We start from the raw sequence: 260,777 nt of genomic DNA on the forward strand, positions 1-260,777 counted from the left end.
CCTAGGTTTATCTATAGCAAGAATTTTGGTTTCTTTAAAAAAACACAGAAATACTGTAAGAATGTGTTTTTGTTTTAATCCAAGGTGTGGGATATGGGGCTCCTTCAGATTGTCCGTGGCAGTTGAGTTGCCTCTTGCTCTAGCAGGGGGCGTGGTTTTGCCAGCTGCAGATAGTTCCTTGGAATTGTGAGAATTCTTTAGGGGGCAAGTAAATGCTACAGCCCGAAGGCTTGGCTGCTGTTGATCAGTTGTTGGTTGGATGCTGTTGTCAGTCTGAAAAGAATTGCTTTTTGATTTCACTTAAAAACTACATGATATAAGAAAGAAACAGTGTATGTCATACTTGGATTTTCTGAGTTTTTTTGTTACTACATTTCTATGAAATTAAATCTTTTTTTTTTTTTTTTTTTTTTTTTTTTACTAATTCAAAAGAAGTTCTGAGGAAGCAGGGTGGAGCGATGGCTCAGCACTTAAGAGCACGTACTGCTCTTGCAAAGGACCTGGGCTTAGTTCCCAACACCCATGTCAGGCACTCCTATCCATTTGTAGCCCTAGCTCCAGCAACCCCAGTGCTTCTGATATCTTTGGGTACCTGAACTTATATGTGCATACCCCTAGACTTACACACATGCACGCAATTAACAGCAAATTAAAAAGAAATCTTAACAATGCAAAGAAACTGAAACCTATTCACTTGTCTGGAATGGAGACACTCATTTTTCTCATGAAAGAATTGTTATGGATCATTGGAAGGACTACATGAGAAAACCTAGAAAAAAACTTCAGGCAGAACCCTGCCCTTTAAAAAAACTTCATTAAACATCACACATTATCATTAATATCGTATGCTAATGTAGGTGTATTGACACAAACATTTACAAATTAAAATTTCTTTCCATGGCTTTATTTTGTAAAACTATAAACAGTCTTTCAGGGCTTACACGGGGAATGAAAACTCCTTGAGCCCGCCACCTGAGACTACGGGGAAAACCAGCTGTTGTGGCGAAACCAACAGCTTTTCTGCATGTTTCTATCTTCAGCTATTGGGAGTGTTCCAGCTTTCCAGTCCAGGCTTGGTAAAACCTTATCTGCGAACCCCTGAAACCCTCCCATCGTCTTCACTAGAAACAGTTTTTCTTTCCCTCTCCTTGAGTCACTGTTATTGTACCCCACCTGTTTATCTTGGCCTAATTTGGACAAACATAATATAGCTCCTTAATGGCTCATACATTCTTCTTCTGGCAAGAAAATTCCCCCTTACAACTTTAACCTCTCTATTTCTAATTAACTTAGCTGTAAAATGAGGACAGTAGTGTCATTCTAAAAGGAATGTTGCAAATGTTAAATAATGCCTGAGACACTTGGTATCCAATAGCAAGATCATCTCAAAAGAAAAAAAAAGGCCAAAACTAACAACAATAAATAAGTAATAAATGAAAAAAAAACCCACATGGTGCAGCATGTGACCTTCAAACACCCAGTAAATCTCTTGTTGCCTTTCACCCACACTTTTCTGTGTTTGGTGTTCCTTCCCAGCATTCTGTACAAGTACAGAACAGAGTCAATGTGGACATTGCCTCTAAAAGACTTGAAGACTTGTTTCCTGGATTAAGTTGGAATAAAACACTATTCAAAATACAGGACGGCATGAGAAAAGGTCTGCAGAGAGCTATAATGCAGCACCAGGGACCCCAGAACCAGAGAATATCTTCTCAAGGGGAGGAACACCAGGAGGCCCAAGGGAGGGTACATGCTGTGTTGCAGACAGCGCAGCCTTGGTGTTCCATCTCAGGCCGTTCAGGGTCTGCTTCATTTTCTTCTAAGTAATCCTGGCTGTCCTGGAACTCAGCATAGGTCTGCCTGCCTCAGCCTTCCGCGGGCTGGCATCAAAGGCTTGTGGCATTATACCTGCGCCTTCAGTCAATCTGAAAGTTATATATGACATGTGGTATGTATCTGAAGGATAAGTGGAGGTTAAGCTTAAAAATCATAAGGGAGCAGCTCCTTTGGTTTTTCGAGACAGGGTTTCTCTGTGTAGCCTTGGCTGTCTTGGACTCACTTTGTAGACCAGGCTGGCCTCGACCTCTGCCTGTCTTGGACTCCCGAGTGCTGGGATTAAAGATGTGCGCCACCATGCCTGGCTAAGCAGTAGTTCTTAGACGAAGATTCTATAGAAATGTGGACTGCTTTGATAGATTTTGTATGAGCACAAGATTCTCTCTTGTTTAAATATTAAGCAATGCTCGCTTGCCCGTGGGCTTTGGGTCTGGTTTGAATATTGCTTGCTTTCTCTGGAACCCAGCTTGATATTATGCTGGGAAATGAGTGTGCTGTTTCGAGTGATCACAAAGTCTTTGGCCACAGCCGATCAACTACCGTGAAGGTGGATTATCACGAGGGGCAATCTGCTTCTTCCACAGGCTCTAACTTGTGTTTGATCTGCATCAAGACCGAAGCTTCACGGGGCCCTTGCCAGAAGCCGCCACACTCAGTCTTAAGGTTTGGAGCCTCCAAAGCCACCTCCCTTTCTCCGTTGTGTAACAGAACAGATTTTTAGATACTAATATTTAGAAAACGAGTTATTCGATTTAACTCATCTCTTTCAAAGGTAGATAAAGGAAACACTCCAATTTATATATAGCAACTTTTGATTTTAATAGACTCAAATAGGAAATTTAAAACATTGAACATTTCCCTTTTTGTTACAATTTCTACAGTAGACAATGAGGATACTAAATTAATCCTAAATAAGATGGAATAAAGTGATACTGCAATTTCTAGTTTAAAATATGAATAAAGTTGCAATAAATAAAAAAAGTGTCCAGCTGGGTGTGGAAATTTTCATACTCAGGTCAGGAATGCTGGGTTCCTGTGGAGGAATAAACTTGACAGCTTGTGCGATGTTGGAGATATCGGAGGTGCGGCTGGCATCACCATTGGCCTGAATTACAAAGTAGAGCGTGGTGCCATTTCCTATTTTAAAAGTTTCTGGCTTGAATTTAAATGTTTCTTTTGAGCCAGCCTCTTTAGGGATCAGGCCAGAAGTATTCACTAAAGTAGCATTGCTAAAATCTTCTTGGAGATCCAGAGAATTCTGACTCATTCTGATGACATAGCTATGTGCTGGAAAAGAGAGACAACATGTTCATTAGAGACAAGAGGGTGTTCTCCACCACTGCACTGCGCCTGCGCGGGAGTTACAAGAAGTCCATGGGAGCTTTAGTGCCTGAGAGCCCGGATACAGTTTGTGTCTGGTTATCCCATCTCACACTCTTTATAGACAAGTATATAAACAGTTACTTTAAAATGTCCAGTTTCAAAATCACAGGAAACTTAATTCAGTATCATATACTACCAGTCCGCCACCCAGAATCCAGGTTTCCCTGAAGAAGGATATAGAAAGAGCAGAACCGAGTTTTAAATTAGAACAAGGAACACATAATGTTCATCTGCAGTAAAGACCGGAGTTACCGTATCTATCTATCTATCTATCTATCCTTCTATGTATATATGTATGTATCATCGATTTATCATCTATGTATGTATATATCTGTGTATCTATGCACGTATGTATGTATGTATCTATCATCTATCTATTGATCTATCATCTGTCTATGTATCTATCTTTGTATCTATGTTACCTATGTATGTATCTATAATCTATGTATGTTTGTATATATCTATTTATATCTATGATCTATGTATGTCTGTATATATCTTTCATATCTATCTATCATCTGTCTATCTATCTATCTCTCTCATCTATGGTGGAGCACTCCATGAAAGACAGGGGAGAACAGTTGAGGATGAGTCAAAGGGCAGAAGCCGGCTGAGCACTAACTAACTAAGTGCTCAGGACCTAGTCTGACCCCGACCAGCACTTTCATCCTATACTGTCATCTTTCTCATCTCCATTTTTAAACATGTAAAACAGAGATTTAGTCAGTTGATTAATTCAGCAAAAAGTTTTTGACTGCTGATTTTCTGATGGTGATATTTGTAAACGAGAACAAAGAAAAAGTGTTTAGAGCAATTTTGTAAGTATTTAATGAATGGGCGGCCGAAATTTTAGCTGGTGTAACTACTATTTTGTCAGAAAGGGAAAGGAGGATGCCTGCCTGAGTATTGAATTCCACATTGATTTTAGAACTCTAACAGAGGAGCGGATATAAAATAGGAATTGTGAGAATAACATAGTTGTAACTTTAGCTGTATGAAGACTTTAGTTTTTATGTAATGTTAGAGATATTTAAAATAAGTGGTAAATAACTTTGATATTTTTCTCTCCCAAGTAAACCCTTATGATTAACATTTAGTTTCTCCACTGATAAGTCTTATCCGTTCTACCATTCTTTATACAAACCTTGCTTTTCATTTAGGTGGATCTGTCTATCTATCTATCAATCTATCATCTACCTTCTATTTATTTATCATTTATCTATCATCTACCTATCAATCATCTATTTACCACCTATCAATCTATTATCTATCATCTATTTATCTATCATTCTCTGTCATCTACCTTCCAGTCATCTATCTATTTACCTTCATCTATCCATCCATCCATCCATCCATCTGAAATTATGTTGGGGGATGGTCTGATGTATTTTGATGCTAATTACTGCTTGCTGTCTCTGTGACCCACTTTTTGATTAATAAAAAGCCATCCGACCTGGGCAGGGTGGAGGAGCTAGAGGTGTGGCTAAGGGTCCCAAGAAGAAAAGAGAGGAATCCTGGGAAGAAGAAGAAAGATGGCCACCAGGAGGAGAGAGAGACCCGAGGAGGAGAGGAGGCCGCCATGGGTTAGATGGGAGAAGCACATGGCCAGCGTGGATGCAGAATCTGGCCCAGAGGAAGATCATTAGCAAGTATTTGGGATTATGGATGGAGGTAGCTTGATAGAGGTTATTGGAAACATGGCATGGGATTGGGGCAGGGATCCCATACCTGCTCCACTATGGGAAGTAGTTTAGAGGATTAATGTCTGCCCTGCCCCAGGTTAACTAAGGCTATTTTAAAATATAACAGGTGTCTGTGTCTAATTGATTGCTAGCTGGGCCTACTAATAATACGGATAATACAGATAATACTGATAATTTAAAAACAATACAATTTTCTGTTTACCTGTGTGTATTTTGTACTTAATTAATTTCTAAGAGTAAACCTTAGCATTTTCAAGCTCAATAGTAATTGAATAAAATTGGACAAAGACAGAAAAATTAGAAAATTGCCCTTGTTTGGGAAAAAAAGAATGCAAGAGAATGGCATTATTTTGTCTTCTCGTTTAATTTAAAAATAGCTAAAATTGAGACAGGCAATTTGATAAAAAAATCTGAAAAGACTGGGTTGTAATTTTAAGTTATTAAAACAGAAATAATTTGGGTCAACTTGTATGGTTTGGGGGTTTCAGTTTTTATATTTGAAAGTAAGTGAATAAAGGGCTATTGTAACCACTCTAGAAATGTTGCCCATAAATAATTCAGTAGAGAAGTTTTAGCAAATGAAAGATTTTCTTTCAGAACATTTTCAAACTCACTATCAAACTTACCTCTTCCTGTATCGAGGACCTTGCCAGGGGCCGTCCATGTAAGGTGAATATGATCGCCTATAAACTCAGCCTCCAGGTTTGAGACTTTATTGGGTGGAAACACATGAGCATGGTCACCATCAGGGGGCGCTCCAGACACAGTAAACGACCCTCCAGAGGTTAGTCTGCTGAAGTCCTCCACTGTAGCTTCTGCTGCTTCTTCTGGGACTTCTGGTCTGGGTGGATTCAGTTTAATTTGATCTACACCCCCACCAAAATAATAATGATAAACAAAAACAACAAAAAACAACAATAAACAACAACAACAACAAAATAAATTGCATCTTTCTATCTGTCATGCTTGTTCTTGTAAACTGATCTTGCAGCTACTGAGTGCTAATGTTGATTAACAGTAGATATTGAAAAGTGACAGTGTTTAGTGAAAGCAAAACATGCTTTAACAGCATTTCAAAATGGACAAGGGAACATTACATTTTAGTTAAATTATATCTTATCCCATTTTGAACAGTATTTTTAAGCTATGTCATACTTGCCTGTACATTTTTTTTTGAGGACAAGAATTGCATTCTATTCATACTTGTGCCTTGCCTCACAGAAGATGCTGAGCGAAGTGCTCTAAAGGTAAGGGGGATGCACTGAGGGGGACTCCGAACACGCAGAAATGTAATCTACGGATCCACTGGCCTTGATTTGATTTTGAAACATTCAGATGACTACAAGGAACTACATGCCTGCATCTTCTGTAGTCAGTTACGTTTTTGACGTTTGCCACATTCATTTGACCTAAACCGGACATATTCCTATTTGAATATTACTTACCATTCTCAACGTAGCCAGGTATATACAGAGACTTATTCTGTTGCTTTAAACTTTCTTTAGTGATGTTTTTTCTTGCTTGAGCATTCACTTTTAAGCTGTATCTACCATTCCCACGGTACTGTGTAAAATATCTTGAGTAGATGCCATCGTTTTTGAGTGTATCAGCACCTTGGAATTGGAATGTAAGAACTAGTCATGCAGTAAGTGAAAACGACACGTGTAACTGTGAGCACAGGTGATGTCAGCGGTGTCATAGACAAGGTGGCACCGCTTCAGGTCCATGAATCCTACAGTCACACTAATTTGCTTCAGAGCTTGGCTTGGTCACATGATAACCCCGTGACTTTGAGGTAACTCATGGTAGGCGTTCAGCCCTGTTGGGGTGCTCACTTGATTAATAATAGCTGTTCTTATTTCATAGAAGAGACTTATCAAAATAATAGAATAGAAAGACAGCAAAGTGCACGAAGACACTGACAGTGGAGATGGAGTGTATTCAGGTTCCCTCCATGGTTAAAGTAAAACTGCTCATGAACTTTAAAGATGACAAGGGGACTTACAGCTGTGCCCAGGCCTGACACATTGCAACTGGATTGCACTCACTTTGAGTTCTTAAGTGTACAGGGGAAGCAGTGAGAGAAGACCCAGAGAGAAACTTTTAAATCCCGTGGTGTTACTGCAGGCTGCCATTACCTGCCCCGCTGTCCCAGAGCTCCAGGGTGACTTGAGGTCCACCTTCAGCTTCTATAATGGCTGTGACATTGGCTCCCAGAACAGGCAAAAACCCTTGGCTGACACGCGCATAAACGATCATCGGGGTGGAGTTCTGCACTGTGCTCTGACTCATGTGCGCAGTTGCGATCACTGGGAGCCTGGTAGGACTTCTTGCTCGAGTGGTCACTGTCATGGTTAGCAACTGGGATTTGGTGTTCGTGTTGAAGAGGCTGTAAGTCCAAGTACCTGTCTGAAAAAATATTGTCTCTATGAGCTTTGATACTGTTTTCTTACTCTGTGCTTAGGCCCTATAATTACTTAGAAATGTAAAAAGGAGGAGGAAGAAGAAGAGGAAGAGGAGGATGATGAAGAGCTGATGATGACTTTTCTATTGTTGGGGATGAAGCCAGGACCTCATGCAGATTAAGCTGGCTTACTGTTGAGTTACTGCCCCAGCCTAAATGATGACTTTTAATATGTGATTTTATAAGCTAATAATGTGGGCAAGAATCATCATATAGTCTATGAATTAAGCTTGTTTCTAAGATTAATTATCTGTTACTGGCTTAGTATCAAAAATGTAGAAAATGCCTTTATTTTCTTAATATAAATTGATAATTGGTGGAAACAAAAGAATAGGCTTACCTCTGCGATGCCTGGGATTTGAAGTCGAGCAGACCGAAAATTTAGTTTATTGTCATTGAAATCTGAGGTTGCATATGTTTTTCCTCTTGGATCTTGAAGAATAATTTCTGGCTTTTTTACTGTCCAAGTGACAACAAAGAACGTGTTGTTTCCAATGGTGCTGTCCACAGGCACAGTGCCATTTATCCATTCCCTCCCTGTGACGTTCAAGGCTTTGCTCTCCAACTATTAAGACAAATAACAAACAAACAAACAAACAAATATGTAAACACCTATATGTTATGACTATGGAATTTTAAAGCCTATTTAGTTCAGTGCAATTTTCCGTTTTAATTTTTCTCAATTAAAATTATTGAGCATTAAGGACGTTTTTCAGTAAAAATAAAATGTAAGGAATAAATTAAATCATTAAAAGTAAAAATTATAAAATTATAAAGATTAAAAATAGCACTATGAGGAATAAAGGACTGCAGGAGACGAGGTGTGTATAAGCCAGAGAAAACCAAATTCAGTAGGGAAGCGTTTCTTCTGTACAACAGAGCCATTTCTAAGGAAGAGTTATTGGCTAGTGTGGTGGTTTGAACAGGAAAGGCCCCCGTAGACTCATGTGTTTGAATGCTTGGCCATCAGGAACAGCACTATTAGGAGGTGTGGCCTTGTTGGAGGATGCGTGTCACTGCATGGGTGGGCGTCGAGGTCTCCTATGCTCAAGCCGCACGCAGTGTGGCGCACAGTCTCCTGCCGCTGCCTGCGAGTCAAGATGTCGAACTCTCAGACCACCCTCCAGCTCCAGGTCTGCCTGCTTGCCGCTGTTTTTTGTACTATGATGATAATGAACTAAGCCTCTGAAACTGTAACCCAGCCCCAGTTAAATGTCGACAGGAGTTGCCCTGGTCGCGGTGTCTCTTCACAGCAATAAAACCCCAAGTAAGACTGCTAGGGAGGAATGGTTAGTAATTAGCACAGTAGGAGTTTAATTCAACAGCGGGGAGATGGCGGGTGCTGCTGACCTGCAGAGCCTGCTGAGCGATGTTGCCACTTCTAGACGAAATCCCACTGAAAGCATCAATGAGGCCGTTTATGTCTCCATCCCTGGCGTAGTAGCGAAGCCCTCCTAAAGAGGAGTTTGAAATGGGAAAAGGCTACTTACTCTCTGCTGTCGTTGATCTACTTAACAATCTGTGCAGGATCTTAGTTCCACCCCACAGAAGATGACTCTTCCCCATCTTCAGCGTTGTAGTGCCCATGTAGACTTTGATAGTTACTGAAGCCTTGCTCATATTAAGTGTAGGGAGAAGAAAGGGAAATCTAAAGAGCTTTCATTATTTTTAGATTAATCAGTCACCAAAAAGGAGTGCAAGTTATCTTAACAAGTGATGGATATGATACAATATTACAGAAATGAAATTTAAGCCAGTTCTTATAAGTTAATGGCTTACTTTCTATTTGGATCAAAACTGTGTTGATGATACTTAGATATTGACTGGTTAGAATAAAGTAAAAATTGATGAACTATAGAAAATGGATAATGGGGACATTAAAGGAAGAGCTAGATTACTTTCATGAAAGAAGCTGAGAAAGAACGAGTTGTAGAGGAGAAATGGTTGCCTACATATGCTATCCATCACACACTTCTGTAACTACTGAACAGTAGAGAGCCCAGCTGAAGACTACTGCGGTAGCCCACACAGGGCCTCCTGTGGTCGGGCTTAGAGTGTCAGCGCTTGATAGAAACACTCCGCAAATTAGAACATTATGACAGGCGGACCTGGGTCCAGGGGTCCCACTCAAACTATGGCACCAGGTAAGGACAATATGTGCAGTAAACTTTGAACCTCTACTCAGATCTAGCCAATGGACAGGACATTCTCCACAGTTGAGTGGAGAGTGGGGTCTGACTTTTACACAAACTCTGGTGCCCCATATTTGACCAAGTCCCCTGGATGGGGAGGGCTGGTAGCACTCAGAGGAAGGATAGCAGGCTACCAAGAAGAGACTTGATACCCTATGAGCATATACAGGGGGAGGAGGGCCCCTTCAGTCACAGTCATAGGGGAGGGGAGTAGGAGGAAAGTGGGAGGGAGGGAGAAATGGGAGGATACAAGGGATGGGATAACAAATGAGATGTAATATGAATAAATTAATAAAAAATATATAAAAGTAATACTCCATGTGAAATGAGTCTGAGCGGTACTCAGGACTCTTGAGCGGATCATTAATAGCCTCTAAGTCTCCATTTTCTTTTCTACAAAATTTGGATGTCTGGACATTTTCTGTGGAACTGAATGATAATTTTAAACTGAGAAGTAGTTTTGGATGCAGTTGAGATGCCATGGAGGCACAAGGTTCCGATGAGTGGTATTGGCCAAAATTAGGCGAAGAAAGAAAGATGACAGCAGATGATGACTGATAAGAGAAGCTGGCCTATGAAAGGGGGGGCAGGGAAGAGGAAGGGGGGGCAGGGAAGGGAGGAGGGAAGGCGCAGTAGGAAGAAGCAGAGGTTAATTTTAAGCCAGAGAGTTTTTGAGCAGTTTTCAGCTTATGGAGAAAGAACAAGTACAGAAGAAAAGACCACAGAATATTTTCCTGTCCAGACTCTGTTCTGCAGCGTACCTGTCATGTCTGACAGAGTCTCCAGCTCTCGGGCAGCAGAGGGTCCCAGGGCAATGGTGTGGATGACGGCACCGCTGCGATTGACCTCCTCAAAGCATAAACTTATGTTCTTATCTTCCCCGTCTGTTAGCAGTACGATCTCAGAACCAGAGGTGCTCTGCCCACTGGAGGAAATTGCCTGAAGGGGAAAAGTCACGTGAGTAATCCCAGGAGGGTAATATCTGAGTAAATGAAAATAGGAACAAACTGCTTTAGGTCTGGAAGAGTCTTTAGGCTTCTGCCTGGGAGTGAGACAAAGGAAACTTGGTGTTACCATGCCAAGCTGAGTTGGCTTATGGAAGCAGGTGTAACGCAGAGGTTTTGGAAGTTGGCGTTCTGATAGGCCTAGGCTTCTAAGGTGCACGAACTCCCACTCCTCCCACTCAGGAGCATGAATCACATGGGCACCCCAGGGAAAGCTGTGTGTGTGTGTGTGTGTGTGTGTGTGTGTGTGTGTGTGTGTGTGTGTGTATGCAGGCTCACATAGACTCTGCAGGGAAATCTGTGTGTGTGTGTGTGTGTGTGTGTGTGTGTGTGTGTGTGTGTGTGTGTGTGTGTGTCGGGGCAGGCTCATCTGGACTCTCCAGGGAAAGCTCTGTGTGTGTGTCTGTGTGTGTATGTGTCTGTGTGTGTTAAGCTGTGCCTTCAGAGTTAGTCCTGGGTTGAGAAAATGAGCACAGCCAGCATCACATGCTTCTATGGCCAAGATGTTCAGAGTGGCAGGGACCGCGTTAGGCAGGAGCGGTGAAGGAAGTGGCTTTCGGTTTTGTTACTTAATATCTGAGTATAAATAGCCTGATGTGGATTTATTAATACACAGTCGGCTACAGCACTCAGCAAGTGTTCCTATCTTTTTAGTTTACAATTGTAACATCATTAAACTTCCGCCTGTGTTCACTGCACTTGGTCCTTTGCTGTCTCAGGAGCATTTTGAGATCTGTGATTTTAAACGACAGTTTAGTTTGATGAACCAGGGCTTTCCTGACCCACAATATTAAATGTTACTAACGCCCTTCTTTCACACTTTGCTCAGTGGTGTTATTTTCTACTCAGGAATTCAGACAGTGGCTCCCCAGTCAGATCTTGATGGCTACTTGATTTCCTCTAACATCCTAGTGGGACTTCATCCTTCCATGGCACATCAGGTGACAGCTGGATACAGAAGGGGGTATGGGGAGTAGGACAGGCTGCTTTTTATGTCTTCACAGATTGTCTTGGTCAGGTTAGAATATTATTACATGAGGAATCCATGAACTCACGACTGCTGCTGAAAATTTAAAAAGTGGTGACAGTAACTAATTTTCTTTTTTAACCTGGAATCCTTTTCTGAGTCCATTGCAAATTGAAGTTCCACCACCAGCGTGTTGAGGCAGCTTTGCACTGATCTCTAGATAGGAGCTGTCATCGATCATCCTTGTTAGATTATTTTGGATTGTAGCAGTGCTGTCAAATGTGACCATGCCAACCAAGGATTCCTTTTCAATAATTTGATGTAAGTACAGCTCTGCTGCTTGATTCATTAGAATGAGACGAATGACAGGGTCTCCCTGTTTAAAAAAATTATAAATCAATCAACCTATCAATCTATCAATCAATCTATCTATCTATCTATCTATCTATCTATCTATTTATGAACAACTCTGGGGTCTCTTTAAACCTTGTCAGATTAGTGAAAGACAAAGATCACAAAGGCCATAGATCTCGACAATAATTCAGTGGTATATTTTAAGGTTTAGTTTTTTCATTTCATTAAAAAATTAAATAAAAAAATCAGTTTGGAGTGTTGAGAATTAGCTCAGCAATCAAGCATTGTTTTTGTTCTTGCAGAGGATTTAAGTTCAGTTCTCAGAACCCAGATGTGGTTCACAACTGTCTGGACCTACATTTCCAAAGGATCTGATGTCTTCTTGTGGCCTTTGCAGGCATGAGACGAGACACACACTTCATGCGATGCACTTATACACATGAAATAAAATAAATAAACCTTAAAACAGCTAACTATTATGTTTTTAAAAGTCTTATCTTTTATAACAATCTATTCAGTAACTTCTGTAAATGAAATATTCTATAAAATGTATTTTTAAGTAAATACCAAGTAGAAAGTATCAAAGGTGTCCATCTATAGGGAATTGACTAAATTATGGTATGTACATATGATATAATTATTAAATGTAACATAATTATTTTTTCTTTTTTCCATTTTTTTTATTGAACATAGATTCTTTTCTCCTACACTATCTCGTGATTGTAGTTTCCCCTCCCAGTCCCTACCCTCCCTACCCTCCTATCTCCTCCCCTCTAGATCCGCTCCCTTTCTGTATCTCATTAGAAAAGAACAGGCTTCAAAGAGATAATAAGAGGAAGCAAAAATTATCATATTGGAGTCCACATGGCAACCCAACAGGAGAAATAAGAGCCACTAGAGCAGGAGGCACAGGAGCCAGAGACCCCTCATTCTAATTGTCAGGAGCCGGATAGAAACACTAAGCTAGCCAGGCAGTGGGGGCGCACGCCTTTAATCCCAGCACCTGGGAGACAGAGGCAGGTGGATCTCTGTGAGTTTGCAGCCAGCCTGGTCTACAAAGTAAGTCCAGGACAGCCAGGACTAAAAGAGGAACCCTGTCTTAAAAAAACCAAAACCACCCTCAAGAAAACCTGAAAACCAAACAAATAAACATATAAATACTAAGCTAATAGCTATAATAAAAGTGCAGAGGACGTGGTGCTGGCCCATGCAGGTTCTGGGCTTGCTGTTTCAGGAAACATAACCCAATTATTAACATGTTTCACAGACTCCTTTTTCCACATGGGGAGTTTTAAAGGCATATTATATAAAAGATCAGATTATAAAACATACAAAATATAATTACATTTTTGAAGAAAAGTAAACATTAAGAATAAGAATGAAGCAATATATACAATGATAATTTTAAAAAATTCTTTTCCTTACTCTTTTTTGAGATGAGATCTTGCTAGGTTTCCCAGGCTGGCCTAAAACTGATGGTAAGGAGGGATTTTTCTAGGCCCTACCACATGAGTAGCTAAGATTATAGGCGGGCACCATTGTACCTGACTAAACTTTTCTTGTGCCTGTGCAGTTAAAATCGTCCTAGTGAGAACTAAAAGTTATGGGATAAAAAGTATCTATAATCTTATAACCTCACTTAAACTATTATTTTTATTTTACTGTTTTGTTAGCATAAAACTTATGTGTTTGTTAGAGCTAAAAAATAAATTATAATTCTATATTTAACTGAAATACTTAAGAACTCCAGCAGGAAGTGTCTTACCGAGCTCATGCTTCCAGATTTATCCAGCACCAGGCAGACCACTCGCCTTTTGGACTTCAGCAGAGCAAACGTAGGTCGAGGCGGCGCTTCCGTCCCTGCCATGGGAGAGGCTTTATGAAAGTCATCAGATTCCTTGATTACGTCCCACGTGCTTCTGCGGTTGCACATTTTGTTTTGTAGGTTTGGGGCTTCCTTATTGTGGGTTTCTTCTGTGCAAAATTCAACCACCTGAAACAAAGTCAGTTTAAAACGTGCTATTGTAGTAATTTATAAGGGGTCCCAACCCAAATATGAGGCTAGCTGCAGCATGCATGCTAAACAGGATCTGTCTCCTGACAAGAATCACTTTATAATCAAGTGTTTGGACATCCGTTGTACATGCTTGGAGTGAAAATGAGCAATGCTGTCAATACACACAGCCAGGGCTTTGGGGAGGTTTTAAAGACGTCAGGGAAGCATGGTGGCTGCCCATGTGACCGAGTAACTTAGCTCCTCGCTTCCTCATGGATGTTTTGGAGGACCTCCCATCCTGAGCTAAATTCAAGAGAATGGGTTCTGGTAATTTCTGTCCCTAAAAGTGGACTGGGAGAGATGCTGCCTTTCACTGTCCTCTACATCTGCACAGAGCCTTGAAGACAGACACTAACTATCTAGCTTGCTATTAATGTCCACGAATTTTGACACATATAAACAATACCCTTGAAAGATAATAAAAGTGTAAGAGATTTTGTTATTTCTCTAAGTGATGAATTGTATCTAATAATTCTGTCAGTGGGTATTTTATTAGTATAAACTCCAAAAATCCTCCAGGTTTTGAAAACCAGGAGAAAGAAGGGAGAGTGTCCTTATAAACTAGCACGGTGTCCAGGACAGAAACACCCTACAGTAAGCTTGCAGAAATGATTGATTTTTCATCATCAGTGTTATTTCATTATTTTAGTGCCCCACCCCCATGTCTGCAGATCTAAGCTCAGACTCAGAACTGCCTCGTGACCTCTAAATCTCTCACATTTACTTTGTAAGAGCAGGCTTGGTTTCTGACAAGGCTCGGACTCAACTCTCCCAAATGGGGCTCTATTCAAATCATCTGTCGATACCCATCAAGCTATGCATCCATACCATTGTCTTTGTGAACATTCGTTCTTATATGGGTTCTGTGGAGACAGGGCCATCTGCATTTTCCACATCTTAGCATTTTATGATGGTTTGGTAAGCTTTGGTGAGAAGATAGCGGAAAACCTATAACGTTACCTGAAATTTCCATTGTAGATTCCCTTAGGCCGGTGGTAATGAGTAACCACTTGGGAGAGGAATTAGCATGAGGGTGTTATTCTACACACGACTCTAGTAGACACCAGCGAGGGAAGGATTCTAAGAGGTTATGTGACTCAACTAAGAAGCGTTAAGTGCTACATCTGAAGATAACGAACAGTTAATAAGAAGACATGTCCGGACGTTGTCTGCACAAAATAAGCTTGATCAGTTGGAAGGGGCCGTTTTCTTTCCCTCTGTGGATTACACATAGCATCATGGAAATCAGCCCCATTGATCAACTCTTAGCAAGGATTCCCTTGTGAGAAACATGGCAAGCACTTACAGAAGGGAGACTCTGCATGAACATGATGGAGTCCCTGGCTGACTGGGATTTGTGTGGGATGAATGTGCATTTGGGTTCGTACAGCCCTGTCTTCACATCTCGCCGGCACTTCCTTGTCACACAGCTGCCCCCTTGACATTCACGGACCACGTTTGTGCCAGTGATGCCAGGGGAACATCTATGGTAAAAGTCAAATGAAATGATTCTATCAGTTGACAAAAAGGGCTTGAGTAGATCTACCCCCCACATTGTGCTTGACCTGTCCAGTACAGAGAGCTGAAGACCCACAGGCAAGAAGTTGTAGAGTCAGATTTGTTCACACGGGGCTACCTTGTTGCTTCCACAGTCTTCTTTCCTGACATGTAGAATGGCTTGTCGCTGTTGTACTCGTCAAATACGCCCCAGCGGAGATGGGCCCACTCGTGGACAAAGACTCGGCCTGCGAGAGAGAGATTGCCACCTATGAGGCTGTAGCTAAAATAATTTAATATGGTTTCCCTCTACTTTAAAGTTCTTGCACATCTGCTTGTCTGAGCTAGACAACTCTAGAAATCAATATTTTTTCATTAGCTCAAAAAAGATAAAATGGGCCGGGTAGTGGTGGCCCACACCTTTAATCCCAGCACTCGGAAGGCAGAGGCGGGCAGAGCTCTGTGAGTTCGAGGCCAGCCTGATCTACGAAGTGAATCCAGGACAGCCAGGGCTACACAGAAAACAAAACAAACAAACAAACAAAAAACAAAAAACAATGAAATGGAATGAAACCAACACGTAGCTCATTTAACTATTAAACTTGCATACACAACAGGTTGATTATAATTAGCATATTTCTAAATTAAGCTATTAATGGTTATTTTTCTTTTCTAAGTTTTATAAATCCACATTAATGCTCATGGTTTGCTTTTCCTTAGTGAAAATAAGAGGTATAAAACAGATATTTTTACCTCTGGGTCCATAGACAGCCAAATTATCAGTCAGTAGGAACTTTGGAGTAAAATGGATGTACTGTCCTGGGTCCCCACATTGTCCATATTGCAGTGTGTAGGGATCATCTCCATATTTCAGATAAGGATCAGCAACGATCACGTCCGCCTAGAATGCAGAAGAACAAACCCGTCTGATTCTAAGGGTGTTAGAAACAAAGACTGTCTCACTGGCCTGATGAAGGCTGTAGTACTAGTTTCATTCCCAACATGATTGTCATTTACCAGAAGGTACCAAAGTATTCATCTGTAAAAGGCACAGGAAGCAGCTTGGGAGATGGAGGTGACACTTACTTGGCCATAGGATTCTAGTTTTGGCGTTAAGTACTCGGATTTTGACTTCCACGTCACTGGGACTAAAATGCTTATGTTCCTGAAATAAAACCTTCTTTTGCTGGCTTCAAACAGGTAAGCAGAGGCTTTGGTTACCATTTCCTGAGAAAATCAAAGATGCATTGAGGTAACAACGTCACACAACAAAATTAGAATTAAAGAATCCATTACACAAATTGGAAGCAAGTCAAAGCTCCTTTCCCCTCTGAAAGAATAATTTTACAAGGTTTCTTCAATCTCTAAGCTTCTCAAACTCAGGTGTGTTTTTACCTATAGACTCATGGAGCCAGCAGTATAGGTTGAAGGTCAGAACGAAGGTGCTGGGTCAGTTATAAAAGTAATTAATATTGGAAGTCTGTGGGAGATGCTCAGAAAATGAGACGAAGGGTTAAGAGTGTAACTTAACAGTCAGCAACCTAGCTTATAGTGGAAGGGGAGGAGTTTAAAAAAAAACGCATAAAGGTCAATATTGTTGGCTCCTGGAGCTGACCAGGCCAGCCAATGTGCACGGCACTGGGCATTCTCAGCTGGACATGCAGAAACTGTAGTATTCTTGATGCAGCTTGGTGTGCCAATGAGTAGTAAATTGAAGGCAGGATGCACCTACGATGGAGAGAAACTTGTGACAGTCCAGAAACAGTCTATCAGATGCTTTGGGCCAGCTGGCTGAAGACTGGATGCCCTGACAATGGAATGGGACCTTGTGAATATCTAGACAGTCAGCTCTCTGTCCTGTCAATACTTTTGGAAGTTGCTTGCCTGCCCGTCCTTCATATTAGATAGTTTTTCCTTCTGGGGTCTTTGATGAGGTTGAAGACTAGATAGCCACAGTATTAATATAAGTTTAGTTAAAAATTTTTAGACATTAGGATAAGAATCAGTAGCGTAGGATAGTGGAATAATTTCTTAAAAATTGTTAACTACAAATGGACTGACTGGTCCTTGTAAATGTTGACTTAATGGATAATTCTTATTTTGTTGTATATAGCTTATTTTATTAAATAGAAAGGGGGAGATGAAGGAGAGATAAACCTGTTTTTTAGGATCCCAAGTGTGGGATTGGAATGGTCTTGTGAGAGAACAGGTGAGGTTAATTCATTAGAAGACCAACCACCTCGTGCGGGAACTTGATCGTTGTCAGCTGAAAAGATCCCGTGAACAGACTCTGGGAAAAGAGATATAAATGAGCTGAAAACAGGAGGCGGGGCTTTTTGGAGACTTGGGATAGTTTTGGCTGTTCATCACTGCACTTTGAGACGCTCCTAGAGAGAACCCCCTCGAGGGAAGGCTACGGGGCTCTGGCCCCTGCTGAGGCTCTGGGTTCTGGTTACTCCAGGTTCCAGCAGAAGAAATCCTGCTGATTATGCCAGGTGAATCACTCCTTGGAACTGACATCCGTACGGTTTTATTATTGTGTTCCTTAATCTTCTTTTCCTAATGGTTGGGTTAATCGGGTTATAAGTGACGTACGCCCGGTTAATAAGTTGTAATAAAATATATTGGTTAAGAAAATTGAGCCTACAGTAAATAGGAAGCTGGCGGTCTCCTCACGTTGCTGCTTCTCTTGGCCTGGATAAGATTATAAAAGTCCTAGGTAAAGATGAGCAAGCGAATGCTGTCAGTGAAGATGGCTGCCCTCCCTCTTTTGTGCAGCTTTGGTAAACAAGCGTGAGACAGATCTCTGTCATGCTGTTAGGAGGCGGGGCTGATCCAGATGCACATGCTAAACACCATCATGAGAACAGCAATGAATCCACCGTAGCAGCCTCAGCAGAGAGCAACTGAAGCTAATTCATGCTTTTCTGCACTAGAAAGCATCCGCAAGTGCACAAGACATACTTAAGCCCGTGATGAGGACAGGGTGGAGGAAGCAAGGTGGCTGATGACCCAAGGAGCAAGTGCATATACTGAGAAAAGACACCCCTGCAATTGGACGAAGGCAGCCCAGGTTAGTCCTCAGGAGAGTGGTGGAAAGTTAAGCTACTTGGGTTTATTCTTTATGTTTTGTTTTCCCTAGTGTTCTGGGAGCTAATATATTGCACACAGAATGTTTTGCACAAATGACAATTTTTTTTTTTGACTTTCTGAACCTTATAGTCTTAAGCCCCTGGTTACATAACTTGCAAGTTTAAACTTTGGTATATTGTTATACTTGGTGTTAACTTTGTCTTTAGTGAATACACTATATATAGAGAAGAGATAACTCAAAATAAATGTAGTAAAAATTTCTAATTAACATCAAGTGTAATAAGACGGTTTTATCACGTGGTAGAAATAAAACTGTGAAGGGCTGACTGACTTCAGTTTTGTCATGTGTTTTATGACTATCAATCATGTCATTTCTCCATTATATAAGAGTTGGAGTCCTTGCTCCTTGTCCTATCTTACTGATAAGCTGAAGATCTAAGGATACAGTACATGCTAAAGTGCTATATGCTGAAGTCTTTTCTTATCCCGGTACAAGTGAAATTAGGAACAAATTAACTTTAAAAAATATGTAATGTTTTCTTTAAGGTAACATGGGTAAAGGTTTTAGGCTTTCCAAAGTTGAGCAAGTAGGAGCAGCTGGAGGAAGGTGTGAGACCACAGGCTGGGAGCCTAAATGTACATTTTCTGTATAGAATTTGTCAAAGCAACACCATTAAGACAAAATATGAGAACATTTCTCCACTTGCTCTGAAGTTTATTGCCTTAGCTAGTTATCATTTACTAAGATCTTGAACATGTGTTTTATTTAATGTATAATAAAATATAATGCTAAACATATACTCATTTTGAATGTAGATAATCTGTATATGTGATGAATAAGGTCAAAGCAGCTTTGGGAAACTTTAAGTAAGTGTGTGTGTGTGTGTGTGTGTGTGTGTGTGTGTGTGTGTGTGTGTATGTGTGTGTGATTTAGATGCCTAGCTGAAAAGAATTATGGACATGAAAATACGGAGATAATGAAAATCCTTCTTACCTTTATGCTTTGAATGAGTCTCTCATCTTCGGGCACACTGGGGTTGATGGCGACGACCACACCCTCGTATCCATTGTTGCTCAGATGGACCATGGAGCTTTTCACATCCTGCAGGAGAAGCAGGGAGAGGAGCAGAAGGACCTTCAGACCAGGGGCCATGGCTGCACATGCTACAGTGAGATAGTGGCTCCACAGGAAGGGTACTTATGTGTCTGCTCCACTCAGGAATTTGAACCATGACCAGAATATTTGCATACATTTGATAGAGTGAAATAGTGATATCTTGGTGACCTTCCTTATTGCATTCATTCTACAGACTTAGGGGCTAAATGTCAATGGGGATTATGTAAATACATTCATTATTAAGACAGCCAAGGCCACAAGCATTTATTAGAGTGACCTATCCTTTTGGGTTCTTTGTCAAGTCATCCTCATAGTTGTGGGTATTCATCATCGCCATCACCTTTATCATAACCACCACCACCGTCATCATCCTGTAGCACTGGAGGGCTGAGGCTCCAGGGTCTGTTTATAGGGAGAGGTAAGCAACTGAGGGAGGAAAAAAAAGCACCAGGAAAGCGCAGATGAAAAGGCTTGTAAAAGCAAACAATAAATAGGATTAAAGTGGGAGTGGCAGTGATTTATGACTTTATGTTCATTCTTGAGATGGGCATGAGAGAAGCACAGTGCTTCAAAAACAGCTGCGGATCAAGTGGAGATTTTCTCCTATTACCGTCTGCGATAGCTACTTGTTTGCTTGAGCTTTCAAATGGTATTGATCGTTCCAAGACCTTTTGTAACTTGAGAACTTAATATACTTTATCTAAGGATTTTTTAAAATTGAATAAAGTGTCTCATAGCTTGGAACAGTTGTACAATGTCACTATGAGTTGGCTCCGGAGTAGGCTGAATGTGAGTCTGACTCCTTTTAGTCCTGGTCACTTCATAGTCACGCATTTCTTTGTTAGGGTTGTGTAAGTCTTTTTAAAGCTTTGTCTTTTCTGAAACATTTGAATTATGATGAGAGGTTAGAAATGCTAAATGAATTAATCCATGAAAAACACTCCTGGCAAGTGGCCTGGCTCCTAATAAACCTCAGTAAATAGGACATATTACATGTTACAGGGTATTTTGCTAGCCAGCGTCTCTGTTTTTATGAGTAAAATTTGTAAACTGTAAATATGGCTTTGTAGGGCTTAAATAGGGTAATGAGGAACTGTGGGTGTCAGGATGGAAACTCTAGCTTCTTGGGGCACAGTTATCTTTAACTATTGCATTATCCTTGCTAGTCCAGCTAAGATATGGAGTCATCCTGAAAATCTTAAGAAATATCTTTTGTTTTTCTTTTGAACCTGCTTGAATCACTGGAATTGTGTACTAGCAGCACTGTTTCTGTTCTTTGACAGACACGGTGTTTTCCCTTACTAGGGTGTAAACTGGCTTGGAGGGAAGAGATTTCTTTGAGTCTCTCAGCCTCAGTTTTCTTGCCTGTAAAGTGAGAACAGTATCACCTGCAAAAGGAATTCTGTGAGGTTGACTCGGACAACGCATGAAGCTGGGTTTGGTGGCTGGCACTTCTGCCTTATGGAGTTAGACCCTGGTGAGAGCAAGCAAACAAATAAAATGATAAAAGAAAAAAAAATTCCACGAAAGACTTGGTCATACTATCCTGACCTCAATAAACTAATGTTTGTTACTCGATTTTCCTTATTCTTTTAAATTCATGTGAAAAAAAAAAGTGAATGCTTTATGTGCCTTATCCAGTGCTCTGTCTTCCAGTACAGAAATGAGAAAACTCTGGCACTGTCTCCAAAGAGCTCAAAGCCTTGTTGCATGGCTTGTATTGGACTAGGTGCAGGCTCAAACACCAGACAGAAGGGATATTGCTTAGCACAAGGAAGCCAGATCGAGAGTGGCTTCTCACGACGATGAAAGGAAGCACGAAAGCACTTGGGGTTGGGCGCAAAATGAAAGCACTGAGAAGCCATGCCACCTAGGTTATAGTTTCAGAAAGGAGCTTTGTTCTTTAAACTTGGGCCATTAACCCATAGTCTATACACTGAAAAAAAAATAGGACATAAGCTATTTTTTCAAAAAGCTGGCTAGGAAGGAACTCATTTTGGGGGAGTTTGTTTGTGTTATAAACAATAGTTGTCAGCAGAGGAATCAAGAGAATGTGGAATGCTGTACCTGACTTTGTATGGGACAAATAACTTGTATTTCGTTTAACTCTCAGGCTGTAGGATGGAATTTTCAAAGGCAGGTTTGACTTAAAAACTTAAGTTTAGGATTCTTTCCATACTTAATTACTATATTTTGATAAATGCAGGGCAGAATATCTTCCCCTTCCATTTCCAAATGGATCTGAAATCAAAATAGAAAGCAATAACGGCCATATTGTCAGAAAATTCTAAAACCATCATTTCTCCATTTCTTTAAGTAGTCTTTATTAAAATGATTTCTGTGTTCTTTTTTTCCTGCCTCTTCCTCAAAGATTTCTCCATGAAAAGTCTAAGTATTGAATAGCAGTAAACTCTCCCTCCCGTCTTCCCTTCTACCCTCTGTCCCTCCCTAACCTCATTCATTCTTTTATGTGACAAGCCTCCTATAGCCTGGGCGGATCTCTGAGTTGCTATGTATCCCAGGCTGCCTTTGAATTCCTGATGCTCCTGACTCTTCCCAAGGGATGGAATTACGGGTGTGCACACCTGGCCTCTCCATCTTTCAAAGAGGCAAGTAAAAATGATTACAAAGCAATGCCAGCCTTTGTAAGGTGAGCTCTAGTCTTTGTGATGTGAAGTCTAAAGAAGGAGATATTACTGTGTCAGCCATGAGTATGGCACAGAGATCCAGTCCTTTGTGAGGCAACCCCCACACCACACACGGGCACACATGGCTCCAGCACCATTGTTCTCAGTTGCCATAGTTAACTCCTTTTTTTTTTTTCAAGACAGGGTTTCTCTGTGTATCCTTGACTGTCCTGGACTTGCTTTGTAGACCAGAATGGCCTCAAACACACAGCGATATGCTTGCCTCTGCCTCCCAAGTGCTGAGATTAAAGGCGTGCGCCATCATGCCTGGCTAACTCCCTTTCTTATTGTCTTGGGATCACCTTTTCCACAACCAAGAATGCAATGAATTTGGCATCTTAGGAGCAGACATCTCCTAAGTCTGTGCATTAATTATGTTTTCCTCCTTTGCTATTTCCTTTATGCCACCATCGTTGGAGCATTATTGCTATTGTTATTATTATTATTATTATTATTATTATTATTATTATTATTATTTATTATTATTATCATCATCATCATCATTACTATTACTGTTTGCTGCCAATTGTCATGAATTCAAGGATATTCTTTTAATGATTATTAGCAAGTTTACTCATTCACTCAACTTAATGGACACTTACAGTGTAGCAGACACATTTCTACACAAGGCATACAACATGCAGTTACATTCTTCATCTTCTTCAAGTACTTATGGTCCTGTGTGGGGTCTTGGCCACTGATAATTATTCTGATTGTTTTTCCATTCATCCTTAAAAGACAATTGAATTTTATTTTTATCAAGGGAACACTCTACAGTACAAATGACTACTGTGGTTTTTATAGTCAACGTTATCTGAAACCAACTCACTAACTTTTACATTCAGTGTCAAGTGTTATACCCTGTAAGTTGCCTTTAGCGATTTATATTTCATAAAGTATCTTGCCCAGACATCTTCAACTCTAATATGACTCAAAAGAAAGTTGCTGCTAGCCCAAGCTCACTGGTAAACCTAGCTTATCCTGGGATCTTGCTCCTCAAAATGCAGTTTGGTTGTTCACTGAAGGTCTCCAAGATCCTATCTGAGGAGCTGCAAAGTTAAGGCTAGCTTGAGAATCATGACGTTATTTGTGGCTGGGGATATAGCACCGTGGGCAGAAGGATCAGCGGGCAGAGGTCATTCTCTGCTATGCCGTTGGGACAGATGGGGTCCTGCCTTAAAATGTCATTGACACTGAGTATTTGCCATTTGATAATGATACAGGAGTGTGGAGTAGAAAATGTTGACAAATCACTACAAGGCTAAGCAGTGGTAGTAAACTGCACTGAAGGGTATTGTTAACTGACAGGTACTTAAATATAAAATAATGCCATTTGCACATAAGAAAGGCATGATGGTGTAATAACAGTCAGTTTTATTAGACCGATTACTTTGATGTCCTATGTGAGCAAGTGGCATGTGATGTCTGAGCTAAGGAAAACCGCCTGGTTAGGGGAGCGAGCTAAGTGAATCACATTCCCCCCCTAAGCTCGCCACTTCTACCTAAGAGAACTATTGACAAGCTGGTTGTGACTTCTCAGACTGGGCTTCCTGGTTAATATTGTCTCAACCATGGACTTAGAGGAAATCACAATGGATTTTTATGACGGTGAAGTTTGATCTTGTCAAAATTATAATTGGTTTGGGGAGATGGCTTAGAGGATAAAATTCTTGCCATGCAAGCGTGAGGACCTGGGTTCATACCCCCAGGACTGTAAAAGTGGGGTGCGACTGTCTGTCTCTAGCCCTGGCAGGAGATGGTGCCCCGGGGCTATGGCCAGTCAGTCCAGTTGTAAGCATGAGTGACAATTTCAGTTGGACACTGTGTGTCAAATATATGGTGGACAGGGACAGAGAGACACTTGAAGTAGACCTCTGGCCTCGACATGTCATGCACAAGCAAGTGCAATGGCACACACATGCGAATACACACATGTACAAATAAAGATATGTATCCTTTTTTTTTTGTCATTTTAAGTATGATATACTCTAAACATTTAAGACCTCTCTGATACAATTGGTGAGTTCATTAAATTTTTGATAGTGTATATTTAAAAATATCAATCTTTGGAAAACTACGTCTCTCATGGAAGCAATATTTTCACATAACCAAAGCACTGATATTTTTAAAATCTTGCAAATAAATGATTCATTCAAATTTCAGGGTGGACCGATGAATATTCATCTAATGGATTATAACTTAATCAATTTTTGTCATTTCTAAATCAGTGAAAGTTTGAAATGTCCCTTTCTTCTTTTCTGCTTTAGAATACGAACTCTAATCATTGTGCACCGACTGTGTCAAAAGTGCATTTATCAAAACATTTTCACACATGTATGTGAGATACTAAGTCCATATTAGTCCTGTTACCCACAGTGACCTCACTCCTCCACTGCTGCTCCCACTTCTGTCCTCTATAGACCCTGTTGTGCTTTCATACACTAATCCTTTGGTTCCAGGTATGTGATACTTGTCTTTCTGAGTCTGGCTTGTTTTGCTTAACATGATGGTCTCTAATTCTATCGATTTTCCCCAAAGTGGCATGACTTCATCACTTCTTTCTTTCTTCTTTTTCCTTTTTTTTTTTTTAAATATTTTTGTTACTTCTTTATTTTTTTAATGGTCTAGTAATATTCTACAATGTCTCCTTTTCTTTATGCACTCACCTGCTATCTGGTGACTCACCTGGACATGTGCGTCTAAAGTCTTATCAGCGCCAATGTATTAGTTACAGGTTTGCAACCCTTTGACCAAAACACCTGGGAAACAAAGGAGGAGAGAGTCACCCTGGCCCACGTTTTTTGGGGCTTAGTGTATGATGCTTTGCCCATGTCCTGGAGCAGAACTTCATGTGCATGTTGGGGGTTGGGGAGGCAGGCGAAAAGCAGAGAGGAGATAGGAAGAGGCCAGAACTGTAGCCTCCGAGACTTCTCCTGCTAGGCTCAACTTCCAGACTTTTCCAGAACATTACAAAATAATGTTAACAGCTGGGGATCTAGGCTTTACTACTTCCTGAGCCCAAAGAGGAAGCATTTCATATTCAAACCATAACAATGTAAATTAAAATGTGAAAATAGGCCACCCGAATTTTGGGGATAACTATCCATTAAAATTCACCAAAATAACTATTGCTAAACTGCATATTTTGTTTGCATTGTAGATACGTACTCCTCAGTAGCCAGGAAACTTGTTACACTTGTTAGTCATTTCATGGACGACATAGGAATAGCTTTATTTGAACAGAATAAATATAAAAGGTAAGGGAAGTGTGCACCATTGAATTATTTCTGCTCAGTGTGAATCAGTGGTTGAGCTCTATGGGGCTGGAGACATAATTAAGTGATTAAAAGCATTTGCTGTTCTTCCAGAGGCTCCCACGGACGGTCTCCCACGGACGGTCTCCCACGGACAGTTCCCAGCTCCCACCTTGAGGGTGGCAGCTGTGTGTAACTCCAGTTTCAGGGAATCTGATGCCTTTATCTCTGCATCCAGGGACCCATGCACAGATTACTCGTGCGTGCGTACACACACACACACACACACACACACACGAGAGCACACATCAAATAAACACATCTCTAGAAAAATATTCTGTCGGGCAAGTTTCAGCTCTGGGCAGTTTGAGTTCATATCTAGTGTCAACTATTTTTTCTTTTCTTTTCTTTTCTTTTCTTTCTTTCTTTCTTTCTTTCTTTCTTTCTTTCTTTCTTTCTTCTTCACTTTACAGCCTGTTTGCAGCCCCCTCCCTCCTCTCCTTCCAGTCTCACCCTCACACCCTTTTGTCCCATCCCCCCATCTCATTCTCCTCAGAGAATGGGAGGCCCCTATGGGTACCAACCCACCCTGGTTCATCAAAGCAGAACTAAGCGCATCCTCTCCCACTGACACCAGGCAAGGCAGTCCAACTATGGGAACGGAATCCAAAGGTGGCAACAGAGTCAGAGATGGCCTGTGTTCCAGTTGTTAGGGGACCCACATAAAGAACAAGCTGCATACCTGTTACATGTGTGTAGTGGGCCTAGGTCCAGCCCACGCATGCTCTTTGGCTGGGCCCAGGTTAGTTGACTCTCCAGGTCTTCTTGTGGTGTCCTTGACCCGTCACGTCCTTCAGTTCTTCCTCCCACTCTTCACAAGTCTCCCAGAGGTCTGCCCATTGTTTGGCTGTGGATCTTTGCAGCTGTTTAGCTGTTGAATGAAGTCTCTCAGATCACAGCTATGTCTGCAAGCATCGCATAAAAGCGTCAGATACTCTGAGTGTGAGATCTCTGTGTATTATCAGCTTGTCCATCTAAGAATATTTTGAGCTCTTAACTCCATGAGGGCCTCTTGTCTTTTCAGAGCAGCCCCAGCCTTTTTCTTGCTGCTTATAGAGCCAAAGTCCCATGAGGGGGATTGGTGCGCAGCAAAAATGATTTTTAGCTTTTGTGACAAGTCTCGCAGCCGAGCATGTAGTCTCTCCATGCAGAGCAGACCCTGTCCGCAAGCCCCTACCTCTAGAAAAAGGTTTTTTCCTTCTTTGATATTTACCTTCTTTGTGATTATATCTCTGAATTCAAGAATATAAACACATAGTTAATATATACACATATATTTCTAATATATATGTATATAGATACTAAAGTGTGTGACTTCAGAGATAGGAGAGAGATAAATTGAACTCCGGCAAGAGCTAAGGAAACATGATTGCAATTAAGGCATGGAAATTGGATACCCCATGCGGTACAGCTCCAGCAGCAGGGGGAGGAGTTCTAACTTTGTCCTATAGGGAGGCATTCCAGCAGAGGTGAGGCAGGGTTAGGAAGGAAAAGTGAACTCCGTTGTAGAAGCGCAGTGGTGGGTGGGGGAGCGCCACCTGGTGTTTCTGGATTGTCCCTGGCCAGGTGTAAATAGACCAGGTTACAAAGAATGGAAAGATTTGGAAAGTGGTGTATGAGGGTTAGAGCCAGTCTATGATGCATGGCAAGACCTCGCCTAAAGAAACATAAACAAAAGCACCATGAGAACAAAGCGGCATTGTTATAATCTGGCATGAAATAACACCACATGTGTGTATTTGAGAACAATAACACACCCTGTAAGACTCTCTTGGGTCCTAACCTCAATCAGAGATAGTTTTTATATTTAACGTTAATTAAAACGTTACCATTACACCTATATCTAATCATTTATATTTTATATATGCACATACACAGATATGCAGCAATTAGTGGGATATCCAAAGTAAATCAAACTGTCATAAAGCCCAGAAGATGACAGTTGTTATCTGGCAAGATTCGTGTAATGCCATCAGCTTTATGAGCTTGGACTTAGAGCTCTGAAACCTTCTGTGATCGTGCAGAGTGAAATTTACCATAGTAAACTACTCTAGGGACTTCATAGCACATATTTTGAGTGTGAAGACACGCAGCTAGAAGATCAAACTTGTGCAACCAACTATGGAAATCAGTGTGCAGGTTCCTCAGGAAATTGGCCGTGGATCTACCACATGACCCAGCCGCATCGCTTCTGGGCACACATCCACAGGACCCCCATAGTCTACCACTGCTCTCCCCACTCACCTCTAATCATCATTGTTCTGTTCATGGTAGCCATGGAAACAGCCTAGATGGCCATCAACTGACGGATGGATAATGAAAATGTGGTGCATCTACACAGTCAAAAAATGAAATTTATGAGCTGTGAAATTCACAGGTGTGCAAATGGAACTGCAAAAATCATTTGCAGCTTTAAAAACAACAACAACAATGACAACACGAGCTTCTGGGGATCAAACTCAGGTCCTCGTTCTTGTAAGACAAACTCCTGACTATGCTATGTATCCAACCTCTTACTAACTGCTTTTTTTTGGATGTTATTGTAAGTAGTATTTAAAAATTTTAATTTCCCACCTTTTTATATATATGTAGAAATGGATCTGATATTTTTGCCCATTACTCTTGAGCACAGTATTTTAAAACTTGCATGTTAGTTTTCGCACTGAGTTTTAGAGGTGGTGATAGTCCTTTTACAAAGATAAGTGTGCTGTTTACAATGGACTGTTCTCCTCTTCCTATTCCCTCTTATTGGTTTAGACACTGCCAGCATCTCCAGTAAAATCTTAGATCGATGAGGCAAGAGTGTTCTGATAACTAAATTACCACTATTATAAGTGAAAGTTCATAGGGTTTGTTGTTGTGGTTGTTTGAGACGGGGTTTCTTTGTGTAGCCTTGGCTATCTTGGACTTGCTTTGTAGACCAGGCTGGCCTTGAACTCTCAGAGATCTGCTTGCCTCTGCCTCCCCAAGTGCTGAGATGTGTAGGTGTGCACCACCACACCTGGCTTGTAATAATGTTTGATAGGCCTTCTGGGTAATTTTAATATTTAACCAGTTTTGAGACTCATGAACTTGCATATAATTTCAAATTGCCAAGGCCTTCAGCCTTATTCGCTTTCACTCGTTCCATGAATTTTCAGCTCCTTCCAAGCTACTGTCATATTATAAAGGGGCAATGTCTGACTTATGGGAATCCTTGTCTTATGCTTTTATTTCTCCTATTATGTTCATCTCTCAGGGATCTTACCTACCGAGAGCTCCACACCTTCTTAGAACGCATAGTTCCCACCCCAGTGTCAACAGATCTGACAGAGAACTCTGGCTGCGGTGACTTGGGCTTTTCCCAGTCTCCATGGTCAGCTTGTTCCAGTTCTGTAACCAGTACCTAACCGGGCTACAGATTACGTCGGGAACGAAGCTAGGTAGACATTGGTGATCTGAAGGGGGATTGGTTGGGACCAACGGGATAGGAAGCAAATCATAGGGAGATGCAACATGTCTCTGCTTGTGCCTTCTGTGGCCCTATACCTATATAAAACGTGGCTCCCAGCCCAGTCCTATTTGGCTTGTACTGTCCATCACTTGGCACCTCTGGAGGCTTCTTTCTTTACAGGTTTTCCTCTCTTCAGGAGGACCCCATTCTTCCACTCTGCTTACATGCCCTTCCCATCCCGCCATGCCACAGGCAGGATGGCAGGGTGGACTTTCTTCCTCAGCCATGAAATCTTTCCAGTCAGAGATAGCCCAGAAGAATACACTGATGGATAATGCTGGCTGTTCTCAAAGATGAGAGAGACAGGACCTTTGCTGTCATGCAAGCAACATTTAAAACATTGAATTTCTGAGGGCATTTTTGTTGAAGGCACTCGATATATGACTTGTCATGTTGCGCTGAACCTGAAGAAACAAGACTTCACTGACAGGCGGTAGATAGGGCAGGAGAGCAGTGTCTGAGGGAGGCAGAGGGATTTCTCTGCAAATGTGTGAGCCTGGAAACAGTGTTCTAAAAATCACCGCAAGAAGTTCCCTTGGCCTGTGTGAATCGGTGAGCCGCTTCCTGTGACTGTAAAACGAGGAGGGCGTATTAACGTTTTCTTTCCACTGGTCTATCCTTGCCAAGAATTCTAACGCCACCCTCTACCTGGTTCTACAGCAAAGAGCCACGTGTCCTTCAGAAGGAGTGTCTGTAAGTTTGGGTGTTGCTTGTCATCAGTAGATACCCCCTTCTTTCTGAAGAGCAGGAACGGTAGCGCACAAGCTGCAAGCCAGGCTGCAGGGAAAGCAGCAGTTCACGGGATAGCTTTAAACACATGGGGCACGGGCTAATCAATTAAGTTCAAAACGCAATGTAAAGCAAGCATACAGAACAACGTAAAGCAAGCACACAGAACAATGTAAAGCAAGCACACAGAAATTTGATATTTTTTTTTAATGTCTAGAACTGTGCTGGTGAAATTAAAGCCCAGAAATGCGATAGGAGAGGCGTCTTTATCTCCTTCCTATTCAGTCGTATTGATTTGATTAACTTCCTCCTCTAAGTCCAAGATGCTAAATCCCATGAGGGCGAGGATTACATCTGTCTAGTGATTATTGCAGATGCACAGCAAGTATTAGTGAAACAAGTGATAGGAAATCAGGGAGGAACAACTGAAGTGTTGGGTACCAGAATTAAAAAAAAAGATGTATTTTTGTTATTTTAACTTAGGTGCATCTGTGTGTTTCTGTGTGAGTATACACTATGTGTGCAAGTGTCCCCAGAGGCCAGAAGACAGCATGGGATCTTTTGGAGCTGGAGTTACAGGAAGTTGTTTTTTTAGTGGTCTGACATGGGTGCTGAGAACTGAACTCCCTCTGGAAGAGCATTTGGTACCTTAAACTGCTGAGCCTTCTCTGCATCCCTGGGGTGATGGCAGTTGACAGATGCCTATGCATTACAGATGCTGCTTCACACTTATTCCTAAGCACAGCTCTGAAGGAAATACACTATTGTAATGTCACAGACAGGAGCCCTGGGAAACACAGCTTACATGCTTGACTATTTACTGTGTATTGGAGCCTATGTTAGGAAGTTTATATACATCACATCTATAAATTCTCAAATACCATAAAATAAGTGGCTGTATTCTTACCTTATAAACTAAGAAGAAAACTGGCGTATGTTTAATATGCATTGTCTCTAAGATTCAAATCCACATTCCCGACTACAAATTAAACGGAAATAGTCGTGTGTTCTATGGATGAAGTTGTGGGGTGTTGTTTCCTGTGAGTTCACTTACTGACGCGTATGTATTATTTGAAGCCACTTGTAAACTCAGCTTTGCCAGAAGCACTTACTATAAACAAAAGCAACTTTGCGAGGTGATGGCAGTGTTGAGTTTTAAAGGTTTGTAATATACTGAAGTGAGTATCAGGGACACACCACCCTCTACAACAATAGAGCTCGACCTCACATATCTATTTGAGAGAATCAGGTCACAAAGTGGGGTACTGGACTACCCCACGTGGGAGAAGCACATCAAAGGCGGGTACTCCATGCTGTTAGATAGGAGGACGATGGTCACCTCTGTGAAAGGTGACCCTGAAGGGACCAGGACTGTGGCGTCTGGCTGGAATGCTGCTAAACAGTCTCTTTTTTCTTATTGGTCATGGCATTGCTAGGAAAACATCAGAAATGACCCCAGGGCCACGGTTTCCATTTAGAAAGATCCAGAGGAGAGATTAGAAAAACAATTGAACAAGGTATCACATAGCATAAATATTGTCACTTACCCTCCCTGGCCTGGTTCTGTGCCTCCATGGATGAAAATGTCCGGACTGTTCTTATGTCCTCATTTATTTGACAGGTGGCTGTGAAGAATTTACCACAGATTCAATTCTTCTTCATGAATCATAACTCTGTCACTCTCTGCCCACTACTCTCATGTAACTAATGCTGAATAAAAAAGGTAAACAACAAATATTCTAAAATGTCAGCTAGTGTTAATTGCTTTATACATAATCTTATAATGAAACCATCATGGTGACTTTGCGGCTGCTTAAAACTGGAGTGCTAAGAAAGCCCTCCCCCCCCCCCCCCCCCCCGGAATAAGACATAAAAAAAGTCACTAAAATTGAGTAGACAGAGCAACAGTCGCAAAGCTGCCCCGTGGCTCGGTGCTGCTGTTTTCTATAGGGGACGACAGGCTAAGGGGGCTGCATTTCTCAGTTGAGAAGTAAGATTTTCACTGTCTTTGGACAAGTTTGCCCCTGTGTCTTTCAGAGCGACTTGGAACTGGGTGGTGCTGTAAAAAAGGTCAGAGGGCAAATGCAAAGTGAAATTGAAAGACTATGTTAGGCTGAAGAAGATTCACATAAGATTCGAACCAGCCTAAGTACCAGATAAAGACCGGTTGGACAGTTAAGAGGAAGTAAGTCCACGTTTGTTATTGCATAAGCCTTAAGGACATAGTTCAGTTATCGGCTGTTTTTCCTTACTGATGTGGGGTGACTCAACATTTCCCTCCAGAGGAATCGTATGTCCTCCTTGTAGCTTCTGCGGTCCCGGCTCCTTTGTTGTCCTTTTGTCAGCCCTGGGACTGACTCATTTCAACTGATAGCCAAGAGAAAAACGAACAGATATTTAGTAAGTATGGTGGTAGGTATCAGAGCTACACCATGAGTCAGGGCTTATCTAAGCACCGCACCATCTGGAAAGAAACACGCACACGTAAATGGCAGTTACAGAACAGAGCTAGAGCGAACCCAGGGCCTGCAGAAAGTTACCACCTTTGGGGGAGGATGTAGAGCATCCTTCCCAGGAGATTCAACACCTGTCTTAATCAATACGCTATTTACCAGGGGACCATAGGATATGCAAATGGCGGACAATGGAAGAATTCACGGAGAATGAGAAGAGACGCAGTGAGAGGAACGGTGACATAGAGATTACCAGCAGTCCACAGAGCTGGAAGTTAGACCCCTCTGCATGGCATGAGCAACTATGAGAACAGAGACTTAAAAGGAACTCTGGGAGAAGCTCTCGAAGGGCATCGCCAGTTACACAAACAGGCCTCTAACTCCCATTTGCAATCTGGAGTCGAGTCTGGTTTTACCAAGGGGCGTGGCAGAATCAGTTTCGCTTGTAGAAGTACTTCAGCTGTACAGCTGTAGAGTGAGCGGCGCTTGCAGACAGGTCTTCTTGCCAGTGCCGATGTCTCTCTTGTGTGAATGAGAAAGAACAGCTTGGAAATTAGAATGCGTGCCACCGCTCTTCACAGAAGTGATCGAATTGTGCTCCCTCAACCCTGATCCAGCCTGGGAGCTGGGCTGGACTGCATTTCTAGTCGCACGCTCCGCGCTTGCGCGGTGGCTCATGACCCTTCTTTTTGGAGGAGAATTTTGCAGTGAATATGGAGATGCCTGGGCTGTGGGCCAGGGAAACAGGCTGGAGGCTCATTGAAATAATAAGATTTTGTAGGTCTTGGTGGTTTCCAGGATCGAGAGGGACAGGAAATACGGGCAGGGGTGTCTCTATTTTTGTGAGTGTTTTACGTATTCAGTCCTCTGCCCTCCCCTTTCTCTAACACACTCTCTCTAAAGGTGCAACCCTGTGTCCTCCAGTGAGTTCACTCTGCAGTTGAGGAGGCCTAGGGCAACAAATAAATAACTGTCCCTGGGTACCACAATACTAAATAAAGACTCAAAAAGAGAGTGATCCATTCAGTTTGGGAGTGTGCTGGGAAACAGGAGGGGCATGTGGTCCAAAGGCAGACAAGGGAGGTGGAAGAGGATTGAATACTTAGGAAGAAGCAGAGGATATGATGCTCCTAACACAGGCATGGAGCCTAAAAACAAAACAGGGCAGGCTTTAGGCAGAACTAGGAATCTCTGGTTTCACCTGTGGTCCTACAGGGAACAGTGCTGTGAGGGATGAGAGGATGAGGAAAGGACCGGGTGGTAATGAGGCCCCTTCATTGGCTAGTTGTGTGCTCCTGTAAGTGATAAAAAGGAGTTGGGTGGAGAGCGGGGACTGACTTTGACATGAACTCTGGTGCCCCATATTTGACCACCTCCCCTTAGTGGGGAGGCCTGGTGGCACTCACAGAAAGAATAAGCAGGCTACCAAGATGAGACTTGATAGCCTATGACCATATAGAGTGGGGGAGGTTCCCTTCGGTCATAGACCTAGGGGAGGGGAATAGGATAAAAGCAGGAGGGAGGGAGGAATGGGAGGATACAAGTGATGGGATGGCAATTGAGTTGTAATCTGAATAAATTAATTTTAAAAACCCCACATAATTCTGAAAGCCCCTAATGTTTTCAATTACCATGCACTAAATAAATACTATCTAAAAAATGATAAAAAGGGATGAACATGGTGTATATGCACATCAAATTTTATATAACCAGCCAGAAGGAAAAACAAAATCATGACATTTTGGGAGAATGAATAGAACTGGAAATTATTAAGCTGCTAGTAGAAAGTATAGTCTCTACCTGGTCTTTCTGTATTTTATCTAACCTCCGCATCTATAGCCCTCACTCATCTGTGCTCCAGAAGTGCAGAGATGGCCTCGGAAAATAAGATATATTTGGTAATGACTTTAACGAGATTCGTTTTAGTAAAGAAAGAATGAAGAATAAGTAAACAGAGAAAATACGTAAACATAATTGCTTCAATCATTTTGGTGAAACATACCATACACTAATAGAGATTCGAAGTAAAATATAGTTAAGGGAAGTTAAATTTGAAGAGGCAAGAAGTACTATAAGAAACATATATACACAAACATGGAATTGACATGTGAGGAAAAACAGTAGGATTTGTCTCTGTGAGTCTGGGACAATCTGCTTACATAATATTTTCAAGTTCTATCCATTCTCCTAAAATGTCATGATTTTATTTTTATTTCTGGCTGGTTATATAAAATTTGATGTGCGTCCACAGTTTCCTCGCCTGTTTGTCTGTTGATGGAGCATGTAGGGCATTCCCTTTCATAGCCATTGTGAATAGTGAGCACTGCAATAAAGAGGCACGGAGCAAGTGCCTCTGTGACTGGGGTAGAGGCTTGTTAATGTCGGTCTGGGGTCTGGAAAGACTCAGGGCAGAATCTCTGGGGATGGATGCGGAAACCCTTACAGTTCACTTTGTCTCTTGGGTCGCCCGAGCTGATGGCTCAGGTGACTGATTGATCAGAATTGAAAGAAGAAAGATGGAAGGAAGCCCAAGCAGAGTTCCTTCTCTAGAGACTGGCTGTACTGCAGCCAAGGAGGATAACTTAAACTGACCACAGTTTTCCTACAGCCAGGGCTATAAAAGCGGCTTCTAGCAAAAAACTTCACAGGGAGTCATAAAAGGAGGCTCTTTGATCTGTACATAGGCCTATCTTTGGAGGTATGCCAGCTAGTCTGAAAAGGCTGATGGGGAGGCCTACGTCTGTTAAATTTATCTGTGAGTCTACAGGGGGATAAGAAATAAGAGAGAGATAGAAAATAACACACACACACACACACACTCACACACACACTCACACTCACAAGAAAAGGTGGATGAAGTTAGGTATCTTAACTTCAACTGGATGAAGTCAAGCATCCTAATGTCAATGCTGTTTACTGTTGGTCATCGTACTTAGACTTCTGAGAAAAGGGAGCTACCTCATAGTCAAAAATGACAATTAATCACAAAAACAGATGAGTTCTAAAATACAGCAGGTTACATGCTTTAAAACTAAACACTTCTTATGTATGTATCCATTACGTAAGTTCATAGTGAGTTCAGAGGGACAAAGGTTGACAAGGTGGAAAGGCTAACAGGATCTAGAAGTTACAAGAATATATGTCTTCTCAATTAGGACTGACCTGGCCACACACTTTCCAGTTATCTCTTAGTTCATAGTAAGTTTAAGACAATACTTTTTATCGGTCTTTCATTCTAAGAAGCAAAACAAATTTATAATGATGGCGTATGATGCCATAAAGTGAAAAAGTATCAGGAATTATAAAAGTTTGTATATTTGGACATTAAGGTTTGTACTTAATTTAGACATTTCTAGGTAGCCCCATTATATCTTGGGTTCATGGGAGTTAAACCAACTTGACAATACTTACGGTTGTATATCAGGATTCAAGGTGCCATCTGGAGTGAAGGCTTATCTGAGGCCACAAATTGGCTTCAAGGTTGTCCCCTAGTGAGGCATCTGGAGGGCCACAAAGGTATTTATTGCACTCATAAACTTTCTAAAATTGTTTTGGAAGAGCTCAAACAATTTAACTTTTAAAACTATTTGAATCAAATCAGGAATTCCACAATCAAGGATCATGTCATCTGAACAGCAGTACGTCTTTAACAAGATCCCACAGGAAGTTTGTTCAATTGGAGCTCGTCAATACCTAGAAAGTGACCGTTCACACCAATGCAGATTTTTTTTCCCTTTTTCTTTTTGATTTTTTTGAGACAGGGTTTCTCTGTGTAGCCTTGGATGCCCTGGACTCACTTTGTAGGCCAGGCTGGCCTTGAACTCATAGTGATCCACCTGCCTCTGCCTCCCTGAGTGCTGGGATTAAAGGCGTTCACCATGATGCCTGGCTCCAATGCCAGATTTTAGAGAGCTGCAGCAGTGCACAATTGACAGGGTTGTCAGAGGTTGGAAGCAATTCTGGGGTGCTTCATGGTTCAGACCTTGCAAAATACCAGATTACCTCCTAGAAAGCCCACATGCCTAATGAGCTTCTTAACAGGACAGGTCTTGGCAGAGGCTTTTGAATTTATATCCAGAAGTGATTCAGCAGGGTCACATAGGACTTTTTGCTTTACTTTCACCAATTTCCACTCCCAGCAAGCGTGAGTAAAGGCTCCTTTTTCTTCTCAGCCTCACCAGCATTTGTTGTGTGAAGTGAAGCCATGTTTGTGCTAACTCAGTCTCATTAGAGGATTACAAGCACTACCTGTAAAGCAAATCTACTCTTCCCACCCTACTTTCTCTCTCCCCTTAACTCTTATCCACCAATATGCTTGAGATCCCTAGGTTGTGCCTCTGAGTGATGGATTAAAACAAGTCTTTAAACATATTTTGTTTCATTTTCTTTGACAAAAAGAAAGACAATAGACTATAGCTTCAACAATTTTTTCTTAGTATGAATGTAAGAGTACATTGGTAAGTAGGCTTTCAAAACAAGGAAAGTGTTTAGGCTTAATTGAAATATAAACAGGTGGTATCTGATCTTAAGAAAAAATAGTACCTTCCTGGGCCCAGTGAGATGGCTAAGAGTAAAGGCACTTGGGGCCAAGCATGACAACATGAGTTTGGACCTCAGGACTCACATGACGGAGAGAACCCACTCTCACAAATTGCCTTCTGATATCCACATAAACATGATTTTGCTCGCTCTCTCTCTCTCTCTCTCTCTCTCTCTCTCTCTCTCTCTCTCTCTCTCTCTCACACATACATAAACACACGAAATAAATGAAAGTAAAATAATTAAATTAGTATCTTCCATAATCATGAATTACAGTTAAGTATGACCTTCACTATGGGAATATACAGTTGGGGATTTTGAGTTGCTGTAATGCCATTAACTTTTATTGATAACACTAAGACCACATTCCTTTCTTCCTTCTAAATATTGTTGATTTGCTCTTTTATTATTGTATCTTGGTTACTTAAATAGACACTTTAAATTTCTTCAGGAAATGTGAAGTATCATTTCAGAAAACTTTGGCATCAGGAAAAAAAAGAGACACAACTAGAGAGCAATATAAAAAAGTTTTTATTTATCACTATTTATGATGCGTGAATAAAATTATGAACATTAATATTGGTAGCATTTCATTGAATGGGTGTTCTTAAAGTATTCTTTTAGGCACTCTTGAATTAGTTTTGAGTTCATGATCATGTGGGATGTACTTCAAAGTCAGATGTACCCTTTTATTCATGTTGCTTTTCAAAATGTTGTTGCAGCTCTTGATGAGGACCTTCTGTTTCTTAAGATACAAAGAGTGGCACTTACAATAATACAAACAAGTACAACAGAACCCACCACGGACAGCACAATAGTAGAAACACTAACTCCGGAATGTGGGCTTCCACCAGGAGCACCAGGCCCATCAGGCCCAGGCTCTGCCTGAGGGATGAACAGTGTTATTTGTGCAATGTTGGACAGTCTCGACCTCAAGTTGCTTTTATCGACACTTATAATGGCAACGAATATGTGGGTGGCATTTTCTTCTGAGATACTTTCTGGCTTAAAGGCAAAAGTTTCCTTGGAGTTGGCTTCGTTTGGCACCAGGCTAGTCGTATTAACTTGAGCAGCCCCATCAAAATTGTCTCTGAGGTCAGTGATATTTTCGCTTGTTCTTATGATGTACTGTTGAGCTAAGAACAGTGTTATGTGGTGGTTAATTGCTGCATCAGTCCATATTACATTTATTCCTAATTATTCTAAAAAATGTTCAATCATGCAAAAGTCTTATTCATTTCTTAATAAAAGCTGAGTCCCGTCTTTTAAACGCAGCCAAATGCTACTATCTTGGCATGAAAAGCAAGACCTGTCTGATACATTATAAAAGTATCAGATCATAAAAGTTCTACTTGACTGGGTTCTCAGTTAAAAATGCTTTCCTCCAGCCACCCACTTGCTCTTGCACCACACTGGGCATCTCTCGGGTACGCCAAACCCACACGGTCTTCTTACCTCTTCCAACATCAAAATCCTCCCCTGGTGCAGTCCACGTTAGACTGATCTCCTCTCCATTGAGTGTGGCGTGAAGGTCTGTGATCTGACTTGGTGGGTACATGTCAGGCAATGGGAGAGATGAAATATTGGATACTACAAACGCACCTCCAGATGCTGTCCTGCTGAAATTCTCCAGGACTGGCTGAATGGCCTCAGTCATCTCAGGTCTGGGTGGGTTTCCTTCAATTTCTCCTGCATTTAAAATTCTCTAGTTTAAATCAGATGAAACTGTACTGTTGTTTTTAGAACTCAGTCAGTCAGCCTCCTGACCCTACCCGTTTTTCCTTTCTTCTTTTTCTTTTTGTTCATACAGTTGCATTTTTGTTATGTGCTACAATCATAAGCATTCAATTTGTTGGAAAATCCTCCCTCCAGAATCCTTACCAGGATGTTATCAAGTCAAATTAGGCAATAATTTTCTTTGAAATGAAAATTTCATGGAATGAGAACATTATTATGTAATTTGTTGTGTGAGCTAACAAAAGAAAATGAAATAAATTTAAAATCAAACAGGGTGGTATGAAACCTAGGCTGACCTCAAATGCACTCATGTAGCCAAGGATAGCCCTGGAATCCTTATCCTCCTGTCTCTGTCCTCTATGTGCTGGGATCAGAGGTGTGTATCACCATGCCTCCCTAACTTACGCCTTAAGAAAAGTATTGCTTTATTTCTCAACTTATTTCTGACTAGAAATGCATCTGGGGAAATCAATGCCAATTCTGTCATTAACACACAGATGACATCCCTCCCCTCATGCTGAAAGTGGTAAGGGATATTTATTGCTCATGACTTATTCCATTGCTTAAAAAAGCACAGTACCCCCCCCCCCCCAACCAGGTCACAAGATAAGGAGCAAGGGAAGGAAAACTTAAAAACATGTCACCCAGAGGACAGACTCCTCCTTCTGGCTCACACTTGTGCTCATAGCATAGTGGGCTATCTCCTTTGTCCTGAACTGAAAGGTTGACACCTTGTTGTTGATAGTGAAAGAGTGTTCTACACTAGCTTAATATAACTGAAACCCAGCTGATAGGTTTTCAGTTGTCTACTGGCTGCCGGGCTTAGACTGGGTTAATTTAGAGACAATTACATAAAGATCTTATTCTAGAAGTGGGGAAAGTTATATTTGAATTGTAAAATGTTTGGAGCCTCCATCGTGCCAAATAATGAACATTTTCCCCTGGGTTTCTGATGCTATGAGGCACTCACCATTCACTACCCAGCCTGGTACGTATGCGGCTCTACTTGATGGATGCCGTAAACTCCTCCTGGCAGAGTTGGTTCCTCCGTCTGCACGTACCTTTAAGCTGTATCTGCCATTTTCTGAGTAAGCTGTGAAATACCTGGAGTAGACCCCATCATCCTTGAGAGCATCAGCCCCTTGTTAAAAACATCAAGAAATAAATTACAGTTATAACAAATGTGTGTTCCAACCTTCTGTACATGTATTCTCTACCTGTGCTTAAAAGGCCACACTTGAGTTGAGTGCATTTCTATCACTCCATGCCAAAATAATACATTATTGAATCCTGTACCATTGACTCACTTTGTTACGTACATATCTACATTCATATAAGACATTTAACCACACTGACAATTACATATGTATCACAAATACTTTAACACTCTTTCTTATCTTGCTGTGCCTTATCAACTTATGCAGAGGCCATAGACTCTTCTTACCATTTCTCTGTCAACAGGTTGACATTCTGTTCATTAAATTAATCTCACAGGGCTATCTCCTGAGATTCCTCATGATGATTAATGTGTCTTTATGTAATATTTAATCCTCACCTTCCATCCTAGATAACTAAGTTAACTTATTCCACTTTCCAGTCAACAACTTCTGCCTCTTCCCCCTGGCACACCCACCCCCATTCTTGTTTGTTTGTTTTGTTTTTGTTCTCCCAATCAATTATCTCCCTAGTTGCCCAACAGAGAAAGACCCATTTTACTATTGGAATAAGTGCTTGGGGCGGGGGGAGGACCCCAGGACTGCAGTATAAGTCCACTCCTGAAATCATAAGCTCTGGTATCCCCTGAGGAGTTGCAAACATTTATTTCCCATTCTTCTCAGAAGAGAAAGCAACGTTCTTGCCTCAGCAGTACCGTGTGTCACTCTACAAGTCTGGGGAGTTTTAAGCATGTAAATTTCCTGGGCTACCTAGGGCACTGATCAGCACTCTAGGTTGATCAACCTCTGCAGGAGACTCCTCTGTACACAAAGGCGTGAAGATGCCCGCCTCAGCTAGTGGTAGTCAAAGTATTTTTCCCCTCAGTAGAGGCATTTCAAATTAGTTTATTCCTCCAACGAACTAAATGCTTATCTGTTAATCTGGTAAAATGCCAAGAAATGAAGCCAGAAGCATGAAGTTACATGCAGTGTCGATGACACGAAATGACATTGCTAACAAACGTACTGATGGGTGTCTTCACCAATTCACTGTGGACCAGATTGGTTATTTTATTCACTGACGTCAACACAAGGTTCCACTCACAGAGCAACACAGAGTGCAGTGGAAAGGGCTTGTGCAGCACTCGCCCTACAGAGCAGAGGGCAGAGAATGGCCCGTGCAGTCCTAGCTAGCAGACCTGGCATCTGATGCTGCACTGCTGGGCCCTCCGGTCGGTGGTACCTCTCGCTTCTCCTGAGTCCCAGCTCTCAGGACTCTATTTGTGGTTTGTTTTTGCTATGAGGAATCACTCTTGCTTCTCTTCCTTTCTCTGTCAGGATCCCAGGCTCTGCTATCTTCTCTCACCCAACAATTTGTGCATCACCTGCTTCGACCTCGCTTTCTTGGTGATGCTCCCCTACGAAGCGTGTGCCTGGAATTCTTGCTTATGCTCTCATTCTTCTGAATGAGCCTCTCTTCGCTGGAGACAGGCATTGCCAGTCATGATGACTTTAAGCAGAGGATGGTATATACGAATGCTTACCATGTGCCAGACGACTGCTAAGCACTTAGGACTTAGCAGATTGAATTTCCTGCTGGTCTTGCTATTTCTTCATAATCTGCCTGAATCCTCCAGGTGCCCAACCTGATGTACCCACTGCCCAAGGAACCCATGCCACATTTTGAACTATGAAAACATAGGCTTATTCATAACAGTCTGTGGATTACCTGCACCATTATCCAGCAGTTCTAACTCTGTTGTTTTTCCAGTATTTGACTCTATGATGGCTGTCACCCGGGCTCCAATGATGGGTGTATAGCCTTGTAGAACTTCTGCATAAACGATCGTCGGGCTGGGAAAACTACTGGCATCTCTATTCATTTTAGCATTTACAGTGATTGGAGGCACAGAAGAATTTGCTGCCCGAGAGGTTACTGTAATTGTCAGTACTTCTTGGTTTGCTTTGGCTTCAAGACTGTAAGTCCAAATGCCCACCTAAAATTTTCAATGCAAACACACAGCAAGCATTTAGAGTCGAACTACATCATTTTCCATGATGTGATTTTAAAATAGTGCATAGAAGTAAAAACAAACAAACGATCAAACAAATTCTTCAGGTACAGAAGCCGAGTGGTTAGACAGAGAAGCCTGGCTAGTGTTATGTTTACATTTTGTAATATCTCGATTGGAAAAAGTGTTTGATAAGCATGCCTTTGTTTTGGCCTCGTTCTTTGACTTCAGTGTCATATGTTCTATGACTCTGGCAGGAGCAGGAAGAAAAGATGGCACACCAAGTCACGAGGCTCCCTGTGTTTCTTCCTCAGTATTCTCAGATACCTCTCTTTTCTATCAATCCATAAATTCTTTTTACCTTTTACGCGGACATTATAATTTTCAGGATCGCACAGGTAATGAAAGTAAATGAATTTGAAGATAGTTAATGACTTTAGAGCTTCGCTGGAAATATATATATATATATATATATATATATATATATATATATATTTTTTTTTTTTTTTTTTTTTTTTTTTTTTTGGTGTAGAGGAGAATTAAAAAGCTGGTGGCTTACCTGAGCTGTTCCTGGGACACTGAGATAGGCCATTTTGGAAGCTATGTCCATTGTGAAATTTGGGATTTGTGTTCCTGTGGGATCCCTGAGATAAATGCCAGGAACTTGTTGCTTCCAGGTGACAAGAAAGAATGTGTCCTTTCCCACTGTGCTGTCGATTGCTACGGTGTCATTCAGCCAGAGACCATTGTTCAGTGAGGCGCCCTTACTTTCAAGCTGTTTAAAATGTAAAACAAGCAACCACAACAAAACAAAAACAAACAAAAAAAACCCTCTTTTTAGTTCTAAAGATAACTCTTTATATTTGATCTGAAAACAGTCTTACATATACTGAACTATATTAGATTTCTCTTTTCCCTCCCTCCCTCTCTCCCTCCCTCCTTCCCTCCCTCTCTCCCTCCCTCCCTTCCTCCCTCCCTGCCTCCCTCCCTCCTATACAGGTTTCTTATTATGGGGCATGGCTGGCCAGCTCTCCCTGTATGTACTCCAGAGTGGCTTCAAACTCCTAGCAATCTTCCTAACTTCCTACAGATAGTTTTGCCATTTTCTGAAGACTTCTTGCAGTGTGACAGTTGCAAGGTTGGTAATACAAAGACTGAAGGAAGGGCAGGGTATAACAGGAAATTTAAAGTGGAAATATCAGTTGAAAAGTTGAGACCGTGACCCTGCTGTACTTTCTTAGGTTTCTGAGGGAAATGGTGCATCTGGTTGTTGGCATTAAAGGATGATAAAAAAAAAACTACTGAGGATCCCTATAGGGTGTGTATGTGACATGCACTTGACTCATCTTGCTGATGACCCAAAAGACAATACTCTGGGTGATTAGAGTCGTTTAACCAAGGCAGAGCAAAGGCTCGCACAGTAAAGCAAAGGCAGCTGAGTAGCTGGGATGCAGCAGCTCAGCGCTTGGACACCTGCTGAGAATGTTGGAGACTCTGGGTTCAGTCCTAGGAAGACATGGAAGACAACTGAGACAAGCATTCTTGGGGAAAGGCTAATAAGAAAATTTCTACACAGGTTTGAGAGTGAAGCTTTGGACATGGAGTCTGTCCAAAAGAGGGAAAACTGATTATGAAGGCTAGAGTCCTGAGAAGGGAGAAAACAAAATACAGGTCCTTCTCTGAGAGGAGCCATGGAGGAGTTACTCGTTTTTGTTGATAGTTCTTAGTTGAAAAGAGTCAACATATTAAATTATTTTTTAAAATTACAAAATTGTATATTTATCATGTAAACATAATGTTTTGAAACATTATAAATGAGCTAAATTAAGCTAATTAGCATAAGCATTTCCTCACTGCCCTTCTTTTTACTTTACATCAGAAGTACTTAAATCCATTTATTAATCTGTTGCCCTAAATATGATACAATACTATTAATTATAGTCATCACTATGTTTACATAATACATCTCTTGAACTCACCTATTACTTAACTGAACGTTTGTGTCTATTTCTCACCATCCCCGCCCCCCATATCCTACCAGCAGATGCTGATTATGGTTTTATTCTTTACTATGTGAATTCAACTATTTTGGATTTCATGTGCATATGAGACAAGGCACCTCATTTTTCTAGGCTTGGTTTATTTAATCATCAGGAAGTCCTAGGAGACCCAGCTTTATCCATGAGGGTGCTTCCTAGGGGTGCCACTTTAGGAACAATAGAATGAATGTCCCATTTTACTCCATCCCAGACCTCAACCCCCAATGGCTTCAGCCCTCATAGGAGCAAGCATTGCTCTGTGGTCTACAATCTCAGTCCCAGATGGGTTGGCAAATCTTTAAATGGATGCGCAGTGAATTTGAATGTTTCTTCACCAGCAAAGTCCCTGAAAACAAGGTCACTTTGGCATTAGGAGAAATAAATGTGGGGTACAGTGTTTCCTTTGTATTCCAGGTACCACTTCTATGCCCAAATTCTCATCAACCCAGATGATTGTATCATGCTTCTAACTGGTCATTTTTACCTCCATAATTTCCACCTATCATGCTATGAATGCAGACCAACTTTGAAAAGTTGTAGTTTCTTTTGTTTTTTTCTCTATTTAAGAACTTATGAAAGATATCTCAAGTGAGAAAAACAGAATTTTATTTTTACTCTTTTCACATAAAAAACAAAAACAAAGCAAAAAAAAAAAAAAAAACAAACCTCAAAACCAACACCTAAAGTCTTGAATATCTCTTACACATAAATGTTTCTTTTCTGGCTAGTTTCATGTATTTTGCCCTTATACCCTTTTTTCCTTGTTTATGGTAAAAAGCAACCACAAAACGTGTAGTGATTAAAAGAACAAAACAAAACAAAACAAAAAAACAAAACAAAATAAAAAAAAAAACACTGACCTGAATAGACTTCTGGGTGACATCAGCATTTTCTGAAGCAAGGGCCCCAAAAACGTCAATGAGACCATTGTTCTCGGCTATATCTGAAGCATACAGATGCTTTCCACCTAAAATGTGAAAGAATAAGTTTTGCATTGTTTTGTAGAACAGGAAGGAGCATTTACTGTATTTTAATGATTAACAAGGTCACAGTTCAAATAAAGTCAAAGTTTCCGTATGGATCAAATTAAATGGTCAGAAAGCTCTTAAAACCATCTCTGAAATCTTAGTTTAATTTAATACATCATAACTGTGAAGCAAAAGCCACCTTATTATCTCAGTATGGGACTTCAGACGCATTTGACTATAGATGTGAAAGCTACTATGATTCTGCAGATTTAAGTTCACAGATTCCCTTAAGGGAATTATTAACTCTTATTTATAGCATTTAGATTTTTTTTCAGAAGAAAATGGATTAGGGCAAAATATTGAAAAGATGAAAGAGTTGCTGTATGGAGGTATCTTGACAATAACTGGGTATCAGTTAGAATATATGTGACAAAAATAAATTGTGTAAATGGCCATAAAAATGTGAAATGGAGCCGGGCGTGGTGATGCATGCCTTTAATCCCAGCACTCTGGAGGCAGAGGTAGGTGGATCACTGCTAGTTCAAGGCCAGCCTGGTCAACAAAGTAAGTCAAGGACAGCTAAGGCTACACAGAGAAACCTCCTCTCGAAAAACCAAAACCCCAAAACAACAACAACAACAACAACAACAACAACAACAACAACAACAACACAAAAAACCCCAAAACAGTGTGAAATGGTAGGAGTTTGTAAAGTCAACCACCAGAAGCAACTATGTGTGTGTGTGTGTGTGTGTGTGTGTGTGTGTGTGTGTGTATTTGCTACCGTGAAGCCAAATTAGTCTAATAGTTGATGCTTATACTATCAGTTCTGTATTCTCTACTATGTTTAAAAGGGTATTTAAAACATGTAATCAGTTTCATCTCATCTGTATACTAAAGTAAGTTACCATAGTTAATGCTTATCAATAAATTTTGCATTTCCATAATGTCTTTTACACCTGGAAAACCCAAGAGTTTGCTCAAGGCCCATTTCAGGAGGCCTTGATTTCATATACTTCCTTTCCCTTCCTTGCTACAACATTTTGGGAACATGAAAGGCTTGTCTGCCTCATTCCATTTTATTCTATACTCTTCCTGTTGAGTCTGTTTGACGGACATTGTGATGAGGACAGAATGGTTTAGCTGGACTCTGCCCTCCAACTCCTGGCCTGGCTTTTGCAGGATGGAGCTTAGAAGAGTAGTCAGCTCTACGTTTAGATACCACAATTGAACGTCTGTAATGTAGTGATCATATCTCACCTGTTAAAATGCTCATGTTGATTACAGCTATGTCAGCAGATGGTCCCAGGGCAATGAAATGAACTATGGACCCGCTGTCTTTCACCTCATTGATACAGTTTTTTGCAGTGTTGTCCTCTCCATCAGTCAACAGCATGATTTCAGTCCCATCTGTCTGGAATTGTCCATTTTTAAATACCTGCAGGCATAATTTAGAATATCATTATTATACTGCATCAGCTATCCTGGTGGAGATTGGGAAAAAGAAACTGTATAGAAAAAGTGTAAGCCTGAGATAATTCCTATTTTAAAACTACAGAGTTTATGCTCAATTATCCTTGAAGAACATAAACATATTATTTTTCTGTCTCCTGAGTGCAGGGGCTATTTTTATTCAAATGAAAGATAGGTGGGATAAGGAATTAGGAAAAACTCACATGGACTAAATGACAGTGGCACCTGATCCTGGCAGCCTAGGGAAATAGATACTAAAATAGGGAATGCATTTTCTTCCCCTGCTATTCTCTGACAAACCGATAGGACACACAATCAGTTGTGTAAACAGCCAGCTGCAGTAAGAACCCAAATCAGCATTAAAAGGTAATGTACTCCAAACTAGAAACATAGAATACTCAAATACCAGCGGCCTAAGGGCTGAGCATGTTGAGGTTAGAGATGAGACAGGTTCCATGTATCCCATGCTGGCCTCAGATGGTCCAGCTAAAGATGAGCTTGACCTTTTGACCCTTGTGCTTCTATCTCTTAAATGCTTAGATAGCACATCTCAAAGTTTTTTTCCTATATGTTTTGTCCTGAGCCTTTTAAGATTATGTTAAAATGACAAGGCAAGTAAAAGCAGTAGTACTTTGCATTAAGATGCCCTGAAAGCAAAACAAAGAATAAAATACATGTGCAGTAGGATTTTCACCTCAAATGCTTTCTGGATTCCAGAGCAGATGGAAGTTCCTCCAATGGTTTTTGTAGGTAAGGCTTTCACAAGCTCGTTTCTCTCGGTGTCACTGTTTATTTGAATCAGGGGACTTTCAATTGTGCCCTTGTCACTGAAGTGTACTATCCCCACCCGGGACCCGTTTTCAATGATCTGCCGTAGAAAGTATTCTGCTGATTGTGTCATTCGATTGAGGCGATTAGCGGTCTGAGAGAAAAAGGACAAGGGAAAAAAAAAGCTTGAGTGGCTTTTAACTGGAAGGTAAAGGCAGATCTCATAAAAGGAGTGCATGGAGCTTATTGGCAAGAATTGTACAACTATTAATTTGCACCACTGAAGAAAGAAATTATAATTTTTACTGATAAATTGATAAGTGTGGTTATATGTAGTATGTGACACATATGAAGGACTCGTAGCTTCCTACTAGGGGCAGTTCCAGGTTGCTAAGTACCCAAGCTAAGAGTGGAGCGTGCACTGAAGCTAAGTGGAGCGTGCACTGAAGCTAAGTGGAGCGTGCACTGATGCTAAGGCGATGATTCACTCCTTCGTGCCACAGTTCACACCATAATCACTCCTTTTTAAGATCAGCCCATAATCCAGGCTTCAAAATCCCAGCCACAATCTTTGGTCTCCAAACACAGCTGAGCTGAGGAACTCAGTAAGGAGTACTACCCTCAAAGGTAGGACTTGCTGAGGCAGCATTAACTCCGAGAAGGCCAGCCTACCCTGACCCTTCACTTCCAGCCTTTCTCCTCTGCTTCTCCACCCCTGGGCTCACTGACTGCTCTCTGGTAACTCAGCAGCAGTCATGTGACTGCCCAGGACCTACACTTCATATGTGGATTTTTCTCTAGGCCCTCCCTGCAGTGCATACCCCAATTTCCGAGTGAATTTACTTCTTGAGCCAAATCACAACAGAAACTTCTACATATCTACAATTTTGCTTTGCCTGCTTGTCTCTCATTCTCTCTTCTGATTTTTATTACATTTATTTTGTGGGGTGAGAATGTGGGTGTGCAAGGATACTTGTGTCACAGCACACACGTAGAGGCGAGAGGACAAGCCCAGAGAGCCAGTTCTTGCCTTTCACTATTTGAATTCCAGAGTTTGAACTCGAGTCATTGGGCTTAGCTGCAAGGGCCTTTACCCAATGAGTGACCTCTTCTGGATTTATCACCACCACCACCACCATCATCGTCATCATCATTATTTGTTATCATTGTCCTCTCTGTCTCTGTCTTTGTCTCTCTCTCTCTCTCTCTCTCTCTCTCTCTCTCTCTCTCTCTCTCTCTCTCTCTCTCTCTCTCTGTATGCCATGGTGTCCATGTGGAGGACAAAAGATAGTTCTGAGGAGTTAGTTCTCTTCCGATACTTGAACTCATATCTTTCAGTTAGTGTGGCAAATGCATTCACTTGCTGAGCCATCCACCAACCCTGCTTTGTCTTTAAACATAAATCTATCAGTACCCTGTCTGAGTGGAGGAGTCTCTTCTCTCCTCAGTGACACGTCTCGGGCTACTTGTGTGTAGTCATTCTGAGCGTTCTTCTGTGTTCCGCGAGCTCTTGTGCTACTGAGGCTCAGCTCATCATTTGCCCTCATTCTTTGCCCTTTCAATAACCACCTTCCCTCATTTGCTGAAGCTTTAATTTCTGCTTTAGCATGTCTGTCCTGCCCTCACTGTGCAGTCATTTTCAGTGCTCTATTACATTGCACCGGCTTGTTTGGGGCTCATATTCATTTTAACAGCTATCAATTGGTCACACATATGTTATGAATTCTGGATCTGATGAGATTCTGGTTCCCAGTGGAACTCTTAATCTGGTTGAGAGAAGCACAGGCAGGATCAATAAAACACACAGAAGCAGAAATACGCAAAGGGCAGTTCTGAAATTGACAAAAGGGTTAGCACCTATACAGTGCCCCAAGAGCCCAGCCTTTCTCTTGGTGGGAATGAATGTCTCTCCTGAATTGTGGGGGATGGAATGACTTAGGCAGGTAGATAATGCTCAGAGGGAGAGAAAACACTACTGGACTACAAAAATATGTACTTTTTTTTTTTTTTTTTGTAAGACAAGGCTTCACTATGCAACCCAACTGGCTGTGAACTCTTTCCCAAAATGCTGGGATTACAGGAGCATACTCCCATAGCTCAGCCAAAACAAACTCGAAACTCCACAGGCTCTGCTTTTAAAATCTACCACAATGCCGGCTACTCCATGCATGATAATAGAAGGAAGGAACGACTGCTTGTACCCATTTGTTCCTCATGGTGATGCTTTCTGACATCTGAGGGAGCATTGACCTCCTGAGAAATAAGATGACATCATGTCAGCATTCTGCTAACCCATCCTATTGTTTGAGCTAAAACAGAGTTTATGCATTCACTAACACAATACCCCACTCTCGCTTCTCTTAAGCATTTTATGTAGGGGATACATAGTTAAAAACAATTTAATTTCTGTTCTGACTATAAGCAATCAGAGTTCTCTTTATTCAACTATAACGTTTTTGGGACAAAGTGGATACACTTAGTTTAGCTGCTTTTAGATAACTTTCTCTAAGTGTAATATGTTTTTTCAATATCTTTCAGGTCATCATCTCAAGAAGTAATAGTACTTTATGACATTACAGAATTTAAAAAATTCACATAACAAGTAGTGTTCAGGGTGTGCTTTCATCATTCAGGTATCCCTATTTGTACACCAAAAACAAAAACAAGAACAAAGAAAACCTGAGCCCGAGAACTTACATTCATACTCCCAGACACATCAAGAACTAGGCAGGTAACTCTTTCACTGATCCTCAGGAGTGAGAAGGTGGGTGCAGAGGGTGCTGTCTCCATGGGCACACTGTTATTAAAATCCTCAGAGCTGCTGATCACTTCCCACGTGCTTCTATACTCGCACTTTTGATTATGCAGAGTTGGAGCCTCTCGATTGTGGTTCTCTTCTTTACAGAATTTAGTCACCTGAAAGTGGAGTAAAATGTAGAAAATTACTATTCTATGTATTAAAATGTTGATGTGAAAGACAAAGACAAAGCACGTCCAGTGTTAGAATATAAGATAATTGTGCTGGGCTAGCAAAGTGGTAGCTGATTCTTTGAGAAGGTCCGTGACCTTATTAACCACAGGAGCTCGCAAGGTTGACGGTACCAGGCACAATTTCCCTCCTTTTGAGTGGGCCTCAGGTTCAATTAGACAGCTGTTGGTAACCACCAACATGTGTGCCATGTACGGCACCTTTATGACTATCTTGCCGTGCTGGTCATTGTCAGGGTTCATTTGTGTCGCAGCTGGAGAACTGTTAATTGCTTTTCTAGAACCACAGAAGCTAGACCACAGGAAAAAGGCTTTCAGGTCAGATCCAGCTCGAGTCATCTGAGTTCTGTTGTCCTAAATGTGTGGTGTGTTCAGCAGCAATAGGGGCTAATTCTCGAGCCCTGAAAGGCAATCAAGGGCTGTATCAATAGTCTATATATTTCTTTGGGGTCACTTGGAGGACTACTCTAACCAACCATTTCGAAGGAGGTTTCTTCTGTAAGGTACTGGCATTTTTGTTACTCTGTGGTTCTTGTGTGGGGACACTTTTAGACCAGGTGTCTTAACTTCTCTGTCTGTCTGTCTTTCTATGTTAAATCTTAGGTAAATAAAATATAAGATAATATAATTTCTTGGGGCTTGGCGTTATTTGTCCCTTGTCCCTCTTCCTTACATTACAGATAAGTGTAGCTACCATCTCTCATCAAAGAAGCCTTCCTTTATAATGGAGACCATTACAAAAAAAAAACAAAAAACAAACAAACAAACAAACAAAAAAACAAAACGACAACTGGATACAGTACAGAGGTCAACAGATCATGTGGAGCCTAGCTCCAGCAGATGTATCTACATTATAGTTCCTGTATTATAACTTAGGGAAGTATTATAACTTCATGAAGAGGGTGTGGAAAGAGTCTAAGAGCCAGAATACCAGGAAGTCTTCCATGAAACATTCTCTACTAGAAATGGCTGCATAAATAAAACTTAAACAATGGCACCGTCAGTAGACATGTTAACATGGAAGAGGAGACTTTGAAGGGGGCCTAGCCCTAGACAAAGAACCACAGGCAAGTGATGATAGATGGGAGAAAGAGAATTAGCCTCTCCTTGGGATGAGGCCCCTTATTGGTTTTCAGTGCAGAATGGACCTCCTTGAACCACATACATTTCACCAATGAAAACAGACTCAGCTGGTTGTTTTTAAACCTATTTGTGCACAAATATTCATGCATGCACAGATATATATGTATGTAACAACAGTTACCAAAAAAAAAAAAATGTATGTGAGAGTGGGTGACATGGGAGTGGTGTGAAGGAGGCTAGCTGAGAGAGTTCAAAATCAATTAAAACATATTTTAAAAAAATTAAATGAGAAGATATATTGTATTTAGCAAATATGCATTGCTCGCTAAAGTAGATTTTTATCATTATAATAGTTAACAATAATTATCTAGTTATTAATAGATCATAATGTTAATAATATATAATAGTAAAGAAGCCAAAACTGTACAATGGAAAAAAGATAGCATCTTCAAAAAATGGTGCTCGTCTAACTGGATGTCTACAGGTAGAAAAATACAAATAGATCCATACTTGTCACCCTGCACAAAATTCAAGTCCAAATGGGTCAAAGACCTTGACATAAAACTGGTACACTAAATCTAACAGAAGAAAAAGTGGGGAAGAGCCTTGAATTCGTTCACACAGGAGAAAACTTCCTGAACAGGACACCAACAGCTCAGGCTCTAAGATCAACAATTAATAAATGGGACCTCATGAAACTGAAAAGCTTCTGTAAGGCAAAGGACACTATCCATAGAACAAAATGGCAGCCTACAGATTGGGAAAAGATATTCACCAACCCTACATCCAACAGAGGGCTAATATCCAAAATATATAAAGAACTCAAATAAAATACCAACAAACCAAATAATTCAATTAAAAAGTAGAATTCTTTACAGAGGAATCTCTAATGACTGAGAAGCACTTAAAGAAATGCTCAATGGCCTTAGTCATCAGGGAAATGCAAATCAAAATAACTCTGAAATTTCATCTTACATCTGTCAGAATGGCTAAGATAAAAAACTCAAGTGATAACACATGCTGGTGAGGATGTGGAATAAGGAATAAGGAATGGAGAACACTCCTCCATTGAAGGTGGGAATGCAAACTTGTACAACTACTTTGGAAATCAATCTGGCACTTTCTCAGAAAATTAAAAATAATTCTATCTCAAGACGAGTTATATCACTCCTGAGCATATACCTAAAAGATGCTCCACCGTACCACACGGGCACTTGCTCAGCAACGTTCATGGCAGCTCTATGAACATAGTTCATATACATATTATGAACATATTTATCTAGAAATGGTAAACAACCTAGATGTCTCTCAAGTGAAAAATTGATAAAGAAAATGTAGTACATTCACACAATGAAATACTACTCAGCTTTTAAAAACAAGGAAATCATGAAATTTGCAGGCAGATGGATGGAACTAGAAAAGATCATCCTGAGTGAGGCAACCCAGATCCGGAAAGACACACATGCTCTGTTCTCACTTATAAGTGCCTATTATAGTACAGAATCATCATATTATAATCCAGAGACCCAAAGAAGCTAAGCAACATGGAGGATCCAAGGGAAGATGCTTAAATCCCACTCAGAAGGGGAAATCGAATAGACATTGGAAGTGAATGAAATGTGGGAACTAGGTAGGAAAGTGTGTGTGTGTGGGGGGCAAGGGTGGGGATCAGATGTGGGGAGAATGGGGGTGAGAGGTAAGAGAGCTGGGAGAGAGAAGGGAAATCAAGGGGGCATCTCTGGGACAAACTGCAGACCTGAGACAGGGTATGCTCTTGGGAGGATATGCAAGTAACTCTAGCTGAGACTCCTAGCAGTGAGGACATGGAGACTGAAGTGGGAACCTCATGGCCAGGCAGGACTTCCAGTGGAGGGAGGGGCACACTAGCCTACCCACAAAATCTTTGACCCAAGATGTACAGGGATAAAGAAGGAGCAGAGAGAGAATGCCCAATTAATTACTAGCCCAACCTAGGACTCACCCCATAGGTGAGAGCCAATTCCTAACACTATTAATGATACTCTGCTATGCTTACAGACAGGAGCCTAGCATAACTGTCCTTTGAGAGGGTCCACCCAGCAGCGGATTGAACAGCTAAACTTTAGGTGAAACTCGGGGAGTCTTGTGGAAGAGTTGGAGGAAGGATAGAAGGACCGGGAGGGGACAAGAACTCCACAAGAAGATGAACAGAGTCAACTAACAGGTCCATGGGGGCTTATAGAGACCGAAGCACCAACCAAAGAGCATGCATGGACTGGACCTAGGCCTCTGACACATATGAAACTGATAGGCAGCTTGGTCTTCATGTGGGTCCCCTAGCAAGTGGAGCAGGGGCTGTGTCTGACATGGACATGGCTTCCTTTTAGATCTTTTGCTCCTAGATCGGCTACCTTGTCTAGACATGGTGGAAGACGATGCACTTAGGCCTGATGTGACCAGATGTGCTGGGGTGGATTGGTACTGGTGGGAGGGGGAAAGGGCTCCTTTTTCTGAAGAGAAGGAGAGAGGGAAAAGGGGGGAGAGAGTAGGAGGGTGGGACTGGGAGGAGGGGAGGAAGGGGTACATTCAGGATGTAAAGTGAACAAGTAAATAAAGTTAATTAATGAAAAATTAAAGGGGGAGATACATTTAGCAAATATGCATTGCTCAAGTGAAATATAATTAACACTTAAGTAAATTTAATATCATTATAATAGTTAACAATAATTATCTAGTTATTAATAGACAATAGTGGTAGTAATATATAATAGTAGATTAGTACCCTGTCAATGTTCAGTAAACTCTGTATTAACATATTTAATCCTCATATTTCAGGTCAGTTACATCTCAGTTGGTAGAGTGCTTGCCTAGAAATATGCAGTGCCTTACACTAAGCCTTATTACTATCATCATGATTTTAAAATTGGTGACATTAGACAAATCCTTTGGTTATAGATTCTGGACACAGTGACTGACATACTTACTGAATCGATACTTTGCATGAACATTATGGATGCCTTTTCTGATTGAACTTTATCAGGGAAGAATCGACAATCTTTTTCATACAATTTTGTGGTGGAGTTAGTTCTGCACCTTCTGGTTATACAGCTGCCTCCTTGGCATGAATAGACTCTATTCATACCTGTGATACCTGTGGAGCACCTGAAAACGCAGGAGTGAATGTAAGAAACAACTTAGTCATTCATTTGAAAAGTGAGCTTTGTCGTATAGCATTACTTGTAAAAGTGCCATGATCTTCCCACATTGATAGCAAAGGCTAAGGAGGCCAATCAAAGCAATCATTTGTTTTTTAAAAAAAATTGTAATGAAGAAATCTAAGGGGGAACTCCAGTTATACACAACGGGGTTCTCAGATGAGATGAAAGCTGTGGGTCTTTGCCTCTGCTGGCCTTGTACTAACTGCTCTGTAGGCACCTGGATGAGAGAACTTGTGAGCCATTTATTTTTGGTGTTCAGTGTAGTCTTCTTTTCCAAGAGGACATCCTCTGAAGAGTGGGGCATCTCATAGCTACCTGTGCTTTGGTTATTCAAGGAGCATCTTTTTATCCTGAGGACAGTGTGATTGGAATCAGAGAATGAGGGACTGCCAAGAAAGGCAATGGAATAAAATGGTGGATTTTTGTGTTATTGCCTGGGAGGGGCATAGGTGAGAATGATAATAAAAGATACACCAGGCTTTAGCCACAACTCATCTCACTGGCTTGCAGTTCTATTCAGCAGATGAATTCTAGATTGGATCTCTTCATATAGGGAGGCTCGTAAAGACATCCATGACTCTACTGTTCCAAACTTGATGAAGATAATGATATCATCTATCTGAGCAGCTGTAAAGATACTCTGTAGTAAAAATGACATTTACCAGCAGCATGGCAAAAAATAGATTTACATAGCATATTTTAGAGCTTCGCAGTGGGGCTTGTGTGGCACTTCTGTACTATTCACTTTACCCCTCCCCCTGTGAGAAGTAGCCCAAACCAGTAGGATTTGAACACTGATGAGGATGCTGGCACCAAGTTTTAAATTAGTTTCCCCCAACTACTCTGATCTCTTAGTATCAGAATCAAGATAATGATCTGTCATTAACTATGATGTTACATAGATAATTTAAAATCATCTTTATAAACCTCAAAGAAGTTCTGAATTGGCTCCTTGCAGTCACTTGATTTCGTACCAGCTTTCCTTTAACAATGCTTAGCCATGTTCGCTCATTATACAATATAAATAATTGTTGTCTCAACATCTACCTAGTCTAAATGAGTTTTAGCATCTATGGGAGAGACATGTAAATAAAATGTGTTAAATTGCCAAACAAATGCTTGGCATTGAAGCTTTATATATTTTACACATACTGTCATCATCTTCAAGAAAAATGGCCTAAAATATTCATAAAAGAGGCTTGTGATATTGCATCTGTTATCTGCATTGGGACAAAACCAAATGCTTTTCCCTGGAAAGGAATATAAGGCAGTTGAAAGCCTTAGGTCATTTAAGGGTACTTAAGAGTCATGCCTTGTTGCTTCAATTTTCTTTGATGAACCACCGTAGAATGGCTGGTCTTCACTGTACTCATCAAACACTCCCCAGCGAAGATGGGCCCATTCATGGACAAACAATCTTCCTGGAAGAAATACATAATCATAATTCAAGTGGCAAATTTTTTTCTCACAAATTGCTAGGCCACTGAGATGGCTCAGGGGGTAAAAGTGCTTGCCACCTCACATGGCAACCTGAGTTCAATCCTTGGACCCCATGTGATAGGGGGAGAAGATTGGCTCACAAGTTATGCTCTGACCCCTTCCACCCCCCAACCAAGAGACAGACAGAGAGACAGAGACAGAAGCAGAAGAGAAAGGGGAGAGGGAAGAGGGGAGTAGGGAGGAGAGAGAGAGAGAGAGAGAGAGAGAGAGAGAGAGAGAGAGAGAGAGGAGACAACAGAGAGAGAGAGAGACAGAGAGAGAGAGAGAGAGAGAGAGAGAGAGAGAGAGAGAGAGAGAGAGAGAGACAGAGGAGAGAGAGATTATATTTAGGTTTAGGTTTTCAATAACTTAAAGTTTACATTTTGCTTATAAAAAGGCTTTTGTATTAAATGCTATTACACTGTTGTACAGAATATTAATTTTTTAAAATGTCACAGCAAGTTAAATCAATGAAATACCTATGGAGCATATGCCAGTCACAGTAAGCTGGGATTTGGTTTTCAGTTCTTGGGGAGCCAAAAGTCTCACATATTATGGGTTTATGGCTTTCCAAATGCCAATGCTGCTAACAGCCCAAAAAGATATATGGGAGCAGTGTAGTTTGAGGGTGCCACTTTAGTGGGGGACAGCGTAGAAATGCTCCTGAAAGGGTTGTTGATGAAAAAAATTGAGGTGTACTGTTGTAGATTATGTAGATTATAGAGTTTGGTGAATTTTGAGAAAATTTAAACTGCCTAGAATAAGCACAGAAAAAGTAGGTCACAGAGTGAATAAATAGCGGAATCAAGGTGTGGCTCCCAGAACTTCTGTCCTAGTCTGCTTGCTTAATCCGAGCATGGAGTTGCTTGTTGCAAACTTGTAATGTTTTAAGCAAATTCCTTACCTGGATCTCCATATTCACTTTGTTTTCCCCCTAGCATGAAGTCAGGGGTGAGATGGATATATTCTGCTTTCTCTTTACACTCTGTGAACTGCCGGGTGTATGGCTCGTCTCTGCCTGGGAGAGCTGGAGGCGCAACCTTAACATCTGCCTGAGAATGTTTAAAAAGATCATTAAAACTTGAAGGACAGAAAACACAATAGTAAGAAAGACTCTAAATCAATCAATTTGTGGCAAAACTAGCAAGCACTAAAACCATTCTTTTTTCATTAAAGATAGACACTTACATGTTTGTAGCTCTCCTGTTTTGGTCTCCTGTACTGAGATATGTTTGTCCATTTTTCAGGAATTAATATAGATACATTTTTGAAAAAAAATCTTTTTTCTGTAGCTTCAAACAGGTATTTAGATGCTGTAGTCACCATCTCCTATAATCAAAGGGAAAAAGAATGTGTAAAAATGGCCTTTGGAGTGGTGTCATGTCTCAGGTAGTTTCCTCAGGCGTTCCACTGTAAGTTGTTTATACAAAAGCAGCCATCCATCAGCGGCCTCTGCCCACACTTTTTTCCCCCCGAGACAGGGTTTCTTTGTATAATAGTTCTAGCTGTCCTGGAACTCTCTCTGTATACCAGGCTGTCCTCTAACTCACAGAGATCCTCCTGTCTCTGCTTCCCAACTGCTGCGATTAAGGGCTAGTGCCACCACCACCTGGCTCTGCCCACATATCTAACCTGACTTCTGTCAGTCCAAAATTTGCTTCAATCTGGATTTGGAAAGGCCTTCAGGTCCTCTATCCTTTTACCTCAAGAGCTAGCTTGTACTTGGTGATTACAGCAATCGATTTATATGCCTATATACACGGACTTTAGGGTCATTTATTTGGTTCTAGTATTTGTGTTAACACTTTTTGGTTGACTTGTGTGAAGTCTGAAGCCCAGGTGCCTTACCCTTTAATGGACATAAAGCAGGAATGAGCTAGGAAGTGTTCTAAGATTGACATCACTCCTGACTGTCCTGTTGGCACCCCCAGCTTGCCCCTCTGCCCCCATCCCCAACAGGGTTTAGTAAAATTCCATTCCTTGCTTCCTCCCCAACCCCACCTGCTCAGAAAATCTAACAGGAAAAAAGGCATCAAAAGCAGATCACACATTCCTGACATTTCTGACAACCCCATGACCTGAAGCCACTCCAAGCCCTGCCCTAGATAACCAGACCTGGGCAGAAACCCAGCTTGTGGCAGGAGGTCATTTTCCTTCGACTACAATCTATAAAAACTTTCCCCGCCATGGCCTCCTGGTGAGCCTTTCCAATCTTACGCCCTAAGGCTGGTGAACTCATCCAGGAGCTCATGCGCCCCCCCAAATAAACCTGTCTTTTTTCTTTCTTTCTTTCTTTCTTTCTTTCTTTCTTTCTTTCTTTCTCTCTCTCTTTCTTTCTTTCTTTTCTTTTCTTTTTTACTTTTAACTTGGCTTGAATTGGCTTACTTCTTCAGTGGCAGTAACCTATCGCCGATTTCAAACAGCTTTCTTTAGCAGATGCAAGCTAAGGAGAAGAGCCCACAGGAGTCTTCATCTGGATGGGACTTTATTCCCATCCTCCTGGAAGAGGTGGTAAGACTGGTGGGCAGTGTAATGGAAAATTCCATAGCATAGCTAAGAATTTGATCACAGGACTCTTGGTCTGCTGTCAATGTGAAAATACCCAGTTCCTCCAGTATCATGAGTCCAAAGTTATTGTGGTTTATAAGAGAATTTATCTCTCTACAGAGTGCTTGATAAAGGGAAGCAAAGGGTAAAAAGCATGTAAGGGGACCTGTTCTTTACATCCAGGTCTCTCAGAGGTAAGTAAAATATAAATAAATAGAAAAGAAAATAAGTAAAAGAAAAAAACCATCTTCATTCCCCAGGAGCCATCTGACTCTCCACTGCTGTGTCTCTCAGGACAGGCCGCTTTGATGCTTCCGGCTTAATGTAAGCCCACATCAGAGCTGCGGCTCACGGCATCCACCACTCACCCTGCTCCTCTCCGAGTCACGTGCTCTGACTCACATGTGTTGCATAAGTCAGCAGATTCATTACTGAGTAGTCATGGGATATGTCAGAATGTCAGAGTCCAGAGAGGTAAAGGTCCAGTGCTAATGCAACGCTAACATACGTTGGAAATTGTTCAGGACACACAGAAGAAGGATAAAGGAATTCTCTTTTCCCCTGGATGCCTTTTTTTTCTTTTCAAAAATGAGGGATATTTAGGTTGCCATGTTCTGTACTTATGAGACAACAATGAATATTTTGATGGTTCAAATTGAGTTATGGATTGAACCAGTAGGCTTGCTGTGTACAACTGTGTAGGGTGTATATTGTACAACTCCAAGGGACTACATTGCCTTCAGAGTCTCCATGGCCCAACTGGCTGTCTTAAGATGGCAGTGTATTCTTAGGCCATGGTGACATGTCAGAGACCCTATAGGTAACTACCATCTCCAAGGATACCCCAGGTGCCTAATAATGGCTCCTCAAAGTTTTCTAACCGGAAGTCTTATGATACTCCTTCTAAATTTCTCCCCAGAATTCCTATGTTTTTTTATTAAACTAAAAAAAGTGAAATATTGGTGTTTACAAAAGTGGTCAAGTTTCAAACCCAGAAGAAACACAAACACAAAATACAAAGGAGACTTGAAAATGGAGATTATCAGGTCACGAATATAAGGGTTTGCACAATTATTGTGTATAAAATAGATGATGGCAGGTCACAAAATTGTCTGATGATACAGGACTTTGTAAAAGGCTAAGTGTCAAAAGTCATTGAACTGCAAATGTGTTGGCAAAGGATTGAGTTTCTACTTGTAATGTTCTATAGAGAGACCACGCTGAGAACTCTTTTTTTTTTCTCTAAAAAGAGTCCTTTCAAACACCCATTTCTTAATTCAAAAAAGTTTGAAACTGGTCATTTATCCTTGAACACTAAGAATTTGTCGTTCTGAGTCTGCTTTTTATATTATATAGAAAATACTATTTTTTATCTTTTGGAATTCAAAGGACTCCAGCAAGTATCACCGCTGGGCTGCCGTGTATCTTACAGAGAATGAGTGACAACTGGAAGCCAAGAAAATCACCAGACAGTTCAGTTCATGACTAGTAGGGAGCACTCCCTACAATGAGCAGTAGGGCCCCAGTAGGGAGAGCTCTCTACAGCAAATATTGGGACCCCAATAGGGGGAGCTCCCTACAGCAAGCACTGGGACCCCAGTGGGGAGAGCTCCGTACAGTGAACATTGGGACCCCAGGGGGGAGAGCTCCCTACAGTGAACATTGGGGCCCCAGTGGGGAGAGCTCCCTACAGCAAGCACTGGGACCACAGTGGGGAGGATCTGAAAACAAGTAGAAGGTGTAGATGTTGCTCCTGGGCCATGAAAATGATCCACACAGCTTTGATGACAACCTTTACCTGGAATGTTGGAGTTGGAAGAAACTTTAGCAAACCGAAGTGCTAGTGACTAAGCCTTTTCCTCTGTTCCCAAGTGTCTGATGAACTCCTATCTTGTACAGATCTATCATTTCTAGTTTGTTTTTCTTTTTTCTCTTTTACATATACATTTATATTATTACACATATATACAATAAACTACCTATAGCAAGAAGAACCATGAAACATGAACCATGAAACAGGAATTATATAAATGTTATATTCTTAATGTTTTGGCTACTTGTATATGGCAGCCTTGAAGAAGACATCTTTCCTATCTTGGTGCATCTAAAATTCTCAACGTAAGTCAATATCTATCATATCTCATCATCATCAACTTAAAACATCTATCTAGACCAAAAAATATCTTAACCCCTAGACAACTAAGCTTAATTGTAAAACTAAACTACCTGATCTTCAACCCCATCAGAGACTTGCGAAGGAATAAAGTTACTTAACCGAGTAGACAGGGGCATCTATACTTTTTATTTAAGTACATTTTACGTTTTCCTCTGATTTGGATTCCTGTCTCTTCTACCTGGATGTCTAGAGAGCACCTCAGTTTGAAACCATCACAAGCCAACTCCTCCTCCCACAGGCACAAGCTCTTTCTTACTGCCTCCCTCCCCACTTGGTGAAAGCTCTACCCAAGTATTTAAGCCAAAGCTGTGAAGTTTGCTTTGCCTCTTAACATTTCCTCTCTGCCTTCCCCTTGCCTTTTGATACTTTTAAAATACATTCAGAATCACTTTAATCATTTGAATCACTACTGCCACCTCCTTGTCCTAATCAACATCTTTATTCACTATCTATAGCCCGGGTTCTCCTGCATCCTATGCCGCATTCATACAGTGCAGATGATAGGTGCAAGCCTTCTGTAGCTTTAGGAGTTCAGAGTGGTCCTAGGACAGGCACCTAAGTGTGCATAACGTCTGCTAAGATCTCTTTCATGGAGTCTCCTATCACGCAGAGGGTCTGGGCTCTAGCACTGCCTGTGGCCTTCACCCAGCTTCAGTTGAAGCCACCCTTCCTCCTGCTTAGTCACTGTTTCTTTGATTATGTAAGCTGCTATTACCCTAACCACCGGGCTCTTGTCATTTTGGTGTCTGCTCAGTTGTCACATCATGAGTGGGGCTTCTCCGAGGGCTTCCCTGCAGGAGACAGTGACTTACACTCTTGCCTATGGCAACCATACTCTGCTTTGCCCCTCTTTCCTGACTCAGCATACCCGCACAGCGACCTGCGAACAGCACACTTGCTATTCATGCACTTTGGTAATGCTGATGCCTCTGAAAAAGAGCACACACCCTATAATTCCTTTTTTAATTTACTATTCTTTCCTCCAGGATTTCATAAGACCATGTTCATGCATGCACAATAAATAAATAAATTGTCAAAACAGAACAAGTCCAACTTCTAAATTACAGACAAGGAAACTGAGGAGCAGAGAGGCTCTCTGCTCTGCCTTTGATTGTATGGTTAGAAGGCAGCATTTCTCCTAGAACCTCTAGAAGCTTCATCTAGAATGTTCTACACCTTCCTCTTCCTCTATGCATTCTCAAACTATCTACTCTGCCTTTTAAACTTCCCGAAGCATCCAGATGTTTCCGTAGTAACTCTTACTATTACCATTAACCTTTTTAGTCTTCATAACGCAAACAGAAGGAAACCCACTTTTTCTTACCTTTATTTTTTCTATTATTGCTTCATTTTCTGGCACAGCAGGGTCAATAGCTATGATAATGCCTTCATAACCATTGTCGATCAGCCTCACCAGGGATGTGTCTGACCCCTGCAGCAGGTGCAGGAGGAGGAGGTAAACAAGTCCCCTGGAGAACCCCATCACTCCCGCCTGGTGGCTCGGGGGCTTTTGTGTCCCTGTGTCTCTTGCCAGGTCTATATATACTGCTAAAAACCACCTGCTGGCTGATTAAGGGATGCTGACTGTGTAAAGGTCAATGTCCATGTGTGGAAAATCACACAGCCAGGCTATATAATAGTTTTATTGTTTGGTCATGGCTAAAGTGATCAGAAGTATTATAAAATGCATAGCATCATCTCTTCTTGAGACATAGTTTTTGCTTCCCATTTTTGGTTAATTTCCTAAATATATGCATGGGCTTTGTACTTTCTATAGTATAGGACCAGAAAATAAAACCACAATAAAGTGGGCAGGAGTGTTAAAGCTCTCCCTCCATTTTAAAGGGTAACTTAATTATTATTTGCACTCATCTAAAAAATAATGGTACAAACAAAGTGCTAGGTAAAATGAGCTCGAAATTCAAGATTGTAAAGAGTTTGATAAATTTGAGGAGATTTGATAAGGTCAAGTTATTAGAGTAAGCAAACAATCAAACTTAGTAATAAAGGAATAGAATTTGTTCTACGTTATACTTTGCTGGCCACTGTTGAGGAACAGTATAGATTTTTAATTAACTGAATTTGTTCTTTGAAAGTTTCATACATGCACATAATATATTCTGTTGACTCCCTTCTACTCCTGTTAGCCCCCACCCCCCACCTCCCCCCAAGTCCCTTTGTCACATGCATGTCTTTTTGTTGTTTTGAGACCTGATAAGTTTAATCAGGATCATCCAAGTGGCTTTGGCTTTGAAACTGTCTGTTGGAGGCTAGTGAGCTCATCTGAGGTACACACCTGAGAGTGCATTAACAGCCAGCAGTTAGGCTGGAAAGTGTAGGGTCACTCGAGGCCCTTCCTGATCCCTGATTGACAGGCCTAGTTCATATAAGGACCCATGCAGGCTGTTACATAAGCGATGAGGTCGTCATTGCAATGGCCGTGTCATGCTCTGAAGGTGCTATTTCTTAATTATCTTCCCACTGTTTCAGTCCTTCTGTCTGCTCTTGTGATGTTCCTTGACCTTTTGAGGGGACAGTATAAATATATTATTTACAACTGACCCCTCTGCCATCATGTATTGTTAGCACGTCATGCAGCCATGCAGTCTCGTCTTTCCCAGCAAAGGGAGGCTTCTCTGAGTAAGACGGAAAGCAGTATTTGTCCCTGGGTATGCCTGGACATTTAGAAGGCAGCTTGATGCTATGCCAACTTAGATAAATAGCTTATCTTTACTTTGTTAATCATTTCCTCTGCTGCTCACTTTATATCGCAGACATTTTACTGGATCGATAATAGCTTTCATTGAATAACCATAAAAGAAACAGATTTGTACTTTCCCCATGTCTAATTTATCATGAAAAAGTTCCTTATATTTTCCTTATAGGAAAAAAAAAATGCCAGGAACACAATGTAAGCCAGCTTTATGGGCTCTGCCTTTATGAGCGCCTGAGTAACACAATTCATTTTTCAGGAATCCTGGGTCTGGACCTGGCCAGTGTCCGTCTTCAGGGCCAGTATTAAATGAAGTTTGCTTTAATTGGACAACCATGGATTGGGTCTTCCTTCTTGCTGTTTTCAGATTTAACAGTACAATGTGGTATTAGTCTTTAATTTTTCGTTAACATTCCATTCTAGGTTCTTCGTTGGTACATCAGGTGAACAACATCAGGTTCTTTTTTTATATGTAAAATATATTTCATACAATATATTTGATCATATTTTCCCCTCCTCCAGCGCCTCCCAGATTTCCCTCACCTCCTTCCCCACTCACCTTCATGTTCTCTCTCTGTTTCATCTCTCTCTCTGTCACTGTCTCTGTCACTGACTCTGTGTCAAACCATGAGAGTCAAAACAAAGTTGATCAACACCCAAAATAGATTTTAAGGGTGTGCGTGTGTGTCTGTGTGTGTGTGCATGCATGTGTGTGCATATGTGTATATGTATATGTATGTGTATGTGTGTGTATGTATTTGTGTATGTGTTTGTGTATGTGTGTATGTGTGTATGTATGTGTGTGTGTGTGTGTGTGTGTTACAGTTTGGTATTTTTTGTTAATGTGTAATTCTTGAGGGATACTCAGAACTGCTGACTACCATGTTTGTGCAGGGGACTGTCCCTTGTGGACTTTTAGCTAAAGGGTTAGTGACACCTTAAGAAAGTAGCAGCTCTTTGGTTGGTGGTTCAGTCTCTGTGAGCCCTACGGACAGACGCAGACTAGTTTACTCTGTAGGTCTTCCTGTGGTATCCTTGCTTTCTCTGGCTCCCTCAATCCTTCCACTCTCCCACAAGACTCCCTAAGCTCTGCCTATTGATTGGCTGTGGGTCTCAGCATCTGTTTCCATTAGCTGCTGGCTGAAGCCCCTCAGAAAACAGTTATGCTAGGCTCCTGTCTGCAAGCATAGCAGAGTATCATTAATAGTGTCAGAGGCTGGCTCTCCCCCATGAAGTGGGCCTCAGCTTGGGACAGTCGTTGGAATGGGCTGGACCAAGGCTCCCTATTTGTGTGTAGCAGATGAGCAGCTTGTTCTTCATGTGGGTCAGTTAGATGTTCCTCAAATAGAGAGGGGCCTGTTTCTGACTCTGTTGCTGCCTTGTCTGGCCTCAGTGGGAGAGGATGCGTCTAGTCCTGCAGCTACTTTATGTACCAGGGTGGGTTGTATGCATGGCGGCCCTTCCCTTCTCTGTGGAAAATGGGATGGGAGGGTGGGGAGTGGGTGTGAGGATGGGACTGAGGGGTAAGGATGGAGGGGGCGCCAATCAGGCTGTAAAGTGAATAAATAACAAATAAAAATTTAATACAGTTAGTTTAGGTCTCTTGCTTTCATTTTTATTTCCTGAAAGAAATGTTTTTTTCTGAAGGGGGTAATTTTTATCATAATTTAGTCACCACTAACTCATTATTTGGGCCATAAATAGGCTGGGCTTTATTGTGTGAGGCTTAGCTTCCTCACTAAGGAAGCTAACATGAAAATGCTACCTCCTCATTTTATTTAATGTCCAGATTGCCTCCCCTCCCCTCTGCCCTTTATTCTTGTCTTCTCCCTCTTCGTTGAATTTTTAAATTCCTGGAACTCCAAGTGTCTTCTCTGCTATGAGGTGGTGCGGAACTTCTTTCTCGGTCCTTCATTCAAATGTACACACAAGTCCATCGTGGTGAGGGGGTCATATCTTGGGAGCTGTGGAGTCTGACGCCAGCACAAGGGGGCTTGCTTCCTACAGGTCTGAGTGAGCATGGAGTGCTGGACATGATTCCATTTCCTCTTCCTGTACAGTATTAGTAGAGTGGAACACACACACACACACACACACACACACACACACACACACGTGCGTGTACACACACACACACACACACACACACGCGTGTACACACACACACACACACACACACACACACACACACACACACACCCCATACACACAGTCTGCAAGGTCTTTTTCATGTATTTAATTGGACAGCGCAGCAGGTCAGGGCAGGACAGACAGTAGGTCTCTTTGACTTACTCTTATTACCTTATTACAGTATAACTTCCCCCCCCCCTACATTTCTTCAAGAGCTTTTCTTTACTTTGGCTTGGTGCATGCTGTACTTGCTATTCAGGACTCACTACAATCTGGTACTAACTCACAACATTTAGTCTTATTCTCTAATATTACCGATACGAAAAATTTTCCTCCTGTTGAAGTAGTCTATTCACGTTTTAAGAAAAGTAGCCTTTGTCATTATTATTCCATTAATAAATACACTTTTTAAAAGAATTGCCTATTTTTATTTTATGTGTATGAATGTTTTACTTGAATGTATTTGTGCACCTGATTCCTGCAAGGGTCGGAAAAGGGTGTTGGATCTCCTGGAGCTGGGATTGCAGATGCCTGTGACGGCCATGTAAGATCTGGGCCTTGAACTGAGGTCCTTCGTTTGCTTAAGAACCTAGCCACCTGTTCAGGCTTGTGCACACTCACTCACTTCTGATGCTGGTTCTACTTTGTTGTGAAGTCTTCCCTGAGCAACCAGCCCACCCTTTCGCTTCTCTGCACTTCTCTGTGCTTTGTGTAATAAAGGAAAGTTTGTTTGTTTTTCCCACACAGGAGGCTGCCAAGAGGATTTAAGGGAGCCTGGAGACCCACACAGTAACAACAGATAGTGCTACCAAGTTCCTTAGACATCAGCTAGAACAACTACGACTTGTGGTTGAGAACACCTAGGGGTGAAGAATGCTAGCTGACTTAGTGACAAAACAGATGGGGGACCCAGCCTTTCATCCCAGGGTGACCCCATTTCATGCTGCTGTTGTTCTCCCGGCTCTCCTGGGCTTCTCTGCTGCTGTCCCCTGAGCACAGGGCACCCATTTCTCCTTAGAAGCTGCAGACTCTGCGGCTGCTACAGAAATACTCTATGTCTCTTAAATTCCTTTCGTATAGTTGGAAGATTGAAAAGACACTAAAACTTATCCTTAGAACGAAATTGCCAGAAGCATGGTTTGTCTGAAGAACTGTTAACCTTGGTCTGCACAATGCATTTTTTGTATCCCTTGCGAGGATCCGAGAGAACAAATATTTACTGAGCTCCCTGGGCCTAACAGTTCTCTGGAGAGTTAGTTTACTTGAACTCACTGTTCAGTTCCTCTTCGAAGCACATATCGCCGTCCACCTTCTCAAATGGTGAAGAAGATACTCAGAGATGTTCCACCAAGTATCCACGGTTGGTTAACCAGGAAAGAGTTGGGGGGGGCGTGGGATAGGATTTGTACCCACGTTCTCCCATTTCTACACTGGATATGATTGGGTACTTTGTGTCTTGCTGGTTATATTGTGGGTTGTGATGCTCTACCCAAATTTCTTCAACTCCCTTTTATGTCCCAGGATGCAGTCTCCTCTCCCTGCCCATACCTTTAGAGAATAGGCCTTGCTTAGATTTCTCCATGGAGAACGGACCTTGTGCTAATGAAGCAGCTTTATTCGAAGAACTGAAGCCAGCTCCTATCTGGTCTTCTGTCGTGCAGGGGTGTGGAGTAGGAGTGCCCTTGTCTCTGGCTAAACACCTCCTTAAGTGTAATAGAGGTCCCTGTGGGACAGCCTGACGTGACTGTGTGGGACTCTGCCATCACATTCCTGCTTGCTGCTTCTGGTTGTTAACTGCTTTGTTTCTTTTACCCATTTGCCATTTTCCTTTGGTAAGCTCCTTAGTAAACTGGTGTTATGTAACCCTTTGTCTCAGATTGCTTATGGTGATCCCAGACTAAGATAAAATGTCTACCTTTAATTATCAAATGATATTTACTAAGCACTCATTATATGCCATGTAATATGTGGTGTTTCACACAGTAACTTATTCCCCAGAGCATCAGCAAAAAAATAGATACCATCTCTCCCTTTACAAATGAGAAAATTGAGCCTTAATGTCTTGGTCAGTCACACACCCTGTAGAACTGAGAGCTAAGTGGATGCCCTGATCTGACTCTAAGTCATCCCCCACAGCCTTTATGCAGCATTCATTGAGTGCGCATCATTTTCTCTGGCAGGAATCTGGCTGATAGCTTGTCACACCTTCTATCTGAAGAAGGCTATGAAAAGCCAATGATAAAAGCCCCAGTGAAAACAAAAGTATCACTTTTTTCTTTCTTTTTTCTTTTTTCCCTGAGACAAGGTTTCTCTGTGTAGCCTTGGCTGTCCTGGACTCGCTTTGTAGACCAGGCTGACCTTGAACTCACAGAGATCCACCTGCCTCTGCCTCCCCGAGTGCTGGGATTACAGCTGTGTGCCACCGTGCCTGGCACAAGTATCACATAGTTTATCTTAGATTTTCTTCAAGACTTCTGAAACTGGTGAGAAAGCAGAATTGCTGAGGAATTCTAACAGACTTGGTCATGCAGTCTTCTTAGTGATCCCTTAGGTATTTATGAAGCTTATGCCGGGTGATAAGCTTATGCCGGGTGATAAGCTTATGTCATGTGATAAGCTCAGGAGATGGAATGTCCTTTTCCACAAGGGACATGCAAATTAGCAAGGCAGAGTGACCCATGAAGATCATCACATAGATACATGAGTGTCTTCATAAAAGTGAAAGAGAGCCAGGAGGACAAAGCAAGGAACACACCCCGGTTATTTCTTGTGTGAGTCAGGGCTGGTGATAAAATTTAAGCATGATGACATTTAGGCTGGGCCATAAAGAGTGGGCAAGATTTAGACTTTTCTATTATCCTGCTCTGTTCTCCTCTGTTTCATGTTCTAGAAGACACCAGAACTGTGCTTGAAAGAGGTCAGAATGTCACAGATAAAGAAAAAATTTTCTAGTTAAAATTCTAACAAAGATCTAGATCCCCAAATACATACTGTGGTGGGCACAATAGCATGGATTCCTTCTGGCTGGTGACTAGAGTGAGTCTCCACTCTTAATGCAGTCTTTAAAATGGTGCAGAATTATTGTATAGTTAGAATATTTTTCTTTATTCTATCAAAAGGATGTGTGAGTTATGAACGATGATATAAATTTAATATTTTTTCTAGTTTCAACTGTGTCATGGGTTTTTTCCCTGTGCCTTGTATGTTAGCTTGACTTTTTGTATAATGAAGTAGCAAGAACCATTCTTGCATTATGGAAGAATCCAGCATGGGTTACTACTTTGGGGCAGTGACTCACACTCGGGCTTGCTTTTTAGTTATGTTCTTCACTAGGAATTAAGCACAATTAGTCACTGTTTAAATTTGCTCCATTGATTCACTTAGAAAAAAGTGATTACAAAGGTGATTACACTTGTTTTGGGATGGGGGCGGTTTTGTTACCTTATCCCCCCCCTTTTTTTAAAAACTGTATCAAGTCAGTATACATAAAGTATATCTTTATAAAAGGAATGTTTTCCTCCTGGGCAGTGAAGGCTTTTATTCACAGATACGTTAAATGAGGAAGTCCAACATTGACACTTCGTATTCTCGACTGTTTCCTAAAGGAGAGTAGAAGCTGCAGTTGGCAGTGGCAACACCCCTTAAAGGAGAATGCTCTTCCCCTGGGCCGGGAGTGCAGGCTGCGTTGTTGGAGTTCAACCCTGTCTTTGGTAGTAGGTGGGAGAGCATGGTCGCCCTATGCGCCCTCTCTGTAGCTCCACTTCCTGGGTAGTAGGGTAGGGACAATAAAATCTGTTTCAGAGGGACACAAGAGAATCAAAGACAGGACACACTGGTGTAGTGTTCAATGAGCCCTGGCTTGTCTTCTCTCTGCCACTGGGAATAGAGCAGTGCTAAGTCAGGAAGACCTGAATTATATTGATGGAGTCTCGGAGTCTCAGTGTGGACTCAGTGTGATCCAGTCACAGAACACCCAGTTTTTGTGAGTTTTACTGCGGAAGCCTAACCGAGTTCTCACAGAAAACGCTGGTGGCAAGCACCTGATTCTTCTAGCAACAAGAGGGAAAACAGGACTATAATAATGTCTGTCCCCAGGAGAAGCTAGTAAACCAAAGGGCAACCTGCTGGGGCTTATCAGGGCCCATCAGACACGGGAGAAGGAAGCCCTCAGCTCTGTCAGATCTAGGCTCCCACGTGGAGAAGGGAATTTCTCGTTAGTTCACTCCAGACATCCTGTCTCCGGAAGATTCTGAGGTCACAGGCCAGAGGCCTTGGCTTACTAATAGGGGCTGGATTCACAGGATTGCAGCATGCGTTCTTCCTATGCATACACTTTGCCACCACTTTCTAAATGTACTTTGGTTCCTTTTACCTAGCACAGCATATCTGGCCTTGAAAAAAATCACAAAGGATACTGAAAGTCAAGAAACAATGTGAGGAGATGGAGAAGCATCAGAACCAGATGTAAAGGTATGCCACCTCCTTATCAGACCAAAATTTATTGAAAAATTATGTATATATATATATATATGTGTATATATATATAATGCTTTTTCCTTCTCCACATACTAACTTTATGTTCTCACTCTCTATCAAAACAAAAACAAAAGTACAGGAAACTCCAACAACCCCCCCCCCTCCCCGCAAATCAAACAAGCAAAAGACAAGACAAGTAAGAAAAATAAAAGCCAAAACAAAATGTCTATGAAAATAGCATTGTGTTTGACTACTTCTGGGCAAAGGGCTGGCCTGGATGTGGTTGATATACCCAGTGACACTTGACTGGAGAAAACCGGCTTGTCCCTTTGTCAGCCGGTATCAGTTTCAGATAGCTTCTTGGTTCGGGCTGGAACCTCATGTCTACTTCCCCCTCTGAGTGCTGGGACGGCACCTGCCTTGAACCTGCACAATGGCCTAGCTTCTTGGGACTTAGTGCTCATTTCTCCTTCTCCATGTTGGATTTGGTGTGGTTTGAACTCGTGCATGCCATGCACATGCTTCCAGTCTCTGTGAACTCATACGCGCATCTGCTTTGCTGTGTCTGAAAGAAAGCCTGTCCCTTGGGGTTAGCCACCATCTACCTCTTCCCCTCTTCTCCATATCCTCCTGCTTTGTTTTGTTCTCTGAAAGACTAATAGCCTTGGTAAAACAGGCATATCAGTATCATACAGTTAATGACCACCCTAATTTTTCTTTTCTTTTAATTAAACATTAATTCTTGGAATATGTTTTCATCTCGTTCCCCCCCCCCCCGACTCCTCCCAGATCTTTCTCACTTCCCTACTTACCCTACTTCATGTTCTTTCTCTCTCTCATAAAAAAGAAAACGCCAGAACAAAAATCAAAACAAATAAGCAAATCATTACGCCAACAAAAAAATCAAAACAAGACAATGAAACAAAAGGTCCACAAAATACCCATAGAATTCATTTTGTGTTGGCCAACTACTCCTGGCCATAGGGCCTGACTTGGAATGTGGCTGATAGACTCAGTGAGACTCCACTGGGGAAAACTGATCCTTTCTCTCTGTTAGCTTGTATTCATTGCAAATAGCTTCCTGTTGGGTGTTGGACCCCATGTTCACTTCCTCTTCTCCATCATAGGATCCCATCTGGCTTGGACCCATGCAGAAACCAGATTGCCCAGGTTTCTGGAAGGTCACATCTGGAAAACACTGTTTCCTTGGCGTGATCTACCATCTTACAGTCACTCTGTATGCTCTTCTGCATAGATCCTTGAGCTTTAAGAGGAAAGGCTTGATGAAGACATTCCATTTGGAGCTGAGTGCTCCAAAGTCTCTCATTCACTCTGCATCTTCTCGTTGTGGGTCTCTATCTTAAACCCTCACCTACTGCATGAAGAAGTTTCTTTGATGAGAGTTGAATAGGGAACTGATAAATGGATATAGATTGATGTCATTGGGAATGATTTTATTTTTTAGCAGAATACTAGTAGTAGGTTTTATGCCCATGACTTAACTAGTCTCAGGTTCTTGGCTACTTCATCAGGATCTGGCATGTGCTCTGTTTCATGGAGTGGGCTTAAATTCCATTTTAAAAAATGATGAGCTACCATCATAACATTTGTGCCACCATGGCACCAGTATACATTACAAGCAGGTCACCGTTGTATGTCACAGAGTTTGTTCAAGTAGGTAATACTGAATGATTATCGTTCTCTTCTGGTAGCACACAGAGTACCTCCTGGTACCGTGAGTTACTGGTGTGTAAGGGTGAAACCTTTGTTAGGCACCAGCTTGCCTTTTCTGTGTCTGATGACCTAAGTAAGTGTGGTCTTCAGCAGTAAAGCCTTACCATCAAGCTACAGAGAGCAACCAATAGCCCTGAAAATATCTTGTGATGTGTGGGAGTTTCCATTGGGATCCTTTGGCCAACAATTTAATGTATTGAGGCACTGGAGGTCTTACTTGGTAGCAAAAGATGCAATTGCAGCATTGTCTCCCCTAATGTTTTGTGGCTCTGTTTAGGATCTGTTTACATATGTATATTCTTAGGAAGCTTCTAGTGCAGTAGGTTTCCATGAAGTTTTTACATGGTCTTAGTTGCCCCTCCCAATATTGACTCCTTTATCCTCCTCTTACATCCCTCTTCATATTGTACTCTAGGCTCCCCTTTGTCTCTACATAACACTATATTCTATTTTCCCTTCCTTGGGAGAGTCTCTCCTCTCATGCTGGTCTCTTACAAGGTACTGTACCCCCGTGGGTATTCAGATTGTAGCACACGTTTTAAAAGTTTGAATTCACACCCACATATTAAACAAAAATATATAGTATTTGTCTTTTGGATGTGAGTTACTTCACTTTGGCGCTTATACTTTGCCCAAATAATGGTATCCTTCGCTGTATAGAAGCTTTTCAGAATCATGAAGTCTCACTTGTTAATTGTTGGTCTTAATAGCTATGCTACCAATGTCTGCTTCAGAATGTCCTTCCCTGTGCCACTGAGCTCAGACCTACTTCCTGGTTTCTTTTTTTTAAATCATATTCAGGCCATCTTTTTTTTTTTTTTTTTTTTTTTTTTTTTTTTTTACGTTGAGGTCTTAGATCTGTTTGCCGTTGAGCTTTGTACAGGGTGATAGATACGATATCAATCTTCATTGTTTTTCACACAGGCATCCAATTTCACAAGCGCCATTTACTGAAGATGTTCAGACCAGAAATTGGAAACAAGGATAAATATGCTAAACATGGTCCTTGAGAAAGCAGCAGGTATGAAGAGATGGCCAATGTAGAAATGGGAATTCTGAAAAAAGACTGAAATGCTAGAGGTAAAAGGTATTGTAAATGAAATCAAACATGCTTTTTATGAGCTTATTGGTAGACTGAACTGTATTAGTGCAGATCTCAAAACTAAAAAAATCAAAGAGAGCAAGACTGAAAAAGACCAGAACATCCATGGCCTGTGTGACAATACAAAAGGAAAGCACACTGATGTTCTCAAAGAAGCAACATTTTGGAGACAGAGAAAAAAAATGAGTGGCTTCCAAGGTTTGGGTCAGGAGTAGGGAGGGTGAACAGAGCTCTGAGGATGTTTAGGACAGTGACAATTTCCTGCAGGACACTATAATGCCATTATACGTTTGTTAAAACCGATAGGATGCACAGCACTAACCGTGAGCACACGTTCAAACTGTGGGCCCTGAGTAATAACAATGGCCTTAGATACTCACAGGGCCGGCACAGTGGCTTAACAACAGAGTAAGGGCAGGTCCTTTTTATACTTCTTAGGCTGGTGGCTTTTTACTCATGATCACAACACAGTTGCTGTGCCTCAGGCCTCGTGTCCACATTGATCAGAGGAACGTGGTGTCCCCAACAGTGTAGTTCTTTTGGTAGAAGTTTTCTCCAAATCCTCAAAATATATTTCACGTTTCTGCAAATATAATAGACTTTTTGATTTTGCGTTCTATGCTATTCCTGTACAGTCAATGGATCAGCTGTCATGTCTGATCACATGAGAGCTTGTCAGAAATGCAGAGTCACAGGCACAACCCCAGATCAGTCTGTGTCATAGCAAGACTCCAGGAGGAAACTCCATTTAAACAAGATCCCGTAAGCACATTAAATTTTTAAGAGTTACTGGCGTTCACTATATTGACAGAATTGTCACACGGTGGCTTTGTCAGTTTGGTTTCACTTGCAGGCAAGTTCCTGATTACCAGTAATCTTTCTGAAGAGGTGAAATAAGTTCTGCCTATATACCAGGCTTGACATCCAAATAATCTTTTACGCTTGGCCTATTTTCTTTGCAGGGCGTTCACATCTTTACTTTTTTTTTTTTTTTTAGTAGTCACAAGCTTGTTTGTTGGAACAGCCAGCTTATCTATTTGTATTTTAATTTGCTCAGATATTTTGCATTCTGCTGGCTGATTCTTGCCACATGTGAAGAAATGTTAGGATATGCTCCTCTTTTGGTACAATAGTTACCGAACTATTTACTAACTATTGGCTGGGTTGCTTGTTTCTAAGCACTTTTAGCCCAACCCCATTTTTTAAAATATGCTTTAAAGCAACACAACTTAAAGTCATCATTGAGCTCGCTTATAAAGTTTAACTGACTCTAATATGCAGTTAAAGGGAAGAGAAAGGCTACTTTAGGATGAACAGGAGAAAAAAGTGTGGTTTTGTTTGTGAAACAAGAGGTGACAAACATTTCGGCAGCTCCACAGTTGTGTTTGAATGAAGAGGTCACTGTGTGTAATGTTCTTCACTCAGGAAACTTAAAGGAAATCCCTGTGCTGGATTCATGAACGGTCAGTCGCAGTTCCTGTTCTGCCCACAACTGTCCATTGGCTAGATCTGAACAGGGAGGCTAGGTGTACCGCGTGCATTGTCCTTGCTTGGTGCCCCCAATTTGATCACTTCCCCTTGGTGGGGAGGCCCAGTGGCACACAGTGGAAGGGGAAACAGGCTGTCCGGATGAGACAGGATGAGATCATATGGTGGGGGAGGAGGTCCCCTTCTGTCAGAGGAGAGGAATAGAGATGAAAGAGGGAGGGAGGGTGGGAAAGGGAAGATACAAGTGAGGGGATAACAACCGCAGCTTTACTCATACTGGAGAGAGGGGAGGGGGGAGGGAGAGAGAGAGAGACACCGGTAAGACGATTTTAAGAGCTCTGGCCTGCACCAACAGGCCTGCACCTAGGCTGATCAGGCCATGGCACTGTGCTGTTCTCTGTCAGACACAATAACCACTCTGTGCTGAGACTTACTGCCCTCTATCTAGGGAAGTTGATTGCTCGGTGCTCCTTGTCACAGGCTATGCTGAACTCAATCACATGATGTGAAACTTCCCATGATTCCTAAGAGGCTATGACAGGTGCACCATTTCCTTTGTTCTGGTGATTGGTCTGGGACTCCGTAGGGAGAGTGCTTGAAGGTTTGGTCTGGAGATGAAGTCTGGTCTCTGAAGAAGCTCTTCTGGCTTCTACCTGCCATTCCTCTCATGGTAACCTCTGTCTGTCTGTCTGTCTGTCTGACTCACTATCGCTCCTAACGGAGGCCATTTTTAGGCTTTCGGGAGAAGCCACTCCCTCCCACTAAAGTTCCATTACATTTAGATAGCTCTGAAACTTGTGCTGCCTCTGTCTAATGCTTTCCTTCTACCTCAAGGCCCACTCATGTCCCTTCATTACAGCAAACCTCACTGGAGTGAATTGGGCTGGCTTCCTTGGTGGGCTAACTGCCACTTGACCGGGTCTTATAACAAATACACTGTTTGGAAAGAATTCAGAGCTTCACACCTATTAGAAGAACTGCACATCGAAACAAAACAAAGCTCTGGAGCCACAGGTCAGCTCGTGAGTGCTGTCCTTGCAGGCATGGGGGCCTGGGTGTAAGGCCCCAGAACAATCTAAAAAGAAAGAAGGAAAGAAAGGACCCCATCTGCAGTGGCATGCTCGTGTAATCTCAGTGTTGGGAATATGAAGGAGACAGACAGATCTTTGGGGCTCACTGGTTGGGCATCCCAGTCTACTTAACCAGTTACAGGCCAATGAGAGACATTGTCTCAAACAAAACAAAACATAAAACAAAGGTGAAGAACAACAACTGACTGTCTCAGGCCTCCACATGAATATGCATATTTACGTGCAGACATGAACCCACATACCCCTACATATAAAATATATGATTGATAGATAAAACAAAAAAACAAAGAATTCACATCAAGTAGAAGTGTTGTGTATTTCTGCTGGGAAATGTTGTAGCCATCCTGGAAAATGGGTGGCAAGTCTTCCCAATACACACTAGCAGTATCACTTTTGGATGTACATGAAAGTAAGTGAAATCAGGAACATGAATCAGTATTTGCACACGTTTATAGCTTTATTATTCACAACAGCAGCTCAGGTGAATATTGATAAGTGGAAGAGGATATCTATGGTGGGATATTTTTCAGCCTTTAAAAGGAAGAACATTTTCCCACATGCTACACTGTGGATGAGCCTAGAAGATGGTGTACGGGCAAAAATGATGCAGTTGTACATAGAAGACAAATGTTGGGTATCCACACACACACGGTACTCTGGGTAGTCAGATCCCGAGGCAGAGAGGAAATGAATGGCTGTCGGGGGCTACGGTTGGCAGGAGAGGCTATTGATTAATGGAGATGGTGCTACAGCTTGAGCAGATGATGAACCGGGCTGATGGCTACATAACAATGTGAATGTGATTAGTGCCTCAGGTGTGTGCTTAAAACAGCTTAAAGGGAACTTTTCATCTTCTCTGTATTTTACCATGTTGAAAACACCCAGGCACTTGAGAGGATGGAGGTTTAATGCAGTATGTGACACACATATCTTACCAGCCTAGCCCCCTCTTTCCTTTATTCGGTGTCTTGTTGTTGGGTACATTGGCTATTAGGCTTGGAACTCCAATAGTTCCACATGTATTGCCTGAGCCTGTGTCGACTATAATCCCAACACTGCCATAGACGTAAAGTCAATAGTCCTGAGTTCAGCGAGGTCACAGATTAGCGTGCAAAACATACACTGAGATCAATGATTGCCCTTGATACCATGCATCATAAAACACCAACAGATAATGCAATTGTGGTTTGTATCTTAAAGTATCATCAGCTTATAGTTCTGCTGAGAGGTTGCCAAACCTTTAGGAAGTGAGACCAAGTCAGAGGAAGTTAGGTTATGGAGGGGGCATATCCTTGAAAGATGAGGTTGACACCATGATGCCTTCTCTTTTGCCTTTACATCTTGACTACCCCAATGTTCTTCCTTGCTATGGAGGAGTGAGAACTATACAGTTCTCACTATGGAGACCATGGATCGTAGAATGAAACTGTTCCTCTCCTTCTCCAGCACCTGGAAGCAGCACAGATGCTTCTCATATTAAAAAGGACACCCCCTCTCGAAAGAAAACCAAGAATCTGGAATGCTATCTCAGGCCACGAACCATTTGGTGTGCTTGCCTCACTTGACCTCTTCTTGACACGTGATGGCACCGGCCATCTCCTCTCCTGTGAAACTGACCTTTTGTTGTTTTCGGAACACACTCTAATTGCATTCGCAATCCCCTGGCTATTCTTTTTCACTTTAATTCACTGTGCCTTCTTGTCTGTTCCGTTCTGAAACGGTAGCTCTTCTCAAGTGCCCGTGCTTGGCTCCCTGCCTTATCTTCTGTCTGCACATGGTTTCAGACCCCTTCTGTGTGCTGATGCCAGTCAACTTCACAAGCAGCTCAGGGTTTTCAATAGCCACCCTAGGCTCAAGAATCTGGGGAGTTGTTTTTTTTTTTTTTAAATCTGTTTCTAATGCTCAATTAAACACTGGCATGAAGTAAAAATAATGTCAGAAATACTAGGCCTCAGTATTCGTTGAGGAAATTATCCATCAGGAAATTTTAGACTCAACCAGATATGGGCAGGAAATAAATGTGAGTGAGTAATTAAGTAAAATTTCTTGTCTGAACAAGCAATGACTAACAACAAAAAATCTGCACTCGGCCTCTGTGGATGAGATTTATTTAAACTCTAGAGATAAACAAGAGATTGGTAGGGCGTTGCTGTCGCAGGTGAGCAGGAAGAAGGATGATACGCCTTAGAGTGCGGTCACTGTTAAATAGATAAGACAAGGAGAGCCTGGAAGTGGAAAAAACCCAAAAGGCGAATAAAATCATATATCAAACAAATTGTAAGAAAGATGGTATAAACAAACCAATTGGTAGTGAGAAGGACAAAATCAAGTGTCCATAAAAATTTTCATTGTGCCTTCTTGTATCTTCACACAATAGCTCTCTACCTCAAGGATTGCAGTTTGCGGTGACGGAACTGAGTCTCTCTCCTGATTCCTCCCGTTATACTGGGCAGCACTCTTGTTATGTAGTGCAGAGGTCATCCTGTCTTGTTGGGATGTTTTACAATCAGTGTGCATTGCCAGAGGTTGAAGTCCAAGATCTTGGCATCTTACTCAGACCGTTTATGGGTGTATAGCTCAGCTGTCGTTCTGCAGTCTCCTTACCTCGAAGTTGTTGTCTGCCTTCATGCTTTCGGGATGACTTGTTCATACTTTACTAAATGGTTCACTATTTTTACTTATTTCCTTTTTGGCTAGAATCTCCTTCTCCTCTTTCTCTGAGATTTCAATGAGATGCTGCCTCATCAAAATTGATTTCTCCTTTGAGTTCCTGTAATTCACTACACTATGTTAACTGACATTGGCAATTTGTTGGCCTCTCCTACTAAACTGGACACCAATGGTAGGCAAGGATCATATAGAAGGAGCTTCTATCGTAAATAAATTCATAAACAGATCCCAAATGCTAGACCATGCAGAGCTCAGACTGTTGCAATTTAAGACTCACGTGTTGACCCAGCAGTAACACTGTTTTTATGAGGTTCTGAAGTTGGTAAGAGGAAAATCTAGGTCACTGTGTGGACTGCACTTACCTCTTCCCTACTTACTTCCTGTTTCCCTGTTCCCTGCCCACCACGAGGAGAAGGCTCTCTGTTGCTGTACACTCCCACTGTCATGATGTTCCATATGCTTGGGATCAAGAAACAGGTGACCAAAGATTCTGAAACCATTAACCCAAACAGACCATTCCTCTCTTCAATTGCTCTCTCAGCTATTTTTGGTTACAGCTATGAAAAGTAATTAAGACATGGGACAAAATTTATGTAGTAGGCTCTCTGTATAAAGTTACAATGAATGGCCCATTTAGCTTTTAAAATTGGAAGATAAATTACTTTTTGAATTTTTAATTATATTGTTTGAGTAATATAGTAATATAGATTGCATTCTTTTGGTAGCATGTGACAGAAAGTCAACTGAATGCATATGCATAAAGGCTATTAGAAACACATTACATGGCGCTGCAATGGCAAGGGTTAGTTTGGGAGTAACTATGGAAGCTAGAGCTATGTATACAGTCAAGTATACATCTGCCTATCTTCTGCCCTCTTGACTTCACCTTTCACCAGAACAAGTGCACAGAGACCAATTCAGAACCTCATAACACACGATTTTGTTGCCAGAGACAGGTGGATCTTCCTCCATGTCCTTAACTGAGAAAGTCTTGTAGAAGAGAGCTAACTGGCCTCCTCTGAGTCACCTCCCTGCAATGAATGAATCACCTGTGCCCAGAAGAAAAGCACTTGTCAGTCTTCTCTGAGTCACCTACCCTGAGTGACACCGTCTGCCTGACCTAGGGTGTCCACCTTGGTGAGCCAACCATAAAGAGGAAGTCAGGGAATCAAAATTATGGGGGATAGGATCAATTGTCACTTCTCAAGATGAGGCCCTCAGAATCACTTGAGTTTCATTCAGAACAAAGAGTCCAGGGCCTTTGAATTTACTGAACTAGATCTGCATTTTTTAAAATAGCTCCCCAACAATTTGAGTTCATACTGGGATTTGAGAAGATCAGGATGCGTTGATCAGCTATTCTTCATCTCTGCTGAGGCTGGAAAATTCAGCACTGATGTAAAGGGGCACGAGGAGGTATTTCAAGAAATGCCTACTAGGTCATATTAAGTACTTGAAACAAAATATGACAAGTTGTGGGATTTTTTTGGGAAGAAATTTTTAAAAAATATTTGTGGCTTGTTGATTGATTGACTGATTGATTGACTGATTTATTTTCTTGAATCAGAGTCTCTCTATGCATTCCTGACTGTCTGGGAACTCGCTATGTAGATTAGGCTGGCCCTGAATGCACAGAGATACACCTGATCTTGCCTCCAGGGTGCTAGGATTAAAAGCCTGTACTTACCACTCTTTTAAGTAGAAAAGGTCAGCAATTTCCTTTGGGATATTTTGTCCCAAAATCAAGGACATAGGCATTTTAACTTCTTTATAATTCTTATAGCAAATTTATTTTCCTCACTTTACATAGTAGAGACTTAGAAATTGTAGCAGTCTTGGGCATCTTGCTGGGCCTACTCTTACTCTGTCTCGTACATCCTACTCTACTTGTTGAGCGTTGACTGTGATGACTCTCAGGGGAGTCCTTTAGTGGTAGCAATAGCCTTTCAGTATCAGAGTGACCCATGTCAGCCAGTCAGCTAAGTATAAAACATTCGGCCATCTGTACTATGGCCTCCACAAGACAATGTCAAAGCTTTGTCTAGAAAGAATAAAGGGAAACACTCACATATATCTCAAGTAAATACAGTTTTTCTGTATTTGCCAATCTTCTGGTACATATATATCATATACATACATACATACATACATACATACATACATACACACACACATATATATGAAAATAGACATAATTAGGTTAATTTTAAATACAGAAGACTCTTTACAGAGCTTATTTCTATGTAAAGAAAATGAAGTCTTGACTGAAAGATATTTTTTCGATTTTTCTGGAAGAATGAGATGATGCCAGATGAGAACACCCTGGTCCTCAAGCATCTAGCTGCTCTACAGAGCGAGCAGCATGGGAAGGGCCATTCACATAGGCAGTCCCAGGAGACCCTGCCCCAGTTGATGTGTTGATCCCGTTACGGTTTGTACGAGTATGTGGTAGCTCCATTGTCTGGCACAAATTAGGAGTCACTTGGTTTATGTAAAAATGTCACTGACTCTTACAGATAAGTGAAGCTTACTTTAGTCTAAAGTTTTAACTTATATTGTTCATACCTCTCTCTAGATAAATGATATATTGCTTTTAGAATATGACTCTTTTCTTTCTCAGTGTGTTTTAGCCTTTATAATACACAGAAGATTTCCTTGCTAGGTGTACAAACATCTGTTTGGATTATAAGCTATGCATGTTTGTTGTTTTAGTTTGGAATACCCAAAGATTTTTTAAAAGTTTAATTAGCTATTACTATCGCGCACACACACACACTTTTTAAAAAATATCAAGAGAAAGTTATGCATCCCAGCATCTAAACACTGTATAAAGTGTGGCCCACAACCCACTGAGAGGCTTCTTTGGAATGAGTATGAAGAGGTAGTGAGAGGTGATAGAACACTGAAACAGGCTTAGTGCTCTCTCTGTGACCAGCATGGAGGTGAAATACAAAAACATACTTTCCTATTTTACATAATTATAAAGTATATATGTATTTTAAGTCATGTTATTATGCCTGTGTAATGTTTAATAAGTCCAATTTTAAATGAAGGGTCTTATATGAGTAAGTCATAAATCACTATTATTGCTAAAGGTTAAGATTGCATCCATTTGAGACTTTTCAAATGCTGCTTCTATGAATATTACTATAATTTTAGATACCTCCTCATGATACATATCTAGACTTATGTCTGGAGCTAAAGAGTTTTATGGACCTTAATATGATCAGCTACTTTCTGGAAAGATGGCTGCTCGTTTATGGTCCATGAGATAGCAGAAAGAGCATACACCTCATTGCACTGACTAGTATGAAGCTATAAAGATACCTAGTTGGTGTGAAAAGTAAAGAATCATTGTTTAAATATGCTGACATGAATTTTTAAAATTAATTTATTCAGATTACAACTCAGTTGTTACCCCATCACTTGTATCTTCCTGTTCCTCCCTCCCTCCCGCTTTCACTCCACTCCCCTCCCCTAGGTCTATGATGGAGGGAGACCTCCTCCACCACTATATGGTCATAGGCTGTCAAGTCTCATCTTGGTAGCCTGCTTATACTTTCTTTGAGTGCCCTCAGCTGACATGAATGTTGATGCTGTTGCTGTTACCATTTGATGCAATTGCTCACAGCTCACAGACAACTTGGACCAGATACTTTCCCCATTCTCAATGTGGACATTAATGAACCAGTTCTTGCATTTGGAATTTTCTGTTTGTTTCTTCTGGTTACCTTTGATACTTGCCGCATATTGTTCATGGCTATTTGTTCCCTGTCAGGAACGCATGTTTAGCACATGCTTCCATGTAGGTTTGGCCCAATCCAGGAGTAAAACAGAGGAAGAAGCAAACTACTGAGTCAACTAGTTTATCTAGCAACTGTGTTAGCTAGCAAACTCCATCAGCACGTTACCTAGCTTCAAAACAGAGAGCAAACAAATGGGTAAGCGAGACTGTGACCTCTGACCATTGTTAGTGATTTGATTGACACATCATGCTGAAGTCAACAGCTTTGCAGAGATCAGCTTCCTTTTGTGAGTCAGTGATGGTTTTATCTTATTTTCTTGTGCCTGGAAGTTCATAGATGTAGAATTATTAAAAAGTATACAGGTTATTTGGGTAAGTATAAAGTGTTTCTTCAAGTGCAATTCTATTAACTGCACCTACAAGATCCCCACCTTTGCAAACAGGGCTGATAAAAAAATGATACCAATAACAGCAATATTTTAAAAATTCTTTCCTAGGAGGTAAACTATAATACATATCAGCTATAAGTTGCATTTTTACTGTCAGATAAATTTTTTAAATATTAATGTTCCCTATACTATTATTGTAGAAATAGCTTTCAGTGGCCTTATCTGGTCAGTGACAAGTCCCACCTACCTACAAGTAGGACTTGCAATCATAGCAATAGATCCAAATAAAGACCAAGATGTTTAAAATAGTAGACTTGCCTGGTTCAACATGCTGATGATCTGTGTGACCTTAGGCAATTTGTTGAATCACTCTTGGCTTCCATCTCCTGATTTGTCAAACTTGGGCAATGATATCAGGCACCTCATAGAGTTTCTGTGGAAGAAAATGGGGCATCTCAGCAGAAGCCTTCGGCAGTGTCTGGCAAAGACTAGATATTCTGATTACTATAACAATAACTAATAACAAATATGATTATTTCACTATTAGAGAAAGTAACTGCCATTCTCCTCTTCATTAAGTTCATATCTCATGAGTGGTACCAGTGTAACTGTGACTGTTTCTATACTAGCTTGTTGATGAGCCAACTAACTGAAAATGCTACTTGGCTGAAAAGAATAGAATATCTGAAAAATTGAGGCATCTCCCTGTTGGTCCAAGCCTGTGATTGGCTTTCTAATTCCAGAGAGATGGAAGAGTAAGCTAATTTAAGTGTCTGGTCCAGAGCAGAGCTAACTTTGAGGTAGATGTGGCTTAATCTCTTCCCAAAGGAGACTGCAAGCTGTGTGTGGAAGCAGTGTGGAAGGACGTTCTTTCCTCTGCATGGCTATGCCTGGGCTTCCTGGGCTGTGGTTTCCTGGGATGACTTCCTAGGCATCACATGTAGTCCTGTTTTCACAAAGGTCTACTGTTTTAATGTTCTGCTGTAGCTATCTTGAAATTCTTAATTTTACTTCTTAATTTGGATATGATAGGATCATAGAGAATGTGCTTAAGAAGAAGGAATTCATTCTCTCTCTCTCTCTCTCTCTCTCTCTCTCTCTCTCTCTCTCTCTCTGTCTATCTCCTCCCTTCTGTGTGTGCCTGGTGTGTGCCTGTGTGTGAGCATGCATGTGTGCATTAGTGTGTGTGTGTGTGTGTGTGTGTGTGTGTGTTTGTGTTTCCTTGCCTTCTCATTTACATATAGGTTCATGATGCTCACTTACACAGAATTCACACGGACCTAAAATGCTGGGAGTTTAGAGACTCAAAGACAAACCAGAACCTCGTAAGCAAATGCCCTGACAGACAGTTAAGTTGCACTTCTGGATTAAAACAGAGCTTCAAACACAGAAACAATGAAGTGGCATTTCAAGAAACAAAACAAGTAAAGATTTGTACCTTTCTTTATTCATGTTACTTCTGTACTGCAGTCAACTGCTTCATGGAAATTAAGATATAGAAAAGCAGACAGAATGACTCATACTGCTCTTTCTTGGCCTCACTTTTCAGTAGGTCAAAAGTAGAGAATGTTGGTAGAATGTGCTCTTATAAAGGGTGATGGTTAATCTTACTATCAATGCCATGTAGATCATTGTTGGCATCTTTGAAGGGCACATTATGCCTTGGCCCTTCGTGTCTCTGTTCTGCTTCCTGGCCACCATGATATGATCTATTTTATTCTCTTGTGTACTCCCCAAAATGACGTATTGAGACCCCCATGAACTGTCATAATAGAAAAATATCTAACACATCAAGGAAAATAAAATTACTTAAGCCAGTTTTGTACAATATTTTTATTGTTCTGGCCAAAGTACATATCTTGTTTAGAAGGTTCTGTCTGCAGGGAGATTTTGACATTTATTCTAATGTCTGAAACCATTCAGAGTTATTTTGGAACTCTATGCCAGGTAGTTTGTTAGCATATGAGTTTAAAAAAAAAAGAGTTTCTTCCTGTTTCTCTGTTTTTTTTGGGGGGGGGTTGTTTTGTTTTGTGTCTTCTTTCTTGCTTCTACTGACTCTAAGATCTTCAACTGAACTCAAGTTACATAAAAATCCTATCCCTAGCTGAATGTAGTGGCACAGGCTGTACTCTGAGCATGCCAGGATGTTGGAGGATTAGCACGGGTTTGAGGCGAAGCTGGATTACAGAGTTGGACTCTGTCTCAAAAAGCAAGACAAACAGATGAACAAGCAAACAAACAAAATCCAGAAAAAAAATCCTCCAAGAAAACAACCAAACAAGAATTAGATCTGGTGGGGGTTGGTCTGGCACTCTGTGTATTCAGATACTGAATTCTGGGCTCTGAGATCTGTTTGCAGTCACGATGTGGGCACTGTCACATACAAGGATCAATGTTGTGTAAACTTTGCTCCTCAATTATCTCTGATTGGTTAATAAATCTAGACAGCCAATTACTAGGCAGAGGAGATAGGTAGGCAAAACTTCCATTCTGGTCTCGGTGAGGGACGGGGAGAAGAAGGAAGAAGTAGAGAAAAGACATGGTGATTAAGAACTGGCCTGATGGAGCAGAAACAGCCCAGGCAGGATCAATATGCCAAGTAACTCAGGGCGTGTGGCTGGGAAATAGCAAGACTAGCAAAGACTACTATAAATCTGTGCAGCTTATTAATAAATCTAATACATCACTGTGTCATTTATTTGGGAGCTAGAGTGGGTGAATAAAAAAAGGTCTATCAAAATAGAAGATATCTTTTCAATTGGCGTACCAAGCATGGGGCAGGAACTTACATAGAATCCAAGCATAGACACTAACTTTAGGCATCAGACTAAAATTTCCAGGACTCAGAGCTGGATGTGATTTCCTAGCAACTGAGAAGCCCTGAGCTACTACTCTGGGAGAGACTGTGTAGAAATGTCTGCCTCAGTGTGCACTTCCCAGAGATGGGGTGGGTAGGTGCAGCTCCCACCTGGTGCTGTAGAATACAGAGGTGTGGCTCCTTTAAAAGGCCCTGCTGTGGAGCTGAGTACGTGAGAGGGGGTCTATGAGGTGCTGGTGCAATGGAGGGTGGCAAAAACCTGGGAGACATGTGACTTGGTGCTTTCCAGCTTCATTCACCTGGTCAGAGAAAGAGTGCAGGGTGTGCAAAAAGCCAGTTTCAGACTGAGGAAGCCTCTGAACAGGCACAGTATGCTTGAAAATATACTTAGGTGCTAAAGAAAGAAAGAAACCTGGTTTTAGACAGTCATAGAAAAAACTAGTTTAAAAATAATAAAGTGAAGTCCTTAAGAACATAGTTAGAGATTAAAAAGAAAAATATTTCCTGTGTTACAAAATGGAAAATACAATGACACAATGCATCGGGATCCCATATGTCAAACAGAGACTTAATAACTAGACCACTCAAAATTGTATCATTCCAAATGATTGGAGAGATTTGATGACAGCCATCTTAGAACCTGGCCCTCAGACACAATGGCTAACATGGTGGAAAGATGAGGCTTCAAACATGGACCAAAGAAATAGGACTAGGGTGGATCTGGGTCCTGGAGTCCTTCCTGCTCAAACTATGGGACCAGCCAAGGAAAATATAGGCAGTAAACTTCGAACCCCTACCTAGACCTATCCGATGGACAGGACATTCTCCACCATTGAGTGGTGAGTGGGGCCCCATTTCTGGCCACGTCCCCTTGATGGGGAGGCCTGGTGGCACTCAGAGGAAGGATAACAGGTCACCAAGAAGAGACTTGATACCCTATGTGCATATACAGGGGGAGGAGGTCCCCCTCAGTCACAGTTGTAGGGGAGGAGAGTAAGGGAAAAATGGGAGAGAGGGAAGAATGGGAGGATGCAAGGGATGGGCTAACAATTGAGATGTAATATGAATAAATTAATAAAAAAAGAAAAAAAAAGAAATAGGACTAGAGGCATTAATATTGTCAAGTGTCAATTACTAGGTGAAGGTCTATATTCTGAATTAAGAGTGTAGATCACCCTTGCTAATGCTGCCCTAGAACAATGCTGTGCAATAGCCTTAAATGTTTGGGACAACACTGAGTACCAGGAATGAACTGAATCATTTACAAAGACAACCCAGGCTGCAAGTGAATCTTTCACTGTCTTTTTTACAAAGGTTAACTATAGCTCTGAATAGAGCAATATCGGATCCAACTGCTAGAGAAGAACAGATGGAAGCTCAACATATAAAAGGGTTCACCAGCCCCTGGAATTCTGCCATATTTGTCATTAAAAAGGAATCTGGCCAATGGAGGATGTCAACAGATCTGAGAGCAGTCAATAATATTATTCAGCCAATGGGCCCTGTACAGCCTGGAGTCTTCAAAAACTTCAGAGATCCACAAATATGGAATTTAAGGATTTTTTTTAGTTAAAGAATATTCACAGTGAGACGTGTCAGCTCCTGGCAACACCCCAATTCTACTTCAAGGAAGATGTCAGGCATTGAAGACTATCGATATGCAGTTTGCCTCAAAAATGGCAAGCTATCCAAATGGCAAAAACTGTCCCTTTTCAACTTCAGACAGCATGCTGTTCAAGCTGTGGACAATGAGGACTTCAAAGAAGTCGATTGCTGAGCTTTGCCAAGACAAGGTAGGCAGTTCCTCATAATTCCTGTTTCTCAAAAAGGTGTACCATACTGGGCCAGAAGGCTAAGGATGATGCCCACTTTGGGTGGCTGTCCAGGTAGCCCAGCTGCCTCTGTCATTTGTATAGTTTTGGGAGTTGTTTGTCTACTCAGGTAACATTTATCTTTCTTAGGTCTTTGATGGGATTGAAGACTAGATAGTTATAGTCTCACAAATAAGCTTAAGTTGTGCAGGATCTAAGAAAAGGTTTTAAGGTCTAAGGAGATACTTTAAGGATGGTAAATGCAAGTTATGAAGGTTGGAGGACATGAATGTTTAAGTTGAAATAAGGTGTTTTAAGGTCCATAAATAAAGGCTAGAGAGACTAAGAAGGTTTTTTATGAAAGTTTATGAAAGGAGGAAGTTGCAGATAGATATTATAAGACTGGTAATTGTAAGCTATAAAAGTTAAAAGATATAAAGGCTGGCATGGGAATAAGCAAGTGATTTAGGTAAAGAACTCTGAACTCACCAAGATAGGATAGATAATAGAGTTCCTTTCTCCTAAGTAGCCAAACACAAAAGGACTGGATATTGTGAATGTGATTCTTACATGATAATTTTCATAATTGTTCTTATTATATGTAGTTTATTACTGTAAGAGAAAGAGCTATTTATTTATACAAAAAAAGGGGGGGGGAAATGTTGGGGGTTGGTCTGGTGCTCTGTGTATTCAGATGCTCAATTCTGGCCCCAGGATCTGGTTACAGTCTGGATGTGGGCATTGTCATGTTCAGTGATCAAGTTGTGTAAACTTTGCTCCCCCATTATCTCTGATTGGTTAATAAAGCTGGACAGCCAATTGCTAGGCGGAAGAGATAGGTCAGCGAAGCTTCTGTTCCCGGTCTTGGGGTTTCAGGAAGGGACTGTGAGAGAAGGGGAGAAGGAAGAGGAGGTGGAGAAAGAACATGGTGACTAAGAACTGACCTGACAGAGCAGAAACAGCCCAGACAGGGCCAATAGGACAAGTGACTTGGGGCATGTGGCTGGGAAATAGCAAAACTAGCAGAGAGGCTTCGTGTAAATGAGTATGTGCCCAGGTATGGTGCCTAAAGCTTATTTTATTTTATTTTATTTTTTTTGGGGGGGGGGGTCTTAATGCTTTATTCTTTTTTTATTAATTTATTAGTATTACATCTCAATTGCTAGCCCTTCCCCTGTTTCCTCCCATTCTTCCCTCCCTCCCATTTCCCCCCTTCTCCCCTCCCCTATGTCTGTGATTGAGGGAGACCTTCCCCCTATATATGCTCTTAGAATATTGAGTCTCTTCTTGGTAACTTGCTATCCCTCCTCTGAGTGTCGTCAGGCCTCCCCATCCAGGGGACATGGTCAGAAAAATCTAATAAGCCGCTGTGTCATTAATTTGGGAGCTAGGACGGTTTTATAGAAAAGGTCCCCTAAAATATAAAGTATCTTTTTATAGATCCTTTAGAGTTATTCCAGAGAGCATTAACATTCTGTTTACCCAGCAAGCCTTATTCTGAGAAACAGCAAAATTTGGTGGAAGGGGAGGATAATTTTGCTTATTTTCTGTCTTTTTCTTTTTCCTTTTTATTTTTTACTTGTAGCCATACATCCTTAAATTAGAAACATCATTCCTTCTGGCAGATGCTATGTGTGTCTTATGTATAAAAATAATGAACTCATGTGTGCTTTCTCTGTAATCTTGCCTACATATGTGCATTCGCTACTGCTTGCTTGTCTTTTGAATTTTTTTCTTTGACAAATTCGCATGTGCATATAGCACATTTCTGGTCACACTTTGATGCTTGTCTGTGTAGATGCTATTCTCTATAAACAACTCCAAGGCTGAGACATATTGAGCCTGCTTACTGGTTGTGCCCTTGGCAGCTAGCACAGGGCTCATGGTACAATGTGGGCACTTACGCAATGTTTTGAACAGACAGTTGATTGTCACAGTCCTGTTAGAAGATAAGGCAGGATCACCTTCCTTCTTTGAATAATCTCTCTGATATTTCATAGTCAACAGTTTTTTAAAAAGATGTATTTATTTATTTATTTATTATATAGTGCTCTGGCTGCATATACACCTGCAGGCCAGAAGACGCCATCAGATCACATTATAGATGGTTGGGAGCCACCATGTGGTTGCTGGGAATTGAACTCAGGACCTCTGGAGGAGCAGTCAGTGCCCTTAACCTCTGAGCCATCTCTCCAGCCCCAACAACAGGTGTCAGGATACTATCCATGCTTTTATTAGGTAAGAAATTCCTCCTTTACTTCTTTTTTAAAATGTATTTATTTATTAGTTTATTCATATTACATCTCAGTTGTTATCCCATCCCTTCTACCCTCTCATTCCTCCCTCCCTTCCACTTTCACCCTATTCCCCTCCCCTATGACTGTGACTTAGTCAGCAGGCTTTAATTATCATTTTTATCTCTGTAGCAAGGCTTTTTATGATCTTCATACACCTATGATTCAGTTGTGGGTTGCTAAATCCCACTCAGTCGTATCTCACCTTGGGGGCTTTGGGCACCGAGCACATGGTCTTTGGGACTTTGGCTAAAGTGTTCATCTGTATGCTTTTAGTTACCTCTAGGATCATCTATCTTTCCTCGAGGGTACAGCAAGTTATCAGCATTAAAAATAGGTCTTTCCATGAAAGGTAATTGGGATGGATCCTCAGAGAAGGTTCCTAGCTTCCACTGCTTTGTTGAAAGTCTATGAGTGAAGGGGGGGGGCATGTACTCAAAGTGTTCCCCATCCAGATGTTTTCCTTAAGGAATATGCTACAGGCACAGGAGTGGGTAGGCAGTGTCACTCTTTGTAAGGCTGGTAGGGCTGGGCTCATCTTTCCTGGCAGCCTGGGATGGTTAGGAGAACGCAGAGATGGGCAGAGCTCTGCAGGGTGGCAGAAGATGTGTTACCTTAGCCCTGCTGCTCTTTGTTTCCTGTTTTAAAAGCAGGGTTCGAACATAAACAAGGATCATCTAAGATCTGAGGGATTTCTCCTTTTGTTTTGCTCTTTACATAACTCTGCCTTCAGTCTTGTAGAGAGTCTGTCCGTAATGCACTGGCAGAGCATTTGCCTTGATTATTACTAAGTGGACCTGGCAGGAGGATGCCTAGCAGGAGGATGCCTAGCAGGAGGATGGTAGTATTAGTTTAAGCTTCTATCTTCCATCACACACACCTTGTGCCAGAGCTAGATGGCATTTTGGTAAAATATTACCTTTTTTTTTTTTTTTTGTTCTTGAAATCTGTGTTAGTCTAGTTTTAGAGACTGTATCATAGCATAGAGTCCAGGGGACAATTCCAAATGGTGAGACAAGTATGCAGTGGTGGAGACAGGCAGACTTCTGGTCCCCTCTGGGTCCTTAAGGAGACTTTGCAGGTTAGAGCTCTGATGCCCATCGTCACGGCTATCTAGGCGTCCAGGGCTGAGTCTGAGTGTCAGCATAGGAGGACCAGTGCTCCTGGCTCAAGTTCCTTCTCCTTCAGCACCAGCTCCTTTCCCAGCCAGGGTTTGAATACACTGCTCAGGTTGCCTCCCTCTCGTAGGACTAAGCTCCTAGGCGCTGGGATGTTAGCCCCTGCCAGTAGCATCTCTGGGCATTATCTTTTTCTTTTTCTTTTTCTTTTTGGTTTTCCGAGACAGGGTTTCTCTGTGTAGCCTTGGCTGTCCTGGACTCCCTTTGTAGACCAGGCTGGCCTTGAACTCACAGCGATCCGCCTGCCTCTGCCTCCTGAGTGCTGGGATTAAAGGCGTGCGCCACCACGCCTGTCCCCAGCATTATCTTTTTACCTCAGTGGAATAGGCCTTACTCTCAAGAATCCCTTTGAAGAGCAAAAACCATTTATTTATCACTATAAATCACCATTCAGGCTATAAGTACAAGATAGAGGTATTTTTTGTTTTTGTTTTTGTTTTGCTTCTGTTTTGTTTTTATTTTAATTTGTATCCCATGCCCAACGGAATTTCCTGTCACCTGGGGAATTCTCTCCGTACTCCCAGGTCAATATTGTCAACTGTAATGGACAGGGAGTATTGGAGAGCAGCGAGGGCGAAGGCAGACATTTATAAGGCAGAGAGGTAGAGCAGCGAGGAGTGACGATGTCTGTGTGTACTGTGACGGCAAAGAACCCATGGTCCTGTTTAACTGTCACCCTCTGTGTTTCAAACATGGGCTTAGGACACTTAGCCTCTGGACAGCATGTGATCTGTCTCCCATCATGCCTCACTGTACTGCTGTTTGTTGCATCTTACTCTTTGACCTCTGGGCTCATTGAGAGTAGGTCCCAGACTGCCCACACCAGGGATTTGTTCTGCAGAACAAACAAGCTTGGAGATATCTTGTGGGATCACCATGGGACACCAGTGGGCATTAGGATCCTATGAGTGGCAGAGTTGGCGACTGCTTCCCTCCCCCCTGCCCCCCCTCGCCCCATTGGTTTCAGGGAGAGGAGGGAATTCCCAGAGACCTGTCTCTGGTGGAGGGTATGGGCATGGTTGCCACGGTGCCCATGCCAGAGCCCCACCCTAGTCTGCTGTTCTCGTCCTAGCAGGCCTTTGGGAAGGTGAAAGGAAAAATAAAAGAATGAGAGGAAGGGTGGGCCAGGCAAAGGATTGACCATGGCATGGAGATGTCTAAATAGTCAAAGGACTTAGTGGCATTTAGGACCACTGGGTGTCATTGGTTTTATTAACACCATCAGTGCTCACCCTTAGTTGGGCACCACCATCATGGCTGCTTACCTGACAGGCCAAATCCATTTACCCTTAAAGCAGGAGACCCTGGAGGATCCTGGCCTCGTGCCTCTCAGGCCCCACTGGAGGCACTGTGGAGCTACGTGGGCCTCCCAGTGAAAAAGGGCAGGTCCCAGGCAATGTGAATGCTTGTTTCCCTCTGCAGAAGACAGACTATCATCCTGTAACTTGCAGGGGGTAGGGAGGGGGGGTAGGTGGTGGGAAGGGGGGGCCAGAAGGGGGACATCTAAGCACAGCCTGGCACACAAGCCATCCAAAAGGAGAGAGAGAAGGGAATAGGTTCAACCTGGCTCCCCCTGGGGCTAGGATCAGACCTCCCTTGGAAGTTTGCCTAACTGAAATCTCTAGGTGTTCTAGGAGAAGGGTTAACAGGAAGTACTGAAAAGGAAGGGAGATCCTATCTCCTTGCTGGCTGCACCAACTTTAACAGGTGTGGCTTGGACTCAGGAGGATACTAGTTGAGAGTTCCAGACTCCTGTGCCACAGAGGCACATGGCTAGGGACGGAAACAGAAGCAGTTTATTAATAAGGAAAGTCACTCTTGAGGGTTGGGGGTGGGCAGCTAAGCTGAGGAGACAGTTGTGCCAAAGCCCTGCTCTGTACACATGGCCTGCAGCAGGCCTGGTCACCCCACCCCACCCCATTCCGTCATCCAACCCTCACCTCCACTCTGCTTCTACTTTGTGGACAGGATGTAAGTCTTCAGCTGCTTCTCCAGTGCCATGCCTGCCAACCTGCTACCACACTCACTACTGTGAAGACCACGGACTCACCCTCTGACTATAAGCAAGCCCTCAATTAGATGCTTTGTTCTGTAAGTTGCCTTGGTCTTGGGGGTCTCTTCACAGCAATAGAAAAGTAACTAAGATGGCTGTTAATAGACTATTTGTAAAAATAATTATTTAGTGTATTTTTATTTCTGTACCACTTGGCCTGAATCTACCTACCCCTCCTCAGTTCCTTCCGCTGTGGCTTTAAGCAGCTGATCCTTGCACTTTCAGGTTGTCTTGCTCCCGTGGAAGCTCCAATGTGTGACTTCTTTCTAAAGTGCACCCCCTCCCGGAGCTGTGCCATCCTCACTCAGATCCTGAGAACAGGAGACACATTCTTGCTGATGTTAGTCTGAGGCCCTAAATAAGAAGCTGGATCTTTTGTATTTAAATAGTTTGGTTGGGCATGTCTAATGGTTTAGTCATTAGCAGATTAACTAGCTGTGATTGAATCTTATTTTTAGCTGAGAAGTTCCTGAGGACAAGCTAAAATCTACTCCCAGTAACTGGTACAAGCAGCATTTCCAAGCATTCAAAACGACCGTTCAAAGACTGGGCAATAATCAAATTTTTGGGATTTGAACGTATACTTTTTAATACACATGGGCCTCAGGTTTTCAGCTTCCCATGTCACTATATCGCCCCCTACAGGAAATCTAAATTACATTTTTAGAAAATTCTACAATGAAAGGAATGATTTATTTATTGCCTGAAAATTCAGTGCAAACCTAGCGTCACCTGCATTTCCCCTATCCACTTCCACATTATCTTTAGCACGTGGAGGCCAGGGATGGTGCTGTTGATGCTAATGTCAGGACAAGGAGGAGTTGTGTCTTCGGGTGGGGGTGGCTCTGGAGTCGGGATAAACAGAAATACCCGAGCAATGTTGGAGATTTCTGACTTCAGGTTGGACTTATCCACAGCCTGGATAGCAATGAAGATATCGGTGCCATTTTCAAAGCTGTTATTATCCAGTTCGAACTTAAAGTTCTCCTCAGAGTTGGCCTCTTTGGGGATGAGGTCAGTAGTGTTCACTTGGACTGAAGTATTAAACTTGTCTCTGAGGTCAACAATGTTTGTACTTATTCGGATGATGTACGTGGAAGCTAAAATAGAAAATAAAAGAAAGGGAGGGAGGGCTTGTTAAACCTCAAGTCTTAAGCTTTAAAAAAGTTTATTAGGGATAATGTCATCATCCCATGAAGTGCCTGAATAAAAACAGTTAGGCATACAAGGGCTGCTACCTACTGTATACACTTAGTACCTTAACAAATGAGTATAAAGTTGGTTCAGTGACGGCCTAAAGCCTGGGTCAGACTTTCTGAGTCGGGAGCTTGGATGAGGAAGAAGTGTATCACTGCTCATTATTTCATTATTTGGAGGGGGTTTTGGTGCTAGTGTTTCTTGAACATTAGCATGCTCAGAGAGTCTTAGAGCACAGAGTCCAGTTGTTAGGTCAGGTTGCTGCCTATTCATTTCATAAACATGTGGTAGAAACAGAGAACCTTAGGCTCCACCCGAGACCTTATTTTTTATCTTTGAGAGCCATAATCTAGTAGGATGGGAAATTTCTTTGAAGGATATTTACCCTCAATCCATAAAAAAAACACTACAAAACCTAAATTGTCAGGGAAACAAAGCAAAACAAAACACGAACTCCCAAAGTTTTCTTTTCTTAGGTAAAGTGTCTTATTCCTTAAGGGGATCGGCTTCTTGGATCTTTTAAACTATGTACCTTTAATTTCAGAGCCATCTGAGACTCCCTGCCTTCTGTCTCTTCCTCCCAACACAACTGTGACCCCTCCTGTGCACCTGCCTGGTTGGTTGCTCCTTTACAGGGTCTGCGCCACACCACCCTTACCTCTCCCATGGTCATAATCGTCCCCGGGAGCTGTCCAAGTCAGGTTCACGAGCTTGTGTCCTTGGATGCTGGCCTTCAGGTCCGTGATTTGGCAAGGTGGAAAGAGGTCAGGGATGGGGGCCTTGGGGACATCAGTGGCCACAAATGAGCCCCCTGAAGATGTCCTGCTGAAGCACAGTTGCTTTTCCTGAAGATTACTAGGTTCAGGACGTGGAGGATTCATTTTTATTTCACCTGTTAAAATGTATTCAAAATAAGAAAAACAACACCACGGAAAGGCAAACCCTTTATTTTATTGTATTATTATTATTATTATTATTATTATTATTATTATTTTATTTATTTATTTTTACTGGATCTTCCTTCCCACTCTTCTTTTCTCTTTTCCTTCCACCAACAAAACTCACTTTAAAGTTTGGTGACAAGACCCTGAATCAGTCTGCATAAGAAGAAAATGAACAAAGGGAGGCCCACATTTCTTTGCATAACAGGTGCTTCCTCGTTGTAATGGGTGGTGGTCGGGGGTGGTGGGGAGGGGGAGGGGGAGAGGGAAGGCCCTAGAATTAATTTTTCTAACATTTTCTCTGAAATTATTTCTCTTCTCTCATTTTTGTCTTTGATTTTTAAAAAGTGTTTATTTAGTTATTTGTATAGAAGGGGTCAGATGTCAGAGGACAAATTACAAGAGTGGGCTTTCTCCTCCCACCATGTGGATTTCACAAATGGAACTCTAGGTGTTAGACTAAGCAGCAAGCACCTTAACCGGCTGAGCCATCTCACTGGCTTCTTGCTTTTTCTGTCTTCTACAATGTCAGTTTAAATACCATGGCTGCTTAAACACGATATCACCTGAAGAAATCTAGCATCACTTTGGTACTATTGTGTCTGCCATACCTTCTGTCATGTATTTGGTACTTAGTTTCCTTGGCTTTGGAGAAGTTCCTTGATTGTTTAATTTATGCAACTTTCATATTTTCCATATTTGTGTTTTATCTTTCTTACTTGAAATTGCTTTTGTTAAGGGTCCCAAAACTTTATGCTCTTGGAAAAAAATCCCAATTCTCTCTCTCTTTTTGTTTTGAGACAGTGTCTCACTATGTAGCCCAGGTTGGCCTCAAACTCATGCTGCCTGTCTCTGAAGTACTAAGATTGCAGTCCAACTGTCAATCAACACATGGGAATTTATTCATGTAGCAATACGGAATTTGCTTCACACTCTTATATGAAACTAAATCTGTGTGTCAAAAACCTACTGTGTCTTGCTTTGCTAAGGAAGATCTCAGAACCCATCTTCAACAAAGGCATTCTGATCACGATATGACATTATTAAGAATTTGCTTTCCCATAAACTCCAGGTCTTTAAAGCAGTTTTTCGCTGGTTTTAATTTAGAAGGCAAGTCCTGGAATCCTTTAGACTGTGTTGCTCTCAATCCTACTCTGATCCCGGGCAAATGTTTTAAAGCCAGAGTCGGGTGGGATGTCTTATTACTTAAAGCCACGTTTCTCTCACTTGCTGCGAGGAGGCTGGCCTGCAAGGCAGTGGGAGCAAGGGAAGCACATAACGGCAGTGCCTTTTATCTTGTAGAAGACAGGATTGGAGCCGCAGTAGCTAAAAGCTATAATCTGCCTAATTGGTTTCCAAATGGGGTGTTTTGCCCTCCTATAGGACAGCAGCAGATAGCTAGGGACCTTTTTGGATGCAGCAGCTTGAGGGTGGGGCTACTCTTACAGCAGCTCAGGGGTGGGGCTGCTCCTGGCATCTAGTGGATGGGTCCCAGTGACACAGCAGGGTCCTACAAGACACAAGAGTGCACTCAGCACAAAGGGTCACCCAGCCACAAACACCAATCAGGCAGAAGGGAGACTCAGAAGCCAGGGGCTGTCTTGTGTCATTCTGCCTCACAGACTTAACGGTTCTTCTCGACCCAAGTCTTTCAGTCAGCTCTCCAGATCACTTACCGTTTTCGATCCAGCCATCTATGTACATGGCTGCATGCTGCCGGGGTGCCACGTTCTGTCTGTTTGAAGTAACTCCTCCCAGAGCCCATATTTTTATGCTGTATCTACCGTTAGTATCGAAAGCCGTGAAAAACCTTGAGTAGACACCGTCGTTCTTCGTAGCGTCGGCACCTTGACAAGGAGATGAAGGAATTCATGAAAGTCCTAAAAACTATGAGGCTTGATTATGTACAGAAAGAGGCCTGATGCTTCTTCACACTGTGTGTGCACACATGTGTACATGTATATGTATGTGCACACATATGCACATGTATATGTGTGTACGTCTTCTCACCCTGAACTGCCCTTTCCTTTTTGAAATCAGAGGTCATTTCACATGACTCTGCGGTGACTGACAGCATGGGCCATCAACTCAGTCGTTATCTATCAAGTCAAATCATATTGTTCTATATACATGATTGGGGAAGAAAAATTCACAACGTCTCCCCAAGAGACTTTTAATTCACTTATGAAATTCATTCTAATAAAGATGCTTTTGTCACAGTAAACAGACACCTTCTACAAAAGAAATGCAGAATCGTACCACTTCCTTACAGATTTCTTAAATGCAAGAAAAGTGGGTAGAATTTTTCACTTGGGGAGCAAGCATAACCTAAAGTCCACGTGAGTATAGCAATCATCTAGAACTGTGCTGGAATTCATCTCTGTTGTTTAACGCGTGACAATATTTCTTCACCAGCAATGGGGAATGGTAGTACCTAAAGTGTGTGGTGAACATACAAATGATGCTTTCCATGTTTATAGGGGCATACATTTTGAGGAGGCAGTGGACTTGACAGAAAGGGCTATTATTTCCTTCCCTTAGTTTGGAAGGCAGGCAGTTCTGTGAGGTCTCTAATCCTATCTAATTCAAACCACGGATGCCCACTGGCTTTGTAGAGGCTGAGACTGGACCCTTCCCCACGTTTCCCAGCATGTTGGAATACAGCACATGTGAGGAAGCAGAGCTCGTTCATCCCAGTGCCCAGTTCCCTGCTGCCAACCACCTGCCTCAGACCATGCCCACTAGCCAGGCGTTCCATGGTGGGGTCTTAGAAGATGTCCTAATTTTTAGTTTCTTGGATGGTACCTGCTCCATTATCCAGTAACTCCAGGGTTATTGTTTTTCCATTCACAGATTCAATCAAGGCCGTGACACTAGCCCTGAGAATGGGCGAGGCTCCTTGGCGAATAGCCGTGTACACCGTTACTGGGCTGGGGAACTTTCCTGTGTTCACTTTTGGGGTCACTGTAATAGGAGGCACTGTAGCACTTGCTGCACGGGAGGTGACAGTCAACGTGAGAGTTTGTGAGCTCGCTTGCAGGCTGTATTTCCAAAAGCCAACCTGAGCAAGACAGAGGCAGATATTTCCAGTGAGTGAGGAAGACCTAACTTCACTGTCACTTACAACAAATGCCCATGTGACTAAAATGTGTCGCAAGCATGTCCGAGAAGATGCGGGTGTCCTTGACACTCTGCCAGTCAAGGCAACCTTGAGTGTGCTTACACTAGCTATATGGCTCCCACTGTGAAGACAAACCTAGCTAGAGAAAATGAGGCCTAAAGCTGAGCCCTCATTGATCTCTACCTGGAGTTTCCAAGGCATGGGCTTTTGAGGGATAGGAAATAGTTTTCATCATCGCAAAGCATCAAGGATCACGTGTCTCCCCAACTGCTATGCACTTCAATTGCTTCCCTTTCATTTGGGAACATAAAGTCACCTGTTCTCTCTCTCTTGTCCTAATTGGTAGGCTGACGTCAATGAATGAAGAATTTCCATTGCTTTCCCCTGAAGTCAATACTCACTGTCTTTTTTTTAAAAAAATCTACAATTATTTGGAAAAATAATTTGTGTGTGTGTGTGTGTGTGTGTGTGTGTATAGTGAGCAAGGAAGCTGATGCCATACCTTGGCAGTGCCTGGGATTTGGAGGTAGGCCATCTTGGTGGTCGTGTCTACTATAAAACCATCTTGTTTCGTCCCGCTGGGATCCCAGAGAAGAATTTTTGGAGGGTGCGTTGTCCAGGTGACAAGAAACAAGGTGTCCTTGCCCACTGTGCTGTCTACTATCACTGAGCCATTCATCCACTGGTCATTCTGGAGATTTGTTCCTCTGCTCTCCAGCTGTTGAGAAGACAGACACTTTACTTCCTGGACAGTATAGTGCACACCTCCCAGTTTTACTACCCTGCCCCGCCTTCCTGACTCCAATTACAAGGCCTGTGGGTATTCTTTTTTTTTCCTTAAACATTTTTAAAATTAATTTATTCATATTACATCTCAGTTGTTAGCCCTTCCCTTGTATCCTCGTATTCCTCCCTCCCTCCCGCTTCCCCCTTCTCCCCTCCCCTATGTCTGTGATTGAGGGAGACCTCCTCCCCCTATATATGCTCTTAGAGTATCGAGTCTCTTCTTGGTAACTTGCTATCCTTCCTCTGGGTGCTGCCTGTGGGTACTCTTGAGACCTACATTTTATATTTAGGCTCGTTTAGGATTCGGTTCTAAGTTACTATTCCAGCTTCAAGTTTCCACAATATTTCTTTCTCCACCCCAAAGACCACTCCCCTCTGAGGAGTTGTGAACCACCAGCCTCACACTTGCTGCTTCTCCTGTCACTTTCTTCACGAATCCTTCACTGACGTCTGTCACTTAGGATGTACGAATCACTTCCTTCCTATGCACTTTGATGGAATTTTCTCCCTGGCTGTCCTTTAATGGCCATCACATTGTGCTTTACTAGTGTTTCTGTAACCACACTACCTGCCAAGAAGGACTGACTGTACGCAGACTGTATGCATTCCTTCCCCGTGGATAGATGATATAAATTATTAATTATCACAAATCCCTGAGGTAAGCATCATGCAGTCCCCGTGAAGGTGAAGGAAGTATGCCACCGAGCCAGGGACAGCTGTATGGCACACAGAGGGATTGCTGCAGAGCAGGGACTGAAGAAGTAAGAGATCTTCTGAGAATCGTCTCTTACATAGTAACTAAGTATCTCTAAGGTGATTCCTGTTAGAAGAGGTCATGGCCATGGCGCCAGGCTTTCTGCTCCCACTGCTGATAATGAATGAGTCTGGGTGTAAAGGACTCTCGTTCTCATGGAGGTTACATAAGGGTCCTGCTCATCTTTCCACTTCCCTCACTGTTAGTTTTCTTAAATCTGTCTATCTATCTATCTATCTATCTATCTATCTATCTATCTATCTATCTAAAAACACATTGAGTTGCTTTTCTGGGATGCATTCCTTTCTTTGAAAAACAAGGTTCTTGAGTTTATTTTTAAATTTCCTGAAGGACAACCAATGCGGATGCCATTGCTGTCTCCCTAGACTGGAAATATAGTACCTCAGCCGGCCCCAAATCCTACTGTTTTGAAATTTGTCATCCAGGCTTTGATGTGCCACTACTCCTCCACGTTTACTCAGACTTTGATTGTGAAAGTTTGGCATTCGCACCAAACTTTCTAGCTGCTTATTCTCTCCTCCTACTGGGCTGCCTTGTCCAGCCTTGATGTGACTGTAGGTGCCAAGTCTTACTGTAGCTTGTTATGCCACGTTCGGTTGATGTCCTTGGGAGGCCTGCTCTTTTCTAAGGAAAGGCAGGGAGGGAGGATCTGGGGGAGAGGGGAGGTGGGGGAGGGAGCCTGGGAGAGGGGAGGGAGGAGAAACTGGGTTGGGATCTTATACATGAAAGAATAGGGCCTGGAGAGATGGCTCAGAAGTTAACAGCACTTCCAGAGGTCCTGAGTTCAAGTCCCAGAAACCACGTGGTGGCTCATAACCATCTCTAGTGAGATCTGGTGCCCTCTTCTGGTGGGCAAGCACAAATGCAGGCAGAACATTGTATAAATACATACATACATACATACATACATACATACATACATACATACATACATATTTTTAAAAAGAGAATAAAAGAGAAAAATCCACATGCGGTTTCTGCAATTGCTCTGATAGAGCACTTTGAAATCTGTTTGTTCTTCCGCAAAATAGTCCTAGCATATTTGAAAGATAATTTGAGCTTCTTGGCATTTTAGAACCAAACAAGCCTGCAGAAGCTTTCTCTCCACACTCAGAGAGGTAAGAGCCTTCGCCCAATGTTACTTAATGGCAGACTCAGGATGAAGATTTAGGAGTCTGAAATGGGATTTCATCAGGGCAAAGTGCTGTCTCTCTGCTATAGGAAAACCATGGCAAACCTCAGGGACTCAAGGCAATGAGAAAATAGCACAAATCATGTGTGGACGCTTGTAATAGAAAATGTATGGATGATCTTTCCTGAAGACAGCACAAGCCAAGCATGTTACAATGAGTGCTTGCTAGCAAATGCTTACAAGGAATTATCACACATATATTATATTTTATGTTGCTGGTCCCTATAGGTCATCTCATAAATGCCAACTGCCTCATTTCAATAAGGAAGATTGCATTTGGAGAATAATGTTTAAGGTCAAGCTGAAGAATCTGAATTTTAAATAATACACAAAGAAATGTAGAACTGAAAGCACCCGGCAGTCTAGACTGTGATTGTAAGTAGCTTTGAGAAACCAAACAGTAAGAGCCTCCGACCTGAATGGAATTCTGAGAGGCAGCTCCATTTCCTGACGAAAGGGCCGCGAAAGCATCGACGAGACCATTGTTCTGAGCCTGATCAGAAGCATATGTCTGCAAACCGCCTAAAACGCAAGTTCATTATCAGAAGTTATTTTCCAGGAAGGAAGTATTTGCAACATTTTAGCTATAGCTAAGATGGCAGGATACACAATAAAGATCAATAACAAATGCATGTGCATATTAGCTCACAAGTTGATACTGATATATATATATATATACACACACACAGAGATATACTTACATATACATATACATATATATATACATATACATATATATTTTCATGTATTTGTGACATAGTCTCCTATAGCTCAGTCCAGCTTCAAGATCACTATTTATCCAAGGATGATGTAATTCCAGACCCTCCTTCCTCTACCTCTCAACTACTGTGGCTACAGGCTTACACCACCATGCCCCACTGATACTGACTTTTCAATTCTCCTAATGAATAGCTTCAGAAACAGCCATCATGAAGTTAGCTAAGGTATCTGCACAACCCCCAAGAGGGTCTATATTTTAAAGGTCACGTGCTTCCGTCTGAGAGAGTCTGCTTAAGCACAGTTCACTATGTTCACTCTTATTTAAATGCAATTCTAGCAAGCTGGGTTTTAAAGTTGCACCTCAAATCAAGAAAGACACATGTGTGGCAATATCGAGAAGTAACAGTGGGCAAAGGGACTGGTACAGAAAACTAAGGGGTGGTGTAAAACAAAGATCAATATACCAGGCCTGGAGACGTGGATATTGAGAGTAAGTGTAACTAAAGAGGGGGAGTCACTCCTAACTATTTTTTTTATATTCATGTCTTTGTGTGTGCACGTGTCACAAGTGTGTGTGTATGAAGGGTGAAGGGTGGCATGTGGCAGTTGGCCCTCTCTTTACACAGCCCAGGATTCCACAGACAGAACTCAGGTGGTGAGCTCGGCAGCAGGCACCTTTGCATCATCTTGGGTAGTCACATATAAACCATTAAAAAGCACCCAAAGTCAGGGGCAGTGTCCCTGCAATGGTGCTGTTGTCCCACTTGTTTGAAGATGTCCTCTTCCAGGGGAGTGACAGTCGGCCTTGCTCTAAGTCTTGGCTACCAGTGACTAATGGCTGCCTCGTTCTGCAGAGGACTGCCTTACCCCAGAGAGCCACCCTTCACAGAAAGATGACTCTTAGCTTCCGCTCTGCTCCAGCAAGAAACGCCCTTTGACGAATGGATGCAGCAATACACAAGGGGTTCCTCCTGTCTCAAGGGAGGACCCAGGTTTGTACTGTGTTTCCAGTCTAGAGGCCCCTTGACTAGAGTGAGTCTAGACTGTACATTTACCTCCATCCTTTCTCTCTGTTGCCTGCTCTGTCTGTCCTCCGTTTCTTTTCTTTCGAGAGCGCTCCTTCTGTAGTCACGTGTACTATCCATGGGCAGATATATTAAGCTCCCATAGCAATACTTTATATTTCTAATACTATCCCTAAGTAAAAGAAAATGTTCACCTATTCTGCTAAAGAAACTGGCGTCGGATGAGACCTGTCTGAACCCTGTTTGTGTGTGAGACTGAGCTACACAGCACACTGGCCTTCTGCGGAGAAACTGCCTGTGTACTGCTTGACTGAAGTAGCCTCTGCATTGTTCACCAGGCTCTTCCCCTCCTCCTTACTTCCGCTTCCTGTCTTTTGGGGTAAAGTCAAATACTCATCAGGTATCTGGGAGGGGCTCCCTGAGTTGTCACTAGGGGGTGACACTAGCTCAGTTACGCTTTCTGTAATCTGGCCTAGTCCTTGAACCGAGGCTTAAAGAGACCAGAAGCAGTGGCATATTGCTGCGTATCCTCCCTCACCTGTCATTTTGGACAGCTGCTCCAGCTCTGCAGCGGCGGCTGGTCCCAAGGCCACTGTGTGGATGATTGCCCCGCTCTTCCTCACCATGTCAAAGCAGTTGCTGATGGTGTTGTCTTCCCCGTCAGTCAGCAGCACAACTTCAGACCCGTCGGTTGGGTACTTCTTCTTTATCACCTAAGGGCACCATGGAGAGCAGGAATGAACTGGCTTGAGGTGGGCGGGGTGTTTGTGGAAACAGAATTTATGCGGGACAAGAAGCACCTTTGAGGGACCAAGCATGAGTCTGGGAATGTTGGAGGAGCACCTGGCTCCTCTGTGGCACTTCCACAGCGTCGACCTTAACAGTGAGCTCTTCCTATTGTTAGCCTGCCGCTGAAGGGATGCTGTGCCATGCAGGGTGGCCCTAGAGACATGCAGTTCTGGGAGAGGACACGGGGGTGGTGGTGGGGGGGTTGAGTTTTCTCCATTTGGTCCCTCCCTGAGAAGCCTTGAGAAGTTTCAAGATGCCTTCAGAAAACATCAGGAACCAGCTGAGGGATAGTGGACCCACGGGAGATTTTAGCTTTAGCCTTTTACTATCTGACGCTATTAGCTTTATGCTGGTGTCACAAATTCTGTCTGGACAATGTTACCCCTTCTGATTAAAGCAAACACTTTGTTCCTTTACACATGCATGTACATACATACATGCACACGCGCGCACACACGCATATGTGCACTCACTCACGTGCCTAGTCCTCCTTCACTACACACACACACACACACACACACACACACACACACACGCACGCACACACACACATTTGGTGTTTGTTTTTTGAAACAGGGTCTCATACAGACTACACAGGCTCATGTAGCCTGTGTTGATAAGGAGGATCTGCATCTTCTGATTCTCCCACTGTTATCTCCAAAGTGCTTTTCATAGTTTGTATCTAGCTACACCTTGTAGTAGCTAGTAGAGCATAGTGGACAGCCCAACTGCCAATGTGCAATAAGATTATGATGGAAAGAAAGTCAAATAAAGGCATATGTGGTCCATTGAAGGAAACCAGACTCTACACATCACTGAAGTAATGGAAAGAGACCAACATGCGTGGCAGACAGGTCAGAGTAAGTCCTGCAGCTCCCACTTTCGGGTAAAGAACTCAGAACCAGATCTTCTGGCCAGAAGGCTGGAGGGGAAGATGGAGGCACAGGACACTTCTCCTCTATTTGAGTGCTGGCAGGCGATCCCAACACAAGGCGACCTTGGGAGCTATTAGAAGGCAGTGGACTAAGACTATGAAAATGGGAAAGAGCCAGTGCCTAGGTGCCTGAGAGCTGTGGCCACAGCCTTGGTCTGGCCAAAGTGCTTCTGGGACTCATAAGTAAGAACTATGGCCCAGTTTGGGTCCCTTTGTCAAATTTCTAATAATTGCTGTGTGTCATGGAGTTTCCATGTTTCCCTCAGGGAGACAAAGGGTAATAGAGTTGTGTTATCAGGTGAGACCAGGTGATCCTCCCATAGAGTCTGAGAATGTGGAAGCCAGAATTGCTGGTGGCAGGAGCCACAGGAGACATGTTTTGAGTGCAGACATGCACGCAGAAAAGCCTGAGTGCCTACGTGCACAAACGGAGCAAATTAGCAATAGCTCTGGGGGCCTGTGTCTTTGCACCCTTTGACCATGACTTTGTCTTTGGTCATATAATTTGATTGACACCAGCCATGTATGGAAACCCTAGAAATGACATTTTCATAGGAGCCAAAATCACAAACACCTGCAAACTACAACCGTAGAACACGCCTTACTGTAAATGCTGCCTGAAGCCCAGAGCATATAGATGTCCCTCCTGAAGATGCTGTGGGTAAGCGATTGGTCAGCAGATCTCTGTCAGCACCGCTGTTTATCTGTATGAGTTCGCTTTGTACATAGGCAGCGCTGTCAAACGTCACCATGCCAACCCAGGATCCCAGCTCCACGGTCTGCAGCAGGAATAGCTTGCTTGCCTGATTCATTCGGTTAAGACGGTCACCATTCTGAAAGGGCACACAAATAGAAGCAGTCAAGTGAACTGCAAACAGACTAAATGAACAGACTAACAACAGAGCAGGTTAAAGGATATTTGCAAGGGGCTGCCTCTAAGTTTTTTGGGGGGGGGATATTTTCCATTTGTACATGGTGTCTATTTTGGGTAATATTTTAGAGGTTTTGCATAAATGACAAAAAAAGCAAAACACTGTATTATGCAATCACTGGAATGCAATGCATTAGTAATAGGTCTAAAAAGGCTTATATGGAACTCTAGGTCTAGTTATGTTAGTAAAACATGAACCATATTAGATTTATGTAATTAATCAGATCTTTGCTCATAAGTTGACATTAGTTTAATATGACAGAGGGGACAGTTGATATCGAGTCTGTGGAATGAGACAATGTAAAGTGTGTGTGTGTGTGTGTGTGTGTGTGTGTGTGTGTGTGTGTGTGTGTGTTTCTTATCTCCTGGAGCTCAGTGGTCTAAGAGCCATAGGGATTTGCCTGCCTCTACCTACCCAGTGCTGGAATCACAGCTTAGTTTGGGGCCTTGAACTTATGTCTTTATGCTTGCAAGGCAAGCACTTTATCATCTGAGCTCTTTCTCCTGCCCAAGATGAGCATTTCTGATGACAAAGCTATTGCTGTGTTTTCGTCCTCCTCCTGTGGTTATTCTCTACCAAGTCCTAATTGTTTGTGTTACACACACACACACACACACACACACACACACACACACACACACACACACACACACACACACACATCTCTGATTCCCGCGCCAAAGATTGAGGCTCAGTGAACATACCGTCATGCTCCCGGACTTATCAAGAACTAAACACACAACTCTTTGTGCAGTTTGCAGCAGTGAGAAGGTGGGTGTGGGTGGCTGGGTTGTCATGGGAGTGGTTTGCTTAAAGTCCTCAGATTCTTGGATGACTTCCCACGTGCTTCGGAGATTGCATCGTTGGTTTTGGGCATTTGGGGCTTCTTTGTTGTGATTTTTTTCTGTACAGAATTCAACTACCTGAAATTGCCAATATAACAATACATACAAAAGTCATATATTTGTAAAGCTTTCTAGAAAAAACAACTCCCTGTCTCCCCATTTCCAGGCTTCTCTGCTTGCTTATAACCGTGGCTCAGCCTCACAGTGGTGCACAGCACTGCGGGGTGGGGCGGGGCGGGGCGGGGTGGGGCGGGGCGGGGCGGGGTGGGGCGGGGCGGGGATCATAGTCGGCGGTGCTGTCTCACTCCTTGTCTGCAGCCTTATTGCACATCTAGTGTTGTTCTGTAGTGAACCACTTGCCTGCTCTAAGGTGGCTTCCTTCACTCTTCAGAGTTTCTACCCAAGATGTCACCCTTCATGCCACCCTCCAATATTCCTCTCACTGTATCGTCCCGCCTCTCCATCCTCACCACCAAACCCCACTTCTTTACTCCCCGAGCCCCACTAAGCAACATGCTGCGTTCAACCTTGACCACGCATCCTTCCAGGTCTCTCTAAAACCCATCTGGGAAATCCGCTCTCTCCAACCCCACATCTTCATAGTGAGTGCATCACTTTCCTGGGGTGCAACTCTAGCCTCCGTGCACATTTCCGGGTTGAGGTCAGCACTATGCCCCCAAGTCACCCAGCTCAAGATATCAGGAAGTTGCTGTTCTCCTCCCTCTACAAAACAGCCAAGACCTGGACATTATTTCTTCCTGCTTACAGGCCACACCCCTTTCCCCTGTTTCAGAGAACTCGCCATCATCTGAGTCCTCCTGCTTCTTCCTTCCCACTGTTGTCATGACACCTGGCTTTCCACCTTGCTGTCTCTCCAGCTTGCTCACCCCACAGCTGTTTGAGAACTCTCCCCTTTTACTTCAATATAGAAGACTTTTAATATCTATATTGTATGTGTGTTCTACTATGTGTGTGTGTGTGCGTGCTCAGATATGTGTGCCGGTGCTCATGCAAGTGTGTTCATGTGGAGGCCTGAGGCCAGTGCTAGGTGTCTTTCTTCTGTCACTCTCCACCTTCAGCTTTTTTTGAAGCAAGATTTCCCAGTGAACCGGAAATCCATCTATTTGATGAAACTGGCTGCCGCTGACCTCAAGGTCTATCTCTCCCCATCGCTCGGTGCTGACACCCTCAGGCCCTCTGTGCTCCGTCAGCAGGCATCCTACTATGTGAGCCATGTCCCCTTAGCCCTATAAGGCCCTGTGTGTGGCTTGTGAGTACCCACACCCGACAAGTCCTGCAGTTTCTCATAGCAAACAGTAGTCGCAAACTGGAGATTTTCTGCCAATCCACACCTTCCTCTTGGCTGTGGGGGTCCAAGTCTTTAATTTCTTCTGCTCTTATCCTATTGGTTCTCAGGCTTGCCAGGCTTCTCCACCGCTCCCCTTTTGCTCACCAGGGAGCTCATCCTCTGCTGCCTGCTTTGTAAACCTGCCTTCATTCACTTCCCAGGTGTTTCCCTCATTTTCGATTCTTCTAGAAAATGCCCACTCAGTCCCCTGTGACCTCAGAGTGCAACGCACAAACGTCAGCCGACTGCTTTGCCACTGTACATTTGGACAATGTACCTGAGAGACAACGTCACAGTAAAGTTTGCTTCCTCAAGATTTGGCCCGGTGTGACACACAGCAGGAGTTCCGTGTGTTTGTTTTCTGGGACCTAGCTTATCTGGTAGTATCTCTGAAAACTGATCTTCCCTCTGAGCGCCTGTGCAAAACCAAAACCAAACTGACCCCACCAAATGTATCTGTGCCACGGGGGAGGGGTGGGGTGGGGTGGGAGTGGGTGGATGGGGGGGAAAAACAAGGCACTTACAGAATTCATACTTTGACTGAACATTATGGACGCCTTCGCAGTCTGTTGCTTATGTGGTATGAATACACAATTGCTTTTATAGAGTCCTGTTAATTTGTCAATTTGGCACTTTCCACGTTCGATACAGCTGCCTCCTTGGCACCGACGAACTAGATTTTCGCCGGTAATATCCACTGAACATCTGAAAAGACATTAAGGTTTTAAATGCTTAGGCGATGCGATCATCTCAAAGAGGCTGTCACGCACTTCAGACCGTTGGCCTCGTATGATTTTTTTTCATTAAACAAGAAGAAAATACATATCCTCATGTAACAGAAGCACTAAGTTTATATCAAGTCATTTCTGTTGTCAGAAAGTACATGAAAAATAGTGCCAGAACAGCGTGAGTAAGGATCAAAGACCATCAACTGCTCCAATCAGCCGCCGCATTCTAGCAAATCAGAGGTCCTCTTAGCCCATCACAGGACTTGCTGGAATTTCTGTCTGTCCTAGTTGTTTTATTCCAAAAAGTTTTTAAACGGTGACTGTATGCTCATGGACATTTAATTTTTTATATTATATGCTTATGGTTTTATTATAAGTGGGATGGACGTTTTTACCCCTTTTCCCTTTTAATTTATAAACTAAAGTATATAAATAATAAAAGTATAAAAAGTATTTGAAAACTCATAAAAACTGTAAAGAGAAGAAGAAGAAAAAACAAAAAACAAATAAACAAACAAAAACAAAAACCATGTTCCACCACCAGAAATAAATAACCCCCGACTTGTTTAAAGATTTTCTGTGTGTCAGCTACAGAGTGCTTTGTTTTCTGAGGAAAAAAAAAACTTATGGAAGTAAGATGTTGGAGGTTGGTCTGATGTATTTTGATGTTAATTACTGCTTACTATCTCTGAGCCCCACCTGTACCTTGCCTAAGAGCTTAATCTATTGACCAATAATAGGCCATCATACCTGGGCAGGGCAAATGGCTAAGGCTCCAGGGCTTGGGAGACAGGGAGACTCTTGGGAGGAAGAGAGACCAAAGAAGAGTGGAGAAGGAGGTTGCGCCATCATGGGTTAGGTGGAGAAGCACATGGCTGGCAAGGATGGAGATTTGGCCCAGATAATGATAATTATTATCAAGTATATGGGATTATGGATGGGAGGTAGCTTGATAGAAATTATTAGAAGCAGACGGCATGGGATTGGGGCAGGTATTCCATACCTGTTCCACTATGGGAAGTAGTTTAGGGGATTAATGTCTGTCCTGCCCCAGGTTTACTGAGACTATTTTAAAATATAACAGATGTCTGCCTTGATTGATTGCTAGCGGGTTAGAAAATACCGCTGTAATAATAATTATAGGGCTGATAATAAACATTATTAGGTCATACTGGTAGATTAAATGCAACAGTAGGATACTTAAAAATCTTAATATATAGATATGCAGCATATTCGTGCACATTGTGGTTTTAATGGTTTTTATCTTTTGACATTATATAAATCCATCCTCACTTAGTAAATTTACTTTTTCTGTTAATTTTTCAATGCCTAAAATGAAATGTGCTAAACACACAAAATTCCACATGAAAACTCGACCATTTTTTAAAAAATCCATTGATATAGCTTGTCTATCATTTAGTTAAAATGGAATTTTAAACATGAAGTTAATTGCTTAAGAAACAGGGGAAAAAAAGATCTGCTATCTGCCATCTTCTACAGAAGTCGCTCTGCTTGATGACTGTAAACTTCACTGTCAAGGGCATGAAGTAACCTGTGAAAGGGCTGACCTCATCTTTGTGTAATTTGAATCTCTAAATTTCTACTGAGTATGATCATTTCATATGTTTATTAGTTATTTTGATTTATTCTTTTGTGAATTATATATTCTTCTTGATGACATTTTTCTATTAGTATTTCACTTTTTTTTTGTCTTAGCTTTTTGTTTTTTTGAACCTTCCTTTTGTATGCTAGGCTTGCGTCACACTTGCTTCGTAGCTGACAGTGGCTTCGAACCCACACCCCTGCCCCTTCCACCTCTAGCATCCTATGTGTACAGGTGTCTGTCATTACAATTGACTTCACATGTTTTCCAGGTGCTACAGTGAGTACTACCATTCTAAAAGTTTGAATGGTTTGGGCAGCATATATTTTCTTTTCTGTCTCCCTCCTTTACCCTATTTAGTTCATGTAAGACAAAAACTTAATTTATGGGCAGTCACATCTTTTCTCTTTTTCTCTTAGTTACGCTTTTCTCTGTTTTGTTTGTTTGAGACAGGCCCTTCCTATGTAGTCCAGGATAGACTTGAGTTCACATCCCTCTGCCTCAGGCTCGTGAATGCTGAAATTACAGTTATGTGTCACTGTAATGCTCTCTGATTCTAATTCTTAAATACACAGAAAAGCTTTTACTACGTAGAGATATGAACACATAGACAGATTTTCATTACATGTAGATTTGATCTCACTAATTTTTGACTTGATATGTATTAATCTTAATAATTTAAATGGATAGACTTTAGCACATATATAATTTGCAGTGTGTGTGTGTGTGTTAAAATTTGACAAGTTTATCCAATTGGAAGAGATTCTGTTAATACTTCCCATAGCTAAAATTTTTCCTAATATCTTAAAAAATCTTATCTTTCCTCATAGATTTATTATTCGTTGTGCTAAATTATTATGTACGTAAATTACTGTCAATAAAAACTGACAAGTAAAAGTGCCTTTTATTATGACCCCTTTTCAAAAATAATCTCACTTAATGAATACTATGATCTTTGAGAGACAAATATATTTTTACTAGAATTTCATAAAATTCATGAGTAAAGTTTTGTTGAATTTATACATTTCATGAATTGAAATCCTCTCTGCCTTGGTTTTCTTTGAAACTTTTTAGAATTATTTTGTAGTTTTCTTCAAATTTATCTTTTACATTTCTTACTGTGCTTTCCATTGAATTCTTATCTTGAGTGAAGAATTTTTTCCACTATACTTTTTAATGAGTTCTTGCTAATATATGGAGATGCTAATTTATTCCCTTTGTATTATGTCCCTTTGTTGACTTCCCTTGACAATCTGAGGCTCGCTCTATTATTTTGGGTTTTCTAGGCAGAACATTCACCCATGTAAGCGCCATTTCCTTCCCTCCCCTCTGGTAGCCTTGTTTAGTACTACCTCAGTTTTGCATTACTGAATTGGATACAACTTCCTGAATAAACTGCGACACCCGTGATCGTGATCATGGCAGCCACCCTTGTCTTCTCGCTGAGACTGAACTGTCCATAGGATGTCTCTGTTAAATATGGCATGGACTGTTGGATTGCATAGATACTTGTAATATATGAGGTAACTTCTGGACAGCTTTTTTAAAAAAAATTACTTCTGGGCCTACAAATACTTTAATGGTTTATTTGAAAGGCAAAGGATAATGAGTATCCTTAATATGTTTTGATCAAGTTTCTCTCTAGAGGCCATGGTGGTCATGTGGTCTAATGTGCACCACAGCTGTCGAAGGGAGAATAAGCTGATGGATGTTTTTAAATCCCAGAAAGCAGCGAGTACAAGACAGCTTTGCTCTTAATGGGTGGGGGGAAGCTCAGAAAAGAGGCATGGGAAGACCTACTACAAGGCGGAATGGTACCCATTGGCTGAGATTTGAAAAGCCAAGCCAATACTCGGTCACGTCAGCAACGTGACTCTTGGATGTGGCCTGTGTGACTCAGAAACCACAAGCCGAGGCAGCTGGCAGGCGGTGTGCAGCAGTGATTCACAAAGTACAGAACTCAGCTAACAGAACCGCTTGCAAGGAAAAGTGGCCGTTGTACAGAAATGTGAGAAAGAATGTCTTAGAGAAAATAAGACAGAAGACTGGAGTTTTAGAGGTAATTCAAGGGAAGCTTGGTTACATTTTCAAATTGTTTTGGTGAAGCCAAGTCAAAATATACATACCTCACTGCTTCGGTCTTCCCTTTGGATGAGTAGAACTTCTCATCATTGTTGTACTCATCAAATACTCCCCATCGGAAGTGCGCCCACTCGTGGATGAACGCCCTCTCTGTGAGAGAGAAGTTAAGTAGATAACAAATGTGAAATGACCTCTTCTAAACGCCTATTTTACTTTGCTGCATCATAGATTTCTAAATAACAAAATTAGAAGCTTGATTTCCCAAGCATGACCTAACATAACAAGTATACAGTTCTGTAGAATACACATGTTTACTTTGGCTTATGTGTGCTCATGGGTGACATATGAGTGAGAGCCAGGAGGTTGTGCGCACACTGGTCAGGCAGCGGCCCCACCGTACACTGCTTGGTCTTGTGAAGGACATGCAAGGTCAGAGAGAGAAAATGTAGGGGTTAAGTCTGACTCCTGAGCACAGTGTGGGAGACCCTGACAACTCCAGCCTTTGCCTGCTCTTCACCTTCCTGGCTCTGTAATCACAATACATTTCTGAGTGTTTTGCTCTAGGTCACATCACACTCCTTTTCACCTCTGGTTCTTTTTTTCACATGTTTTCTCTTGTTGACATCTCTCACTGTCTGCAGTGAAATTAATGCTCTTCTTTTAAAGTAGGGTTACATCTAAGGCTCACGGTAAGAGCCTGCAATCCCAGCTATTCAAGAGGCTGAAGCAGAAGGATTATTAGTTCAAGGCCAGCCTTAGCAATGTTTTTTAAGATCCTGTCTCCAAAGCAATAGGGAAAAAAATCAAGCCTTGATCCACCCAACTAACATCCTAACATGCTCAGACCAGACTAGACATTCCCCTTGCAGTTTCATTATGTCCTGTTACTTGCACTTTGTGTCTTACACCGTCATTGTACTTGTCTCTATGAAGACAGGCAATATGTTTTCTCTCCTGTTGTATCTGGACACATCACATGTAGAGATTACTAGGCATCCATTAAGTAAGTGTTATATTTGGGTCACTCATAATGACTTATGTGCATCTTAGTGTTTCTGAATTACAATTCAAGGTGGGCTATATTTGGAGAGCTAGGTGAGAAGGCATACAGAGGAACTCAAACCTCCTAATCTGCTCTGAGGGTTTGCACTGAATTTTTTTCAAGTTCTGGAAAGGCTATGACTGTTTGTTAAAAGTAACAGAGGACTTTGAGGGCAAAGAACTCGGGCCATGGTTATAAAGCAATCATTGAAGGGAATGGTGTGATACCCAGCTGTGGTGGCCAGAGTAAGCTCAGGACTGGAATAGAGCAGCTGGATCAGTTAATTCAACACACATATGTTGAGTGATGGGTCAGCAATCTTCTGTTCTGGTTATGGAAGTGATTTAGAATAGTGTAGAACTCAGGGACAATGTTCAGACCTTTCTAAACAGTGAGTAATATGTTGGGGGTAGGGCGTATAGCACCAGGGCTTGCCTTTGTCTTCTTCATAGCCTAAGTTAAGAAAGCCAAGCTAATTCTGGAGGATATTACTCTTTTTTAGATATTAATTTTCAACACTAGTTAGTCAAGAACAATAGTTATTCAATAACTAATTACATTTCTGTATATGTATAAAGCTCTACATATTCTTTGAATATTTCCTTTAAAGATTGCTCTATATAGCTCATATGGACATGACAGAGTTTACTTTTGTAAGAATTGAACTTCTTAAGGGTCTCAGTGTGTAGTCCAGGCTGATCTCATACTCAGGATCCTCCAGAGGGCAGTTACTGGCTTTTGGGAGATGAGAGGATGACAGAAAGATGATCCTGTCTGCTAGTCAAGGAGTGACACACAGGGCCACAGAAACTGGAAGCTTGTTAAAAAAGCATAGCCCGAGACTCTACTGAGTTCTACAGAATCAGGAACCAAGTCCTGATGAATGAGGAACTCCAGTCTGATAAACCCTAGCACACTGTCACCATCTGGTAGCTATCTTATGAACTGCAGGAAGAAGATCTAATTCAGTCATGTCAAGCCCGTAGATCCATAGAAGTCTAATGCTTCATGCCAAACAATTTTACTGCAATCACCTGGCACTATAGTGATTTATAAAGTGAAAATGCCACACCTGTGCGGGCACACAAACCAATGTTAAGTACATGTCTCTGACTCCTTGTTTCAAATGAAAAACCACACTTCGTTAGCTTCATTTTGAGCTTGTCATCTGTAGGCATACTTAGAAAGAGAATAGAGTAGGTGATATATGATTAGTACGTGATGTGCCATTTGCTGGGATGCGTTATCTGAGCGCATACCTTGTGGTCCATACTGAGTCAGCTTCTTTCCTGCTAAGAAGTTAGGAGTCAGGTGAATCCTGATCCCCTTTTCTCCACACGCCCCTACATGCTCAGTGAATGGCTCATCGTCACCTGCAGGGCTAGCTGTTGACACAAGGACATCAGCCTGAAGGACAAAAAAGAGAAGACCACCATAGCATTTCAGCAAGCAATTTGGCCTTGATTGCTTCAGGGGATATAATGTAGAATAAAATGGAATTGTGACAAAATGCCCCAACCAACCAACCAGCCAACCAACCAACCAGCTAACCAACCAACCAACCAACCAGCTAACCAACCAACCAACCAACCAACCAACCAAACAAACAAACAAACAAAAACTATGTCACAGGAGAAAACAGAGATAAAAAAGAATCTGTTCTTACATTTTTGAAGGTTTCGAGTTTTGGCCTCTTATAGTCAGGTTTGGTCATCCAGTTTTCAGGAATCAAAATGGCAACATTCTTGAAGAAAAATCTTTTCCCTGTAGCTTCGAACAGGTATGGAGAGGCCTGCGTCACCATGTCCTGGGAGGAGAGACCATGGTAGCATCATCACAAAAAGGAGACGGAGGTCCGAGTCATTTAAACAGGCATCTGTATTTTCCTTTCAAAAGCCTGGCTGGCTAGCGGACATGGCTTTCTTAGGAACAGCAACAGGTCTTTCTGAGTGTTGTTCACACCACGGAGCAGTGCTGAGCAACACAGACTCTACAGGCAGATGATAATCCTGGCTCGACCACTTCCTGCAGGACATTAGGCACTTTCCAAGCTCCGATTTCACCACTTACGGCATGGGAAATGTTGTTATGACTACCTCAGAAATGGCCTCACACACATGACACTAGGAAGAAGAATGTTTTCTTAGCACTAATTTTTATTCTCAGTCACCTAGTGCCTCCGTTGCATTTGATCTCTTGACCATAAAGTTTAGAGAGGGAAACTTAGAACTGGGGGTATAATTCTTCATGTCTCACAACAGTGGGGGAGAATATGAGACCTGATGCTTGCTGAATCTCATAAAAGTTAAGCTAAATCTAATATTAAACGTTACAACATTCATTTTAGTATAGTATTAAGAGTCAGATTTAAGGAAACAGCATCGTTTAGTATTTGCACATTGTGCATAGCTTTATTTCTAAGAAATGAGGGAGCAGCAGCAGCAAGTGTCCCTGCAGGTTTGCCGGGGTGCGCTGTGACAAGGCAACAGAGGGATTATACCAGTGAGGCTATAGGAAGAAGGCTTTGTGCCAGCTGAGACTGAGAAAGAATGAACGTTAACAAGGAAAGACGAGAGCCCTGGTGTTCTGAGATGGTGAGGGGATGAGAATCAGCGCACGGAGAGGAAGTCGGAAGTAACAGGAATGAGGCCCGGGAGGTGGCCCGTGCCACATGCAGTACAGTGGAGCCATGTCTGGGATGGAGCCAGGAGGGAGCTGAGACACTGCAGACCTTGACTACAAGCAGCAGGTTAAGAACCGTCTATTTCAGTTCAGTGGAATGGAGAACCAGGAATTGGGGTCTGTTTGTTTTAGCAGGAACTGTTATAATACATAGATGCTAGTGGGAAACAATAATGCAAAAAGAGAAGAGGGATGAGCAGAGGAGCAGTGTCCTGGCTGCCCCAGACCTCGGGGAGGAGAGGCTGCTCAGTGGGAGAGGACATGGGCAGAAGATGGCCACCGCCACGGCGCCTGGAGGCCCTTCTCAGCTAATGATGCCGGGCCAAGTTTTGCTCCTGTTCTTCTCAGTGGATAAACTTGAGGAACTTGTTCATTTTCTCCAAGCTCACCCCACTCCCACTTCTAATAGTGGCAGTAACGATGGCCTTTCTAATGTAGGAAGGGTGCTAGTGCTTTGCGTTTCCAATCCCAAAGCCCAGGTTTCAACAATCATGGGGACAACTTACTGGGCTATAATGCTCCCAATTAAAAACAGTAAAAATAAAACCAGCAAATGCTTGATGATTGGGCACAAAGCTGACTATGTTTGAATACTTGACTATAATTAATTACACTCACGAAATGTGACTATTTGAAGTGCCAGCAGCACGAAGTAAAAGCTCTTGTCCTCCTGTTTTAATAGAGACATGTGCCATCTGTTCTGCATTCTGAGAGCATGACATCATATCCACATACACTTAAACTCTGCCTGGGAGAAGGGTGGGGGCTGGGCATTGATTATTGGGCGGGCCCAGCCTTCCCTAAGGACAAGCACAGAACATTGTTGACGGCTGGATCCCTGCTACCTGACATAATACAGTTGCTTTGCAAATATTTGTTATATAAATGAATAGAAGGCTGATTTACTGACTGAGCAAGTTGTTATGACAAGTGACAAGTTGGTACAGTAACGCCAGGACAGCTAGTACTTGGACTCTGTGCATTGAAGAGACACTTCAAAATACTCTCATTTTTATTTGTGTACTGTGTGTGTGTGTGTGTGTGTGTGTGTGTGTGTGTGTGTGTGTGTATGTGAGAGAGAGAGAGAGAGAGAGACAGACAGACAGACAGACAGACAGACAGAGACAGAGAGACAGAGACAGAGACAGAGACAGAGACAGAGACAGAGACAGAGACAGACAGACAGACAGACAGAGCCAATGCCTTCACCTTTGTGCTCACTGGTGAGCTTTCCAGGATCCCACAAATAGTTTCCATCCAATTGTCATACAGATAGCCACTAAACAAAATTAAAGTCATGAATGTAGGAAAGGGACTCTGAGAGGGTGTTGTTGATGGGGATGGGAGAGTGTGCAGGGTGGCTACTAATCAGAATATACTATATGCATTATGAAATTGTCAAAGAAGAAAATTAATTTTTAAAATGAGAAAGAAATGTTAAAAATGATAAATGACCACATATTGCTTAATAATAAAATGCACAAACAAAATTAAACTAATATATGAAAAGGAACAGATAAAAACATTAAAAAATTTAAAAATACGATAAAGTAAAGGTTTTGCTAAAACAGAAACAAACCAGAGGTACCTGGAACCCAGTGACAGCAGCTACAGTTTATTAAGCTCCTACTATGTCCTAGGTGCTATTGCTCTCTTTTCATGTTCCTCATGGGGCTCTGTGAAAGAGCTACTTCTTTTCACCATGTCCCACAGCAGGGCCCCCCCATTCCGTAGTGCCGCCTTAGGGTGTGCTATGAGCAGACTGAGGACTCCAGGGTGGTGGGTTAGAAAATGTTTCCATCTTACTTTTGTTCTCTACCATTGGGGAAGTCAGTTTGGATGACACTTCCAGCTCTTCCAGGATAAGAAGAAGTGATGATGTGAACCCCTACCCCATCCCCCACACCTGTGGCAGCCCTGAGCCCACCCCTTGCTTCCAGGTTAAAAAGATGCAGGGCCTCTGCCCCTTGGAAGGGTCCTCTTTAAGTTAAAGCTTGCACCTCAGGGTTCTAGTTAGTATCAGAGGTTGGTTCCAAGTAGGCTAAGAAGAGGGTCTAATATGTGCTGGAAAGGAATTACGCTCTGTGCAGTTACCAGTATCTGCTGAACGTAGCTGAGTTTGCCTTTGTATAGAGCAAAATGCTTTTCAGCAACAACCTACAGGCAGTAAACACAGATGCCCTTTGCTCAGTGCCAACATTGCTAAGTCAGAGTTACGTGCGCTGCATTTACCTGGTTTCTCATAAAAATCCTAGTGGGTAAAGAGTTATTGTTTTCCTTATAGAGGTAAAGGATCTGAGATCCAGACATAAAAATATCCTGCCAAGCCAAGCAACTGGAGCAAGACAAATCATGTTCTCTTTATCAGAATATTATGCGTATTGAGGATTTATCAGCCAGAAATTGCCAAGGCACAGGTAGTGGCCTCCTAGAACGCACCTTTATCTGCTGGATGAGGCCTTCATCTTCTGGCACATTGTGGTCAATGGCGATGACGATGCCTTCATAGCCATTGTTTTTGAGCTGGATGAGGGAATTGCTCAGGACGCCTTCCAGAAGGTGGAGGACCAAGAGGAAGACAGGACTCTTCAACGGTCCCATCACGCAGACTTCCCTCTGCTAAGGGTTGGTTGTAGAAGTGTCTTTACTACTATATATATATATATACACACACACACACACACACACACACACACACACACACACGAACCAGAGACACAGTTTTCTCAACTTATCAATGGTGATTTATTATAGGTCTTTAACCTCTTGACCGTAATGGTTCTTTACCACATTTGTCTACAATATAAGAGGAACTATTATTTAAAACCCAACTGTGTACTTTTCAGTGTTTCTATTTTAAAAGGAATGTTTGGCTTGCTTCGGGCTGTGCCAGATGCTTGAGCAAGGGTGGGGGAGCCTACATCCTGTTCCCCAGAAACACTTATGGCAGAAAAGCAGGCTAGCCATTGGGAGGTCTGTTTACCTACAAATATTTGTCTAGTCAGGGACGCTGACCCACCCACAACCGCTCCTGAACCCCACCTTCCCAGCTTGACTTCGATGCACTTAAGTAAGCCTTTGTTTCCTGTAAGGCATTGCAGCAGTTTCACTGTTATCCTCAGTGATACTGGAGCAAGCTCAGCATCCCTCGGCATGCTCCTTATACACCAAAAGCATCAGTGAGTAATTCAGATGGTACTCAATATTTCACACTCTAGAGAAAAAGTAAAACTTCTACTCTGCAAAACTAACCTCCTCCAATTCCCTCAGTGCCCCCTTTGCTTCTCTATCCCACGTCTCCTACCAGGCAGTAAAGTTTAAACCAACAGTTCTGCTGAAACTAAATGTCACCCTGAAACATGAATTATGGAGGACCGGATACCACATAGATTCTCCCAAGCTCATAAAACTTCAGATAAAAGCCCAAAGTGGCCCACCATACTCCTGACTTCACATTACTTGGAAATAGCTTTTTATCCAAACTTAGTTTGGTCTTCAGGTAGATAAAGGCATCAATTTTACCTTGTCTGTCCATTCTCCTTGACAGTTGGCTTGTAACAATTTAGAAGTGACATTATTTTTTTTAAAAGATTTATTTATTTATTAACTATACAGTGCTCTGCCTGCATGTACACCTGCATGCCAGAAGAGGACATGAGATCACATTATAGAGGGTTGTGAGCCACCATGTGGTTGCTGGGGATTGAACTCAGGACCTCTGGAGGAGCAGTCAGTGCCCTTAACCTCTGAGCCATCTCTGCAGCCCCAACAATTTAGTATTTCCTGGTAACACAATACTAAACAATGGAAGACAAAGAATTGCAGTAGAGCTTTAAAGTGCCTGTCCAGATGATTCACAGTCCATGTTCATTTGAAAACATGAATGCAGTTGTCATACACACTAAGCTGAGATTCTAGGCCAGAGAGACGACTCTGCAGAAAGGCTCTTGCTGTGGCGCCTACTCTTGATCCTTGGAACCCTCATAGTGAAAGAACAAAAGACTCCTGCATGTTATCCTCTGACTTCTACATACATGCCTTGGCATGTGTGCGCAACACACACACACACACACACACACACACACACACACACACACTCACACACTCATGTAAGAAACATAGATTCTAAAATATCTGTCTCATATGTAGGTTTAGCCTATTATCCCTAGAAAACAGGCTGCAAGGTAAGTTTAGGGTCTATTTGAGGGTTATTCCTGTATAAGTAGAGGAAGGGAAACTGAGTCATGGAGGAACAGGAAGCAGTAAGAAGAGAAGCTACTAAGTTGGCTAATGCTATACAGTGGGAGACCGGGCAAGCCAGGCTGCAGCTATCCTGTCCCACCTTGGGTGCGTGTCCTATAAGGAGCAGGACTGAGAAGCCATACCTGAAAGAAGCACTCAGTAGAGTGAGAGTAAGCTTTGCTTCCTGCTCATGTCCACCACGGTCCACTACTGTGGGCTGTGTGCTCATGTCCACCATGGTCCACTCCCCTGGGCTGCCTGCTCATCTGCACCATGGTCCACCTGAAGATTCACTAAGATGAATCTGCTATGTTCCCTATGATAAGCCAATTTTGAACTGCTCAGATTGACTCTCATCATATTTTGTTCCAATGCTATGTAATAAAGAGGTTGCAGTTGTATGCATGTAGCTTGTGTGCACTTGTGTGTGTGCACGTGTATGTGCGTGCATGCGTGCGTGCGTGTGTGTGTGTGTGTGTGTGTGTGTGTGTGTGTGTGTGTGTGTATACAAGCTAAGGTAAAGGGCAATTTCCTACACTATGGAAGTAGGAGAATGTTGTAAGTGTGCTGTCAAAATAATAGACAGATACATCAGTGTCTTTCTGAAACATCAAAAGTTAACTTAACAGAGTTAAACTGACAGGCTACATCAGTTCTACTGGATATGGTTTATTAAGTTGTCCTGATTTTTCTTGAGTCTATGGGTGTCCACAACCACAAGCTCTGTAACTTCCATCTTAATTACTAATGTTAACTCTCAGATCACATGCTGCACTTCACATGGTAATATACCCATAGCTATGTATTCCAGAGTGGCTACAAATGGCTTAAAGTGGCCACACAGAAAACAAAACAGTCTCATCAAGGCAGAGTTGGAGAGCTGCTACAGAGACAGAGTCACTGAAGATGCTTAGACAAGATGCTAACAAACCCACTGAAGAGCTTATAGACACTGAGGCGGTGAGGTAGAGAATCTTTCAGGTGAGTCACAGGACCAGATGTAAGTGCACAAATGGATGGATGGATGGATAATAGATGGATCGATGGATGGACAGATAGCAATTAAAGTGGGTCTTGTCTATTCTCCACTGTTGAGTGGAGAGTGGGGACTGACTTTCACACGAACTCTGGTGCCCCATATTTGACCACGTCCCCTGGATGGGGAGGCTTGGTGGCACCCAGAGGAAGGATAGCAGGCTACCAAAAAGAGACTTGATACCCTATGAGCATATACAGGAGGTAGAGGTCTCCCTCAGTCACAGTCATAGGGGAGGGGAGTAAGGGGAAAATGGGAGGGAGGGAGGAATGGGAGGATCCGAGAGATGGGCTAACAACTAAGATGTAATATGAATAAATTAATAAAATATTAAAAAATAAATACATAAAAAATAATAAAGTGGGTCTTGTCAAACAGAGGGGATTGCTGACTGAAGCCCCTTGGGGACATTCAAGGAGTTTTCTGCTAGTCTGTCCCTTGATACATGCCCCAGGTTAGTAGGTGACAGGTTAATGGTTAGATCACCATTGCTGTGTTAGGTGTCCCTCATTTTGTGGGATCCTTGTGAGGGTGTTGTATCTTGTGCATCTGATACAGTCAATGAGTTCATGCACCCAGTTTTCCTGAGGTGGTGGACCCTTTAGTTGCACTGTCCTTGCTGCATTTGCTGATGGCAGTGGCTTCTGTGAGATGGCCTCACTCTGTGTATGTGCCTTCACAGACTGATTTCGCCTTCCAGCTGGCCCCAGTTACAGTTTTCTCACCAATGACCCAGCAGGCTTTTCTAAAATTCCCTCAGGTAAATGGCCTGGCCTGGCCTGACATGGCCACCACGGTGTTGGCTGTGGCTGGTGTTCTGATCTCTGTGGTACCCAGAGATCAGATGCACAAAGGCCTTCGCTCAGACAAAGAGCTACAACACAGCACCTGGGATCTGACTTTGCAAGCCAGTCCCCATAAGTCAGACAACACAGATCTCAAGGGCAGGGAGTTATTGTTCTGGGGGACAATCTTTGCAGCCTCCCTGGCCTCTCTTCTCTGAAGCCATCATCTACATGAAAATGACTGTTCTGACCTCTGTTGCAGTGCTGGGTCACTTTGCCTGGCTTTGAATGTCTCATGAGCATGCATGAACTCACATTATGAAATTCTGTGCCTGGCTACTGTGACACAACATGTTCTATGTGAAATTCAGCCATGTTGTTTTAAGTGGCAGTGATATGTTCTCTTACCATCATATTCTTTCTAATAATGTGCCCCAGTTCTTTTCCCACCTGTTGTTGTTACTAAACTTTTGTATTGTTTCCAGCTGGGCCTAATATGGCGGAAATTGTCATAGAAGCATCACGTTCAGTTGCATGTATTTTAAAATCTGAACTGCTGTGTCTTAGAGTGAAATATATCTAGTGTCAAACTGTCCTTTGACCAACACTCCAGTCAGAACTTCAGTCTTCTTGATGGGAGGCGACTTCCTTGTAGGAACTAGTCTGAACTTGAATGCAGCTAAGATAGCTTTGGGAAAATCCCTTGCTTGGCGATTGTTTAGCCCCAATGTCTTATCTCCCTGGCCAGTCTTAAGTAATAATCTGGTCAAGTCAGGTTGGACAGAAACTCCTTATTCTTTGTGCTTCATCATAGTCAGTGCTCAGCCACTGACCTCACCTGTTCCTCGGTGGAAATTTCCACCTATCCTCCTTGGAGGGGCAGTTAGGAATATTCTCTCTTCCCCGCAGCTACACTCCATTGCAACGGCAGCTGCACGAATTGCCACAGCCCCTCACAGCATCTTAAATGTTTATTTCTAGAATGTCTCAGTGGGAGGGACTTGTCAGTGTTTTTTTTTATGGTTTCATTGTAAAATTGTTTATTGCTGCTATATACAAACATGCTACATTTTACATACAGGCCTTAGCTTCAGCGATCTTGACAAATTCACTGGTTTCTAGCAATTTATGTATTTGTTGTCGGTGTATATGTGAACGATCATGTCACTTGTGAGTGGTGAATGTTTAGTGATTTTAAAATCTTGCAGCATTTGATATTTCATTTTCATGCACTACTAAGGACCTCCAGTGTGATAATTAAGATGTATAGGAAGAATGAATATCTCTCCTGCTTTGCCCAATTTCAGGATGAGCCTTCAGAAAACATTTCATGTATCATCATGAAGCACACTATTATCAGAGATATTTTGTAGCTGCCTGTTCATGATCGAGGCCAGACTCACAACACAATGAGTTCCAAAGTAGCCCGGGCTACAGTGTGAGACCCTGTCACAGCCGGCCAACAAAGCAGGGTCATGAGTAAGTCCTGAATGCTATGTGATACTTCTGAATAGCTACTACGATGAGGACATCATTTTCCTCTTTGTCCTGGTTATACACAGTTACACTGATTGGTTCTGAGTGTTAAATTACTCTTGTATCTTAGAATAAATTCCACTTGATCATGGTGTAATATCTTCTTAACCTTACTAATATTTTGTTAAGAATCCTAGCTCTCATGTTCAGGTGACAGACTGGCATGTTCTCGCCCCTTCCTGTAATACCCTGGACAGCCAAGCTTGCTCCCATCTCACATGTGTCCTTCAGAAGTCATGACTCTTCTAGTCACTGGGATGGTTTGTATGATTATTTCTAGTTCATTGCGTTTTGGTTAGATTATTCTTGTACCTTCACCATCTATGTTCTGAAATCACATATTTTAATTATCACTTATTTCTAAATACTTTCTAATTCTGATTTTGGATTCTTTTTAGCCTGTGAACTAAATAGAGGCGTGCTGCTTAATTTCCAGCCATTTAAGACGTCTCTAACTGATCTTTCGCTGATTTGTAGTTTAATTTCACCGTAGTTGGAAAACGTGCCTGGAGACTTACTTTTTTTTAAATGTATTTGTTAATGTGTTTGTGATTCTGAGTGTGTATGTGAACCTGTGACCTGTGTATGTTCATGTGTATACGGGGGTCAGAGGTTTGACATCCAGTGTGTTCCCTGATTGTGCCACACTTTGTTTTTGGAGACAGGGTCTCTTTCTGAATCTGAAGCTTATAGATTTTGCTAGATTGGCTAGGCAGCAACCTGCCCACCTCAGAATCCTCCTGTTCCTCCAGCCCACATGTACAGTGCTGGGCTTAGAAGCACGGCCCACTACACTGTTAGGTAGGAGTCCAGACTCGGTCTTCATGTTTGTGTGATGAGCCCTTTGCTGATTGCATTGTTTCCCACAGCCCATAGTGGGGCATTTAAATCCTTTAAAATTTGTCAAGACTTGCATTTTCCATCAGCTCATGGTCTGTTTTGGTAAAATACTTCATATTCATTTGAAGAAAATGTGTATTCTGCAATTGCTGGGTATATTTTTCTGTATATGTCAGTTGAGCCAGGATCAAGTCTTCTCTGTTTCATTAATTTGTGTCTTCTTGTTCTTTTAGTTACTGGGGTAAAAATGTTGGGAAAAAAGCCAATTTATGATTGCAGATTTCCCTCTCTCTATTCCTTCATGTTAAATTTCACTTTAAATGTATTTCAAGCTATAATATTTGGTGCATACAAGCTTAATAGTATTACATAATCATCTCTACAATATATATTTCCTATTTATAACAACTCTACTTCCATTATGACTTTTTATATTATTTATATTCTATTATTGTTTTTAGTACTGAAAGATTTAAAATCAAAACAGCTATAGCATGGCTAGCACGATGCCTGGCACTTTCAATTAATTCAATAAAATGGTCTTTATACCATTCATTTATTTCTATTTAGCCATCACTTGGTTTTGGAAGAATAGATGTGAGAGTAGCCAACAGGTTGAAGCAAGCTAGGGGTCCATATCAGACCCTAGTAAGAAAGAATGGGTTAATATAAGATGTCAATGTTAAGGAGAGAGCTCAAACCTGTTTGTCACACAGGGCCTTGGTATGACCCCTGCTCCACTTCCCTCATTTCAGCTTCGCTGAGAGTGCCAACAATCCCTCAGAAGAAAGCACCTAAGCACTGACGGTGGAGAAATGTGCAGATGTTTTGAAAGGGACTAGCCATCAAAGTTTACATGTGCAGTTTTAACATAGCAATTCCACTTTTGAGAATCTAGCTTACGAACACACTGGGTTAACGACTTCTCATATATGAGAGACAAGCTCACATAGATTTGTGAAATTATATGTAAAAGCATGTCTCACAAAGCCTTCCTTACATTAGTGAGACTTTGAATGGACTAAATGTCTATTAATAACATAATCTTATTTAACATTTACTTTATCATATCTTATTTATCGATCTGCAATGTTTATAATAATATACTTTTTGTAATAGAAAAGATTATGAATAAGAAGTACTGAACTAGAGACTGTTTTGAAACCCTAACCTGTTAATGTAAGAATGGTCATCATGTCTTCTTTATTGATGCTCTAGTCTCTCTCTTTTTCTTTATTCTACATCCACTTTCTTCATCTGTTATCTTATTCATGCTCTTCTTCCCAGGGAGAATTAAGGTCATGCCGATTTACACGTTATACCTTTTGGAGTTTTGTTCGTTCATATTGCATCTGCTTCACAGAACCAGGAAGATAAAAAGTGATCTCCCACTGACTGCCCTGCTGTGTTCTGCTGTCTCCAGCCAATTGTCATCCAAAAGCAGCTTCTTGATAAGACCAACAGACTGCAGCTGGGAAGGGAAGTAAAATTAGCTGCCATCTGGGGCCCTCTCCACCCATCCCAGGAACCATCTTGCTGATAAGAGCATTCCAATCCAAGGGCACTTAGGCATAATGGATGAGGAATTTATTTGGGCCCCTACGGACAAACTGGAGCCTCCTCCGTGCATATGTGTGCAGGTCCCTGAGAGCGTGTTTGTCATCATTTCCTTTGTGACCTGTGTCCCTAACGCTTTTATTTTATTTCTTCTGTCTTCCTGTCTCACTTGTATGCTGCGGCTTCCTACAACATATACAAGAAGGATTCTCTCAGGTGTCGTCACTCCTCTGATTTCACATCTGCCTTAATTCCCCGTGTACTGCATTCACAGATCTTAACACATAATATGGCACCCACCCAAATGTATATTGCATACTATTCTTTATTTCCTTTCTAAAAATAGCTTTACTAAAATATTTATGTGTCATGCAGTTCGCCCTTTTAAACTGTGCAATCCAGCGGCTTTCAGTTTTTTGAGAGTTGGCGAGCCACTGACACAATCAACTATACATTTTGTAAGAATTTTATTTTACTTACTCACTTAACATCCTCCCTCCTCTCCTCACAGTCCCACCTTCCGTCCCTCTTCTCCCATTCCCCCTCCCCTACTCCTCAGAAAAAGGGAAAGCCTTCCCCACTACCCACCCACCCCTGCACATCCAGTTGAATCAGGACTAAGTGTATCCTCTTTCGCTGAGGTCAGGCAAGGCATCCCTGCCAGGAGGGCATGATCAGAAAGCAGGTAACAGAGTCCATGTCAGAGACAGCCTCTGCTCCCCTTACTAGGGGACCCAAATAAAGTCTAAGCTGCCCATCAGTTACACCATATGTAGAGGGCCTAGGTCCATTCCACGCATGGTCCTTGCATGGTCCTTTAGTTTCGACAAGACCCCTGGGCCCAGGTTAGTTGACTCTCTTGGTTTTCTTGGGGAGTTCTTATTCCATCCCCACCACTATCCTTAAGTCCTTCCCCTCCCTCTTCCACAAGGGTCCTCACACTCTGCCTGATGCTTTGCTGTGATGTCTCCTTAGCATCTAGTTCAATCTGTTGCTAGGTGGACGCTCTCAGAGGACAGCTATGTGAGGCTCTCATATCCAAGCATAACAGTGTATTACTGGTAGTGACAGGTCGGCTGTCTCCCATAGAATGGGTCTTAGGTTGGGCCAGGCATTGGTTGGACATTTCCTCAATCTCTCTGCTCTATCTTTATCCCTGCACATCTTGTAAGAAGGGTAAATTTTTGGATCAAAGTTTTTTTGTGAGTGTGTTGGTGTTCCTCTTCTTCCACTAGAAGTACTGTCTGAGATTCTATCTTATACCTGTGAGAACATCCAAGATCAAAGACTCAAGTGACAGCACATGCTGGCAAGGATGTGGGGCAAGAGGCGCACTCCTCCATTGCTGGTGTCAGTGCAAACTTGTACAACCACTTTGGAAATCAATCTGGCAGTTTCTCAGGAAGTTGAAAACTGAGTGCCCTTACCAAATTTTTGTTTAAGATGTTCTCACATATCACTGAAATTTCTTTCATCAGAGGAGCAATTTAAACTTTCCTACTCATAGTTGGTGTTTGGAAAGCAGAATGAAAAATTCCCTGAACTGTTTGTTGTCCCTGACACCCCATTGCTGGGCACTCCCCATCTTGGTCACTAAGCTGGATACCTCAACCTCATCCAGGTTAGACCATCCCACTTCTAAGTCCCCTCTTTCACTGGCATCCCTGGGGCATTTTCACTTAGAAAGGAAAGGAATAAGGAGCCTTCATATTTAGGGGTAGAATTAAAATAGAGAAACCATCACATCTTAGACTTTTCTTTGATAGGACTTTATTATTAATATTATTATTACTGCCTCAATTTATTTGTTCGCTATTGTTCTGTTTAGATTTCTTATTTCCTCATTATTTGATCATGGAAGAGAAATTATCCATTCTTCAAATCTTATGTTTATTGATTTTTGCTCTAAGGAATTTTTCACTGCTGAAGCTAAGACGTTGAAGTTTCCTTCCATTGGCCCATTGTGGTTTGTCTCTCTCTTCAGAACTGTAAATCTTTTCATTATATATGATCCTGTCTTCAAAGTGTCTCCTACTTTTTCTGTAGTACCAATCATGAACTTATTTAATTTTTCATACGTTTTATTTTCTTTAGGATTCCCACTGTTTTCTTTCTTACTTTCTTTGAGTTTTTAATTGCTTATTTTAAGTCAACATTACTTTCCACAATATCCACATTAATTTACAGAGCCTTCAATATACATCTGGTGCCTAGAAAAACACACTCAGCTACGAATGTTTATATCGAGGCTATTTAGACTCATTCGAGCTCATCTCTGACACAGGGGATATTTTCACCCTCGTGTATCTCCGTGTGCCTGAATTTATTTATTTACTTAGTATTTCTTTTTTATTGACAATATATTTTTTTCTCATACAGTACATCCTGAGTACAGTTTCCCCTCACTTTACTCTTCCCAGTCCTTGCACACCTTCTCTCTCATCTGGATACATTCCTTTCCTGTCTCTCACTAGGAAAGAACAGGCTTCTAAGGGAGAACAACCAGACATAACAAAATAAAATATAAGATAAAACAAATATCATCACATTTAAGTTGGACAAGACAAACCAACAGGGAGAAAAGAGCCCAAGAGAAGGCACAAGAATCAGAGACCCACTCATTCATACACTCAGGAGTCTCATAAAGACTTTTCTCCTTGCTTCTAAATGCCTTTCCGTCCATGGCTTTGAAATATAATATTTCATTATTGTATTATTTTAAATATATTACTATTATTTCAGAATAATGTCTTTTCTCCTTTTCTTGAAGCCTCGTGAGAGCTGAAGTCATTTTTATTCAATTATTTCCAAGGCAATAACTTAGAAAATTGCTTCAATGGTATTAAAACTTTACAAACAATAAGCTCAGGAGACTCTGTTATAGATCAGTACCAAGGAGCAAGGACAACAACCATGTTCTAAGGTCTCCTCTCATGATGAGAAAAGATGTCTGAGCACTAGTGGTGGGATGTGAGCCATAGTGCATTTAACAAAGACAAGACATAAAGTGGGGACCTTGTCCAGTAAACAGCTTAGTTGTCAGTTATAAACATACATTTCTGTCTGCACAGATAGAGATGAGAAATTAGTCAAAGTAATACTGTTTCTTCCTACAGACAGATACACTGCCTAGTTCAGACCCAACCTCCTTTTCTGGGCCCAGAACTTTTTTTTTCTGACTTCAATAAAACAAGCTTTTCTTGACTCAGATTTTATTTTGCGCTTATCTTGAACAATATTCTTTTTATTATTATTTTTTTCCGTAATGGGAACCTTATACTGTATTTTAACCCTTTCTCCAAAATGAGTATTCAAAGATTTTTTTTTTTTAAATTTGGCAGGGGGCAGGGGAGCATCTATCTGCTATGAAAAAATCCTGAACCATATTATAGAAAAGCCCAAACGCTGAAGCTAACTTTATTTTTGTTGGCATTTCTTATGAATGTAAAGGTCATGGGCATCCTATCTAAGAAGGAAGGTATTATGCATATTTGTTCATAGGAATTTTGTTTCATTCTCGTTCCTTAATGCTCTCGTCTTCCTGTTTAAGGTGCAATGTGCTACAACTGTAATAAGGCAAATGCTTGCTATCAAAGCCAGTGTTGTTAGAACTCTCTTCAGCACCAGACCATCTCTGCTATGTACAGGAGCAGAGTTTTGGGGTACAGACAAGGACACCAAGGCAATGTTTGACACAGCTGACTTGAGGGCGTTCCGGTCCACGGCGCTCACGGCCACATACACCATGGCGGTGTCTTGGTTTTCTTCACCAGCTTCCTCTTCAAGTTCACTGGTGACAAGCTTGGGCGAGACTGTAAATGTCTCCCTGGCCCCAGCTTGCTGAGGAACCAGCTCTGATGTGTTCACTAAAATGGCGCTGTCAAAGTCATCTCGAATAACCTGTAGACTTTTACTCATTCTTATTTCATAGCTTGCAGCTGAAATGTAAAAAAAAAAAAAAAAAAAAAAAAAAAAAAAAAAAAAAAGACATGGGAAAGCTTAGTCTCTTTCAATAAGTTTTTTAGTTTATAGAAAATTAGTAATGAAAACAGCCACCGGAAGTCAGACTATCAAGGAATATACAAGTGAAAACATACTAAATACCATGCCATAGTGTGAAGACTCATACCAAAATCTGAGCTGGGAGGACTTGCTCTTTGTTTTTGAAAGCAAGATGCAGCATAATCAAGATGTCACCCTCCCTACAAGTAACTGTGGGGATTTCATGTTGCTTCATTGGTAAAGTTTATGGGAGAACCAATAGAAATGACCACACACACATAGGAAATCCTGCCTATGGAAAGGTAGTTATGTAACAAGCCCAGCAAACCTACGTTGGCCCTGATCCAAGTCCTCTCCTGGTGCTGTCCAAGACAGGATCACATCCTCTCCCACTTTTACGGCTTCCAGGTCAGTAATTTTGCATGGCGGGAATGCGTCAGGGCGGGGCCCAGGTGGGACTCCCCACGCTGAGAAGGTGCCTCCGGAGCTTACGCGACTGAAGCCCCACTGCTCCTCCCCATGTCCGCGGCCCAATTTTTGGGGAGCGTTCATTTTAATGTTATCTGGAGCACAAAGAAATGAGCAAATAACTAATCGCAGACCTCCCGGACAGCCTTGCTGATGTTGAAACATCATTAGAGTAGCCGAGTTTGCTTCGTCAATATGTGTTCATTCGTCCATTTATTCCACCCACACGTATGCGTCGGGGGCATAGTGCTGTACTATGAATCAGACCAAACAGTCTCCCTCATGAAATTTATAGCTGTGGCAGTCAGATCAAGTAAACAGATATTTATAAACTGTGACTAATAAAGAATAATAAAGAGTCAACGTGCTCTGCAAAAAAAAAAAAAATCACACCAGCTAGGGTAGTATTGAGGAAGAAACATTTCGCAAAGGCTGAGTTGGCCAGGTAATAAATAAATGAAGAAGTGTCCTGGGTAAAGAGAACAGCTTGCATGAGAAACTAGGTTCAGAGAAGCTGCAGGTCAGAGAAAGCTAAAGAGGAGAGTGGCTGTAGCTATGGCTCAGAAATAATGCATTTGCCTAGTGCGTGGTGCCCTGGGCTTCAATCTCCAGCACAGCGAACAGAAAATGGAACAAGACCTTGAGGTGAGACAGGATAGCAGGTAATGCGTGACCTCGGGGTTCAGTGTAGATTTGAATCCCAGTGCTGTGAAGAGCAGGAAGTGATATGATCCATCATTTTCTTTCTGACAGGTCCTTAGAAACCTCAGTAAGGAGGAAGCCATTGAAAAAGAACCAGTAGTCACCGTGACGGAAGATGGCGGCAGCCTTCTGAGGTGACATTAGAGGGAGGTAAGAAAGGGTAGTTCAATGTATAATTTGCAGACACACATTGGTGCTAGATTTGAACATGGAGTGGTGAAAGAAATGTTGATTAAACCAAGTTCCTACGGCCATGTGTGGGAAAGAGAATCAATTTTGATAAGTTAGAGATAAGCTCCACACACTTGCTTTAGTATGTATATACACAGTAATAAACAATAAATAAATACATATTTTAAAACTACTTCCTAAAATAGTTTCTAATTGGTGTTCTTTGATAGAAGAAAACAGCCAAAGAGTCAGAGATTAATAGTTAAGTTATAAGGCTTATGATTTCTCTAAAAATAGAACTAGTTAGGTATAAGTTTTAATATTTAAAAGGTTTACACTAGATTCAGGAATTTAAAAATTATAAATTTAGGCACACAAATGTTATCAAAACCATATGGATTAATGAAACTATATGATGATGATTTTTTTCACCTGTAGAAAGTGGTATTCACTGGCTGCCTATGATGGCCAGGTATTTTAAATATCTTGCTATATCAAATATTTAATTCCTCTAGCAAGGCAATGAAGAGGATGAAATTTTTGTGCCACACATTTATTGATGACGAAACAGAGAGATGCAGAGCTAAGTAGCCTGCTTCACTTTACAGAGCAGCTGAAAAACAAACACAAAACAAAAAAACTAAACCAAACCAAGCAAATCAAAGATGAGAGAGAGAGAGAGAGAGAGAGCTCGTCTCAAAAATTCTCTATTTTTAGAAATAAAACCTATTAGAAATGATTCTATGGCTTATTTTTAGAGATAGCAGAGCACATTAGTTTTTTGTGCTTCCTAACAGGAACTAAAATTACATTTAACTACAACAAAACAGGAGAAAGTATATCTCCTATTTATTTGGCATTTTTAAATGAAGGGATGCAAACCTCTGCCCTGTTGTCTGTCATGGCCAAGATAATATTTATTTAGGACTCATTTCCTGGTCACTGGAGCTGTTTGCACCATGTTTTTTAACTTTCTGCTCTTGCCTAAATTTCTATAAAGGAAATATGGGACCCAATAAATTGTAAGGAATCATTTGTCTGTTACTGCGACCAAACCATCACAAGACAGGTTCAAAATAAATTACTAAAATAATGAATGAATCAAACAAAGATATTAAAATATTTTCTGTTATTCTCTACCACCAATCATTAAGCATTGAAAGGGCAGTCAATTAACAGTGACTTGAATATAATTCTCTCTCTCTCTCTCTCTCTCTCTCTCTCTCTCTCTCTCTCTCTCTGTGTGTGTGTGTGTGTGTGTGTATGTGTGTGTGTATGTGTGTGTGTGTTACTTGGGAGTGAATCTTAGTGCATGTCAGGCAAGTGTCCTACCACTGAGCTGTAGCTATAGGTAGATGTACATGGTTTGGAAATCTCATGTCTCTTTCAGTTCTCTCACTTCTTCTCTCCGCCTCCCTCAGTCCTGCCACTGCCTCTTTGTCTCTCCTTCTCTCTCTCTCTCTCCCTCCTCCTTCTTTTATCCTCTCCTCCTCCCATCACCATCTGCTCAGTACACACACACACTTATCAGTAAAACATACATGACATGATAGCATGCACATTTGCAGTGCAAATGGTCCTTACCGTTTACTATGTAACCCGGCACATACATAGCATGGCTTCCTGGGACAGAGTGGGCTAGGGTGCTTACGCTGGGAGAGTGATGGACACGCACTGTCAAGCTATATCTACCACTTACAGCAAAGGAGAAAAAATACCTGGAGTATATTCCATCATTTTTAATAACATCAGCACCTGTGTATATAGGCAAAAACAAAGTGTTAGCATGTCATAACTGTTGATTGCTGCTATTTAATGAGTTATTAAAAATGTTTGTTCTCTAATTGTTGACAACACAGAATTCTTTGTGCTTACAGAGGTGGACTGTTAAGCGCACAGGGTTGTTCCCGCACAGGGATGTTCCTTCGAGGGGAGGAATGCAAGGTCAGCTATCCACCCAGAAGGCTGGCAGCACAAGTGCTTTCTAGCCTGGTGACCTTTGTGCTGTCTGAGTGACCAGAGACCACAGCAGATCCTCCTCAGGCCTCAGCATCAGCTTAGTTTTTTCCATCAGTCTATAGAACCTTCCTTTATGGAAATGTCACACAGACTTTACAGAGTCTCAACGTGGTGATCTTTATTTAGCTTCCTTTGTCCCTCAAAGAGATTTGTGTATGCTTTGCTGTGCCTGTGGATTTAAGTTAATTATCACCAGGAAAATTTCCATCAAATTGTGCTGTGCTTAAAAATGCCCCAAACAAACAACTTTGTGTCAGACTTTCAAATTTGAACCGAACAACCTTGTCTTCTGCAGATCTTCTCTCTGCAGGCCACTGAAGGTCACAGAAACAGCCCCATCCCGACAAAATTATTTTCACCTTGGTATATGTTACTGTAGCTACTTTTGATAATATTGTGTGGTTTAAAATACGATTTCTCCCTGTGATTGCTTAATCTCTGACAAGTTGTTTTCTTAAGCTGAATAACCTGTGAACTTATCACTCAGAAAGAACCCAACATCATCTAATGGGGAACAGCTTATGCCTATTTCAGAAATAACAATTAAAATCAACTTCGAAGCTTTCATTCGTATGATCCAAAACAATAGTAGAATATATTGTATTAAATTCTATTTTCAATTAAAAACTAATAATAGTTTCTACAGAAATAAAGCACATTCTTAGGATTATGTATAGTCATATGGTCATAAGTATTCGCCATTTTGAAATAAACTGTTTCCAATAGATAAATTCAAATGTACATACATAAATTTTCATTTAATTTCAAGAGAAGCCTTTATTTAAGGGCCCTAATGACATGCTAGCAGCTTTAGCAGTTGGTAAAATAGTCGAGAGCTAGTTCGTTTCCCCGTTGGAGGACATGCTAGACTGCCCATGAGCATGGAAGGAGTTCCCTAGGCTGCAGTTAGCAAGCGTTGGTTCCTGCCGCTCACTGTGCCTCGATGCTGGGCTTGTTTGGAGAGCCTGTCCAGTGCTGCTTTCTTCTATTCACTGTGACTCTCAGAAGGCAGCACAATCCAGGGCCAAGCCTACGGCTTAGGGCAGAAAGATCTAGACCCCAGAACAACAGTGCAGCCAAGGCAGTTTGTCACACTGGGAAGCAGCTTGTCATTCCCTCAAGATCATGTCTCTCACACTATACCTCAGGCTCCGAATGTCAACACTGTGTTATTGTTGCAATGCTCAGAAGCCAGCTTTCTCCACCATAGGGTCAGGCTCCCCAGCATGAGCACACTGGCGGTCTGTTTATGTAAAATAAGTGTCAACCATCTTATCCATGAAGATTTAGATTTAGATGATAATTGCCAATGGAAAGAAAAACAGATCCAGCGTTTGGTGGCATTTAGATTGTCTATCTTTGTTGAGAAATTGCAAGGGAAGTTTTATCCTTCCTAAGCTACTGTAGCCACCTCTTCTAATCACTGATGCAGAAGGAAATGGGGGCGGGACCTTGTCTAGGGAGTCAGGGACCTTGGGCTTAAGCTTTGGATCTGATAACAGTTCGGCTTTGAACACCTCTGAGGCCCAGTGTTATGTCTGAGTAACATAAAATGGGTGTGTGTCCCCTTCCTCCCTCACCACCCCATGTACATCTCTCCCAAAAATGTATGTTCGGTGGAAGCAGAGGACCTTTCCCGACTGAGGAGGGCCAGTCTTGGATCAATGGTTATATGAGTAGCTGGGGTCCCCTTCAAACACACTTTCAGGAATCTGGTAAGATCGACTAGAAAATCAGCTGGAGGGAAGGAATGTGTCAGGGCCTACTAACACCTACACAAATGTCAGCGCCATGCAGCGCCATGCTACCCCTCGTCACCTGCTCCATCGTCCAACAGCTGCAGCACAACGGGATCTCCAGCCTCCGGCTCAACTGTTGCCACCACTGTAGCATTAAGAATGGGATGCAGACCCTTCCTCACATTTGCATAAATTATCACAGGCTGAGGAAAGTGGGTGCTGTCTCTTTCCACAAAGGCTTCCACAGTGGCTGGGGACATAGCCAGGCTGGAGGCACGGGAGGCCACTGTCACTTTCAGGGCTTGAGGAGAATGCTGCGTGTTGTTCACCATGTAAGTCCAGTGTCCGTGCTGCAAAACAAGGCATTGTTTTTGTCAGGCATTAAAAAAAATAAAAACCAATAGTTCATTGACACTGCATTTTTTTAAAGATACAAATAAAAAAGATGTTAGGAAAGGTACTCTTCATTAAGCGATGCCTAGGCAGTTCTAGAGGGTAAATCCATGCTGAGTTTATTTGGAGCAGTGAGTCACATTTTGATTGCCAGTTTTAAAACATCGCTGCAACTGTGCACAGTGTCAAAGGATTTTTGCAACTATTACTCTGAACTCCTTTACCCAAAACAAAGTTAAATACTTTAATTCACTTTTTACAACTGATAAAAATATGCTAATCAAGTAGATCAATTTGGTAGCCATACACACCCTGGACTAATATAACAGCATTCTTTTTTTTGGCTCCCTGCCTCTCAAGCCCAGAAACCTCAAAGAATACAAAGGTATCCACACAGCTAGAACATAACCTACTGTTCTAAAAAGGTCAGTATTGATCTGTGCCTATGCCCAATAATTTTTATCAATTCTGCTACATGCCATCCTCTTGTTTACGTGAGCTACCTGGAGGAAACAATACAAATACACGTTTGAAAGAAAACCACTAAGGTTTTTGTGTAACAAGATTTTTTTTTTGATTGAGCTATAGACCTCCCTCCTCTGCAGCTTCTGCTGCTGCTGCCTCTGTTTAAACACTGGTAATGAGGAGAAAAGACTCAACAGAAGGGTAGTGGATCAAGGTGAGACTCCGAGAGGGGCGTGCGGTTGCTCGCACACTCTAGCCAGCATCCCTGGTCCTTACGTGAGAACACAGTGAATTTGTGTCCCTTGGGAACAGAGAAGGAAGCATTTTGGAGAAAGGTATGGGCTGGGGCAGAAGCCAGACATAAATGGCTCAGTAGCCACCATGACTGTTGGCATCTTGGAAGTGCTGCAGAGCTCTGAGCAGGATGCAGGCTTTCCGAGGGTCAGCCGAAGGCCTGATGGGTAGACTGGAGGTTGCCAGCTCAGAGTCCAGGGAAGAGGTCACTGCGAATCTGGGCTAGGTGGCACACCTGTATAGTCCCAGTGCTTGGCAATTCGGGGAGCAGACACTAGAGGGATGCTTGAGTCTTGGAGTTTGAGACCAGCCTGGGCGACATGGCCAAGACCCTGACTTCGAACAACAAAATTATAGGAGTGGGCAGATACGGGCAGTGCTTGAGGAGGCCGTCGGATCTGAGGGATTCCCATGTCGGCTCCCAGCCTGCAGTGCTCCCTCTACCTTCAGGGTCCACCCCGCTATGCTCCGTGCCGTCCTGAGCAGCCCTGGCTGCTACTGGGCCTCCTTGCCCCTCTCTCTTCCCATCACTTACTTACACACTCCATTAATATGCTGTCTTCTGCTTCATCCATCTTGTTACCAGCAGCCTTGCCTTGTCCTTGAGCCTTCTGTCCAGAATGCCATAGCTACTTCCACTTCTCTTTGTCTCCTGTCTTTGCAGCATAATGCTCTCATTGCTAAGGGAGCTTCCTTTCCCCTCTTATGTATGTTCTAGTCACACCCGGTGTTTACTCCTAGCCAGGACTCTTTATTCTAAGTACAAGACCCAGAACACAGTTGCTACTAAAAACCTTATGTATTTTATTGGTCATATTATAAAGTCTATATAGAGCTGCTCTCAAATATATAGGAAACTATATCTATATGGATATCTCCTGTAAAGAAAAATCCAAGTTTCAAAAAATGGCTAATGCTATAGAGAACACTCATTTCCCCTGAGCGTGACAAGGTTTTATCTGGTACTTAATGATGTAGACATACTTTGATTGCTTCTCTTAAAATTTTAACATCCACTAAAATGATTTTTGGAAAGTTTTGATGTGTCAGCACATCTCCTTTACGTAAGACACTTAAGCAGGTGATTCATTTGCAAGCTCTACGCTTGGCTGAGCACTGTTGGTTATGAACAGTTCCCACACTGACCTTAGCAGTTCCTGGAATCCTAAGGCTAGCTGTCCGAAAGGCCAGATTGATGACAAAGTCACTAGTGCTGTATTTTCTTCCACTAGGATCCAATAATACAATCTCAGGGGGACCACCGGTCTGCCACATGACTACAAAAATCGTGTCGTTGCCCACAGTGCTATCCACAGTCACAGTGCTCGTCAGTTGATGCCGGGGTTGCACAATTTCACACAGGCTTTCAAGCTGTTGAAGAGAATGTGTGTAAAAGTTTCTAGTAAGTACATAACATTTCCTTCTTTTACAACAAAAAAAGCAATATGCAAAAGCAAAATACATGTGATTCAGATGTGCACTGTACATATATAAATCAAAGCAAAATATCATATATCACATAACTAGTTATAACCTATCTTCCTATAGTTAATGTAAGTATAATGCATTATTATTTTTGTTTGTTTGTGTCAAGGTCTTGAGTAGCTCAGGCTAGCCTTCAATTCCTGATCCTCCTGTCTCCAGGTGCAGGGGTTATGCTCACATGCCACGATGTCTGGCTTCACTAGTTATCTGTCTGGTTGTTTTCCTGTGAGGCTGTGGATTAAACGGAGAGCTTTGTGCATGCTAGGCAAATGCTCTACCACTGTGGTACACACCCAGTCCACTCCATTACATCCAAAAGCAACTCAAATCTTCTCATATCACCTCTCATGAAACAGGCATTGGCTCTCCATCACCAATTATGATAATGAGCTCTTAGAAGATTTTGTTTGTTAATATGTTTCAATGCTTTTAATCTGTATAGCTATACCCAGATGCTTTTTTATAAGTCTTAGTAAGAACTTTAAAAGAGAGTTTTAAAAAGTTATATGGTGCTTCCGTGAGGAAGGTTAATGTTATTCTCCTTAATGGCTGCATCCATTTTTCTCACAGACAGTATGGAAGAAAGAATAGTATGCAATGGTCTAATCGTTGGAGCAGATCAGAAGACCATATCTTCAGGGCCAGAGACACTTTATTCTTTTGGCAAGGACACCTCACTGGCATGCCATCTTTCACCTTTTTGATATGAGCTATTCTTCCTGGAACAAGGTGATATCTCAATGTCACTTCAATCTTTATTTCTCTGACGACGACGATGATTGCTTATTTTAAACATTTTTTCATACGCATGTTGCTTATTTGCACATCTATACTTTTTGGAAAATGTCTACTTGACCTGTTGGCTACTTGTATGTCTCCTTTTAAAAATGTTTACACTTGTGTTGATTGTCCAACTGTTTTGTTGTTGTTTATTTGTTTGTTTACTTGTTTGGTTTTATTTTTATTTTTATTTTTTTGAGATAGGACCTTACTATGTAGCCCTGGCTGTCTTGGAACTTGCTTTGTAGACCAGGCTGGCCTTGAAATCACAGAGATCCTTTTGCTTCTATGTCCCCAGTGCTAGGATTAAAAGAGTACACCAGCATATTTGCCTTATTGCCCAGTTTTAAAAGTTGTGGTATTTCAACTTTTGCTATAGAGTTGTTGGAGTTCTTCATCTTTTTTGGAAATTGGCTGCTTGTCAAAGCACAGTTTTCAAATTCAGCTTCCTTCCACATGCTCTGTCTATGCTGGGATGAGTGTTTCCTTTGCTAAGTGTCATTTTAGTTTGATGTAATCGCATTAGTCCACCTTAGCTTTTATTCTCCCACGCTTTGGGAATCTTATCCCCTGTCCCTGTCTTCCCTCCCTCCAAAATGCTGTTTATTCTAAAGAGCTGAAATATTTCTACTGTGTTATGCCCTGGTAGTTTCAATGTCAGGTTTCACCAGGAAGCCTTTATGTCTGTTGACTTGGGCTTTGAAATCGATGAGTAATAGGTGCTTTTGTTCTTCTGTCTGAGAACATTCAAGCTCTGCAGCGACACAGATGGAAAAGATCCTCCTTCCTTCGGTGCATAGTCTCAACCTTGTTGTCAAAAGTCAACCGTCCAGCTGAACACAGGGTCCCTGCTTGGAATTCCAGCCTTCAGGAGGCAGAAGCAGGAAGACTGGTGAGAGTTTAAGGCCAGCCTGGGCTAGTGGGCTAGCCTAATGAATAGTTTTGTTAAGCAGAATACTATTGGCATGCAGAATTTTTCTTTGGCACTTCAACTATCTCTCCAGGCCTATAGCATTTCTGCCTAGATGTCTACTGTTTGTTGAGTTGGAAAACCCTTATTGGTGTTAGATTCTTCTTCTTCTTCTTCTTCTTCTTCTTCTTCTTCTTCTTCTTCTTCTTCTTCTTCTTCTTCTTCCTCTTCTTCTTCTTTTTATGAAGCTTCACTTTATCTTTGACCTTTGAACACTTGATTACAGTATCTCTCGGGGCATCTATCTGACTCCTGGTGATGGGACTATTATCATGTTTACTGGGCATATATAATCTACATGTTAAATATTTCCTGACAATAATTCAGTAGGCTCATTGTTTAAACCAAGCATAACTTGGCGGGTTTACTCACCATCTGTGAGGAAACTGCAGGTGAAATTCTGTTAGAAACATTATGCAACTATGTCCAAACTCTTAAAATATGTAGACTGAAAAATGGTTCTTTTTACAAGTAGTTTGATCACAGGAAGCTTTTGTGCCCCCAAACAAAAAAGTTGTGCTAATTAAAGAGGCAATCTAAAACAGGCCGGTGGCTCATGGCCTTGACTTCTTTAGTTAGAAAGTGGGTCCAGGAGGACCAGGAGTTCAAGGCTAGCCTGGGCGACATACAGTCTGAGCCAGGTGAACCCTAACTGAAAACAACACACACACACACACACACACACACACACACACACACACACACACACACAATGAAGGAGGGCAGAGATCTATAGATTATAGAATTTCATGAAATAATTCATCTTCCTCATAAGAGTGAGGAGCTGTAAAGATCTTGAAGCATCCAGAGTGAAACACATTGTGGTTGAGGGAAAATGAATGGAACTGAAAAAATGAAAGCACAGCTTCTTATTTTTGTTTTGGGCCTTGTCCCCCACACTACCCCTCCCCCATCCCACTCCCCTCCCCCACCCGCATCTCTAGCTGCGTTTTTTTAGTCTTAAAGAAGTCTTTTGATGGGCCTTGAAAGGTGAGGTGGAAATTACAGAAAATAACTCCTGGAAACGAGCAGCTCGGGCAGGAGATAAATGACGCTTGGCTCTGGGAACACCAAGAAGCTCACTAGAGCCTTCTGAACACAGAGGGGTACCGTGTTCAAAGAACAAGGCAGACAGCACAGTGTGCCTGGGCCACTCCTGCATCTAGACACAGAATTCTGGCATTCTGACCTGTAAGCTCTGCTGGAAAATGTCTCCTGTTCCAGACGAGATTCTACTGAAAGCTTCAGTCATTCGGTTGGAATTAAATTTATCTGCAATGAAGAACTTTAAGCCTCCTGAAATACATGATATGGACGTCAACTATTAAGACAGATAAAAAGAAATAAAAAAAGTAAAACTTCTTTGACAACTGTGTCTGATTAGAGTTAGTCTGGAGTCAGTGGGGAGCGTGCTTGGCTCCTTTTGAATGACATCTGACATAATTATGAGGAGGTGGTGTTAATTCATGGCTGTTTTCTCAGGCTCTACTGCTCTGCCCACAGCAGAAGACCTCAGTAAATACCTACCAGGTAGGCTTAGATCAATCAAATTCGTAAATAATCTTCATCAATTACTAGTAGTTGCGTTGCTATGCATTTTCATTTGTATTCTGAGAACATTATTTAAAAAAAATAATCCAGTACATCTTAACTTCTGACGGTCAATGTGTTGTATTAACTTTTATGGAATGTGAGCGAAATTATTCTCACCTAAATATCTCATCTAGATAAATTATTGCCTTGTGTAGAAAAAGAGCAGACATGTATCTTACCATGCTGCTTGCATGTCTGCTCTAGAATTTGGTGCAGTTGGTCAGTTAAATATGATTTTGGCTTCATAAACATGCATTCTCAGGCTGGTGAACAAAGAAAAAAATTACTATTTTCACCGGGTGTACAAAACTTCAAGTCTAGAGAAAACATTCAAAAATTGAGGATAGTTTTAGCTAAGTTTAGCAATGATTTCTTATTTTTTTCCCTAATTAGGACATGTAACCTGGGTTTCATAGCTGAACTTGAACGTTCAGTCTTAACGGCGTGCTCTAAATGACAACTGCATAGGAGGTTTTACCTGTGAGACGTGATAACTCCCCCAGAGTTCCGACTGCGGAGGAACCCAGGGCAATAGAGTGAATGACGGCCCCGCTGCTCATCGCGGTGAGCAGGCAGTTGTCGATGCGCTCATCTGCTCCACTGGTCACTAATACGATGACAGAGCCATCTGCTCTTCCGTTCCACTTCTCAACCACCTGAACATGGACAGCCATCAGCTGCTTGGGAGGGAACGTGATTCAAATAGTCTGACTAAACAGAGGACTTCGTCCTCATGTATAACTGCCCCTTCACCCCTGCCCCAGTGTTGCCCTTGCCTCTTCATGGTCCCCTGTGCTCTATGACCACCTCCTAGTTGCTCCTTACCTCACTGGGTCACAGCACAGTCTTGTGGACTTTGCCTCATAGGAGATACTGTGCTTGTTACTACCTGAGAGCCTGGCCTCTAAGATTTAGCCAGTGACCAGTAAGAGGGCTTAGAGCAGTCGTTCTCAACCTTAGTAATGCCTTGGAATTAAATGTCAATGTTTGAAAATTCATTGCCAGGTCATGACTCAGATCAATGGCAGAATCACAAGACATGAAGCATGGGTTTTGTGGCTTTGTTGTTGTTGTTGGTTTTCGTGCTTGAGGTTGACCTAAAAGGCTCATGCTCACTAAGCATGCGCACTAGCACTGAGCTACATCGCCACCTCCTATTTTTTCAATCAGGCGATGTCAGTGGACAGCTTAGGTTGAGCAACTGTTGGCTATGGGAGGCAACAGTCCTAGCCAATGTCTTGTTGTCTATCGCTCAGTGGACATGAGCGTCTCAGATGCTGACATTCTTGAAGCATCTCTCCCTCTTCCTCCCTCCCTCCCTCCCTCCCTCCCTCTCTCTCTCTCTCTCTCTCTCTCTCTCTCTGTTCATGCATGCGCATGCGCACACATCTGTGTGTGAGTCCTGATTTATTTATCTTCTCATACCTCCTTGGTTCTCGTCTTTGAAACCTGGTAAGATCGAAGGCAGAGACCAAGATGATGGTTTTGCCTTGAAACACACATGGGTAGCAATTGCCACAGCTGGGGCCACTTCAGAACACATAGGGCCAGTTTAAAAAGACTCTAGAGGGTTCTTACATCCTTAACTAGGCCCATTGTAGTTATTTATTTATTCATTCTTTCAACAAGCAGGTGTTAGTTAATTATTACGTTGGGTGCTTCGTTAGGCCCAGGGAGTGCAGTGGGACCCAGAAATGGATTCTGACTTGAGGAATGATTCGTCGTTACCCCTGGAGAGCCGAGGCTGCTCTGACCACACTGTGAAGCACACTCCTTTTCATAAACAAACAAACAAGCAACACTCCACCCCAAAAACCTGACTCAAAATGAAAAGATAGTGATGGCACCCTAAACCCAGAGCATTCTTTTTTTCTTTTTAAGATTTGTTTATTATGTATACAGTATTCTGCCTGCAGGCCAGAAGAGGGCACCAGGTCTCATCATAGATGGCTGTGAGCCACCATGTGGTTGCTGGGAATTGAACTCATGACTTCTGGGAGAGCAGTCAGTGCTCTTAACCTCGGAGCCATCTCTCCAGCAGATCCAGAGCATTCTTACCTCAAAGCCTTTCTTAACCCCTGCGCAGACATTTGTTTCTGTTTCCGTGGACACAGTGGTTGGCAGATGTGAAGCCAGCAGCCTCCGGTCAGCGACGCTGTCAATTTGCTGCAGCTGGGCTCTGATTTCTCCTTGGCTATCAAAAGTGACAATGCCGACAAAGGTACGAGTTTCAACAACATGCATCAAGTAAAATCCAGCTGCTTGCTGTAGTCGAAGGAGTCTGTCTGCCTAGGTCCCCAAGAGAAGAGGAAAAACAAAACAGAGGAAATGACATTTGATTGGCAGACCAACGGCGATGAAGTAATTTGAAGAGCACAACTATCTGGTACTTCTTTACAGATGCTGCACCGTTCTTCAAGTTGTAAAAAAAAAAGCTGTCATAGACTATTTTTTAAAATTAATTTTATGCTAAAAATGTGCCTTGGTTTTGCAGAAGAAAGAGTGCTGAGCAGCAAGCATCCACAAGTCAGATGGCACATCCTCACCCTTTCACTTCAACTCAGAATTTAATGACCAATGATATCAATTGAGAGTAGGTTTGTAACTGATTTTTTTAAATTTAGCTCAAGTGACAGGAGACATTGCAAAGGGACATTATAATAGAGAGGTGTGGTAGTTGGCAGGACCAATACCATCACTCTGCTACAGTGGCCATTTGAGGCCATTAAGATCACGCTATAGAGAGGGCATAATAATACATTTATTGGTTTTTATAGTTGCTATAAGGATTGCCTATGATACATACACGGATGGCACTGACCAAGCATAGAGATAATTCTACCGACCAATCCACTAGGGTCACTTTTTTGATAGCTCTGAGGGGAGGGAGGGAGGTGGTATGCTGCATCTCAGTGACCAGCTGCTCATAGACAGCTGTGGTACACAGACCTGCCTCTCTCTCTCGCACCTCTCAGGACACAGTGCCAATTTAACGTGTCACAGATATCTCAAACATTTTGACTGATTGACTCCTTCCAAAAATTATTTCTCTTACAAGCTGGGAAGAAAGTCAGTAGGGTGGATGAAACATGGATCTTGAATTCTGCTTTAGCCTTTTATAATTATGTGGGCATAGAAAGTATCACTTGTTTGTAGCTTTGGTTTCTTTCAGTGCGGGGCACCGGGGAATGAGTAGAACACAAGAGCTTTTGTCTTCATCTTGATGGTCGGGCCACCGTTTCCAATCATGACCTCTAAGTGTGACTAGCGTGGACCAGGCAACAGCTTTAAATTGTACACAGGTTTTAGAAAAGGGACAGAAGTTACAGTTAGGGATGTTGTGCGGATTTCATTTATCTCCCCACCTCAAACTCTGGGCCTCATTTGAAGTTTGTCTTGCCCATTTCCCAAGGACATGAGATGTTTTAGACTCTTTAAAACCCTTTGTGCCCTACCCCCATCGTACTCTGAGTAACAAAATAAGAGTTAAAACCTGATGGGAAAAGAAGACTGGTTTTTAGTCACTTGGAGTCGATATGTTACCTCCGCCATCTTCCTGGACACATCAACCACCAGGCACACCACTCTGTCACTAGCCTGCATGAGGGAGAACATGGGAGGGGGTGGGAGCTCAACCCCGCGCACCGGGAGGCTCTGATTCAGATCTGAGGAGGCTGTGATCACGTCCCAAGTGCTTCGGAGGCTGCACATCCGGTTCTGAAGGTTTGGGGCTTCGTGGTTGTGGGTACTTGCGTTACAGAATTCAACCACCTGGAAAGGAACAAAGCACCCTTTTCAGACCAGACAGAGTTCTTAGTCTCTCAGACAAGTAAAAGAAGGACAGAGTCACCCTAAAGAAAAGTCATGTGCTTCCTTTTCTCAAGAATGACAGCAAGTTTGCAAACAACCTTTGACACCTTTTGCTTGAAATAGTAGCACCCTGGGGTCACAAAAGCAATCTCTTGTAACAGTTTGTTTGCACTGAGAAAACAGAGCAGGCCGTGTGTATATATACCTTAGTCTTAAACGTCCCTCCTCCCTCCCATGATACGGTGTTAGATAAACATTCTGGGTGATATTATTCTGGGCAGCCTATTCTTTGGAAACCCATTAAATGACACTGTATCTTTTCCTGTGGATCAGAAAACATATATTGATCTAGTTCAAATATTGATCTTTGTGAGGGTAAAACTACTTAAATCTACTCCATGAAACTCTTTTCCCATTTGGAAATCTAGGCCTACTTTACTTAATGATAATCAGCCAATGCCAGAATCCTCCTTAAGTTTATAGTTTGCAGTGCAAGGTAATGCCTGTCTATTGTCAGTGGTGAATCCTTCACAGAACAGGTACATCTGAGAATAGAGCCACGGGAGCTTAGAGTTTGAAAGAAATGTACAGGCTCTACAGTCTGGTCTCAGTTCCGGAGAGGATGATGCTGAAGCTGGGTACCATTTGCTCAGAATCTCAGTGGGGTGGTGGTCAGGGCAAAATCTTTGTTGCTTTGTTCAGTGATTTTTCTTTTTTCTACTTTTCATGATTTTTAAACTTTTGCAACTGGATGTGTTTGCTTATGCTTGTCAAAGGGTTGGGGAAAAAAATCATATCTAATCGCAAACAACACAGGTCAAATACCGAGAACTGGGCTCGAATCAGAAATGAAAGTTGTAAATTAAAAACTAGAATGGATAAAGGCAAGAGATAAGAGCAGTCACGTTTCACCTTGCAAATGACTCGTAATGAGGACTAACACTAGGCTGAAGAAACAAGAAAGTGATGGAGGGGAGTGAGGGGAGCAGAGCATCCCAAGGCACGCAGCAGCGATGGTTAGCCAAAGGACAGACTACGCCGTAAAGGACTGTGCCACCACACTCCCTGCCTCGCAGGGAGAAGAGCCATAGATGATGACTTTCAGGCCCTGCGAGGTTCGATAGATAAATGAAGCTATGCAGGCTGGTTTCCTTAAATCTGTGGACTAAGCCTGCTCCCACCTTTCTAGCTCCACGCTCTCTCTTAGCGCAAGGTTTTGGTGAATTTGGCTATATGTGGTAACATCCGTTTCTTTGAGAAAATGAGCCAGCCAGAGAGATTGTGTAACTGAATGCTCTTTTAAAGATCAGTTTTTAGATGGATTTATAGGCTCTTCTTTGATGAGTTAATATGAAATTTTAGTCTATAAGATTTCAGCACAAAGATGAGGGTCAGTTTACTCCATGGGTTAGCTTGCGTGTCTTTTGAGGTTCTGGATTTTTTTCAAAACAAAGGAAAAAGAACCTCAAGTGAAAGGAATACAGTTATTTGTTCCTTTATACTCGAAAATTTCATACCTTTTCCTATGAAATAATACAGAAAAGGAATGCCACCACACGGGCAGCTCATTCGGGGCCTCAAAAGTTGTCTTACGCTCTCCCTGGAAAGTGGATTTTTGCTTTTAAAAACAACCTTTGTGTGTGTTATCATTTGGAGGAAACAGGTTTTTAAAAAATATGTAGGATAAAGACTAAATGAACTGTAGACCTCTGAGCCCTATTATAGTGACTCTTAGTAGTCCCACTGTGTACATGCATAGGCATATTTGTGTATCTGAGAAAGAGGTGGTAGCTTACAGGAGTTTGTCACCCCAAGGACATACTTACAGAAGATAAACTTTGCATGAACATTATTGATCCAGTTGCGTTCTGTGTGCTGTTGTAGAGGAATGTGCACCCTCCCCTAAAGAGCTTGCTAATAATGCAGTCTTCATTGAGACAAAGGCCGTTTGCACACACAAAAGCTCCTGTTATGTCAGAAGAACACCTGAAAATGGAAAGAGAAACTAGGAGCTGAGTCTCTGTAGAAATAACATTTCCCCCTTGTTTATCTTTTCTAATAGTTTCTTTGAAACATATAGCTTAGTAGACATATATAAATATTTTTAAATGTTCTCTTAAGGAACTTCATTAATTTAGAAATACAGTCTTTCCATTTGATTTTAAAGCCTTGAATTTGGATTAGCGAGTTTTGTGTTGCTGAAACCTTTAGCAATCAGAGAAGGACAGACCAGAAAGAAGGGCGCTTGGAAGGACTCTGGGGGTGGGAAGCCTAAGGAAGGACAGAGGTAGCAACATCCTGAGTCAGCGCCCCCTGACGTCAGGGAGTGTGAACTGCTAATGGTGATCCTTGGGAAGATTGCCTCTTCATCAAAATATTCCGGACACCATCTGTGACCGAGAAATGGTGCCGTTCAGAAGTGGCCCTGCTGCTGCTTCTCTCCCAGCTGAATGTCCTCTGACCCTGAATCCTAGAAAGGCTTTTAATATGTGAACGTCTAGGTACAAACATGAAACAGCACGTGTATGATGCCTTGAGCTGCAGTGACAGTGACAGCCACCAGAGGTTGCTGCTAATCTTTTTGTCCAACAAGAGAGGGCTGACTGAATTAAGCATGGCATAACCACACAATGGGACACCACGTCATTATCTTGTAAAAGATGAGGAAAATATATATTCATATTTTTTTAATTCTCTTGAAGAGACGAAATAAATAAGAAATGAATCAAGATTGTTATTCAAAGGTGATGAGAGGGAGCAGAACGAAGATGGTGGTAAGATGGCAAAGAATATAACTTTTTATAGATCATATTTGAGCCACATAAATATTTGCCCATTTTAAAATTCAATAACATTTAAAAAATGAAGAATGTATTTATTGCTAATATTTACCTGTTACTATTAATTTACTTTTATGTCATGTAATAACTAAGTCAAGACAAAAGTATCTACTTTCTCATTTTATTTATTTATTTATTTATTTATTTATTTATTTTGAGACAAAGTTTCGCTGTGTAGCCCTGGCTGGCCTGGAACTCTCAGTGTAGACAAAGCTGACCTTGAATTTGTGGCATTCTTTTGTCTCTCTGTCTCTCTAGTGCTGGGATTATAACAGCATGTGCCACTATGTCCAGCCTCTCACTCTATAAGTGGCCAAACCTTTTCTTCTAATTTCTGAAATATTCAGTATACTCAGCCATCGGTGAAATTTAAATAGGTGAGGAAGCACTGACCTTGTCGCTTGAATCTCATTTCGCCCATCCGTGTAGAATGGCTTGTCGCTGTTGTACTCGTCAAATACGCCCCAGCGGAGATGGGCCCACTCGTGGACAAAGACTCTGCCTGGAGAAGAGATGGTTTCGGGTTTTTTTTTTTTGAGTGCCTTACATCTCAGCAATAGTCCTTGCTAATCAGCGAAGACACAGCATCACTTCATCACACTAGAATTCCAAAGAGCTGAAGTCAGATGTTTCTTGGTCGCTTTCCTCACCATTCTCCCCCTACCACATCTCCTACCATCATAGAAAAGGCAGCATGAAAACATTTGCTTCCAAGATGACCAGACATGCTCCACGTGACCGAAGTGGTGAGTTGTATCACAAGTTCTTCCCTGCCTTTCTCTCTCTCTCTCTCTCTCTCTCTCTCTCTCTCTCTCTATATATATATATATATATATATATATATATATATATATATATATATTATTCACAATACATCTCAGTTGTTATCCCATCCTTTGTATCCTCCCATTCCTCCCTCCCTCCTGCTTTCCCCCTACTCCTCTCCCCTATGACTGTGACTGAGGGGACCTCCTCCCCCTGTATATGCTCATAGGGTATCTTGGTAGCCTGCTATCCTTCCTCTGTGTGCCACCAGGCCTCCCCATCCAGGGGACGTGGTCAAATATGGGGCACCAGAGTTCGTGTGAAAGTCAGTCTCCACTCTCCACTCAACTGTGAAGAATGTCCTGTCCATTGGCTAGATCTGGGTAGGGGTTTGAAGTTTACTGCACATATTGTCCTTGGCTGGTTCAGGGACCCCTGGGCCCAGATCCACCCATCATAATGTTCTTCTTGTAGGTTACTAGGACCCTCTGGATCCTTCTATTTCCCTATTCTTCCATGCTTCTCTCACCTAGAGTCCCAATCGGATGTCTTCCCCTCTGACCCACTTTCCTGGTAAGTAAAGACTTTCATGGGATGTGCCCCTTGGGCTAGTGTCCAGATATAAGTGAATATATACCATTTGACTCTTTGTGCTTCTGGGTTAACTCACTCATTATGATAATTTCTAGTTTTTACTTAGCTTCATGCAAGCATCCCAGTAGGTGCAAGGTTAGCATAGACAGAAGAGGGATGCTCTTGAGTCAACCAAAGTTTTCCTATGTTTACGCTGTCCCTGAGCATGCTCGCTCTCTTACAGGCTAGTCTCCTGTCTACAGCAGTGACGGAAACCTAGCAACCACGGAAGAAGGAGCAGAGATGCCAGGGTTCCCTCCCCAGTTTCACTCTTCTTTTCTCTTTTAGCCTGTTTCCTAACTCTGGTCCTTGGAAACTCCCATTCTTAGCATCAAGTCCTTCACAGCTTTTCTCCTGTCCTCTGTAATCTTAGGTTTCCTTCCAAGTTCAGCTAAGAAGTGAGTTATTCTCCACGGAAGCCTTCCAGGTCAACACCCTTTCCAAACCAAAGCACATGGTGCTTTTTTTTTCCTGAGTTAGTTTAGGTTCTAGAACTCGGGCACTGCTTGACGCAATGACTCTCGGGCTGTGGCACATTGCGCAATGTTTGCAACTTGGGAGGGAACTGCTGCAGCTGAAAGTACTGAGGGAAAGTATGCGCTGACTCATGAATCTAGAGGCACTGTTGAAATCATATGCAGACTCAGAGAGCATCACACCTCATCGTTACCAGAAAGGGGGGGGGGGGAGAAGGCAATTTTTAAAAGCTTTATAAAATATCCTATGTTTGTTTTATTCCTGCTTGCTCATCGGGGAAAACAAAACATACTTAGTTTTCAGTTTTAAATTTCATAAGAAAAAAAATTTTTTGAGAGGTTCTATTTAAAATTGAACCAAGAATAAAATTGCAGATCAAAGTTAGTCCTGGACTGGCTGACCTGTCCTCACTAGTGTCTCCCTCAGGTCTCACACCAGGTCCACCAGTCTGCAGGTGGGTGACCATAATCTTTCTCCTACATTCTAGACACCGATCTCTGACCACACCTAGACACCCCACAGTACAGTTAACTGCTCCCCACCATCTTCTTGCCTAATCTAGACCCATGGCTTCCCTTTTCCATGGGCTACCCTATTTCCCAATTCCTTTTTTGTTCTTAATGCCATCTGCACACACCTCTTGCAGCCAGCCACTCAGAACTCCTATACTCTGAAATACCACTTTGGGCCACTAGGATTTCACAGGAAAGTATTTTAAATGTCTGGGCATGGAAAGTCCTTGTTGCTTGTGTGCGAGGCTCTAGACCTTCCCACCTTGGTGCCTCCACTCGAGCCTCCTGAGCACATCCCTGCCCCAAGTTTGCCCCCACATACAACTTTCACTTCATTGAGTCTAGTGAGCCAATTGTGCGCATGCGCAGATCCATCTTCTGAACGCTCCCGTAGGCAGGAGCCTTCAGTGGGGACTTCATAGTCTACAAAGCAAGTCTAGGACAGCCAAAGGTACACAGAGAAACCCTGTCTCGAAAAACCAAAAACAAACAAAAAAACAACAAACAAACAAACAAACAAAACCCATAGTTTGGATAGTCCAGGCTGTTCACACATCACCTGGTTGCTGGGTGCATGTTGGCATTTCCCTCCATGGCGAGCCTCTGCCCTGACAGAGTCTAATGCTTCCGTTGGGTTCCTCTTCAGCCTCAGCATTTTTCACGTGCTTTCTACTCCCTCTTCTTACCATTAATCAAAATGATGTTCACCTCTCCTTTGTAAGATATGTTCTGACAGCTCTTGGCTTAGCGGCCCTCACTGAATTCTCAGAGCACTTCTTCTGTACGTAATCTGGTACGTGCTCTTCCCGGCTCATCCCGTCCGTCGCCTTCCATGTTTGCTCGGCCTACCTCCCCCTCAAATGGAAAGTCCTTGACAGGTGGCAGTCTTAGGAGGCCTCTTCTGTGGCAAGCACAAAATATTGTACTGTCAAGGAGCTGGCATTTTATGAGCTGAACTTACCTCTTGAGCCATATGGCGCTGCTATCTCATCATCCAGCAGGAAGTCAGCAGTGAAATGGATGTGTCTCCCCTCTTTTCCACAACCTCTGTGTTGTAGGGTGTATGGGTCACTCCTGTATATCCCACTCTGCTCAGTCACTAGGACGTTGGCCTACATGGAAAAAAAAGTGTTTTAAAGAAAGGTAAGCTATAATTGTACTGTACGCAATCATACATGTTTTAAAAACAGATTAAAGATAAAAGGAATTCCTCGTAGTCAGAGTTTAGATATTCTGATAGCTAAATATTAGCTAAATTCTGGGGCACTTTCAGTAAGATCTCTTTAAAAAGTTTAGCCAGTTTCCACAGAACTTCTTTCCACCCTTTATTACCTTCCCACTTTCCAGGACAAAATATTCTCAGGTATCAATACTGTAAAAATTATATTATGACACTATAAAAAGCCATAAAATCAGGAACATTTAATAGCATTTGCACATCATCCAGGACTGCACAGTAAAGAGCTATGGACATATTCAGTCAACTCTCTGTGGTTATCTGATCAGTGCAGGTGACAGGACATGTCTTGAGTGCCACTGAAGGAAGAGATTCTCACTTTTATTTTCCTTATTTCAGTATTTGATTCCTTCCCAATGACCACGAATTGCTTTCATAGTAATTTACATTTATTTTTTTGGAAGCGAGGGACATTGCAAGATGGCATGTACAAAAGGCTACAAAGGTCATCTCCTTGGGTAGCCCCACCTCAGCCATGACCGGCAGTGTCTCTGTTTATAAGCTCTTTCACCTAATGTTTGCTTAATTGACATTATGAGGTCACTGGAACTGGTATCCAAACATATGGCCACATTACAGTTGTTGTACTTAAACTTCTCATGAGGTCAGGGTTCGACCCTGGTCAGCCTGGGCTTTTACTGTGTTGTCTCTAAGACTTCCCAGTTCCACTGAAGGGCAAGCTCATTAATGTAATCTTCGTAGAGACTACATAGCTTGGTGCGAGCAGTATGGGATCTGAAGTTAAGTAGACGTTCAAATTGTAGATCAGTAATTATTAGTTATTTGCATGGAACAAAGCCCTTATGTGGACATCAACTTCTTAATTTGTGAGGCTTGAGGCTGCATAGTGATTAATAACATATGTAAAGATGCCCCAGTTTATGGTACTCAATGAGAACTTAATAAACAGTAGGCTTTCCCCAGTTTGTTCCAGTTCCTTACTTATCTTTTTTTTAAAAAAAACATTTTATTTATTTATTATGTATATAGTGCTCTGTCTGCATGTACACCTGTGGGCCAGAAGAGGGCATCAGATCACATTATAGATGGTTGTGAACCAGCGTGTGGTTGCTGGGAATTGAACTCAGGACCTCTGGAAGAGCAGTCAGTGCTCTTAACCACTGTGCCATCTCTCTAGCCCTTCCTTACTTATCTTTATGCCAACATCTATCAACTGCTTCTATCTGATGAAAAAGTCACATCGTTTTGTAAGCCTCTCCTCATCCTCGTGCCTTTGGGCTACGTTCTACGTTGCTAGGCCATTCAACTTCTGAGAGAATCTTTAAGGGAAAGAAAAGAATCAAAACAGTCTGAGGAAATTTTATGCCAAATGTTATATGTCCTGGCTATCCTGGTGGGACTATAGCTACAGACTCCAAGCCCACCCACCCCGCTGCGGAAGCTCTTCTCCACACTCTGTTCCTACCTCTTCTCACAGTAGCATACCACCGTGCCAATACCAACGGCTAAGTGTATTTTCAAAGTCTCTCACCCTCAAGTGGAATTAAGCTCTTTCAACAGAATCCTAAGTCCTTACCTTGTCATAGGATTCTTGCTTTGCTCTGCTATAATTATGAGCTGTCCACGTGGCAGGTATTAAAATCTGCACATTTCTGAAAAACACCCTTCTCTTGGTAGCATTGAACAGGTAAAACGAAGCTTCAGTGATCATTTCCTGTAACCAAGCAGAAGGGAACCTATCAGATGTAAATCCTTGTTTTTCTGATGACATTAAACAATGGTTGAAAAAACAGGCAAACGGATTTTGAACGAACCCGTGAAGAATGTAGAACCAGTGTTTTTTTTGGAAAAGACATCGAATGGCTACCTGATTGTGTGGCAGGGCTTGCCCTCATGACTTCCCACAATTCTGAAAGGGCTTTAAGCTTTTCCTGAACACATCTTTGTGTCACACCTACGGCGTGTTCAGGCCTGTGTCTTTTGAGAAGTTTACTTTTACTTAAGTAATCCCACAAGAAGGCTCTTAGGCAGTGATACTCCCTTACCACGCCACAGTGAGGAACATCAATTATTTTATAGGACATGGGACAAAATAAAAAGACTTTTTCATTCTGGCAGCCTGCAGAATTTGTCCCTTGAGAATTCTCATTTTTGAGGTGGGACGGCGCAGGGTGACGTTGGCATGCACACACGTTTCTCCGTCATTCAAACATCTGCCTTTCTTTCACCACAGTCCACTTATATTTCTCTAAGCTGTTCTCCAGACAATGGTCACATATGAAAACTACAACCAAACCCAAAAGCCAACAGATGGTTACTAATAAGAGGACAAATGAAGGCTCTGTGAGTGGAGATTCTACACAACTGTGTAATCTGGCCAGTGTGCCCACAATAGTGCTATCAGCGCTGTCCTTCAGAAATGCTGCTCTCTGTGCCTCTCACGCTCAAACAGTAACAGGTCTGATGGTGCTGACTGCACAGTTGTCACTCACCTTAATGTTTGCAATCAGACTCAGGTTCTCGGGTACCCGGGGATTGATTGCAAGGAGTAATCCATCGTACCCATTGTCAAGAAGCTTCACTCCGGCTCCCGGGAACAGAAGTCCTGGACTTAGGGCAAACAGAAAAGTCACAAGTTTCAGCCCATGGACAGGTCTGGTGTTACCTCTGTGGGTCATCTCGTAGCGAAGCCTCAGGATTTACTCACAGGGAGCCTGTTGGGTACCTTGAGTCAAGTGATCAAGGTGGAAGCAGTTGACTTCCTCCTGATCTTGTAAGGTCTTACAGTGCATGACGAAAGAGTTGCCTTTGAAAAATCTAGGGTGGATCTATCTGGGACCTGTCTCTACAGGTTCTTCTCTAAGGCAATAGAACTCACGGGTTCTGTGGCTAAGCTTCCTCCTGAATCACAGCTGGGCAGGCAGCCTTCCACTCCTTACTAACTTCATATCTTTTCAGAAGGAGAAGGGAAACGAGGCCTGGCTGCGTGACAATCAGAGCAATGAAACCAGTCAGTCCACTGCAGCGCACATAGTGGTTTCCCGCCTGCATCCTTGGCAACCTCCTCCATCAGCATCACCTCCCTCCCTCCCTCAGAACAATGTGCTAGTTGTGAGAGTCCCTTGCTTGCTTCTTTTGAAGATTTGGAAAGCATGACATATGTCTGTCGGGCAGTCTGGGCAAGCTCTGAGCTGGTGGCTGGGTTTTGGAGATCAGATATCCCCCAAGGGAGGACCAAGTGCCAGGAGCTTGGATGCTGTGCGGGCCACAAGCCCTTTCCCCTGGCCTCATTGCTTTTTCTCCTGGTGCTAAGGAGAAGAATAAGCTTTCTAAGCAGGGCTCTGCTGGGGATAAGGGCTTGACTGAGTCAACCTGTATCTCCTGCACCACCATCAGATGAAGTAGCAGGCTTCACAAATGTTTTTTTGACTTGTTTATGATATCTGATAAGCACACAGTGCTACGGAATTTGCAGACGAACCATCTTAAATGTCATTCCCTTGATATATGCATGATTTTTATTCCTGCTTTTCAGTTCTGATAGGTAGCCAGCAGGGGAAGGAAAGAGCACATTTATTGAATGGTGGCGTGTATTATCCCTAGCTTATGAGTGACTGCGGTGGCAGAATAGGAAATGTCCCCCACAGACTCAGACATTTGAATACTTGGTCCCAAGCTGGTGGCACTTTTTTGGGAAGCTTAGGAGGTACAGCCTTGCTGAAGAAAATAATCTCATTGGAGGTAGGCATTGAGAGTTTAAAGCTTCCTGCCGTTTCCAGTTCACTTTATCTATTTTGTGATTATGGCTGAGAAACAGCTTCCTGTCCCCACACTATGGCTGAGAAACGGCTTCCTGTTCCCACACTCATGCCGGCTGCTTGCTGCCATGCCTTCCCATTACAGTGGATTCTTTTTTAAAAATTTTATGTATTTACATATACATTTATATCAGTACACATATATACAATAAACTACATACAGCAAGAAGAACCACAAAAAGCAAGGAATTATATTGGTGTTACATTCCTAGTGCTTTGCCTAAATTTATTTGGTAACCTTGAATAAAACATCTTTCCTATCTTGGTGAGTCTAAAATTCTGACTGTAAATCAATATCTATCATATCTCATCTCTATCAACGTAAAAACGTCTATCTAGACCTAAAAATATCTTAACCCCTAAACGACTAAGCTTAATTGTAAAACTAAACTATCTGGGTCTTCGACCTCTATAATGGATTCTTGTCCCTCTGGGACCCTAAGCCAAATAAAGCCTTTCTTCTTTGTGTTACTTTAGTCATAGTTTTTTATTACAGCAGCAGAAAAGTAACTAATACAGTGTCAAAGCCAAGGCTCGGAAAAGCTTAAAGCCTTTTAACGTTGGTAGTGGTAGCAGAGTGCTAAGATGAGAACAACGGGCTCAACTTCCACTGTTTACCATGCATCTCTTAGCTATCAACTTATATTCAGGAACTGTCTTTCTCTCACAGGTGTGTCTAACCTGTAGCTTATGGAACTGTGTAGATGACAACCGCTTATGTCACTGTCAAAAGGTTGGACCTGCTGACTGGCTCCACACACAGTGACAGTTATTGTGAAGCTTTTCCAATGCTAAAATCTTATTTATTGGGTTAAGGTTTCAGAGAGAGCACATCTGGAGACCGTCAGCCACTTGGACATTCTGCCCAGCTGTGGCCCCCTTCTGAGCGCTGTGAGGGAGGGAGAGGGTCTCAGGCCAAGAAAAGAAAAACCTGCCACTTCTCTCAATGTGGAAGTCACATTAAGTCTATGTTATACTCTAATGGACTTCTTCAGTGTAGGTTCAATGTCATTCGTATTTCCCTAGAAACTGGGGTCTTCTAAACTAGGGCTCTGGGCTCCTGGCTTCGCCTCGCACATCATCATAAGAGCATGGAGTCTTCAGCCAGTAATTACCATGTTGCATTTTATTTCCTTCCTGTGTCAGTTATTTACCTTGTTCCCATGGAAGATGATGGACATAAACTTGAAAGAGGAGGAAATATTTATTTGAGCTTGTGGGCATCTAAGGGTTGAGTTTGCTTGACCCCATGAGCTTGGGTAGAGCACCACAGGGGTAGACTTTACAGTTCAGAGATGTCTTTATGTCATAGCAAACAAATGGCAAAGGCATGGGCTGGGTGCCTAGCATAAGCTGCACAGATATGACCTTAGTAACCTCCTCCCTTCTGTTAGACCCCACCTCCCACTGTATCCACAGCTTTCCCAGATGGTACCACCAGCTTTAAACTCCAAGGCTTTAATCCATGAGCCTCTGGGGCGGGGTATTTTGTATTCAACCCATAGCACTTTTCATAGTCCTCATTTTAAGAGGTAAGTATTATTACCCTTGCATTTTACAGATCAGGAACAAAAGTCTAAATAGCTTCTGTAAGACAGACTAATGTCCACCATATAGGCTGGCTGAGGAGCGTGTTCAAATGTTTACAACAGTCCTTACCATTTGGAAAGTGGCATTTAAATATTAGCTATCACTGTTATTACCACTGCTAAGGCATACAACTCTTCTTTTTCCCTCTCACTAATATTTATTGCTCATAGACTCATGTACTGTGGGAAATGCTTATGATCTCAAAACAAACCAAACAGGTTTTCCCCTGTTCCCAAGGAGCTCACAGCCTAACAGGATGAATGCTAACCTAAGAAGGGTTAAGCCTCAGAAGCAGCGATTGAGTCACATTAGGAAGTGTCTCTCTGTGGCTCAGGAGGGATGAAGGGAAAGAGTCTCCATCTGAGTTGAGCTGGGAAGGATGAGTAGATGGTAGGCCATACAGAGAGCATTAGGGTGGGAGAGTCCGCAGAGCAGTGGCCTGGAGGGTAGGACCACCCTTGGAGAACCCAGCAGTGATTGCAGAGGTAAGAGCTAATGGCCATATTTGGAGATGGTGAAGGGGACACTTCCCTGATGATGTCACTGTGCAGAGAACCTCCTTTCGTACTTTTAACCTGATTTTCTTCCAAATTCCAGGTACGGACTAGAAACTTTGAAGGAGATCCTAGCTAAGTCAATCCCTCTCCCTCACTCTGACAGAATCAGAGATCTGCATTCTCTTTTGAAGCATCATCCTGGGTCCACTGTCATTTACATCATATGCCAATGTTGGCTTCCTGTGGTGGCTATGTGGGAGAAGGGACCTGTTTATGTTTGCTAACAACTTCCCCAGCACCTAGCTCTGTCAAATCTAAATAAATATTTATTGAATGAACAAACGCATTCACAGGAGAAATAAGAGCTAGATCCTGAGGGAGCCTGGATTGTAATATGAAACGCATACCCCATCTCTTGTCCTTAGAAAGAGTCCCTTCTGTTCAGGGACATTTGCACTTTCATTCTCACCTGACAGGCAGCTCTTGGGTCTTGGTGTTCCTCTGGGTGTGCTGGAGAATGCACTGCCATTGTTCACCTGCAGCTCGGATCACACCAACCCGTGCCTTCCGAGGCTCCTTCCCAGTGTGGGTTTTTTTCCACTGGGGTGTGTGCCAGGGATGGCGAGTCACTTAGCAGGACAAAGCACTTCCTTCCAACTTTCCTTAGCATTTTATTTCCTTATGCCAGTCTCTTGTGCTTTTAAGAAAAAGAAGTCCTAGCAGTAAAGCAATACGGATAAAAATCAAACTCTTACGTCATAAGCACATCGTGTTTCTTGGTGTCGTGTACGGAAATCGCTCATCGGATGAGAGGACAACTCAGGACTCTATTTAGTCTCTCTCTGTTTTTATCAACAGTTGACAATGGCTGTTGTTATCATAGATCCTGATATCAGGATGCGGCTGTGGAAGGTACTGGCTCTATACAGAACACACGTAGCCTTGCAAAGAACACCTTAAATGGGTCCAACTTCATCTGGTTAAACCCAAGTAGGCATGCTGGAGCTTTGCTTAGTTCATGTTGACAGTCTAGGCGTGATGCCCAGTTTTATCTAGTTACTGTCTATCTCCTTAGTTCTGGCCCAGATCTTCCCTCTGGTCACCTTCCTAGGTTCCACTCTCATCATCTGTTCCATACAGGAGTCCCAGTGACTCGCTTATTTTCCGACAGTGCCTTGGGAAATCACATCCACTTCGGAAACTTCCCTGCGGAACCCACTTTGCTGTCAGCAGCTATGCCTGGGCCAGGCCAGGTACTGAGGACTCCTCTTACTGCTTTCTTCAGTCATCTGGCTGACCCTCCAGGAGACAAAAATGAAAGCTGGGGGAAAGTGATTTGGCCAAGTGATTAAAAGTCATTCCTGAGCTTAGTGTTCTGTGCTGATAAAGAGTGACCCTGAATGAACAGTTGGTCCTTTGTATTCAGCGGATATCACAGTAGGAGCCGATGATATCTGAAGAGCCTAAGAAACCTAGCAATGTGATTTCCAATGGCTCATTTCAATGTTCTATAAACTCTAGGACTCTGCTTTGCTTCTATCTTCTTCCAAGACAATAAAGTTATATGATTTCAGTAACTGAAGAACAAAACCCTTTTTTGTTCACTGTCTGATCTGCTGGCCAGCTTGGCCTTTGATGAACCTGTGCGTTTCTTTTCATGGAGACTGTTGGGACAGAGCCATGGGAAAAACCAGTGACACACCTGGCAGAGCCAGACAAGGGAACAGATCTGAAATCTCGGGTCAAAAGGTTTGGACACTTTGGTTTTTATGGACCACTCAAAAGAAGAGAAAAAAAAATACACATCTGTGGCTGAGATACAAAGTCCATGCAGCATTTATGAAATATGGCAAGTTAGACGTGGGGCAAACGATAGAGCTAGGAATGTAAGGCTTTTCTAAGGTGGAGAGTAAATTCCACACCTCCCTGATCAAATCCTCTTCAAATTTACATTCACTTTCAAATCTGAGGGTTAAGGTGTAGGGTCCATATAATGCCTAGAAAGCCATTTGCACTTGAGTGTCTGCCTTGTCAAACCATGGCAGTGAAGAGCAAGAGGTGAGGTGAAATGGAACAAAGGGCAGAACTGAGCACATCAGCAAACCAAGTGGCTCACACAGGGTACTTACTGAGGAACTGGTGATGAAAAGATTCCCAAACTGCATAAGACAAGGACATGTCCCAGGGCAGAAGGACACACTGAATTAGGATCACGTGAAGACTTTCTTACAATAAGACCTGGGAGTCTCAGAAATGATTAGGACCAAGATGTTGGTATAGTGTTTTTCAGGTTTAAAAATGTCTTACATTTATTTACTTGGTGTGTGAGGGTGTGTGTGTGTGTGTGTGTGTGTGTGTGTGTGTGTGTGTGTGTGTGTGTGTGTGTGTACGAGTGTGTGGCAGTCATTCCACCATGTTGGTCCCAGGGATTGGATTTCAGTCCCGAGGTTTGGTCACATGTGCCTTCGTGTACTGAGGCATCTCACTGGCCCTGCTTTTGCAGTTTTCAAAGTCCATTTGCGTACCCTGCTTCACAAGGCTCAGGAACGTATGTTTCCCCTTTTGAGTAAATTAAAGATCAAATTTAGGTAGATATTGTTTGAAGGCCATTTTAATAAAGCCTGTTTTGATTTTAAGCGTAGGACTGAGGTCACGGTTGTCTGAATCATTCTGTGAAAGTCAGTAGACTGTACCACGTCATGTAAAAAGCAGGGGGAGGTTGGTTCTGTTCATCATCCGCAGGAGTTTGGTCACATCAGTTAAACTCTTGAGACTTGGATCAAACTCAAGAGATTTACTTGTTTATGGCATAAATCCTTCCTCCCCCCATTTCTTGCTTATTTCACAGTGGCAATAATTTATTAACACAAACATACACACACACATACAGTGAAGGGGAGAGAGGAAGGGAGGGAGAGATTTGCTAAATGAATGACCAATAAATATTACTATTAATAACAATTTAATATGAAGAATGGGGGAAATGCTATTAAATGGTATAAATTTGCTTTTTATAAAATATCGCTATATCTGCTTAAGTCTGATAGAACATAGCATCAGATAGACATACGATGTTGATATTTTTGCTATAGACGTTTTTCAGAAGTGAAAAATAGAGAGCAGAAACATAAGGGAATTTTTTAAGAGATGAAAAATAAGCAGAGGAACTTGGCGAGCAGCACGCAGAAGCAGCATAGGGTTTCTCTCTCCTCTCCGGCTCAGCTTTCTTACCACCCTGGCCCTGCGCTCAGTATGCCTCTGGCATCCCAGGGCTTTGCCAGCTTCCGCTGCAGCCTGTGGTCACACCAGGAAGCGGTAGCAGGTCATACTTGTTTCCTCTCCTCTATTTCTGTTCTTAGTATTTCATTTCTCCCAGATGTCAGCCAACCAATTGAAAGTTCTAGAAATTGGATTAGGGCTCCCTCCCCTGTTCAAGTGGCGCAGGCATCTGGGTCTCTAAATTTTCTTTTTTTTTTTTTTTTTTTTTTTTTGGGTCTCTAAATTTTCAAGACAAACCCTCAGCAAAGGGAACTGACTCGTGAGACTTCCCTGCCTTGATGCCACGGAAGAGATTTATTGCTTTTCAAATGGTATTAGACTTAAAGTTATCTCCTCTTCACATGCAAGTTCTGACTCTGTAAGTCAAGGTGAGACCAGTCTTCCCTGCCTTTCCAGTGGTGGCTCTTCAAAGCTCTTCAAAGCTCAGGCCACCTCACTTCTGTTTGTCTCCTTCTGAATCTGATGTAAAACCTAATCCCTCCACTGATCTTAGGTGACTGGTGAGTGCTAACCTCTTTTCCTTCCAACAGGTTACAGCCGAGGTCTCCTGTATCCCGCAGACCCGAGAACTCCACGGGATCTTTCTTTTCCTTTATCTTTGTCCAGTTTTCTTGAATAACCCACTACTGTGTTGTTTTAAAAGTCTGACTGTAGCTGTGATCGCTTTTCTTTATTTCTCATGACTCAGCAACTCTTTCTGCATCTTCTGTATCATCTTTTCTGTCTTTTTTTTCTTTTTCCCCAAGAAATGTAGACACCTTTAAAATACTTCTAAGCACATATTCTTTATCAAGGAGCTTTTAAGATTGTTTTCCTCATTTGACTATAACAGAATTGGGCCAAGGAGGTGACAAGTAAATACAAGGAAAACAACTGCTGCAAAAGCCAGTTAGAGTGGGGTATGCTGGGCAGCAGAAACGTCAAGAGAGGCAACCGCCTCAGCAAAGTGCAAGGCAAGAACCCACTCCTGAAAGTAGTCCTCTGACTCCACCAATACGTCATGACCCTGGCCTGTCTGAACGCATGCATACATGCATACACACACGCACGCACACATGCAGGCGCACATACATACACTGAGGAATAAAATACAAAGAAAGCAATAGGTACTAGGAGAGGGGCTGTAGGAGCTGATTTGATTAAAGGAGTTGAGTCCTCATGATTAAGTCAGTGCCCTTGTAGGAGACAGTTGAGACATTGCTTCTTTACTTGCTCCAAGTGAGGCCAGGGCAGGGAGGAATCCAACCACCTGTAAGCATTAGGAACAGACACCCCATTAGCAGCCAAATTGGTTGATTCTTGATTTTGGACTTCTGAGAGTCTAGAAATATGATAAATAAGTTTCTGTTGTTTAAACAACCTAATCTAGGCTGAACTAAGATACCTACTAACAAACACTCTATCCATAAAAGTGATGTGGACCTCTTCTGTGAGATTATTTTTTTCAGTCTTTGTCTGACTCTGTGAACCACCAATCAAATCCTATGGCCATAATTTGAGATATGTAAAACTACAGTAATTCAGGACATGTGGTATTAGCATATGTCTAGACTAGAATGTAAAGTCCAAAAATAGGCCCATAGGTGGGGAAAGTAAGCGCTATCAACAAACGCTTAAGTTAATCCAATGGGAGGAGACAGTTTATAACACAAATGATAACAGAGCGACTGGATATGTGTACATGACTATGCAACCCCTGAGCCCTAGTTATGCCAGATAAATATTCACGTATGCAAGCATATTGACAAGGCATATGAACAAGGGAAAAGCTTCCTGTTCGATTTGGGGCCACTTGGACATTCATTTGGACAGTTGTTAAAATACTTAAGGAAAATAAGGAGAATATTAATCATGAAGAAGAGATTCCTTGCATAAATACAAGCTGGTTGATCAAATCTTAAACTTGGTAAAAGAGGCAAAAAAGGAGATTTCTCCTCATTCATGCAAAATCAAAACTAAAAGCAGCACCATTGAAGGCACACCAGATGCTTCCCTCAGCGCCCTTACTGGGGCTTCCTTTAACTAGGCACCCTCCATTGCCTGAAAATGATGCTCAAGTGTGGGGCGAAATTTGGTAATCTATCTTAAATATCCACTTCCTGGTGTGGACTTAGCAAAGCCTATGACAAAGCTAACTTTATGCACTGGCCAATCTATTTAAAACTGTAGAAGGAGAGGTGACATCGGACAGTCCTTACATATAACCTTGAGATGCAGGAGAACCTCAGCTGTTTGAATGCAGCCTTAAAAAGTATCATGTGGCTCCTTCACTTCCTTTAAAGTTGCTTGTTTGTTTTTTTTTTCTCACCAAATTGTCTCCTACAGGTGTTATAGCACAAAAGCATAAGCCTTTGGAATGGATTTCTTTATACAACAAAGGCCAGAAAATATTGCTTATCTTACTTTCCCCCCCCAATTAGTAAATCTTGGGAAGACCTGATGTCTACAATAATATGGATTTGATCCTTGCTGTATTGTTACCCTTAATGAACAATCCATTTTTAAGAGTGTTACAGAATTCCATAGATTTTCAAATTACATTTGTAGATTACTATGGAATAATAGAAAATCATTATCCAGCTGGTAGGCTAGGAAATTTTCTCATACCAATGGAATGTGTGATTACAAAAATTGTCCAACCTTCTCTCATTCCACAGACAGATACTTTATTGATGGTTCATGTAATGGATTAGGAGGGTTTCATGGCCCAGATATTTATCAATCTATTAATACTTCTGTTTACTTATCCCAACAGATGTGACTTGGTGTATTGATTAATTTATTATGGTCAATTTATAAACCCTTAAATTTTGTTTCATATTCGGCTCATGTTGTAGGACTACTTCCAGCAACAGACTTATACTTGTGCACACTCTAACTTCTCTAGCTTTATTGTATGTTGCGGTTGATCTGTTGCTATGTGTTCAAATGCTAAATACTGGCCCCAAGATCTGCTTGCTATCCAGACAAGCATATTCTCATGTACAAGTGATGCTGTGTAAACCTTGCTACCCAATTTAAAGTTGGTTGGTTAATAAAAATAGCTAGAACTTGTCTTATTGTCAAAGAATCTTTAAAATAATAAGACATCTATAAATGCCATATTCTGTATGTCTCTGAGGTTTTTGAAGACTATTTTACCTTATCTTTCTATAAAATCCTATATATCTGTAAAATCTAGGATTATATTGTTGTGATAAAAATAGACTAGTAATTGACATAACCATGATTTGATCAACTAACAATTAACTTGTATTACTTAATTATCCTAAACAGCCTGCAATAGCACCTTCAAAGTATTGGAAGAAAACCTTGTATTAAAATTGAGTTGTATGGGTACAATACTTCATATTAGAGTAGAAATATACATATGTATGTATGTATGTATGTATATAATGTGTGAAGAATAATCTTAAATTTGAATTCTATACCAATGTATCAAAATTAAGCTTGTCATTTTTTCATTTTGGAAGCTGCTAACCTGCACTTCCTGTTTACTCAGGTAATTAATTTTATTCCTTCTTAGGTCTCTGATGGGGTTGAAGACCAGATAGTTTAGTTTTACAATTAGGCTTAGTTGTTTAGGGTTTTTTAGGTCTAGATAGATGTTTAGTTGATAGAGATGAGATATGATAGATATCGATTTGCATTCAGAATTTTAGACTTACCAAGATAGGAAAGATATTTTCTTCAAGGTTGCCAAATACAAATAGGCAAAACACTATGAATGTAACATTTATGTAATTCCTGATTGTTTTGTGGTTCATTTTGCTGTAGGTAGTTTATTGTATATATGTGTAATAATATAAATGTATATGTAAAAAAGAAACATAATTTTAAAAATATACAAGTTAAATATTTTGCATCCCAATCTTAACAAAAAAATAGCTAGAACCCTATAACAGAGTAGAAGTAGATGGAGCTTAGATTCCCAGGCTTAGGGACAGATGAGGACCATGAGGTAGGAAAGAAAATCAGAGAAAAGGAAGTCACCATGGGACAATATGGACCATGAGCATGTGGCCATGAGTGCTGGCCCGATGGAACAGCCCAGTTATGGCAGGTAACATGGGGTGTGTATCTGGGAAATAGCAACGTAGCTTTAGAGTGTTGGTACCCGCCTAGTCATGGTGCCTTAAAGCTTTCATAATTCTAAAAGGTCTCTGCCTCGGTATGTGGGAACCATCGCGGATAGAGAAGCCCTCTAGCGGCTAACACCCTTCCACAACAATTGTAGAAGGAAACAGGCAAGCTGATGCATTAACACGCTCTTTTTTGAATTCTCCAGCAGAAAAAAGAAATCTCTTCTTAAAAACATTCACTCTCAGGTCCTCCCTTTCTCCACCAATATCTGATTTTGCTGGTTCAATAGTTTGGAAAGCATAGCAGCTTTATCTAAGGAACTTGGGACCCGGGCAGCATTTTAGAGAACATGCTAACTCTGTCATTTAAGAGGGAAACCCGAGGCCCAGGGAAGGATTGGGGGGAGGGGCGTAGATAATAAGACATTAGAAAGGAGGTTTTCAATTGCATTGACTTGGCTTTTTCCAAATCCCTTCTGGGGGGGAAAAGCAGAGGCCATTTTTCTTTTATTTTGGAGACAAAGTTTCTCTGTGCAGCCTTGGCTGTCCTAGACTCCCTCTGTAGACCAGGCTGTCATCGAGCCACTGCGCCAGGAGAGAGGCCATTTTTCGATCTAGTGTCAGGAGACTCGGAATGGACCTTCCTTCCCCGCCAGGATGACAGCGGTTGAGCTTTTCGGTGACTATACACAAAAGCTAAAGCAATATCTTAAAAAAAAAAAAAAAAAGCCAAACCAGAGAGAGGAGAGCAGAGACAAAGCGCCCCGCCGGCCACGCCCCCTCGCGCTCCCGCCAATCGCAGCAGGAACAGCGCTCGCGCCCTGGAGCCCCGGCCAATTAGCTGCGTCGGGGCGGGCCGACAGGGGCGGAGCGTCCGTTTCCACTGAAGCCGCGGCCCGGTTACTAGCGACGCTTGGCTCCTCGGTGGGCACGCTCTGGCCGCTGCGGCCAGTTCTGAGGACTCCCGGGCTTGTCGCCCCACGCGCCCTGTCCTTCCTTCCAGCCCTCTGCACTCTCCGCTTGCTGAGGCCACCCAGGGCCGCACAGATCTCAGAGGACCCTCCTGCCATTGTAGGTAGTGGCGGCGGAGAATGACGTCACGGCGACGTGCGGAAGCGAGTCCGGGCGGGCTCGGAGGGGGGGGGGTATGGGGGTGGGAAGGGACCACCCGGAAGTGGAACCTCTCGTGCCCACCCTACCCAGACAGTGTGTCCTTGGTTCGCAGGCGGCCATGCTGCCACTGCTTCCCGTGGTGTGGTCTCGGGACTGCAGGAATAAGTTAGCGCGAGGAGGGCCTGTGCAGAGGGAGGGTCCAGGTTTGGAGGCGTTTCGGACGTAGTGTCTTCCTAATCTTGAGCTCACCAAATGACAGCCCAGTTCTTGGACATGCCCAGAGACATGTCCTATGTCTCTCTAGCTTCCAGCCCTATAGATACCCCCGGAAAACATGAAGCCAAGGTGCTTTCAGTCCCACCTCTGCCATTTTAACCAGTGGTATGGTCTGGGACACATCACTTAACTTTCCTGGTTTCAAATTCTGTGCTTGCAGACTGAGATCAATACAGTTGTGATAAGTGAGATTGCGCCCAGGTCCTTATAGGCGCTGACTGAATATGTCAATTGAGTAACCACAATCTAACTGTGGCTCCTGTTGGTGATCTGAAAGTCCAAGTTCTCGTGCCATCTGAGTGAGGCCTTACAGCTGTCAAGTGCTTGAGGAGGATGAGGTTTAGTTACAGGATCAAACTGCAGACATCCTGCCTGCTTTTAAGCTTTATTTCATACCTTTGCTCATGGTAAGACTGTGACCTTAGTTTTAAAAAAATAGCTAGATATTATTTTTTTCCTACTAATTCTACAACTGATGTCTATTAATAGTTTAGTCTTTTTTTTCAAGCATCTCCATTTCTGAACAAATAGTCTTGTTTTTTATTAATCACTTTTGTTAACTTCGTGCAGATGAATGGAGTTGAGTATAGGAATAAGGGTGAAGTAACCATCCGCTGGGCTGCATTCTGTTGGAGGCCACTGGCCCACCCCATCCCATCCTCTGGTTTAGTAGACCTCACTTTATGACTACTCCAGTAATGACTTCTAAGATGTCAACAAAGAATAGATAGGCCTGAAAAGGTTCCTCCGATCAACTTGGGAGGCTTGTAACTAACTTTAAGAAATGTTGGTGGATTCAGGATAATAACTTAAAAAGGGAAAAGTGGAAAAATGGAAAGATTGCTGAGAAAGCCCCAGCAGAGTGAACCAAATGGGTTCTAAGTTAAAAGGGGGAAGAAGACAAGTCCAGTGATTCTATCATCACTGTCACATCTGCACATCACTGTCACTTTGTTCTGTAAAGCTTGTTCTGTTCTTGTAGAAGAGGAACACATTTATTTTTTCCCACAGTGGACCCTAAAATGCTATTCAGTTGCTTCTCTGGTAAGTTTTGACTAGTTTCCAGAATAAAGTTTCCTTCCTACATCTGCTCTGTGTTTCTTGTTGGGTATGCCATGGGATTTTTTTGGTGATTGTTTTAGTAGAATCTGTATGCTGTTGTTTGAAGTCACTGGGTTTTGTATTTCAAGGATTAGTGTTTAGCAAAGCAAATAAAAGCTTATGGAATTCTATGCTTTCTCTCCAGGGAGATTAGCTTTTTACCAACATTTGCCTGACTGGTGTAGGTGCCATGATCTTTCTGTATCATTGACACTGAGCACCCATTCCTCAACACACTTGGTGGCCAAAATCGAACACAGTTCTGGTTATAGCTACATCAGCAATGCCACATTTAACCCTTGACAAGTTAAAAAATTTCAGACTACTGATGTTTAAGGATTTGCTCAAATATGTAGGGTGGGTCTTTGTTTCACCACTAACAAATTTTTTAAAAGTGCAGTGCTTGTCAGTTGGCCATATCTTACATGTAACTGAAATCTCTTGTAGAACACCTGGTTTCTATACAAAAATACCTTTAGTAAACTGAAATGAGAGTATGCTTTATAAAGATAGGACATTTTACATGTTTTTTTTTTTAAAATGAGGCATTTTGTTCATGAGGTAAATATTTTTTATATTAAGGAAAATACTACATTTTGTTCTCTACTTTCAGTTATAGAATTGTCACAACACAAAAACAGTGACGTGTCTTTGAACACGTGGATAATCTTTGTCTTGGAGAATATGACTTCTTACAACAGGCGTTCGGTGAGAATGTCTGAGACCCACTCAGTTCTCTGCTTTGTGTGTGAGGACACCATAATGATAATATTGCAGACGTCATTTTTAGATCCCATCCTACTGTCGTTTCCACTTGCGGAGAAGAAACGGCGAGATGGGACAGTTTTAAGAGAGGAAGGTTTCTTTGGCTTACAATTGCAGATTCCAGTTCATCACTGCAGCAGAGACAGCAGGAACCTGAAGCAGCCAGTCACAGCCACAGTCAGGACCAGAGGGAAGCCGAGTGCATCCGTGCATGTCTTCCCTTATGCTCTCAGTTTCATTTAGTGTTGGACCTAACCTGTAGAATAGTGCTGCCTCCATTCAGGGGGGCTCTTCCCTCCTCAGCCCAAATAAGAAAACTCCTGACTGGGCATGCTGTGCCTACTTACCAGCCTAATTACATTTCTCACCGAAACAGTGTTCCCAGTAACTCCAGATTGTGTTTAGATGATAATTAAAATTAAGCATCACAGGTTCTCATTCCTACCACACATTAACTTTATTTACCATTTAAGATGTAGTTAATACTTATCGGTGATGAAGGAAAAAAGGTGTACTTTATTATTTGTGATAAAAAATTTTATAATGTGTGTGTGTGTGTGTGTGCGCACACACATGCACCAATAGCTCAGAAAGCTACTCACATAAAACATGATGCCAACACGATTCTCATTTTATAAAATATTTCCTAAGGATAGGAGAGCCCCTTCCGTGCTGGCTTTCAGTTTCCATCTTTCTTTTTAACCCCCCAGAAAGGCTGGCGAGGAATGGTAAGTGAAAAGCCGCAGTCCATCACCCTCGTGTGGAGGGCTAAGCCTTACCTACTTTCCAGGTATGGTTTAGTTCTCCAAGGCTTGCAGGTGTTTAGGATTCAGTTATAAACAAGTTGTTTTTTCTTGACATTCCAGTGTGTGGAGACAGAAATATTTAAAACGTGAGTGAGTAAAAGATAAATGCTAATCCTCCTTGAAGGGCTGTGCAGTCACAAACTGAGCAGACCCAGGTGAGTTCGCTGTTGGTTCCAAGCGCGCGTTCCTCTTTAGCCTTAGCTGGGCTTTTCCTGTGGTCTGTGTATTTAAAGTTCTTCTGGACTGTAAATATCTCCATGTGTTCCCCACAGTGTGACCTTGTAATAACAGCTCCTGCAGGAGATCCTGGAAGAATGTCACAGGCCTCAGGGCTACTCTTCCTTTTGAGCTTTAGCTGCTAAGTACTTGTCTCTGCATTGTATATAGAAATATCAGACAAAATTTAATGCATTTTCTGTACGTGTTCTGGGAGGTTTCTGACTTGCTAATTAAATGTTGTGAATATTTCCAACCTGTCATTTCTCATGTGCCTAAACTACTGAAAAGTGCTTGGACATAATGTATTTTAACATGAAAATCTAAGACTAAATCATACATATCTTAAGACAATGTAGAAAATGTTAAAGTGACCTTTCATCTTGTATGAACAACCACAGTAGAAGAAATGCATGACCACTTCTAATTAGAGTTGTGAAAATTTAGCCTCATTGATGCTGATGTGTTAATTCTTCACTTTAAGTGGGGCAGTTTTGGAGGAATTCATGTATGAACAATCACATTTTAAAAATAACATCTTCAGGGCTAAATGAAAAGGTTCTTGCTAAAGTTCGGAAGTCCCATCATCTTTAATTATTATCTTTATCATCAACGAGTATTGTAGATTGAGCTGGAAATGGAAATAAAGAAATGTAACAGACAGGACAACTTTCAAAATAATGTCTTCTCCACTCTGCAGCTCTTGTGAGGTTTGTTCAAAGGTGCATTGTGTTCCTTCAGTTTTAAGAGGTAGCAACAGCTTCTGTTGCCTAGGTCTGATGGGACTAGTGCACACCCATGGCTTACACATTTGCTTTCTGGTCCTATTGGGTGAATATTGAAGAATTACTATAATTCTTCAGGTAATAGGGCAATAAAGATATCTGCACACAGGACTGGAAAAGTAGCTCAGTGGTTAAGAGAGCTTGTGGCCTTTGCAGAGGACCCAGCTTCAGTCCCAGTGCTCATGCAAGGTCACTCGCAACCCCTGTGTAACTCCATCTTCAGGGGACTCTGACCTCTGTGTCCCTAACCACCTGAGACTCATGTGCACATGCCCATGCATAGATGCACGATTAAAATAAATCTTAAGAAAAGGTTTTGGTGCTCTTACATAAATAGAGAAATAGCAAGCCTTTTGAAAATGTGTATGGACACTTGGGAATGGTAAATTACTATGCAATGTAATCGTGGTGCTATTTTGAGTTACTAGAACAGCAAGTAGCATTTAAGACAAGGTCTCACTGTGTAGCCCTAACTGGCCTGGAATGTGCTGGGTAAACCAGACTAGCCTCAAATGCGCAGAGATCTCCCTGCTTCTGCCTCTCAAGTGCTGAGAGGAAGGGTGCGCACAACCTTGCCCAGATAGCAGTCACACTTTTGATATTGTCCTTGAAGCGTTTCCTAGATGATTGGGACTTTTATTTCACAGAATAATGAGAGAAGAAAAACCTTACTGAAATGACGAGTTCAGTAGTGTATGTTTCCTAGTTTTCAGCATCTGTGGAAAAGTTGTTGCTGAAGCACCCTACAAAAGAGAGTTACTGAGTTGATGGAGACACCCGCTAGCAATGGAAGTCACTCCGAGGGCCTGGCGTCGTATCTCACACAGGAGAGAGGACCTGTCCCACAGTGTGCCAGTGAGAAGCACCTCAGCAGGTAACCTTGCTATTGGCACATTAAATCTCATTTTCTAACATCTGAATCATATGCAGTTGTCACTCAAGACTATCCCTGTCACATTTAGTATTTAGTAATTTAAATATACTTGCATAATCTAACTATAAAAACACTTATTTGGCAGTTTAGAGTGATGGTCAGCCTTTTTATTTGTTTATTCACATTACTTTTTGAAGCGAGGCCTTACTATGCCGCCCAGGCTGTCACTGAAGTCTCGAGTGTCCTGCCTCAGCCTTCTGTGCTCTGGTGTGTAGTTTAAGTTTTTATTCTTAAGGGAAGCAATTGAAAAGCCAACCCAACCTATTAAAAACTTGTACGGTGAATACTATTGCCTGGTATTGCTATCTATCAAATAACTATCACATTTTGCTTCTTTTAAATGGGAAATTTACTTGTTATTTGTATGAATTAATAGCACCCACAGTAGTAATCTTAAAAGGCTACTATTGTTCTTATAGGTAGTATAGACGAGCTTCTAGTTCAGTTTGTAGAAAATGAAAAATGATGTTTCATCAACTATAATTGTTAATTTTGTTCCTGTGGCTTTGAATGAGGGGCAGTTATTTATCATGAGCTTTTTACTTTAAGCCAGTCGTACTTCAGATCAGAATCTTCTCCTTGAAATATTTATAAGATACCAATAATTCTATTTATGTGTGCATATGGTGTGAATGTTTATGTGTGTGTGTATGTTTGTGTATATGGTATGTATGTTTATGTATGTGGTATGTATATGTATGTTGGGTGTGTGGTATGTGTGAAGTGTATGTTTGTGTATGTGGTGTGTGTTTGTGTGTGTGGTGTGTATGTGTATGTTTGTGTGTGTTTGTGTGTGTTTATGTATGTGGTGTGTGTGTTTGTGTGTGTATGTGTGTGTGTGTGTGTGTGTGTGTGTGTGTGATTTTTACCGTGGAGGTCAGAGGACAATTTGCAGAGTCTGTTCTGTCCTTCCACCATATGAGTTCCAGGGTCTGAACAGATCTCTAGGCTTGGCAGGCAGTGCCTTTGCCTGCTGAGCCATCTTTCTGGCCCCATCAGTTCTGAATGAGTTTTTATGAGACATTCTGTAAAGAAAGAAACAGTGTTGAGCGATGAAAGGCATGATGTTCTCTCAGCACTGGCTGCGAAAAGAAGCTTGAAAAGGCTTCTTTAAAATTTACTTATATGTTTATTTACTAAACAATTTTAAGCTGTATTTATTTTATATATATGAGAATTTTGCTTCCATATATGCGTGTGCAGCACATGCATGCTTGGTGTCTGGAGGCCAAAAGAGGGTGTGAGTTCCCCAAGAACTGGAGTGACAGATGGTTGTGAGCTACCATGTGGCTTCTGGGAACTGGCCCTGGGTCCTCTGGAGAGCACAGTGCTCTTAGCCGATGAACCATCTCTGCAGCCCTACACACAAAATCAAACACGCATAACTTGTGATTCCATGAACGCAAAATGCAAGGAAGATACATTACGGTCTCCCGTGTCCTCCGGGTCCGTCTTTGCTTTGCTCTTTGCAGACCGTGTTTGGCTGGACACTGATAGTCCTGGGGGTGGGGCCTCCCTAGAGGCATCTAAATCGAACCCATGCCAGGCTGTTCTTGTCTTACATAAAAAGTCTCCTGTTTGCGTGTTGTTAGCGATAACTTAAAGCTTTTGTCTGTTATCAGGCTCAAGCAAGACATCTTGACTAAGAAGACGGAGTTGGAGGCAACACTTAAGGAAGCTGAGTCTGCGTCTTGCTCAGTAGAATTACTTTTGCCGTTATTTAAGAGTACCGTGGAAGGCATTAGTTTAGAAAATGTAAGTGTTGGACTTAGAACGGTTAGTGAGATAGAAGTGAGCATTATATCCAGAGTGCCTTGTCCAAGGACTCAAAGCTTAGTGGGCAGCCAGGTATGGGTGCATGAAACCAAAAATGGGGGATGGGGTTAGCACCCTTCCTTCCTGTCGTTAGCTGCAGTTCTTCTCATGAAACATAGTCTCAGGCGTGCACCTGGTAAAGACCGTGCTGGGAACTGCAAGTTGATGTGTAACTTACCTGGGCTTGAACTTGAGGATGAGATTTCCTGAAGGGTGGACTTAAAACATAATTGTGGTCTGGAGAGATGGCTGCTCTTCCAGAGGACCAGCTCTCAACTCCAGTTGCAGGAGAGCTGGTGCCCTCTTCTGGCCTCCGTTGGGCAAAACACTTAAGATAGAAATAATTAGTCTTAAAAGATTAAACCTCTTTGAGAGACACTGTGTATGTCTCCTTTGGAGCAGAATGATTTTATAGTTTCAAATAAACTTCACTTTGGGACAAGAACAGACCGCCGTGCAACTTAGTGGAACAAATACTGCAAAAGCTGTGGCGCTCTGCAGCTTCCCTTTGTTTTAATCTAACACCCTATGTAGTACATTCTCTCTGCTATTGGTCAGTTTGCCAGGGCTTACCAATACTATCTGAAAATTAATGATTTTGATACTAGGAAACAGTTCCTATTGATGGCATCACTCTAGGGTGTCTTACGTAATGTTGTCTTAATATATGCTGCTTATATTTTGTCAGGCTAATCTTTCTGCAATCAATTTGAAGAAGATTTTTGAACAGAAGGAAATATTATCAAAAGAACTTGACACCTTTAACCGCGTGAAATTAGCCTTAGAACATGTTCTTAAGCAGACGGATTACGAACAAGTAAGGCACCTGTGCGCTGTGCTCCTGCAGTGGTGCTGCCTCCCACCAGGGGATGTTTAATTCCTCTGAGATCCTAACTGGATCTCAGAAGTTGATATATTGAAATAGGAGTAATTCTTTGAATTTTTGTTTAAAACATAATTATTAAACTTCTGCTTTCAGTGTTACTTCATTTACACGGCTACAGAAAAATCTAAAATTCTCATAGTTTACACTCTTGTGTGTTGTTATTTATACACACTTTCCCACACACAAATGAAAGGTGCTGTACATGCATGGTTCGTTTTCACCCTGTGGGATAGCATGCCAGCACTTCTGGCTCCTTGTGCAACTTAGTCCCCATGGACCAACCGCTCCCATTGCCCCTCCCCCAGCTACTCTCTGACACGGTAACTACCCTTTACTGTCAATCCCTATAAAATCAGCTGGTACAGTCCACATATACGTGACATGATCTTGTCCTTTTGTGTTTGTCCTATTTTACCTAACAAGGTTTTTACCTGTATTCATAGTAAAGCAAATGGCAAGGTTATTTTTTAAATGGCTGTACAGTATTCCGTTGTATATATATATACCTATATGCGTTATCCATCAATTAATAGATGCTTAGGTTGTCTGGGCCAATTTATATTCTTGGCAATAGCATATACAATTCCCTATAGTCCCTATGCTTGCCAGCACTCATTTCAATAATCATTTCATTACGCAGTGTGGCTGTGATTTCCTTCTGTCTGATGATCTGTGATGCTGAGCACTAACCTCTCTACCTGTTAACTCACTGTGTCTTTCTGAGAAAAGTCTATTTAGATCTATTGATGACATAAAAAATTTAGTGTCTTATTCAATTGAATCTTTTTTATCTTTGCTTTACTAGCATTTATTAATTCTATTAGATAATAGGTTTCATTGTGACATTATAAACATGGGTGTAATATATTTGCTCATTTGCTATCTTATTCCCATATCCTGTGTCCCACTCCTGCTAGAATTTTGAGTTATAACACCTCTTTCTAAACAGCACTCGGAGATTCTTTAGAAACTAGGCGAGTTTGTGTGTGTGCATGTGTGATTTTTTTTTTTTTTTGCATGTGTGATTTTGTGTATCATTGGCCTATACTTTCCGAGGCATTCTTTTGAGATTAATTTAGCTAACTAACTGATCATAAGTTATGTGCCAAGTAACCCTGAGCACTTGAGGCAGCAGTCTTAGCTAGTGGGATCTGCAGATGCACAGCAGCTGACCATGCTGGTCTTTGAAGGGAAGTCTGTGCTGATTCACCCGTGCACATGCCCACAGTGCAGGGGGCACACACCATGTAGAGCGGTGCGCTTTCACTGATAGGATTCCTCAATATTAGTTTCCAGAAAGAGCTGATAATGTAAGGGTAAGCTTAGGGAAGGGAAGAGAATGACTTTATGTATGTAGTGGAATTACTTAGGATACTGGAATGTGTAAAGGATATTTTTTTAAAAAGATACACAATGTACAGAAAAGCAAAATGAAATATAAAAATATAATTATATCAAACTAAAAAGCTTCTAAACAAAGTAAGATAACACAGAATAGAGATCATAGACAGACTAAGAGAAGATATTTAAAGAGAGTTGATGTCTTTAGAAAATGAACTCTCAAACTTGACAGATAATAGTGTTTAAAGCAGAGAAATGTGGTTTTAAACATTGATGTTGAGTATCTCTTCCTCACAGACGGGAGACAACTTACCCAGCTTGTGGAAGGATCTCAGCCACAGTGAAAGTGAGAACAGTGTAAGTTTTCTTCACTTGGTAGCCATTCCTTCTGACAGTTTTTGCTTCTTTGTATGCTGCTTGGATTTAGCCGGTATTACCCAAGTTGTGATTGTTTTAATTATTACCTTGTATTTTCTGAAGAGCCTTAAGAAGAAGGCACTTGTAACGGAGACCTATATCCAGGAACTTTCATGCCTGTTTCAAGATGAAAAGGTGAACACACTTTGATTATTTCATCTGAAGTTATTATATTTTGTTTGTATTGACCCCCTTTTCCTTCCTCTCACCTGTTCTCATATCTGCAGTTATAAGCACAATAATAGCTTTTTGACAGTTTAGATCAGTATAGATTTTATATATCAAATAGAACATATTAACTTTTTTTTTTTTTTTTTTGGTTTTTTGAGACAGAGTCTCTCTGTGTAGCCTTGGCTGTCCTGGACTCACTCTGTAGACCAGGCTGGCCTCGAACTCACAGCGATCCGCCTGCCTCTGCCTCCCGAATGCTGGGATTAAAGGCGTGCGCCACCACGCCCGGCCCGAACATATTAACTTTTAAACGTTTTTTTGTTTGTTTATTTTATTTGGGGGAGCGGCTGTGCTGTTTAGTCCACTCCTGCAGTTGAAAGACCAGGACCTGAGTTTAGTTCCCGGAACCCTTGTAATTCTGCTCCTGGGAAGGGCAGAGGTGGGAGAACCCTTGTGGGCTGCTGGCCAGCCAGGCTAGCTGCTAAATGAGCTCCAGGCCAGAGAGGGAGCCTGCCTCAGAGGGTGGGTGGGTGGTCCTGAGGCTAGCACCCAAGGCTGTCCTGTGCCCGCCATGTACACTCTGTGTGCGTGCGCGAGTGTGTGCGCGCGTATGTGTCCCCAAACCTGGACATAGCTGAAAATGTGTGTGATATGCACACTCACATTTAAGAAATATAAATGTATATTTTAACTTTTTTAGCAAAATTAAATAACTTTGCTAGTTGGAGGAACATTTTTGACATACTTTGGGGGAGAGTTTACTTTGGGGGAGAGATGGGAAGATTTATAGGAGATAGTTAGAAGGATTGAACGCATGTGAGAGTTTACATGCAGTGTGTTCGTGCAGCCAGAGTGGATGGAAAGGAGTGCTGTGTCTCCAGCTGCCCAGGCTGCGTCTGACCCAGGCTCTACAAAGATGAAGGACACACAGTAACTTAGTATTTTTCTCTTCTTTTACAGGAAAGAACTTTGAAAGCAAACCGGTTTTCTCAGTCAGTCAAAGTAGTACATGATCGTCTACAGCTCCAAATTCAGAAAAGAGAAGCTGAGAATGATAAATTAAAAGAACATGTACAGGTTATGAATATTTATTTTTATAGTTAAGTAAGAAAATTAATGAAAAACTAACTAACACCATTGCTTAATTGTGAAATGCAGTGAAAATCAAAGAATGTAATTTTGGCATTTCTATGGGAAGTACACTGAGTATAAATCTTTTTTTTTTTTTTTTCCGAGACAGGGTTTCTCTGTAATACAACTCTGGCTGTCCTGGAACTACCTCTGTAGTCCAGGCTGGCCTCGAACTCACGGAGATCCACCTGCCAGTCCTCCAAGTGCTGGGATTAAAGGTGTACGCCACCACTGCCTGGCCCCTGAGTATAAATCTTAATCATAAGGGTCCTGGCCTGAACATTTAGGCCCAAATCCCTGGATGAAAATGTTTCTGTTTTGTATTTCCATCCAGGAAGAATGTGTGGAGATTTACTTTCCAATCTTTCTCATGGTACAATTAATTTATACTTACTGTGGATATTTTTATAAATTATGGAAACATAAGTTAAAATAGTTTAAGAACACCAAAAATATCATTACATTTTTGCATGTTATTCCAGCCTGTGTTCTATGTCTATATAACCTTTTATGAGTATTCATGCATGCATGCATCTCATAGGAAATCAGTAAGTTAAATTTCTTTTGTTACCAATTATAGTAATTGTGAAATGAGTGTATTTTTGTATTTAGATCACTGAGAAGTTCCCTTTGTACTTGCACAGTTAGAAGGAGTGTCTGGTTTAAATATGTATTCCTAATCACAGTCATTTGCGGTCAGAGCCTGGGAGTGCTGTTACATGTCAGACCTAATTGGATCCGCTATCTTATTTTTTGCCAAAGGAAAAGAAACAGTGTCCTATCTTCAGAGACTTCTACACACCAAGGGCGAGGATGTCTAGGTAGACCTCAGTTTGTTTTTATTGTTCTGACTCATAGCAGACATCTGCAAGGTGTAGCACCTGATTCAAGAACTCTATGTGTCCCTCAGTGGATGTTTCAAAGGACATTACTGCCCCTTCCTAAGGATGCTATAATTTATTACAGTTACATTTGTTCTTTGACAGTTTCATGTGTGTCTGCTCTATTCTGGTTTCTCCCCTTTTACTTTCTCCTATTTCCTTCCCCATCCCTACTTCTCCCTTCCCTAGATATGTGACTGATGGGGTCAGTAATAGCCAGTGGAAGACACTGACTCCCTCCCCTGACTCTGTCCTGCCCACCTGTCTCTTAGGGCATCTGCTCGCCGTAGCTCCCGAGGACTTTTGGTCTTTGTGTGTGTGACATAGGACAGGGAGCAGCTGCTCTGCTGTGCCAGTGCTGTCTACACGCACACAGGCAAATGATGCATTCTAGCTTGTCAGTCACCTGCCTCAGGTCATCTTACACAGTCTTAGAACGTCCTTTAGTAGCAGCTGAGAATGTTTTTAAAATCTAAGTGAAATAATGAGGTCTTTTCAAAGGTAAGTTTTACCAGTATTTTTTTTTTCTTTTAAAAAATTATACTCAATCATCTGGATACAGAGCATGGGTAAAATCCAGAGCTCTGCTGAAGTGTCCCCAGCCTTGTGCTGGATGCAGCTCCCCCACACTGCTGCTGCTGAGGGCACTGAGCAGGAGCCACCTCAGGCCCTGGCTGTTGTGCTTTCCTCTCCCGCACTTTGATTACATTCATATTTCTTTGTATACATTGATTATATTATGTGAAATAAATACATACATTTTGGAATTTAAAGCAGTAAATAATGCGGAGGGATTAGAGTTTAGTTATTAGATTTTGGGTTTAACAAGTTTTTAAGTGTAGAAACAGAATTCAGTCTGGTAACATAAGCCTCAAGTTTTTATTGTTGTCATGTATTGGGCCTTTTAAAAAAGCTACATTTTAGATCTTTCAGAGCTATCCCAAAGATGCTTTGAGCCAATTTTTTTTTCTTTCTAAATTTTTGTAGTTTGGAGTTGGACTATTTTCAGAGCAGCTAGGGGATAATGACATACAACAGAGTGGTTCTCAGCCTCCGGGTTGTGACGCCATAAGAGTCGCACATCAGATATCCTGCACGTCGAATATTTACCTTAAATGCCATAACAGTTGCAACGAAGTGGCAATGAAATAATTTTGTGACTTGGGGGTGGGGGGCAGGGGTCATCACAGCATGAGGAACTGTATTAAAGGGCCACAGCCTTAGGAAGGTTGAGAGCCACTAGTGTAGCAGGATCTATATCTTACTGTCCCTAGAACATGCATACATATTCTGCTATCTCCTATGTGTCCTTTCACGTGGCAAATGGATGAAGTTTTTTTGTAACTAAAAATAATTTGCCAATTTCAGTCTATTCCTGGAATATTAAAGTGTAACGTTTGAGCCTTTCATAGATGCATACAATGTATTTTGATTATATTCATTCCCACCCACCTCCACCCCCCAAAATGTGCCCCTCCTAAGTTTATTCTCTCTCTGTGTTTTTAAAAAAGACTTCGTATGTAAGAAGTTTTTAAGCAAATGTACAAACTGTTTGTAGTATGGTGGTGACACCATGTGGCCATCTAGAGGAAAGACTTGTGTATTTCTTGTGGGCGGGTCCTTTCTCACAGGCAAATTTACCTTCTAGTTTGTTTTTCTCCAATTATTTCTTATAGTGCTCCTTGAGACTTCTTTTGTTGTTTGTTTAAGATAAATTTGTAAAGGCAGCTGAAGAGAGAGTTGCTGCTCCACATTTTACCTAACCAGTCTGCAGAGAAGAAATCCCAGGACGTATTTCTTTCTTGTAACGTTAGTGGAAGTGAAGGGAAATATAGCGTGTGTTGGTCACAAGATTCACTTCCACTGTGATCCTGAGTTTATTTTCAGTTAAAATGGCTGACCCAGGCATGGGGGTGTCAAGGACAGATTCTGTAATTTCATATTCTTTAACATACACGCAATTTAAAATAAAAAGCATAATAATCTTTAGTTGTTAAGTCTTACATACTTAATGCTCATAATATTTACGTACAGTACTTAATGCTCAGATACTTAGAATAATTTGAAAGAACAATGTAAAGTTGTCACCCTAAACTGGATCTCCCATGTGTTAGAGAGCCTGTCTGGTGTGTCAAGGAATTGGTCCCGCCAGTTAGCCTCATCCCGTTCCCTGGCCTCAGTCACAAGTATTCATCTCTTTAGTCTTAGTACTTGTAGTTTTGTGGAGACTAAAGTATTTTGAGTTCTCATGTTTTAACTTGTTACAAGAAGCTTTGGTTATATCAGGTCTTACCACTTGAACTTTGTAGCTAGTCCTGATTAGTCACTTTGATCACATCTGTGTGGAAGATGATATGTACACTTTTTTGCCATGTTTATATGTAAACATTGAAGCTCTGGTATAATTTAACTGCTTTTACATCTTTTAGAGTTTAGAAACACAAATAGCCAAGTGGAACCTGCAGGTGAAAATGAGTAAGCAGGAGGCTGTGGCCATCAAAGAAGCAAGTAGGCAGAAAGCTGTGGCTCTGAAAAAAGCATCGAAAGTTTACAGACAGAGGCTGAAACACTTTACAGGGAACATCAAACACTTCCATTCCCAAATTAGAGAGCAGGTGAGTGTGCGCATGCTTATATAAGATGCCTAACGTGCTGAGATACCACGGTTAGACAGCGTAGGCAGTGAGGCAGACATATAGTTAGACAGCATAGTTAGTGAGCTAGCGTAGTTAGGCAGTACAGTTAGACAGCATAGGTAGTTAGACAATACAGTTAGCATAGTTAGTGAGCTAGCATAGTTAGTTAGACAGTACTGTGAGATAGCGCAGGTAGTGAGACAGGTAGTATAGTTAGCATAGGTAGTGAGACAGATGGTACATGTACACAGCATAGGTAGTGAGCTAGTGTAGTTAGTTAGACAGTACAGTTAGACAGCATAGTGAACTAGCATGGTTACTTAGACTCTACAGTTAGACAGCATAGTTGGTGAGCTAGCATAGTTAGTCAGACAGAACAGTTAGCATAGTTAGACATACAGTGTAGTTAGACAGCATAGTGAGCTAGCATAGTTACTTAGTACAGTTAGACAGCATAGTTAGTGAGCTAGCATAGTTAGCGTAGACAGCGTGGACAGCACAGTTGGTGTAGTTAGGTAGCAGAGTTAGCATTGTGAGGCTTTAGATAATACTGTCATTCTTACCCATGTTGCTATTAATGTTATAGAACTTTGCTCATCTTTTTTGCTTTAGACTTTTATTTTGAAAAGTTTATATAACATAAAATACAAAATCTGAATTATATAGCACTTTATATATAAAGAGGGGCTTACTGAAAGGAAAGTGTATTCTATGCCTCTCCCCAACATACACCAAAAGCTTTTATGGCCTGGCTTCCTCCATCCTGCCCACTGGAAAGTTACAGTGCATATTAACATATTAAAGGCCCCAAGAAGCCTTTCAGAGTGCAGCAACGAGGGAATGGAAGTAAGAGTTTCCCACACTTCACCACAGAGCTCTGCTTGTACCCACAAAGCAGCCCTTGGAAGTGCTTCTGAGAAGTCTCAGTTTGGGAAATGCTGATTTATGTTGTTAGAGCATATGACTTTATTCAGTAACTTACTTCTTTAACCTCTGTAATGCATTTGAAACCATATGCTGACGTAAGCAAACATGTGAAAGATATCTCCGAGTATAATACAGAGCTGTAGAGTGGACTTAGGGCTTTGTTCTTCTCGACAAATCATTGTTCTTACCCAGTCACCAACCAATGCTACAGTCATTGTTTCTGCGTCTTACTAGCATCCCACCTCTTAAGAACGTATGCTAAGGCTTATGGATTTATTAGTGGCTTTTGGAAATGAAAACAGACTTGTATAAAAGCTTGTACAAACAAAACAAGTTAATATGTTCTGAGCTCAAATGTTACCATTTTAAGGCTCTAATATTTAACTTATGTTCATGTGAGTATAAGTAGGTATTAGGGTTGAAGACCAGGCTCAGTGTCCACAAGGTTGTAACCTGGCTGAGCACCTAAATGCTCAGAGTGGTGCACACCACCCCTAGCACTGCCACTCCTGAGCTTTCCCTGCGTTAGCACCAGCAGACTGCCAGGCCAGTTTGGAAAGGCTCCTGCGCTGGTGAACCCCTGTGACTCTAAGACAGCACTTAGCCTCTCTGACCTTCTGCTTCTCATGAGCAAGGAGTAACAACACTGCTTACCTCAGACGACTGTAGGCGCGTGAGAGACAGATGGCCTGCTACAGGCTGGCTCCTCCGCTCCCCTCAGTGCGTGGAGCTGGCTGCTCTGTTAATTTGCTGCGGCCTCTGGCTTTCAGTCCTCCCTGCTCGTTGTCACCAGCTCTTTCCCTCCTGACAGTTGCCTTCTCTCTGGAGAAGGTGTTCCCTTACTACTCTTTAAGTAGCAGAGCTTTAACAAGTAGCCACATTAATGTCTGAATTTTGATAGTGTTTATTTCATTCTGAAGCTATCTCCTGTTTTCCGATTCCTCCTCCTCAAGTGTATCTTAAGTTTGAAACTCAAATGAGTTCAACACTGAAACTTACATTGAATTACCATTTCATCTGCTGTGTGTGTACACACATTACAACAGAGAACTCAAGGAGGGCCTGCGAGGTAGGTGTGAGTCAGGAGCGACGGCAGAAGGCCCTCGGAAGCAGTCCAGTGCAGCGGAAGGTGACAGGCTCCTGCTTTGTGTCTTTTCATAAGGACAGGTGAAAGAAGAAATGAATACTTCACATATATAATAATACTTCACATATATAATAGGCACAATTCTTCCATGAGGCTAATTCCTTCTTATCTCACATTATACGTTATAAACAAACTCACTGTATCGTATATGTTATACCCATGTCTTCACAAAATGTCAAATAAGGCTCTAGTCTTCAGTGTAACAAGCATTTCTGCCAAGAATGTAGACAATGTCTTGTACATCCAAGGTGACCAATAAACGAATGAGAGGAGGACAGAGGAAAGCAGTATGTTAACTGCTGTCCAAACTATTTTGGGTCCTCTGCTTTGTGCTTAACTGGCATTCTTATGCCCAGTGAGTTTGTTTTTCTGTAGAGTGGACCAAGCCGCAGTGGCTGGAGCTCTGTGGCTAGATCTGCAGAGAGCCACCACATCTCCTGAGTGTGTGCTGTGTTTCCAGCACCATTCCAACCCCTATAAACAGCGATGAACGAAGCAGATAAAACCCCCCTTTGTGGATCTCACATTCAGACTGGCCTGGCCACTGCCACTGCTCTTCTCTGCTGGCAGCAGCAGTGCTGGCAGGCGGACGGTGACCTCTGGGAAGACAAGGAAGGCTGCATTCTGAGGTGCTGTGCAGCTGTGGGATTGCAAATAGTTTCTCTATATCGTGGGAAGAGTTCTTCTCATGTGAATGTGGCTGTTAGCGCTTCTTTGTAAAGGCTGGAAAATGAGGATGCATTCAACAATAAAATAGAAGTTATTTTTATTAATTGTGAAATATTACTTAAAACTAGTCACATCAACATCTTAAAATGGTAAGTTGAAACTTTACTGGGTGCATATAAAGTAAAAGGCATGTAGGTGTTTTATTAACGCTTCCTTTATCACTTTCCTCTATTGAGAGCTACACTCTTAAGCTGCTCTACAAGAAAAGTTGCATGTTTTACAAGATGAGTCCTCAGTGTATTTGTGTCTAGGACTTGAAACACACACACACACACACACACACACACACACACACACACACACATGCGCACACACGTACACACATTTTAGTTACAAGATGAATGCTTTATGTATTTTTAGGAAGCCAAGTTGTCTGAAACAGTTTCAGCTTCTGATGCCTGGAAAAGTCGTTATGAGAAAATCGTAATAGAAAAAATGGAGCTGGAAGTTCAGATCGAAACAATGAAAAAGTAAGCAAGAATTTAGACTCGCTGCGTCCTGAGAGTGCTGGCCTCCTCTTCAGCACCACATGCTGTGGTTCTTCTCATCCTCTGTGGTAAAGGTGCTGTCAGCAGTGCTTCCTCCTTCTCCATGCAGTCACTGCGAGTGCCAGTTCTAAAGAGGAAACTTGCTGGTTAGCATTTTGTGTTTGAGTATGCATCACTATTATTTCTAATAAATATGGATGGATACTTTCTCCTAAATGGAAGTGACATTTCTCAATTAAACAAGGATATGAAACTAGCAAAGTTAATAACATAAGTGCTTTAAAATCCCAAAATTACTATCTCTTAATCCAAGTGACTAAAGTGCATCACAGAGAAAATCAATGAGTGAACATACATATATCTTGTTCTTTGACCCTGCTGCTAGTGGAACAATAACAGGCTCCAATATTTGCTTTAAGTTTTGTTTCCATAGTGTTATACTTTATCATGGAGAACTGCCATGTAATTTGCTTCTAAAGATGAGATGTCACTGCCTGGCTTGATCTGTCCTTTAAACTTGAGTGTGTATGTGTGTGTGTGTGTGTGTGTGGTCCGTGTGTGTGTGGTCTGTGTGTCTGTGTATTTGTGCATATGTGTGAATGCCAGGGACAGACAGACATGCATAGTAATGCTGTAGGCTAGATGATGTCATCCGCAGGTGAGTGTTTCTAATCCTCGTTGTCCTGAGCAGAGCCCTCAGCTACCACTTTTGTTTCCTTGCTCTATCCATCCTGCTACCTTTCTGTACCTTTTCAGTTTTAACCAGTGCATAATACCAGAATAATTTTTTAAAATACTTAAAATCTGTTATTCGGATGAAAATTTCTACACTTTGACTTATTTTATAAAGGCAAATCGCTAATCTTTTAGAAGACTTGAAGAAAATGGAAACTCATGGAAAAAATTCTTGTGAAGAAATCATTAGAAAACTTCACTCACTTGAAGATGAAAATGAAGCCCTAAATATTGAGAATGTGAAATTAAAGGTAGGATGTGTGTGCACATGCACACATGCTTGTATGCATACGTGTGCCTATGCATGTGTGTGTGCATGTGTGTGCATGCATGTGTGTGTGTGTGTGTGTGTGTGTGTGTGTGTGTGTATGCACTTAGTAGAAATAGTGGGGAGTAAAGGCAAGATTGGGTAATGCTTATGTATCATTTTGTCTTTCATGTTTCTCATGATATTGGATTATTAAGATAGGTAAATTTTAGATCTGTCAATATATCTGTCTATACTATGTATCCATGCATATGTCTTTGTTCATCTATGTAAAATTTAAGGTTTTTAGTTGCATATACAAAAACAAGCTTAAATGACATTTAGCAGGACAAAGATTTTGAAGTTGAACAACTCTCTCTTTGTCTCAACTTTAAAACAGTTTATTTACTCTCTAATTTTAGCAGTGAATCATCCAAAATTGCATTAGTTTTATGCACAAGACTATTTGTAGGTGTCATGGTTACCATACGATACAACATCAGACTGGGTCTGTTTGAAACCAGAAAGTATGTTCTTGGATGCTTTATAACCAGAAAGAATGTCCAAGTAAGTCAAGCCCAAGGAGTGATTGGTTTCTGTGTGCCCCAGAGAAGAGATGTGGGTGGAAGATTTTAGACTTTCTCGGAGAAAGGAAACCCAAGTTCTTAGACAACAGACTTGCCCATGCCTGGGTGGGACTGGACTGAACATGAGGGCACCATTCTCAGCCCTACAAAACAAAAATCAGAAAACAAACATTTGGACCATGAAATAATCACATAACTCTCCAGAGTTGTGTTCTCGAAACAGAAGAAAAGTTTAGAAAGAGTAGAAAAGATTTGTCTGTAACTCCCTTTCTCCCCAAGAGGGAACTTCAACCATTATGAAATGCAAAGCCTGAAATCCCATCATTTTTCTAAACATCCTTTCCTTTGGTAATAATATTTAAACTTCCTATATTTTTCTTATCAACAAGTACTCAAAAAGTTTCAATTTTTCCCTAGCATGTACCTAATTTTAAATATCTAGTACTCATAATTATTTCAAGAAAAGGAAATGCTTCATTTCCTTAACGATGAAAATTCCACAAGTTTTGTCTCATATTCGTGTTCCTGGAAACCCATTTTCCACTTCTATCATGTGCATCCCCGGCCAGCCCCACCAGGATGTCCCTACGTGTCTTCCGGGAGTGTCATGGCTTCCGTTCTTTTCCCGGAGCCCATGCTGATCAGCTTAGCATCTCTCATTTTGTTACAATAGATCCTCAGGACATTTCTCTAACCTTAAAAAAGAGAAAATACAAATAAGATAATATTAAAAAAACGTTTTGTATGTCTGAAAATACCTTTCTTCTGCCTTCATTTGCCTGACTCAAGTGGACAGAGCACCCCAGAGAGAAGGCGATCTTTAGTTTCTTTTGCAATTTCAGTTAACAGAAAACATTCTGTTGCTAGCCTGATTCTTATTCTTTGGAAACGCTACTTCAAATTTGTGTTGGCTTTTCAAAATATTCTTTTATCTTTGTTGTGTTGTGATTCCATACCCACTTGTATAGGCGCTCTGTCTCTGTGTGTGCTGTGGGAATGCCCTCTCTCCTCTCCCTTCCCGTTTGCTTGAGTCCAGGATGCAGTGTGCTGAAGCAGGCAGTTAAACTTTTTCCCTAATAGCTGCAGTTTATTCAAGGTTTATTTATGGCCCATATTTTCTATAGTGGTTTAAAAACCAGCACTGACCATATTTTACATTTCTGTGTATTTCCCTTTTCCTTTTTTGTTGTCTTCTATGTTTGTAGTACCTTGACAACTTAACTCTTTATGTATTTCAGTATCTAGTAAGAACAGTTACGTCCACTTAGTGTCATTTAGTCTTCCTATTTGTTCTCTCATATGAGATGTTTTATATTTCTATTTTTTGGTTTGATAATGGGTTTTATTAAGTAGCCCCAGCTGGCCTAGACCTTGCAACAATTCCCCTGCCTCTACTTCATAAGTACGGGCCTTATAGTCATGTGCCACCATGTCCAGCTGCCTTCTGAGTTTTGAATTAATTTTGTCGTATCCTCTCCAACTGTTACACTTTTGGTTAAGATTGAAAAATGTTAAATGAATGTAGAAAACTTGACATATCAACATTATTGATTCTTATTTAGAACACATTTATTTTTAGCTCTTTTTTTTGTCGGTAGTTTTTAAAACGTCTGTGCTGTATACTGATTAAATTTATTAATGAGTATTAGTCATTAATTTTAGATGGCAGTTATCTGCCATCAGATGATTGCTCTGGTGCTGCTGATGAATGAGATATGCTTTAATAATTCTTCAGTGTGAACTGTAATGTTCTGACAACTGGAAACCCCATCGGTCACGTGTTTTTTCTAGAGTTCACTTGATGCCTTGAAGGATGAAGTTGCTTCTATTGAAAGTGAACTTGAAGAACTGCAAGAAGTAGAGAAACGGCAGAAAGCCCTCATCGAAGGATATAGAACTCAGGTGACCTGCACTTGTTTTAATGCTTGTTAAAATCTGTAGATAACTTATAACACTGTGACTCGTGTGACAGAACTGAAGAGATGGGGTGAATGTTTGTGATATAATATACTGTGTTTCATTCCCTGAGACCCCATATGCCTTCATAACGGTAGCCTTGCCAATTCCTGGTGCTAGCTCTACTTATGGAAACATTAGATATTCCTAAGAGGGAATTTAAAATTGGTTGCATAGGCATAAAGAGAATCTTAGTGTGCAATCTTGTTAGTATATTTAATGGCATTGATTTAAAATAATGACTATCATTCAGGGTCTTTAAGTCTCAGAACTTCCCTTCTCCTAATAAATAATGTATAATTCAAATCTACTCCCCCGAAATACTTGGAAGGAAACATATGAGGCTTGATGAGATGAGTCAGGTGCTTGTCATGAAGTGTGAAGACCTAAGTTTGGACTCCCAGGGCCCAACTAAAAAGCTGTGTGCATCTGTAACCATCATGGGGGAGTGCGGCATGCAGATGCCGGGAGCTCCTGTCAGGCCAGCTCAGTCCAGTAGAAACTCATTTCAGTGAGAGACCAGCCCTTTCTCAGAAAGTAGACAGTGACTAGAGAAGGCATCTGACACTCACACGGAAGTGCACACACATTCACAGAGACACAGAAGAACACATGGTAGTTTATCTAAAGTAGAATTATGTCCAATAATAAGTTACTGTTAAGCTTTCAGTTTAGGAAATGCAGAATTGAAGGAAAACTTTGTGGGAAAGACTGGATGTACACAGATACTTGTATGATAGGGAGCAAACGGGGCATTAAAGAAAGAGCTCTTATTGGGAGAGTGTGACTGAAAGAACAGTGATGGGCTGGGAGGGCGGCGCAGTGCTCGCTGGGCATGTGTGAGGCCTTGGGGGCGGCGCTCGCTGGGCATGTGTGAGGCCTTGGGGGCGGCGCTCGCTGGGCATGTGTGAGGCCTTGGGGGCGGCGCTCGCTGGGCATGTGTGAGGCCTTGGGGGCGGCGCTCGCTGGGCATGTGTGAGGCCTTGGGGGCGGCGCTCGCTGGGCATGTGTGAGGCCTTGGGGGCGGCGCTCGCTGGGCATGTGTGAGGCCTTGGGGGCGGGGCTCGCTGGGCATGTGTGAGGCCTTGGGGGCGGCGCTCGCTGGGCATGTGTGAGGCCTTGGGGGCGGCGCTCGCTGGGCATGTGTGAGGCCTTGGGGGCAGCCCCTAACATTGCAGGGAAGGAAGGGAGAGAAAGGAAGGAGGAAGGAGAAGAACTCAGGAGGGAGGAAGGAAGGAAAGAAAGTGCATTGCAGGAAAAGCTGAAGGCGAGGCAAGTGTAGCAAGCAGGAGGGCTGCATCTGGGCTGGCTGCTGGCACAGTCCCACGGAGGCGCGCAGCTGAAGGGCTGTGGTATGGAGGTACACACGGAGTCTGGAGGACGCTTAGCTGTGTCCTGCCTGCCCACTTGTGTTTAAGGCCTTGGCGAGAAGTCTCATCGGAACATGTGGTAGCTCTTTGGATGGATTTTGATTTGGTGGGGAAAATTATTGGAAATGAGAGCTAGTTTCTCCCCTCACCTTTTTATTGAAGATAGATTTTTTTCCCACATACTATTTCTCCATTATGCATTTTCTCCCTCTACTCCTCCTGGTTCCTCCCCCCCTCCCCTCCCATCCAGATCCATCCCCCTTCTGTCTCTCTCATTAGAAAACAAACAGGCTTCTGAAGGATAACAAAATATAATATATTAAAATGTAAGCTGGGCAGGTGGCACATGCCTCTAATGCAGGACTTGGGAGGCAGAGACAGGCACATTTCTGTGAATTCGAGACTAGCCTGGTCTACAGAGTGAGTTCCAGGACAGCCAGAGCTACAGAGAAACCGTGTCTTGAAAAACTAACACATCAGAACTGGTTAAAACAATTAAACAGAAGGAAAACAGCCCAGGAACCAGAGAGTTAGTTCATACACTCAGGAATCCCATAAAAACTTAAACTCAAAGCCATACTGTATGTGCAGAGGGCCTGGTGCAGACCCGTGCAGGCCTGTGCTATGGCTTCAGTCTCTGAGAGTTCATGTGAACTTTGCCCATGCTGGTTTCGAGGGCCTTGGTGTCCTCCATTCTTCCAGGCGCTTGCACTCTTTATGCTTCCTGTTCTGCGGGGTTTCCTTCACCCTGCTGGGAGGGATTTGGTGGAGACACCTGTTTATGGTTGAGTATTCTAAGATCTCTCACGCTCTGCGTAATTTCTCTGCATTTGGTCCCATCTGCTGCAGGAGGAAGCTTCTCCGATGGTGGCTGAGCAGGCACTGATCTCTGCGTATAGCAGAGCATCATTAGGAGTCATTTTATTGCTACTTTTTGTTTGTGTATGTGTTTGCTTACAACACTACTGTTTGGTTTTACCCTAGGGTCCTGGGCTATCTGTCTCAGATCCTTGTCACCAGGCAGTTCCAAGTATGGGTTCCATTTCATGGAGTGGGTGTTAGGTCGAGGCAGCTATCTCTTGCCTACTTCACAAGCTCCTCGCCACTACTGTGCAGTGGTTCTCAATCTTCCTAATGCTGTGACCTTCAATGCAGCTCCTCGTGTTGTGGTGTCCTCCACTCATAGAATTACTTTTGTTGCTACTTCATAACTGTAATTTTACTACCATCATATGAATTATAATGTAAATATTTCTGCAGATAGAGGTTTGCCAAAGGAGTCACAACCCATTGGTCGAGAACTCCTGCCCTAGTGTGTCTTGCAGCAGGGCACCACTGTAGGTCAGAGGGTCGGTGGCTGGCTTGGTGTTTGTTTCTCTCTTTTGAAATGTGCAGACTACCTTCCTGCATCAAACACGCTGGAACGTTGGGGTGAAGGCTCTATGTAGGCACCAGCTGCACTTTACCACCATCAGTGAGTTGTGTAGGTGCTGTCTTCAGCAAGGAGGCCTTGTGAAGTTTGTGGCATGCTATCTTGGCAACAGCCTGGGTTGTTTGGAGATTCCTGTGGGACCCCTTTGGCCAGTATCTCAGTTAGAAATAACCCAGTTCTGGTGCTGGAAGCTTTGTTTGGTGACAACAGATAGCCAGTTGGGGCTTTGTCTCTTTCACTCTTTAGAGGTTTCATTTGGACTGCCTTTATATGTGTTTATGTGTTAGGAGGCTTTTAGTGTATTAGGTTTCAATACTACCCCTCAAATGGACCTTAATTTTAGCTGTCTCCCCCCATATTCCCTCCCTTGTCTCCCTCTCTCTCCCCTGCCCCCACCATTTGATCCCCCCCCACCCCCCCGTTCCAGCTCCACCGCATCCATAACTATTTTCTTTCCTTTTCCTAAAGAGATCTGTCTGTCCCTCCCCCTCAGTCTCAAACTCTACCTAACCTCTGTGGTTCTATGGATTATAGCTTCGCTATCATTGACTTAACAGCTGTTATCCACATACAAGCAGCAGATACTGCTTTGTCTTCTGTATCTGGGTTACCTTACTCAGGATGGTTTTCTAGTTCTGCTCCCTGCAAATTTCATGACTTCATTTTATAAATATCTAAGTAATACTCCATTGTGTAAACATACCACATTTTCTTTATCCATTCTTCTGTTTGAGGGATGTCTAGGTTGTTTCCAGTTTCTGGTTGATATAAGGAGCAGCAGTGAACATGGTTGAGCAAGGGCCTCTGTGGTAGGATGGAGCATCCTTTGGGAATATGCCCAAGGGTGATGAGATGGATCTTGAGGTAGATTGGATTCTATCTTCCTGAGGAACTGCCACAGTGATTTTCATAATCTCTGTACAAGCTTACACTCCAATCAGCGGCAGATGAATGTTCCCAGTGCTCGGCATCCTCACTAGCATGAGCTGTCACTTGTGTTATTGATGTCAACTGTTATGATAGGGGTTAGCTGAAATGAGACACTACGTTCTTAAAGGATCAGTGACCTGAAAGTGAAGGGTCATGTGGTCTTTAGAGCATTGGGGGGGGGGGGGAGAGGACGGGTGGATAGAGGAGAGCACCAGGAGAGTGTCAGAAGCGATGCTGGACATGCTGAGTGCGGGCAGGGAACTTCAAAGTGAAACAAATGCAAATGCGTGCTTGCTTTTACTTCATGCTATTCTTAAAATCATGCATGGTACTCTATAGTCTGTGTGTTTTGTTTTTGTTTTGTTTTGTTTCTTTTAGGTACAAAAGTTGCAAGAAGCCGCTGAAGTGGTAAAAAGCAGATGTAAAAATTTGCTACATGAAAATAATCTAATAATAAAAAACAAAAACAAAAAGTTAGCGAAGGTAAGTTTGAACTGAAGTAATGAAGTATTTTACATGTGTGTGCCCATTTGACCTGCTTGTCTTTGGCTGCTTTCTTCTCAGGCATCTCACAATGCGTGCTTAGGATTGGCCCTTTCCAGGCTCTGCAGGAGTTTTTCCTTTTCCTCTTAAAGATACAGTGTTGCCCCAGGCTTGAAATGTGTATTTGTGTGACCTCCCTTTTACTTTTTTAAATTCATAATTGAGAAATAGTATAAAGGCCTCATTTTTCTGATATAGGAGTTTACAGGATTAAGAGGCCCAATTATTTATCACTGAGATCTATCAGTAGTAAAATGAAAATTTGTCTCTCTCTCTCTTTCTATTTTTAAATCTTTTGTGTCTAAAAGAATTGCAAAGTAAATATTCTCTGGTAAATGCATTTTGGGAAGAAAAATGATATCTTAAAAAACCTCTCCTTTTATTCATCCCATTGCGACAGAATGAGGAGAAGCCAGTGTTGGCAGGTGATGATGTTTTTGTGAATACTTTTAAGTTTTTAGATGGAACCACATTCCCTTTTGGATTTCACATTGTTTTGGTAAGGAAACAGTGAGAGTCATAGGACACTGATTCCTACGGAGAGGTCAAGAGCGTTAGTGGTGAGGCGCAGAGTCTGTGGCCCATTTGAGATTGGGAATTAAGAGAGAGGTCAGCCAGAGCAGTCCACTGGGGCACCAAATGAGGAATCCTATCCCTTTTTAGAGCTGTTTCTCACCTATCTTAACAGACTATAGAAGACGCCATTTCATGTCTCTTTTCTATTTCTCACGGTACAGTCGTGTGCACATAGTCTCTTTCCTGCTAGGGAGCTCAGTGAAAACCCAATTCAAAACCTGTTCAAAGCCAGCAATGGGAGGAAGCTGGCTTTCCAGCTACTGTCATAACTTTTTCTGCTGATAGATCTAAGGAAGTATGTTTGTTTTTTGAAAAAAAAAATTATTTTTATTTCTTTGTTGCTTATATCTCTGATGTTCTCCTGTGTTCTTAGCTGTTTTAGGGGTTCACAGGTGTGCTTCGTTCTGGTTTTATCTTTTGTCACCAAGGTGACCAGATGTTGCACTGAAGCTGCGTGTGTCCCAGCTCAGGAAGTTGTCCCTCTTGTGTTCCCACGTGGGGACATCCTAAATGTCACACCTCAGCTGTTGGCAGCCACACGTGACAGTGTAGCACTCCTTAGATTGCACCACCATGCTCTCCTCCATAATATAAGGCAGTGCTGTAGTGAGAAAGGGCAGGGGTGAGGCAGCACTGCCCGTAAAGTCAGGTCTGCTCACCACGCCAGGACAACTACCAGACCGCAGTCAATAGCCCATGCATGAGCTGCCATGACACAGTGCCCACGAGCCCCACTGATTTTGCCCAAGGAGATTGACAGGGTGTATGTGAGTTATAAGGTGCGATCAAGTGACAGCTACAGGATAGCAGAAGGTGATGCAGGGGAGAAGCACCTGATTCCTTAGTCACATCTGTCTGTGTGCAGCACCTGAAGTAGGCGCTAGCGCCATGCTTATTCCTGACGACCTATTTGAAAATGAATTATTTTTAGTTATATGTCTCCTGTAAATTAACATTTATAAAGTACTTACTAATAACAAGCATGTCTAGTCTTTAAGATAGTAAGAATATTCCTGCCAAATGTGTGACTTTGCGTTTATTTCCCCTAATGCCACCTCAGATGAGAGGCCAGGTGGAGTCTCAATTGAAGCAGGTAGAGCGAGCCCGCATCTCCTTCACGTCAGCCGACCAGAGACTTCACGAGTGTCAGGAGAATCTGCAGCGCTGCAAGGAGAAGTGTGCTGAGCAGGCACACACCATTAGGGAGCTTCAGGGCCAGGTGTCCCCTCCTTCTGCGTCTTGGACGATGTGTAAAAGGAGCATTTGGCATCATCTCACCAGTTGAGGGCGCTCATGCTGGGTTGAACTTTTTATTCCTATCTATATCAGTTGATGAATTATTTTCATGCAGATTCTCTACTGTTTAGGCTATAGTATTTCCTGGTGACACCGGTAATAGAAAGAGGTTATTTATATGAGTCTGCATCACACTTGGAGGACGTAGTGTGGTGATGTAATGAGAGGGGGAGCAAAGCTGGCCTTGCCTGTCTGTTTCTTGACATCAGCATAAGGCAAATAATAGTTTACCCTGCAAAAATTAGAATGCATTTTAATTAGAATTGTGCATCAAACTTATTGAGATTAATTCTATTCTTTTAGTTAATACCTATCAATCCATCAAATAGGGACCGTATGTGTCCTCGTCACCACTCATTCCCCTCCTCCCTCAGTGCATGTCACACAGACAGCACTCTGTATGTGTTTTAAGATCACTTCATGGTTTCTTGAAGAAGTGTGTGTCTGAGTCTGGTAGCCAGTCTGTTTCTTTACTTGCAAGACATCTTCCAGGAAGAATTAACTTTGCAGCTTTTAAAAACACAAAGTAAAATTACAAGAAGAAATTCTTCTAGAAAAAATAGCCATTATATTTTACTTAATTTACTACTTTACTGAGTGTGAAAATTTTTTTTACCTCATGTATATATGTGTGTTCTGTGCCCCACATGCATGTAGTGTCTAAAGTGGCCAGAAGAGGGCATCATACTCCCTGGGACTGGAGTTATGGGATGGTTGTGAGCCATCACATAGGTGCTGGGAATTTAATGTAGACCCTCTGGAAGAGTAGCCAGTGCTCTTAACTGCTGAGCCACCTCTCCAGCCCTGATGAGAAAATATTTGTGTTATTACTAAAGCTACCTAAATGTCTTACCTCAGAGTGGGAAGCAGTGGGAAGAGTGATCTCTCTTAACCTGGGCCACCATGTCTTTGGTTTATTTGGCTCTTATCACAGTTAGCGTCTTCAGAGATGATTATCATTAACCTAAGTGGAACATTATTGAGATGAGAAACTTAAAACATCTAGTGAACAATGTGTAAGGTTTTTGTGCACATTTTGTTTTCTTTTTTGTTTTGTTCTTGTTTGGTTTTTGAGGCAGAGTTTCATGCACCCTGACTGGCCTTGTTCTTAGGATGAACTTAGATTTCCTTCCTTTTCTTCTTTTTCTTTTCTTTCTTTCTTTTTTTAAATTTTGTTTTGATTTTTGTTTTCTGGTTTGTTTGGTTTGGTTTGGTTTTTTGAGACAGGGTTTCTCTGTGTAACAGAGCCCTGGCTGTCCTCAACTCACTTTGTAGACCAGGCTGGCCTTGAACTCACAGAGATCTGCCTGCCTCTGCCTCCTGAGGGCTGGGATTACAGGTGTGCGCCACCTCACCTGCCTTGGACTTGGATTTCTCTGCTCTCTCCTCTGCTGCCTGAGCTGGGAAGGGAGCACCAGCCACCACACCTGCTTTCTGTAGCGTTGGGTTTACACATAGTGGGGAAACTGTTGCCACTGAGCCACATCTCTAGTCCCTGAAAAACTAAATGCCTCTTTACTAAAACCTTGCTTAGTGTATTTTAATCACCATCATTCAGAAAAGTGTACTTGATTTTCTAACACACACAACACCCACTTTTAAAACTCAGTGAGGGCTTGGAGAACTTGTATGTTAGCATCGTAAACATGGCTTGGTGTCTTCATATCTTGTTTCTCATGCTTCTAAATAAAATATGTAATTTCCTTGGAAGTTGATGAAGAAAATAATTGAAAAAGTGTGGGGTTTTTGTTTGTTTGTTTGATTATTTTGTTTTGTGTTTTTCCCACTTAGGTTGATGGAAACGATAGCTTTCTAACTAAGCTTTCTCTTGAGGTGGAAAATGATCTCATTCAGTTAAAGTGTGAAAACCTTAAAGAGTAAGTTGACTTAGAACTGATGCTCCATTTCCCCTTGCACTATTATATATGCGTGTATGATATATATGTAGATATATATAGATATGATATATATATATCTTCATAAAGGAAATTAGAGCAGATGGATGCGGAGAACAAAGAGCTGGAGAAGAAGCTGGCTGCTCGGGAGGAGTACCTGCAGCGCAGCGAGCTGGAGCTGAAAGAGAAGGCTGCAGAGCACACGGCACTGTCCAGGCAACTGGAAGCTGCTTTGGAAGAAGGAAGACAAAAGGTGCAGATGGCCTTTGTTTAGACGCTTCTAATGAGTTTGCCAGGGCCCCTCCCATGGCCAAGCCTGCAGTCATTGTTCCGTGCTGATGACAGGCTGGAGGGAGCAGCTCCATTTTTGTTCTTTACTTAATTTTCCCTCGGAGCAAAGCGCAGAGATATTACAGGGCCAGGACTGCTTTTCCAGATGCATGGTGATGTGGCGGGGAATGGGCAGAGGGGGCCCTGGAGAGTGTGACCCCTCCACACAGCTGCGTGTGTGTGTGTGTGTGTGTGTGTGTGTGTGTGTGTGTGTGTGTGTGTGTGTAAATAAATAATTACAGGCTTTGGTCTTGATTAGGCTCTGAAGCTCAACTTCTCTATAAAAAATAATTATTATACAAACAAGTGCATACAGGAATTGTATTCCAGTTAAATCTGTTGAGCCCACATTCAAGTTAGCCATCCTCTTGGCATGTGGGCACTTGGACTGTGCTTCACAGGCCAAGGATGAAGAGCCAGTGAGCCCTTGGACACGCAGTGTAGTAAGGTCCATCCTACAGCAGGTTCTGTGGTAGAAGTGGGCTCAAGTGACACCAGAAAAAGTGGGTATTTCAACCCAGGTGAAAGGGGACGATGGGAAGGTCTCAAAGAAGAGATGAATGTATCAAACAACTTGAAATCTCACATTGAAAGACCATAGAGTGCGCTTTGGAGTCCCAGCAGCAGATTTGCATCCTGGATCTGATGCAAGGTGCCCTCACCATGGAAGGCTGCCTTTCTAAACTTTAGTTTCCTCATCAGCAAAATGGGGCAGGTGGCCTTCCTTGTAGGATGAGTGGAGTTAACACAGTGACCACGTCTACCCTGAGGACTCCCGTGCCCAACCCCACTCCAGTCTACTTTACTTGGCATCTCCACTTAACGCTGGCCGGCCAAACCTGTCATGACTTAAGCCAAACTTTAAATCCTCCCCCTCTAACTCTCTTATTTATTGCATTCCTCAAAGTCCTTAGTGTCAGTCTGTCAAGGCGAAACTCTGATATCTAACAGTGTTTTGAATTGTCTTAAGCTCCAAGAAACCAATTTAAGTTCAATAAAAGCTAAATAATAAAGAGTGGTGCCAGTTGTAGGTGAGCTCTGCGGATTTCTCAGCCCCACAAGCTCTGAGAGGAAAATGAGAGGTCTGCCTTGAGCTCAGCATAATGCCAGGTGCTCTTAGCCTTCTCCCAGGTGGCTGCCTTCCCCTCCCTCCTGCAGCAGTGGATTGTGGCAATGTCCCTCATGTCTGACCTCTTGACAAGAGCCATCTTTGCCTTGTCACCCTTGTCCACATCGAGGGCATGGGTGTGTCTCTGGCCTTCTCCTTCCCGGCTTGAGAACTCACTGCCGTCCTTGCCTGTTGCGTTCGTGAAGAGTTCTGTGAATGTTCACAGGAACTTAGAACCGAGTCCTCGGAGTTCATTCAGAGCAGTGCTTCCTGCTTAGCTCGTTGTTCTCGGCTTAGCCTCTACCTCTGCTCTCAGGCTTGAGTCTCCAAACCAACATAACGTAAGCAACCAGGAGAGACAACTCTCAGTCAGGCTGCATTGAGAGTGAGTAATGCAATGCTGCCAGTCTCACGCGTGGGCCTAGGTGCTGTGTGGTCACCGCCCTGCCATTGCCTGTCTGGACACGTAATCAGCGTCCATTGAGGTCTTGCTATGTGTCCACCACTATCCCAGATACCACAATGACTGTAAACAACTACTACAAACAGTGCAAGCGTGCACACTTCCCTATCTCAAGTCAACTTTCCAGATATGTGTGCTACATAGACACATAAATACTCTATGTGCTTCTTCAAGTTAAACTTTGCAGTACTAGGATTGAACCTAGGGCCTTGCATATGCTAGGGAATCACTTTACTAATGGAGCTAGCTCCTCAACTCAAGGTAAAATACATTGAAATATTTTCTAATGGAATTGTTTAATACCCAACTAGTATTTACTTGAGGAAAAAAAGAAGTATACTATGATTATATCAGGGCTTCAACATATATTTTAAGGAAAGTGTATTTAGTTATTTTATTCTCTTAATGAAAATTACAGGTTTCTGAAGAAGTAGAGAAGATGTCATCTAGAGAGAGAGCTTTACAAAATAAAATATTAGATCTGGAAACTGAGCTTAGAAAGAAAAATGAAGAACAAAACCAACTTCTGGGCAGAATGAACAGTGTAAGTATTAGCGTGGCTCGTGTTATAAAAGTGAACAGTTACCATGCGTTCCATGTGGTGGAGCTTCGTTCTTAAAGTGCAGATGGAGGTGAGCCGAGCCTTTCGCTTTGCTGCTAATATTAGGAATGACAAGTAATAAAAATGCAAAATTATGCTGTCACAATCATACCAGAGATCTCATCACCCTGTTTTGTGGCAGCTTCAGGCGGTTCCCTGCTCAGTATCTTTGGGTAACCACTGCTCCCAGAGAGCTCCATGTAGTAGCTACTCAAGTTTTATTTATTTGAATTTGAATTTTCATCCTTTTTTTGGGGGGGGGGGGTTGGTTTTTTGAGGCAAGGTTCCTCTGTGTAGTGCTGGCTGTCCTAGAACTAGCTCTGTAGACCCGGCTGGCCTCGAACTCACAGCGATCCACCTGCCTCTGCCTCCCAAGTGCTGGGATTAAAGGTGTGCACCACCACTGCCCAGCAAGCACACTATTCACCTTTTTTTCTTTAGATTTTTAAAATTTATTTATTATGTATACAGTGTTTACATGCATATATGCCAGAAGAGGGTACCAGACTTCATTATAGATGGTTGTGAGCCACCATGTGGTTGCTGGGAATTGAACTCATGACCTTTGGAAGAGCAGCCAGTACCCTTAACCTCTGAGCCATCTCTCCAGTCCCAAATTTTCATATTTTAAAGATACATGCAATTTAAATAGTTGTGAGCTAGATCTTTATATCTGCCTTGATTAATGACTATTATATCTTAGGAAGGTATTATTTTAATATTCACCATCGTCCAATCTGTGTAAAGCATACAGATACTTTGATCCACTCAGCCATGAAATGAGGGTAGCAAACTTGGCTGTGTTTAATTAGTCTCTTATATTTTTCCCTGAATATTCATGAAACAATCTATTGGCATAAAATACTTGTGAAGCTGGCATTAGTTGTGCTTAAATCACATAATAACTGTCTATGTGATAATTACATAGAAAATGCTGGCATCTTATGTTTCCAGGAGATGGATGCTCAGTGAAAACTCCTTTTTCATTTGCAAGTCTCTAAAAATTTATAAACCTAAAAGGTTCAAAAGTTAAATTATTTTGACATATACTATTTAGTCTTATTGCCTTCAGATGTTTAATGAAAATTTAATAACAGTGAAACATTTTTAATTTAATACAGCTGTTTGCTTGGTTTCTAAACTTAAAAAGAAACTCCCTATCAGAATTCCTGATATTGTAAAATATGCCTGATGCTCTTTGTGCAATTGGAGCCCCTGAAAAAATAAATGAAGATGAGGTGGATTTCTCTTTTCTGTGTTTAGTATTTTATTAAGCCTGATAATCATTATATTAGTAAACTATCTAGAATTCTGAGCCTAAGTATAGAAATAACTAGAAATGAGTTAATGTGCTCTGTGCCTTCCAGGGCACAGACAGCGCAGTGGGTAACTAGCATTCATGTGCACATACACTAGCCACACCGAGTTCTGAGTGTTCAGAGAGCCAGAGCCAGAGCCTGGCCGTATGATGGGCTCCCTGTCTTCACAGTACACGGTGTACTGCAGACCTTTTCATGGTTTTGGTCCAAGTACTTTGGTTGAGAGGTGGAGCGAATGCACAGTTTGAAGGATGACCTCACTGCTCCACAACCATGGCAACCTTACTTATTGTCCCAAAGTTCATCTGCACTTACACTCTCCCCTGCAGTGTGTGACTTGTGTGGCTATTGTTTTCTCCTACGGATGCTCCATAAAGACCAGCTGCATTTGTTCTGTGACTTGTGAGGTCCAATCTAGGCCTTTGCCACACAGCGCCCTCCTTCTCCTGCTGGTGCTGCTCAGTTTCAGGTGCTGGGGTCAGAATATCTGCTATGAGAGACCCAAAGGGTTTCCATTTCTGGTGTGTTTAGGTTTTAGCTGACACGTCTTACCTGAAGCATTTGCAGTAAGCAGCCCACCTCGAAATCTGTGCACAACCAAAGTTCAAAAATTGTATGCATCTAACTTCTTCATCAAAGGACATGAATGAAGTTTTGTTTTGTTTTGTTTTTGTTTTTTTACTTTTTAAAAAGAGTTCAGGAGAAAACATTCACGTGGATTCTATCCGTTTTTAAAACATCTTCCTTTCAGAATGTGAGTTCTAATGGTACAGCACGTTGTTGTTTTTAATTACAAGGTCTTTTTTTATAGTAAAGTTTATAGAATTAAAAAGTTTAAAACAGTGAAAGTCTTATGGGATAAAACATAATTTTTTGGCAAAAAAGAATATGAAAAGATGTTATGATAAACATAATAGGAGCTAATAATGACTTCTCTAAATCAAATCATCTCAGTCATGTTAAATGTGTAATGCCTTTGGGTTAAGTTAAAGTATTACAGTCAACCGTCAACGCAGAATGATCAACATGCTTTAATCACTATGTTTTAAAGAAGGTGCTATTTGAAAATTCTTCAGAAAAAATGGTTTATTCAGTTATTATATATGTACTTATAACTCTTCATCTGGCATATGAATGCCATATTGATTATCTGTTTCTCTCTTCATTTAGAAAGCCCAGCATCAGGATTTATGTTTGAAAGAAATACAGCACAGCCTTGAGAAGTCGGAGAATCAAAATGAGAGCATGAAGAATTACTTGCAGTTTCTTCAAATTTCCTATGCAACGATGTTTAGATAAATTGTTGAATTCCACGGATTGTTATTCTTATAATTTATAGGTCACTAGTACTAGAGTTTGTATGTGAAGATATTTAAAATGTAATTTATTATCTAATTGAAACTTTAGAAAATGATAGTTCTTAGTATTCTGCTTCATTCTTTTTTAAAAAAATAATTTTTAAAGTATTTTTTTCCTTGCTTTAAAAAATCAGAATTATTCTTATGAACCATTGAAGTCAATTTGTAACAAATCTAGGCCAATTCTGAGCTAAGTAAATGGTTTTAAGTAATGTATTTTCTGGTTTTATATTTCACTGCTCTATGAATAAAATATTCAGAAATTTAATTTTAATAATGGTACAACATACATTCTATGAATAGGAAATGTCTCACTGTATTGTTTCAAGTATGTATGTTGAGTTTCTATCATCATTTCTATGAGACTTTAAATATGAAATATCAGATCATAACTATTCAGTGCGAGCTGATGGTAACAGAGGGAAACATGTTGGTGGCCTTGCTTCCTTTATAGGCGTCCAGGCTGTGTGTGGAGGCGGAGCTCCTGCTTCCATCTCGTGCTAGGGATCATCTGGTGTTATTCTACAGATGCCCTGAAGCCTTGGTGTTCGCTGCAGCATCAGAAGAACAGCTTACCTGCTCTTCCCATGGCCACAAGATGATTGAAGTTACGCGTTCTCAACACCAACAGGCTTTGGGATATGGCCTTTTATTTTATTTTAGAGATTATAATACAATTATTTTTTTAATTGTTTATTAATTTATTCTTGTTACATCTCAATGGTTATCCCATCCCTTGTATCCTCCCATTCTTCCCTCCCTCCCATTTTCCCCTTATTCCCCTCCCATATGACTGTTCCTGAGGAGGATTTCCTCCCCCTCTATATGCTCATAGGGTATCAAGTCTCTTCTTGGTAACCTGCTATCCTTCCTCTGAGTGCCACCAGGTCTCCCCCTCCAGGGGACATGGTCAAGTATGAGGCACCAGAGTTCATGTGAAAGTCATACCCGACTCTCCACTCAACTGTGGAGACTGTTCTGCCCATTGGCTAGATCTGAGTAGGGGTTTAAAATTTACCGCCTGTATTGTCCTTGGCTGGTGCCTTAGTTTGAGATTATAATATTTCTCCTTTCCTTTTCTTTTCTTCTTTCCAAAACCTCTCTGCTCTCCTTCAAATTTGTGGCTTCTCTTTTTCACAAATTGTTATTGTGTGTGAGTGTATATGTATGTGTGTGTGTGTAAATATAAGCTCGTTAGTCTATATCATGTTACTTTTATGTATGTACTGGACAACTGGTTGCTGTGCTCTCCCTGGGGAAGACCGTTTCTCCTGCTCCTGGCTTTCCTCAGTTGCCAGTAGCTCTTTGTGTAGGGTTGAGGCCTCACGACCTGTCCTCTGTCCACTTTGGCATGGCCGTTGTGTCATCCTCTGTCATCTTATGTTTGGGCGGTCATGTTGGTGTGTCCTAATGGGTATGGCTCTGATGTTCCCAGGAAACACAATCTTATAGCAGACCCCTGATCTCCTGGTCTCACAGTCCTCACGTCCTGCTTCTGCAGTGTTGCCTGAGCTTCATCTGCATTAGTGTTTTGGAAGATGCTTCCAGAAACTTGCCTAACTTCTCAGTGCTGGTGAAGTCATGGTGAAAAATTCACAACTACTAATTTACTAAACCAGCATAAGTCCTGACAACCACCTATAGGCATTTGTTCTTAGACCCACAGGTAAGTGTAGTCTTTGTGCCTCATCAAGGAAACTTCTCTTTACAACAGATAGAGATCACAACAGAAAACACAACCAATCAGAATGTGGAGCCCAGTCCCAGTGGGATAAGGTCTTCATTATTATTAGCATGACACCAAAAAGAGACCTAGAATCTATTTCCTGTCATCTCACTCACCATGTGCCACCGTGAGGTATTGGAAATGGGATGGATGTGGCTTCTGGAGATTAAGTGATTATAGGTCCTCTTGCACAGGGACTTGAGAACATTGTTCAAAGACACACTCGCTGTTAAAAGATTACTCAGGCTGGCATTGTGGCACAGGCTTTATATCCTCAGCCTCTGGAGGCTGAGCTAGGAGGATTGAAAGTTCCAGATGTGCATGGACTACAGAGTGAGTTGGAGGCCAACTTAGTAACACCCTGTCTCAAAGACTGAAAAAAGGCTGGACATATACCTCAGCAGTAGATCTCCTGCCTCACATATGAGTTCTGGATTCAATCCTCAGTACCACAAATGATAATATATAATAATGATAATAAGTAATGGTACTAATAGTGGTAGTAGTGGTAGAAGCATTCATAGAGGCGGATAGGGTCTCTCTCTGTGTGTGTGTAGCCATAGTAGAGATGGGGAGTGTTTCTTAGCTGTTAAGTACTTGCCACAGTCCAGTCTAAATGTGGGTTCATGAGCGACTCACTCACTCTTCAGGAAACAGAGGACATAGAAGTCAAGCAACCTACCCCCCTCACACAGCTGGCAGTTGGGAGGCACGCCACTCCGCATGCAGTCTTCACTCCTGCTGTCCTACTTTCACGTACATTTAAAAAATAAAGATAGTGACTTCTCACAAGGATACACTTATTTATTGAATGGTTTCTGTTTGTCCGTCACTGCATTTTGTTCAGGGTAACTTAGGTCTAGCCTTTAAATATTGGTACCTGCCGTGTTTGAGCTAGAGTGTGGAAGAAGAGACAACAGCATTCCTGCAGTGCTGCTTTGTAGCCAGTGATCAGGCCAGAACCCAACAGTGGCTGTTTGCAGGATCGCAGGAATTTCAGTGTCTGTGCCTCATGTTTCCCTGTGAAGCACCGAGTCCCAGGACCTTGAGGCCCAGAGTCCTCATGGCCCCTGAGCAGCTTTGTCTCCCCACTGTTCTAGCAGATTTGAGGGGTTTTCTTCTCAAGTTACGTAAGTTTTCTTTTACTGTTCAGTTATTCTCATGTCTTCCTGTGTTCCTCTCTTCCTGGTTTTGTTCTCTGGATCTGATCTCAATGTGACTTGGCCTTCTTTCAATTCAGGATCTGTCACTAGGCATCTTGTAAGGTCACCCATCTGATTTCTTTGACCACTAATAAAGTTTTGGAAGACAGTAATTCCCCTTTTGGGAATTTTTAATCTAAAACTTATGTGTTTCTTAGTTCCTAAAAGTATTCTTTTGAGTTATGTAATTCCATTATATTTTCGTTTTCATTAGGGTCTCTTCTGTCTTCCATTGGTTCTACTTAAGTAGGCTTCTCTTATTTTGGTCTGCTGGCCTTCCTGCCTTCCAAGCCTCACAAGTGAGTTTCAAGTTTCCTTGCCTGCTTATGGCTGTGGTTTCCTCGACACCTGCCAACAGCCTGTTGTGCACATCTGCTGAGCAGTGGCAGACCAAGTGGTGAAAGGTGTGGAGACCTCAGTTCTCATGGGCCTCTGAGCCACGCTGCCATCTGCTGGGAACTCTTCTGCCCCCAGACTTTTTTGGTTATAAGCAACCATTCTTTCTCAACTACAAAGAGTGGGAACACATCCCTAGAGGGGCCCCTTCAAGTTTCTCTGGGGTCAACAGGTCTGATAAGGCACACAACAAATGAAGTTTGTTCGTCTTTAGAGGTAAGCATGGTCAGTCGTAGAAGGAATGTGCAGCAACTTAAAGACTGCTCTAGCTGTTGACTTCTGCTTTATTCATTTAAAAATTTTTTTATCTTTTTAATTTGAAAAATTAAAAATCCCCAAATATTGTGTTCATAGGGAACACAAAATATTTTTGCTAGCATATGTAAGTTGACAGATACATGGAGATGCAGGGGTGTGGACAACCTACATGTAGTCTGAGGAAACCATTCAAACTCCTGTTTGGTTTGGTTTTCCTAATGCAGTTTACAATTCTCTGTTCATTTTGTACCCAGATGAGTAAAACTATTGGAGGCAGGTTAGGTAGGCAGGAGTGAGTGGGACGGTGGGAGTAGTGAGAGGTCAGGATCCAAGAAGGGAGCACTAGGATGGGATTTTCAGAGCTGTAGTAATTTTAGACAAGAGGGAAAGTGAAAAGATGGCTTCCTGAAGTTAAGATGGTGGCCACTAGGGTGAGGGTGTACAGTCATGGTGAGGCCTGGGGTGGTGAAGCTGGCTTGCCATGCTGGGAGTCTGAGTTCAGCTCAAGTGCCCATGTTGACCGAGCAGACTGGATTGGGCAGAGGGAGGGGTGGACACAGGGAGAAAACGTCAAACTGGGAAGTAGGGCTTTTCATGGGAAGGTAGCGATGCAGACCTGCAGAGACAGCTGGGTCCCAACAGACTGAAGCCAGGCGTTACCACCGTGTGTTCTTGGCAGACATGCTCTATGCGCTCATGGGGCCTCAGGAGCAGCCCCTGCAAAGCCAACTGCAGAGGGGTGGTCACCACCAAGCACAGCGGGACTACAGCTCTTCTCTCTGACAAATCTCAGAGAATGATCAAGTCTCCCTGCTTGCTGCTAAGACAGCAGGTCATGGCGGCCTCTCTGGTTTCAGGAGCAGCGTTCCTTCTCCTGAAGCATCCAAGAGCCAGGCTGAGAGGTGGACTCCAGAAGCCAGGTTTGTGGAAAAGCAATGCTGGGCCCTCTCCTGCCTAGTTTTATGTCAATTGACCCAAGCTGAAGTTTCTCAGAAGAGGGAACATTAATTAAGAAAATGTCTCTTTAAGATTCAGCTGTAGGGCATTTTCTTAATTAGTGATTGACAGGGGAGGGCCCATTAATCCCAGCACTTGGGAGGCAGAGACAGGCAAACGTTTGAGTTCAAGGCTAGCCTGGTCTACAGAGCGAATCCAGGACAGCCAGGGCTACACAGTGAAACCCTGTCTTGGAAAAACAAAAACAGACAGAGAGAGAGAGAGAGAGAGACAGACAGAGACCAGCCTGAGGCTGAGCGAGCCAATAAGCCGCACCCCCTCCATGGCCTCTGCGTCAGCTGCTGTCTCCAGGTTCCTGCCATGTTTCGAGTTCCCGTCCTGACTTCCCTCAGTGATGGACTGTTACCTGAAAGGGTAGGCTGAAATAAACCCTTTGCTCTTTGAGTTGCTTTGTTCGTGGTGTCTCATCATTGCAGCAATATCCGCCCTGACCAGGACAGGCCCTATTGTGGAGAGCCTAGTGAGTTGTGATTGCCTGGTGTGTGTAGACAAATGAAGCATAAAATGGAACCAATCAGGAGAGAGCTGTCTAACCTGAGTGAAGAAACGAGAAAGCCCACCAAACCCTAAGAGTGGCCTCAGCGTCATTACCTCCACCCCACACACATCCGTGACGTTGTAGCACATGGGAAAAGTGACAGGCAAACCCCTGGTTTCCATCTGATCCTGCCAGGGCTCCGGTTGCCACCACATGAAAGCAGCCTGTTGTGCCAGAGATTAGAGTTCTGTTTCAGCTGCCAGGTCCTTGGTTCCTGGCTGACACAAGGAAAAGCCTCAGTCAAATAGATTGCGGGCCCAGGCTCTGATGTTTAATCTGCTGTGACTGTTAAGTGGTAGCCTGCTGGTCTCAAGACTGCTTCTGTGAAGGGCCCACCACCTTCGCCCAAGACCTGGCTGCCACTATCACCAGTGTCTGGATCACCAAGGGCTGAAGTTCTCTTACGAGTTAGCATTTCCTTTCGGCAAAGGTAGAGATTCAGAATTCATGGCATCTTGGTGCATTGCGTGAACCACCCTGCAAATGCTGGAATCAGCTGTGAGAGAGAGTCCTGAAGGGGAGTTGAATCTGTGCCTTGAGAAATGCTACTGCCTCACCTCTGTTGCCCCTCCCCCTTCCTTTCTCTTCTCCCCCTCTCCTCCTCTTCCCCCCAACTCGGGCCAGATGGGGCACCATTAACAGACCAAAGAAATAATTATACTAAATTCCAACTTGACCAACTAATGAGTTTATTGGAATTTCTTTTCCAGAGTATGGGTGACATAAAGGCAGCTGCATTACTCCAATGACTGATGACTTGGAAGCTGAAACCGTGCAGTCTCTGTACAGTGTTGCTTCAGAGGGACAGGTCAGTCTTTTCTCTCCCCAGCCCTCTTTACTGCTTATGTAAACTTGAGGAGGGAGGGGCATTGTGACTCTTGCAAGTTTGGGGGACTTCCTGAGACTTGTGAATTGTTTATTTCCCGAGGCTTCATAGTCTCTCCCACTATTGAAACATTTGGAATTAAAGTCTTGATGCTTCTTCCAGGGTGGGACTAAGATAGTGATATAAAAATTTCCTCCCTTTCTCCCTCCCTCCTCCTCTCCCTCTCTCCCTTTCTGGGTCCCCACTTCCTTTCATCCCCTTGTTTCAGGGTCTTTGATCCCATGAGATTCCTGAGATTATGAACTGTACAAATCTGTTGTTGATCCCATTTTGATCCCTAAGATTGAACTGTAAATCCCTTTTTCTTGTGGTTGAGCCCTAACACACCTTTAATCCAAGAATTTTCTGTACACAGGATTTAATGAAGTTAACCCTAGGCCAAGAGGTGGAGCAAGAAACCAGCTGACAGGAATTAAAGAGCAGGAGGGACTTTGAGTTGAGGGGTATTTTAGACAGTGTGTGGCGTTAAGAGTCTCTGGCGCTTTTAGCTCTTGGGCTTTACTCTTGAGATTTTAGCTCTTAGCTCTTGAGCTCCTCAGCTCCTTGGCCTTTGGCTTTTGGGGCCTTGAGCTAGCAAGCCTTTGACCTTTTTAGCCGTCTCCTTCTGGTGTGTCAGCTGAGCTAGTGACCCTTTTGTGTCTTCTCCATTGGGATGTGAGCTGAGTAGGAAGGTCAGCTGGGTGCTTTCGCTGCCTCTCTGAGCCAGCAGGTTTTTCACCACATCTGGCTCCTGAGTCTTTATTGGCAAAATAGAATGGTCAAGGGCTTACTTTTTCTTTCTTTCTTTCTTTCTTTCTTTCTTTCTTTCTTTCTTTCTTTTCTGATTTTTAGGAAGTTTATTGTTACTTTTTTTTTCTTTTGCAGTAATAGATGAGGCACAAATACCTCCTGCTTCTCCAACACTACAACAAAAAGGACAATAGTCAAGGGTAACAGTGAAATTAAAAACAAAACAAAACAAAAATAAAAGCCTAAGGTCTGGGGGACTAACTTGACTCCCATCTATGTGTAGAAACTTGTAAATGACTCCAGCCTTACCTTGCAAACACTATCTTCTTTTCTGATCGATCACAAAATGTTCAGGGGTTTTGAATTAAAACAACATTCTTTCGTTTTTAAGAAGGAAAATCCCGAGGGGCTGGAGAGATGGCTCAGGGTTAAGAACACTGCATGCCCTTGCAGAGGACTGAGGTTCTATTCCCGTCACCCGTACATAAGCGGCTCACAACCACCTGTTAACTTCAGTTCTTGTTGATCTGAGAACCTCTTCTGGCCTCTGGGGCACAAAGCACTCACACAGTGTGCAGTCACACCTCAAATAAAACACCACATACATAAAACGAAGAAGTAAAAAAAATGTATTAAAAATCCTGTGTGTTACATGTTTCCCTTCTGATATACTGAACTGGAGATGGTACTGAGATCTCAAAAGATTACTTATTACTTAATATTTATTTTAGTTGTGACTCTCTTTTCTTAAAATTTTGCTTAAAACTTCAAAATTTAAGATCCATTTTAAATAATAATTTAAGTATTTTTCTCATTTAATTTATACTTTGGCTTTATTTTGGTAGGTATTAACAGTAATAGAAATATCATTACTAAATGAAGTTGCTATTGATAATTACTGTTAAAGACATAAAGATTAAATCTGTGATTTCCTATCATATTGCTTAGTGACAACAATGTACCATTGGATAACTTCATTTTTTCCCCAAATTATGTAGACTTACACAAAGTATGGCAACTATGACATTAGTAGGTGAAATAACCTTAGCTGGCTATAATCACATATGTGGCTTTCACCAACTAAATGTATTGTGTAACTATTTAATTAGAAATGTTGTAACTCTGTACTGGGGCCATGTTTTTGTTTTAACAATTAAAAAAATCTTTCTATAATTAAATATAAGGATCATTTTTTAAAAAGGAACATAAGAAAAAGGGAATCTAAACTCAAAACAATAAAGTCTATGCAAATAATCTTTATGGAAGAAAATGTTTTCATTATAATAGTGACAAGGTAATGGTTTTCTTTTTTGGTGCTGGGTTTCTCATGAAACACTCACTGATGAGCTATAGCCTCACTCCAACAATGTTTTAGATGTCAACTTAATGTAACCCCATCTAATGCTTGTTATTTGTCCATTTTAAAATTCGTTCTGTTTCTATAGGCAAGTTATAGTGAAGTGCCATATAGACTCATAAATTTGTATTTCTAGACTAACAGTATAACAGCCTTATTGTTTTGAATTTGTCTTATTTAAAGAATTTAATTTAGCCTTTCTGAAATCATTCATGTACTTTAATTTTTATTTTATAAATCCTTACAGCTAGAAGTTGCCTTGGGTCTCAGAGAAGAATGTAAACTTAACTAGCCAAGGGGCATGTCCCATGAAAGTCTTCACTTATCAGGAAAGTGGGTCAGAGGGGAGGACATCCTATTGGGACTTTAGGTGAGAGAAGCATGAGAGAATGGGGAAATAGAAGGATCTAGAGGGTCCTAGAAACCTACAAGAAGAACATTATGATGGGCTGACTTTCAGCATGGCAAGTCTCTCTAGGTGTGGGAGGAGGTGGGAGGAAGCCATGTTGAGCAGATCGTGTAAAGAGGTACTGATCACCGTAACCCAATGGTTAGATTAAATTGTGTGTCACACTTTTTATGTTGAGGGCCAACCCCCAATATCTTAGGATGTAACTGTATTGAGATAGGGCATTTAAAAGGTAACTAAGTTAAAAATGAGGATGACAGCAACATTGGAGTACAACCTATTTCAATCTGTTCATAGAAGAAAGAGATACCAAAAACAAACAAGTAAACAAACAAACAAACAAACAAAACCACACACACAGGAAGAGAAATAGAGGAAGACCTAAACATGTATAGAGCCAAAAGGAGTCGTATGTAAGACAACAAACAGGGTCAGGAGAAACAAAGCTAATACTGGTTCTTACTGCTTTACTCTTACTTTTTATTGAAAAATTTTCACACAATATATTTTTATCATATTTCTCCCTTCCCCCAACTCTTCCTAGACTCTTCCCATCTCCCCATCTTTCCAATTTCAAATTCTGTGTCACTTTCTCTCCCCGCCTCTCTCTTTCTCTCTCCAAAAACAAACAAACAAGCCAACAACAACAGTAAGAAGAAAAAACATCAAAACAAAACAAACAAAACTTCTGTCAAAAAAGTCCATTAAGTTCATTTTATGTTGACCCACTACTTCTAGGAATGGAGCCTGCCCTGGAGTGAAACTGGTTTCCCCTTTCTCAGCAGGCATCAATTGCAAACAACTTCTTGGTTAGGGGAGCGACCTCAGACCTCACATTCACTCTTTTCTTCTTCTTCTTCTTCTCACTTTTCCCTCTGAGTCCCGGGACCCTGTCTGGCCTGAGCTGTGCAGGTTTTGCATGTACAGGCTGCTGTAGTCTCTCTACCCATGCGCACTTCAATGCTGTCATGTCTTGAACACACTGTCTTCTTGGAGACACCCATTAGCTCTGGCTCTTAAAATGTTTTCACACCCTCTTTTGGGTAGATCCCTGAACCCTGAGGGGTTTGACGACACCTCATTTAAGGCTAAGTGCTCCAAAGTCTCTTGCTTGCTCTCTGCACATTTTCCACTTGTGAGTCTCTGTTGATCGTCATTCTGCTGTAGGAAGAGGCTCCTCTGGTGAGGGCTGAGTGATGTTAGATTTCTGTGCTTGAGAACTGTGATAAAACAAACTTCAGTCATTTTTGCCACTGAGTGTGATCCTTTGTTACAGCATCTCTAACAAGCCCATATATCCAATTAGCAGAGTTGGAACTGCATTATTATCTTAGTAAGTCACACACCATCTTTGGCTAAATGTATATACATGGTGTGTTCCTTTAGGCTTTGGTATGAGTGTCTCATGAGTTGGCTCCCCTTCAGCTTTGACAGGGGACAAGTAAAATTCTGACTTGTGTTTTACAACGTTCAGCCCAACGCTTTAGGCACTTTCCTCAGACAGTCCAGATTTCGGCACACATCTTATCTGTTGAAGACCAACGTTTCAAGACCATGAATTGTGTTCATCTTCGGTTTTCTCTGTATTCCAGTACAACCACCAAAGCCTCTGCTAGTTTCTGATATCCCTTGCCCTCCAGAGATGCTTTGTGCCAAGGGCCACAAGGGATTCACAGCTTGTAGTCATGTCCAGAATTGGCAGGTGTACCCTCAAAAATGGCAACTCCCTTCAATCCTTCCAGCCCATTTGCTGGAGGGCTTTCTACTCTGGTAGGTCTTTGTCTTTCATCACTGTTTGAGTCTGCATGAAATTATGCTTTGCTTTTCTGTGGTTTTCTGCTTAGCTCTTTAGTCTCCTACCCTGCATAGCTTCAGAACCTGACAAATATGCTGAAGTATAAACCAGCCATGCATTTGATCCAACTTTGCCTCCAGCTTTGTTGCTCCAGCCATGTGAGATCTTCAAAGCCTTTGCCAGGGTACTGAGCCGCAGCTGTGGCTCCATGCGTGGCCAAGCTGAAATTCTTAGCCTGTGCCCTTTCTGGGAATCCTTCACTTACCTCTGAAAATGAGTCTCTCCGGTCATCCTTGCTTCTGGGGCTCTCTGTTGTCTTTTGAATGAATTTATATACTTGATATGGGCTTTCTTATTATTATGGAGTGGCCACCTAGCCAAGTTTGCTTGAGAGTGAGACAGATCTTGGGATCGAGGGCTTCAGGGAAACCAGGATGTGTCGGTGAGCCTAAAGAGCTATAAGAAGTCAGAACGGCCGCAAAGCATCCTGGATTAACTATCTTCTGCAGCATTAGGAAAACCACTCTAACTGACCCGTCCTTTTAAATAGTGACAAGGAAGGGCAGTTTTCAATGAAGACAGCTCTGACGAGAAGGCCTCAACAAAACAAGCAATTCTGTGCTGTATGCATGCATGTGAAATTGTCATGATTGATCATGCTGGAAAATAGGAGATGTGAAGGTAAAATAGTGGAGTTGGTGACTCAGATCTTATTTTCCAGTACAGATGTGGCCTATAAGCCACAGGAGGCAGTGGTAACTCCTTTAATTTGTATATGTCAGGCCAAAGGGAAATAAGGAAATGGGAAAACTCATGGATGACACTATGTGCCAATCGCTGCACTTGATCATGAACACACAAAGATAGTTACGGCCTCTTTCTGTGACTTATGATAAAGCTTCTTAACTTTTTGAAAACCACACCACAAATTTTAAAAATATATATTTTAATGTAAAACTATTCCTTAAAAAGTCCACGGGGTTGCTTACAGGTGGTGATTCACGTGGTTCTCTAGCCTACCTGAGAGTAGTGTCCGCATTTATAACCTCTTTGTGTCTGCTTCCATTTGCTGGCTTTTCATCTTATGTTCCAGGCTCTCCTTAGCAAGTGTCATGTGAATTCTATCTTATGTCCCTAGGGAAGCTATGGTGCTTTGGTTCTTAGAGGGCTTTGGATCTGAGGTTATACATGTGTGTACGTGTGTGTGTGTGTGTGTGTGTGTGTGTGTACTTACATATGTATGTATGTATGTATGTATGTATGTATGTATGTATGTATGTATATGTTCTCTCTCTCTCCTCTCCTCACTCTAACCCCCCAAACACACACACAGAGTGAGCCTGATCCCTTCACATCTCTTACCAGTCTGGCCTCCTATTCTATGGTACCTCTATACCACTCACAGCTAGTTGCAAAGAGGTAGAAACCAGTGTCTTGCCAGGCTGTTTCTGCCTCAGCTCCATCTTTTCTTTCTCCACCCAACCTGTATTGAAAGTCGATTGGACCTGGGCTGAAGAGACTGTACACTGTGTAAACTGATTACCATGCAAACTTGAAGACCTGAGTTCCAATCACCAGCACTCACAGAGGAGCCAGCACTGTAACTCTGGTCCTAGAGGGTAAAACAGGAAGATCCCTGGGCCTGGCTGGTCAGGGTTAGTAGACCTTGCCTCAAAACCAGGGTGGAGAGTGATAGAGGATGACACCAAACATTGACCTCTGACCTCCACATGTGTATGAGTACATCAGTGCACCCGTATACAACATTTAGCCACATACACACCACCCCCAACTCCCTCCCATTAAACCAGTAATTAACTGTGGGCATTACTGTGGATGATATGCAAGATTGTCACCATATATTCACATATGAAAAGCCTTTAGGCTTGATAGGATATCTTTTATAAGATAAATATTTAGGGAAAGTAATTCCCTCTTACAGAATTGATTCTTGGTAGAATTAGATTATAACTGATGACCCAATCATACAAACACCCAAACTGAGAGATTGGAATGCCAAGGTAGTAAGGTACTGATGCGAGCCTCACCAGTGATGGGCTGCATGGTTCTGCTGGGAGCAAGCCTTAGCCAAGCGAGTGATGTTTAGTGAGGCAAGGCCATACAAAATGGTAAGGGCCGAGTTCCATATAGACTTTTATGCAGCTACAGTGACTTCCCAGTCCCAAGGCCACAGATGAACTAGCAGCCTCACGCTCCTCAAAGGAGGAAGGGCCTGGCTGTGATTCTTCAGCCTCTTGCTGTTCAGGGATTCCACAGCCACATACTCAGGGCATGACTGTGGGACTCCTAGGGAGAGTTGTGTTTACCAAAACAAACAATTAAATTGCCTATGGTAGTCTTAAGTTGGCACAGATATATTATAAAATGAGCCAAATAAAGTGTAATGGTTACTGATAATTTTTAAGATTCACTTGTATTATGTGCGTGTGTGTCTGTCTGGGGCATGTACACATGGGCACAAATGCCTGCTGAGCCCCTTGGGTCCCCGGGAGCTGGCGTTTACACTTGCGGATGCAGAGAACTGCAGTTTGCTCTTCTGCATGATCAGGGAGTATTCTTAGCTGCTGTGCCACCCCTCCAGCCTCAGGTTTAATGATTTTTAAGGCAAATGGAAGAGAAATTAAATCATACTTACTAAATGTTTACCGGTATACTTTCTTGGTTTCATTTCAACTGCTTACACCTATTCATTAGTAAAATTGTCTTCAGAATTTCGTGTTGTGGAGAAAAGTATTCACTCTAACTCATAACTCCTTCATAGTCCATAGCATTTATGGATGCTGCGATTCTTACCTGCACTTGGGTGTGTTATTGATTCATTTTGTCAGTCTTCCAATTGATTTTTCCGTGCCTTTCATAAAGTAGCTGTCCAGGTTGTGATGCTGTCATTAGTATTGCACCACTCTTGGGTATCAGTTCTAGCATCCTTGGATGGCCTTGCTCACATCAGGACCACCACACTGCCCTGGTGGAAGTGCCTGTCGTCTGTGCTCATTTGTCTTTATTTTCAAGACACTTACTGGACCATCTTTCTCCGTATATAATTTCCCACAGTCTGAATTTGGTTAGTTTATTCTCATGACATTGTTTAGTATGTTTCCTCATTTCTAGTTCCTGTAAACTAGTAGTTAGGCCAAAATCTTGATTGAATTCAGGTTTACTTTTTTTTTTTTGGCAAAAATACTTCCTAAATGGAGCTGCATTTTCAGTCTCTGGTGTATCACATGAGGGGGCTGTGGAGTCTGATTGTTACATCCATCAGGGTTAAAATGGATGTGTTTCAGGTGATGTCACACTGTTTCATTAAAATAATTAGGCCAGCTTTTTTTTTAACCTAATGCTTTTAAGCAGCTACTGTTGACCTTTGCCCAAATCCGTTATTTTGTTAAGGAGTAGTAAAATGGTGATTTTACCCGCTATTATTTGTCTATATTTATTTACTATGCTTTGTCTGTGTGGAAATTTCCTTCACCGGCTGCTGATTTATTATGACACAGGACTACAGGAGAAAATTAAGATGTGTGCTTGACTCCTCTGAGTAAGAAGCCCAGCCCCCATGTGCTTTCTGTATACTTTGTTTTGTTTTGTTTCTACAGAATTTCTACAGAACAGGGGAGTAGAGACAGATTCGTGTCAGTATATTTTTATTCCAGCCCAAAGCAACATTCAAAAATTCTCTTGTTTGAATTTAATCACATCTTGGGGTTGGATTTGTTTTGAAATGTGTTTATTTATACCCCATGTGTAGCAATTTTTCAAGTTTGAAACAGGCAGCTCCTACTTTCTTTCTTCACTAATGTTCATTTCTTCGGTGATGTTTAGCTTCCAACTTCATTTTGCTGTTAACGGTTAGGAAATGTACTTTTTTTTTTTTACTTGAAAATGAATGGAAACAGTGCTGAGGAACACAGTTTGACAAATACAACTTCATATGCTTCTCATCTGGAGTCCAGTCCCTAATTAGCTGCCATTTGTCTTCCCCTAATCTGCAAAGTCCAGTTCTTTGAATAATCTGACCCACTTATAAAAGGGACAAGAAACTTCAGTGAGTCCCACATTTGAGATTATTAACTCTTGCCAGGTTGAGAAGTGATGACATGGCAAGTGATCGCTCTTTTAAATTGTCCACTGTCTCCCTTTGAGTGAGAATGGAAACTTAACTCTTTTTTGTTTGTTTTGTTTTTTGTTTTTCGAGACAAGGTTTCTCTGTGTAGACTTGGCTATCCTGGACTTGCTTTGTAGAACAGGATGGCCTCGAACTCTCAGCGATCCGCCTGCCTCTGCCTCCCAAGTGCTGGGATTAAATGCGTGTGCCACCGTGCCCAGTGGAAACTTAACGTTTAGAAACTCGTCCTTTAGAAACTTAACTTTTAAAGGATGAGTTTCTATGTTTCCGGTAGGTGTGGCAGAACTTTTAATCATCTGAGCCTACGGAGGAAGGGCAAGCATGTTTTATCAGGTGCACTGTCAGTTGCTTGCAGCTCAGTACAATCCTTGTAAGGCCACACATTCCAATACTGAAGCCACACTGAAGCCTTAAAGTAGGCTGTGTACACCCAGCACGTAAGGCTGAGACTTAATTGTTCCCTCACCAGAACGTCAATTATGCCAAGTGCTTTTTAATTATCCCACCGCCCTCTCGGCTATTCTTAGCCAAGGGCACGGCTTTTCAGAAGCAGGACACTCCTCGGTGGCAAGAGTCAGCAGCACACCCCTAGCGACCCCACCCATGAAAAAGCCCAGTTAATTAGAAGCTGCTAAATTAAGCATGTATTTTTAACAGCTTCAATTTTAAAGTCTATTTTGGCATAAAAGTTGAAGTTTTTTTTTTTTTTTTTTAGCACAAAAATGCTATGTTGGCATTCCAGGATATTTTGGGAATGCCGTTGGTTGTTTGGAACTGTCCCTTTTACAGAACTTAGGGAGTTTCTTAGAGCACACTTTTCTTTGTCCTAAAGAGGATATAGTTAGTCACTTTTCCCTATCCATTTTTATTTTTGTATAATTTTTTTTACAAAGCAATTCTGAATCAGGAAAAAATAAATAAAAGGAAAAGACTGTATATGTAAGGAACCTGGGTGACCTGAAATACTATTACCTGGGATGAGGAGGCAGGAAGATTAGAAGTTCAAAGCCATCCTCAGGGATACAGTATGAGTTGGAGGCCATCCTGGCCTGCATGAGACACTATCTCAAAGATAAAACCTAAACCAACCTAAAGCCCACCAAACAAAGACAACTTCAAAAAAGAAGAGGACATAGTATTTATTCTTAGGGCAGGACTGAAGGGAGAGAGAGAAAGTTAGGAGGCTCAGGTGTTAGCATTTCACGTACTGATGAAAGTATTAAGTACAAACCAAGAAGATAAGAGAAAATATATCCCACAGGTTACTGATTTTGTTTACTACATTTAATTCTTAGTAATGGAAAAAATATATTTTTCTCCATTAATATAAATATGTAGCATGCAAAGCCGAGGGAGGTGCTTGTACTAGGGAAATGCTAATTATAGGTGAACAAAGCGTGTGATATTGAATAATATGTTTGTTTGAGAAATAGTTAATTAGCACCTATGGCATTTAAGGTTCTCTACCATCAAAGCCTGCACTGGAGCAGGGATAGACACCGTTAGCCACCACAGAAAGATGCGTAATGAAGTGTCATGAGAAGCCAGACTCCCTCGCCAAGGCTGGCTGAAAGGACTGACTCTGTGGTCCTCTCAGATGCCCGCAGCCTTTGGAGAGACCCACAGACTGAACCAGAGCCATCCATCTGACCTCTCTCAGACTCTGGCCCCTCCCTCTCTGTGACATTGACAATAAGCTGCTGAATGCAAGGGCAATTTCTTACTTGCCAATAGGGAACTAATAAACGGATGGACTTATGGCTGTGCTTTAAATAGTTTTTTGGTTTGTTTTGGTTTTAGTTTTTTGAGACAGGGTTTCTCTGTGTAGCCTTGACTGTCCTGGATTCACTTTGTAGACCAGGCTGGCCTCGAATTCATGGAGATCCACCTGTCTCTGCCTCCCAAGTGCTGGGATTCAGGCATGTGCTACTGTGCCCAGCTAAATAGTGTTCTTTTAAGGTATCCAATTTATGCATAGAGTTCTCCCATAGGACAGCACGGGAGAGTTCAGGAAATGGCATGGCCTGTGTGTGACACAGCTGCTTTTGTTCATATGAAGACATTGGCTTGACATGCTACTGCCAGCACCTTCCAGGTGCTCAGTGCTGATGGGTGCGAGATCTCCCAGCACCCATGTTCACTGTTCAGGTCAGAAGAAGTTCCACACTTGCCTGAGATGCTGCTGTTTTGCTGTGGATGGCAAATCACTGAGCACACTAATAATCAAGGCAGTGTCTCCTGGTGGAATATAAGACACAGAACTGACAAGCTAGGAATATGGGTGACTTATTTAAAGAGAGAAAATTTTATATAAACGTGTGGGCAGAAGAAGACGGACATATGAAGGTCATTCCAACCAGAGGAAGAAGGGAATACGAGGGCTTGTTTAGGATAGTGGGGGGTGGGAGGTAGGGAATTGTGGGTGAAACACAGAGGGGGAGGTGACGTCGTAAGAATTAGAGTTGAGATACTGCGGCTCTGTAGGAAACAGCCTCCTCAGCTGCCCCAAACACAAGTCCTCATGTGTGCTGCTTGAAACTCTCTAGTAGTTGTTCCTGAATTCACATTTCAGCCTGTTGGCTTTGGGCCAGGAAAGGATAGTTAAATTTCTTTGTTCTTGTGGGTTTACCTTATAGCTTTATGCTGTTGTTAGTCCAGACCCAGGAGCCAGTGTAAGGCCCCCACACTGCTCTTTTTGGTTCATCTCTGAGTAGTGCTGAGTATACCTTGTGGAACGGGCAGCATCTCAAAGTTTTAGGTTCATGTCATTGAGAATCTACGTCCTTTCCCAATACCCTAACCATATGCCTGTCATAATAGAGGTGTCTTAGGGTTTGATTGCTGTGAAGAGAGACAGCATGATTACAGCAACCCCTGGCCCCAGACAGGGTTTCTCTGTATAGACCAGGCTGGCCTCGAACTCACAAGGATCTGCCTGCTTCTGCCTCCCGGAGTGCTGGAATTAAAGGTGTGCCCCACCACTCCTAGTCACTGCAAGTCTTATAAAGGAAAACATTTCACTGGGGCCACCTTAAGTTTCAGATGTTTAGTCCATTATTATCATGGAGGGAAGCATGGCAGCATACAGGCAGACACAGTGCTGGAGAAGGAGCTGAGAGCTCTGCATCTTGCTCCACAGGCAGCAGCAGGAAACTGATCCACACTGGGCAGAGCCTGAGCATAGGAGAGCTCAAAGCCTGTCCCACAGTGACACGCTTCCTCTAACAAGGCTACACCTCCCAATGGTGCCACTCCCTATGGGCCAAGCATTCAAACACTTGAGGTTATGGGGCCAAACCTATTCAAACCAGCGCAGGGAGTAAAAGGTAAGAACACTTAGGAGGTAGCTGTGCTGAGCACAGGTAAAGCTGTGGGACGGAGTTGATGAGTGAGTAAGTAAAATTGTTAGAATTAGACAAAGAAGGATGTGCTTGGGCCAGTGTGATGGCTGTGGGGGGAAAATCACAGGCAGATTTCCCCTTTATTCTTTTACGTTATGATTTGAATGTGAACTACCCCTTCAGCTTTGTGCATTTGAACATTTAGTCTCCAGTTGCTGGTGGTGTCTGGAAAGTTGTGGACCCTTTAGGAGATGGGTCTTAGCCACAGGAAGTACGTCACTGGCCGTTTCCTGTTTGCTCTATCTGTTTCCAATCTGCTGAGATGTGAACAAGGAGTTAGTACATGCTCCTGCCAGGCAGCTCCCGCCAGCGTACCTTCCCCACTCAGGACCCCCAAGACCAAGTTTTCAGCACAAAGGAGATTTATCTGCCCTAGAGGGACAGAGGGCAGGGAATAAGACACAGCAACAGGAGATAGCAGCGGCTGGGGGAGAAGTGGAAGGGAACAAAGAAGGGGTCAGGGTCTTTGTCCTGGAGGAGGACAAAGGACCGCCTCTGGACAGAGAGGAGACAGACATGGCACATAAGCAAATGCCACTTTATAAAGGTACAAGGGGAAACCTCGAGTTAGGAGGAGGTGTTTAATTTTAACTGGGCGTGTTAATTAAGTGAGCCAAAGAGGGCTTTTGATTGCTGGACTTCAATACTTTAGTAGCAGGTCCTTGGTAGTCAGCCTCAGGAGGAGGAAGTGGCCAAGTAAGCGAGCAGACCTTGATGGCTAGCTTTAGGAATATAATATAACAGTTTTCAGCAAGGCAGAGGGAAGGGAGAAGAAAGACAAGGCTTCCCAGAGCCATGGTCACCACATGCGAGCCGGCCAGAGTCCCTTCACCCACCAGGACAGTCTGTGTCATCTCAAACGCTGAGTCAAAGTGAAACTGTCTTTGCTTGAGTTGCTTCTTGTCAGGATTTTGGTCACAGGAGAGAGAAAAGTTACCAAAGGAAAGTAGAAACAATCACTGATGAGTGAGTGGATGTGAGCACCTGAAGATTCTGTGGCAGTCTTCAAGGGAGAGCTCCCACCACGCCTGTGGGAGAAACTGAGTGGGCATGACTCTGTGTTCTCAGTGGCTAGGATCAGTGGAGGAGCATATATTTAGGAGATAAAGCTCCTGCGAGTCTGGAATGACCTGTGACATTTTCAGCAAAAACTGTACTCAGGACAATGGAGCTGGGTGGTTGTCCACCTTACTTATAAGAGAGCAGAAGGGGCAGAAGAAGTAATCCAGGGGCCATTACAGACTTCAGAGAGATTCGTGGTGTTGACTAGCTCACCGCACACAGACTCTGAGGGTCACAGTAATGTGCTGTTATGTCAAGCTGCGGAGAGCCATCCCAAGTGACATGAACTGTGCAGATCAGCGGTAGATCACAGTACTAACGAAGTCTAGCTCGGTGGTACTGCAGAGGCCCCTGGGTCCTCAAGGATGCTCTAAACATGTGCCAAAATACATACAAGACGCCTCAGGAAATTTTTGAATAGTTTGTGCATGTTGTAGAGCTAATTATTGTTGTTGTCATTGTTTAAACTTTTCTAGATAAGCAGTTACAACTGTGTGCCTCAGATTCATTTTGGCTCTGCATTCTGTCCAGCATCAGACGCGTGGCTCTCCATGCCATCTTAGAATTAGTAGTTTTCTTCTCCAAGACTATGTGTTTTTATTATTTTAAATGAAAAATTTCATCACTGTGTGTATGACTACATGTGAGTATGGGTGCATGGGTGCCACAGCACGTGTGTGGACATTAGAGGACAACTGTAGCGGGTTCAATGGAATGAGTTCCCACTTCCCATAGAGTATTCCAGAGATCAAACCCAGGTCACCAGGCTTGCAGGCCGAGTGCGTTTTCAGCTGAGCCATCTGAGCAGCCTGATTGTAGTTGGCTTTAGATCGTCTGTGTGTTTTCCTGGGAGGCTTGTGCAGAACTTCTTGATCCAGCCAATGTGCAAGGGAGCGAGACATGTAGAAGCATCCTGCCCTAGACTTACAACACTGCTGGGTTCCGATCTGCCTAGTGACAGGGAGCTGCGGCTCACAGCAGGGCGATATGAACCCTCGGGAGCATTTGTACTTGGCATATCTGCACACGGCTCCCATGCTTGTCCAACTTTCATGCTCCCCCTGGAGTTAAGAACCATCATTTAAAATATTTAGTCTTGCAGAGCAGTAGCAGTGGAAATAAGTTCTCTACCGGAAGACAGCGTAGGTGTCTGGGGCCACCTGTCGGGAGGAAGCAGAGTGAGAGGATGGCAGCCAAGTAATCCTGTACAGGTGCACAGGCTTGACAAGCTGCCACCCTGCCCTGTGCAGCTTAATGACAAGAGTGATATCAGGGTAGTGACGAGTGTACATAGCATTCAGAGATGTTTGTAACAATAACCGGAAGCATGCAAATCTCTGTTTATTGTTGGTGGCAGAATCGCTTATCGTGTTCGGTGTAATGTGATCAGCAGTTGACATTTGCGATCGACAGAAAGCCTGAATGTCAGTCAGAAGCTCGTGAGGACAGACCTGGGGGGAGGGGGTAGCGCAGTCGATAGAGCGCTGAGCTAGCATGCACAAGGCCCTGCATAAAGCACAGGTGCAGGCCTGTACTCCAAACACTGTGGACATAGGAGGACCAAAGTTCAAGGTTATCCTTGGCTGTGTAGAGCATTCAAGGCCGACCTAGGATAGATGAGACCCTGTCTCAACAAAGTTAGTGCAAATAAATATCTCATTTCCCCCCTCCATTTATATTTGCATGTGCATTCATGGACCCTTGTCAGTGGCTTAAGTGTAAATTAAAATATTATTCTTGGACACTTTAACACTAAGAATGCTGCCTTTGAGGGCAGTGTACTTTTATTCCTCCCCAAGTTGGAGCACACTAAGAATAACAGGTTCTGAAATGAGTCAATCTGGATGGTTTTTTTACCACAGATGAAGCTGTGTGAGCAAGCCTGCTCACAGACCCCTTAATGAAGCCCAATTCTAGCATTCGGGAAGCTTCGCCACCCAACCCTTCCTCTGCACTCTTGACCAACGGGAACCACTGATGATGTCCCACTCTCAGCCTCCCCTCTGTAGACACAATACATCTGTGATGTGGAATTTATATTTTAGCACAGCAGATCAGTTCCTGTTAGCACTATAATTCCTTAGGCATCACTGCTTCCATGGCTTTCCTGTACCAGTAACAGTGCTGAACAACATCCAAACTTGGCCAGAGCCCCTCTCTCTGTCTGTCCACTCAACCAACCAGAACTAATAGAGGCACTGTCAACTGGTTTCAGGCTGTTGGGAAGAATTGAGGAGCAAAAAAGGTCAGATATGTTCATCTAGACAGCAGTAACACCTGAAGTTGTGGTTAGGTGAGCATTGGAGATGCTGAAAGCAAGATGTTTGCTATCCAGAAACTCCCCTTATTGTGCTCCCCAAAGTATCTGGATACAAGGCATCACTCTAACATAGGAAGTAAGGAGGAGATGCTCTCACAGGGGCCACATGGGGCCTGGCGTCCAGCTTGCCAGCTACCATCACTGTTTTGTCCAGGACCCTGGTTTATGGAGCGCGTGTGTGGCCCCTACTGCCATGTTGACTGAACAGATGGATGTGCTGTGGTTCATGCTTCCTGCTGCCGTGTATGTCAAGCCACTTCCAGAGGGAAAATCTCCTCCACTCTAGCCTCTGACAGCTTCCTATCACCAGGTTGTCCCTGGGACACATCTGAGAAGGATACGCGGAGAGGGCAGGAACATGATGACGAGGAAAGCTCAGGAGGGTGGAAAAGAAGATGAGAGGCAAGGACCAATGAAATACTATGTTTCCTTCCAAACACTTCCAGTGAAATGTGCCCTTCCTTTACATTAGCTTCCTGCTATGGTTCTGCAGTTGTCAGCTTTTCAGCTCAGCGGTGCAGGAAGGGAGCTGGGATGGACACTGGGTTTTTTTTCTTGCTGTTGTGATAAAACAAGCAAACAAGAGCAATGCAGGCAGGAAAGGGTTGATTTTAGCTTACAGTTGGAGAGGGATCCATAACGTCACATGGAAGCAGACATTGTAGCAATCAGAGACTGCATGGTGGCAGAAGCAAGGAGGCCTCAAGGACAGAGTTCAAGCAAGAAGTGGGGTCTTGCTGTAAAGCCTCAATGGCCACGTGCAGTGAGCCACTTCTTTCAGTAAGACTGACTTCCTAAAGGCTCTATACTTTCTCCAGATAGCACACGAGCCTATGGGGGTATTCCACATTTAAGCTACAACACCGAAGAAGGCAACCAACTTCAGCTCCATAATAACTCCCATTGTGACTCCGGCAGAAGATTGGTACCCTAAATTGGCCATATTAAGGCTGATCCAGGCCTTAATTCACCCCTCTGCGCCAAGCTCAGGATACAAAGCCTATCACTGAGCATAATCTCAATTACCTATTTTTAATATAGTCCAGTTTTTAACATATAATTAATAGTGTGTGATATATTTACACAGTTCATATTAGCTGGCGAACATTACTAGTAGAAAATTCACACGTGGATATAGTGGATAAAAGGAACTGAAATAGATTTATTAATTATGCTTGATTTTTTTTTCTAGTACTGGGCATAGCTAAGGTAAACATGGTACCATATGTCTACCAGGCTTAGTGACATAACTCACATTTTTAGCCAGTATAAAAACATTAGTAATGCTGTTCCAAGCCACAGAAACACCAGCATGAAATTAAGTTCCTTCTAGTCATCACCTTCTGATTTTAAGAAACTGGAATTAATTTAAAAGAGACCATGTCTGGCTGGGATATTTTAACAGTGGGGAAATGACAGAATATTCTATGGAAGGGTCAGTTTTATACCCAGTTAATACCCCAGGCAGAATCGAGTTGGACTTTTCACCATATTTAAAATGGAAAATATTTCTTCCAAATGTGTTAATTTAAGAAGTTCTTGGGATTTGTGTATATAAAAAACATTTTCCCTGTAATTGTAGAGATAGAAGGTTGAAGCCTTGACCTGCCATTGTCTTGGTTTCGAGATTGCATAGCTATGGTTTGAAGGATAGAAAACATGGTGAGAAATTTTTGGAGGCCTTGATCTAAAGTGACTCAGAAAGCAAAGCCATACTTCTCAGCCCTTCCCTATCTAAAATGTGCTACTGAGCTCACTCCAAAACTTCCTTAAGTCTAAAAGCCTAGAATAGACCAAGACGGAGTAATAGTACGTAATGAGGAAGGATGGGGCTGGGCAGGAGGACACAGAACACTTGAAAGAGGAAATGAATAGATTGCGGGGGGGGGGGGAGGGACACAAGGGAGAGAGTTGTGGAGGTGAGGAAGAGGAAGAAACCCCCAAACACACATGGTTCAGTACATCGCAGTGATACATAGCACATATGTGAGCTCTAAAGAAATAGAAAGAGGTTGAGCTGGGAGGTCAGTGAGTAGACTGGGCATCAAGGGTCACACACATAGGGACAGGACGAGGGGCCAGCAGGTATTGCTGATGCCACTGAAGCCCTTTTTGCTGCTGTTTCTAATGTTAACTGTGGCTGTGTGCGACTTGTCATTTTAGTTCTTTTAATGACATCATGACTGTAAGGCACCTAACACTTTTGATTCTCTGACAACTACAAGGTGAGAGGGTAAGGTGGCTATCTGTGATATCTGAAGATATCTCAGACCTGGGCCCTGTGAGTTCTGGACTGTGTCTTCCGAATGAGGGCTGTGTTTTATTTAACCTTCATTACCAGCAACCAGGTCAGCGTATAGTGCCAACTCAGAATGAGGTCACCTTCCTTCATTGAATATATATTTACATAATGAAGAAAATTTCATTTAAGCAGTTGTCAGGAAATGGAGGTCCGTATGAAATATGGAGTGCTACCATCCTCTCTCTTCTTGGCCATTCAGGGGTGGTGTGAAATGTCTCATCTCGGATTACAGACGAGAAAAGCCAGAAGCTCAGTTGAGACTTGGAAAAGGTTTTTCAAAAAAGTAGTCACATGTGTGAAGTCTTGGAGGACAAGAGTCTAATTCACTGAAATACTGTAGGCTTAGATTTTTCAAAACCTACTTTATTTATGTTCCTTAAATACTTCTAGCCCACTGATCAGAGGAAGGGGAGAAAGACTGTTAAAAAGAAAAAGGGATCGTAGACCTGTTTGCATGTAGCTCTTTGGGCCAGTTCCACTCTGCGTTTTCAGGATATTAGCAGTCCCGTCCAATAGCCAACACCAAACGCCATCATGAATCCGCAGAGGGGGCACAATCCAGCAGAAACAGCAAGGCTCCGTGGAAGCAGCCAGAATCAGTGGAGTACCACGAGAACCTCTCTGGAACATTTCCCTTTGCCAATAGAAGACCAGCAAAGTGTGGCATGGCAGCATGGCAATGCAGAAAAGCCTAGTGCCACTGACCGTGGGGTGCTACTTATGCTCTTTCCAAATATCACATGCCCTCTCATGTGTCTGCTTTCAGCAAAACATCACACGCCCTCTCACTAGATACCTTCCAGAAAAACACCACGTGACACAATGGAGTCTTCAAAGAGACCAGAAACTTCCACTTCAAGTTCCACTTCTCTGACTTTACTAGAAACATTTCATTGTTTAGCTTCTATGCACGGGTTTTATTTGGACCCTATCATAATAAGCTTGAAGGAATGTCGAGTTTGTCTTTGCTCCAGCTCCTCGCCGACTCTTCTGCATGGCCCGGGCAGAGGAGGGACCAGTCAGCACCCAGAACAACTCTTGCAGTAGGCCAAGAGACTGGGGAAAGGAGAAGACACAGCACAGAGGATCTGGGGAACAGAGGATGAAGACACAGGGAGGCCTTTTTGTTCCGGAAAGAATCTATCTGCGAGAAGTCATTAGATTTGAGACTACGTTCTTTGTGGATGTCATTCCCATGAATGTAGCTGTTCCCACCAGCCATGCTTCTCACTGGAATCAATGACACAAGCTGGCCCTCCTCTTCATGCCACCCCTGTGTGAGAGAGAGCTCCCCTCTGTCATCTGCCCTTTCAGCTACAGCAGCATGAAGCAGGGTAGAGACAAGATGAATGGCCCCTAAAAGGCTGTTATGCAAACTGGTCAACTAAACATTTACATAAATCTTTAAAAGCTATTAAAACTGTCCTATCCAATGTGGATTGTGGTAAACTTTATGAATAGTTCAAAGGAATCAGAAAGATGGCAATTTGGTCTTGTGGAAAATTGGCTTTCTTTAGTTGATTTTTGGTGAATTGACCTTGTACTAGAAGGATTCATGCGCATTTACTTAGCAGAAACGGGAAGGGTGCGTTCTGGGTATGTGAGGCTCAATTGGAGAAGTAAACAAGAAATAAACATTTTTATTTCTTCATCAAAAGTATCAGAGCACAAAAAATGTCATAATAAACTGAGCAATTTGGGTCACACGAAGCTTATGTTGTTCCCTTTTGTATAAATATCTTCTAAAACATTGGTTCTAAATTGTGCGTGTGCACGCGTGTGCACACACACAGGCACAGAGACAGAAGACACACAGAGAGAAACATTTTCAATATTAGATATAAATTGTAACTGAGGATATACTTTGGATAGTAGATAAAGTGAAAATAACTGAAATTAAAGGAACTAAATATTTCTCTTAAGAAAAATATTGGAACATCATCTTCAGCCTTCTGGCCCAATACATCTGACAGACGTATTTGTGAGGCAGGAACTATTGAGGACTTGCTTACCCTGTCTTGGCAGAGTTTGTTCTTCGACTCTGCCTGCATCCAAGCTTGCCCTTTCCTAGGCAGAATTCTGTCTGTGGTAGAAACAAGAACATTTTGCCCATTGGCTCGTTTGTCATAGTTGAAGCCATTTCCATAAGGAGGTTCTTTGATGCTCATCATCCTCTTTGAGGTAGGCTGGGTGTTGCCAGGAGTTAACATGTCTCATTGTCTATGAATCTTTAAAATAATAAAAACATTTTTGAATGCTATATTCTGTATGTCTCTGAGGTTTTTGAAGACCTTATCAAACTATCCTACCCTATCTTTCTATAGAGTCATATCTATCTGCTGCACCTAAGATGTATATTCTTGTGATAAAAATAGACTAGTAATTGATATGACCATGATTTGATCAACTAACAATTAACTGTATAACGTATTTATCCTAAACAGCTCACAATAGTATTTTCAAATTATTGGAAGTAAACCTTGTATTATAATTGAGTTATAGTGACTTCTCAGATAACAAACTGTCTCTGTCATCTTCTCATTTGGGAAGCTGCTAACCTGCACTCCTGGTATACTCAGATAATCAATTTTATTCCTTCTCAAGTCTCTGATGGGGTTAAAGACAAGATAGTTTAGTTTTATAATTAAGCTTTCTTGTTTAGGAGTTAAGATGTTTTTAGGTCTAGATAGATATTTTAAGTTGATAATGATGAGATGTGGTAGTTACAGGTTTACATTCAGAATTTTAGATGCATCAAGATAGGAAAAATATTTTCTTCAAGGTTGCCAAATACAAATAGCCAAAACACTAGGAATGTAACCTCTACATGATTCCTGATTGTCTCATGGTTCTTGCTGTAGGTAGTTTATTGTATACGTGTGTAATAATGTAAGTGTATATGTAAAAAATAAAAAAAATTAATAAAAAAGGAAAAAAGAAAGTAATAAAAAGTTAATGAATTTTAACTTTTCAATAGGGGTATAGAAAGCAGAAATTTAAGAATAAAAATACAAGAAATAAAAGTTAATAACATTAATAAGAGCCAGTTCATCCAATATTCTAATTATAAAGATAAGTGTTTAAGTCAGACTGGATGAAAAATAAAGAATAGAAATACACCTATTACAAATGATAAAGATATATTTTCACAGTTTAAACACAAAAGTACAATGACAATGTGTAACTACCAGGAAAACATATATAGATTAAATAGTTTAAGCCAGTGGTTCTCAACTTTCCTAATGCTGTGACCATTAGGTCACATTTAATACAATTCCTTATGTCATGGTGACCCACAGCCATAAAATTATTTTGTTGATACTTTATTACTGTACTTTTGCTACTGTTATGAATTATAACACAAATATCTGATATACAGGATATTTAATATGCAACCTCAAAGGGGGCTGTGACTCACAGGTTGAGAACCACTCATTTAAGTTAACCCAACTCAACTTAAGAAAAAGGCAGAAACCTAAGTAAGTTGGTAGCTATAGAAAAATGTCTTAAAGATGCTAAAGTCAGCAGTTTTTCTTGGCTAAATTCTCTAGATCATCAACAAAAATATCAAACTATGGAATCTGAGTTATGCCAATGGAAATGGTGTTGTGAGAGGCTGTGGTGCAGCTGGGCAGATGCAAGATGCATCAACCAAGAACTATAAAACTATTGATTAGCTGTATCAAGCCCAGACTATGTAAACAAAATAGCAGAATATTTAAACAACGATTTCATGAGCTTCTCTGTCTGTGATAGAAGAAAACCCACTAATAAAAATCAATTGATGATATGTAACTAATCAGGTAAAAGGGGGGGGGATAGGTACTTGTTTCCATAGATACTAACAGGTGAAATTCACCATTCCCTCTCATAAAAACTCATGGTCATAAACCTACATGACATAATTACAAAGAATCTTGCAAAAACCAACTACGAAGACAACACATGTGCCTATTACTAAAGGCTACAGAAATTTTCATTCAAACGAGGACCAAGGCACAAAACAGTAAGAATGTAGAGCATTTCAGATGTGAGCTTCCAAGCTCTGATGTGACTGTCCTTCTGTACCCTGTGACATTAGCATTTGATGTGGTTATTCCAACTGCAAGTGATGTGCATGGCTCTCTTGAGATCAGCCCTTGTCTGACGGTGGAGACCCCCTAATGCTCCCCGCTGTGGTAGTGATAGAAGTGTATGCTGAGATGGTGTTTGTCTGACTCCCGAGGGACCACAGTGAGAGCTCATGAGTCTGGGTTAAAAATGCATATATGGGAGAAAAGTCCCAACCCATCTAATAGACTCTGGTCTGAGATCTCCAAGGTGTTTCGTGCTGCCTCAAACTGTTGATCCCATTGGAGCCCATGCTCATCTCTGAGGAAGTGTAATTTATCAATTAGGCATGTTAGGAGGCTCACAATAATCAACCATAAAATGGGACAACTATAACAATATATTGTGATAATAGTTCTTTAAAACCTATAAATTACCCATGCGATTCTCCATTTAACATTTCCAGGCCATGGTTGAATGGTTAGGTGGAGGTGATTAAGGCTGCAGAACATGCAGCCGTACTTAGCCGTCAGCCCTCTGTGCCCAGCAGAGCTCCGTCTTTCTGACTGATAAAGGGTTACTCTTGGTAAATGGTACTATTATGGGGGTAAGCAGCAATGTAAATGGGATGAAAAGTAAATTAGACATAAAGAAGGGAGAAAAAGATAGAACCTTTCCTGTTATTAGTCAGGCTTTCTACTTAAGAGTCTTAAGTGATCTCTTGGGTCAGGCTAGTAGAGCAGAGATACCCTAGACAGGTGACTGGTAAACAGCAGAAATGGAGTTTTCTGCCTTTTTGAACTAGAAGTTCAAGCTCTGGTGCCAACATGGTGAGGTGCTGCTGAGGGTCTCCTGCTGCTGCTGCATTGCAGATGGCTGCCTTCTCACTGTCTTCATGTGGTACAGGGCAGAGGGAGACAGCACATGCTTTGGTGGTTCATAAGGACACTGCTGTCATCATGAAGTCTTTACGATGACCTCATCTAGTCCTAGTTACCTTCCCAAGACTCCACCACCAAAGCTGTCCTGGAGGGGAGGATACAGTTTCTGTATGAGTTTTGGACAGGCACAAAGCTCAGTCTGAAGCAGGTTAGGAAGCCAGACAGCAGGGCTGGAGAGTTGGCTCAGTGCTTATGAGCACATGGACACCCACCTGGGCATCTCATCAGACTCGCTGGAGCTATATGTAAACAATATACATACACATAAATTAAAGCATATATACATGTATATATAAATTAAAACAATTTTAAAGTCCAGTTGGGTGGTGGTAGCACACACCTCTAGTTCTAGCACTTGGAAGGCAGAGTAAGCCAATCTCTGAATTTGAGCCCAACTTGGTATAGAGTGTAAGTTTCAGGGTAGCCAGGGCTACGCAGAGAAATCCTGTCTTGAAAAACCAACTGGACAAACAAACAAATAAAATAGCAGCAACATCGAATTTAAAGGTCTTAAAAAATAAAAGGAATTAGAAAATGTTTGGGACCAATAATACAGTTAAGGAGCCAGATGTAAAGCAAAAAGTAGTGAGTGGTTTTCATACAAGTTAGGAGCTGACCCGAGCATGAGGGCACACATCTTTAATTCCAGCGCTCAGGAGCAAAGGCAGTGAGAGCGCTGTGTGTTTAAGGCCAGTTAGGGCTACATAGTGAGTGCCAGACTGGCCAAGCATCCTGTATAGTGAGACTGGCCAAAAACCAAAGAGAGAGGGGCGGGGGAGGGAGGGGGAAGGAGGAGAGAGAGAGAGAGAGAGAGAGAGAGAGAGAGAGAGAGAGAGAGAGAGAGAGAGGGAGGGAGGGAGGGAGAGAGAGAGTAAAACTTTGCTAAGGGGTAAAATAAAAGGAAGCATATACCAAGGTTCTACATAAGGTCTAGAGGTAATAACAGTTCCTCTAAATAATTCAGTACTTCACAGTGGAATCCTGCAACTTACAGGGCAGACAGGGGCTAGTTTGTGCTAAATATGGAGAGTAAATAGTAAAGGAACGGTATGAAGTAGGGGTGTTCTAAAGGGTGTAATTATTTAACTGCAACGCTACAGCAAAGTAGCAATAAAGTATTCTCGGAAAAGACAGGTTGGATTGTCAAATTAAAAAAAAAAAGAAAAGAAGCAAACCCTTTGCTAAAACTATAGCACTTAAATTAGAGTGACTGAATACATACGGGTCCTATAAAGAACATGGCTGTTGTTCTTGTGTTCCTTCTCCCAGCAGAATGTAGGAAATATTTGAAGACACTGAACTTAAGGCAACAAAGAACAGTCATCACTGAGAGACAAACAGCAAGCTAAGGGCTATAGTGGCCAGCTTGCTATCTGAGTTTCCCGAGGGAGGGCCTGCTAGGGGACATTCAGGAGAGTTGGCTGGATAAACTAGGACAGTGGCAAGGGAGACAAGGATGGGCTGAAGTGAGCTCTAAACACCCTGCCTCTACCTACAGAATTGGGTTTTCCTTTAATACACACACAAAAAATGGGATATACACTTTACTGCTTCTTCAAAACATTGTTAGGTATTCTAGCTTCCAAATAAGGCAAAGGGGTAAAGAACACACAGACTGAAATCACACTATTAACTGGCATGATCACCTACCTAGCAAATCCTTCAAAATCTACATCTCTGCAGTCTTAGAAATCCTTGGTGATGCTAGTAAATCCAGCAGGGTCACAGAGTACAAGGTCCATGGGCAAAGACATTTTCTGATAATAATGGAAAAACCTAGCTGGGATGCGCTCACTGCTCTAAAATGGTGGTAGGACCTGGGAGAAGGGATCCCAGAAATGGGCTGGACTGAAGTTTCACACATAGCCAACTTCATTCAGAGCATCAGACGATTTATACTCTGAGGGTTACGAAGAGCCACATAAGGAAAGTATGCAGTCACAAGGACAGGCGGCACATGGTGGGCCAGCCTCATGCACCGAGGCCACATTTTTCCATAGAGGCAGATGATGAAGTGAATCTGAGGTAAACTCACTCCTACCCACTATACCTGGGAGAGGCATGGCAGCATAATCCAAGAACGACTCTGTGAAGAAACAGAGGCCATAAGCCTCTTGCCTTCGTCGGGTCTTCTCACAAGCCCTTGGAATTCTCCTCACATGACTCCACTCTTGCAAGGACTATGTTCTGACAGGAATATATTTTAAGTTGCCATTCACAACAGTGATGTGAGCTTTTCCAGTGGCCATGTCCTGCCTGAGGAGCTCCAGTAGCCAGACCCCATCCCCCAGACTTCCCCAATGGCACTGTGGTCAGTTTCATTTTCTTTCTTTAAAAAATAAATAATTTATTTATTCACTTTACATCCTGGTCATAGTCCCCTTCATCCTTGCGTCCCAGTCCCACCCTACCTCTCACAGCCCCTCTCTTCTATTCCTTGAGAAGGGGGAGCCCCCTTATCTACCCATGCCAGCTCATCAAGTCTCGTCAGGACTGAGGTCATCCTTTCCCCCGTGGCCTGGCAAGACAGTTCCCTCATCAGAGGAAGTGATCAAAAAGCAGGCAACAGAGTCGATGTCAGAGACAGCCCCACTCTCATTACTAGTGGACCCACATGAAGGCTGAGCTGCCCATTGGCTACATCTATGTGGAGGACTTAGGTCCAGTCCATGCATGGTCCTTGGTTGGTGCTTCAGACTCCACAGGCCCCTCTGGGTCCTGATTTGTTGGCCCTGTTGGTCTTGTGGAGCTCTTATTACCTCCAGGTCCTATTTTCCTTCTCCTCACCTTTCCACTAGACTTCCTATGCTTTGCCTAATGTTTGGCTGTGAATCTCAGTATCTTTTTTGAACTGCTGCTGGATGGAGCCCCTCGGAGGACAACTCTGATAGGCTCCTCTCTGCAAGCATAGCAGAGAATCATTAATACTATTAGGTGTTGACTGTCTCCCATGGGATGGGTCATGGGTGGGGCCAGGCAATGGTTGGACAATTCCCTCAATCTCTGCTCTATCTGTTGTATCTTTATCCATGCATGTCTTAGAGACAGGGTAAGTTTTGGACCAAAATTTCTGTGGGTGGGTTGGTGTTCTCCTCCGTCCATTAGAGGACTAAAGAAGACACCTTATAGTCATTTCCTAATGACTGTAACACATTCTTAGTCCTGAGGTGGGAGAGTGCCCAGACCCCACCCTACAAGAAAAATCCCACCAATCCCTGAGCAGGAAAACCTACCAATCCCCTAGCTACCCCAAGCTTAGGGCTTGAAATCCCATCAATTCTCACTCTGGAAACCTCTGCCCTGGAAAGCTCCTCATAAGAAATCCTATGTAAGCCCTGCCTACTGTTTAGTTTTCTGTTGTCTTCTCTGGGAGTAGAGGCAGCCTCCAAACCCTCGATTCGTCCCTCCCAATAAGTCACTTTTATGAGCTTTGCTGCCTCCTGTGACTCTGTCATTGGAGAAAGCCAAGAAGCAAAGAAATGAAGGAGAAAAGGGCAGGACTAAGGCTCCTGTGTTCCTCCATTTAGTTGAGGATACCCTCCCCTGGGAGCCGCAATGAAAAAATGAGACTGTTCCACTGTAGCACTCCAGCTCAGCCAGGGATATCCTCTCTCAGGGCTGCAATGCCTCTGCTGATGAGGCTTTCGCTCAGCTGTGTGGTTTCTGGGCTGCCATTTCTCAGGATGCCCTTCTCTTATGACACTGTTACACCTGAGAGCTGTGTGGCTCCTGGGCTTCTGTGTCCCAGGATACTTTTCCATCCCAGCAGGAATGCTGAGACTCTACCCTTCCACATTGACCTATAGATTCAATGTAATCCCAAATACCATAAAAAGGTCAATTTTCTAATATGTATGTTTATGGAAAGTTTCTTTCTATACATAGAAATACACACATATATATACATATAGAAAATTTCTCTCTTTAGGCATTCATTCCTCCAAACTCTAGATTTGTCCCTCTCAATAAGTCACTTTTATGAGATTTGCTGCTTCCCGTGAGTCTCTTATTGGAAAAAGCCAAGAAGTAAAGAAACAAAGGAGGCATACATATTTGCAATGGTATAATGGCAGGTAATTATCAATGCTATAGAAGAGAGATTTCAAAGTAGATCCTATATTTTTAAAATAAAAATTCCTGAAGTCCCAGCTTAGCTCATGTTTCATTCTGTAAGTGTTACTTAGTGCTTAGTAGTCCCTGGGATAAGCAAAGGGAGAATATTATGCTGGAAATGTGGCAGGTAAGATTATAACAGAGTATGGAAAGACTCTGAGAACCAGTTTCAAACTTCTGGCAATGTGAAAATCTGCGAATGTGGCATAACGTGACATATTATTGAGTATCCTTGAGGCGAATTTTGAAAATTACTAGTGGAATTGGATTCAAACTGAGTAAAATTTTGGACAGGAGGTGAAATAATATTCCAGCACTATAAACAAGTAGAGAGAATCAGCCTAGTCTCTTTTCCTTTACGAAGGCATGTGCTTCTGAAGTGCTTGTGAGTTTAAACTGCCAGGAAGGGAATAACAAGTCTTAATGTCCTGTGGCTTGAAGATTTATTTCCCATTCAGTTTGCATATAGCTTAGAAACATTCATAAAGGGAAACTGACCCATTTTGATGGCTTGCCAATCTGTCACTTTAATTTATGATGTCACTCTTCCTTCTGAGGCTCTTCTCCAATTAGGCATGGCCCTTCTGTTACTGGAAATGACACTGTTTATTATTATTATTATTATTATTATTATTATTATTATTATTATTATTATTATTATTATATACTGCTAAACCTGTAATGAAATATCACATTTCTAAGAGTTCATTAAGAAGGGGTGAATTCAATAATGTTACTAAAAGTGGATGAAAACAATGAACCCCCAAAAGACTGAAACGAAGTGTCTTGACAACAGACATCAATAGCAGGGAGGAAGAGAGCTAAGAACATTAGTGCACCACGGTCAGAGCCACCTGCTGTTATCTGGGCCTGACCTTGTACAGACGGAGTCCATTTTGACATGGCCATGACCCTGGCTTGTCCTAGGGAGACCGTAGTAAGTCTAGTTCTGTGGACAGCTCCACATCCTTCTTACAGTCCAACAAGCAGCCTCTGACCTTGATTCTGAAGGAGAGAGATGTCTGTGAGGTCCTGCCCATGACGGCATTGCCCCTAGAAGGAGTCTGTTGCAGGCTGGGTGCTCTTCTGTCTACACCACCCCTGACAATACCAAATCCTTTAGTGGGCTGCAATAAACCGATTGCTTGAACCAAGAGACCCATCTAAATGTGTTGCTATCACGGAGGACAAAGACAAGCCAATGTATTGTTTTGTGGTTGTTTTTTAAAGGCTGCTCCAAATACAGGGTCTTACAAGCCTTAGAAGCTTATTTGTATCTCATTTAACAGGTCAAACATGAGCATTAGGCTCACAAAGTCATCCAAGTGCCAAGGCTGGTGGGGAAACTCTGCCATCTTCTACACATGGCTTTTCTCTCTGGGTATAAGGAGTAGCTGCCCTTGTCTGCAACTGCCTTGTATCCACATTCCAGGCCACAGAAAAGAGCACACATGGCACACAAGCAACTTCCTCATGAGGGGCATGAGGTAGAAATTGTGGCTAATACTTACAAAGTGAAGCCACGGCTTGAAACCTCACTAAGATCCAAGAGTAGAAACTAACACAGAACGAAGTGGTCACTGGCCCAGCGGAAGCTTAGTCAGCACAAGGCATTTTCTCAGTCAGAGAAGAGATTGGCTGTTAGGGAGTGTTCAAGAGAATGGCATTGTTTTTGAGCCACCAAAAACACCAGAAGTCTCTTACCTGTAGCCCGGGGGTTCTCAGCTTCCTAATGCTGCGTCCCTTTAATACTACAGTTTCTTATGGTGTGGTAGCCCTCTGCCATAAGATAATTCTTTTGTTTGTTTGTTTTCTGTTTTTGGAGACAGAGTTTCTCTGTATAGCCGTGGCTGTCCTGAACTTGGTTTGTAGATCAGGCTGGCCTCAAATTCACGGAGATCTGCCTGCCTCTGCCTCCCTGAGTGCTGGAATCGAAGGTGTGCAGCACTATGCCCGGTTCCATAAAATAACAATTTTTGCTACTTTATAACTGTTATGAATTGTAATGTAAACACTTGTGTTTTCTGAATGTCTTAAATGATCCCTGTGAAAAGGTTGCTTGACCCCAGTGGGGTCACAGCCCAGTAGTTAAGAACCACTGCTGCAGGACCGGGCGTGGCAGTACATGCCTTTAATCTCAGCACTCGAGAGGCAGAGGCAGGCAGATCACTGTGAGTTTAAGGCCAGCCTTGCCACAAAAAGCAAGTCCAGGACAGCCAGGATTGTTACACAGAGAAACCCTGTCTCAAAAAACCTAAAACAAACAAACAAACAAACAAAAAGAACCATTGCTATAGCCTGTCACCAGACAGCCAATTTCTCAATACAAGTATAAATGAGGGGTGTGGGGCATCTGTGTGAAGATCAGAGAGTAGGTTTTCAGTCTCTCCTCCTAAGCATCAATATGGCAGGGAGAGGGCCAAAGCTATTTGACCCTCTTGGTAAAAAAAAAAAAAAAAAAAAGAAATACTTAGATGTTAAAATATACCAACTGCTCCATTTTCTGTGATACATACTGCTTTGTGTAGATGCATGGGGTTGTACTTACAGAAGTAAAGATAACAGGCCTGTCTGCTGCTCTTCCAGGATGGAAGGACATGAGACCGATCATTAGGGGTGGACTATTTAATTGATAACTGCTCCAAGGAAGCAGTACAGGGTGATATGTAATTATGTGTACAGGAACTTTGACCAAGGCTGCAGAGAACAGGAGTGTCTTTTCTTCTTAAAGCAACATTTAAGTATTAAAAGAATTATGGATGGTTTTACCAACAAATAAATTTATCCCTGCTTGTCGACAGATTTGTATTATAGACCTTTTTATTTCTTTCATTTAGTTAGGTTATGGTAGCTTCAGTTATGTTTAGCTATATGTTAGGACTTTTGTCCTCTAAAATACTATTCACTTTTAGAATAGGCTTTCGTTTACTTATTTTAAATATCAATAATAAGAAATGTATAGAACCTAATTTCTTTCTCACATTTCTAGCATCCATAGCTCTCCAATGAGAGACAGTTGTTTATTTTTATATTTATCCTTGGTAAGAATGTGCATTTCATTAAGGTGTCATGGCACATGATCACAATTGTAGTGCTCAGAGGCTCGGGCAAGAAGATTGCTTTAAGTTCAAGGCCAGACAGAGGAGTGTGTTTAAAACAAAACAAAACAGTATAAAAAGTTTGTATAAAAATGAATATGGTATATTTGGTTGTCTTTCTTGACTCTTAAAACTACAGTTACTAGAAAACTATAAGCATTATAACCTTTCACTCTTTTCATTCAATGTAGAATAGAGATATTCTGGTATGATGTACTTAGAAAAATGTTCTTTTATTGTTCCTCCACCACTAACATCTCATTTTTCTAGACACACAATTTATATTCTTGTCCGGTTATTCATTGGTCAGCATTTAAATCATTTCTGGTATGCTGTTGCCAGCAGCCGACAGTGCTTCAGTGAATAACATGCAGACATTATTTCATTCTAGGCGTTATCTGTGGAGTGAGTTCTTAACTCATTTGGGATGTGAATGGTAACGACTGACAGAGATCAACCTGTATTTTTTTTTTCTCTACATGGTCAGTCTCCTTGTTCTTCTCCAAGGAGAAGGTGTATGATTCACTGTAACATTACATGCTCTCACTGATTTAAAATGTTATGCGTACTAGCCATAAAGCTCTACTGATCTGAGGTCCATGCCTGGCGATATGCACTATGGTGCTTTCTCTTTGGCTGTCTCTGCCAAGCGGCTATATGCACTGTGGTACTTTCTCTTTGGCTCTCTCCGTATCGGTGTTTTATTGATCATGGAAGCTTTATCTAACAGAGAATTTTTCATCAGTGCTCTCCTTTCACTGGAGTTTCTTTAATTCTTTTTGTGTTTATTCCAAATGAAATTAAAAATCCCTTGATCTAGTTCTAGAAAAAAAAACCCTCAAAATTGTTATTAATTAAATCATACTAATTTTATAAATGAAATTATAGAGCCAACATTTTTATGGTGTTGAGCCTTCTCATTAAAATATACTTCCATATGCTGACTAATCCTTCCTTTGTCTCTCAAAATGTTTTAAATTTCTTTTTATAATATAATTTATAACTATTATATTAGACTTAGTTAACAGATTCCCTAGGCTCTTATCTCTCATTATATTTTCAATAATATTAATTACATGTAGGCAGCTCTATGCTTTAACTCTGTATCATGCTGGTTTGCTGCAAGTTGGGTTTGTAGTAGTAGTGTAGTCTGAAGTCCTTGAGTTTTCTAGATGAGTCAACATGTTCTGTATATACTGATAGCCTTACCACTCTGTTAATTTTTACATTTCTAGTCTCTTTGTCTTGTATAATTGTACTGTCTGACATTGTTTGATACAATCTTAAATCACAGTAGTAATAGGAACTTTCATGACTTGTTTCTGAGTAAGGATGCTCTCATGTTTACTTCTGAAATATAATATTGATTTGGGAACTAAAATAAATGTAGCCTTAGAAAAGAAAAACTGGCCTTCAAAGGACTTGCAGAGTCCCCTTACTGATGTTTTCCTTTGTTGTTTAGGCTAAGGAAGGTGACTAAAGCTCTTTGATGAATTTACCTTTCAAAATGTTTTAATTTTCTTTTTATAATGCAATTTATTATAATTAATATATTAGACATGGTCAACAGAGCTTAAGCTCTTTACTTAGAATAGAATTTAGCTCTTTGTTAAATTTTTCTCCTATGTAAATGTGTGTGTGAAAATATAAGACCAGTACTACACTCTTTTAGTACTGAATATTGAATCTACAGCCTTGAGCATGATGGGGTCACTTTCAGTATTCCTTAGAAAGAGAATAGTCCATTTTTGTAAGAATTTTTTTCCCAACCTGGGCATCTTGGCTTATCATTTCTAGTTTTATTAGCACACTCTTCATTTTCCCTTGATGAGGTTGGCCAGCATTTCATCTACTCAATTTACACTTTGCAAAGCATCAGCTTTCAGTTTGTGCTTCCACTTATTCAGCCCTTTTATCTTTATTGTTTCCTTCCTTGGCTCTTGTTTATTTTGTTTTGTTTATTTTCTGACTTTTAAAGTAGAATGTTGAATTCATTTATTCTTGTTGTTTGATGTTTGCAGTCAAACACTGAAGGCTGTGCTTGCTCTCTGTATTTTTTTTTAATGCTGTCAGTAGTTTTCTGAATGTCGGTTTTTAGGTCTTCATTGGTCTTAGTTTTATATTTTTCCCTTGGATGTAAAGAGTATTAAGGGAGACTGTTTTCATTAAAAGATACAGGCTTTTGTTTTCTGTTTTTATTTTGGCATCTAGTATTTCATAATAAGCAGAGAATGTCATCCAATTACTTCTGTATAAAGGAAGGGTTGAGATATTTCTGTGAATATTTCATAAACATTTAAATAAGATGTTGTTTTCTTCTTGAGGGCATGTCCTAAGAGAGGTGAACAAAGTTTTCTTCTGTTAGTAAATATCAATTCCTCTTTGTGTCCCTTTCACTAAAGTGTGATTTAAATAATTCTAATTGTTGTATATTTATTGTGGATTATCCTTGAGTCATTACCCAATAAACCTGTGAGCAATGCGTATCTCACTTCTTGTTGGTTAGGGGCATGAGCACCCTCAGGTTGCCACATAGTGGACTTAGTTCTCAGGTCGTTTTAGTCATTGATTTTTCTCAGACAGCTTTCTTCTTTCCCAGGCCATCACTAGAGAACCATCAGAACATAAGGATGCAAAAACAGGAAGTCAAGTTGTGTTCCATGGGTCCCTAGAGGCAAGAAAGTGTACTACTGCTACCGTTTCCTCGTCAAGTCAGGCTCATTAGTCATGTCTATAGGAGAAGCATCACCCTGTACTATACTAGTACGTCCCTCAGGGCTGCTATGACTAAAATGAAAATAAGACCACTCCAATCTGATCCAGGATTACTATGTGCTGTTCTCTTTAAAAGATTTGGTTCACTCTCCTCTGGTAAAGAAGCATAACCAGCAGAGATGATTGCCAAAGACAAATGGAATACAGAACAGGAAGTGAAAACAAAGTCCACCATGGCTACCAACATGCTCCTGACTTCATTAGTAAGGACAGTGGAGGAAGTGGGAGGGAAGTGGGGCTGCTCCACCATGTCCTTCCCTGATGATGTCATCCCTCAGTTCGCATTCATATAGAAAAATTTTTTCACTGTAAAAAATGTCTTTGTGTAGATGTTTTGGCTCAGTCAGCCATCACTCAATCTACATACCTTTTCCTCAGATTTCCTTGTTGCTAATTCCTATCATACTCCTTCCAAGACCCTGATCATTTGGTTAAGCCATGGCCATGGCCATAGGTCATATACTAGGATACAATCAAACATCTGGCTACTTTCTTCTCAAGCAAAAGGCACAAGTGGATGCATTGCCCAAACAACTTCCAGGGAGGATTTCTCTTTGGGATTGTTTTTTTTTGGGATGTTCCTGAAGGAACTGTGGTGCTGCAGCTGTCCACTCTTGGGTGGTTTGTGCATATCACACGAACATCTGTGACAGAGGACACACTCTTCTCTTCCTCTGTCTGCTAATAATACAGAGCATAGAGGGGAGGTGAGAAGACACATGTTATGGGAGGCAGCCCTTGCCATCTTCACTTTAGTTCGGCATGGGATTCTTCAGTTTCATCTTGTAGGAGTATTTTCAATTTGTTCCCATTGCTACTTTTACAATTAGAGCCTTACCTAATATTCTTGGGTGCTTGCATATTTAGACACATTAAGTCCTATATATAGAAAAGGATAAAACTAGGATGTTTCATTTTTTTCTACTTTGTCATCCAGATTTAGAATTTACTTTGGTTTTGTAAAGTATTTATATGATGGCCTTAAAGGTGTCATTTTAAATGACATAATTTTATTACAGATCTGTGGCAGTTGATTGTTTTCCCTTCTGCTTTCCTTCTCATTCTAATTTTTAAATGGAATAAGCTCTACCTTTCTAGGGTACAAAATAGGTATAACATAAACACTTTTATGTCACTCTGATATCCAAATTCTTTGGGTTGTCATACAAACTGTGGTTACATCATGTATTAAGTCTCGTCTTGATGAGCTTATAAGATCATTTTGTAGCTATTCAGTTACATCCCTGCTTTAAGAAAAACTGAACAAAAGCATTGGGAAATTATGCACTCAAAAACCCAAGAATTATTTGAAAAGAACGACATATTAAAGCACTTCTCTGGCAGTAATCCTTTTCATTTGGCTTTTCCTCTTCTCTTTCCAACTTAGAAAAAAAAGTAAACCAAGAAATCAAAAAGCAACTATTGTCAAATCCATGTTGAATCCACATATGGTCTGAAAATATTTGAGTCCTAGCCATGTGGAAGAAAATGCAGATATATAACTCTCATTGGCAGTATCAGCATTATTAACTCTTCGATGATAAGATACCACACAACACTTTGGAATTGGAAATCCTTTCCTCTCTCAGAGATCAAGGCTCCAGAGATAGCCCATGACTCACTGGTCCCCAGTAGCCATCAAGAGGATGCTACCCTCCCTGTTACATATGGACCTAAGTCTTGCCTTCTGGTCTGTGACTAAAGGTCTGTAAACATTGAGTGATCCAGGCCACCGATCTTAATTAGTACTGATGTCCAGGTGAGTGGAACACTTCAGAAAGAAGTCTGTAAGAGGTAGTTAAGAAAAGTGACATTATTTAATGTTCTTTGGTGGCAGATGGAAGGAGACACCACATAAAGTACTTATTGTCATTGTTTAGTAATAGAAACAGTGGAAGAGAGCACACACAGCAAGAGTCTAAAACATGCTTAATATTTATATATTAAATATATATTTATATATATAAATATATATATAAATAAATATAATAACTCCATCTGTGAGTTACAACTGTCTAAGTCGCCATTAATTATGCACTGCTGGCAAGCATGGCTTGACATTTGACCTATACACCTGGCTTGGAAAGAATATCGGTGTCAGCCGTGTTCTTGGACTTGCTTTCTTGAATGACATTTATCAACACATTGATGCCAGCTGTGACTGCAGAAAAACATTCAAAGCAGCGTATTTAAGTGCTTTAAGACACAGTGAATAGGATTTTATTGAGTCTAATAAAATTACTACCAAATGGGACATTCGAGAGCAAGGCAAACTTTTGAACACATTTGAAAATGCAGCACTGTTGAAAAGCTTCTGTGTACATTTTGAATCTTGGGACTTTTTAAGGTTGATTCTAATCAATTTTTCTTTATAACTTTGGCTCTGGTTTTCAAAACTAACTAGAAGTATTATTTAGATAAGCTTAAAATTGTATAAACTTTTGTTCTGGCTACAGGGTCTTGCTGTGTACCTCACTCTATCTCCAAACTTAGAATGTAGCCCAGGGTAGACTGATTTGTGATCCTCCTGCCTCAGCCTCCCAGGTGCTGAGATTAAAGGATTGTGCCTTCTTGCCCAGCTGAAAAAATCTTCTGGCTATTTTGCTCTATGGTGATTGAGCTTCAGAGAAAATGGTCTCTAATGGATAGTCCAGCTAGAGTGGTTCGAACTCATGTCTTAGGAAGAGGCTTTTAGCATACGCAGGTTAGGTCGCAAGCATTTTTAGCTGCAGATTGCAAATAGAAACGTCAGCAATCTAGGCTTTTGCATTTCACTGCAGACTGTGTATGAGGTGGAGTGAGAATAAACCATCACATCTTCTAGTTGTTAAGGCTCCCCGGGGCTTTGTTAGTCCCCCAAAGTCCCTCATGCCACATGGACAAAGACAACTTAGACTGAGTAATCAGTCATTTGTTTTCTAGATGAGAATGTTTTAATAACACTGTATTTACTATGATGAGTCAGTGCAAGTCAAGCACTGGGCATGCATCACATGATGTGATCTTACAGTAATTCTATGATGTAAGCATGGTTCCTCCCACTGAGCAGGTAACCGACGCCCGGAAAGTTCACATAGCTTGTTGGAATCTAGCCACGAAACTTATATGTTCTTGATCATAGCTCCCTCAAATTCTTCCATCTAAGCACGCTATCTATTTTATTAATGTTGGCTTTGCAATATTGTCATATGGCAGAGGTTAATCATCTTTCTTTCAAAAATTTAAGCACAATAAATATTTAAGTAAACACATATGGAGAGTACTGACATTTGGAGAACAAATGTCGACTTGTAGGATTTTGTTGACATTTACTTGAACCATTCTTCTGATGCAGCCAGTATACAATATAACTAATTTTGAAGATAGAAGGATTTTTTTATCATTAAAAATATATATGTTGTGGACCTACAGAGGTGGCTCAGTGGTCAAGAACACTTCTTGCAGAAGAACTGGGTTCAGTTCCCAGCACACACATGGTGGCTTCTAGCATGCTGTGATTCCTATGCCATGCATCCAAGACCCTTTTCCAGCCTCCACAGGTACCAGGTATGCACACACAAACACTTGTATACATAAAATGGCAGTAAATACATCTTTAAATAAATAGATAGAGTAAAAAAGAATACCCGAAACTGTACAGTTTTAAGATTGTGGTATAATTATGTCTTAGGTTCCTGCTGGACAAGATGAAGATGAACCTACAGGCACTAAGAACACACAGCCCAGGAGTCTGCTGCACTGTAAAGCCTGTTAAGTAGTAGACACTTGAAAATCTTGTTTAAAAAAAAAATCAGTGTTGTTCAGTGTCTAGCCAAAGTTCTATTGCTGGGAAGAGATGCCATAACTGTGCAACTCTTATAAAGGAAAGCATTTAACCAGGGCTTGTTTGTGGGTTCAAATGTTTAATCCACTGTTCGTATGGTGGGAAGCATGGCAGCACATGGGCAGACGCGATGCTGGAGAAGGGGCAGAGAGCTCTACGGCAGGATTTGCAGGCAGCAGGAAGGGAGACACACACACTCAGCCCGGCTTGAGCATCTGAATCTCAGTGACGCTATTCCTCCACCACGGCCATACCGTGTAATCCCTGTCAAGCAGCCCCACGCCCTGATGACCAAACATTCAAACCTCTGAGTCCAGAGAAGGCATTTCTAGTCAAGCCTGCACACTCAGCATGCAGTCTGCGAATGCATTCGGTACGTTTGCCACCGGTAAAATGCATTAATTACATGTGTCTGGATGTTTTCTCATCTTCATCATGTTTCTCATCTCCATCACCCACACATCCATCACTCTAAATAGTTAACTCTGGTCCCTCTATACCCTTGTGTCCGGGATCTAGTTGTCTGCTTCCTAACATCACAATCTTGTCTATCCTAGAATTTCACATGCGGGCAATCAATAGCGCATATTCATTATGCCAGGCTTCTTAGACACCACTTGCTCTTTAGATATTATCTATGTTGTGACCTAGCTCAGTGGTTCATTCTACTGTATTGCTAAGTAGTTTCCCATTGTAGGGAAGTACCATGGTTACTCTCTTTACCTGTAAAACATTCAGCGTGCTCCCATTTTTGATGTGTTATGAATATAGCTATAATGAATATTAATGCTTTGTAGACATCTTTATTCATTCGTGGCTTCTACTTCCTTCTGATTTATTTGATTATTCTTTTTTAAATATTTGAAGTTAAATCACTTCAGTCATTTTAAAAAAGAGTGATATTTTTTTCTGAATTTGGGCTGTTATATAACACATTCATTTTAAGATAAAATGATTTTAAAAAATAATTTTATAAATAGTTTGTTTTTATTTTGATCTCAGGCTAATTTTAATATAACTTATTTTTTCAGTAGATGAGTTTTATTTACTCTTAATTTATTAGCTTACAATAAGAAAGTAATGCCTTGAAATTTTCTGCTTTCTATAATAGTGTTTTGTTGTTTTGGGCCTTTTTTTTGTAGCCAACTACATAATCAAATATATTCAAAGGAACAATATATTCTGTTTTTGTAAAATGAATATTTCTACATGATTGGATTTATACTCAATTTCTATATAAATATAATTATGTTTCTAATATTGTCTTTATTTTCTAAGTGTTAATTTGGGATTAATATTACATGGCACAAAACAGTGTTAATCATCTTTGTGAATCATGCCATAATCCCTTTATACTTAATTCTTATGCAGTCCAATATTAATATTAGTGATATTCTTTTTGCATATATTTTTAGTTTATGCTAAATGAGAATTTATTTTTGCCTTTTCTTTGTTCCTTTTAAGTGTGTTTCTTATTGGAAACATTGAGCAGCTAGGGACTAGCTGTATCTCCTCAGGAGAACCCACTGGCATTCACTGTCTAATATTTGTGGTCAGCCATGTTGGCTGTGGTTTCTCCCAGACTTCCAGTGAGGGCAGGCTTTCCCAGCACTTGGTGCTTTTGCTGTCTCCTCAGCTACACAGAACGACTGAGCTAGTTTATCCCCTGGGGACACCTGGAGAGCAGAGGACCTTAGATACAGTCTCAGGAATTATCTGTGCGCTCTGCAGACCCTCTTGCTTCACTGCTTTGTGGAACAAGGCAGGGCCTGGGGATTTATGGCAAAGCCAACATCTTCTCATGTGTTAAATTAAAACAAGTTCACATTTCAGCTCTGTCTTCTTTTATAAGGTGGCTTATTTATATGACACAATACTTACCTAATCAAATTCAAGTTCATCATGGGAGTTCCCACAGAGCTTTTAAAAGAACCAGATTATTCCTGTTTGATCCTTTTATTAATTCAGCTAGATACTTACCAGAGTCAAGCACATGTCTCTGAAACTTTGATCTCCATCTGGAAAATGGAGATATATTTTTGTATGGGACTTCGTTAGATGGAACATCTAAGAGCAGTGTCTAGAGAGTGGTATGAAGCCACTGCATCCTCTTCAGTCCTCAGGGAAATGTGATTGGTCAGTGACAGGAACCCTGATTTTAGACAAAGAGGGTCTTCAGATGGCTTGGTGGCCAGTGAGCTTATTGTAGACTCCATTTGTTACAATGCCATCACCCTTATGACTGTGTAGGGTATCTGACGGTTTCCATGGGGACACTCGCAAATGCTGTACTTCATAAATGGCTTCCCATGTAGTTTTCCTTTCCTCTTTGAGCTGGGTTCACTTTCACTGAGTTAAGAACATCCCATAATTCCTTCAGACTTTGGACATGCATGGATTACTGTTTTTTAAATTGGTCAAAGAGGCAGAATGCCAACTCCTCTTTTCTTGGCTCTTCTTGCAAATGAGTTTGTAATTTACCCATTGCTCTTTCCTCTCCAATTATTCACGTTCTGATAGAAAATCAAACTCATTTTCTCCGAGTTTCAATTCATAGAAGCCATTTTCTAGGAGTTATTTTGCCAAGCAGCATTATTTAAGATAATAAATAATAAAATTCTAAAGTAATGTTTGAGTAGGACTCTGAATCTGTGCACGCTAAATAAAATAGGACAAGCTCTTCAGTAAAATGGGACTTAAGTGTATACATTAAGTTTTAAATATTAAATCCACTGTTGCTGAGTTAAACTGTTGCTTGCTTCTTTTGTTTTGTTTTGTGTTTTTGCTTTGTTTTAAAGGAATCATTAGGAGTTTACATAAAAATTGTCATCTTAAAGTAAAAAAAAAAATTTTTTTAAGAACTCATCCTGAAGGAGAAAATGCAAATTAAAGCAGAAGGCATTAGGCTGAACTAAAAGCATGCAAGATTATTGAGTTACTTGGAATTTCCTAACTGTATGATTTAGTTAAACAAGAATTATTAGCTTCTCTTTTTTTCCAAAATGAACAACCTCTGCATATAAATTACACTAATAATGTATGTAATGTCAAAGTATAAACAGAATTTTGATTGGTGTATACTCATAACTACCCACAAATGTGGGGTGATGCACAGCACCTGTTCACATGGTAGTTGAAAACAGACCTGGTAGAAGTGATAAACATTGGGATTAGGGTCCTGACAGCAAATCATGCTTAATCTTCCACTGAGAGTTTTATTTTATTATTATTGTTATTATTATTATTATTTTAATTTTTTCCTTTGGTTTTGTGAGGCAGGGTTTCTCTGTGTAGCCCCAGTGGCTGTCCTGGACTCACTTTGTAGACTAGGCTGACCTTGAACTCACAGAGATCCAACTGCCTCTGCCTCTCTGAGTGCTGGGATTACACTGCACCTGGCTCCACTGAAAATTTTAGGTGCAAAAAAGCTCACGTTACTATTGAAGTCAAAGGTCACTCCTGTTGTCTGCTGTGGCAGTAAAGGGAAGCAGCGGCCGCAGCAGCAGCTACTGTGGCCACATTGAGCAGGAACACAGTGTGGCAACTCCAGCAAAGGACAATGCAATGTGGCTATCTGACCTGACCTAGGAACCTGCAGGCCTGGGGATGTTATCTCAAATGCATAGGCAATGCCAAAAGGGAGCAGATTTTCTACAAGAATATAATTTATATTCAACTGCCTTCCAAGGGCAGCATTATTCTGATCGGTGTCTGACTTTTCTTCCTTTCACTTCAAAGAGTTTCTTTTTTATGCAAAGTATGTCTGAAGTTCATATTCATCACTGTATCCAGAGGCAAGCAAACCAAAAAGAGCAGGACGAGCCCAGTGCCAGGTATGTGCTAAAATGGTACCAATTAAACCACAGGAGAGCATGGAAGCTGTAGGAGCGGGTGGGTGGGTCTCTAGATCCAGGGCCAGAGGGAGACTTGCTATTTGATATTAGAATTGGTTTTAATAACTGACTTCTCAAAGGTAGAGATGAAATATGTCTGTCTGTCTGTCTGTGTTTTACAATGCCAACTGTTAACCTCTTCAGACTTCTGTCTCTTCAGCATTTATGAACACCCATCGGTCCCCTCTGACTCCTGCCCCGTCAGCTGCCCACAGCTCAGAGTTTCCACTCTGTTATCACTCAGCCCAGCCTTTGTTCCCACATTCACTGTAACTGTCTGAGTCTAAGGGGTTGTCATATCCCTGTCTTCCTTGACTTCCTTGCAGCAGGCACAGGGTTACTCCCTCAAGCCTCAGGCCCTATCTCGTTCTCCATGACTGTGCCAGACACCCGCTCCCAACATCTCCTCCTCTTCCTGACCCTTCAGGGCTCTGTGGTCAGCTCGCAGATTTTCTGATTTCCCCTTAGAAATCCCACTCATTTCTCCTGCTTCAACTCCAGCATAGAAATCTATTTTTTCCCCCAAAGAGGACTCCAAATGTCAACCCATGTTCTCCATTGGCATCGCCAATTCATGCATCAGTGCATCTCAGGCTCTTGTGTTCAACAAAACCCATCGTCACCCCAGCCCCACGACCTACTCCTTCGCCAGCAGTTGCTTGATCAGAGTGCCCGCAGTATTGCGAATAACCTGGAAAAGAGCTAATTACTCTGTATTACAATCATCTCTTTTTTGCCTTTCTGTCTTCCTCATTAAGATTTATCACATTGCCCAAAGGCCAAGCACATGGATGCCACAGGAGACACCATGGAATCCAGAAGTGTTATACTAAACAAGGCCTCAAGTCAGCTGGGTTATATTCAGTCTGAGTTCCAACACTAAATTGCTTATTTAAAATATAAAGTTCCCCTTAACATTAATGTCTGAAAGGGCTGCTGTCACTGTTCATCACAGATGATGGATTTCTTTGTGTTTATACTTTGTTAGGTAGCAAACATTTGAGGTTCTTGTTTGGGGGAAAAAGAAGCCAATTTTCAGTATATAATATATTAATACATTCAGTATGTTTGCCATCAGTAAAACTCAATACTTACACATGTCTGAGTAACCATGTTCCTCACCTCAGTCAAACACACATCCATCACAGACACAGGTGGTTTCTTCCTGGTCCCTCTATACCCTGACAGTAGGGCTCTAATTGCCTGCTTCTTGACATCACAAAGCTGTCTGTCTAGGATTTCACATGCATGGAATCAATAACATGTATTCATTATTCCAGGATTTTTAGATATAATAGCTCAGTGGTTCATTACACTATGTTTCTAAGTTTCTAGGTTTTTCATTTTAGGGACGTACCATGCTTGTTCTGTTTACCTGCTAAACATTTGGGATGTTCCCACTTCTGTTGTGCTATGAATATGTTGTAATGAGTATTAGCGTACAAGCTTTTGCAAACACGGACTTTGGCTTTGTTCTGGGTACTAATGTAGTAACAGAATTGCTAGGCCACAAGGTAATTAATTACCGCTGCATGCATAACTGACGGCATTCAGTGTATGTAGCGCTTTGCATACTCCTTGGCAATGTGTGAGAAGTCTAGATGCCCTTCACCCTCTCCTGCACTTTGTACCACTATTTGTTTTAAAGGTTTTAGGTGTTCTATTTGAATTTAATTTTCCATTGTGATTTAATTTGAATTTTTACTGTGGTTAATTATGTTGAGAGGGCCTTTTCTTAGAATGCACATACCAGCTGGTTACTATTGCTGTACGGTCATACTGGACATTCTTTTGACAGGATAGGCATCAGCTAGAAGATGCTCCTCTATAACACAGTGACAAGACTGTGTCCTTGGAGTCAGAGTTGAGTCTGACTATTTACAGCCCCTTATTCACTATGACTGTGCAACTTATTCTTAACCTTATTAAAAGGGACCAGTTATAGCCACATCCAGGGCCTATTTGTAATTTAAAAATAATAACCAAGAAGCCTCTGACATTGTGCCCAAAACGAGAAGTGAAAAGTGATACCACCTATTGGAAATAGAATAATTTTTTTCTCACTCTGTTTCGTAATTCAATATGTGATCTGGCAGATTACTACATCTGAGTGCAAAAGCTGTGCTAACTCCAATGAAATCAGGAAAAGCAGCCAATTGCTGAAGTCAGGATGCTGGAAATGAGCTTCACAATTCTCTGAGAAGGAAAATCCAACCCCAGAACTTGCCTGTCTATCTGGCTTTCACTTTGACTAAGCATCATCTGTCAGGCATGTACCTCTAGGAGTCTCTTAGCAGGCTTCTGTCTGTCCCTTTCAGATGAGTTCACTGGGTCTCTATAAGTAACGGGGCCAGCTACCAGGCTCTACGGTCCTGAAACTGTCCTCAAATGCAGAATCATAGTTGACTTTCTCTAGTCATTCAGTTGGTCTTAAATAGCTATAATACTGAGTTATTTAAAAAATTAGATTTTTTTCTGTATCAGCTCTCCTATCCCTCTTTGATTGAACTGGGAGTGAACCTATGGCCTCCTGCATGCTGAGCAAGCATATTCCAGTGCTAGCTATGTACTCAGCCCTCTGCCTTATTTTGAGACAGGGTCTTGCTAAGCTTCCTTGAATCATCATCTCCAGAGTATGAATTTGATACCCATTGGCATATGCCCTGTCTTGCCGTTGTACGTCACTTGGGCACTCACTGTCATTGGTTGGTGATCAGGCCATAGATGCATACAGGTGTTCAGGAAGTATCTGATGAATGAATATTCAATCAAACCAACTACAAAAAGTAGCAGGCACAAAGATTCTGAGATAAGAGAGACATTCCTGGGTCTGAAGATTGTGTGATTAAGGTCTGGGTGCTAAAGACAGTAACGGTGACATCCAGTTAGCATTTGGTGTGCAATTGTGCCAAGTTTTTTTTTCCCCCTCACCGGAAACCTACACCCACTCCCTCTGCAACAACTGTTAGAGATCAGTATTTTTCTGATCCCCACTTTATGGATGGGACATAGGAACTCAGAAAGATTAAGGGCAGATGTCCATCAATGGCAGACCCCAGGGAGACCATCTCTAGGCCACGGAATGGCACCTGGAACGACTTCTGGGGAGTGTCAGGGTTTTGGAGACCATCAGGCAAGGGAGTGAAAACAGCACATTTTTGTTGATTTGCATTTTCAAGAGACCATTGTGGGGGTGGTAGAATGAATAATCTTGAAAAGGAAAAAAAAAGGAAAGCCAGGGCAGAGGCAGCTCTTGTTACACTCCCAGCAATAAATAATGGCAATGGCACCACGTAAAACAAAGAGATGATGTGTGGTTTCCTGTGTGGCAGGGAGGTTGGAGGAACCTAGGGAAAGGATGGCTGTGGGAGTAAAGGAAGGGAGGCGCGGATGACTCAGGGTGTGGATGGGCATGAGGGTTAGGTGTCTGCAGTCTTTTCTTCATATTCCCAACCCCAGTGCTTGCCATGGGATCCCCCCACCCCAAAGCCAAGTTCTTCACACCTCTTTCCTCTATGAGCTGGGAAGGCCTGAGAGGCAGCTCAGAGGCATCTGGGTAAGGCTGACACTTGACTTCATGCTTCAGCACGCATGTGGGCGTGGACGCCAGCCAGGGACCAATAGCTCCCTTCAGTGGTGGTTCACCCAAGTCATCTCGCCTAATCCAATTCTCAGGTTATCAGCTCAGAAGGAGCATCAGGTCTTACTCAGTGAAGCCAGAGCAGGGGTTAGGGCTTAGAATGTGCATTGTGTTACAGTGTTTAATGATGTGCTAGTTTGTATGTAGATTTGTTTTTAAAGGAGCACTATGCCCTCTTCAGCCCACCTTTCCTATAGCCAGACCTCTGAGAATGCCTGAGTACTCTGTGATGCAGTGAGTTCCGGAAAGTGTATGGATAGGGACCAGCGCTCAGCTCTTTCCACCTGTGGCTTCCCTGCCACTCTTCATGGAGAACACTGTCCTGCCGCCCCTGAGACTTTCTTAAAGTGCTCTTAAGGTGTGGCTCAGCTGCAGAGGTGTTCCTGGCTCAATTCTGTTTGTAGTACCTTTTCATTGGCACATCTACTTTGTGCATGTTTATAAGGGTCAGCACAGTAATTCAATAGTGTGTACAATGTGGATCAATTCAGAAGTATTAGTATTTTCACTTCCTCCAACTGGTAATTTGTGTTCTGGAAAACTCTGGATTCTTCTGGTTGTTTTGTATCATGGATTGTTGGAGACTCTGGCTACTATTTCAATATCTGCTTCTCCCTAGACTCTATTGATCAGAGGTTGATATCATTGCTACAAATGCTAAGAAACATATATTTGCTTTTATTTCATGTAACATAGTTACAGTTTTAACAACATTGACACAAACTGGAGGGATTTGCCTTTATGAATGATTTTATATTTTATGAATGATTTATGTTTGGTATTTCACCACACACATTAGATTTTCTTCATTCTCCCACTGATGGACAGCTTGGCCAATTCCATCTCTTAACTGCTGTGAATAAGGCAGGTGTCTCCTTCTCAATATTTCATTCCGTCTATATTGTTTTCCATAATACCCACATTAATTTACATTTCTTCTAAGAATGCGTAAGAGTTCCGCTTTCTCCTAATCTTTGCCACATATGATTTTTTTTTTTTTTTGCAGTTTTGATAGTAGATATTCTATCTGGAGTGACGGGTTTTTCAGTTCCTTGCTGGTTAGTGGCCCTAAGTATTTGGCATACTCACCAGCCATTTAGGTTTAAAACCTATTCTGAGGTTCCTGGCAGCAAGCCAGACTACCTTATGACAGACGGCGCATGATACAGGTTCTGGACGAGAAGAGGCTGGCACTGAGCTCTTCCCTCTGGAAGTTGCTCTTTTGTCTCCATCCAGTTAGATAGTTGAAGGAAATGATAACCAGCAAACAGTGGTGGCCAAAGGAAACCTCCCAGCTCAATGAAAGACTGTCTCTCTCCTTTGGGAGATGCCACGTCATAAGTGGGGGTTTGTGTTGCTCAGTTGATTAAAAAAAAAAAAAGTAGGGTGGTTCTCAAACTGTTAATGATAGAACACAAGGCAGAAATTAGACCATCAATGCTAAACAACTCTGAAATTATAAACATTGCTTAGTCAAAGCTTTTTTCTTTAATGATGCCCTGATGCGGCTGGCACAGCCCGGTCATTGCAGTCACTGTTATTTTACTTGAAAGGGGGAATTTTTGCCCCCCCTAAAAAAGTCTCTCTAAAAAAGCTTTCTTCCTGGCTGGCCTCGCGAAACATCTTGCTCCGATGGCCACGTCATGTCCTGCCTGCAGCTGACTGACATGGGGCGGTGTGCAATTGGTGAAGTTAGAAGAGCCGTGTGAGAAAGAGAAGCTGCAGGCTTTATTCCTACATCGACAGGCAGGAGGTTAACTCAATTCGGTGGGAGCTGTGACTAAACTCAATGAGGCTGTGGAGGCTGTCAGGGCTCCCAGGCAACGGCTTGAGATCTGGCTTAGGGCCAGCGTTTAATCCTCTTCACTTGCCCATCAGCATACTTCTGGGAGGGCAACAGAGAGACAGCTTCTTACATGGTAACTCTTATGCCATTTACAACTGTCTTTTATTACGCACGCATTCTATATGAGACAGTTAGTCAAGTATTTTCTGTATGCTATCTTATCTGATCTCAGAGACTCGAGATACGCAGTGTTAGTATCTCTCCAGTAAGCATGGAAACTGGGCCTCCAAGAAGTTAAAGTCTGTCTGAAGTCTCATAGCAAGTACACGGAAGCCAGGACCTAACTCAGTTTGACTCAGTGCCTGGACAATGAGCTATTAATAGCTCTACCCTGATTCTTCCAAGAGGATTAAGAGTACATGTATAACAGTGTCTGGAAACAGCATGTGCTACAGACGTGCTAGGGATAGGCTCTGGAGTCATTCTACCACTTAATAGCCAGATAGGAATCTATGGAGATACCTTTACTCCCATCTCTTACAATTCTGTATACCCTCACTGGAGACCACAGTGGAAAATAGCCCATCTTTGGTCCTCATGGTGAGAATCTCTTCTTCCCAAGTGCCTCCTTTCTTTGAGATATTTGACTGGTGCATATTTACCTTGAGCAGCTTTTGTGTGCTGACTACAGGTAACACTTGACCCCCAGGAGTTGTTTGGGAAGAAGAAGGCTAAGAAAGCACACGTGATCTGATGCAGCATGCTCCCACTGTTGAATAAAAAAGAAGGAAGGAAGACTGTCCTTCAGTGATGTAAAACAGCGGTGTCTGTCTGCTCTGTCTCTGTCTCTAACGAAGACTGTGATGATGTGGAAAGTAAATGGAAACGAAAAGGAATTTAACTTTTTAACATCATGATAGAATTTCCTCCTGGGTGAAAAGTGGATTACACAATTGACCAAAACAGTGCATCTAGTGCCTCGCTGACCCATGGGGCTGCCGTGGTGCCCCAGTTCCCCCAGCCTCTGAGCTCATACATGCAGTGTGTCTTCTGACATCATACATAGTGATGTCATGAGGGTCCAGGAAGCCTTTTCTCTAGGGCAGGTGCTATCCAATTTAGATGCTAAATAGTCCTATTCTAGACTAAGGAATCATAGTATCACAAAGAGTTACTGTTTAGTTACAGACCATATGAGACGATGGGGTGGAGGAGGCTGTAAGGCATCTAAGTCCTAGGGTACTGCAGGGAAGCTGTGTGCAGACTGCACCTGGCTTCAGCTCCACAACAGAGATAGAATTAGCGGTTTACTGTGTTAGTCTCAGCAGCAGCCCCCAGAGACAAGAGACAGGGACAGTTGGAGCTCCCGATTTCTCATTCTCAGTAACAGCAACTGTGGCATGATGAAAACTCCAGAGCTATTTCTGCCCATTTGTGTTTTACACAACGGGCGACAAGCTGAGGAGCACGGCCTCTATCCTAGGCATTGTGACAGGGCGAGAAGCTTCCGCATGAAGCCAGGACTCAGCAACTTCAACCCTCCGGTTCTGCATGGTGCTGTCACCCCTGCGGAGTCTCCTAACCAATAAGCGTTTGCTTTTATCTTCTCATGAAGTCCTTGTGAGAGCATGAGGTGTCGTGAATACAGCTTGAGTTTGTGAGTCGGTTCTGTCTGTGGCAGCTGTGTGAGAGACGCTAAGTTACCGAACTGTGCTGAGCCTCAGTTTCACCCCCAGCCCTATATAACAAGGATAATAAATGCCACTTAAATGTATGTAGAGGAGTTTCTGAAAATTTAGAGTGATGTATAAACAGTAACACAGTCCTTTTTTAGCTTGTTATCATTTTTTCCCTTAAATACAAAATAGCACTGTGGAGGTAGCTAGAGGGCAGATGCGCTCGTAGACTCAGTGGAAAGTTCTTAAGGCTTAGATGCTCTGAGATACGAGCTCCCTCCTGACCATACCCTGTTCCTTACAGCTTCCAGAACAGCAGTTTCTCATTAGTTCGTAGTCATGACTTGTGCATTGGAACAGTGGGCTTTGAAAAATTGTGCGTATAAATAATCATCAATAATAACAGTAATTTGGATTTGGCTTATAATTCCCCCTTCTCTCCCGCCTTTCTACTTGCAACTTTAAAACAAAGAACCTTTCTGAAGAGGAACTTTTTTTTCCTTTTGAATCTGTGAGAATCGTGGCCCAAAATTCAATCCAAACCAAATTTCAAATGTGGAATTGTAACCCCTCGGAAAGGAAACCATGGAGCCCCTTGGCCAGTGGCAATTGGCAGCTCTACCTTGGTCTCCAAGGACACACACAGTGGGACACCAACCAAGAAAAAGAACTAGGAAGGAATATGAGGGGAAAATGCTAAAAACATCTGTAGTTTCTATGGCTGGTACAATGAGTCCTTCTTGTTATCATAACTACAGCCCGATCTCATGCCTATAACTACATATAGTTATAGGCATAACATAACAGTGAATTTCACTAAAAGTAGTAAGTCAATGCCTTGAATTATTTAAGGGAGAGGCCAGAGTTCCAATCCAGTTCCAGCTTGGATGCCCTATAATTTCAGTGCAACTCTCTAGCCCTTCCCCCCAAACTCAGAAGTGTCAAGTAAACAGTCACACGCTGTCACAGGTCATGTTGGAAAACACAGGCTATACTGCTATACTGTAGCATGTGCAATATTCCTTCAGTGTCTCACACAAAGGGACCCCATTCTTCTAAGGGCTCAGGCTGGTGAGGACCCCCAAAGCCCTCAATGAGACTCGTTCTCTGGGGCATACCTAAGTGTTTTCTGTTGTTTTCCTGAGATACAGGAGAAGCATCTCCCAGTGTGGGTATTAAGACCATTCTCCTCTGGTGGTCTGCCCTCACCACTTCAGCCTTCATACCTCAGACAGTGCCAGGAGGCAAATGTGTCACTGCTTCCTTTTGGAACATTCTACCTCAGAAGCAATGGTGTGTGGGCAGTTTGCCTCCAGCTCTGCAGGGTGGCCAGCCCTTGCCACCTACCAGCCTGTGGTCTTGGTCATGGACCATATCCTGTGACCCTGATTTGGTCCCAATAACCACTATTCCTTCCCAAAAGCAGCTGAGATTGTCACTTTTTGACTAACCATCTTGTGAATGAGAGAGATTGACATAAGCCCTTAGAGAAATACGTGAGTATAGAAGTCACAATGGGTTTTAGTTAAAAGGAGGATGATGATGGAAGCAAAGGAATTACCAATGAAAGAAGAACTCACCAGTCACCTCCTACATCGGAACAAGCTAGTGATGGCACCATCTGGTGTTTTGTCCCATAAGGGGCTGACACTGAAGTCTTAATAGGTCTTGGGTCACCTCATAGATCCTTAGGCAAAGAACAGCTTTTACAACTGCTCACAGGCCAGCTGACAATCCATACTGTAGCACTTCCCAGCCAGGATTTCTTTCCTGCTCTTCTTCTAGGTGGTGTTTGTGCAAATTTGTGTAAGTCTTCAAGAGGCTAACTTTCAACCAGCAGAGCCCCAGGCATAGGACAAAAGGACCTTCATATTTACCTGTGTGTTATTTTCTACATTTTCTCATCTCTAAACCCTCCCCAAAGACCATTTTTTTTGGTAGCATAGAATATGTTTCTCTTTAAGTTTATAGAAGGAGCTACACAAAACTCCCCAGGCACGTGTTTAAAATGTGTGACAAAACTGGCATCTTTTCTTGGAGAGGAGCAGTGGTAGAGAAGTATCAACTTTGTCTGATGATACCCTCAAAGAGATTTTACTTAAACATGAGACCCTCAGTTTATGAATTGCTCCCACATTTTGGGCTTGCCTAGTAGACCATTCAATTTTAAACTACTTTTTGTTACTGTTGAAAAAAGCCTTTATTCATGTGCGAAGTCTGGTTCTTCTTAGGGTTTTGACTTTAGAGGAGGATTTACATTAGAAAGTTAACCTGTAGAATAAACTATGCTTTGCATGAAACCAAGCAGACACCAATGGGTTTCTACAATAGTCACTCTAGGACCAATTTATATTTTACTTAGAAGCTGCCACATTCAACAGCAAGACTGAATTATTAGTAGATCCACAGTTAATGCAATATTTAATATATGGAAAGTTTGCTTTTACAAAGTCCAACGAGGAAATCTCTCTGAGCCTGGGGTCGTCTGTTTTGTTGATCCAAGATGTCAAGTACTGTGATAGTTACCTGAAGCAAGTGGGTATTAAACCACAGCTGGAGACTAAAACAGGACAAAGCAGAGAAATGGATGGAGGAGTGAATGACATGGGCAGGAAGAGGGAAATAAACTCAGTATGTCTGCAAAATCTTAAAGGAAAGAATTGTGTGGAGCTGGGTCGTCTATTCACACACAAAGCCAGGCCAGAATTAATTTGCTTAGAAGTTTGCAAAGAGGCACTGAGCTTCATTGAGAATGCAGAAGCCTTCCCATCAGGCAAAGGGGTTCACGTTCCTCCTTTCCATATTATTCCTTGAGTGACTGAATTTCTGCTTATTTTTTCTGTGTCTAATTCTACATATCTAAAATGTAAAATAATTCTTACCTCTGAGAGCTATTATGATAACTAAGTAAAACATTTTCAGGAGACTTTAACACAGCATATACTTACTTGAGTGTTCAATAAATAGGATGATGTTTTAGAAATTTTCAGCTTTAATATACTAAGAACCATGTAATAAGACCGTGTTAGGAAAATTTACATACCATAAAATTCATCCACTGTAACTATATAACTCAGTGAATATTCTTACTAAATTTATAGCTTCATACACTTATATCTACAATCTAGACACAGTACTAAAACATCTTTACCACAGACAAATTCTTTTACTAAAGGGAACTTTTCACCTATAAGATATAGCAACTGTAAACATATGTGCCCTAAATACTAGGACTCCCAATTATATGACATAAACCTTAATGGACAAAAAAGGTCAGACCAGCTCTGAAGCTAATTTCACATCTTCAAAGTCCAACCTGATATTGTAGATTCTCTTTGGTTTCATTTCAGCAATTGAACAGCATCAGAATTGCTGTTCATTAGATAGGAGGAAGCATGAGAATACTGTGTTGATTTCTGAGAATTTGAGCAGAAATAAATGACACAGGTACATAAAAACACAACTACATCCAGTGTAATGAGTAATTGATTCTTTGAAATGGCAAACAGAAATCATGATACTTTAGCTAACTGACTAAAAGTGACAAAATTAAGAATGAAAAAGAGGGGGTGACTACTACAGAATCTACAAAATTGAAGGGAATTATTTTATAATAATACATTAGACAATCGAGATAAAATGGAAGAATTCTCAGAAAGAAATGAGCAAAATCATCAGCAAAATGGAAAAAAATAGATTGACAACTAAATAAGCTTAATTAGTAACTCAGAATCTTCTCACAAGTAAAGGTTCTGTTCTATGTACATTGGAGAGTTCTTCCAAATAGTTAAGAAGGAAAAAAAAGAAAAGATAGAGCATCGATTTGTTATAAACTCTCCAAAAATAAAGACTACTTCCCAATTAATACTATGAGATGAGCATTTCTTTGACCCCCCCCAACACAGAAAAGTCTTTCAAAAAACTCTACAAATCACTGTCTCATATGAGGCAAGATTTGTCAACTGAATCTAGCAAGACTATTCATTCCAACTAAACTTGATTCATCCCAGAAATGCAAGGGTGGTTTAGCATACATAAGCCAATTAATGAATTGTACCACACTGATAGAACTAGAGGCAAGAATATGATTCTTTAGAAGATGAAGAGCCATTTGAAACATTTAATGATTAACAAAACAGCTTCGCTACAAATTAAGGATAAGATGTACCAGTCAAAGACGTCTGTGAAACTTCTGTAGCTGTGTGATGTTGTTGGAAACACAGTGCTTTGTGAGTCTGGAGAGAAGGCAAAGTTGTCTGCTGTCACCATATGCATTCAGCATCTTCCTAGAGGCAGTAGTGAGAGAAGATAGGGAGGAAAATTAAACATCCATACTGGAAAAAAGAACTGTCCATATTTGCAGGACACGTGATCCTCTGTGTAGAAAACACCAAAAGGGAATTTTAATTAATCAGAATTAAGGACTTTTCAATAGAATGCAAGAAGAGTCATAGACTTAAAAAATCAACATACCAAATAAGTTCTACTTAAGTTGCTGAAAATATGAAAATAAAATTGAAAAAATTCATTTACACTGGTGTTAAAAGTAATCAAACACTGTCGTGCTTTGGTGGCCAGAGAAGATTGTTCCCAGGACTTCTGTGGCTTCCAAGATCTGTGGATACTAAAGTCACTCATACAAACAGCCTACCCTTTCCATACAACTTGCAAATATCCCTCGTATACTCTAAATAAGCTGTTGATTACTTAATACAATATAAGTGGTATATAAATGCTCTGCTAAATTGTTTCTAGAATAATGATCCACAGCTAGGTAGACCTAAGGATGCATAAATGATAGACACGAAGGGATGAATGGAGTCAGAACAAATTTGAGAGAATAAATATAACAGTTGTACACTGAAAACATTACTGAGAGAAAGTAAACATCTAAATAAATGATGATTCCCCCATATTCAAGAGTGTCAGACACCATACTGAGCTAAGAACAGTTATCTCTAAACTCATCTATAGATTCAAAATAATCTATCAACATCTCTTTTGACTTTTAACACATATTAACTAGTTGTTCCTAAGTTTTACCTGGAAAGTAAAGGACCTCTTTTGACCAAAACAATTAGGCTTTGCTCATGTCATCTATTTCATCAACTCTGTACTTGTGAACATGATGACAAGTGTGTATTTTCATAGGTGAAGAAAGCTTGGTTTTTTAACCATAAAAGTAAAGAAGGAAAGTATGTATTTGAGAAACTAGGGTGTTAGTATCTGCCTTGATGAGAGTGGTTGCAATTCTCAGTGAGTTCTTAGTCTTCTAGGTGCTTTCATTCTTATTTCACTCTTGGAATGCTCTATTTTTGAAGTAATTACAAATGCCAGTGCATGCTGACTGAAGATGGAGTCACAAATAAACTAAAGTATTATTTCCCCTCAACTCTTGAGATCTCTTTGTGAGTTCTCATGCCAAATCAAAAAAACAAAGCTATGTAGGCTTCACTGTTACCAGGATTGTGCAAAGCTAGTATGTAGCTGATGTGTCTAAACACTTACAACCATTTGCCTTCATTTAAGCTTGCCTAATTCATTTCAGTTTCATTTGGGAACTTGGTTTTCACCTGGGAAACACCTGTTTAACTCATTTAAATAAGCAGTCAAATCCACTAAAAATTCTAAATCTGTTAGCTGCAGCTTTCTACAATCAAGTTCCAATGTAATTGATTTTGATGCTTATAGACTTCCATGTGATAAATCAAAAGTTTTTCAAACTTTGACCTCGACTTGGCAGTCTCACTTTCGACTGTAAATGATGCTGCTAGGAACCCCAGGAGTTCCAATGATAGCTTAATCACTTGTCCTTTAGAAATGCAGTCTTTTGTTTGTCTGTTTGTTTTTAACTTTTTGTGAGTTCTTTGTGAATTTCACATCAAGCACCCAATCTGTCTCATCTCTCCCCTCCTTCCCACCCCCGACCCTTGCAACCTCCCCTCCCAAAAGATTAAAAAAAATTCCCATTGTGGAAGTTGGTACAGAGTATCTCTCGGCATACCCTTTTGTCCACACTTCTTTGCTTGCAAATGCTCATTGCGATGACTCGTTGGTCTGGCTTGACCTCTGGCTCTTGCTACACCTCACTGGAATTCCTTGTGGATATCCTGTTTCCCGCTGTCATGGAGATCCCATACTTTTGGATCTGTGGGACCGGCCTTTTTATGTACCCCAGCAGCTCATCTATTGGGTAGATGTTGTAGTGGGCCAATTCAAAGCCCTGGATCTGGGCATGAGAGGTATTTGGGCTGGCCATTACCAGAGTGAATTCTTCTGCTTTGCCCCAACTAGCCCATTCAATGGTGCAGCCAGCAAAGGGCAGAGCCAGTTCTTCTACCCCCATGCCCTCAGGGCTGGCTCATCTGCATTCATGCCATCAGGGCCAGCTCTGCTATGCTGCTCAGGTGAGGTGCAGGGCCAGGTCTCCTGAATGTTGCAGCTTGTGAGGGACAGGGCCAACTCTCCCACTCTCATGACCTCAGGACCAGCTCTCACAGCTGCCACAGGCGGCAAGGGATGAAGGAAGGGAGGAGGGCATTTTTTCCTCATCTGGTCTGCACCACTGCACAGCAGATAAAAGGCAAGGCCAGCTCTCGAGAACTCATGCCCTCAGGGTGGGCTAACCCCCAACCACCACATTCAGGGATAGCTGTTGATGACAATTTGAAAGGTCCCACTCACCTCTTCGGCAACATCAGTAACTACACCTGATATGTTGACAATAGGCCAAGAAAATTCCTATAACATACATTTTTACTGCTTCATGAAAAGCTCTTGATTTAGTTGTGTCTTTTAGTGGCACTCAAGAAGATACTTTGTGACATTACAAACATCATCAACAGAACCATATTGTAGCATCAGTGTTGTCACTCATCACTAATATTTAAAGTTAGCCCCTTTGCTCTCCAACTTCTGATAGATTTTGCAGTTTATTCAGTTTGTCTGGCTGTAGTCTGGTGAAACACACTGATTTAGGACTCTCTCCTCTTTTCAGGATGTATCATATCTCTGTGTTCTCTATACATTGCTTAATGGCTCACCATCAGTGCTTGGTGAAGGGACTCCGGCCATCCATCGAGCATCGCAAGCATGGCTTTGGCAGGCCTTGACCCTCTCCCCCGTACCCACCCCAAGTCCCCTCTGCCTTGCTAAAAACCACTGGATTGCATCCCAAGAGCTAGCCACCAAAGGCTAGTCCCTTATTTTGCCACTTCCTCCTCTTGAAGCTGGCCACCAAGGTCCAGCTATCAAAGTATTGAAGTCCAACAGTCAAAAGCTCCCTCTGGCTCACCTAATCAACATGGCCAATTAAAATTAAACTCCTCATCCTAACTCAAGGCTTCCCCTTTTACTTTTATAAACTGCTGTTTGCCTATGCATCATGTCTGTCTCCTCTTATTCAGAGACAGTTCTTTGTCCCCCTCCAGACAAGTACCCCTCCCCCTCCCTTGCTCCCTTCCCCTCATCCTTGTCCTCTGTCCCCTGTCTTTGTCTCTTATTCCCTGCCCTCTGTCCCTCCTAGGCAAATAAATCTCCTTTGTGCTGAGAACTTGGTCTTGGGGTCCTGAGCTGATACTTTCTGAACACATGGATTTTCTAGGAGGACTGAGATCTTAGAGCTCACTGCATGGGCTAGGGCAAGCTGGACTGCTGAGCACACAGGGCTGTTCCTTCGAGGGAAAGAGTGCAAGGCCTGCTATCCACCCAGAAGGCTGAATGGACGCGCTTTCTAGCCAGCTGACTTTTGTACAGTCTGTGTGGCTGGAAACTTTCTGGCTCCAGACCCTTCTTGGAAACTCGCTTTTCTCAGTCAGTCTATAGATCTCATCTTTATGGAGCGTGTCACGTGTGCTTGACAGAGTTTTGATGTAGTCAGGTCTGATCTGTTTTTAGCTTACTTTGTTCCTCAAAGATGCTTTGTTGTGCACATGGGGTTGAGTTAATCGTCACAAGAACAGTTTCACCAGATTGTGCTGTGCTTAAATACACTTAATAAACAACTCGGAGTCAGACTCCCAAAGCTTGAACCTTTGTACCAAACTGCCTGCATGCTTCCTGTAGCTCACCAATCCAAGGCCTACGAAGGTCAGAGAGACCCCACACGGCTTCTTTGTGTGTGTGTGTGTGTGTGTGTGTGTGTGTGTGTGTGTGTGTGTGTAGGGAGTTGGTCTTTTCCCCATTAAGTTTACTACCACACTATTAGCTTTTCCCAGAGAATCTGAGTTGTGTTTTTTTTTTTTAATATTGAGAAGACAGACTTTTTTTTTACTTCTACTAGCTTGCATTTATGACACGATCCTGAAACAATATTTACAGATGTTGAATTTAGCAATCTTGCTAAATAAAAAGGTGTGCATTTTAAAATTATAGTCTTCCCAAGTTTGCATCCTGTCACTTGACAATGCACTGTCTTTCATTGAACAGTCTTCCTTCCTTTGTTCCTTTTTCTCTAGGGATGTTCTAGTTTTTAATTTTTTGCATTTGGTGTGTGTGTGTGTGTCTGTGTGTGTGTGTCTGTGTGTGTGTGTGTGATGATCATGATAGATAACCCACAAAATTAAATGCCTTTATTTTTAGATATATTATATATTCATAAACACATAAAAAAA

General features: G+C 41.9%; 4 protein-coding genes and 1 long non-coding RNA gene across 11 annotated transcripts; 2 read left to right on the forward strand and 3 right to left on the reverse strand.

Moving 5' to 3' along the window:
- Positions 1–2,676: 2,676 nt before the first annotated feature.
- Positions 2,677–19,780, reverse strand: LOC311583643 (calcium-activated chloride channel regulator 3A-1-like). The gene is made up of 14 exons (XM_084757415.1): positions 19,544–19,780; positions 16,543–16,683; positions 16,210–16,357; positions 15,596–15,704; positions 15,266–15,443; positions 13,669–13,896; positions 11,692–11,925; positions 10,340–10,517; positions 8,737–8,840; positions 7,727–7,951; positions 7,061–7,331; positions 6,368–6,535; positions 5,549–5,788; positions 2,677–3,123 (listed from the first exon to the last, which is right to left on the reverse strand). Exons 1-14 carry the CDS (start codon positions 19,700–19,702, stop codon positions 2,783–2,785), a joined length of 2,724 nt encoding a protein of 907 aa, XP_084613541.1. The 5' UTR covers positions 19,703–19,780; the 3' UTR covers positions 2,677–2,782.
- A 17,806-nt stretch (positions 19,781–37,586) lies between these two features.
- On the reverse strand, positions 37,587–61,985 carry LOC311582510 (calcium-activated chloride channel regulator 4A-like; the record flags this gene model as incomplete). The annotated part of the gene is made up of 14 exons (XM_084755650.1): positions 37,587–38,017; positions 38,337–38,570; positions 39,589–39,759; positions 41,502–41,769; positions 42,344–42,559; positions 44,684–44,790; positions 46,052–46,229; positions 46,959–47,186; positions 49,730–49,948; positions 54,067–54,244; positions 55,613–55,721; positions 56,684–56,831; positions 56,968–57,108; positions 61,827–61,985. 14 exons carry the CDS (start codon positions 61,983–61,985, stop codon positions 37,587–37,589), a joined length of 2,787 nt encoding a protein of 928 aa, XP_084611776.1.
- A 30,817-nt stretch (positions 61,986–92,802) lies between these two features.
- Positions 92,803–152,996, reverse strand: LOC311582511 (calcium-activated chloride channel regulator 2-like). The gene is made up of 28 exons (XM_084755651.1): positions 152,741–152,996; positions 151,825–151,962; positions 150,012–150,162; positions 147,057–147,165; positions 145,650–145,809; positions 143,557–143,784; positions 142,072–142,302; positions 140,492–140,669; positions 139,610–139,716; positions 136,332–136,556; positions 134,113–134,383; positions 131,860–132,030; positions 129,267–129,497; positions 128,440–128,870; positions 117,376–117,555; positions 113,921–114,061; positions 113,514–113,661; positions 111,257–111,362; positions 107,324–107,504; positions 105,311–105,529; positions 104,280–104,507; positions 102,490–102,664; positions 100,622–100,728; positions 97,956–98,171; positions 97,138–97,393; positions 96,009–96,179; positions 94,050–94,283; positions 92,803–93,294 (listed from the first exon to the last, which is right to left on the reverse strand). Exons 1-28 carry the CDS (start codon positions 152,924–152,926, stop codon positions 92,906–92,908), a joined length of 5,568 nt encoding a protein of 1,855 aa, XP_084611777.1. The 5' UTR covers positions 152,927–152,996; the 3' UTR covers positions 92,803–92,905.
- An 11,363-nt stretch (positions 152,997–164,359) lies between these two features.
- ODF2L (outer dense fiber of sperm tails 2 like) lies at positions 164,360–199,093 on the forward strand. Of its 7 annotated transcripts, XM_084757290.1 has the most exons (19): positions 164,729–164,972; positions 165,064–165,310; positions 165,915–165,947; positions 169,283–169,450; positions 171,133–171,265; positions 172,014–172,142; positions 173,850–173,909; positions 174,033–174,104; positions 175,101–175,217; positions 178,582–178,767; positions 181,952–182,061; positions 182,930–183,065; positions 185,440–185,550; positions 189,715–189,819; positions 191,516–191,674; positions 193,543–193,628; positions 193,737–193,899; positions 195,966–196,091; positions 198,638–199,093. In XM_084757290.1, exons 4-19 carry the CDS (start codon positions 169,344–169,346, stop codon positions 198,764–198,766), a joined length of 1,929 nt encoding a protein of 642 aa, XP_084613416.1. In that variant the 5' UTR covers positions 164,729–164,972; positions 165,064–165,310; positions 165,915–165,947; positions 169,283–169,343; the 3' UTR covers positions 198,767–199,093. The 7 variants fall into 7 exon arrangements, with proteins under 7 accessions (XP_084613413.1, XP_084613419.1, XP_084613417.1 ...); XM_084757287.1 differs by lacking the exons at positions 164,729–164,972; positions 165,064–165,310; positions 165,915–165,947 and adding an exon at positions 164,360–164,585; XM_084757288.1 differs by lacking the exon at positions 165,915–165,947 and having other exon boundaries at positions 164,729–165,310.
- A 3,931-nt stretch (positions 199,094–203,024) lies between these two features.
- LOC311582855 lies at positions 203,025–206,703 on the forward strand. Its single transcript, XR_014774279.1, has 3 exons — positions 203,025–203,327; positions 204,673–204,770; positions 205,713–206,703. It is a non-coding gene; the product is annotated as an uncharacterized lncRNA (long non-coding RNA).
- Positions 206,704–260,777: the final 54,074 nt, after the last annotated feature.

This window comes from Acomys minous (genome assembly GCF_964271855.1).
Source record: "Acomys minous genome assembly, chromosome: 14".
Taxonomy (NCBI): Eukaryota; Metazoa; Chordata; class Mammalia; order Rodentia; family Muridae; genus Acomys; species Acomys minous.

Coding starts and splice junctions, on each gene's coding strand:
- LOC311583643 (XM_084757415.1), bottom strand. CDS start 19,702: ATGGCCCCTGGTCTGAAGGTCCTTCTGCTCCTCTCCCTGCTTCTCCTG. Junction 13,897..15,265: donor TCATGCAGAGTCTCCCTTCT/GTAAGTGCTTGC, acceptor ACTTTGTTTCAG/GTGGTTGAATTTTGCACAGA. Junction 7,952..8,736: donor TCGCTCAGCAGGCTCTGCAG/GTCAGCAGCACC, acceptor TTGTCTTAATAG/TTGGAGAGCAAAGCCTTGAA.
- LOC311582511 (XM_084755651.1), bottom strand. CDS start 152,926: ATGACCCACAGAGGTAACACCAGACCTGTCCATGGGCTGAAACTTGTG. Junction 147,166..150,011: donor AGCGCCATATGGCTCAAGAG/GTAAGTTCAGCT, acceptor TCTCTTCTCCAG/GCAGAGTCTTTGTCCACGAG. Junction 100,729..102,489: donor GCAGCTGTCCAAAATGACAG/GTGAGGGAGGAT, acceptor CTTGCGTTTTAG/GCGGTTTGCAGACATATGCT.
- ODF2L (XM_084757287.1), top strand. CDS start 169,344: ATGGAGACACCCGCTAGCAATGGAAGTCACTCCGAGGGCCTGGCGTCG. Junction 172,143..173,849: donor AGCAGACGGATTACGAACAA/GTAAGGCACCTG, acceptor TCTTCCTCACAG/ACGGGAGACAACTTACCCAG. Junction 175,218..178,581: donor AATTAAAAGAACATGTACAG/GTTATGAATATT, acceptor TACATCTTTTAG/AGTTTAGAAACACAAATAGC.